The sequence below is a fragment of the Trachurus trachurus genome (genome assembly GCF_905171665.1).
Source record: "Trachurus trachurus genome assembly, chromosome: 1".
In the NCBI taxonomy this organism is placed as follows: Eukaryota; Metazoa; Chordata; class Actinopteri; order Carangiformes; family Carangidae; genus Trachurus; species Trachurus trachurus.
This window is the reverse complement of record NC_139891.1, coordinates 27367174-27653272: the sequence shown is the minus strand read 5'-3', so window position 1 is coordinate 27653272 and position 286099 is coordinate 27367174. Positions and strand designations below refer to the sequence as shown.

The window sequence follows — 286099 nt, the reverse complement described above, 5'->3', positions numbered from 1 at the left end:
CGAGCCTCCTTCTGAGCTCCTTCAAGCTCGGCCTGACCCTCCTCATACTTTTGCTTCCACTCTGCCAACACCTGAGTGACACAATTAATATGGTTTCATTAGTTATGTACTAATATGAAAACAAAAAACATATTTTTATTGTAAACAATTTGACCTGACCACACAAGATTAACATTATTACCTTGTCAAAGTTCCTCTGCTTCTTGTCTAGGTTAGCAGCCAGTCCATTAGCCCTCTCAACATCAATCATGAGGTCCTCAACCTCACTCTGGAGCCTCTGTTTGGTTTTCTCCAGAGAGGCACACTTGGAATTCACAGCCTCAATCTGTTCCTCAGCATCCTGAAGGCGCTGAGCCAGCTTTTTCCTTTAAAAAAAAAAGTGTTACATTTTCTTGTCAGTCCTTAAAGCAATATTTGCGGAGTTTCAGCTCAGTGATTCCACCATCTGGTTGAGAAGCGCTATCGTCTGGGGGGAAAAAGCGTTTATTCCCATTAATAAACAACAGTATTTCCCACATACTTGCAAGGACACTGTGTGGCGGGTGGTTGGGGGAGGAGGTGAAGGGGGTCGGGGGGCGGTGGTGGCGGCGGCAGCGGCGACGACGACCGGAGGGGAACCGTAAGTTTCGCTTTTACCCACCACGTCTCTCCCTCAACGCAGAGGGGAGGGGGGGAGGAGGGGGGGCAGTGTTTCGTACCCGTGCAGGGAAGTTACATGGTGCAGTTTCAGCTGACGCAACCCCGCTCAGGCTGCAGCGGCAGCACCATTCATCCTATTAACCATTTTTCTACCATTGCAATGAGTCTGGAAACATTATTTTAAGGCCGAAAAACTCCGCAATGTTACTTTAAAAACCTTAAATTTACTAGTGCCTTTTACAGATATTTTTGTAAGATATATTGTTAGATGTTATTGTTCTTAGATTAAACACCCCCTATGTTAAGACCAGTTACCATTACTGTAGTGTCAAGTTTTACTTATTTTAGAAAATGCAAAGAAAGTACTTTGATTTATATGCTTATTGACACCAATGTCTTTCATTTCATTGTCTGAGTGGTACTCACTTGGCCTCCTCAAGCTCCTCAGTGCGCTGGATAGCATCAGTTTCATACTTAGTTCTCCACTGAGCCACCTCACTGTTGGCCTTGGACATTCCACGCTGCAGCTCAGCCTTGGCCTCCTGCTCCTCCTCAAACTGTTCCCTCAGCAGGTCACAGTCATGGCGAGCTGATTGCACTCCATGAGCAAGTGCATTCTTGGCCTAGTGGAAGAAACGTATGCTTGAATGCACCAAATGTCTAAATGACATTAAATAAAACCAGGGCAGATGTTAAATTTTTTTACCTTAACCTCCTCTTCAACCTGCCTCTTCAGCTCCTCAATCTGCTGAGTGAAGGCCTGTTTGCCTCTGGTCAGCTGGGAGACAAGAGCCTCTTTCTCCTCAATTTGACGGCCAAACTCACCTAGTTTAAAAATGATCATCAAACATTAGTGTGTCTTTGTTGTACACTGAAGATTACTGTAGGTAAACAGTGTGTTAAACAAACCGTTTTCTGTCAGGAGACGTGCTCTCTGTCCACTTATGTCATTGATTTGGCGAACATGTTCATCATTCTTGGTCTTCAGTTCGCTAAATTGGTCCTCAAGAGTACGGCACATCTTTTCAAGATTTCCCTTGAGTCGAGAAAAAATGGAAATGAATTGTTTTATTTATGAATCCCTCGGTTATTATAATAATATAATTATCAGATTGCAATTTAATATCTCATTTACCTTTGATTTGGCCACAGCCTCCATGTTGCTGGAGAGATCATCAATCTCCATCTTGTATTCACTCTTTTCCTTCTCAAGCTTCTGCTTGACACGCTGGAGGTTGTCGATCTGCTCTCCCAGCTCAGCAACACTGTCAGCCTGCTTCTTACGAAGAGCAGCAGCAGTAGCTTCATGCTGCAGAGTGGACTCCTCCAGGTCACGACGCAGCTTCTGGAACTCAGCCTCACGCTTCTTGTTCATCTCAATCTGAGCAGCAGTGGCACCACCGGCCTCCTCCAGCCTCTCGCTGATCTCCTCAAGTTCCCTGGAAAGGTCAGCCCTCTGCTTCTCAACCTTGGCACGAGCAGCACGCTCAGCCTCAATCTCTTCCTCCAGTTCCTCAATACGGGCCTGTTTAATGTAAACATGTTGTGTTTCAGTCAGCAGTGAACATTAGAATAAAACATACCAAAGGTATGCACCAATACATTCTATCAGTGTCAGTACCTGAAGCTCCTTGATCTTCTTCTGGAGCTGAGCACCCATTGACTGCTCATCCTCGATCTTGCTGAGGAGCTGGCTGGTTTCAAAGTCCTTCCTGTGTGAATTTTTAAAAATGCAGTGTTTGAGTACGCAACCCACTGAGTGTGTCACAAATGTAAAAGTACTTTTTAAAGGTTTTCAGAAATGGCCGTTTGTCCTGTTTGTCGCGCCTCCTTCCACGAGTTTACCCAAGTAAGGAAAACAAATTTGATTGGTTGTTATCGAGTGGGCGGGATATTTAATGTTTGGGGCAGGACCGAGCTCCGTGTGTGCCACTTATAGCCACAAATAATGCTCAGAACAGCACCAAACCTCATCGACAGTACAAACAGGGTCCCGGTAATACGAGGCATCAAACATCTGTCAGCTTAGCCTGGTTTCTATTGAAACGAGACGAAAACAACTCACCCACTCTCCTCCAGTTATACGCTATGCAGCAACTGTCCGTGTCCAACATAGAGTCCAGGCACGTCCGAGGCCGACTGGCAGCACAAATCATCTGGTTTCAGCGTGACCACCAGACTGACCACTTGATTCCCCCATATCTGTGATGTCTGCTTGTACAGGTAGTCAGCTGGCGTGGAGACGATTACCGAGTGAAGTAGAGTCCCGCAGCTCAAGGATGAATGTGTGTGTATTACTCCATATAATGCAGCCAAAGTTCCTATGTATCTTGCCTATCAGTTTATAAAAGTTATTATCGAGTGTTCACAGGGAAATGAACGGAGAGAATTGCGTAAACAAGCGCGAGATTAGAAGCGACGTCACACGCGCGATCAGGACGCCGTTCGTTGCAGGAAGAGACTGTCTATAATTTAGTGAAGGAGACATCACAGCAGGGAAAACACGGCTGAGTTTATGGAGTTTGAGAACAACAACGACTGGTTTCATTTCGATGGGCGCCACTATCAGTTTGAGACCGAGTTTACTGAAGACAAGCTGAAGGAAATGGAGGAGTAAAGTCAAAGAGGGGCAGCTGCGGTGGAGACTATGTTCTGGAAATGGAGGCTAAAAGTGACAGAGGGAGAGAGCTGGTGGAGGATATGTGCTGGACCTGGGGGAATCAAGTGGTCAGTCTGGTGGTCACTGCCTGTCGGTGGCCGCTGAAACCAGATGTTTGTGCTACCAGTCGGCCTCGGACGTGTGTGTGACGCGGAAAGTTGCTGCGTAGCGTATAGCTGGAGCAGAGTGGGTGAGTTGTTTTCGTTTCTTTTCAATAGAAACCAGGCTAAGCTAACAGATGTCTGATACCTCATATTATGGGCTGGGACCCTGTTTGTACTGTTGATGACGTTTGGTGCTGTTCTGAGCATTATTTGTGGCTATAAGTGGCTTTTTGATCGGTGGCTAGTGGGTCCGTATACAAGCGTATACTGCGCTGTTTGTTATGGTGCGGTCATTGCTAAACTTGCTACAACTAGAGAAGCTAGCGGTTAGCAGACTACATCTCTCGAGGGGGGGTCTAACTCGGTGTTACGGTGCGTTGGACCATGGGTTAAATTTACGCCGGAATATCCCTTTAAGGAATAACTGATAACAGAAAGTCGTTATCCGATTAATCCTAACCGTTAACAGAAATAAATGTGACTAGGCTTATGCCGATCAGCAATGCGGCATCCTGAGATAATGATTATGTTTTTTGTTTTGTTTGTTTTTTGCTGTGCCGTCCTTTTTTTCATTTTTTTAGTGCACCATCCTTCAGACGCACATGCAGACGTCTGTGTGTTTGTTGTCTGACCATCGTTCACGGGGACTGCTGCACTAGGCCACATAGCTCCAAGTGATGAATAAGCACAGGACAGGTGCAACTGGAAATACTACCAAATTGGAAAAAGCAGCAAGAAACGCATTCATGACCTCCACTACTTTTCGTGGATGATCCCGCTGATCATTTTTATCCAATGATTGAGCTACTGTGGGACACACATGCTTTTGTTTACAAAGTTGATCCGCTTGTGAAAAAATGCAATGTGAATACAAACCGCACCAAGTAAAAAAAATAAATAAAATTTAGTCCACACCAAAGCAAGTGAACTATTGGACTTTCCTGGTGTGAATACGCCCTAAGTGATAGACCGCAGGGATCCGGAGGAGGAGAGTGGAGTAGGGATGGAGGAGAGTTTGTGTCGGTGGTGGTGGACGAGTCTCCTCGCTTTTCTCATACGTTTGATTGACGGATGACGGATCCAATATCACTGGCTGATGAATCGTGAGTAACGTGACGCATAATTTGTGCCCCTGCATTATCCAATGCGGAAAAAGACTACCTCACTTTCACCTCGAAAATAGAATTTTGCACAAAGTTTGGTCTACATCATCTGATAGATGAGTGATTACACAAATTTTAACTCATTGAGTGCCAACCACGTAATTTCTCGTTTTTCGTTCCCATGCGTTGAGTGCCAAAAACGAAATTTTTCGTTTTTTGCTTTTTTTTTTTAATTATGAAAACAGACACTTTAATACACATTATATGTAAATTTGGGGACTCTACGACGAGGAGAACTGAAATAGATGACGATCAAAGTCACATGACAGCTCATGATCTGGAAGTTTTTATCATAACTCAGCTTCTGCAAACGGAGTTCTGCATGCAGATGGGCCGACTGTCCCGCCCGGTCTTAATCTGGAGCAACACCGTGTCCTCCCCAAAGTCCTCCCGCGGTAAAATCTGATGGTCTCTGGGTCAAAGCAGACCGGCACCACCTACCACAGAAGGACCGCGACCACCGGCGGGACCGGTGTTTGCGAGCCGCGGTGGCCGGCAAACCCTCACGTTCCGCGGCGAGAGGCTGTGACACGGCACGGTGCGTCTGTGTTATTGTTGTTTAGTGGCGCCCCCCCCCCCCGCCCCCGATGGTGGTTTTGTGAATAGAACAACAATTGTTGTATATATTTATCTTATACGAGCCCTTTGATCCAGAAATGCGAGTGTCAGAAGAGCGACAGACACAAACAGCGCACCTTTCATAAAAGACGCTCTATCTCCTTTTCTAGAAAAAAAGGAGGGATTTTGGTGAAACCCAGCCATGTTTAGCTTGACTTTTCTCAGGAACGGAGGCACGTAGAAACAAACGGTTTGTGGTCATTTGAAGCATAACGTTAAACCTTTCAATTGAGCTACAGTATGTGTTGGTGGCAATAATATAGAATACACTATGGCTCTACATAAAAAGTCAAAAATGGTCTAAATTGCCGGTACACTTGATTAAAACTTTGGAAAGGAGCGTGGCACTCAATGAGTTAAGACCCATAGTGGGCTCAAAATCAATTTTCTTTTCTGAATACCTTTAAGTAGAGAAGAAAATCAATCTCTTACTTTTTGATCTTCTCATCAGATTGCTGCTTGTCATTCTCAAGATCCATGATGGATTCCTGGGCCAGTTTCAGGTCACCCTCGAGCTTTCTCTTAGCTCTCTCAAGGTCCATACGCAGCTTCTTCTCTTGCTCCAGGGAACCCTCAAGCTGCACGTTGATATGAAAAAAATATTAATATGTTCATGAAAGGTCTAGTTTTGCCAAGTCTTTAAAAACTTACATCATCAACTTGCTGTTCAAGCTTGGTCTTGGCCTTGGTCAGAGTGTTGACTTTGTCTTCCTCAGCCTGCAGGTCATCAAGAGTCTGCTGATGAGCTTCCTGGAGGGCTTTCTTCTCCTTGGTCAGCTTAGCAATGCTCTCATCCTGAGAGGCCATCTCCTCTGTCAGGTTCTTCACCTATGGTTGCAAGAAAGATTTTGTTATTAAACAGCTATTGTGCTGATTTTCCTTTATCTAATGGTGTTGACAAACCTTGTTCTCAGTGGCATGTTTCTCCTTTTCCACCTTGGCCAAGGTAAGCTCCAGGTCATCAATATCCTTCTTCAGCTCAGAGCATTCATCCTCCAGCTTTCTCTTCTTAGCAGTAAGCTCAGCATTGATTTCCTCTTCATCTTCCAGTCTCTCAGTTGTCTCTTTGAGTTTGGCCTCCATCTGAATCTTGCTCTTGATGAGTCCCTCACATCTCTCCTCAGCATCTGACAGATTCTCTCCTTCCTAGATCATGTTGCATGAATGCACTCTGTTAGCACATCAAACGCTTGTTTCAGAAAACATCAAAAATCACAGCCATCTGTTCACATGTACTTACGGATGCTACTTGGAGCTGCAGATCATTCTTCTCCTGCACAAGAGACACCATCTTCTCTTCCAGTTCCTTCTTCTTGGCCAGTGCAGCAGCCAGGTCAGTTTTCATCTTATCATAGTTTTCCTTCATATTAGCCAGCTCCTTCTCAGTTTCAGCACTCTTCAGCAGAGGTTTGATCTTGTAGTACACCTTCATCCATGGCCAATGCTTGACATTCATGAAGGAGCGGATGTTGTACTGGATGGTGAAAATGCTCTCCCTGCAGAGAAGAGGTTTGTGTTATAGGGAAATCGTCATTATTCCTACTATGACTTTGTCATGTGTGTGTCGTAAATAGCTTTTTCCAACATGCCTTCTTTCCATCATCTTCACAAACTCCCTTCTCATGAGGTATCCACGGCAGAGAGCCTGAGTCATGGTGACCAGAGCTGCCAGTTTTTCATCTCTCATCTCCTCAAGGGTACCCAGCAGACCGGCCTTGAAGAACACCTGAATAAACAGACGATACATGTTAACTTAAAGGCACCCCAGATGGTTTAAGGTGTTTTATGAATGGCAACATGACGGCTGCTCTGCATCTATGTCACTTCTCCTTTGGCACATGGTCCGCTGTTGCACAAACCTAATTTAAATTAAGTGGGTAGTTCATTTAGATGTATTTCTAATGTAAAAACCTATCCTCATTAAGTAGGTAGTTCATTTAGATGTATTTCTAATGTAAAAATCTATCTTCATTGGTAAATAGTCATTGGTGCCTACCTTGGTGTGTCCAAATCTGTACTCATCGTGAGGAACATCAATTGATCCAAGCAGCTTCTCTGATGCCTTCTTGTTGTCAATGAACTGGCCCTCAGGGATGACACTGGCGTTCAGTACCTTGTATCTGTTATGAGAGATTGTGAGTGTGAGAATTTTCTTTACCTTGTCTTAAATGAAACTAAATTATTAACCTATATTTAATAAACTATATACCTCTGCTTGAAGTCACCATAGAGGATTCTGCTAGGGAAACCTTTCCTGCAGATTCTGATACCCTCCAGCACACCGTTACACCTGAGCTGGTGGATGACCAGGAAGTTCTCCATCAGACCTGTGGAAGAGGGATTTGGCCATTAGTATGGTGAATAAATTGTTATTATTTGGAAGTCTTGCAACATTATCCCTAAACAAAACAAACACACCCCAGAAAGACTAGCGGTGCTCTAGAGCGCAGCTAATGGGGATCCTTACAAATACAATAAAAAACACAAATGAGATTGTGTTTTTGTACCTGGAGTCTTGGACTCATTGGGAATCAGACAACGCACAAAGTGAGGATGGGTGCTCCTCAAGTTAGTCATCAGCTTGCCCAAGTTCTCCTATAGATGGAAAATAGTAATTGTCATGAAATCTACCACTTGCATTTTTTAAAAAGTTAAATGTGATGTTATTTTTCAGTATATAATGTTAACCTTACCCTGAACTGTGAAGACACAGTCTGCATAGAGCCACCCTTCTTCTTGCCACCCTTCTTGCCGACCTCTATTGATATTCAGTGCAAAAGATTTGTTACACTTAATATTCAATTTCTATAGCCCATTTTTACAAACAGTTTGTCTCAAAGGGCTTTACATGGCATCATACCAACATCCTCTGCCCTTAGACCCTCACATTGACTGAGGGGCACATGTTAAATTTAGTTTAGCATTTATAGTACATATAGTCTTGAAATATACTTAAGAATATTGCAATGAATTCTATATCATACCCTCAACAACAGGTGGATACAGGGCAGCCAAAATTTTAACAGGGGACTTCTGGTACAGCTGCACGACAGAGTCGTTCAGTGGGTCCTTGTTCTTGTCCAGCCAGCCACTGATATTGTAGTCTACAGTGCCAGCATAATGCACCAGGGAGAAGTGGGCCTCAATCTTGCCCTTGGCTGGCTTTGGCTTCTCAAAGGCTTTGGTTTTGCCAAGATGCTGGTCATACAGCTTATTCTTGAAGGATGTGTCAGTGGCCTTGGGGAACATGCACTCCTCTTCAAGGATTGAGAAGATGCCCATAGGCTTGAAGAAAGCAGAAGGAGATATACCATGAACTGATGCGGTGGTTAAATATTCAGAGGAATCTCTTTATATAGATTCACAGAAATTAAACTGTACCTTCTCAATCAGCTCAATACAGGCAGCCAAGTCCATACCGAAGTCAATGAACTCCCAGATAATACCCTCCTTCTTGTATTCCTCTTGCTCCAGGACGAACATGTGATGGTTGAAGAACTGTTGCAGTTTCTCATTGGTGAAGTTGATGCACAGCTGCTCCATGCTGTTGTACTGTTAGAGGAGAAATAGTCAACCTAATCCTTTACAGGCAAGAAGAAGGATTCTGTCATGAAAAGTACTGTAGGCTGAAATGCAGTGAATGAAGCTTACATCAAAGATTTCAAAGCCGGCAATATCCAGCACACCAATGAAATAATTCCTTTGCTGCTTGGTGTCCAGCATCTGGTTGATACGGATGACCATCCACAAGAACATCCTCTCATAGATAGACTTGGCCAGGGCAGTCACTGAGTTCTTCACCTAAATAACAACATAAAAATGACTTCAGGGTTAATACTGCTCAAGTCAATGTATTTATCATTTCATCTATAAAAGTCATTAAAAATAGGGATAAACTGCACTGCATTTCTTGATCTTTCATGGACTTGATGTTTGTTTTAATAGGAAAATTGGCATTCGCCAAGATGCGTATGCGTTTTATTAATCTTAATGGCTACACCTGGTACTAGAAGGCCATGCATGGAGTACGGCCGGCATCTCATACACACGAGATCAGCTGATCACTCTGAAGATGACTAAATCCCAAAGGAGCTGAGAAGGAGGCTGAGAGGCTGCATAACTCTATCTATCTATCTATCTATCTATCTATCTATCTATCTATCTATCTATCTATCTATCTATCTATCTATCTATCTATCTATCTATCTATCTATCTATCTATCTATCTATCTATCTATCATATTTACCTGCGGCACAGTCTGTCCCTTGGTGACAAACTCATTCCCGACCTTCACTCTGGGATAGCACAGAGCCTTCAGCATGTCAGCAGAGTTCAGACCCAACAGGTAAGCAATCTTGTCAGCAACTAAAAACAGTTAGGTGTTTTATGTTACACTGACTGCTAATAATAGAAACAAACGACGGACAAGAATCTCTGTTGTTACATCCAAATTTTTCATGAATTATCATAAATACTCACCCTCTGTGCCATCAGGCTCAGCCTGCTCCTCACGCTGCTTCTGCTTGAACATCATGTTACCATGGTGAAGCACAGCACCAGTCAATTTATAGATGCCCATCTTCTCCTCACCAGTGAAGCCCAGGATATCAATGGCATTCTGTGTTCACAAAAAGTGTCATCAGAATACGTAATCACTTCACAGAACACATTAAGAAAGCAATTTTGATCATTAACATGCAAATTATTGTAAAGATTTTAACAATGAAGATCACGGACATCAGTGGCTTCCAGCTCCTCTTTGTCATCAATACTGGCCACAGTGATCTGACCCATGCTGCACATGGGGAAGTCGTAGGGGTTTGTTGTGATGAGTGACATTTCTGCAGGTGAAAAGATGGGGTAAGTTTCGATAAGAGTGTTTTTCAATCAAATCTCTAAGTACATTAAACATTGTGCATCTGCTTACCAATCAGCTCAGGCTTGTGGTTGGTCATCATCTGGTAGAAGATGTGGTAGCCTCTCTCATCAGGGAGCTGGAATGACACTCTAGACTTCTCCAGCAGATCTGCAAATGTGGGTCTTAAATCACAAACTGGACAATTCTCAACTCCAATCATTTGTATTCACTTTTAGTATTGTTACTTACATGTCTCAATATCAGCACTAGCCAGTTTGCCAGTTGTGCCGAAATGGATTCTGATGAATTTACCCTGTTTGGGACAGCAGTTGTTAAAATCTCTCGATATTGGCAAGGTGTAAGAGGAATTTTTTCTTGTAGACATCTCCCCATACTTACAAAACGAGATGAGTTGTCATTCCTCACAGTTTTGGCATTACCATAGGCCTCCAGCAGTGGATTGGCTGCAATAATCTGATCCTCCAGTGACCCCTATTATCCAAGTGACAAAATCATATCAAGATATGTTTTTTCTTGTGGAGATACTTTACACACTGCATATACATTCATTGTGACATACCTGGATTTTGCTTTCCTTCTTCTTTTCGCCACCACCAACTGAGATTGTGGCAAAGTACTGGATGACACGCTTGGTGTTCACAGTCTTTCCAGCACCAGATTCTCCACTAGGTATAAACAAAGACTTATAAGAGTTTGATCAAGCTATTTGATTATCTTGGAAAAAACATCAACAAAAATGAAACTTACGTGATCAAGACAGACTGGTTCTCCCTGTCTGTTAAGTCACAAAATAAAGGAATTAAGCACCTATTTCTACAACATAAACCTCATACTAACACATTTTATACTGAAAAGGACGTACCAGTTAACATGAACTGGTAAGCGTTGTCAGAGACAGAGAAGATGTGGGGTGGAGCCTCCATACGCTTCTTGCCTCTGTAGGCACTCACAACTGAAGGATCGTACACTGGGAGCATCTTGTAGGGGTTCACGGTGGCACAGAACAAACCAGAGTAGGTCTGAAAGTGATCATAGAGATAAAACAGTTAACTCTATGTTTCCTACAAGTATAATCATTTTCAGTATTGTGTGTATCATCTGGCAGATTGTCTTACGTAGATCATCCATGCTGCATAACGCTCTTTGAGGTTATACAGGACAGAGGCTTCATTGAGATAGGTCATCATGGCCATATCCTCAATTTTGTCGTACTTGGGAGGGTTCATTTGAAAGACTTCATCCTCTTTAAATGTCTTCTCCTGCAACAGGAAATTGGTTACAATGAGAGCTGATCACATTTAACTCATATACTGTATGACTCTGAATTTATGATACAAACCTCCTGAGTGTCCAGGACTTTGACGGTGACTTTGCCACCATCTTTCTTGAGGATTGTTCCCTTCAGGTACAGCTCTGTCTTATCAACCACATAGCAGGCAGCCTTGGCATCAAAGGGTTTGCTTTGAGCCTCGATTCTCTCCCTCTCTGGCTTACGGAGGTAAATGGCAGCTTTGCCATATATGGCCATTTCTGCGTCTGTACTCATGGTGGCTGTTTATGTCTGTGAGGTAAAAAGAAATTAGAGTAATTTTAGTGCACCTTTTTGAAGTTACATCAGCTCATGAAGCTGAAAATCCAAAAATAACTTAATTCAATCAAATGTTGCATCAAATTCAAAATATATTCATACCCGACCCTCTCTCTGTCAAAATGTTGTTATGTTCCACAATCCTAAAAACATAGTACATATTTTCAGACACAGAGATACGTTTAAAGAGAAGATTTGTTCCAAAATATATCTAACCAATTGATATTTTATAAACATATTAAAATGAAAACATTCAGAGCAGTTATTATGGATGGATGATCTTACCAGTACGAGGGGCTGTCAAGCGTGTACATCTCTGTCCTCTTAGTATCCTTTTATAAGGTTAAGTTTGTGCACGCTGCAAAAGTTATTACGGGCCACATACAAGATGTGGTGTGGTTTACAAATTATGGCATATTGCCTTTATTGGCTGTTTTATCGTCCCTCACCTCTTCATATTTCTGTTGACCAGTGAGGCTTGAAGCAAACTGAAAGGCTTTCAGGACCCTTTTTTTCTTGTTTGTTTTTTTTCTCTTGTTCTTAAATTTAATTGGGGCCCAGAGGACAACAGCATCATCCTATTGAAATTACCCTGTTTATTATTAATTTGTTACAGATCATCCAGAAACCATGCTGATGCAAAGGTAATTATATCTACTGCACAGCAATGGACGGGGGTGGTCAAATGGACTGTAAAGCCTCATAAATTGTCAGTAATTCTGTTATCTAAACAAAAATCTGATAATACATAAATTGCATCTTGACAGCATGGAAATGTTGGTGATTTGTTTTCTTTTTTTGTTGTTGTTTTTTTCCTTTTTACTGAACATTTTATTCTTTAATTTATTACACACATGCTGTAAAGATTTGTTGCGGTGCCTCCATGACATGTGCTTCAAATTATTTTTAATGACATGGAATTTATTTATTTATTTATTTTAAAATGTGTATATTAATTTTCTTCATAAACAAACATAAAAAAGACAGGACTGGACTGGTGATTTGTTTTTAACGATAAGTGTTTTGCTTAAAAATGCCACTCTTACATTGATTGCAGTTGTTCCCATGAGAACAGAATTCAAAATGCTGTGAAGCTACGAGTAATGGCGTCCATGTGGTGACGTGGTAACTATCAATCCCTCGCCATGAAAATATGTTTGGCTTTTTGATGACTTTAATGAACTCGTATCATCATGAAAATTGATACACAGGTCAAGGGTGGTGAGCTCTGACATCTGATAGGGGCGTCACCCATGCGGGGGGCAAAATGCCTCTATAGCGCCCCCTTGAAATTTTCAAAAACTCCTCCCCATAGGGTTTTTTTTAGAGTTGGAACATGAAAATTGGTACATGTGTATGTTTTCCAGTCGCACAAAAAACTCTCTGGCACCAATGGTCTAGTCCAAACAGGGAGTCAGCCGTTTTTCTTGTAATTTTTGGTGTGATTTCCAAATGTTGTATTGGCAAACCAAATTTCCGAACTCATACATTATAATTGGAGGTGATTTTAATGTAACATTAGATCCCTCAATAGATAGATGGCCACCTACAAGAAATAATAACAGAAACTCTTTCTTTAAAACTTTTATGGAGAAATTTCATTTGGTGGATATATGGAGAGTTAAGTTCCCAGATGCAGTAACCTTTACTTGGAGCAATAAGGAAAACATCAGGCTCTCTCGTATAGACTTTTGGATAGTTTCCACAAATATTAATGAACAGGATGTCACATTAAACATTACTCCCTGTCCATTCAGTGATCATAAAGCTATCCATATCTCAATTAATCTTTTTCCCTCAGTGAAAAACTGCAAAGCGATACATTGGAAACTGAATAATACTCTTCTTAAACATGAAGAAGTTAAGAAAAAAATTTCTCAATTCATAAGCTTTTACTTTAATAAGGCTAAAATAGATAATTCATTTGGTTCAAACTGGGAGCTTTTCAAATATGAATCAGGCAAATATTTGAGAGCGTTTGGAAGCTATCTAGCTAAAATCTGAAAACTTGAGGAACAAAACATCATCTCTGATACTTCTTTACTTTCTCAATCTCTACCAGACACACTAACTGAAGAAGACAAAATAATATCTGAAGAGAGTGAGGCTCCCATTACCACTGCCCTTATGGTGTGAATACCGTGGTAAGAAGGTATGTGCCTTCCAGAGTGGTGTGGATAAACATTCATTAAAATAAATGGTTCAGAATGGTTGCTTAACTGTCTATGAACTTTACTTGACATAATAAATAGCAAACTCTGGATGGTGTGGTGTGTTACAACTAAATCTAGTTATCTAAAGTATTGGAAAACAATAACCATATACTATCCTGATTAGTTGCTTTTATTAAAGTGCCAACATGCACCTTTCTTCGTGCCTACACAACTTAACAAATATGTACGCTTTACATTTTTTTTTTCAGCCAGTGTTTATGGTTTATTGTCCTTTCAACAGTGTAACATTATACAGTTAAAATTAATAAAACACTGATTAACTACTGTTACAATAAAACATCTGCATACATATTACTCATGATGCAGTACACAAAATTGAGCGTAGCGTTAGTTCTGGCAGGCCACGACGTCAAGCTCTAACTGCATAGCTGTCATCGCCGGCGCAGATCAGCTGATGGCTCAGCTGACTCTGCGTGTCCGCTCCCTATTGGGAAATTGCATTCAAAGCGGGGTATTTAAACTGCTCTCGCCCGACCCTCCTTCCTGCTTCCTCTGCTGCTGGCACTTTCGCAACCCACCTCCACCCCAGCTCCTCCTGTCATTGTATTCATGTTGGTTGCTCTGCTCTGTACGCAAGTTTAATAAATGAGGGCCATTATGTGCATGTAATCTATTCCACACTATTCCTCTACTTTGTTGTATATTTGTTGTTTAGTATAGTGGTGTTATTAAGAGCTTGTGTGTTTGTATGTACATCAACGGGGCGAGTTGGCACAATATCCGCGCACAGATAGAAGAAGAAGGAGGAAGAAACTTTATTTGTATAGCACCTTTCGCAGATAAAAAACCACAAAGTGCTTCACAGTATTAAAACAATGGCAACAAGGCAGAGCAAAACAAAACAAGACAAAAACATACAAGAAAAGCATAGATACAAAGACCCACAGGTTAACCAAATGCCTGTTTAAATAAGAGAGTCTTTAAGTTCTTTTTAAAGGTATCAACAGAATCCAAAGAGTGTAATGAAAAGGGTAAAGCGTTCCACAACCTGGGAGCTACAGCAGGAAAAGATCTGTCACCTCTGGTTTTAAAGTGCATGTGGGGAACAACTAAGGACTGTTCGTTATTTATCATCAGTGCCACCGGAGGGATTCACAGGACTTTTTTTTTTTTTTTTTTTACATGACCCCCCTGTCGGAGTCAGTAAATTTTAACATGACCCTGCATTAAGCCTTATCAAAAGATACATGACCCCGCCCCCCCCCCAGCCATCGACACGTGACATCGCATCACGTAGCGCGTGACGGTTACATGCTGCTATTCAGACATGCCGCTATTTCGACATTGACTTCTAATTGTCGGAATAGCGGCATTAACATTATTTTTTAAGCGTCCCACTATTCCGACATTTTTTTTTTCATTGTCGGAGTAGCGGCACTTTACTATTTTTCAAACATTCCGCTTTTCCGACATTGATTGATTACGTTATAGTCAGACGTGTCCTTCTGATTTATTTTTATATTTTCATCTGAGACACTGTTTCTCATACACAAATACATAGGCCTATTAGAGAAGAAAAAGCAAACCCTCCAAGTCTAAAAACACACCGGCAGCAGCGCACACTGATCTGCAGCTACTGAGACTGTTATTATTCTGTCACCTGAGTTTATCCTGCTGCTTTACATTGTTTTAACATAGGTAAAAGAAGAAAAAAAGATTGTCTGGAATAAAGGGGCAGATTACATAAGATTATTCTTTTTTCTGCTCCCTTTTGTTGAGATTTGGGAGGTTTTTGCCTGATTTATTGCCCAATGCCATGTATCTCGCTTTCTTTCCCCCTCCCTCCGCCCGTTGTCTTCGTTGTCACTTTGTTGTCGCTCCACAGAGCGCACATGGCTAATTAATATGCACGTGCTGACCATATATGGTTGTGTAGGCATTCCGGGGACGGAGGTGTGTTCACGTGCGCAACTGCGCACCATTCTTGGATCCAGTTATCAAAGTTGAGGTGCAGAGTTGTGCACGCACAGTTTGATAGATCTGAAAAAGGTGTAAATATTTTGGGCTGTCTTTTCACCGTAGGCCTAAGCAAAACATTTAGTAGCAGCAGTTTTACACTGCTTACTTACAGTTTTGATAAATGAGGCCCCAGGCCTTAAGCCCAGAGCCCAGACGCTCACAGCTGCAGCTCCGCGGCTCATCCGCGGCGCTGTCCGTGGTGCTGAAGGTGACAGGTTAACCTGACAAACAAACTGCAGCATAGTTCTGTTTGTTTATCATATGTGTCAGTTTTGTTTGTGACTTCATAGCTGAGTTGTTGAGATTAAGAACATCACTCCCTCATCAAACCAGTGATAGACATGCTGAAAAGAAAAGAGAGAGAGAGACGCGCCTGGGTATCGCAGCTGTAAAAAAAGAAAAAAAAAAGAAAAGACGTGTCAGAATAGCGGTATCAAAAAGTGTCGGACTACCTGTTGTGCCAGAAAAGGACTGCCTGCAAGAAAACGACTGACCCCCAGCGGGAACGCCTATCGGGGTGGTACCAACACATCCATGTGTGGCGAGGTGGAGTGGTTAGTAGTGGTGAGTGGTTGCCAACAACGCCACCTGGGGAGTTTCGCCCCAGGAAATAGTTACTGTTTTTCTATAAAAATGAAAAAGGTCACGCAGGCTCGAATCACCACAGGGGAGAGTTCATGTATCAAAAGGATAATAATTTATTGTCACAATATTGTTTTTATAAAACTTCAATAGTTGCCAAAATATTTCACATTCACAACAGACTGGGCCAAAGAAAGGGGAATGGACAGGGCTGGGCCAGCCACGGCGACCCTAAATCAAACCAAGGGGAAGGAGAAACAAACCAAGAAAATAATATCACCCGTGACACTGCACACACACGCAATGGAGGAGTGAAGAAGCCACCACCAGGGATTGGGCCGCCGCGCTGGACTACAGCACCTGTCCACAGGGAGAGAGGGAAAAATTAAGATGGCCGCAGTCTAGCTGACCTCGCACACACACCACAAACAATTAAATACTATTTATAATACAAAACCAAATTAAACATAATATCTTCTTAAAATATTCAAATGCAAATTAGAGGAAAACAAACAATTATCAAACCCGCCCCCCCCACAAAAGAAAAAGGAAAACGAGTAAGAAAATAAATAAATTGTTAAATGTCTCCGAGGTCACTATCGTCGGCAACAACAATCATTTAATCAAAACCATGTAATCGAGCCAAACAAAACAGCAGCAAACATCGTGGTGGCCGATGACCGGAACACACCAGGACGCAGGATAGTGTGCAGAACTAGGAGAGTGGGGGCCGCTGGTTACAGCGCCCCGCTCTGAGCTCTACTGCACCCAACACGCGCCCACCAGAACCGCTCGCTCCCTCCGGCTCACCGCCGCTCCGAGCACTTAGTGATATGACGGGGAGACTCGGGCATGCACGCCAGCCCGCTCACCGAACGCGCCGCACAGCAGAGGCAGAGAGGGAGAACAGCGACCAAACACACCTGTCCCAATCACACACACAGCGTCGCTCCACCAGCTCGCCGTTGCTCCAACACTTAATGATACGACGGGAGGACACAAACAAGCACGCCGGCCAGCTCACCGGACGCACCGCACAGCAGAAGCAGAGAGGGAAAATGTCGACCAACACAGCTGTTTTAATCACCTAACAGTGCCGTCCCCCCATTAACCTGCGCCCGGCTGACAACAGCGCCATGCAGTGACCAGGAGGGAGATGACTCACCCGGTCACACATGGGTGGTACTTGTCTCTCCACAGCGAAAGACCGCCTCCGACGGAAACGCCCACCTGCTGCAGCCGCTGCTGCTCCACAGCTGATCTGCATGAGTAGGCCACGTTGCATTGAGGAGTCATTCCGTCGTAGGTTACACCTTGTCTTTCAATAAACCATCAGGAAATTCATTTTGGCGGTATACTTTTATTGTTGTCGTTGTTATTTCAATAAACCACCAGCAGATTAATTTTGGCGGTATGCTTTTATTGTTGTTGTTGTTGTTGTTGTTGCTTCTGCTGCTGCTGCTGCTGCTGCTAAACAGGTAGAGTATCCTTGTAAAAATAAAAACATAATATTAATACTACTACTAGGCTGCTACTAATATTTAGTAACATTACACATGCTTTTTAACCCATAAAATGCCCCCTGTATGCAAACCGCAATCTTCACGTACTGTAGGCCAGGGGTTCTCAACGTCTCACTCTGGGACCCACATTTTCCCATGGTCATTAAGTCGCGACCCACTTTTATAGAATTCAAACCAAGATTTAAAGGGATATGCCAACATTTTTTTTTAGGCCTACAAGCAAAGTGCATTTCAGAGCACAGGAATGAATGCACAACATAAAGACCCACAAAACAAAACAAGGTATTTTCACTGCATTCAGGCCACATTAATAAGAAAATGATATCTTTGCATTCAGAGAAAATAATAAGAAACTGAGGAGGACCATTACAACTGCTGCATGTGTGCAAGTGTCGTGTGCCTTTCAAAATAAGTTGTATTTCAAAATAAAAGACATGCAACATCACATGTGCATTAAATATTTACTTTTTTTTGACCAGCTGTCCATGACCCATCCAGAACAGATTCACGACCCACTTTTGGGTCCCGACCCACCAGTTGAGAACCACTGCTGTAGGCTACATATTTCTGAAGCACTTTGCACACCAGGACAGGGCAGTCACTTTCTGGCAAAGCCTTGCCAGAAAGTGACTGCCCCCTGTATTTCAGGAATGCAAAGAGCAATGTTCACAAAAATCTCTGGAGTAATGCTAGAGGGTCCTAGGTGCATGTACAGTGAATTTGGTAAATGTCACCCTTTGCATCCCTTTGTAACAGGGGCAGTCACTTTTCAGCAAGGCTTTGCCAGAAAGTGACTGCCCCCTGTATTTCAGGAATGCAAAGAGCCTGAGAGGGTCCTAGGTGCATGTACAGTGAATTTGGTAAATGTCACCCTTTGCATCCCTTTGTAACAGGGGCAGTCACTTTTCAGCAAGGCTTTGCCAGAAAGTGACTGCCCCCTGTATTTCAGGAATGCAAAGAGCAATATTCACAAAAATCTCTGGAGTAATACTAGAGGGTCCTAGGTGATTGTACAGTGAATTTGGTAAATGTCACCCTTTGCATCCCTTTGTAACAGGGGCAGTCACTTTTCAGCAAGGCTTTGCCAGAAAGTGACTGCCCCCTGTATTTCAGGAATGCAAAGAGCAATGTTCACAAAAATCTCTGGAGTAATGCTAGAGGGTCCTAGGTGCATGTACAGTGAATTTGGTCACCCTTTGCATCCCTTTGTAACAGGGGCAGTCACTTTTCAGCAAGGCTTTGCCAGAAAGTGACTGCCCCCTGTATTTCAGGAATGCAAAGAGCAATATTCACAAAAATCTCTGGAGTAATACTAGAGGGTCCTAGGTGATTGTACAGTGAATTTGGTAAATGTCACCCTTTGCATCCCTTTGTAACAGGGGCAGTCACTTTTCAGCAAAGCCTTGCCAGAAAGTGACTGCCCCTGTTACAAAGGGATGCAAAGGGTGATATTTACCAAATTCACTGTACATGCACCTAGGACCCTCTAGCATTACTCCAGAGATTTTTGTGAACATTGCTCTTTGCATCCCTTTGTAACAGGGGGCAGTCACTTTATGGCAAAGCCTTGCCAGAAAGTGACTGCCCCTGTTACAAAGGGATGCAAAGGGTGATATTTACCAAATTCACTGTACATGCACCTAGGACCCTCTAGCATTACTCCAGAGATTTTTGTGAACATTGCTCTTTGCATCCCTTTGTAACAGGGGGCAGTCACTTTCTGGCAAAGCCCCTGTTACAAAGGGATGCAAAGGGTGATATTTACCAAATTCACTGTACATGCACCTAGGACCCTCTAGCATTACTCCAGAGATTTTTGTGAACATTGCTCTTTGCATCCCTTTGTAACAGGGGGCAGTCACTTTCTGGCAAAGCCCCTGTTACAAAGGGATGCAAAGGGTGATATTTACCAAATTCACTGTACATGCACCTAGGACCCTCTAGCATTACTCCAGAGATTTTTGTGAACATTGCTCTTTGCATTCCTGAAATACAGGGGGCAGTCACTTTCTGGCAAGGCTTTGCCAGAAAGTGACTGCCCTGTCCTGGTGTGCAAAGTGCTTCAGAAATATGTAGCCTACAGCAGTGGTTCTCAACTGGTGGGTCGGGACCCAAAAGTGGGTCGCGAATCTGTTCTGGATGGGTCATGGACAGCTGGTCAAAAAAAAGTAAATATTTAATGCACATGTGATGTTGCATGTCTTTTATTTTGAAATACAACTTATTTTGAAAGGCACACGACACTTGCACACATGCAGCAGTTGTAATGGTCCTCCTCAGTTTCTTATTATTTTCTCTGAATGCAAAGATATCATTTTCTTATTAAAGGGATAGTTCACCCTAGAATGATATTTCGCTCATTATCTACTCACCCTCATGTTGACTAAGGGCTGGAAGAATTATCAGAGTCCACCGTCCCTTCTCTTAGTTACAGGGGGTCTCGGCGTAGCAGTGAATTTCAATGCAACGGTTGCAAAGGGACACCGGAGCTCTTCGTAAAAAAACACACACAAAAAAACATCCAAATACCTCCATGATGCTCGTATGTAATGTCCGTCTTGTGCTGAAGCCCCAAATTGCGTAATTGTCCCGAAAAAAATTAAATAAGTCTATATTTTAAGCTTGTTTGTAGCGGAAGCTTCTCGTCTTCTTCTTCTTCTCCTCTTCCTGGTCCGTCCAAATATCGCGTGATTTGCGCCGGCGTCAGTGCGGTTACTGCGAATCACGCGATATTTGGACGGACCAGGAAGAGGAGAAGAAGAAGAAGACGAGAAGCTTCCGCTACAAACAAGCTTAAAATATAGACTTATTTAATTTTTTTCGGGACAATTACGCAATTTGGGGCTTCAGCACAAGACAGACATTACATACGAGCATCATGGAGGTATTTGGATGTTTTTTTGTGTGTGTTTTTTTACGAAGAGCTCCGGTGTCCCTTTGCAACCGTTGCATTGAAATTCACTGCTACGCCGAGACCCCCTGTAACTCAGAGAAGGGACGGTGGACTCTGACAATTCTTCCAGCCCTTAGTCAACATGAGGGTGAGTAGATAATGAGCGAAATATCATTCTAGGGTGAACTATCCCTTTAATGTGGCCTGAATGCAGTGAAAATACCTTGTTTTGTTTTGTGGGTCTTTATTTTGTGCATTCATTCCTGTGCTCTGAAATGCACTTTGCTTGTAGGCCTAAAAAAAAAAATGTTGGCATATCCCTTTAAATCTTGGTTTGAATTCTATAAAAGTGGGTCGCGACTTAATGACCATGGGAAAATGTGGGTCCCAGAGTGAGACGTTGAGAACCCCTGGCCTACAGTACGTGAAGATTGCGGTTTGCATACAGGGGGCATTTTATGGGTTAAAAAGCATGTGTAATGTTACTAATTATTACACGGCTCTATTGAATCCTGCTCTCTGATTGGTCCAGCGCTGCGTTCTGCGGTCTGTTATTTCTGTATAATGGACCGTCGTCATGTATAACAGACCGTTGCTAGGGACGCCGCTCTGATCAGCGCAGCACAGAAAAGAGAAACTATGCAGGATATTTACCTTGTGTTTCATTTTTACCGTCATTAAACAGCGTCGGACTAATAGTGATGTTAGAGATAAATGATTTGTAACCTGTTACAAGTAGAGTGGAGGCTCCTTCCACATCGTGGCTGGAAACCAAACCTGCTGATCAGAGCCTCTGACCGGTGTCAGCTCTCCTCTCGCCTCGGCGCAGCTGGCACCGCGGCTCCGCGACACAAACGCACCCCGTAAACAGTAAGTTAAAGTTAATCTCTTGTTTATGACAGATACGACTACACACAATACACACATTTTAACACGTGTATGGTAATCCATCGATCCACTGATTGATTATCAAAGGCTTCAAATGCACGAACGGGAGGAGGCTCAGCAAAACAGCGGAAGTGACCGGTCTTGCAGATTCGCTAAATGCAATTTTAAATCGATGAAAGTCGTATTTTGGTCAACATTATGTTTCAAATTAATTATTTCACTCGTAAACCGTGTAATAAGCGGGATAATGTACAGTTGGTCGGTTGTTATGGAGAAATAAACCCCTTCATGTTGAATGAAACCCCTCCGCTTCGCGTCGGGGTTCCATACAACCTGTCGGGGTTTATTTCTCCATAACAACCTCCGAACTATACATTATCCCTTACATATTAGTAGCAGCCTAGTAGTAGTATTAATATTATGTTTTTATTTTTACAAGGATACTCTACCTGTTTAGCAGCAGCAGCAGCAGAAGCAACAACAACAACAACAACAACAACAACAACAACAATAAAAGCATACCGCCAAAATTAATCTGCTGGTGGTTTATTGAAATAACAACGACAACAATAAAAGTATACCGCCAAAATGAATTTCCTGATGGTTTATTGAAAGACAAGGTGTAACCTACAACGGAATGACTCCATACAACCTGTCGGGGTTTATTTCTCCATAACAACCTCCGAACTATACATTATCCCTTACATATTAGTAGCAGCCTAGTAGTAGTATTAATATTATGTTTTTATTTTTACAAGGATACTCTACCTGTTTAGCAGCAGCAGCAGCAGAAGCAACAACAACAACAACAACAACAACAACAACAACAACAACAATAAAAGCATACCGCCAAAATTAATCTGCTGGTGGTTTATTGAAATAACAACGACAACAATAAAAGTATACAGCCAAAATGAATTTCCTGATGGTTTATTGAAAGACAAGGTGTAACCTACAACGGAATGACTCCTCAATGCAACGTGGCCTACTCATGCAGATCAGCTGTGGAGCTGCTGCAGCGGCTGCAGCAGCGGCTGCAGCAGGTGGGCGTTTCCGTCGGAGGCGGTCTTTCGCTGTGGAGAGACAAGTACCACCCATGGATGTGTTGGTACCACCCCGATAGGCGTTCCCGCTGGGGGTCAGTCGTTTTCTGGCAGGCAGTCCTTTTCTGGCACAACACCTGGGCTAAGCCGCGTCGTCACTCCAGGGGAGAAGCCCCTCAGTAACCCGATTGCTGCCTCTGGATGAGCGGATCATCACAGAGGAAGCAGCCGGGGCTGCTGAGGTGGTCGGCCGGCTAAGCCGCGGCGTCACTCCAGGGGAGAAGCCCCTCAGTAACCCGATTGCTGCCTCTGGATGAGCGGATCATCACAGAAGCAACAGCCGGGCTGCTGTGGTGGTCAGTCGGCTAATCTGCGTCGTCCTCCCAGGGGAGAAAACAACCTGCATCGTTAATGTAAATTGACTGACCGTTTCATTGTAAAACATTTATTTATTGATGTAACGGTGGTGATTGTTCAGAAATAGTTTTGTTAGTGGATACAGACTGAGTAAGTTACCGTACAGTAGCTCAGGCGTCTGTCTCCCGTCAGGTAAAAGCTGCCGTTTATTCCTCAGATGAAGCTCATGAAGTTGTTGAGCCTCTCCGGTACAGTTATCCATCACTACAGTTGAATTAGCCGCTAAACTGCTGGACGCAAAAACCGAGGGGTCCGTTTGTGTGTTTACAATTCACGAAAGCAGCGTGAACGTACTTGCCGCTCTGTACAGTACTGAAGTTAAACTCACTCACCCGTAAAAGATGTGCTAACCCGCATGCAAACCCACATTGAGTTATTGGCGAAGCGGTTAGCATCGTCACCTGCGGTGCGCGAGACCAGGGTTTGAAACCCATTCAGGGCAGACTAAAGCAACATCAAATAACGTTGTGGTTCGGGGGCCGTTGCTCTCAGTGTCATCAGTGCTTGCAGCTTTGAAATGTCCCATTTTTGTTTTGTTTTTTGCGGGCATTGCAGTTTGTCCTCCAGACAAAAAGTTGAATGACCCCCCCTCGCTGACCTTTTTTTTTAGTTGACCCATCCCTCAACAAATAATATTATGACATGACCCCCCCCCCCCCCCCATTTTCCTCCGGTGGCCCATTCCATAAATAACGAACGGTCCCTAAAAGCCGTTGGTCAGAGGACCACAGACTGCGGGTGGGGTTGTAAAACTGAATAAGATCAGACAGGTAAGAAGGACCTTGACCCTGTAAGGCTCTAAAAGTGAGAACTAAAATTTTAAAATGTATTCTAAAATGCAAAGGTTACCATTGCAGTGAGGCTAAAACAGGTGTGATATGTGCCCTTCTGTTTGTGTGAGTTAAAAGCCTTGCGGTGAAGTTCTGGATAACCTGGAGACGGTCAAGCTCTTTCTTATTAACTCATTGAGTGCCGCGCTCCTTTCCAAAGTTTTAGTCAAGTGTACCGGCAATTTAGACCATTTTTGACTTTTTATGTAGAGCCACAGTGTATTCTATATTATTGCCACCAACACATACTGTGGCTCAATTGAAAGGTTTACCTTAATGCTTCAAGTGGCCACAAACCGTTTGTTTCTACGTGCCTCTGTTCCTGAGAAAAGTCAAGCTAAACATGGCTGGGTTTCACCAAAATCCCTCCTTTTTTTCTAGAAAAGGAGATAGAGCGTCTTTTATGAAAGGTGCGCTGTTTGTGTCTGTCGCTCTTCTGACACTCGCATTTCTGGATCAAAGGGCTCGTATAAGATAAATATATACAACAGTTGTTGTTCTATTCACAAAACCACCATCGGGGGCGGGGGGGGCGCCACTAAACAACAATAACACAGACGCACCGTGCCGTGTCACAGCTTCTCCCCGCGGAGCATGAGGGTCAGTCGGCCACCGCGGCTCGGGAAGACCGGTCCCGCCGGTGGTCGCGGTCCTTCTGTGGTTCGGGTCGGTGATGCCGGTCTGCTTTGGTCCAGAGACCATCAGATTTTACCGCGGGAGGACTTTGGGGAGGACACGGTCTTGCTCCAGCTGAAGACCGGGTGGACTGTCGGCTGAGAGCTTCCTGGTTCAGCTCCGAGCAGCTCGAGCAGCTGGAGCAGCAGCGCGGGTGAGAGCGGAGCAGCTGCGGGGCAGCTGCGCTGCATCTGCATGCAGAACTCGTTTGCAGAAGCCGAGTTATGATAAAAACTTCCAGATCATGAGCTGTCATGTGACTTTGATCGTCATCTATTTCAGTTCTCCTCGTCGTAGAGTCCCCAAATTTACATATAATGTGTATTAAAGTGTCTATTTTCATAATTTAAAAAAAAAGCAAAAAACGTAAAATTACGTTTTCGGCACTCAACGCATGGGAACGAAAAACGAGAAATTACGTGGTTGGCACTCAATGAGTTAAAACAAGTAAAAAGACTGTTACAATAATCTAAACGAGACGAGATAAAAGCATGGATAATCATTTCCAATTCAGCCTTTGACACCAGAGTTCTTAGCTTAGAGATGTTCCTTAGTTGGAAGAAGCAGTTTTTTGTTAATAGTTTTGAGTGGTGCTCCAAGGACATCGCTGTATCAAATGTAACGCCCAAGTTCCTGATCTTAGGTAGGACAGACGAGCCTAAGGTACCAATACACTGCTTGATCTGCGGGATACTGCTATCGGGGGCGATGATTAATGTCTCTGTCTTATCTGAGTTCAGCTGTAGGTAATTCTCACTCAACCACTGCTTGATGCTTGACAAGCAGTTAGTAGAGGAAGACAGTTTGTGTAACTCAGTCGCTTTGAACGAACAGTAGTACAATTGGATATCGTCAGCATAAAGATGATATGAAATGTTCTTGAATTGTCTGATTAACTGTCCAAGGGGAAGTAGATATAAGAGAAACAAAACAGGTCCTAGGACAGAGCCCTGAGGTACCCCACATGACAGCCCTGTGGTTTCAGACATGATATGATTTGCAGAAACACTAAAACTTCTCTCAGAAAGGTAAGAGGAGAACCACTTTAAAACCAAACCAGACATCCCAACCAAATCACGAAGTCTATTAATCAAAATGTTGTGGTCAACTGTATCAAATGCTGATGATAGATCTAACAAAACCAAGACTGTGTGGTCACCAGAGTCAGCTGACATCAAGATGTCACTGGAGACTTTGAGGAGTGCAGTTTCGGTGGAATGCTTATTACGGAAACCGGACTGAAATGTGTCCAAGACCTCATGCTTCTCCGAAAACACAGTGAGTTGCTTCGCTACAGTTTTTTCTAGTAGTTTGGACATGTAAGGCCATTTAGAAATTGGCTTGTAGTTTTTTGGCTGTAATGGATCCAGACTGGGCTTTTTGAGTGTGGGTTCCACAATAGCATGTTTAAAAAAGCTAGGAACCACACCTGTTGAAAGTGAGGAATTAATTAACTCCGTGATACAGGGGCCAGTTGAGTCGAAGACTTTTTTAAGCAGCACAGTAGGGAGAACATCAGTAGGGCATGATGTGGGTTTCATTTTGTAAAGCAGAGCAGTGACATCCTGTAGTGTCACAGGTTTAAAGAAGGACCTAATATGAGGGGGAGACCGATCAGAGACAACATTGAGGCAAATTGATGGAGGGATGCTAGACCTTATGCCTCTTATCTTATTAACAAAGTAATGGAGGAAGTCATTGCTGTCTGTTTTAGAAAATACAGGGACGTGGGGGGTAGTGGGAGAAACAATGGAGTTGATGGTATCAAACAAGATTCTGGGATTGTTCTTATTTGAGGATATCAACTTCGAAAAATATTGGGTTCTGGCCGTTTTCAACATTTAATTTAAAGAGGCCCTGAGTTCTCTTAGATGAAGCCTGTGCACCTCAAGATGAGTGGATTTCCATAAGCACTCTACTTTTCGACACTTTCTTCTAAAACTCTGGGTAGAGTCATTGAACCAGGGACTGTGCTTTTTCTGGGAGACAAATTTGGACTTCACAGGTGCCACTTCATCTAAAATGGCTAAACAATAACTGTTAAAAGACTGAATAAGAACCTCTGGATCATCACATCTCATCCTGACAGTAAACAAGGGTCAAATGATCATTTTGACCTCATCCCACAACACAACATGAGTTCAGATATTAGAAAGTTGTCAATCAGTTAAACACAGTGTCAAACAGATAACAAATGAACATTACTCATAAACATTGAACATAACAATGACAGTCCCTTGCCCTCATGAGAAATGGACATGAATTCAGAAATTTGTAACAATTTTGAAAATGTTTATATACACGCACTGTTCGAAAAATTGAAAATTAATGAGTCGTCTATCTTGGTTGCCTAGCAACGACTATTGTTATTTTTTGTTAAGTATGTGTGTGTATGAGCCGGTGCATATTCTCATTTGTCCAGGTCATAGTATTTCAAAGGAGGTTAAATCGAAAGCAACTGGACTTAGTTGTTTGTCTAGGAAGACGTTTCACCTCTCATCCAAGAGGCTTCATCAGTTCATGTACGCAGCTGACCAGGCTGGGACTGGTCCAACTATCTGGTGTGGAGACTCACTATTTAACCTCTTGTGTGGGCGTTTCACAAGGGTGATGATGTCACTGGTTCCCTTTTGTGCTCCAAATGCCAACGACATGGACTCCCCAAAATCCATAAAGAAGGGTCCCCGCTCAGGCCCATTGTCAGCAGCATAAACTCGGTCACTTACAACATAGCCAAACACATTGCCAATATCTTGGCTCCGTTGGTGGGAAACACCCCACACCACATCCAAAACTCTATAGACTTTGTGGGTAAAGTCCGGGACATACAAATGGAACCAGATGACACTATGGTATCCTACGATGTGACTTCTCTTTTTACCTGTATTCCAACTATGGAGGCTTCGGCCACAGTAAGAGAACGTCTCACACAAGACAACTCCCTGCAAAACCGAACAAAACTCAAACCCGAACATATTTGCCAGCTTCTGGATTTATGCCTGAACACCACATACTTCCAGTTCAACGGCAAATTTTACAGACAAAAACATGGCTGTGCCATGGGTTCACCAGTATCCCCTATTGTGGCAAATCTGTACATGGAGGAGGTAGAGAACAAGGCTTTAAACTCCTTTGAAGGAACAACACCGAGCCACTGGTTCAGGTATGTGGACGACACATGGGTTAAAATCAAAACCAAAGAAGTGCAAGCTTTTACCGAACACATTAACTCAGTGGACAAAAACATCAAGTTCACCAGAGAGGATGTCAAGGACAATAGTCTGCCTTTCTTAGATTGTGACGTCCATATGAAAAAGGACAGGAGCCTCCACATTGGGGTATACAGAAAACCCACACATACAGACCAATATCTACTTTTCGACTCTCACCACCCTCTGGAACATAAGCTTGGTGTTATCAGAACTTTGCAACACAGAGCTGATAACGTGCCCACCAGCTCACAGGCCCAAGGGGCAGAACACAAGCACCTGAGAGGCGCCCTCACAACTTGTGGTTACCCTAACTGGACCTTTGTGAAAACTGCAGCTGCTTCCAGAAAGAAAACCAGCAAAGTGGTTGAGAAAGAAAGACAAAACAAGAGAAAAAACATAGTCATTCCATATGTGTCTGGAGTATCAGAAAAACTCAGGAGGATCTTTAACAAACACCGTATCCCTGTGTATTTCAAACCCAGCAACACACTCAGACAGAGACTGGTACATCCCAAGGACAGAACACCACACACCCACAAAAGCAATCTGGTGTATGCAGTCCAATGCAACGAGGAATGCAAAGACCTCTACATTGGAGAAACAAAACAACCACTGCATAAACGCATGGCCCAACACAGGAGAGCAAACTCCTCAGGACTGGACTCTGCTGTTCATTTACATCTCAAGGAGAAAGCCCACTCCTTTGAGGACAGCAATGTCCAAATCCTAGACAGAGAGGACAGATGGTTTGAAAGAGGAGTTAAAGAAGCCATTTTTGTAAAAGTAGAAAAACCGTCCCTCAACAGGGGAGGAGGTCTGAGACACCACCTGTCTCCAATTTACAATGCTGCCCTTTCATCCCTTCCCAGGAGACTCAACCATCTAGCCTCAAAGAACAACCACTGTTCACAAGTGGCAAGTGACTCCAATGACTGCCGTTAGAACACAATAGGGCACTAACGAAGTCGAAACCAACTTCCCACCAACGACTGTCACTCCAACGACTGTCGTTGGCACTTGGAGCACAAAAGGGAACCAGTGACATCATCACCCTTGTGAAACGCCCACACAAGAGGTTAAATAGTGAGTCTCCACACCAGATAGTTGGACCAGTCCCAGCCTGGTCAGCTGCGTACATGAACTGATGAAGCCTCTTGGATGAGAGGTGAAACGTCTTCCTAGACAAACAACTAAGTCCAGTTGCTTTCGATTTAACCTCCTTTGAAATATGTGTGTGTATATGAATGTGAAGCATTACTATAAAGTGTTTTGAAATGTGTGTCTGGCTGGCTATATAATGTATAAGGCTATATAAATGCAGTCCATTTACCATTTTTGCATTAGAATGAATGCAGGTCAAAATGACCTCTTGGCGGTTCTAGGAGTACATGGAATGTTGGCGGTTCTAGTGTTAAGTAGAACTATCGCAAATTCCAATACTTTGTTCGGCCCCTAGATGGGGCCAGTGGTGCAGCGTATCGAATATAAACATCCTCTTTACATAGCCACGTTCAGGAGGTGGGGCTTGTCTCATAACAAAAAGAAATTCTGCATTTGCTCCACAGGCAGGCTTTGTTTGTTTCTGTTTTAGGGGTTAAAATGTACAGATTTACATAACATAATGGACTCAAAAACAATAATTAAAATCGGTACTAGTGGTCTTTTACTGTTACAGTGTAAAATGTCTGCCTGTCATTTTTATGGTCAAGTTCTGGTAACTGCAGCTGCCAGTCTTTTACTGTTGATAAAACCTGTATTTATGCAGTAATTCCGGGACAGTTTTTTTTATAATTTACACAGTTGATTTTCAAGCCCCTGTACAGACTTTTCATTTAGTGTTGATTTTGGCAGCCCCTGTGGACAAAAGCGGTGGTGTTTTGCCGGAATGAAGACTACATTTCCCACTGTCATGAAGACGTTTGTCTGGCCGGCGCGTGTAGATTTGTTTTGGAAACGTCAGAAAGAAGACGGGACTTTTTTTTTTTTGCAGCGTAATGTATCTATTCATATCGTTTCATCAGTGGTCCAACCCGACCATGCCTTCCAGAGGTATAGAATTAGACTACTTAGAAATAGCTTATCTTCACACTGATGGGCTCATTTGCTGTTGTAGGTAACAGAGACACATCAGCAGAAACCAGAGACTTTTGCGTATCCAGTTAAAAGCTCTGTACAGGGGCACAAACCTTATTTTATATAAAATTTAAATGTAAATGGTGTTTTTCAATGGTAAAAATGAATTCTTACAATTAAAATGTGAAAACAAACTGGGGGTTTTTTGTGTTTTTTACAGATATTAGTCAGATATTCCAGTGTCAACTGTGGAATGATATCTACCTGTGACCCAAATCTGATAATTACCCTTTCTCATAAAAGAATGAGTTCAAATTAACACAGACAGCAATTTAACATGATAATCAGTTTTATTTGGACTAGTTCACTTCATATTATATGAATAGAAACAGCCAATCAGTTAGGGTGCTTTACTCAGCTGCTTCTTTTCCCTGTAAAGAAAAAGAAGACAATGGATGAATAGTTTGCAGTACATATTTTCATACATTAATATCACACTCTGAGTACATTATTCATTTTCAGAAAGGGTGTCATGAATTTGATATGATAGACTGGAGCATGGGCTTTGATAGATATTTTATATTCCATTACCTTGCCAGAGTCACGGGTCTTGGCTCTGAGCTTGTTGACCTGGGACTCAGCAATATCAGCACGCTCCTCAGCCTCCTCCAGCTCATGCTGGATCTTCCTGCACTTGGACAGATGAACATTGGCCTGCTCCTCCTGGAATAGAATATTTTGTAAAGTGTTTACATTTACAAAAAGGCCAGCATATATACTGTGCATTGAATTTTTCAAATACATGTTTTGCCCTTACCGCTTCCTCAGAATGCCTCTTGTAGGACTTAACCTTGAGCTGCAGCTTGTCGACCAGATCCTGCAGCCTGGCAACGTTTTTCTTGTCCTCCTCGGTCTGTAATATGAAATATTCATTACATTGTACATGTTATAATGAGAAGGAAACTGATATTGGATGGATTTATACTGTACATGTTAAATGTGATCACAGCTTTACCTGATAGGTGAGCTCCTTCACTCTCCTCTCATACTTGCGGACACCCTTAACAGCGTCTGCTCCACGTCTCTGCTCAGCCTCAACCTCTGTCTCCAGCTCACGCACCTTCAGAAAACAGGAAAATGTATGCAATATTTAAAATGTCTTTTGTGTATCTTTTTACTTCTGCTCAACTTGCAAAATATTAGCATGACTGTTGTACCCTAGACTCAAGTTTCTGGAGCTGCTTCTTGCCACCCTTCATGGCCAGGTTCTCAGCCTCATCCAGACGGTGCTGCAGGTCCTTAACAGCAACCTCCAGGTTCTTCTTCATCCTCTCCAGGTGAGCGCTAGTATCCTGCTCCTTCTTCAGCTCCTCAGCCATCATGGCAGCCTAGAGAATATAAAATTGGGGTTAGAAGTCTCATAAAAAACACATTTTAACTGGAGTAGTACTATGACCAAATTAAATTTAAACCTACATCGGTGATGGCCTTCTTTGCCTTCTCCTCTGCATTTCTTGCTTCCTGAATGCTGTCATCAACTTCACTCTGGACCTGAACCAGGTCAGATTCAAGCTTCTTCTTGGTGTTCAGAAGGCTAGTGTTCTGAGAGGTTTAAAGAGAATTTTTTTTAGGTGATAACATGCCTCATTTTTGCATCATTAAACCTTATTTGTTTTTTAAATTGTTGAAATGATTATCACCTGAGAGTGCAGAAGTCCAACACGCTCACTGGCATCCACCAGCTCCTGTTCAGCAACCTTGCGTCCTCTCTCTGTCTGTTCCAGAGCAGCTCTAAGTTCCTCAATTTCAGCAACCATAAGACCATTTCTGCGGTCCACCATAGCAGCCTGTTCCTTGAGGTCTTCCTGGGCTCTGACAGCATCATCAAGGTGCAGTTGGGCATCCTAGTTAAAAAGTATATTAAAATATTTAGATTTAACACGATTGACACCTTTTGTGGATCCACTCACTGTACTGTAGTTTGTGCAGCAGCACCATGACAACAATACCTTGAACTGTCCCTGCACATTCCTCAGCTGCTTCTGGGACTCAGAAGCCTGGCGATTGGCATGGCTCAGCTGAATCTCCATCTCATTCAGATCTCCCTCCATCTTCTTCTTGATTCTCAGGGCATCATTCCTGCTCCTGACTTCAGAATCCAGAGTACCCTGCATGGAGTCAATCACCCTCTGGCTGTTCCTCTTGATCTGCTCCATCTCTTCATCTTTTTCTGCCAGCTTCCTGTCCACCTCACCCTTGATCTGGTTGAGCTCCAGCTGGACACGCAGGATCTTAGACTCTTCGTGTTCCAGAGTTCCCTATTGACATCAACAAATAAAATGTTCATCCTTGCCTTGATATCTTTCACAGTATGCAGATTTTTATCTCCTCAGATAAAAAATGTACCTCAGCCTCCTCAAGAGCTGTCTGGATCTCAGTCTTCTCTGTCTCCACCTGCTTCTTGGACTTTTCCAGCTCATGGATGCTCTTGCCAGTCTCACCCATCTGTTCAGTCAGATCTGAGATCTCCTCTGTAGAGAGACACGTGTGGTTAGTAATCAGTAAGCCTCAAAATTTAAACCTAGTTTCCAATGCAATGAGGCAGGAACTTACGCTGCAGATTCTTGTTTTCACGCTTCATGGTCTCCAGGTGATCCAGAGCTTCCTCATATGAGTTCTTCATCTTGAACAGTTCAGTGCTTAGAGAACGAGCCTCCTTCTGAGCTCCTTCAAGCTCGGCCTGACCCTCCTCATACTTTTGCTTCCACTCTGCCAACACCTGAGTGACACAATTAATATGGTTTCATTAGTTATGTACTAAAATGAAAACAAACACAAAAAACATATTTTTATTGTAAACAATTTGACCTGACCACACAAGATTAACATTATTACCTTGTCAAAGTTCCTCTGCTTCTTGTCCAGGTTAGCAGCCAGTCCGTTAGCCCTCTCAACATCAATCATGAGATCCTCAACCTCACTCTGGAGCCTCTGTTTGGTTTTCTCCAGAGAGGCACACTTGGAATTCACAGCCTCAATCTGCTCCTCAGCGTCCTGAAGGCGCTGAGCCAGCTTTTTCCTTTTGAAAAAAAAATGTTACATTTTCTTGTCAGTCCTTAAAAATCTTAAATTTACTAGAGCTATTTACAGATATTTTTGTTAGATATAGTGTTAGATGTTATTGTTCTTCGATTAAACAGCCCCTATGTTAAGACCAGTTACCATTACTGTAGTGTCAAGTTTTACTTAGAAAATGCAAAGAAAGTACTTTGATTTATATGCTTATTGACACCAATGTCTTTCATTTCATTGTCTGAGGGGTACTCACTTGGCCTCCTCAAGCTCCTCAGTGCGCTGGATAGCATCAGTTTCATACTTAGTTCTCCACTGAGCCACCTCACTGTTGGCCTTGGACATTCCACGCTGCAGCTCAGCCTTGGCCTCCTGCTCCTCCTCAAACTGTTCCCTCAGCAGGTCACAGTCATGGCGAGCTGATTGCACTCCATGAGCAAGTGCATTCTTGGCCTAGTGGAAGAAATGTATGCTTGAATGCACCAAATGTCTAAATGGCATCAAATAAAACCAGGGCAGATGTTAAATTTTCTTACCTTAACCTCCTCTTCAACCTGCCTCTTCAGCTCCTCAATCTGCTGAGTGAAGGCCTGTTTGCCTCTGGTCAGCTGGGAGACAAGAGCCTCTTTCTCCTCAATTTGACGGCCAAACTCACCTAGTTTAAAAATGATCATCAAACATTAGTGTGTCTTCGTTGTACACTGAAGATTACTGTAGGTAAACAGTGTGTTAAACAAACCGTTTTCTGTCAGGAGACGTGCTCTCTGTCCACTTATGTCATTGATTTGGCGAACATGTTCATCATTCTTGGTCTTCAGTTCGCTAAATTGGTCCTCAAGAGTACGGCACATCTTTTCAAGATTTCCCTTGAGTCGAGAAAAAATGGAAATGAATTGTTTTATTCATGAATCCCTCAGTTATTATACTAATCTATTTATCAGATTGCAATTTAATATCTCAATTACCTTTGATTTGGCCACAGCCTCCATGTTGCTGGAGAGATCATCAATCTCCATCTTGTATTCACTCTTTTCCTTCTCAAGCTTCTGCTTGACACGCTGGAGGTTGTCGATCTGCTCTCCCAGCTCAGCAACACTGTCAGCCTGCTTCTTACGAAGAGCAGCAGCAGTAGCTTCATGCTGCAGAGTGGACTCCTCCAGGTCACGACGCAGCTTCTGGAACTCAGCCTCACGCTTCTTGTTCATCTCAATCTGAGCAGCAGTGGCACCACCGGCCTCCTCCAGCCTTTCGCTGATCTCCTCAAGTTCCCTGGAAAGGTCAGCCCTCTGCTTCTCAACCTTGGCACGAGCAGCACGCTCAGCCTCAATCTCTTCCTCCAGTTCCTCAATACGGGCCTGTTTAATGTAAACATGTTGTGTTTCAGTTAACAGTGAACATAAGAATAAAACATACCAAAGGTATGCACCAATACATTCTATCAGTGTCATTACCTGAAGCTCCTTGATCTTCTTCTGGAGCTGAGCACCCATTGACTGCTCATCCTCGATCTTGCTGAGGAGCTGGCTGGTTTCAAAGTCCTTCCTGTGTGAATTTTAAAAAATGCAGTGTATGAGTATGCAACCTAATGAGTGTCTCAACAAAGGTAATAGTTCTTTTTAAAGGTGTTCAGAAATGACCGTTTGTCCTGTTTGTCGCGCCTCCTTCCACAAGTTTCCACGAGTTGCAGCACGAATTTACCCGAGTGAGGAAAACAAATTTGATTGGTTGTTATCGAGCAGGCGGGATATTCAATGTTTGGTTCGGGACCGAGCTCCGTGTGTGTATGTGTGTATGTGTGTGTGTGTGTGTGTGTGTGTGTGTGTGTGTGCGAGTGTGTTTAGGTAATGTAACTAACTGTTACCTAGTAGGCTTGCTACATTATAGCTTGCTAACTTAGCTAGCGAGGCTAAGTGATAGACCGCAGGGATCCGGAGGAGGAGAGTGGAGTAGGGACAGAGGACAGTTTGTGTCGGTGGTGGTGGACGAGTCTCCTCGCTTTTCTCAGACGTTTGATTGATAATATTTAGTTAATTCGTGCCCCTGCATTATCCAATGCGGGAAAAAACTACCCCACTTTCACCCCGGATTTACTCGAAAATAGAATTTTGCACAAAGTTTGGTCGTCTGATAGATGGGTGATTACACAAATTTTAAGACCCATAGTGGGCTCAAAATCAATTTTCTTTTCTGAATACCTTTAAGTAGAGAAGAAAATCCATCTCTTACTTTTTGATCTTCTCATCAGATTGCTGCTTGTCATTCTCAAGATCCATGATGGATTCCTGGGCCAGTTTCAGGTCACCCTCAAGCTTTCTCTTAGCTCTCTCAAGGTCCATACGCAGTTTCTTCTCTTGCTCCAGGGAACCCTCCAGCTGCACGTTGATATGAAAAAATTATTAATATGTTCATGAAAGGTCTAGTTTTGCCAAGTCTTTAAAAACTTACATCATCAACTTGCTGTTCAAGCTTGGTCTTGGCCTTGGTCAGAGTGTTGACTTTGTCTTCCTCAGCCTGCAGGTCATCAAGAGTCTGCTGATGAGCCTCCTGGAGGGCTTTCTTCTCCTTGGTCAGCTTAGCAATGCTCTCATCCTGAGAGGCCATCTCCTCTGTCAGGTTCTTCACCTATGGTTGCAAGAAAGATTTTGTTATTAAACAGCTATTGTGCTGATTTTCCTTTATCTAATGGAGATATTGGTGTTGACAAACCTTGTTCTCAGTGGCATGTTTCTCCTTTTCCACCTTGGCCAAGGTAAGCTCCAGGTCATCAATATCCTTCTTCAGCTCAGAGCATTCATCCTCCAGCTTTCTCTTCTTAGCAGTAAGCTCAGCATTGATTTCCTCTTCATCTTCCAGTCTCTCAGTTGTCTCTTTGAGTTTGGCCTCCATCTGAATCTTGCTCTTGATGAGTCCCTCACATCTCTCCTCAGCATCTGACAGATTCTCTCCTTCCTAGATCATGTTGCATGAATGCACTCTGTTAGCACATCAAACTCTTGTTTCAGAAAACATCAAAAATCACAGCCATCTGTTCACATGTACTTACGGATGCCACTTGGAGCTGCAGATCATTCTTCTCCTGCACAAGAGACACCATCTTCTCTTCCAGTTCCTTCTTCTTGGCCAGTGCAGCAGCCAGGTCAGTTTTCATCTTATCATAGTTTTCCTTCATATTAGCCAGCTCCTTCTCAGTTTCAGCACTCTTCAGCAGAGGCTTGATCTTGTAGTACACCTTCATCCATGGCCAATGCTTGACATTCATGAAGGAGCGGATGTTGTACTGGATGGTGAAAATGCTCTCCCTGCAGAGAAGAGGTTTGTGTTATAGGGAAATCGTCATTATTCCTACTATGACTTTGTCATGTGTGTGTCGTAAGTAGCTTTTTCCAACATGCCTTCTTTCCATCATCTTCACAAACTCCCTTCTCATGAGGTATCCACGGCAGAGAGCCTGAGTCATGGTGACCAGATGTGCCAGTTTTTCATCTCTCATCTCCTCAAGGGTACCCAGCAGACCGGCCTTGAAGAACACCTGAATAAACAGACAATACATGTTAACTTAAAGGCACCCCAGATGGTTTAAGGTGTTTTATGAATGGCAACATGACGGCTGCTCTGCATCTATGTCACTTCTCCTTTGGCACATGGTCCGCTGTTGCACAAACCTAATTTAAATTAAGTGGGTAGTTCATTTAGATGTATTTCTAATGTAAAAACCTATCCTCATTAAGTAGGTAGTTCATTTAGATGTATTTCTAATGTAAAAATCTATCTTCATTGGTAAATAGTCATTGGTGCCTACCTTGGTATGTCCAAATCTGTACTCATCGTGAACAACATCAATTGATCCAAGCAGCTTCTCTGATGCCTTCTTGTTGTCAATGAACTGGCCCTCAGGGATGACACTGGCATTCAGTACCTTGTATCTGTTATGAGAGATTGTGAGTGTGAGAATTTTCTTTACCTTGTCTTAAATGAAACTAAATTATTAACCTATATTTAATAAACTATATACCTCTGCTTGAAGTCACCATAGAGGATTCTGCTAGGGAAACCTTTCCTGCAGATTCTGATACCCTCCAGCACACCGTTACACCTGAGCTGGTGGATGACCAGGAAGTTCTCCATCAGACCTGTGGAAGAAGGATTTGGCCATTAGTATGGTGAATAAATTGTTATTATTTGGACGTCTTGCAACATTATCCCTAAACAAAACAAACACACCCCAGAAAGACTAGCGGTGCTCTAGAGCGCAGCTAATGGGGATCCTTACAAATACAATAAAAAACACAAATGAGATTGTGTTTTTGTACCTGGAGTCTTGGACTCATTGGGAATCAGACAACGCACAAAGTGAGGATGGGTGCTCCTCAAGTTAGTCATCAGCTTGCCCAAGTTCTCCTATAGATGGAAAATAGTAATTGTCATGAAATCTACCACTTGCATTTTTTTAAAGTTAAATGTTATGTTATTTTTCAGTATATAATGTCAACCTTACCCTGAACTGTGAAGACACAGTCTGCATAGAGCCACCCTTCTTCTTGCCTCCCTTCTTGCCGATCTCTATTGATAATTAGTGCAGAAGATTTGTTACACTTAATATTCAATTTGTATAGCCCATTTTTTACAAGCAGTTTGTCTCAAAGGGCTTTACATGGCATCATAACAACATCCTCTGCCCTTAGACCCTCACATTGACTGAGGGGCACATGTTAAATTTAGTTTAGCATTTATAGTACATATAGTCTTGAAATATACTTAAGAATATTGCAATGAATTCTATATCATACCCTCAACAACAGGCGGATACAGGGCAGCCAAAATTTTAACAGGGGACTTCTGGTACAGCTGCACGACAGAGTCGTTCAGTGGGTCCTTGTTCTTGTCCAGCCAGCCACCGATATTGTAGTCTACAGTGCCAGCATAATGCACCAGGGAGAAGTGGGCCTCAGCCTTGCCCTTGGCTGGCTTTGGCTTCTCAAAGGCTTTGGTTTTGCCAAGATGCTGGTCATACAGCTTATTCTTGAAGGATGTGTCAGTGGCCTTGGGGAACATGCACTCCTCTTCAAGGATTGAGAAGATGCCCATAGGCTTGAAGAAAGCAGAAGGAGATATACCATGAACTGATGCTGTGGTTAAATATTCAGAGGAATCTCTTTGGATAGAATCACGGAAATTAAACTGTACCTTCTCAATAAGCTCAATACAGGCAGCCAAGTCCATACCGAAGTCAATGAACTCCCAGATAATACCCTCCTTCTTGTATTCCTCTTGCTCCAGGACGAACATGTGATGGTTGAAGAACTGTTGCAGTTTCTCATTGGTGAAGTTGATGCACAGCTGTTCCATGCTGTTGAACTGTTAGAGGAGAAATAGTCAGCCTAATCCTTTACAGGCAAGAAGAAGGATTCTGTCATGAAAAGTATTGTAGGCTGAAATGCAGTGAATGAAGCTTACATCAAAGATTTCAAAGCCGGCAATATCCAGCACACCAATGAAGTAATTCCTTTGCTGCTTGGTGTCCAGCATCTGGTTGATACGGATGACCATCCACAAGAACATCCTCTCATAGATAGACTTGGCCAGGGCAGTCACTGAGTTCTTCACCTAAATAACAACATAAAAATGACTTCAGGGGTAATACTGCTCAAGTCAATGTATTTATCATTTCATCTATAAAAGTCATTAAAAATAGGGATAAACTGCACTGCATTTCTTGGTCTTTCATGGACTTGATGTTATACTGATTCCCTGGAATCAGTATAACAGTATGTTTGTTTTAATAGGAAAATTGGCATTCGCCAAGATGCGTATGCGTTTTATTAATCTTAATCAGGCTACACCTGGTACTAGAAGGCATGGAGCACGGCCGGCATCTCATACACACGAGATCAGCTGATCACTATGAAGCTGACTAAAGCCCATAGGAGCTGAGAAGGAGACTGAGAGGCTGTAGAACGGGTGTTAAACGGAGATTGAAAAAAAAGGAGATTTAAACTCTGCATCCCCATTATCATCACAGGGAACGTAAGGTCCCTAGTAAATAAAATAGATGGAATCACTCGTCAAGACACGGAGGGAACACAAAGAATGCAGTATAATGTGTTTCATGGAGTCATGGCTACATGAACAGATACCAGATTCAAACATGACTTTACCCGGTTGGGGTTGGGCATTAAGAAAAGAGAATCTATCTATCTATCTATCTATCTATCTATCTATCTATCTATCTATCTATCTATCTATCTATCTATCTATCTATCTATCTATCTATCTATCTATCTATCTATCTATCTATCTATCTAATCTATCTAATCTATTGTATCTATCTATCTATAATACTTACCTGCGGCACAGTCTGTCCCTTGGTGACAAACTCATTCCCGACCTTCACTCTGGGAAAGCACAGAGCCTTCAGCATGTCAGCAGAGTTTAGACCCAACAGGTAAGCAATCTTGTCAGCAACTGAAAACAGTTAGGTGATTTTACAATTTTGACAAGAATCTCTGTTGTTACATCCGAATTTTTCATGAATTATCATAAATACTCACCCTCTGTGCCATCGGGCTCAGCCTGCTCTTCACGCTGCTTCTGCTTGAACATCATGTTACCATGGTGAAGCACAGCACCAGTCAATTTATAGATGCCCATCTTCTCCTCACCAGTGAAGCCCAGGATATCAATGGCATTCTGTGTTCACAAAAAGTGTCATCAGAATACGTAATCACTTTACAAAACACATTAAGAACGCAATTTTGATCATTAACATGCAAATTATTGTAAAGATTTTAACAATGAAGATCACGGACATCAGTGGCTTCCAGCTCCTCTTTGTCATCAATACTGGCCACAGTGATCTGACCCATGCTGCACATGGGGAAGTCGTAGGGGTTTGTTGTGATGAGTGACATTTCTGCAGGTGAAAAGATGGGGTAAGTTTCGATAAGAGTGTTTTTCAATCAAATCTCTGAGTACATTAAACATTGTGCATCTGCTTACCAATCAGCTCAGGCTTGTGGTTGGTCATCATCTGGTAGAAGATGTGGTAGCCTCTCTCATCAGGGAGCTGGAATGACACTCTAGACTTCTCCAGCAGATCTGCAAATGTGGGTCTTAAATCACAAACTGGACAATTCTCAACTCCAATCATTTGTATTCACTTTTAGTATTGTTACTTACATGTCTCAATATCAGCACTAGCCAGTTTGCCAGTTGTGCCGAAATGGATTCTGATGAATTTACCCTGTTTGGGACAGCAGTTGTTAAAATCTCTTGATATTGGCAAGGTGTAAGAGGAATTTTTTCTTGTAGACATCTCCCCATACTTACAAAACGAGATGAGTTGTCATTCCTCACAGTTTTGGCATTACCATAGGCCTCCAGCAGTGGATTGGCTGCAATAATCTGATCCTCCAGTGACCCCTATTATCCAAGTGACAAAATCATATCAAGATATGTTTTTTCTTGTGGAGATACTTTACACACTGCATATACATTCATTGTGACATACCTGGATTTTGCTTTCCTTCTTCTTTTCGCCACCACCAACTGAGATTGTGGCAAAGTACTGGATGACACGCTTGGTGTTCACAGTCTTTCCAGCACCAGATTCTCCACTAGGTATAAACAAAGACTTATAAGAGTTTGATCAAGCTATTTGATTATCTTGGAAAAAACATCAACAAAAATGAAACTTACGTGATCAAGACAGACTGGTTCTCCCTGTCTGTTAAGTCACAAAATAAAGGAATTAAGCACCTATTTCTACAACATAAACCTCATACTAACACATTTTATACTGAAAAGGACGTACCAGTTAACATGAACTGGTAAGCGTTGTCAGAGACAGAGAAGATGTGGGGTGGAGCCTCCATACGCTTCTTGCCTCTGTAGGCAGTCACAACTGAAGGATCGTACACTGGGAGCATCTTGTAGGGGTTCACGGTGGCACAGAACAAACCAGAGTAGGTCTGAAAGTGATCATAGAGATAAAACAGTTAAATCTATGTTTCCTACAAGTATAATCATTTTCAGTATTGTGTGTATCATCTGGCAGATTGTCTTACGTAGATCATCCATGCTGCATAACGCTCTTTGAGGTTATACAGGACAGAGGCTTCATTGAGATAGGTCATCATGGCCATATCCTCAATTTTGTCGTACTTGGGAGGGTTCATTTGAAAGACTTCATCCTCTTTAACCGTCTTCTCCTGCAACAGGCCGTTGGTCACATTGAGAGCTGATCACATTTAATTCATATAGCATGACTCTGAATTTATGATACAAACCTCCGAGGTGTCCAGGACTTTGACGGTGACTTTGCCACCATCTTTCTTGATGATTGTTCCCTTCAGGTACAGCTCTGTCTTATCAACCACATAGCAGGCAGCCTTGGCATCAAAGGGTTTGCTTTGAGCCTCGATTCTCTCCCTCTCTGGCTTACGGAGGTAAATGGCAGCTTTGCCATATATGGCCATTTCTGCGTCTGTACTCATGGTGGCAGTTTATGTCTGTGAGGTAAAATTATTATTATTAATTTTAATGCACTTTTTTTTTCTTACAGCAGCTCATTAAAGCAGAAGTAAGCAGAATATTTGTGTTAATATAAGTCTTAAATAGTTCTATCTTCCGACGGGAATCACTTATATAGAGTGTTTGGTCTGAAACACGGGTCTGTCAGTCACTCTGCTCTGCTGTAAGCCGAGGAGAAAACTTTCCTTGTATCCTACAACCTTTATCCAATGAGGAGAGAGAACGGCATAAAGGGGCGGTCCTCTCTGTGTGTGCAGCCAAGGGATGCGCGTGAATGTGGTGACGTAGGGACGAGGGCGGGGACTGCTAACTCCATCGGCTGACAAGAAGTTAGCCAAAACCACCGGATCGCTTACTTCTGCTTTAAGTTGAACATCCAAAAATAACTTCTTTAAATCAAATGTTTCATATGAAATGCATCAAATTCAAAATATATTCATACCCGACCCTCTCTCTGTCAAAATGTTGTTATGTTCCACAATCCTAAAAACATAGTACATATTTTCAGACACAGAGATACGTTTAAAGAGAAGATTTGTTCCAAAATATATCTAACCAATTGATATTTTAAAGACATATTAAAATGAAAACATTGATATTCTCCAGAACAGTTATAGGATGATCTTACCAGTATGAGGGGCTATCAAGGGTGTTCTGCTCCGTCCTCTTAGTATCCTTTTATAAGGTCAGATTTGTGTACGCTGCAAAAGTTATAACGGGCCACATAAAACATGTGGTGTGGTTTACAAATTGTGGCATAATGCCTTTATTGGCTGTTTTATCATCCATCATAATTAACCTCTCCTTCCTGCTGACCAGTGTGGCTTGAAGCAAACTGAAAGGCTTTCTAGGGGCTTTTTGTTTTGTCTTGTACTGATGAAAGAACATTTTTCTTAAATTTAATTGGGGCTCGGGGGACAACAGCATCATCCTCAACGAGGACCCTAATGAAATTGCCCTGTTTATTATTAATTTGTTACAGATCATCCAGAGACCATTCTGATGCAAGGGTAATTATATCTGCTGCACAGCAATGGACGGAGTGGGTCATGGACTCAGGGAGTCACCAGCCAGGCAGCAGTTGTCAAGGCAGATTTCAAAAGTTGTCAAAATGTCAGTAATTCTGTTTTCTAAACAAAAATCTGATAATATATAAAATGCATCTTGACAGCATGGAAATGTTGGTGATTTGTTTTTAATGATAAGTGTTTTTCATCATAAGAAAATATCTGGTGTTTAAAAATGCCACTCTAATATTGACTGCAGTTGTTCCCATGAGAGCAGAATTCAAAATGTTTTCAAAAATTCCGTTTTTGAGATAAAATTCTGATATTAGCCAAACTTCATTAACCATGACTCCAAAATATTCTCAATTTTTTTCAGGAATATTGACATGTCCGTGGAGTTGGGTAAATCTTAATTTTAATCTTGTGTTAATTGAATTATTTTGCGCTTTTAAACACGCCCTTCGCCAATCTTCTTCACTAATATCTACTTTTGTGCCTGTTCTCCAAGCATTTAATTTATCTGATGCTGATTCTGTTGAGTACTCCGCTAAAAGGTTATAGAATCTAGATATATGTTTTTTACCATTCAAATTATTAATCACCGTTTCCTCAATAATCGATAGCGGAGGTGTGACCATGAATGTCTTATCTTTTGATGCTATAAAACTTCTTAATTGCAAATGTTTGAAAAAAAATGTTTTTGATGAACTCCGTACTTATGACAAAGTTGATCAAATCTGAGAAGGGTACCTTCAAAATAAAGGTCCGAAACCATCCCAATTCCTTTTTCTGCCCATAATTTGAATCCCCCATCCAATCTACCAGGTTTGAATTGTCTGTTTCCCCAAATAGGAGTAAATTGTGACAAAGTTATTGTTTCATCAACAAAGTTATGTGCTGCATACCACACTGATATTGTATTTTTAACAAAAGGGTCTCTTGTCAGTTTTTTCAGTGTTTTGATATCCGAGGAATATAAATACTGCTTTATGGGCAGATCTGACACAGATTTTTGTTCAATATTTACCCAAGCAGGTGGTGTAGATGAAGAAAAATAGTACATTGCAGAACCATTTCAGGTTTGGGACCCGAAGTCCTCCCCTTTAGGGTACAAATAATAACTTTAGTCGGAGTCTACCTTTTCTATTGTTCCAAATGAACTGGCTAAATATACTATCAATTTTTTTATAGAAGTCACTTGGTAATGGAAGCAGGAGTGCTTGAAAAAGATATATAAATTTGGGAATAATAGACATTTTAATAAGATTTATACGACCAATCATTGATAACCCTCGCCATCATTAAAGACGTCAAAAAGCCACGTTTTGACGTCTTTAATGAACTTGTATCATCATGAAAGTTGATACAAAGGTCAAGGGTGGCGAGCTCTTACATCTGATAGGGGCGTCGCCCATACGGGGAGCAAAATGCCTCTATAGTGCCCCCTTGAAATTTTCATAAACCCCTTCCCATAGGGTTTTCTTGGAGTTGGAACATGAAAATTGGTACACGTGTATGTTGTCCAGTCGTACATAAAACTCTCTGGCACCAATGGTCTAGTCCAGGGGTCGGCAACCTTTGTGACATGGAGTGCCAGTTTGAAATTTTCAGGTCAATGAGTTTGCCACTACAATAAAACAATGTGACACAAAGTACAAAAACAACATACCTGACCCAGTTATGTTGTTTTTGTATATATGGATGAATAAAATCATTTAATCTATATGGCCCACATCTAATCATATTTTGAAGATATTTTCCTGTTATTCACAAGAGGGACCTGGATCCCATTTTTTAAAACACTGCTTTTCAGAAACGTAGCCTATTAAAACATATTGTAGTGGGAGGAAAATGCCGAAACAGAGACTACAGTGCTTCCAGAATATCAGTCAGAATATCATATCAGAATGAAACAGTCACAAGATTTCAAAGACCTGGACAATCCCTGGACACTATGAGTGATAGACAAACAACCAATCATTTATAATAATAATAATAATGGATTACATTTATATAGGACTTTTCTATTGTTACCTGATACCCAAAGCACATACAGTAACCATTATTCATTCATACCACATTCACACCAGTGATGGTAAGCTACGTCTGTAGCCACAGCTGCCCTGGGGCAGACTGACAGAAGCGTGGCTGCCAATGTGCGCCAAACGGCCCCTCCGACCACCACCATGATCATTCATACACATTCACACGAGGCAAGGTGGGTAAGGTGTCTTGCCCAAGGACACTGCAACAGTTGTGTAGTTGGGTTGCAGCGGCATCGCCAGGTTCATTGATAAGTTATAACAGAACAGCTGGTGTGAGAACATGAGGCCGAAGGAGAGGAGATTAAAAAGGGACACGCAGCTCGTCGGTATGGTAACGGTAACAATGCGTCTGCCCCGACAATAAAGCATTAATGATGCAGCGTCAGGCCGCTCACCGTCACTGAAACGCTCGATTGAATACCGCAAAATACCGAGCCGCGAGTGTCTTGCATTTTTTCCTTTTTATTTTTTATATAATATTCATTGATATGAGGATCGAGAGTGAGCGAGTGAGCAAGCGCGAGAGAAACAGCAGATGCGCACCAGATGCAGGTGTAGCCGATGTCATATCTGGCCCTCTGCGTTGTGTTTCTCACGGCCTGCCCTAGGTGGATCCCACGACCTTCCGCACCGGAGGCGACGATGCTAACCTCTTCGCCAAGAGGTTGACAACCACTTGGCGGGTTGGTTAGCACGTCCTTTATGGGTGGAGTGAGTGCACATCCGTTACACTCACCCCCGCTGAACTCACTCCACCCAGGGCATCCGGGTCACGGCACCACTGTAGCCGATGTCATATCTGGCCCTCTGCGTTGTGTTTCTCACGGCCTGCCCTAGGTGGGGATCGATCCCACGACCTTCCGCACCGGAGGCGACGATGCTAACCTCTTCGCCAAGAGGTTGACAACCACTTGGCGGGTTGGTTAGCACGTCCTTTATGGGTGGAGTGAGTGCACATCCGTTACACAGGTTGACCGGCAAAAACTGAAACGACACGCACACAGTCCGTTTCAGGAAGCAGGCTCATCAAACTCTGAGTCAAATCCCTGAGCTGGAAAACTCTGAGGCTGTTTTCAAAACCGCATACTACCGTACTGCCTACTACATACTGCGTTGTATGTACTGTATACTGCATACTGAATGTGGGATTCAGTATACTACTTGAGCAGACCGACGCCGTTATCATCGCAGTATGCAGTATACGAGTTTCCCAGAATGCATTTCACGGCAACAGGTAGCAGTAGCTGTAAAACAGGCTAAAAGCTGTTTTATTTCCCGCTCTAGCGCTGTTATTATGTAACTTTATTTATTTATTTATTTATTTTTTAACTCTTTTTTTATTGTTTTTTTCACAGAAAAAAATACAGTCAAAAGAAAATACAATCAGTAAAGCAATAAAGAAGAACAGAACAGCCAGTCACATCGACAACAACAGAGAAAAAAATAAATAAATACAAATAAAATAAAATAAAATAAATACATGACAGAACAAAAATAAGTAGATATACAAACAACCAAAAACAGGTATGTCCAAAGACATTATATCAAAATGGGCACCATAGTTTTATCACAAAATCACAAACAGGGACGATACTGCCACACCAAATCCCCCCCCCCCCTCTACCTCTTTTTCCCCCACTCATTCCATAGCAGTTAGAAAACAAGACCACACTTTTTCATATTTATCCACAGAATTCGTGTTACAATATATGACTCTTTCCAGTTTTGCTATTTTAATGAGTACATTGAACCAGATTTGGATACTAGGAGCTGATGTGCCTTTCCAATGGCAATATAGTAGCTTCTTAGCAACAGTAAAGGCTATTGCTAGCCATTTATTAGTTGCCTGGTTCGCAAGCCTGGAAAAGATACCCAGAAGACAGACAGCAGGGTACGGCTCTATATGAGTTCTAGTTATTTTGCTCACACATCGGCAGACCTCAGTCCAGAATTTTTTAATTGGTCTACAGTCCCATACCATGTGCAGATAAGTGCCCTTGTGAGCTGAGCACCTCCAACACAGGCCAGTTGGTCTGAGGCCCGCTCTGTGTAGCTTACTAGGGGTCCAATGATATCTATGTACAGTTTTAAGTTGTGTTAATTTTAATGAGACCTCCTTTGAAACTGTATGTGCTCTGATCCAAATCTGGTTCCACTCGTCTTCAGTTATGTCACAACCCAAGTCTGTACTCCACAAAGCCTTAGTTGCTTTAAAATTTGATGTTATTTTATCAATAAGTTCTTTATATATTTCAGGTGCATTTATTTTAAATTGGTCCTTTTCCAAAAGGCAGTTATCCCAATATGTTGCCCTAGGAGGGTCTTTATATTTATTTACAATGGCACTTCTTAGTTGAAAATATTTCCACCAGGGTAAACAGTGTGGAGAAATTGCTGTATTCAGTTCTAAAAATGATTTAAATTCAGCAACCTTGCTGATGCCACTCTTATGGAGCTCCGTCCAATGGATTGGCTTCTTATTAATAGTTATCAAGGGATTGTTCCAAATGGGTATCCATGAAGACTGTGACATTGTTTCTTTAGTGAGTTTGTGGATTGATTTCCAGATGGTGTGTATATAGCTCAAGCAGGGATGAGGCTCATCAGCTCTCTGCTGTTTAATATGCAGAGCATCCTCCAAATAAGCAGGTGACATAAAATGTTGCTCAATACATGCCCATGATGGTCTTGGGCAAACAGATCTGACTGTTCTTACAAACTTATGGAGTGTAAAGGCCCAATGGTATAGCTGGAGATTAGGCAGATTAAATCCTCCTTTTCTCTTGGGTGTATGTAAAGTTGCTAGGCTAAACCGTGCCTTTTCCCCACTCCATAGGAAAGCATTAAGGAGTTTATCAATTTGCTTATATATATTATTTGGTATTTGAACTGGGAGCATATTGAACAGATAAAACAATTTTGGGTAGACCATCATTTTTATAGAGGAGATTTTACCCCACAGGGAAAGATTGAGTCCTTTCCACCTATCAAACTGCATTTTCATTTCTTCTAGTATGTTTGCATAATTAATATTTTGTATATTTTTTTTATCTCAAGAGGAAATTTAATGCAGAGGTATTTAATACCATGGTTAGGGGTGCTAATATTAAAGGCACCTACGTCAGGCATGGGCGCTAAATCAGAGAGGGGGAAGGCCTCTGTTTTAGACCAGTTTACTTTGTAACCGGAGAAGGAGGAAAATTGTTTTATGGTGTTCAAAAGACACCCAATTGATTTAGAGGGCTGTGAGAGGAACAGGATAATGTCATCAGCATATAATGACAATTTGTGAACCTCATTTCCAATTGACACTCCTACGATATCAGCATTCTGCCTTATAGCAATAGCAAGAGGTTCGAGGGCAAGGACAAACAACAGGGGGGACAGGGGGCATCCCTGCCTAGTACCCCTATGAAGCTCAAAATTGCACGATGATATGCCATTTGTTATGACTGAGGCTCGGGCACCAAAGTATAAACTTCTTACACAGCGAGTAAAATTGGGTCCAAAGCCATATTTCTCAAGCGCTTTGAACAGGTACCCCCACTCCACCCTGTCGAAGGCCTTCTCAGCATCTAAGGCCAACGCCAGGGAAGGGGTGGGGGAATTTCGATTTGCCCATTTTATATTCAGTAGCCTTCTTATACTATCCGAGCCATAACGTTGTTTTATTAATCCTACTTGGTCAGGGTGGACCAGTTTCATTATCACCCGTTCCAGCCTATTTGATATAACCTTGGCAAATATCTTTATGTCACAATTCAAAATTGATAAGGGGCGTTGGCTCTCACATAGTAGAGGGTCTTTATTTTTCTTAGTGTAACCGGGTGGTTATTGGCTGTATAAATGTATATATTGTATTTCCTTTCTTTGTCTTTTAGTTATGTTGCAGCAGGTCTGGCGATTGCAGCAGGTGTGTGTCACGCCCCTTACCGGCACCTGTAGTGCAGCCGCGTCATGGGCTGCTAATGCAGACCTGTTCATATAGTCCCGTGGTTGTTCAGTCTCTCTCTCCTCTGCCAAGTGAGTGCCGGCCGGCGTGCAGCTCCGCCGAGCCGTGGTTTCCCGGCGTAGTATGTGCCATGTGTTCGCTCTCCAGGTATGTAGTGCAGTCTCAGAATCGCTGAAAATGTGATAAGGTGTAGTGCTGACAATGTTCTGCCGTAGGTTGGCGTGTATGCCGTGATGGTGTGTGTGTCCCCTTCCGGTTAGCCACTTGTAAATGACCTTTAATATGAGCATAGTATTTTTTATAAATGTGTTTTTATGTTTACTTAGTAACATTCTTTAAAGCCAGGCTTTTATTTTTTATACATTAAGCAGACGGATATTCAGTGCTCTTATTTTGAAAGCGTCTCGCCGAGACCTCGTACTTCCGGTGCTTCGGAGTTTACCGGCAGAAGGAAAAGTCTGTCTGCAAGGCTAAAAGAGTGTCTTCAATGCTAAAAGCAAGCAAAGTGTGCCTAACCCACATGAAACGCCCTAGCACCTGGCTAATAAGGGGCACAAGGTTTGTTCTGTTACCATTTCATGCTATATTTATGTCCGGCTCGAGTTTGGTTGCCGTGGATATTTTCATGCATAAAACGTAACTTATTGTGGTTAGCGGTAGCTACTATTAGCATCGGCCAAGCTGCCGTGTCGGTCTGTATTGAAGTGAGATGAAGCTATAAGCTAACTCGTTGGTTGTTTTAATAATGCAACAGGATGTATTTTGTCTGTTTTATATAAGGTCTGCTAAGGTTAAAAACTGTTTATTGGGTTAAAAACGAACGGTTAAAAATGCTAGTTTCATGTCAAATATTGTTTTATATTGCACTCTATGTGAGGTTGTCTTTCAGTTAAAATGTGAATTTTCCCTCATGACTGTAACATCAATCGTAGCAGTTAAAATATATATTTAAATTCATGGAGTAAAACCTGTGAGTCTACAATAAGTTTATTAGCTAAAAAGAGAGTCAACTTACATGATTGTTTGTGATAAAGGTAGTTAAAGGTAATTTCAAGTAAGAGTAAAGGTAACTGTATTTTGTTTTCTTCTTTTCATAGCTCTTACGGTGTGTTTGCATTGAATACGGTCCAAGGAATAAAACATTGTGAACCATCAGTTTGAGAGTCCGACCATCATTTAGCCGGGGATGCTACAGTAAGAGCTTCACCTCATCCGTCACATCACGCCGCTGACCAAGGACAACTGTAGAGGGACCTGATGTGATGGTCAAGGATTGTGGTACCTGCTCACAACATGGAAGCATCAGTAAAGACGCCTCCAGACGACAGAGACTCCGAACAGATGAAGGATAAGGATACTGAAGAGGAGGATCTCCGTCGCTCTGGTCGCCTACGGAATCCCACGGAAAAGATGCTTGCATTTCATGAGGAGGAGGCCCACAAAAAGGAGAAAAGGTTGACTCACATTTATGAACAATGGAAGATCCAGGCACGTAAGGCTAGAAAACAGTTAAAGTTAAACATTCCTGAAAGTGACATTGCAACTCTTATAGACACACTAGAAGAAGGAAAAAACTGTGTTATAAACCTGTACATAGACATCAGAGCTCACCTCACTCCATCTAATGAGACAAGACGTCGTATTGATGCCTGTGAGGCAGTTACAAGGGACATTGTTAAAATTGCTCTTGAAAGGATATCAGGCATAGATGAAGAATTTGATAGTGAAGCAGTAAAGCAGCGTCTTCATGAGCTTCTTAACAGAGACTATGCTCACTCCATCTACGGATCCACAGCTTCACCTCCAAGTCAACACTCAAGTAAAGGTTCAAGTCAACACTCTGTTATAGCAGCAAAAAGAGCAGACGCTGCAGCAGAATTAGCAGCAAAGGAAGCAGAGTATGAAGTGTTATTGAAGGAGGAGAAACAAAAAGAAAAGATTCAAGTCTTAGAGGAGAAACAAAAAGAAAAGATGCAACTCCTAGAGGGACAACAAAGGAAAGAACTTGAAGCTCAAAAACGTGAGTTGGAAAGATTAAAGGCAGAGAAGGACATTAAAGCTGCACGAGCTAGGTTCACAACTTATGATCAGGAAGTAATGCAGGAAGCAAGTGTTCATTCTGTAGATCAGATGAGAACGAGAGAACATCAGTTTGTGTGTCCTTCAGCTCTCATCCAGCAGCCCACTGATATCACAGTGACAGCATCACCTGCAAGGACAGATGTAAGTTATCTGGCTCAGGCAGTCCAAGATAGCATAGCTCTGAACAGGCTCCCAATGCCAGAACCGTCTGTATTTACTGGTGACCCTATCCAGTTCATTGAGTGGAAGGCTTCCTTCACATCCCTCATAGACAAAAGAACATTGCTTCAGCTGACAAATTACATTATTTGAAAAAATATGTAGGAGGTCCAGCTCGAAAGACACTTGATGGCATATTTTATAGAAATGATGATGACGCCTACAAAGATGGATGGAACCGTCTCAACCACAGGTATGGTCAGCCGTTTGTTATACAAAAGGCATTCAGGGAAAAACTAACAAACTGGCCAAAGGTCCATCCAAGAGATGCTGAGGGACTTAGAGCATTCGCTGATTTCTTACACTCATGTCTGGAAGCCATGCCTTATGTCAAAGGTCTGGACATTTTGAACGATTGTGAAGAAAACCAGAAATTGGTCCAAAAGCTACCTGATTGGGCAGCATCACAGTGGAACCGCAAGGTCACTCAAGTCATGAGAGTTGACCAGGAGTTTCCCAGCTTCCAGGAGTTTGTCTTCTTCATTGTAACGGAGGCAGAAATTGCATGTAATCCTATTACTTCATTCCACGCTCTCCACTCATCAGAGGCTAACTCATCACGTCATCTGAAAGAAAAGAAATGTAAATCCAGTGTTTATCACACACAGACAGTTACAGAGAATGAAACACAAGGACAGTTAAGAACAGGTTTAAAGCCACCATGTGTGTTTTGTCAAGACAGTAAACATCAACTTCATCGCTGTCCTGAGTTTAAAGGGAAAGCTCTGGAGGAACGACGGAAATATGTGAAAGAAAAGAAGCTTTGCTATGGCTGCTTGAGGACGGGCCATAACGCCAAGGACTGCCGCAATAGACATTCATGCGACAAATGTAAAGCAAGACATCCTACGCTTCTCCATGATGACACCTACACCAAGGCCAAGCCCACGTCAGTCTCAGATCAAAGTAACACAGAGGAAACAGCAACCACATTGGCTCTCAGTGTGGCAACTAAGGAGCCATCTACCAACACTTCAATGATAGTGCCAGTGTGGGTTTCTTCTGTCAGCAATCCAGGTACGGAAAGACTTGTTTATGCGCTGCTTGATACCCAAAGCGATACAGTCTTCATTGACCAAGAAGTCAGCAATAGTTTACAGACTGAAACTCATCCTGTAAGACTGAAACTAACAACCATGACAGGAAAGGATGCATTAATGCATAGTCAAAGAGTGTCAGGTTTGAGAGTGAGAGGTTACTGCTCTGCTATCCACATTGATCTCCCCCCTGCTTACACCAAGGACTGTATACCAGTGAATCGAACACACATTCCTACCTGTGACACGGCACGGAACTGGAATCATCTCATAAAAATAGCAGATGAAATCCCACCACAGCTGGAATGTGAAGTCGGTCTGCTGATCGGCTACAATTGCTCAAGGGCACTGGCACCACGGCAGGTAATCCTTGGAGGAGATAGCGAACCATATGCAGTTCAGACGGATTTGGGGTGGAGTGTCGTAGGCTGTTCACCTCACCACAACTCACCAAGCATCACCAACATGTGTCACAGAGTTTCAGTCAGAGAGCTTCCTCCAGTGACCCCAGCTGAGGCACTCAGGGTTCTCGAGTCTGACTTTAAAGATGCCAATAAGGACGGAAAGACTGTGTCTCAGGATGACATCCGCTTCCTGGATGTGTTAAAGGAAAGGATCAAGAGGAACATTCATGGACATTACGAGATGCCACTCCCCTTTAAAGAGAGACCCTATCTCCCTGACAACAAACAACTGGCGATGGTACGGCTCAGTCACCTTAAAAGAAAGCTGGCGAAGGATGACAAGTACAAAGAACATTATGTGAAGTTTATGAATGAAATCATTGAAAAGGGTGAGGCAGAGGAAGTTCAGGATCAAGGGAAGGAAGGAGAGAAGTGTTACATTCCTCACCACGGAGTGTATCACTCGAAAAAACCTGATAACCCCGCAGACATCGCATCTAGGGGATCAAGCGTAAGTGAGATTCTCACATCAAGCTGGTTCAAAGGACCTCAGTTTCTATGGGAGAAAGAGATACCTCTAGCTACAGATGTTAGCGCAGAAATACAGATTAGAGATCCTGAAGTCAAGAGGATTCAGACTCTAAACACACAGACACAGGAACAGCTGAGTCTCTCAGACCGCCTGTCAAAGTTTTCTTCGTGGTCAAAAGCAACTCAGGCTGTCGCTCGTCTCATTCGTCGTGTCAGACATGATAAGTCAACAGACCACAGCACCGTCCAAGAACGAGAAGACGCACGCTGCATCATCATAAGAGACTTACAGAGACACGCATATCCAGAAGAGTTAAAGTTGCTCAGTAAGGTAACTCAACTTCCCTCTCAGAGTAAACTGTTTCAGATGGATGCTTTTCTTGATCAGGATGGACTCCTCAAGGTGGGAGGAAGACTGAAAAATGCATCACTCCCTACCTCACTGAAGCATCCAGTGATCATACCAAAGAGTCATCCCATCACCAAGGCAATAATTGCTCACTGTCACGAGAAAGTCCAACATCAAGGAAAAGGCTTGACTATTAATGAGATCAGATCAAATGGATTCTGGATTCCAGGAATCAACAGAGCTGTGGCAACGCATCTGCATCAATGTGTTACATGTCGAAAACTCAGAAGATTCACAGAGGAGCAGCGAATGGCAGATTTGCCATCTGAGCGTGTGGATCCATCACCACCTTTCACCTATTGTGGAATGGACTGTTTCGGTCCGTTTTTCACCAAACAAGGACGCAAGGTACAAAAGAGATACGGACTGCTTTTCACCTGCCTTTGCTGTCGAGCTATCCACATTGAAATGTTAGACGACATGTCGACAGATGCTTTCATAAATGGACTTCGTTGTTTCATTGCAATAAGAGGAGCAGTACGTGACATAAAATGTGACCAAGGAACGAACTTCGTTGGAGCTAAAAATGAACTGAATGAAGCTCTCAAGCAATTGGATGCTGATCGTCTGACTACGTTTTTGGCTGGGAAACAGTGTGACTTCAGCATGAACGCTCCGCATGCAAGCCATGCTGGGGGCGTATGGGAGAGACAGATCCGAACGGTGAGGAATGTTCTTCGTTTAACTCTTTCACCCTCATCAGGCAGGCTGGACGATGCCTCTCTACGGACATTCTTTTATGAGGCAGCAGCTATTGTGAACAGTCGTCCACTCACTGTTGACAACTTAAATGATCCAGATAGTCCAGAGCCGCTAACGCCCAATCACCTACTCACCATGAAACCCACTGCAGCCTTACCACCTCCTGGCAGATTCATCAGAGAGGATATGTATGCTCGTAAGAGGTGGCGCCGTGTTCAGTACCTTGCAGAGCAGTTCTGGGGCCGGTGGAGAAGAGAGTATGTGTACAACATCGCCACCAGACAACGCTGGCATACCCCAAGGAGAAACCTCAAAGTCGGTGACATCGTGATGGAAAAGACAGAAGATCAACCTCGCAACGAGTGGAAATTGGCTAAAGTTGTAGAGACAGTGACTGATAAAGATGGACTAGTGGGGCGGTGCGTGGCGCAGTGGGTAGAGCGGCCGTCCCATGTAGAGGCTACAGTCCTCGCCGCAGGCGTCCCCGGTTCGTATCCCGCGTCGGGCAGACCTTTCCTGCGTGTCATTCCCCCTCTCTCTGCCTCCCCATTTCCTGTCTATCTCTACTGTCATCACTATCAAATAAAAAAGCAAAAAGCCAAAAAAATATACTTAAAAAAAAAAAAAAAAGATGGACTAGTGAGGAGAGTGAAGATTCGTGTAGGAGATCAGAAGATGGGAAAGGAGGGACAGCGTTCTGGCAAGCCATCCATCGTTGAACGTCCAGTGCAGAAGCTGATCCTGCTCCTAGAGACTGTTTAATCACCCCCTTCACTCCACAACCTATCCTTTACAGTATGAAGAGTTTATGGACATTTTTGACTCAAGCACTAAAGGTTAAAGGTCACATGGTTTAGAAATCATTCATGCTTTACATCTAATAAGGGGATGGAAAAACCAGTAATGATTTGGTGGGAGTGTAAATGACCTTTAATATGAGCATAGTATTTTTTATAAATGTGTTTTTATGTTTACTTAGTAACATTCTTTAAAGCCAGGCTTTTATTTTTTATACATTAAGCAGACGGATATTCAGTGCTCTTATTTTGAAAGCGTCTCGCCGAGACCTCGTACTTCCGGTGCTTCGGAGTTTACCGGCAGAAGGAAAAGTCTGTCTGCAAGGCTAAAAGAGTGTCTTCAATGCTAAAAGCAAGCAAAGTGTGCCTAACCCACATGAAACGCCCTAGCACCTGGCTAATAAGGGGCACAAGGTTTGTTCTGTTACCATTTCATGCTATATTTATGTCCGGCTCGAGTTTGGTTGCCGTGGATATTTTCATGCATAAAACGTAACTTATTGTGGTTAGCGGGAAGTAGCACAGCTTTGAGGACCTGCAAAAGTTATGCATGTAGCATTATGGGTTTTGTTTTCTTTTGTGTTGATTTGAGTTTGTTTTTGTGTATATAAGATATTTTGTTTGGTTTCTTTTCTCTTTGTTTGCTGTGCAGGACCTCAGCTCAGTTATTTCCTCAGTCTCAACTTAAGCTGAGTCTGTGGTACAGATTAATATTGTGCTCTTTGGAAATAAAAAATAACTATAATTGTTTTTACAGAAGATAAGTAACTTAAATAAATTAATGTTCCCATTTGTGACTAAATAAAACTTGTTAAACTTTCTATAAACCATGCCTGCATTCATTTGTGTACCGACCTGTGCTCTGAGAAAGTAAAGTTTGAAAAAGAGTAAATTCTTTAGGTGCAAGTCCTAAGGTGGCGTTGTTGGTGTAACTCCCCAGCATCCTTTAGTTTATCGCCCCCACCACATTAGGGATTAATATTATTGATGCTGTATTTGAAGATGGAGAGAAACAGCCATTTTTGATGACTTCCTTATAATAAGATAGCAACAGAGGGGTGAGCTTATTTTGAAATGCTAAATAAAATTCTTGTGGTAGTCCATCAATACCAGGTGATTTTCCAGCAGCCATTTGGCTGATAGCTCTATTAATTTCCTCACCTAGCTTCTTATTATCTTCATCAGCAATAGCAGGAATATTAATATTATTGAGGAATAGCTCAGCCTTTTGATTAGTGCTGTCATAATTTGAGGTTGTTATTTCAGATTGGTAGAGTTGCTCAAAATATTCCATATAAATATCATTTATCTGCATTTCATTAGAAATTTGGTTGCCAGATTTATCTTTCACCGCAATAATTATGTTGCGGGTTTTAACCTTTTTAAGTCTGGATGCTAGTTTAGAGGCTCTCTCTCCATCTTCATAAAATTTGGCTTGTGTCCTGAAAAGTGCAAATTCCACTTCAGTGGTATACAGAGAATTGAGTTGAAACTTGAGACTGGACACTCTCCTGATGTTCTCTGATGTGGGGTTCTTGTACAAGTCAGTCTCAGCTACTTTTAAAAGGGCTTCAAGTTTCAATTGGTTCTCTTTTCTCTGTTTTTTTCTCCGAGATTGGAATCCCATCTGCCCTCTTATATAAACTTTTAAAGCCTCCCACAAAATACTTGGAGAAGATACTGACCCCATATTAGTTTCAAGGTAGTTGTCAATTTCAGTACCAATGAATCTACGCAGTTCCTCATCCTGCAGAGGGGGTCATTCCTATGTTCCCACAGCCCTATGTTCCCACAGCCTTATGTTCCCACATTTCTAACTTTTGTTGTCACTGAAAATTAGGCCCTATGTTCCCACAGCCCTTTGGTCCCACCATTGGTTGGGTTTAGGCAATGGAGAAAAGAGTTGGTTAAGTTTAGTAAAAAGACCCGGTAGAGGCTAGACAGGCCAGATAGATAGAGTCCAGATAGGTAGAGAGAGTCCAGTGGGAACATAGGGCCTAATTTTGAGGACAACCTTAGAACTGTGGGAACATAGGGCCGTGGGAACATAGGGCTGTGGGAACATAGGGCTGTGGGAACATAGGCACGCTCCCCTGCAGAGTACTGCCATATAAGCGCCAGTTAAAGCGCTGCTTAGGTTTTGGGGGAAGAAGGACGGCAAGTTCTACTGGACTGTGATCAGAAATATGACGACTACCTATATTACAGGACAGTGTGTTGTCCACCCAAGGCTTATTCACCAGGAAATAATCCAATCTCGAATATGAATTGTGGGGTACTGAATAGAATGTAAAATCTTTCTCTTTTGGGTGTGTTAGTCGCCATATGTCCACTAGCGCGTGGTCTTTAATCAGAGTTAAAACGGTCGCTAATTAACTTACCCACAGGTTTTTAGAGGTTTACCACCGGCTGGTTAAAGTATTTTTGGGAGATAAATGTTGGTCTCATTGATGAAATCTCAATTGTGGCAGTAGCATTATTTTGTTTAAATGTAGTGAAGCTTCTAATCTTGTGTGTTAAAGTGAAGCTTCTTGTGTAGCGCTGCCTCGGGGCTCTGGAGCCTAACGTTACGTACAGAAATCACCACATTTACAAAAAATAAATAAATATTTTACAATGAACCGATCAGTCTGCATTAAGTTTTATTTTATTAAACTATAGTTACGGTACACGGCTACACTACCATCTTTGGTTACGGTTAGGACGTCAGGGGAGCATTGCATTGTGGGATACAGTACGCGATGTAGTCTGGTCAGATGCATACTGGAGATATTTTCCGAATCAGTATGACATCCGGGAACTTTTCGCATACTGCAGATTTTGCTTTTGTTCGCATACTGCATACTACATACTACATTTTGGCCAAATCAGTACGTACTAGCAGTATAGTATGCGGTTTCTAATACAGCCTGAGTTTTCGGTTTCAGAACAGCTGATCAGAATTAGTTCAATCAACCCAGAGTAAGTTGAGCCTGAGGGAGGCGCGTTCACCGTGAGCACAAGAAGCCATCATCAACCTGCCAGGGAGCAGGTTTGCGACAGAACATGTTGCCGTAGCGACTGACTCAGCATTACGCTGATCCTGCTCTCTGAAACGGAAAACACTGAGTCCAGCTCAAGTCCTGGCTGCTCCTGGCGTCAAGCTGGAGTTCTAACGAGCCTGAATATTAAAAACCGATCCGACACGTCCTGCCCCCGATGCGGATCGAAAAAATTTCACTGAGTTTCCCTCATCCCTGTCAGTCAACTCCTCCTGCTGGACATCGTCTTTCTATCGCGCGCTGGCACGCGGATACGCGACCACACGTGCAGTGTGCATGGACAGAGTTGTGCTGGAACTCTGATAAAAGCTAAATGTGCTAAATCGCGCTAATAACTAATTAATTTCCCCCGCGATTGCGATCAGCGACCGCTCGTGCTGCCGCCTGTTTGTTTTCTTTTCTTTTTTTCCCTCTTCTGTGTGTGAGCTGCACTTTCAGTTGCAGGGGGGGAGTCACTGTGAGTGTGTGGAGGCTCAACAGTGATTGGACATCAACTCGCGGGGGCAGGCTTTCGCCTTAAACGGCCAGGCACACACATACACGGCACAGCTGCCTGTAAAGCAGTAAGAGCTGATGCAAGCTGAATCTGAAATACCACGGTCCAAGAGTGTATTGCACCGTGCAGGCCGTACCGAACGGTTCGGTATTTTACCGAGAACCGTTGCATCCCTAGTGACCACTACGTTCACAGTAGACTCATCAGTCAAACCTGATAATGAAGCAGGTAACATCTCACATCAGCAAAGTCGGACTAAACTTAACCCACATGGTTACTAAACCAATTTATCTGATTTGAATGTAGTACCTTAGCCCCACCACATGATGGCGCATCGCCCCGTGCTCAGTGTCATGACCATTCAACGTGATCTCACTCTGAGCCGAGCATGATCTCAGTCTGTGCCGAGCGCCATCTTACATCAGAGCCGAGCTACTGACCAGAGCACCCGCACGTAAACAAGCTGACGAACCGGGGTATGTAACATGATAAAAACCACATAGATTAGTGATTAATCCTCAGGCAGTATCTTGATAAATCTTCTGTTTATTAAGGGAAAGTCGTCGAACATAACACAAAAATCTACCCAGGTAGTAACCATATGAACAGAACATTACACACATAAAACACAGAACTGAACTGAACTCTGACCTTCTATAAAGAAGGAGGGACACTTTCTTTTGAACTTTTTTTTCTTTTCTTTTATTATTTTTTCAACCTTTTTGAAAGAGCTTTTTTATTTTCTGTATCTTTTATTTCATGCACTGCAAAAATATTACCTACCTGTGGCAATAAACTGTCAACTGTTAACTTCATGGTATCGTGTTTGAATAACTATTACCAGCTCTCCGAACCTAGAGAGATTGGAGGTGTCATAGTGTGTTCTTCCAATCAGGCTAAAGGCGCTACATAAACTTGGCGAGCCAGCCAGGAGTTGGTTTAAATTCTTGAACGTGAAGTTGAACAGTGTGACATTTTATTTTATTTTTTATTTTTGTGAACATTGATACCATGTAACTTGAATAAGACTGCAGTAAAAATACAAACATGGATACAGTTAAAGGGATAGTTCACCCAAAATTCAAATTTCACTCATGATCTACTCACCCTCATGTCGACTAAGGGTTGGGAGAAGTTTCAGAGTCATCTGTGCCTTCTTGGAGTTACAGGGGGGTCCGTGCAGCAGTGCATGTCCATATGAAGGTAGCGAACGGGGCTCACTTTTCTTCGTCCAAATCTCGCGCAATTTGCACTGATGCCGGCGCAAATCGCGCAAGATTTGGACAGACCAGGAAGAGCAGTGCTGGGAGCTTCCTCTACAAACAAGCTTGAAATATAGCTTGTGTGCTGCAGTGCGCTGCACACGTTTACACAGAGATCCGCTACATTATGTCGGCTTTGCTTGTTTACATTTCACAGTAAAACTCCCATTGAAAAGGATCGATTGATTGCAATTAATTTCATTTAATCGATTAAATTCTTATCGACAATTAATCGATAGTCGATTAATTGTTTACATTCCTAAAGAATCTTTTAGCCTGGACCAGCCTTTCAAAGGCCGTTTCCTCTGCTTCACCATGGGCCTTTCGGGCCACACTTTCCTTTTCCACCTTTACTGCCCTATTCTCATCTGTATCTCAATAGCTGTACTGTCAGATATTAATAAATGAAATGCTCCCACCCACATGCTTGAGCTTAACACTGCTGAATAATTATAACAGAAATGTCCTGTGTGATAAAAAATGATTTTTAGCCTTCTGTGATTATATTTTCAGCCTATATAGCCTACAGCATCTGATACAAGTCAGGGTCCTGAAATGTGTGTTTTTCCTCTATAATAAACATTAGTCTACACATCTCATCCCCGTCTACACAAATCCGTTTTTTTCAAATCCGGATAAATACTTTATCGGATTGGCCTCGCGTCCACACGGATACGGCGTTTTCGGGGGGTGAAAACGGTATTTTTTGAAAACGGGTTCCAGAGTGGGAAAATTTGAAAACGCCGCCCCAGCGTTTTCTTCTGGACGGCCAATACGGATTTTTTCTGAAACGATGATGTCACACCCCCCACCGCTCTACCTGTAACAGGGTTCCTACAGCTTAAGCTAACTTAAATTTAAGACTTTTTAAGATGTTTTTAATGCCGCTTGAAATGAAATTTAAGACCGACTAATAAATAACACAAATGCAAAAAAAAACAAAAAAACATCACCACATCTATTACATAGGGTTAGGGACAATTTTACCCACTTTCCTATGTGGTCCAAGGTAAAGTGACTGCTACATGAATGATTGGGGGAAAAAAAGGAACTGATTTGAGAGCTGGTGGCGGTGAGAAATTTAGCGGTGACGGCCGCCACTAACTTCTCTATGTCAGAATGTTACCAATTATTTTGAGATTTGAGACTAATTATAATCATAAAATCACACTTACCAAATGTTAACATTTTTAAGACCTTTGAAAAATTGATTTAAGACATTTTACTGCCAATTAAGGCCTTGTTTTTAGATTAATGAATTCAATGCCTTTTAAGACTTTTTAAGGATCCGTAAGAACCCTGTGTAACCTGAGACACACACCACTACAGCAGGCTACACAGTCTATGGACGTAACATAACAACAACAACGGCCGACTACCGTCGGGTGACGGGTCGTTCAGACACTGCAGCTGAATCGAAGTCTGTTTAATCATCACGTCGTCATATTTACTCTGACACGACTCCCTGTCAACATTTAATCCCATGTTTGAGTTTGAATACAGCGGGGGACTTCTTCTATTGAATTTCAGCGGGGACTTCCCGTCTTCTTCTCTGTCTTAAGTGTTTATGTGTGGCAGCGCTACAGTGCCACACACGCTCCACACACGCCTGGAGTATGTACTACGGCGTTTTGGGTAGTTTTCAGTGGATCCGTGTGGACGCAGACATTTCTGGAAACGATGCCGTATTTACGGAGATTTTTTTCAAAATGATTAACAAAAAGATCGGATTCAGTGAAGCCGCGTATTCGTGTGGACAGGGCCTCAGAGTGAGACACACACACGCAGACATGCACACGCGCGCGTGGGCCACACACACACACACACACAAACACACACACACACACACACACACACACACGTGATGTACATACATTATTACAACACACACACCTGTTGCTGTGCTGTCTCTCTCTCCATGGGCTGCCTAGCTGTTTGGTTTCCAAGTGTGCATGGAGATAGATTTGAGTTTTCAACGGGTCACGTCGGTCCGAGAATGTAGGTCAAATTTTTTCGATCCGCATCGGGGGCAGGACGGGTCGGATCGGTTTTTAATATTCAGGCTCGTTAGAACTCCAGCTTGACGCCAGGAGCAGCCAGGACTTCAGAGCTTCATGTCAGTGTTGCCTTGACGCTACACGTCGCACGGTGCTGCTAGCCTCGCATCACCAGGCTCTTCAGACATGGTGCCGTTGTTGTGAACGTCACCTCCCGCCTCTACTGCGCTGTGATTGGCTAGTACTCTCACGCTTTGACCTGAGTGCTTCAGCAGCCGTCCAATCAACACGGGGACAACAATCAGAGAGTTTTTTATTTCTCAATCAGAGAGTTATTTGAGAGCCACAGCACCACGTGCGTGAGAAATCAGAGGTGTGGCGTGAGAGCGTGTGAAGCCAATCAAATGCGTGAGTCTCACGGCGAATGCGTGAGAGTTGGCAGCCCTGACTAATAACAAAAACGTGCACACAGAAATAGTAATGTTTGTTCAATTATTCGTTTTATAGACTTAACAAACAGTATAGTCCAAACGGTTTTGGCAATTTTAGTACTAGGCCTATATCACTTCATATTATATTTAATTTTTAAATATAGGGTAAAGCAGGGTAAGTTGCCCCCCTTAAAGGGCAACTTCGGTTTTTTTCAACCTGGGCCCTGTTTTCCTATGTTTTTCTGTATATGTGAGTGATGGATAACACTTTTATTGAGGTGGCTCCAGTATTGAGCCCGGCAGGCAGCCTGCAGCCCAGCTAACGCTCTTACATGGGGCAAGTGGCTCCCGTCAAAGTTCGCGGTATAAACAGGCATTTTTTTCAAATTGACAGGCTCAGATAGTTACAATGAATGTCCGACAACATACCAGACCCTGTGGTCGGCACGGCCTCGCTGAAATTGTCTGCCGCTGCGCTGGAATCTTGATTGAAACTCAATGTAGGCTACGGTATGGAAGCTCAGCGGCGCTGTTTTCAACTGGTTCAACTCGACCGCAGCAGGAGGGGTGTGTTTGATTTCAGCTCCGGGCCAGACCGCAAGATGCCGTTGATGCGCGGCTTGCTTGTGTGCCTGCGGGGGCGGGGCTCATTGGGGCTCATAGACTCCGCTCCGTTCAAACCTGGTGCTGAGTGTAAACACACCCCACCGGCACAGTCTCTTCTAGAGAGAGAAGGAGACGGAGACGGAGAGCTGCAGCTACTGTAGCGAGCCGGGCTCTCCTGTGCTACAAAGGTGGCTGTTTAACCCGGATAGATCTCCATGGTAATTTATTATTTATGTTCAGAGTTTCATCCTAAAATCAGCTGTAAAAACGCGGATGTTACACTATTACAGCTGGCGGCACCTTTACTTTGCAGTGGATGTGGATCAGGACGGGGCGTTTGACCGGAGGGAGAGATACGTATCCCTGCGGCCGCCTCAACCCAAATTTTGGCCAGAAAAAACCCTGAATACGTTAATTTCTCCTTTCTAGTATGTTGTCGGACATTCATTGTAACTATCTGAGCCTGTCAGTTTGAAAAAAATGCTCGTTTACGGCGAACTTTGACGGGAGCCACTTGCCCCATGCAAGAGCATCAGCTGGGCTGCAGGTTGCCTGCCCGGCTCAATACTGGAGCCACCTCAAAAAAAATATTATCCATCACTCACATCTACAGAAAAACATATGAAAACAGGGCCCAGGTTGAAAAAAACCGAAGTTGCCCTTTAAGAACCATGTCCATTTTCTCTGAAAACATAAATAATCAACATAATGTACACAACAAGTATGCCTAAATTAACACATTTAGAGGGTAATCAAATCACACCAGACTACAACTTTGTTATTATAAAACAAAATGTAAAATCTTGAAAAGGGGCATCTTACCCCAGGGCCTCATTGGTTGGACTATCCGACGGGGGGGGGGATACAGCGCTGCAGCTGAGCAATTAGCGGACGCCCGTGTCTGTATGTGTACCTGTGGCTATGTGCGGGCAGAGATGAGAGATGGTGTTTTTTTAATAATCATGCTAGCGTTTCACCATCTCTCATCTCTGCCAGTCAGCCTCTCAACCTGACAAAACTTTTTTTTTTTTTTTTTTTCTGTGAGAGACTGTGGCGGGCCTTAACTTTTTTTTACACTCTATGCTTAACTGGGAAACACTGTTAGCAAGGCCACTACGGTCCAAGGAAAGAGCTGAGATAAAAACTGTCGCCATATAGTGGTCAGGAGGGGAATTAAATTTAATATAGAGATTAATCGTGAGTTAAAGGAGCGATATGTAAGAATGTGGCCAAAATTGTTGCTGCAGTCAAATTCAAAACACAGCAGCGCGTTGTTTCCCGTCCCCTATCCCCCAGACTCAAGGTTGCCAGACAGCGACGCACTAACCTCTGCTCTGTCACACGGTGACCGGAGACAGGCGGGTCCATGCCTATGTTCCCACAGCCCTATGTTCCCACAGCCTCATGTTCCCTCAGCCCTATGTTCCCACAGCCTTATGTTCCCATAGCCCTATGTTCCCACAGCCTTATGTTCCCACAGCCCTATGTTCCCACAGCCTTATGTTCCCACTGCCTTATGTTCCCACAGCCCTATGTTCCCACAGCCCTATGTTCTCACAGCCTTATGTTACAGCCCTATGTTCCCACATTTGAGATTTATCAATTGGCGGATGCTCTGCTAGATGTGGAAAGATGTCTATGGGTGTGATGTTATGGGAACATAGGGCCTAATTTTCAGTGGGAAAAAGGTTAGAAATGTGGGAACATAGGGCTGTGGGAACGGATACATGCTGTCATTCTGACATCCCGTCATTCCGACATCCCACTAGTCCGACATCCCACCATTTAGACATCCCACCATTCCGACAAGGCTTTATATAAAGAAATGTGCGTTACTCAGGTGATTCGCTCCTACTTCTCTGGACTCTCTCGATCTATGTGGCCTGTCTAGCCTCTACCTGGTCTTTTTACTAAACTTAACCAACTCCTTTCTTCATTGCCTAAGCCCAACCAGTGCAAAATATTTTTGGGGAAAAATACGCTATTAAAGGAATTGTCGGAAAGGCAGGATATTTTTTTTTTAAAAGAACAAAAATACTGTCATTCCGACAATAGGACGCAGGAATTGTCGGAATAATGGGACGTTTGATAGAAAATGAAGTGTTGCTATTTAGACAATTAGAGGCCTATGTCGGACTGGTGGGATGTCGGAATGGCGGTTGCCCCCCTGTGGGAACATAGGGCTGTGGGAACATAGGGATGTGGGAACACAGGGCCTACTTTTCAGTGAAAAACAATGTTAGAAATGTGGCAACATAGGGCTGTGGGAACATAGGAATGACTCCAGACAGGCAACCTGACTCATCTCATGAACCGCTCCACACATTCACAATCATTTCATTTACCATCGTCTCTATTTCGCCACATTTCCTCCCTCTTTTCTAACTTTCACTTTGTAATCCTTCCCATTAGCTTTAGCTTTAGCAGCAGCTCAAACTAACCAGGCTATGCTCACAACAGCAAGCTGTGTATCAAACGGCAGAGAGACAAGCCGCTTATTTACCGTGTGATATCAAGGATATATGACCATAATAACCGATAATAATAATTTTGCGATCTCGTTTCATCTTCCAGCCGTACAGCTGTAGTTGCAGCTCAGTGGAAGCTTAACTGGCAACCCGGAGGCTGAAATATTTTAATCCAAATATTCTGGCTGTACTATTGTTGTTGGTGAGTTCAGTATGTTATATGAACAGTCTCTGTGACATATTAGGATGATTTTACAGCCAGTTGCTTTAGATTTCTTACATATTGTTGTACCTTTAACTATGGAAAAAATTTGATTAATCGCGATTAAAAAAATTTATCGTCTGACAGCCCTAATTTAAACAATGAACCCAATCTTCCCATTTACAACAGCAATCTGAATCAACTCCACAAAATCTAGAAGACAACCGGTTGAACCGTGCGCCAAGATCATTCCAGTGGAGTAACTGGTGCCACTGCAACACACTGCGGTTGCCATCTGGACGAATGACACGCTGGGGACTTTTATATGCAGTGCTTTTTTTATGTCTTCCCGCAACACAGTCAAATCCACCATTGACAGTTTTATTTATTTTTTTTGCCTTGAGAGACGGTGGAACAACTGTACCACCGTGTAGATGGTGTGCAACCATTAACTGATGCTTTACTGCAAGAGACAACAGAATTTGCTGTGGGTATGCCTGACCACATGCTTAAAAAAGCTGTACTTGGCTTCAAACCGCATTGTCCGAAGCGACACAAGCAGACCAAAAGCCTTCATCAGCTGCGGGTAATTCTCTAGAAAATTGATTGATTGAGATATTTATTGACAACAGACAATGTTTAAAAAGAAACATACATCGACACAACTCCTGCCAAAGGGATAAAAACACAAAAAAGCTGACAGCTTATTTCTATTGTGGTCCCTGTGTGAGTGTGTGTGTCCGTGCGTGTCTGTGAGTGCATGCCTCCACACTGAGAAGTTGGGGTGGGGGGACATTTTCAAGGTACAGTAACGATAATGAAATTAAGAATATTAAAAATATTTCAATACACAGTTACAAAAGACAAGGTATATAAAACAATCTTCAATCTCAAGCTAAAAAGTCCCTCTTAACCATCCCTTTAGGGCAATTTGATGCTTTGGAATTAGTCTTTCCTGAGGGAAAGTCTCCATGAATCTGTCGATGCTCAGAGATCTTGCTTTCAAGGTAACAAACAGTTAAGTCTGTATGAGAAGGAGAAAGGACGTAGTTGAACTTGTCTTTTCTCCTGCTCATACAGACTTAAAGCTATAGGGCCCTAGTTTCGTGGCGCAGCGCAGGTGGCGTAGCTGGTGCAGTGCAAGTTTCGACTAGCACAGCCTGGCTCACGGTCAGTTTGGCAGATTGGTAGATCGCGCTGCGCCAAGATGGGTGTGGCGGCGCAGCAGGGGGAGGTGTCACAGATTCAGCTTGGCGCAGTGGAAGTTTCATGTGAAAACGCCCCGCCGAGGGTGCGCTGAAAGCTCGGCACCTCAAACCTGGTCTACTCTCAGCGCACGGCAAGCGCAGCCGGTGCAGTGGAAGTTTGGCTGCCCGGTGCGCAGTGCACACACGTCACCAAGACCTCACAGGCAGGTTTCCACAGTTTCAGGCACATTTCATTGCAATAAATAACCACAATAACCACTATTTAATGCAACTGTATAGATTGTCCCGTCACATCTGACGTCAGATGTTGGCACGCGTAATGGAAACTCGAAACTCTGAATTAACACAGCAGGGACGAACTGGCACTAAAAAGCAGCTGCGGCTGTCCCAATAGCAGGACTGTGAGGGTAGATGACTGCATGTCAAGGACATTAGTAAACTCACTATTCGGCCACTCTGAGCACGGACCTCATGGACCAAAACACCTGTTTCCCCCTGGGAGAGGTTCGGCCTCTGGCGTCGCTGTCTCCTCTGTCCATGTCGAAGTATAAAATGACAAACTTGCAGCGCGCATCGCCCGCGGCGCATTTAAAGGTGAGGAGAGGAGCTAATTTGATTGGTGAAGATCTGAATCAGCTGTGTTAATCCCACTTCACGTCTTTCTCTCCTCCTCCTTTCCCACTCCCGCCTTGTCTCCCCCCTCTTTGCCGTTTGCGCCGGTAGGAGGGACGAGGGGAGTGCCTGCACTGGCCTGCATTGGACTGCGCTGTGCACCAATCTTGCAAGAGGCGTCTGGACACACCCCGTTGGCACCTGCGTCTGGTCTAGGAAACTAGGGCCCATAGTGTGTAACTTCTATCGCCCCCTAGAAGACTTCTGCGTTATTACAACGATATGGCCGGCACCTCAAAATGGCGTATGGCCCGGTGTAACCCGCCCCTCCCCTCCCCACCTCTACCGTTTGTCTCTTTCTTTGCCAACAGACCTTCTGCCAAACAGGAAGGCTTTTTCTTTTTAGTAGGATCCACTTCTGAACCTCTTGGTCGCTTCTTCGCGTTCTCTGCAATGTTGCTTCTAGCAGCGCTCTGCTCCGACGAGGGCGGGGGCTGCTAACTCCGTCGGCTGACAAGAAGTTATGGTGCGTTCAGGGCAGCCCGTAACTCGTGTTTTTCCGACCTGTGAAGTCGTACCAGTTCGATCTGGTACGAGTTCACGGGTCGGAAGTTACGAGTGCCCGTTATAGTGACTTTCACAGGTAAAACAGGTCGGAAAAACACGAGTAGGTTGCCTGGAACGCTACAAAGTCGTAAGTCGTGACTTGAAGCTGTAATTTACGGTTTCAAAAGCCTGCCTGGAACGCAGCATTAGCCCAAACGACCGGATCGCTTACTTCTGCTTTAAAGTCACGACTTACGACTTTGTAGCATTCCAGGCAACCCGTGTTTTCCCGACCTGTTACCTGTGAAAGTGCACTATAACGGCCGTCAAACTCGTAACTTCGTTCCGACAAAAACACGAGGTTGCCTGGAACGCACCATTACTTCACCACGCACCATTACTTCCTGTGCGCCAGCGCGGGAATGTCGCCAAAGACACCAGATACAAAAAGAACAAATACTGAAAAATACAGTGAGGTGTTAGAGGAGCCGAACGGCTTAATCAGCGTTGTATCATCGCCTCTTGCAGTGGCTTGGATATTTACAGACACGTAGAAGTTACACACTAAAGCTTTAACTAAGGTTCAGAAGGACGAGCCATGAGGGTTCTCTCTCTGGTATTCTTTCTACAATTATCAGGGGAAGGAGGCGAAGCAAAGCCCAATTTTCATGGGCATTCCCACCAACAGATTTTCTTGCAGCAAAAGTCAATGGAACAGAACTGCTTGTGGTGCATCAGACTTGTCTGTCCATCTGTATGGGATCTCTTTGATCAATTAATTAAGTTCATCAAGTGTAAAATATTTGCTTTTGATCAAGACATTTAGGCACAGTGCTAGCTCGCTGTCTATGGGCGGACTAAACCATTTTGCGCCTCCAAGACGGGGCCCCCAGAATGTCCAATATGTTGGGAGGACTGTGACACAGAGTTCATTCTCTCAGTTGATATATTTGAAATAAATTACGACACCAATTAATTGGAGGGCCCAATTCATTCGAAATAAAAACATCACACAAAAATAATAATTTCAGGATTTTCATGGGCCCGCTCCCTACTCAGGCCCTGGGTAGTCAGGTCCCCTTTTCCCCCCACTACCATATGCATCCACCCACCCACACACACACACACACACACACATTAACCTGTGTCACCAAGAGTCATTGTGGGAAATGGATATTAATATAAGAATGTTTAATTAATTAAAGAGAGAATTGAAGACAGAATTGAAGAGTTTTACACTACAAACATGAGTGAGTTGGTCGGCCACCAGTGCACCACACGCCCAGGCTTAATTTGGATCCTTGCTTTGAATGTGTTCTGCTCACAAGGCAGAAGTTAAAAACACCCAGGCTATGTCAAAGATGTTGATACAAAAATGTTTACTTCATTAAAAACTGTTGATCTCTGATACCCATAATGTGTAACAGAACCCTTATATCTCTTGTGGTCTGAATTGTTAGTGTATTTCATTACAGTTTTACAGCACAAACATAAGTTAGGTCCTCTACCACACTCCTCACTCACTCCTTGCATTGAATGTGTTTTGCTTATAAAGCAGAAGTTAAAAACAGAACACATACCAAATATGGCAAGGTCTACAGCAGATGGTTACATGAGTTTTGCATTTGTTGCTAGTACATCCATCTTGTGTTTCACCAGCAAAGGCAGATCCTGAATTTGTGATAATCCCAACCCAAACTAGTAATTTTAATGTTATGCAGTTTTATTGACTGTCAATACAATGATTCCAGGTGATTTCAGATGATTTTAGCAAATTCAATTAAAGTGTATTATTTAATTGATGTTTTATTATTTAATATGATATTTATTTAATTAATTAATTAATATGATATGTAATTATTTAATTAATTAATTAATTCAAATTATTAAGTGTGACATACAACCAGACAACTGATGAATTTTCTTTTAAAACATATTAGTCAACCATTAAAATAATTGAGATGTAATAGTTTAGCAAGAAATAAACTATGAAAAATATTGCTCCTGATTAAGCGTAAGGGATAGGTCTGTGGTATTTACACTCAAATGTCAAGCTATTAACACTCAAGTCCATTTCTGGGTCATGCATATCACTGGACTGTGAAGGTCAGCCTCACTCACTCTGGCAGTTGAGCAATCTTATTTTTCAGTGTCACATTCAATAGTGTTAAACTTGCACTGCACTTGAAAAACTACTCACACACACATTTTTACCTCAAACTGTCACCTAATAAAACAACATACTATTATTAGGGCCCAAGCGGATGACAGTGTCGTCCTCGACGAGGACCCTTTTGAAATTGCACTGTTTATTAGGGCCAGAGCGCCAATGAAGGACCCTATTGAAATCATACTGTTTCTTTTTATTATTCTTCCGCATCTTTAATCCTCAATTTGGCTACGAGATACGAGTGATAGACAGTAGTATTAGAGCAATAGCTTGATCTTTATTGTGTCAGCATAAGTGATATGACATTAGATGATTGAACATAATAAAGCTTTACTCTTTACTTTTTCTTTTTTTTTATTGGTTAGTTTTACCAAAATACTTTATATTTATCTTGCCAGAGTCACAGCTCTTGGCTCTGCGCTTGTTGACCTGGGACTCAGCAATGTCAGCACACTCCTCAGCCTCCTCCAGCACATGCTGGATCTTCCTGCACTTGGACAGATGAACATTGGCCTGCTCCTCCTGGAATACAATATTATGTAAAATGTTTAAATATTCAAAAAGGCCAGCAAATATACATTAACATATGACACATTGCAGAATTCTTTTTAATACGTGTTTTGCCCTTACCACTTCCTCAGCATGCCTCTTAAGGCCTTCACCTTGAGCTGCAGCTTGTCGACCAGATCCTGCAGCCTGTTAACGTTGTTCTTGTCCTCCTCGGTCTGTAATTCAAAAAATAGATTTAAATGTTTTAATGGGAGTAAACTGATATGACACTGATTTGTACTGTATTTGTTAAATGTGATTACAGCTTTACCTGATAGCTGAGCTCCTTCACTCTCCTTAACAGCATCTGCTCCACGTCTCTGCTCAGCCTCAACCTCTGTCTCCAGCTCACGCACCTTCAGAAAAAAGCAAAATGGATGCAATATTTAAAATAATGTCTTTTATGTCGTTACTATCGTTTTTGGCAAAATATTAACATGACTGTTGTACCCTAGACTCGAGTTTCTGGAGCTGCTTCTTGCAACCCTTCATGGCCAGGTTCTCAGCCTCATCCAGACGGTGCTGCAGGTCCTTAACAGCAACCTCCAGGTTCTTCTTCATCCTCTCCAGGTGAGCGCTGTACTGTTTTGATTGTGTGGGCTCACAATGACGACACCGTTTACTTGAAGAAGCAGGTAGTTTACTTTCGGACTGGTCTCACAGACAGGTTACAACCATGGATCTCCTGGGAACATCAACAAACAATGTCCCTCTCTTAAACTACTCACTGGCCTAAAACGCCCCCTGCTGTCTGGAGGTTGAAACAACATTCACTAAGCAAATATGCATTTGCTGTTATCATTACAAGCGCTAGTATCCTGCTCCTTCTTCAGCTCCTCAGCCATCATGGCAGCCTAGAGAATATAAAATAGGGGTTAGAAGTCTCATAAAAAACACATTTTAACTGGAGTAGTACGATGAGCAAATGAAATTTAAACCTACATCGGTGATGGCCTTCTTTGCCTTGTCCTCTGCATTTCTTGCTTCCTGAATGCTGTCATCAACTTCACTCTGGACCTGAACCAGGTCAGATTCAAGTTTCTTCTTGGTGTTCAGAGAGGTTTAAAGAGAAATGTCACTTAGGTGATAACATGCCTCATATTTTTATTATCAAACCTCACCTGCTTTTATAATGATTTTAATGATCATCACCTGAGAGTGCAGAAGTCCAACACGCTCACTGTCATCCACCAGCTCCTGTTCAGCAACCTTGCGTCCTCTCTCTGTCTGTTCCAGAGCAGATCTAAGTTCCTCTAAATTTTCAGCAGCTATAAGACCATTTCTGCGGTCCACCACAGTATGTTGAGTATGATATATATGTAGTATATAAAAAGGCTTAGGGTTAAGCAGGAGCTCATGACGAAAAATAATAGTTCATGACAAAACTTGATTGAAAAAAAAAAAGGATAGTTCATGATTCTCCATATGTTGGGACGGTAATTCATTAGGAACAGTGATTAAAAAAAGGGAATAATAATTCATTGTTTTCATGTGTACTGAGTTAAAAATGTTAAAAATGATGATTGATCGTCTGTACTGTCTGACTGCTTTTGCCTGGCAGGTATAGAAACAACAACAGAGACAGTAATAACAGTTAAAGATTAAAAAATAGTTTTATTTTATATCACTTTTTGTTTACAACCTTTTACTTACCTTTTATGAGAATGCATTTGCATAAGTTATGTTTGGAACACAGCGATTGATTGATTGATTGATTGATTGATTGATTGATTGATTGATTGATTGATTGATTGATTGATTGATTGATTGATTGATTGATTGATTGATTGATAATAATAATAATAATAATAATACATTTTATTAATAGAGCACTTTTCAGGGTATTCAAAGTCAAGTCACTTTACAGACAATAAAAACAGCAGATAATACAAGTAAAATAGAACAAATTGAAAACTCATTAAAACATAGAAAACATTTGAATACAGATTTAAAAAAATACGACAATAGCCTATACAGTATATACATATAGACACACATATGTATGTATGTGTGTGTGTGTGTGTGTGTGTGTGTGTGTGTGTGTGTGTGTGTGTGTGTGTGTGTGTGTGTGTGTGTGTGTGTGTGTGTGTGTGTGTGTGTGTGTGTGTGTGTGTGTGTGTGTGTGTGTGTGTGTGTGTGTGTGTGTGTGTTGATATGGTATCATATATACAGTATATATATGGTGTGTGTGTGTGTGTGGAGGGGGGGGGGGGGCAGTGGTGTCTCGGATTCCAGAGGGTGGGGCAGCAGCAGAGAAGGCTCTGTCTCCCCAGGTTCTGTGCTTGAGTGGCAGTGAGAGTGAGAGTGGCATCAGAAGAGCGGAGAGTACGAGGGATGTAATGGGAGGGAGAGAGGGAGAGAGGGAGGGAGGGAGGGGGGGTACCATAAAGGATGCTGTTGCAGTAGCTGTTCGAGGCAGGATGCGATGAAGGCGTGGATCAGAGTTTCAGCCAGGCCCCGGCGCAGGGCCCAGACGCCGTCATGAAGGAGGAAAAAAAGAAAAGAAAAAAAAAAGCAGCTTTGCAGTTTGTTTTTGTGAATGGAATAGCTTGGGGCGGGTCGGTAAGGTGACGCTGAGTGGCTGGTATTTGGAGGAGAAAATTATAATTTGTCCAATCACCTTGATACCTGTCAGTCATGATGAGTCGCGGTTTGAGCCCAGGTCAGGGCAGGCTGTCAGATTAGTGTTGGCGTGGAGCTTCGGCTGCTGTCCGTGGTGCTGAAAGGCTGTATGCAGGGTGAGTGTCTGGCCAGTCACCTGCCACTATAGGGTTGTCACGAGAACTGATACTATACCAAGTCGATGCCGACACGCAAAGAATACCTGCATGTTTGTCAGTACCGTGAGTACCGAAAAAAAAATACAACTTTGCTCTCTGCGGACCGTGTCGGTCGCTGTCGGACTGCAGTCGGCTTTACGCACGTGAGTCTGAGCAGCGCGTGGTCTCGGTTGGGCTACAGTCGAGCTCACGAGCTCACGGTCCGTTTCGAGCTGCTTGCTGTGCCACAAATCTTTCTCCGGCCAGTTGTCATGGAAACGTGATGCTCTGACAGCAGCGTTTGGACCATAGTAGCCTACCTACATCCATGGTTTGGACCAGAGAAAAAACGAACGTGTGTAAACGCGAGATGTATGAGCTGAAAAATTAAACAACGTGTCATTTTTTGCACCAGTGTGAAAACAGCCTGAAAGTGAATGAATGAGAACAACAGTTCTCTTGTTGAACTAGTAGGCCTACTTGAGGGATAAAAGTAAAGACTACATTACTTTATCTTTATGTTTTGTGTTTGTGTATTTACCATTTTAACTCTGTTCTTACTTCATGTGTCTGCCTGGGAAGTTGTTGAAGCACAGTGGAGCTTAAATACAAGAAAGACTAATTTCTAGTCAAAACGAATCTCTTTCTACTTACTAAAACTAAAACTAAACTAACTAACTTGTTTTAAGGTCATTTTCACTTGTTTCAAACTAATTTTTATTTGAAATAAGTAGATAAATCTGCCAGTGAAAGCAAGTTTTTTGAGCTTGTAATAAGAAGGAAATACTTGCAAAGGAGAGATTGCTGTTGAAGATGATACCACGGTTGCGGCAGGAGATAGGTGAAAGTCTGCAGCTGTTTGGGTGAGGGAGTTTGGACCAATTACAATCATGTCTGATTTGTCATGAATTGTGTCTACATTGTGTCTGTGTTAAAGTGACTACAAGGACTTTTGGAAAGTGGAAGTGTTTTCACACTACATTTCCCATGAGCCTCCGCGCGCACGGTGAAATTCTTGGACCGGCGCAAGACAGACTATATATTGTTATATGCACTTGCACTTTCCACTGCAATCCTGCATTTTTATTACCATGAGCTATTTATTGTCACTGTTTTTATTTATTCTCAATGCACAAATTTTTACTATTTTATGTTTATTGTTTATTGTTTATTGTATTCTTTGGATCTCCATTAGTCTTCATAAAGATGAAGACTATTCTTCCTGGGGTCCACATTAAATCAAACAATTATTCCAACAATACAGCGTTTATACAAAGAATTACATAAAATCATTTATCCTGAATATATAAACATGAGTATAGAAATGCATATTAAATAGTATAATGTAAATATAACATGATCAAGAGGAATAATATCGTTTTTTTTTTACATGATTATACAATAATTACATGATTATAGAAGAGTATACATGAGATAACCTGAAGCATTAATGTATTGCTGTTGAATGATGTTGTTTATTGTGCAGCTGAGAAACTGAATTTCCTTCAGGATAAATAAAGTATTTATCTATCAGACAAAAGCGAAAGCATTTGCCAAGTTGTTTTCATTAATCAAGAATGAAAGTCGGAGGTTCGAAGACGATCAGATACCGTCGTAGTTCCGACCATAAACGATGCCAACTACCAGAAGGGACACTGCCTTTCAAAGGTCGATTTACGCGCACATTCTGCCCTTTTCTGATGTTGAGCCCCTGCCCCTCTATAGTCATGTGCACTTTCCTGTTCCTCACAGTTTTGGCATACGATAGGCCTCCAGCAGTGGATTGGCTGCTATCCAAGTAACAAAATCATATAGAAATGTGTTTTTTCTTCTGGAAATATATTGTGACATGCCTTAAATTTTCCTGGGGTTGTGTCCTTCTTCCTGTCATAAACATTCCACATTTATTTTGTGTTTGGAGAGAGGTCCATCGTGGATTACCTCCTTTATAATCCAGAGTAAAGCTATTGGGTGCTGGATGGATATGATGTATGAGTTTTACTGCGAGGTCACCAGACAAGACAGATTTCTCTCAGTCCCTCCCTCACCTGTGTCTGCTGGGCATTAAGTTTTCTTGCCCATTCTTGTGGATGCGATATACTGTATGAGGAACATCTTGAGCGAATCACAAATTTGGTGCAAACCACTTGGACTCATGGATAAACTGATTAGATCTTGGCCACAAAACTTACTTTTTGCTGGCTGGCAAGGATTGCCCCTAATTCAAGAGTTGTTTGAGTTATTGATACAAAATTTCACACAAATGTGAAATTATGACACATCCAAAAGGTCAAAGGGCAACTCCTGTGATATCATAACATTCTAGTTGGTAAAAAAAAAAAAGAGACCTGGTTTAGTGATCTATCTAATCACATGTGGACAGCTCTAAGTACATCGGTTCACACCCAGTATTAAAATGTATCTGACAGGAAGCCTATCAGCGCCTACTGTTTCATTCATCTGACCATACAGAAATTTTTGGCTGCAATCAGAATCATCATCATTATTTTCATGTATTCTTTGTGTGAAAGGGAGCAACTGTTTAAAAAACAAAAATAAAGACCATTTATGGGGAAAATACAATAAAACCTCAGATTCCATGTGTTCATGTAATTTATACATCCATTTTTTAGGGGAATAAGTTACACATAATAATTGTGTGAAAGTAAAAGTTTTTTTTCCTCAGGCAATAACTGTACCATCAAATTTGATGATCATTGTTTCCCTAATGTATCTGTTCATATGTCATGCATCAACATATTTTGTCAGGTGACAGACAGTAGAGAGGCAGGAGGAGGTAGAGAAGGAGAGTCTGGAGGAGATGGAGGAGAGGCTGGAAATTCACAGGTGAGGTTAAATAATGATGGATATGTTAGTCATGATGATGCACAGTTGCACTTCAGTCAGAGTAACTGAGAACTCAGTTGCCTCCTTGTCTTTCATTAGTTTCTTTAACTTATAACATTACAGAATGCATTCAATTCTTGTATTCTCTTTAGATAGTCAGATATGCATTATAAATATGTCGATTTTCTTCTTTTTTTTCTTTTTTTTTTGATCAGCTCTACATAGTGTGAAATTATGATCGGAAATGCAAAAAACATCTACTTTCAGGAGTGCTGCCAATTGGAGCACTTTTGTGTCCCCACCAATGTCAAAATCAAATCTACTCCCTTGGCTGACTGTATGCCAGGAATAAGTTGGCTGTGGACGTAAAATGAGATGTGTAAGTTGAGCACCTTACTCAGCAATTCTATCCCTCCTCCCCAAAAGGAAGTCAAAAATAAACTGAAACAGACGCTGGCAGATGGTCTAATCACAGCAGTGGTGGTGTGCTGGGAGGTCAACTGAGTTGAGGGGCACTTAATTTGAGATGCGGCTTTGATGCAGCACAAGGTGTACTCTGTAATTCAAGAAAAGCCTGCCTATGTATGGCAATATTAACCCAGGGCCTTGGTCTTGTATCCTATACTGTAGAATGAATGCTATTTATACTTATTATGACAATTTTGGAATTGTATTTAAAGCAGAAGTAAGCGGAATATTTGTGTTAATATAAGTCTTAAATAGTTGTATCTTCCGACAGCAATCATTTATAGAGTGTTTGGTCCGAAACACGGGTCTGTCAGTCACTCTGCTCTGCTGTAAGTTGAGGAGAAAACTTTTCTTGTATCCTACAACCTTTATCCAATGAGGAGAGAGAACGGCATAAAGGGACGGTCCTCTCTGTGTGTGCAGCCAAGTGATGCACGTGAATGTGGTGACGTAGGGACGAGGGCGGGGACTGCTAACTCCCTGACAAGAAGTTAGCCAAAACAACCGGATCGCTTACTTCTGCTTTAATTGATAAGGTTGTAGTGCAATTCTAATTGTTAGTTAGTTGACTTGTTTATAATGTGGAAAAGTTAAATGCAAAATCTCAGTAGCAGACCAACATACAACTAAACCTTTCCTACACCCAAACAAACTTCCAAACCCAAGCAACAACAATCAAAACTCTTCAGATTTTAGGGTAAAATCGTCTTCCACTACTTCTTCTTCTAACAGATTCAATCTGAAAACACGTTGGACAACCAAATCAGACCAGAGGTCAGTCTTTACTGACTCCCTGCACCTACAGTATATCTATGTGGTCTGGCCTCCCAACACTGCACTGCAGCCCTGGTTCAATAGGCCATCTACCAGGATCACAGAAACGACAAGCCCTTGTTCTGAAATTGCTGAAAGTTTTCAGGCTATGCTTTGTTTTACTGATCCTTCCTAATTACGTGTTGCCAGATCCTGGCCAAGACCACCAACTGGCTAGAGGTTGTGGGTACGAGACCAACCCTGGAGTAATTGCCCTATGTTGTAACATGAACAACCACAATCAAAGCCTGTTGACATACAGTATATTAGATTCAAAACCTTTATTTATTCCTGCAGGGAGATTCTGGTGTCTGAAACAGCAACGTATTTGTTACTCTTGCTAAAAACTTTTAATCTGGCCCTGTTGAGACCTGGTTTTACAGTAACATGTGTCCTTAGTGATCCATCTAATCACATGTGGACAGCTCTAAATACATCAGTTCACACCCATCATTAAAATGTATCTGTACATATGCCTTTGGTGATACCAGTGATTTGATCCAGGCCAACTGTGGCAGAGGGGTCCATTATCAGTATGTGTTTGTGTGAGAGAGAGAGAGTGCACTGCATGCCATTATTATTAATAATGTGTTATCCTTGTGTTTGGAAGGTGGAGCTGAGACTTGAGGACGGTAAGCCTATCAGCGCCTATACTGTTTAATTCATCTGACTATACAGACATTTTTGGCTGCAATTGGAATCATGACGAGTAGTGATGTGAGTGACATGCAGCTCAAGAATAGGTGAGGAAATAAAGTCACAGAGGTCTGGAAAGGACCATTGTAATATTTTATTTTAGACCACAAAATTCTTCTACTATTGAGCTACGAAGCAGTCACTGTAAATGAAGATTGTGACAGTTTGATAACTGAGTTTTATTAGGAGGGTGTCAGGTGTCAGGTGTCTCTCCTGGCATTTAGGGTTATAAGTCAAGTTAATGATTATGTACATTCAAAATGTACTTCTACACATTGACCATCTATTTTATACAAAGGAGTATTAGGGCCAGCCAAAAAAAAAAAAAAAAACAGCCAAAAAAAAAAAATCCGGCCCAAGAAAAAAAAAAGTCAGGCAAAAAAAAAAATCCAGCACAAGAAAAGAAAAAAATCCAGCACAAGAAAAAAAAAAAAGGCAGGTAAAAAAATTAAATAAATCCGGCACAGGAAAATAAAAAAAGTCAGGCGAAAAAAAAAAAATGCAGGTTTGACGACGTACCACAACAAAGCGACAAGCGACTGACTGCTCCATGACAGCAGCAGAGTGACAGACAGGCTCCTGTAGTAGTATTAAATACTACAAATACTACAGGAGAGGAGGAGAGGAGATAGGCCTATCCTGTATATGTATTTGTAAATACTACATTGCGGTGGTCCAGTCACGTTTAGTCACGCTAAACGTTAGCTCATATAACGTCTCTATGTAACTTATAAATGATTGTGTGTGTGTGTTTGTTTTGAGGGGGGGGGGGGCGCCATAGATATGGGGGACATGCATGCTGATTGCTGTACGTTAGCAGCAGGGGTTGGACACGGAAGTGATTCGTGTGCCGATTCTGAAGTAGGCCTACCGCTTAAGTTTTCGTGTTTTCATTGTCATCAGAGCGATAGATATATCTATCGCTATGATTGTCATACTCCGGCATTGAGTCAAAGTTAATCGGCTTTATTGTTCACTTTTATGGCGCTGTCTGTCACTCTGCTGCTGTCTGAGCCAACAGTCGCTTGTCGCTTTGTTGCGTTACGTGGTCAAGCCTCTGCAGTTTTTTTTTTCTTGTGCTGGATTTTTTTTTTTTTCTTGTGCTGGATTTTTTTTTTTTTGCCTTAGGCCTACTTTTAAAAAAAAATTGTTTTACCTGACTTTTTTTTTTTCTTGTGCCAGATTTTTTTTTTTGCTTGCTTTATTCCCTTACGTTTTTTGGGGGGGGGCTGTTTTTTTTTTTTTTGGCTGGCCCTAATACTCCTTCGTAATTTTAGCCCCACAAAGAACAAAAAAACATATTTTTTTCAACTGCAGTAAAAACAAAAAAATATACAGAAAACAACAACGGATAACTTTAAATCCCGTAATGACAAAGTTCTTTTAGACTTTAATTTTACTTCAGGCAGAAAAAAAAACTTAATTTGAAATAGTTCAGTTCAGGAAAAACCTTAAAGCCATAAATACAAAACAAATAGTTTCTCTGTCAGCAGATCAGTCGGCAAGTCATTCATCCATGGAAGTTGCCAAGTTGTTGATGAGCATCTTCCATAAAAAACAAAGTGGAATGGGGAATGTAAAGCATTTAGAGGTAATTAACAGAGACCAGCTACCAGTGGTGGAAAGATGACAATTTGTAAGGGATTTAATGGCCTCACTTGTGGCTATTGTAATGAGCGCTTTGCTCTGTGTCACTCCTGCTGACCTGCTCTCATCCCCTCCTGAAAACTGATTGAGGATATTAAAGGAAACGTCTGTGGCATGCAACTTGAGCGGGTGGTTGTTATTGTTTCAGGGGTGTGTGCTGTGTGTGTTGTATGTGCAGTGGTGACATATAGGCTGTCACATCAAGGGGTGGGCTCTATTTAAGTGTCCTCTGATGTTGATGTGTGTTTAATCAGTTACAGTTTATTACAGTTTTTATGAAACATTATTAGTACAGTGCATTTAGTTGTGTATTAAACTTGTACTTCAGTATTGACAATGCAACACGTGACTTAAGTATCATTAACACCAAACTTCTGCCTCTCTACAATAAGATCTGTTTATACTTTTATACATTAGCACTGTGTAGCTACTCACTCAATTCTAATCTTACATGTAAAGCAGATTTAATTTTCACAAGCCTCACTCACCGGAAGGAGACAGTGTTCACCTCCACTAAAAACAGATTCCTTCCCAGCAATGCAAAATTAAAACCAACCTGTTGTTGTGCTGCTTGCACCGGTTGTCCCACCAACGGAACCTTGTAACTTAAACCTGACAAACAATCTGATAAATAACAAATGGCTATAATCAACATAATACTCAAGCAAGAGCCATGCTCAGAAATTTCACATCTGTGATTCGTGTACAGTACAGCTGTATTTTCATTTTGACTGGTTACTGATGCAAGCAAAGGCATGCTACAGGATTTGACCATATGTAGGCTGACTGTATGCCAGGAATAACTTGGCTGTGGACGTAAAATGAGATGTGTAAGTTGAGCACCCTACGCAGCAATTCTATCCCTCCTTCCCAAAAGGAGGTCAAAAATAAACCGAAACAGACGTTGGGCAGATGGTCCAATCACAGCAGTGGTGGTGGGCCGGGAGGTCAACTGAGTTGAGGGGCACTTAATTTGAGACGCGGCTGTGATACAGCACAAGGTAATTCAAGAAAAGCCTGCCTATGTATGGCAATATTAACCCAGGGCCTTGGTCTTCTATTCCTATACTGTAGAATGGATGTTACTTATTATGACAATTTTGGAATTGTATTTAACTGATTAGGTTATAGTGTGATTCTAGTTGTTAGGTAAGTCAATTATTGTAGTTGATTTGTTCATAATGTGGAAAAGTAAAATTGAAAATCTCAGTAGCAGACCAACATACAACTACACCTTTCCTACACCCAAACAAACTTCCAAACCCCAGCAACAACAATAAAAACTCTTCAGATTTCGGGTAAAATCGTCTTCCACTACTTCTTCTTCTTCTAACAGATAGGCCTACAATCTGAAAACACTTTGGACAACCAAATCAGACGACTCCCTGCACCTACAGTATGTCTATATGGTCTGGCCTCCCAACATCTGGGCGTCTGGTGGACCAGGAGTCCAAATTTGAACACCCTTTGCCACAGCAACACTCTGACTGAACCCAAGGTAGAATAAGCAGAAGTAAAACCTGATATAAACTATTTTGTGAACTGCCAGGCAAGTTTTCAGGCTATTCTTTATTTTACTGATCCTTCCTAAGTATATGTTGTATATGCACTCCTTTGTGTCCAGGAGAGCCAAGACCACCAACTGGCTAGGGAGGTTGTGGGTATGAGACCAACCCTGGAGCTGCGTAACATCTGGCTATAATGCCTAATGATATTGAAGCTCCGGCTTTTGTAGCTAATTCAGTAGGTGATATAGTGGCATCGGATTGGACTTTGGAGAATCTTCAATGGAGTTGGAGTGTTTAGATGTCCTGCCCAGGTGTCAGTACATCCATTTCCTCCGGTAGGTAGACACACAACAATAACACAAGTAAAGTGGTACATAGCGTCATATACAACGGTAAAACAAACATCGGTTGTTTTTAAAATGAAAAATATGTTATTTGTCAACTGACTTCAGAAGATTGATTTTATATTTTGCATGGTTTTCAGCATCTTCTGTCCACTGGAGCAAATTATAATATACTAAAGATCAATCATGTGATAAGTGTCAAAATAGACAGTTGGATGCTAAAATGCAAATGTAACACATGGTGAAGTTGATCGCGTTGAGCCGTCAGAATCTGGGTTCAGCTTTTGGGCCTTTGGAGAACCAGAAAAATCAGCTGCTTTGCCTTTTGATATCATGCAGCTGACTGGTTGGTGACTGTTTTAACTACCTCTGAGTTCCCTGCATGTGAATTGAGGATCGGTACATGTTTCCAAGGCCAGCCCTTCTCCTTTTGGTGCAAATGGAGTGAATACATTGTTCAATCTTGAGTTACCAATAAAACCTACACATCCATCTTCCACCACATATAAATCTAATGGCACTAATGACAGGAATCATATACTGTACATCCATCAAGGCCTTGATTTAAGCATAACACAGATGGTTACATATCAAACAATAAGCAATGTTTCCTCAAACTGGTGGTAGATAAATGTCAGTCAACTGCAGTCTTGTGATTATAGTGGTATTAATACCTTCTGAATTTTGAATTTCATCTTGTTTGAAATCTCTATGATAAAGTTTGCTCATTGTACTCGATAGATATCTGGGATTTATTACATATAAACATCATGTAGGTTAGAGAATGGGAAGATAGAGAGTTCAGGATGCACATCATAATCACGTGTCAGTTTTCCTATAAATCAACAAGGAGACTGGTTTTAGCTGTTTACTCCAAATTGCCTGGTGTCCAGTTCATCTCTGATTTAGTTAAAGTTGAGAAGGGTCCTTATTACTCTTAAATATCAATTGGGTTGTTGGATCATGGGTAAGAGTAAGAAAGGAGTCAGTTTTAGGTCCATAACTCTGTGCGTGTGCTCACTAGTCATAACTTTAATGGTACGTGAAAGTGTGGTGTGGTTTGGAGCTCTGTAAAGTAAACCCTTCTCTTCACACCGACTGCTCCTTCTCCTCCGCCTGCAGGTGTCGCTGTTGAACCTTTTTAAGTCGATGTCCTCCAGGGGCAGGGTCTCCTTCCATTGACTCTTTTTCATGCTAATCTCTGATTGGCTAAGACATGTAAAATGACATGCCAAGGGAGGACGCCCTCCCTGACCAATCAACAACCAGAATACAAGATGTACATCAGGTCCAGGTTGGTCCAGTTCCCAAATAAGCCCTTGGTTACTGTTGCTATGTCTGTAGAGCTTTCACTCCCAGCCATGCTCCTAGCATAAGAAATAAGGAGGGTTTTTTTTTTTAGCAATATTGGCAACGGTTTGAAAGGAAATATCAGCAAATTTCCAGTTAGGCTGCGTGACCCGCTCAGCATTCAACGACACAACTAGACTCTGTACAGAGCAGCAACAAGGACTGTTAATTCCCCCATCTATCAGCCCACGAAGACTTACGTCATCTAAGGTCATCTAATAAGATACATTGTCAAACTACAAGTTTTGGGCGATTGTGATCTGTAGCCTGTACAGCTCTCACCGCTGTTTTTCTTTTTTCTTTTTTTCGCTGCTGTATTTCAGTCACTGAAAACAGTCCCTGTCTGGAGAATCACTCGCTTAAAAGCCGAGGTAAAAGCTTTAAAAGTATAAGAATGCATTTAAATTGAGTGGACCACTTTGCTTTGTTAATAATTCCAGATTTTCATGTTTTTTGTTTCTCCTTTTTAAATCAGAGGGTGTTCCCATTGTGATGTTTACAGGTGCTGAACACTGGCCTGCTCTTTTTCTTTTTTTTTTAACATCTCACATCCTTGATAAATGCTGTCTTTTTCAGGAGGTCTGTATGGTTAATCTGAAAACAGCAGGATTGAATAAAATGATGTTGTTTTTAAGAAATCTTGTCAAAACTTGACACATGTGTCTGCTGCCCACTCCTAAACCTGGATATGCTAAGTTGTTTCTGGAGGATGGAAACTGGGTATCACCTATTACTTCTCATGTTACGTACAGATCAGCAGCTCCCTCAAACTTTCTGCCATCTCAGTGAAATTCCATCACAGCCCTTTAAAAAGGTTTCATCTGTACTTAGAATATGTGTCTCATACATGGCAGTGCCATAGCCAATGGTATTGGCAGATGCTGATTCTGCTGTTTACACCATGTCTATCTGCTTGATTATAATCCAAGATGTAACAGAAGCATGTTGCGCTGTGTAGTGTTCCTGTGGTCTAAATTTGAAGTGACAGCTTGACTTGGGGAACACTGCTCTCTATAATTAGGGCCACGGGGCAAACCAAGGAACTATTGGGCCTGTCCCATTTCTCCGCACTTGGCATAGTGCGCTTGGTTACACACAGACTTTGGTGACATTTTTGAACGTGCATTTGCATAAAGTGTGATGTTGGGGAAAGCCCATTGTTATACTGCGTGTTTCTTCTTTGGCCATTTTCTTTATACTAATCAGGGCCACGGGGCTAAGGTACTGAGGCACTGGCCCCTACAGCTATGAAATAGCTGCAAAGGCCATGTCTTCTTCTTTTTATTTTTCATCTTCTGACCTGTATGTTGTTCACATCATACAGGGTGCACCACACCACACTACTCCTGTTTCCGATTACGTCAACCGGACTGACCTCAGTCAGGTAATAATTCAATTCGGTAATTTAAAAATATTATAAACCTTGAACTGACATTTGACTTATCTTCTCTAGTCTGTCTCTTTGTCAATGGACAGAGGTTGGTGTGCTGCAGCCCATGGAGGCTCTGGTACAGTGTGTTCATCTGGAAGAAAAAGTCATATTGACCGCACAAAACATTTTTTGACCACAGTTCACTTACTGATATACCAGAGCTAAACTAGGTCAAAATTCAACTTCACTGTGACATCATAATGTTGTGCAAAAAGAATGGCAGAGTAAGAAGTTGTGACCATATTTCATGCACCTTATTTGACAGATGCCTACAACCAGAGGGTGGGGGGTGGGGGAGGCAACCGTTCCGACATCCCACCTGTCCGACATAGGCCTCTAATTGTCTAAATGGCAACACTTAATTTTCTATCAAATGTCCCATCATTCAGACAATTCTTGCCTCCTATGGTCGGAATGACTGTATTTTTTTCTTTTTTTAAACATCCTGCCTTTCCGACAATTCCTTTAATAGTGTATTTTTTTCCCCCCAAAAGAGTTTGCACTGGTTGGGCTTAGGCAATAATGAAAGGAGTTGGTTAAGTTTAGTAAAAAAAAGACCAGGTAGAGGCTAGACAGGCCAGATAAATATAGAGTTCAGAGAGTCCAGGGATCACCTGTTGAGTAAAGCACATTTCCTAATATTGAAAGCCTTGTCGGAATGGTGGGACGATGGCATGTCGGAATGGTGGGATGTCGGAATGACAGCATGCAACCCAGAGGGTGATAATTCAGGTTACAAACATTCACACACCAAGTAAGATACAACCTCCTGTAGCCATTTGCCATGTAGTTGTAATTTATTTAATATCGAAACTTAATCCTGCAAAGCCATTTCAAGTAGTTAGTCATTAAGGATAATGCGGCGGTGACACTGACACATTTTATGCAGAAGTTATCTGGCGCCACTCAAAAAATCTGGTCCATTTAAGATCGTCGTGCAGTAGCTTGGAGCGTCGCTCCCAAAGCAGCAGCTTCACTGTTTATATTGCAGCCACTGTTGCTGCAGCTCATCATTCCAACATGTCATCAACTCCACATGATCCTCACAAATAAATGTAGTATGATCCTACAATTGGACCACCTACAATTGCACCACCCCACCCTCAGGGGAAAGGTATCACTCCCTGCCCTCTCATAGTGTTACGCCGTTAAGTATAGCTCTCCCACAAACTCCCAAGATCAGGACACAGACATAAAATGTCAGCAGTTGTACGGTACAGGAATACATGTCATATTTGTGTAGATATAAATCTGACTCAGATGACATGGTGGTTTGTATAACACTACTAATCTTTGCACTACTATTAAGTACAGGATAAGAGACAGCCTTTTTATGTGGCTTGTGTGTGTGTGTGCCAGGTTAAACAAAGGTGACACTGCAGTTGGACCATCAGGAGCAAACAACGTGTTAGATCTGCTGTTCGCTATGGATGGACTGACATGGATGGAGGAGATGGAGTGAGTGTTTCACACATGCAGAAAACCTGGCACATAAACAGATGTGATAAACCCCTCTAAAATCTGTCATTAAAGTGAAGTTGTAATTATTAGGGAGAAATTCTGAGGTGATGCAGGAAAAGAAGAAGTACAAGAGTCCTGGATGTCTTATACTGAAGATTATCATCTAAGTGAGATTTAAGACGCAAAATGAGGTAACCTGGCCTTGGCATGTTCCTGGGAGAGAATTTGGGGCCATTTTTCTAACAGAAAGACATCTGCGTCTGAGCTCTCAACTATAAACATAGAGGTTTTGACCTTTAACCACACAAAATACATACAATAGGGAAGTTAAATTCTTCCCTTACAGTAATCAGCCATGTTGGATGTCTTGTGATTTCAGGCTGGAGGGCAGGAGGATGGCTGACGGAGGAGTGGAGCTGGACTGGACCCAGGAAGATCAAGTACACCGCTCATTTGTCATAAATCTTTCCACTTCATTTTCTACACCTACACAAGTCAGCCATGGTATTTCAAGCCTGCAGGTCATCATTTTATTGTTCTTAAGCTTGCACAAAGAGTTTCTGAGATCTCAAATTGAAATGATTGCCAAAATGCAAATTATTTATGATACCTATTGAAAATTAAAAACGTATGTATCTGTCTAGCCCACATAAATATGTTTATGTATGTATGCATATATTATAGAGATATATTTAAAAAAATATAAATATTTTTAAAATGTATGATAAATGAATAAGAACAACAATATGTTATATTCCAAAATTAGATATTTTTTAATATTCAGTATTTGAACATTACACATTGAAATATACCTTTGAATTTAATATGTGTCATAAACATGTACCTTCATATTTGCAGAGGAATGTGAACATATATCCTCTTATTGCTGACATGGCACCATCACCTTTTGACATGACAGGGGCCTATACTGTATATCATATAGTACATTTCCTGATGGGCCCTGTCCTCTTCCACGCATTTTAACTGATCAAATAATCTAATGCTTCGACATTTTTATTTTAAACTATCGTCTATAAGTCTATAAATCATAGGCTTGGTCTCTGCTCAGTATGTAGTGATAGTCACAACATAACACCAGTTTTATTGGACAGTCTGCACCTTCTTTATGGGCAGCAGCTGCTCCTATTTGGCAGCAGGTCCTTCCTCTCCAGGAGTGAGACTGACAGTCTAAAAGCTCTTATAAAACGGTGCTATAGCTGTGGTCATTTGTTCATTCATTACAAGGTGTTGTAGCTGTATACTGTTTCGAAAATTGCTCATAGCTCCTGTTTACTGTAATATGTGCAGAATCTGACATGTCTAATTTTGGCACCACCCAGTGGTCGTCTCAAAGAATACACAACCACTGAATCTTTCAGAGAAAGAACTTCAAACTGCTTCTTTTTATATACTGTATGAAATGTTTGTGTGTGTGTATCTTTTTTCCTTCCAGACTCTCAAAGAACCTCATCAGCGACCAATTAGGAGATAAACTACTGGAGGCAATGGTCACCTGCAGGCAAACTTGGACCCTCTCCAGTTTGCGTACCGGGCAGGGAGGGGGGTCGATGATGCAATAATCACTCTTATTAATATGATTGTGGCGCACTTAGAAGAGGCCAAAAGCTTTGTTCGTCTGCTTTTTATTGACTTTACATCTGCTTTTAACTGTATCCAGCCCCATATTTTAGCCGAGCGTCTCTTAAATTATAATATCGACAGGAGTCTTATTTACTGGCTGATGGATTTTTTAACTGTCAGATCACAACGGGTCAGGGCCAATGCCGTTCTGTCCGATCTTCTCTTCTTCTCCACCGGCTCTCCTCAGGGATGCGTCCTCTCCCCTCTCTTATTTGTCCTATACACGAATGCATGCCGGAGCTCACACGAGAAACGCCACATTGTAAAGTTCGCTGATGATTCAGTGATCGTGTCCGTCCTCAGCCATGATGACCCGGTGCCTGGGCCTGTAGTGGAGGATTTTATCCAGTGGGGTAAATCGTCTTTCCTCACCATCAATGTCTCAAAAACGAAGGAAATGACCATTGATTTTAGGAAGTCCCGCCCAGCCACTGTCCCCCTGTCGATCAACGACCAAGCTGTAGAATCTGTCCAGCAGTATAAATATTTGGGGACAGTAATTGATGACAGGCTGTCCTTTGAGCATCAGGTTGATGCCGTGTGTAAAAAGGCCAACCAGCGCATTTACTTTCTCCGCAAGCTCAGGAACATAAACATGGACTCTAAATTCATGAAAATGTTTTATTCTTGTTTTATCGAATCTGTCCTGACTTTTGCTTTTATTTGCTGGTTTGGGTCAATTAACCTGAAGAACCGCAACAGACTTCAGGGCATAGTCAGAGTGTGCAGTAAAATTGTTGGTGCTCCACTGAAAGACATTTCCTTGCTGTACAAAACTAGGGCCCTGAATAAAGCCAAACTCGTCCTGACTGACCCTAGCCATCCCTTGGCACCTGAATTTAAACTGCTCCCATCCAGACGCAGATTTCATGTGCCAAGATGCAGGACCAACAGATTTAAAAATACCTGGGTTCCAGTGGCCATTGGCCTCCTTAACAATTGACAGCACTGTGGTCACTTTAAATCCTGTTTCTTCCAGGATGGCATGGTTGCACTTTATTGGTTGTTCTATCTATTTTATTAACTATTGTTAATTGTTGTCCTGTGTATGTATTTTATTGCTATTTCTATTATTAGTGCATGTTGTGTCACTGTTGTACTTGGTTTTTACTGTTGTCTTATGCTGCTGGCTGCACTACAAATTGCCCTCCGGGGACAATAAAGATCTCTTGACTTGACTTGACTTGACTTGACCTGTAGTCATCTGGAGGAGCTCTAGTAAGGACAATAATTATCACTTTTTTTTATCTATGTGGCTCATTCATGTAAATATTATTTGGGAAAACCAAACACTTGATAAGGTGCAGTGTTTTGCTTTCTGTCAATTCACCTGAGCTTGTACAAATGGCGATAAACATCTTTTTATCCTTCAAGTTTGTCATTTACATTTATGACATTAGACAGAGTGATCCTGAGGTTTGTGTCATTTATGTGTCGTTATGTCTTTTGCAGTATTTCAGAGAACAGTATTGGACACGAGGGGTCGGTGTTGTCCACCTTTTGCAGCAAGCAGCACATCTCTCTGGCATAGTGTCAGTTCCTGAGAACTTTCACACTGATGTTATCCCATTATGCCTTCTGCTACTTAAGCCAAATGTTTTCTTTTGAATGAATAATAGATCTGTCCAGTTTATTTTCCAGCTCGCCCCAAATTTGCTCGATAGGGTTGAGGTCCAGACTTTGGCTTCTTCTGTGAAGGAACATGATGTGTAAGTGTTCTAATAATTTTGGCCACCACTATATGTAGATGAGGACCTGAGGACCATGGTCTTTACCCGGCTGGAAACTGAAATTCATCACCTTAAAAGGTAATGTTACTGTCATTTGGGGATTTACTGTAATTATTACTAACTCCTCAACACTGTTGGTCTGACAGCTTGTTGTGCAGTAAGTCTGCCCCCATGTGGTCAAAACAACACCAACAGTGTTCTACACTGCAGAATGATAATAGTTGAGTGATGCTGAGGCAAACAAGCTCCTAGTCCATTACTGGAGGTTTAATATTTTAACAAATATATCCGTCTTGTGAATAAAGTCAAATTATCACCAAAGTCATTGGAGTTCATCTTCTGAGGACTATGCATCTCTGTACACAACTTCAGAGACATCCATCTGGTTGTGATTGAGCTGTATGAGTCTGGACTAAAGTGATAAAGGCTACACCTCTTACTCTGACTTATCTAAAAACATTAAAATAAAATTAAAACTTGTGTAACCATTAGGGTTAGAGCATTAGGGTTAGGAACACATCACAGGGTTAGGGTCAGGTGCTGAAAGATCATAGTTCATGTCATAGCATTGTCATTACGTAAGGCATTATTGCATTGGCTGAATGCATGCCAGTCTACTACAGAGAGTGGCAGCTGAAAATAAAGGTGAGACCATAACAATAGGGGAGCAGGAGGGAGGAGAGTGACAGGAAGAGACTCAGGTAATGGAAGGATGGAGTTGAAAAGAAGAGCATCATGGCTGGAGTCAAAGAGATGCTGTGAAATGTTTCAGACAAAGAGCAGGAAAGTGATTATCATTCCAGCTTTAATGTAATTATTTATAAAGTTATGTACTGCAATGGTTTTTGGGTAAACAGATCTACCTACCTAATACTCACAAGAAATTGCATTTGAAAGGGTGTACTTGCATTATTATGAAATATTATTATTACATTAGTGGTTAATTTGGTCTCAAAATAATGTTGACAATAATATTGTTTATCTGCAATAATTTGTGGGACAATATCGTCCAGCAAAATTTGTTCTCGTCACAGGCCTACAGTCAGTTCAGGATATGTTAATGACAACTCAAAATGCTACCACTTTACTTGAGTTTGCAGAATATCTTCATTATATTGTCATAATTGTGTCGTGACAGTCAGTTTATCCTTCATGATATGTTAATGACAACTCAAAATGCTACCACTTTACTTGAGTTTGCAGAATATCTTCATTATATTGTCATAATTGTGTCGTGACAGTCAGTTTATCCTTCATGATATGTTAATGACAACTCAAAATGCTACCACTTTTAGTCTAGTACGAAGAGGGGGGTATCATGCACCCCCCGGAAATATACTTCTAACCAGTGTTTCTAGATTGGAAAAAATGTGTAGAAAATGATGAGCTATGTTAAAAAGTTGTCAGAATGTCCCATGTATCATTTTTATGCAAATTAATGCCGCCATTATCGAAAAAAACCTAATTTCACTATATCTCAGCCAATACTGCAGATATCTGAACAAATAAGGTGTCTAGACCCATGTTTTGGGGGTCTGAGATCACAATAAAACTATTCATAAAGTGATCACATGTTGGTGGCATTCTTGGCAGCAAACCTAACCCTTTTACCAATTACAAGACGCCAATATTGGAGATACCAAATAAGGTGTCTAGTTGTTGTGTTGTGTGTTTAACCAAGGTTTATTTGGATCAAACATCACAATAGGACCCTTGTTGATGTGACCGCTCTTCTCTTTCCCATGCCAGATAAACAGTCAAGTAAATGGTTCTCCACTATGCATCACTCATCATCGTTTTCACTGAAATCTTCAGAGTTAAACTCATCCTCTCCTTCCTCTTTCTCCTCCTCTTCCTGTTCATGCTCTCCAATGTCATGGGGATCAACCAGTGAAGTTGGTAGGATAGGACCACAGGACCACACCGGTTTCAACACTCCTTCATCAGTCTTCATCCATCCCTGCCCCTCATCATAGGGTTTTGGTTTTTCCAGAATAGGTTCATCAGCTCGCTTGTACAAGGCGACACGGTAGTTCACACGTCAGGCATGTGGCTTCAGAGCAGAGTGGCATGGAGGAAGGCGAGCCAGGTCAACCTTAGACTTGCAAGTGAGTTTCTTGTCCTCCCCCACCATGTTGCGTAGCAACTTGGCACGGACAACATCCACTGAAGACTCACAACTCTGTCCAGACATCAGACTGGTGAATTGCTCCAACTGCCTCAGCATCTCAGGCTTGACACTCTAGCAGTCACTGAGTTGTCTGAATACGTGAAATTGGGGATTCTTCTTCAAGGGCCCCACCTTCCGGGGCGTCGAGTGGCGCAGTGGGTTAAGCAGGCGCCCCATATATTGAGGCTATAGTCCTCGTGCAGGTGGCCCTGGTTTGAATCCCACATCGGACGGCCCTTTCCTGCGTGTCATTCCCCCCCTCTCTGCCTCCCTATTTCCTGTCTCTCTCAACTGTACTGTCTAATAAAGGCATGAAAAAGCCAAAAATATATACTTGGCACTGGTACAGTCTTCTCCACTGAACACATAGAACCCAAGAAGAGTGGTGCGGTAGTCTTCTCCCAGGGATTCTGCAAGCTCAGAGATGTTGAGAAGCTTCCTGGATCTTCACACTGTAGGGGTCTGATGAAGTCAGCTTTAGCAGCCTTGCCCACAGCTTCTGCTCGTACTGTAACACGTCCATCTCAACATCAATTGGGACAGGTGCACCAGAAGCCAGGCAGTAGTAGGCTAGTATTGCAGAATCCCTGGGAGAAGACCACCGCACCACTCTTCTTGGGTTCTATGTGTTCAGTGTAGAAGACTGTACCAGTGCCATCAAAGGGAGAAGGAAGGTGGGGCCCTTGAAGAAGAATCCCCGATTTCACGTATTCAGACAACTCAGTGACTGCTAGAGTGTCAAGCCTGAGATGCTGAGGCAGTTGGAGCAATTCACCAGTCTGATGTCTGGACAGAGTTGTGAGTCTTCAGTGGATGTTGTCCGTGCCAAGTTGCTACGCAACATGGTGGGGGAGGACAAGAAACTCACTTGCAAGTCTAAGGTTGACCTGGCTCGCCTTCCTCCATGCCACTCTGCTCTGAAGCCACATGCCTGACGTGTGAACTACCGTGTCGCCTTGTACTAGCGAGCTGATGAACCTATTCTGGAAAAACCAAAACCCTATGATGAGGGGCAGGGATGGATGAAGACTGATGAAGGAGTGTTGAAACCGGTGTGGTCCTGTGGTCCTATCCTACCAACTTCACTGGTTGATCCCCATGACACTGGAGAGCATGAACAGGAAGAGGAGGAGAAAGAGGAAGGAGAGGGTGAGTTTAACTCTGATGATTTCAGTGAAAACGATGATGAGTGATGCATAGTGGAGAACCATTTACTTGACTGTTTATCTGGCATGGGAAAGAGAAGAGTGGTCACATCAACAAGAGTTCTATTATGATGTTTGATCCAAATAAACCTTGTTAAACACACAACAACCTCTGTCTAGACACCTTATTTGGTCTTTGATCTCCAATATTGGCGTCTTGTAATTGGTAAAAGGGTAAGGTTTGCTTACTAGCATGGCACCAACATGTGATCACTTTATGAATAGTTTTATTGTGATCTCTGACCCCCAAAACATGGGTCTAGACACCTTATTTGTTCAGATATCTGCAGTATTGGCTGAGATATAGTGAAATTAGGTTTTTTCGATAATGGCGGCACTAATTTGCATAAAAATGATACATGGGACATTCTGACAACTTTTTAACATAGCTCATCATTTTCTACACATTTTTTCCAATCTAGAAACACTGGTTAGAAGTATATTTCCGGGGGGTGCATGATACCCCCCTCTTCGTACTAGACTAAAGCAAAGACAGCTTTGTTTGTGCGTGTGACCCGGCTCGGGAAAAACAACCGAAGCGAGGAGGTGGAGGAGTCGGGGAGACCGGGGCGACCTATTCTGGTGACTCTGCAAAGTCTGGAGCTCAAGATCAGTTTATTCAGGAAGATCTCTGCTCTACATCAAATGGACAAGTTTAAAAATGTGAGAGTCGCTAATGATCTCACAAGGACTGAGAGAGAGAAGGAGAAGGAGCTGTATGAAGAGGCGAAAGAGAAGCAGCGGAAATCCTCCGGGGAATACGTATTCAAGGTTCGGGGCCCCCCCTGGGCGAGGAGAGTGGTGAGGATACATAAGACTGAGTGACTTCAGAATACCATTAAATCTGTCGCCGACCAGCCACAACATGAACTTCCACCACTACAAGGTATCAGGTCGCTATACACAAATGCAGATCAATTTCACAATAAAATACATGAATTAAATGCCCGTTTGAAGGCACTTCCAGTCATTCATATTATAGGAGTTACTGAAGTAAAATCAAAAAATAAGAAGCAGAAATTAAGCCCATCAGAATTTTATTTGGATGATATTGACTGTTATAATTTATTTTCTAAGAACATTGACAATGATATAGGTAGAGGTTTATTGCTTTACATTCATAAATCACTTGAAGTTAAAGAAGTGATAATGGCGACTGAGTTTCAAGAGAATATTTTTGTGGAGATTAAATGTAGGAATCATGAGTTTTTGCTTGTGGGCTTAATTTACAGATCTGATAGTGGCACTGGGACAAATAATGATAATCTTTTGGCCTTAATGGAAGAAGTGTCAATTAAAAAGTATCAGCATAAGCTAATGATGGGGGATTTTAATTTACCAAAAATAGACTGGAAATTAGTTGATGCAAAGGGGGAAAATCTCACATCACTGGATAGTAGGTTTTTGGAATGTATGCAAAATGTATTTTTGTTTCAGCATGTACAAGAACCCACAAGGTGGCGTGGTGATGACAAACCACATGTGTTGGATTTAATTATAACAAATGAGGAGAATATGATTGAGGAAATTCAGTATTTGGGCCCTCTGGGGAAAAGTGATCATTGTGTTTTACTGTTTAAACTTATCTGTTATACTAAAGTTGTGAGTAATAATGGTGTGAGAAAAAATTATGATAATGGCAATTATGAAGAAGCATGTAAGGGACTGGAGGGTTTTGACTGGGCACAATATCTATCTAGTTGTGATGTTGAAAATTCATGGAGAGTAATAAAAGAAAAATTGATGGAAATGGAGAACAGGTATGTGCCAACCAGGAAAAAAAGGTCACAGACTAAGAAATATAAATATCCTTTGGATAGTATTACAAAAAAGAAAATTGAAGAAAAAAATACTCTTGCAAGAAAGGCGATGAAAAGTAAGGATCCAGAGGTACAGAGGGCATATCGTAGATTCAGTAACTTTGTGAGAATGAGAACAAGATACTTAAGGAAAGTGTATGAAGAAGATTTGGTAAAGCAAGCTAAGCATAAGCCAAAGGTTATTTGGAACTACATAAATAAGAGGAAATTAGTGCTATTTTTAAGAAAGGAGACAAATCAAGGGCAGAAAACTATAGACCAGTTAGTCTGACATCGGTAATTTGTAAAACAATGGAGAAATTAGTTAGAAATTATGTTGTAGATCACATGAAGACCAACAAGCTTTTTAGTAAGAAGCAGTACGGATCTATATCCGGAAGATCAACAACACTTCAGCTTCTTACAGTATTGGATAAATGGACAGCAGCTTTGGATAAGGGGCGGGCAGTTGACTGTATATATATATGGACTTCCAAAAAGCCTTTGATAAAGTCCCACATAAAAGATTACTTACAAAGATAAGATCTTACGGTTTAGATGAGAGAGTTATAAAATGGATAGAGGACTTTTTGTATAATAGGACACAGCAGGTGAGGGTAAATGGAGTTATGTCTAGTTGGAAACCTGTGGTATCAGGAGTCCCACAGGGCTCAGTACTGGGACCTGTTCTCTTTGTCCTGTATATAAATGATTTGCTAAGTGTGATACAATCTGATTCTGATCTATACCTTTTTGCGGACGATACTAAAATATTTAGAACAATTACAGGGGACACAGACAGAGCCCAACTTCAAGCAGATCTTAATAGCGTGAGTAACTGGTGTGATACCTGGTTACTGAAATTAAATCCAGAGAAATGTAAATATCTGCAACTTGGAGGAGGGCACAACAACTGTGTAAATTACCGGGTTGGAGATGTGCTTGTCCATAAGGTTGAGGAGGAAAAAGATATAGGTGTGGTGGTTGATGGCTCACTAGAATTTCAAAAACACATTTGTGATAAAATAAAAATAGCGAACTCAAGGGTGGCCATAATAAAACGGACCTTCACAAACTTAAGTAAGGAAATTGTTTTACCATTGTATAAAGCTCTGGTGAGATCTCATCTTGAATTTGCTAGCTCTGTCTGGTGTCCCTATAAAGTAAAATATATTGAAAAAATTGAAGCAGTTCAGAGACGAGTAACCAAATTAATTCCAGGTCTGAATGTGATGTCATATGAAGAAAGATTAAGGCACTTAAAACTGCCAACTCTTGTCTATAGGAGGTATAGAGGTGACATGATTGAGGTGTATAAACTTGTACATAAAATATATGATCCCACAGTGGAGCCAGTTGTTAGTTTCTGGAATAATAGTTATGAGCTAAGAGGGAACTCCTTAAAACTCTTACCAAAAAGGTGTCGTTGTGACAAAAGAAAATATTTTTTTGCACTCAGAGCTGTAAGAGTATGGAACGAGCTTCCTGAGGACGTGGTACAGGCTCCGTCAGTGAACTCTTTTAAAAATAGACTCGATCAATGTTGGTCAAACAAGGACTTTTTATATAATTACAGGGCAAGGGTATGAATTATTATTTTGTTTTGTGTTTGTTTGTTTCTCTTTCTTGTTTTTGTTTTTCTCTTGTAGTTTTCATGAGATTTTTGGGGATTATTTGTTATATGTATTTTAGTGATTATGTATGAGTTGGTATATTTGTGTTTAATTTTTGTATGTTGTTATTTATTTGAGTCTGATGTAAAGGATTTATATCCTGTATCAGATATTTTTCATTAAATTTCATTAAATTAAATTAAATTAAATTACCACAGGCCAAGGACTTTATCAGTTTCGGGTGATGCCCATGGGCTTGGTAAACGCCCCGCCCACTTTTCAACATCTCATGCAGCTGGTGTTACAAGGCCTCTCATGGTCAACGTGCCTTGTATACTTAGATGACATAATTGTCTATAGCCCAAATTTTTCTGTTCATCTTCAGCATTTGAGAGAAGTGTTGGATCGCTTAAGAGCTGCAAATCTGAAACTCAAGCCCTCAAAATGCTGATTTGTTCAAAAGGAAGTGACATTCTTTGGACATGTGGTCTCAGCAGCAGGACTACAACCAGACCCGAAAAACATTGAGAAAGTGAGAGACTGGCCTGTGCCTAAGAACCTCACAGAAGTGAGAGCATTTCTAGGCCTATGTTCTTACTACCGGCGCTTCATTTACCAGTTTTCAAAAAAATCAGAGTCTCTACATGCTCTCACACAGAAAGGAAAGACATTTCTGTGGACAGAGGTGGAGCAGAGTGCATTTGAAAGCCTCCGTCATGCTCTCTGTAACACACCCATCTTGTCCTATCCCGATTTCTCATGTGAATTTCTGCTTTTCACTGATGCATCCAGCACATCAGTTGGATGTGTTCTAGCACAGATGAATGCTGAGAACATGGAAAATGTCGTTGCATATGGCAGCCGCAAGTTGACAAAAACAGATACCCGGTGGTCCACATATGACCGGGAACTGTGGGCTATTGTATGGGCAATCAGGCACTTTTGTCAATATTTGACAGGTTACCCTTTTCGCATCATCCCAGACCACAAACCTCTTCTCTCCTTACGGACGATGGCTCTGGATTGTGATCCTACAGGTCGCAGAGCCCGGTGGGCTCTGGAAATTGATCCCTATGACTGGACAATTGAATACAGGCAAGGCACAAAACATGCAAATGCTGACTCCATGTCTCGTCGTCCTGAGACACCTGAAGATGCCACCCCGGTCATGACAAACAATCAGGTGGGATGTGTTTCAAGTCACACGCAGACAGACCCAGTAGAGCCATCTACATGCGCCTCAGCCACAGGGCTGGAAACTTACCCGCAGGCTGCCCCCACTTTTTCAGTCACTACGAATGTACCATCACCTGTGCAGTCTGCCACACCACATATTGCAGTTGTGACTATGGACACTTTACCCCTGAACATTGACAGACAGTTTCTCATCCAAACTCAAAAAGCTGACCCTGAGTTGAAAATAGTCCGGGATTGGGTGTTGACTGACTGTAGGCCACCATTCTCAGACGTGAAAGCAGTGTCACCTGAGATTAGACAGTTCTGGAGGGAGTTTCCGAAACTCACTCTTATTGATGATCTTTTGTGTCGCAGAGTCAGACCCCCACCAGGTGAACTTGTTTTGCAGACTGTTGTGCCCAGCAGCCTGCAGAAGGAGGTATTCCAGAGCTTACACAGACATTCACTCTCTGGACATTTCAGTACACAAAAGACATTAAAAGGAGCACAGGTCAGATGCTTCTGGCCTCACATGTCACGCGACTTAACTGATTGGTGTCTCAAATGTTCAGCCTGTGAAGCACGACGACCACAGACACCACACCAACAGGCCCCTATGCAAAACATAGTCACATCCAGGCCTTTTGAGAAGATTGCAGCAGACCTGACTGAACTGCCTTGCACACCGTGGTAATCGGTACGTACTTGTTGTAATGGACTATTTTACTAAGTACCTCAACCTGTATGCTCTCCCTGATCAACGAGCAACTACGGTGGCTAAATGTCTGTTTGAAGATTACATCAGCCACCACGGGGTGCCACAAAGTTTGCACACTGACCAAGGCCGTCAATTTGAATCAGATCTTGTCAAAGAATTGTGTTCCCGGCTGGGAATACACAAAACACGGACATCGCCCTATCATGCTATGTCAGATGGCATGGTGGAGCGAGCAAACAGGACTATAAAGGACCAGTTAGCAAAATTCCTGTACACTAGAGGAGGTGAATGGGACGACCATCTGCGACAGGTCGAGTTTGCATATAACACAACTGTTCACTCCTCCACCAAATACACTCCCTTCTTCTTGGTCCATGGTCGAGCAGCTCGTCTACCAGCTGATCTTCTCCTTGGAGACCCCCCAAGAGCTTCAGATGCCACTCCTGGTACTCCAAGTGACTATGCCAGTTCAGTGTTACAGAGACTTTGTACTGCTTTTCACTCTGTTGCACATAACATTGAGATAGCTGGCGCGCAGCAAAAGCACTACTATGATCGTCGGATGAAACATACAGCCTATGAGCCAGGTGATTTAGTGTGGGTTGACCTCCCTGCCCTAGCTAGACAAAAACTGTCACCAAAGTGGTATGGTCCGTTCAGAGTGTTAAGACGGCTCAGCTCAGTCATGAATGACATTGGAGTGGACTATGAACTGTTGGATCAACGGGACCCCAGAGCTAAGCCTAAAATAATTCACTACAACCGTCTGAAACCTTATCCCTCGGCCTGGTCAGCTGGTGATACACCACCGTCAGCGTCCGGTGAGGCAGTACCCGTGAACACTCCAAGTCCCCCACTTTTAACTGCACTCTCAGGCTCCAGACCATATGTGTACAGACACCCTGCCACACACACATGCCCTGTTACTCCAAATGTTTCCTCGTCACTGCCAGGGCCTACCACTGCAACGCCACGGGCAGGGGACAGTGTGGCGACAGGAGGTCATAGTGAACTTTCAGTGGTGCAGCCTCCCATGGGGGTGAGGACCAAGTCTGGTCGTTGTGTGCGTCCCCCAGTGCGCTACATGCACGATAACTGAACTGTTTCTCACGTCGGATGTTGGATCGACATGGACCTGTTCTCAAAAAAAAAAAAGAAACTGAGAATGACTGTTGACACATACACACAAACACACACACACACAAAAAAAGACAAACCAGACAAACAAACAAAATAACAAGTACCCTGTTCTGCTGTAACTGTTATACGCTGTTCTACTTGTTGTGTTGATACAGTAGTAATTGTCATTTTGACTCCATTTGAAGCGAGGACGCTTCTTTTGTAAGGGGGGGAAGATATGTAAGATGAAAGTTATGTTTTAGGTGCAAAAGTTAAGGTTACATAATGGGTTTAATGTATTGTTTTGGAGAATTGTTCATTATGGTGTTATCGAGGTCAGTCCCTAGGCGGCGCTAGTGGAACAGAAGGGATTGTGAGGAGCACGGAGAAGAAGAGGGGAGAGAGGTGTTCTGGAAAATAGAAAAAGAAAGGATGGCGGTCTGTTAACCTGTTGTGTGTTGAGACTTACTAAAAGATTGGAGTAAGAACCCAGTACGTTGTTGGACTCCTTCATTTACTCACCCACACCTACGTCGCTTACAATAGTTTCGCAAAAGGTCCTTATAGTGTAAAATGTAGTTCATCCTGTTTGTTTGTTTTGTTTTGTTTGCACTTTTGGTACTCACAGCATGTGCAGTAATTCAAGTTAAAAAATGTTGCCGTACAAGTTTATCAAAAGAGATTTAATGGTTGACAGACAGACAGACAGACATTATTTTTGTTGTCCAGTCCATGAAGAACAAAAAATGTAGTTTGCTCTGTTTTTGTTTTTGTTTTTTGGTACTCATACTATGTGCAGTAATTCAAGTTCAGCTACTCCTGTGCAGGACTCCTCCTGTGACCCATCACATGTATAAAAGTGCTACTACCTGCAGATTCAAAAGTCACCACATCCTCGGCTGACACACTCTCCTCTCGCTGCAGGAGGATCAGAGAGACTCTGCTGATGCCTGAATAGGTAATCTTGTTTTCAATCAGTTATGCTCATTAATGATTATTAAAAAAAAAAAAAAAAAGACTTTCAGTCAAATTACAAAAACCTTGGTTAAAATGAAAATGATTTATTTTTATCACCCTCAGATTCCTGCCACAGTTTTTTTCATTAGTAAGTCTTTTTATTTATCTGGATAAATTATTAAGGTCTTTTTGACTTTTCCTGGCTTAGAATTGTCAGTGTTATTACTTTATTTTTTAAATATTGTATTGAGAGATGTACATCACAGCTGCTGTAAACAGATGTGGCTGCATCACCATGTACAGTAAATGCTCTTTATTCAATCTTATTCATTTTCCCATTTTTTGAAAAAGTCTTTTACATTTTAATAAAAGTCATTCCTTAATGATACTTACACAGACTTTATTTACTATTATAATTTTTTTTCTTACAAGACAGTATTATATAAGCAACAATGGACTGTGGTTACACAAGATGTATGTGAAATAACAATAAAAGCTCAACAATAGACTTAGACTGATTTAGTGTAACACTGAACGTGTCACACCTATGTGTCTGAAAAGAAAGGACAGACATTTTGTCATCCTTGAGTCATCTGTCAAAACTGACAGGGTTGCTGTCACAGAACAGTTTTTATTTTTGCTTTATATATTTCTCTGTTTTATCATATGATTCTGTGATTTCTGCTACAGTTTAATTATTTTTTCATTAGTGAATAATTTATCTTTTAAAATGTGTGCACTGACCATTTTGGGATTTTTGTCTTTTCCATATGTGATTAATGTTGGTGAGAGTTGGCAATAATAATAATATTATTATTATTATTATTATTATTATTATTATTATTATTATTATTATAGACTTTTATTTAATTTTTCATACTGAAGGGCCACTGAACATGTGCCAGAAACAGTACATCGTCTAAAAAATATAATATATAACGCATTTCAAAATACCTTACAGCCTGTATATTAAGAAACAACATTACAATCATTATTACCTTTGCTAATAACTTCATCCAAGCTGAAGTGATGATCACTCTCTCTTTGTCTTTGTCTGAAACATTTCAGTCTCTTTGACTCCAGCCATGATGTTCTCCTTCTCAACTCCATCCTGCCTTCACCTGAGTCTCCTCCTCTTCCTGTCTCTCCACTCCCTCGTCCTCTCCTGTGAGCTTGTGGTCCAGAGCGACTGTAAGTCTGCTCCCTTTGTGCCGGGCCATGACCTGGTGGGGGAGGGCTTCGATGTTGTCACCCTGAAAAGGAAAGGAGCCTACACAGTCGATGTGAAGACTTTCCTCACCCCAAATCGCACCTGTGTTCTCCGTCGCAACCCTCTTCAAGGCAACGTGCTGCAGAAAGTAAATATCAAACCAGGCAAATTCACACATACGTACAACAATACTTGGCACACACATTAATATGTTAATCTCTGTTATGGTCTCACCTTTGTTTCCAGCTGCCGCTCTCTGCAGTAGACTGGCGTGCATTCAGCCGCTGCAGTAATTGTTTCCACGACAGCATGCACAGATCCATCAGGTATTCTGTGACATGAAAAAGAATCTGCATATTTATATTACATTTTTTTGTAAAATGCCAAGCTACCTGAACAATGTAAGATATCATGTGCAAGTCTTTTTATGATATTTTATGTGACTACATCCACAGCTCACTACGTCTCAAACACACTAATGAGGATAGCATCGGCTGGAAAGTATGAAACACTTTCATACACACATACATACACTTACATGTACATATAGCCTATAGGTCATGTCAGAATTGCGGGTACATTTCGAGTCTCCCAGAAACACCTTTTGTTATTTCCCCCTAAAAATGTTTTTACTGGATATGTTTTAAGCAATATTGGTTATTATATTGAATATTCACCAATAATAATGTTAGGTGTGTATTTTAGGCACAATTTTGATTCCATGATTTCCTTGTTAACCTCTGTTCTATGCTTTCATTTCATTCAAAGTAGGGGAGAGTGGGGTAAAGTGAGACATTTTTTACATTTGCTCCCCTCTAAGCAAGCTAAAATGATTTATCAGTAAAATTTACACATTTCCCATTAATTCCTTGTTTCCTAGCAATGGAAATTATCAGAATGTATTCAGGACGAAGGACAGTGAAAAAAAGTGGTCTTGTGTCTCACTTTACCCCAGCTCAGGGGTAAACTGAGACAGACCAGAAAAATCAAATCAAGAACTTGTAACTTCTTGTAAGAATCAAGAACAAAATCAAATACAACACAAAATGTTTTAGTTAACATTCAAATGATAGAACCAGTTAGATAGTCTGGGGGTCAGATTGTAGGCCCCGACAATCGTGACCATTTTGATTAAAAGTCCTCTTGTATGTGGGGGGAGCCGACAAAGTGGAATGTGACTAAAATTGAGTTAATTAACCAACAGTTAACCAAAGAAGTGAGCTGACTGAGAGCACATAGCATAACAAAGCACTGTGGCTACAGATCATGTTTGATCACTCGAGATTTCTGGCTTGGGGGACGAGATTCTAGTGTAAATTTTTGTGTGTGGTGTGCTCACAGTGTCTCACTCATGGATTTATTATAATACATCCATGGTCTCACTTTACCCCGCAGCATTTGTCTCACTTTACCCCAACACCCCCATTTTAGAAAAAACGACCTCTCTTAGAAATTCAGGCTAATTTTCAGCCAGCATCATCACATGGTTTTATATGTTGGTAGTTCATCATCATGTATCATATAAGTTTTTCTATCTGAATCAATTTGCTTTGGCACAAGAGTTGATTAAGTTGACAGCAAGAAAATTTACTTTTACATGCAAAGATAACATTTTTGTGAAAAAAAACATGCTTTCCACAGCATATTGAGGTCCTCTCCTTCATGGCCATGGGGAAATGGAAGGGGCTTGAAAACATAATGGTCAGATGACCATAAATGTGTTCCGTTTTCTAGATACAGGGGGTGTCTCACATTACCCCACTCTCCCCTACAAAAGACAGGACTGGACTGGTGGTTTGTTTTTAACGATAAGTGTTTTGCTTAAAAATGCCACTCTTACATTGACTGCAGTTGTTCCCATGAGAACAGAATTCAAAATGCTGTGAAGCTACGAGTAATGGCGTCCATGTGGTGACGTGGTAACTATCAATCCCTCGCTATGAAAATATGTTTGGCTTTTTGATGACTTTAATGAACTCGTATCATCATGAAAATTGATACACAGGTCAAGGGTGGTGAGCTCTGACATCTGATAGGGGCGTCACCCATGCGGGGGGGCAAAATGCCTCTATAGCGCCCCCTTGAAATTTTCAAAAACTCTTCCCCATAGGGTTTTTATTTAGAGTTGGAACATGAAAATTGGTACACGTGTATGTTGTCCAGTCGCACAAAAAACTCTCTAGCACCAATGGTCAAGTCCAAACAGGCAGTCGGCCGTTTTTCTTGTAATTTTTGGTGTGATTTCCACATGTTGTATTTTAACAAACCGGTCCTAGGGATTTTATCCAATCGACTTTAAATTTACAACATATCATCCAGAGACCATGCTGATCAAAAGTTGTGCTCTGCATGTCTGTAGGTCAAAGGGCGTGGCTGCTATGGCACCGCCATTTTTGATCCATCGCCATGCATATTCGAGCAGCTCTCTCTCCCACATACTTCATCCAAACTGCTTCATATTTTCTGTTCATGATAAGAGCCCTGCCCTGAACGTCTCCATGCGCTCACAGGCAATCTTGCTCACGGCGCCCCCTTGTGAAAATAGGAAATGCCATATTTTACATTGACATTGTCCAATTTGCTCGAAACTTCACATGTGCGATGACCATGTGGATTGGCCATCGGGAGTACCAGGACTTTTCCCGGTGGGCCGGTCACTAATGGGCCCATAGACGGCCGTTTTTTATTTTATTTTTATTTTATTTTTATTTATTTAACTTTCTTTTTTTTTTTGCCAAGCCTCGCCTTGCCTTGGTAACTATTGTAACTCTCCCGGGCCGGGGAGAGAGACATGCATCGGCTCGGCCCACAGTGCTCAGCTGCAGACACAGCAGAGAGGTGACAATTGGCCCAGTGGCTTGTCTGTCTAAAGAATAATGGCCCAATGAGAGGCTACAGAGGCCCAGGAGTCCCACCCACGCATGTTCTAGACCCCCACTCGTCCAATCACTTTTAATGATGAGAAGTCAATGATGAGAGAGAGAGCGAGAGAAAAAAAACAACACACCAGCGCACGAAAAACAAAAACAGAGAAGGAAAGTAAAAAAAAACGCAAAGGCGGGGCAGAAAAATTGAGGGAAAGGAAAAGAAAAGCTCTAGCAGCACAGACTGCTAAAAGTAAAACAATTACGCAGATGTTTAGCAGCACCAATGCTGCAGCTTCAGCAATGGGTCCTTCACGTGAGTCTGAAGAGAGTGAGGCTCCCATTACCACTGCCCTTATGGTGTGAATACCGTGGTAAGAAGGTATGTGCCTTCCAGAGTGGTGTGGATAAACATTCATTAAAATAAATGGTTCAGAACGGTTGCTTAACTGTCTATGAACTTTACTTGATGATGTAGGATGTAGAAGGGACCTTGTCCTCACCTTTTAGTTTAACATGTGGAGTTCCCCAGGGGAGTATTTTAGGTCCGTTATTCTTTTTACTATATGTGAATGACATGCCGTCAGCCATAGATTGCCATCTGTATCTATTTGCTGATGATTCGGCCATTCTGGTCTCTCATAAAGAGAAATCAGAGGTGGAAAGGCTGCTTAGTATTGAACTTTCCAAACTCAGTGAATGGCTGGTGGATAATAAGCTGTCTCTTCATCTTCGCAAAACAGAATCAATTCTTTTCGGGTCCAGTTACAAATTAAGAAAGTCACAAGATTTTAGGGTCACACTAAGTAATTTTATAATCACAGCCAGGGAAATGGTCACCTACCTAGGCTGTATCTTAGACAACAAATTAACAGGGGAGTTTATGGCCCGAAGAGTCATTTCAAAGGTGAGCCAAAGGACTAAGTTCCTGGCAAGAATTTCTAGCCTATTGGATAGCTACACCCTTAAAACCTTAGCTGATGCCCTTGTACAATGCCACTTTGACTTTGCCTGTACATCTTGGTACACTGGCACCTCTAAAGGCCTCAAAGTAAAGCTACAGACATGTCAAAACAAATTGATTAGAGTACATAAACTTCATCCCAGAACACACCTCCATCCTGACCACTTCTCCAGCCTCAGGTGGCTCAAAGTGGAGGAGAGAGTTTCTCAACTCAAGCTGTGTTTAGTTTATAAAATAAAAAATGACCTGGCACCAAAGTATTTAGTAAACTACTTCTCCAAAGTCAGTGACACACACAATTACTCCACCAGGGGGAGCTCCACTGACTACAGGCTCTGCCGTTTTAAGAGCTGTATGGGAAAGTTTTCCTTTCTTTACTCAGCAGCTGTCTTGTGGAATGGCCTTCCTTTAAATCTTAAAACTGTTACCTCCTCCTACTCTCTTTTTAAGTCCTCAATAAAAAAATGGTTAGCCAATCGATAAATTAAATCAAAAGAGCAGTGAAGCACTAGATTATGTAGGCTATTGTTTGTTTGTATGTCTGTCAAATGTTTTGTTGTTTTTGTTTGGGACCTAATTCCCTTGTCTTATCTATTTCGTCTTGTTCTTTTTCTTCAATGTGGTAGTCTATGTGTCCTAGTGTCATTCCATGTGCTGTGTGTTGTCTTCCTTGTTTTAATTCCATGTTGTCTACCATCTCACAGGACCACAATGGAAACAAGCCTTTCGGCTTTATTGTGTTTTAATCCTTTTGAACACTTTTTAACGTTGTTCAATAAAGTTTTCAATTCAATTCAATTCAATACTTGACATAATAAATAGCAAACTCTGGATGGTGTGGTGTGTTACAACTAAATCTAGTTATTTAAAGTATTGGAAAACAATAACCATATACTATCCTGATTAGTTGCTTTTATTAAAGTGCCAACATGCACCTTTCTTCGTGCCTACACAACTTAACAAATATGTACGTGTGACCGGGTGAGTCATCTCCCTCCTGGTCACTGCATGGCGCTGTTGTCAGCCTGGCGCAGGTTAATGGGGGGACGGCACTGTTAGGTGATTGAAACAGCTGTGTTGGTCGATATTTTCCCTCTCTGCTTCTGCTGTGCGGTGCGTCCGGTGAGCTGGCCGGCGTGCTTGTTTGTGTCCTCCCGTCGTACCATTAAGGTAGGAATTCTGCGTATTTGCTGGTTTGTGTTTGCTGTTATTGGGCCTGAGGCCTCATCCCTTTGCTCCGTTGCAGTGTTGGAGCAACGGCGAGCTGGTGGAGCGACGCTGTGTGTGTGATTGGGACAGGTGTGTTTGGTCGCTGTTCTCCCTCTCTGCCTCTGCTGTGCGGCGCATTCGGTGAGCGGGCTGGCGTGCATGCCCGAGTCTCCCCGTCGTATCACTAAGGTAAGCATGCCGTGTTAGTTATTGTTTGGTGTTTTACTTTTATTGGCCCTGGGGCTTCATCCTCCCGCTCCGTTGCAGTGCTCGGAGCGGCGGTGAGCCGGAGGGAGCGAGCGGTTCTGGTGGGCGCGTGTTGGGTGCAGTAGAGCTCAGAGGTAGGCTGCTCTAATTGTCTGCTGTTGCAGTTTTACATCATTGCACTAGTTGTGACACTGTCTCTCTCTTGCTTTACAGCGGGGCGCTGTAACCAGCGGCCCCCACTCTCCTAGTTCTGCACACTATCCTGCGTCCTGGTGTGTTCCGGTCATCGGCCACCATGATGTTTGCTGCTGTTTTGTTTGGCTCGATTACATGGTTTTGATTAACTCATTGGCTGCCATTGACGTCTATAGACGTCAATCTAATTACAACCGTTCACTGCCATTGACGTCGATAGACGTCAATTGCGTTTTTCAACGGGAAGGGCTGGAGGACGGTGTGGCGGAGCTTGTCCATCAATATCAGGCTTGTAAACTAGTGTAATGACGTGTAGGTGCCCTGTAGGCCCTGTAGGTGGCAGCAGTGCCCTCTTTGGATGAGAGATCAGCATTGATTATGAGAAGAAGAAGCGAGATGACAAAAGATATGCTAAAGAAACTTATGCACGGAGCCTGTGTGTTCCGCACGTCGGCACATTATGTACCGTGTGTGTCGCGGTAGTTCGGAGAGGAAGAGGGTCGCGATCGTGAGAAAACGACGGAGATCATTGAAAAAGACACCGACGACCGACACCGACGCTGGACACCGGCGATCAAGCCGGGCCGAGTGGTGAGAGCAGCAGCTGACGGTGCGTCACCACAGACCAGAGCCCAGCTCAACTGACGGCTCGGTGGACGTGACCCGAGCGATTCCGTCCGGATCAACCAGGAGCAGCAGAGACTCGTCCACACGCTCCAGAAAGACATGAAGGTAATAATATAATACATCAATGGTAAAAATAATAAAATAAACTAACTTGCTAGCGAGCTAACTTTTACTGCTTAGAGAAGGGCGGATCGCTTTGATCGGAAAGGTTAAAAAAAAAAAAAACTCCACATCACACTTGACTACATCTAAGAGATGTATTTTTATGGTAATTCTATATATTTCTATAATTTACAGGTGGTGGATCGAGCAGTGGTCGACCATGGGGCAGAGGTTATGTGACAGCTACAAACGTACAAAAAAGTTAATGCATTTTTACTGATATTTGTAAATAAATTATTATTTTGCCATCAAAAGTCCTTTCTCAGTGTTGTTTTTGTTGTTTTATAGAAGGAGAACACTGTTCAGATGTGTGAGGTGTCACTAAAGCAAAAAATATCAACGTCAAAGTCACTGTTCTGCTTGACATGTTTCTTTCCACAAAAAGCTTGTTTTCTCAGTGTTTTGGTCAAAAACTGCTGTTTTTGGCGAAACCAGCCTACGTTCTACTGCTGTTTACAAAAGAACGGAAAAAGGTAGAAACAAACTTTTTTTTCCTATTGAACAAAGAGAGTCTACTCTTTCTCTTGGTAGTTTCGGTGTTTATATAGTCATAGAACACAATATTCTGTGGGTCTTATAAGATCGTTCAAAATGCTCTAAAACGGCTGGCAGTATGGGGCTCTCTGATCTGAAAATGGCTGGCAGCCAATGAGTTAAATGATTGTTGTTGCCGACGATAGTGACCTCGGAGACATTTAACAATTTATTTATTTTCTTACTTGTTTTCCTTTTTCTTTTGTGGGGGGGCGGGTTTGATAATTGTTTAATTGTTCTCCTCTAATTTGTATTTGAATATTTTAAGAAGACTTCATTATGTTGGTTTTGTATTATAAATAATATCTAATTGTTCTTGGTGTGTGTGTGTGAGGAGGTCAGCTAGACTGCGGCCATCTTAATTTTTCCCTCTCTCCCTGTGGACAGGTGCTGTAGTCCAGCGCGGCGGCCCAATCCCTGGTGGTGGCTTCTTCACTTCTCCATTGCGTGTGTATGCAGTGTCACGGGTGATATTATTTTTCTTGGTTTGTTTCTCCTTCCCCTTGGTTTGGTTTAAGGTCGCCGTGGCTGGCCCAGCCCTGTCCATTCCCCTTTCTTTGGCCCAGTCTTTTGTGAATGTGAAATATTTTGGCAACTATTGAAGTTTTATAGAAACAATATTGTGACAATAAATTATCATTCTTTTGATACCTGAACTCTCCCCTGTGGTGATTCGAGCCTGCGTGACCTTTTTCATTTTTATAAAAAAAACAGTAACTATTTCCTGGGGCGAAACTCCCCAGGTGGCGTTGTTGGCAACCACTCACCACTACTCACCACTCCACCTCGCCACATCTGCTTTACATATTTTTTTTCAGCCAGTGTTTATTGTTTATTGTCCTTTCAACAGTGTAACATTATACAGTTAAAATTAATAAAACACTGATTAAAGGAGCATTATCGCAAATACAGCAGTAATAGCATAAAATAAGATGAAATATGCAAAAGATGGGTCGGGGGGAGCCATAACTAAATGTACAAAAAAAATCGCCAACAGTATAGTGTCCGTGGGGCAAATGCAGCATTAGTCTTTGTTATGATCCAAGCCGGCCCGGCGCTTGCTGCGTTAAAATGCACTCGGAACTCGCAAATCCGACCTCCGAACCGGACAAATATGCAACAGTAAGTAATGTAGCAGTGTTAGGGTGCTCACAGTCACTGAATCGCTGGTAGAACACTTTGTCTCCACGTCCCTGTGTCTTTCTTCAGCTGTCCTCTCAGCGTTATTAAGGAGGAGGAAGTTGCAGAACTGTTGTTGTCGTTGTTGTGGTTGTGCGTGATGTAGAGCTGCCGCTTCCACTAGCGAGTTTTCTTTTTCCCGCGATTGCACGTTCATTCGGCCTGGTGAGGGAGGAGGAGGGGGGAGGAGGGGGGAGGGGGAGGACTAAACGAGGCTGCTCTCTCTCTCTCTGACAGCTGCCCACTTGTTTATATCTGATAAGCTCCGCCTGGCTCCATCTAGTGGCCGAATTAAGGATTTGGATTTGCGATAATACTCCTTTAACTACTGTTGCAATAAAACATCTGCATACATATTACTCATGATGCAGCACACAAATTACAAGTATTTCCTCTAATGTCATGCTTCATTGTCTATACATTATGTTGAGCTGTACTGACTTTCTAAAATAAAATTAGTTTGTCAATTTTTCAGATCATTATACTGTTGTTTTCCATACTTTAGCCAACTAGCCAAAGTTCTGATTGCATGCAGACTTATTATGTGCATGTAATCTATTCCACACTATTCCTACTTTGTTGTATATTGTTTAGTATAGTGGTGTTATTAAGAGCTTGTGTGTTTGTATGTACATCAACGGGGTGAGTTGGCACAATATCCGCGCACAGATAGAAGAAGAAGTAAGAAGACACTTTATTTGTATAGCACCTTTCGCAGATAAAAACCACAAAGTGCTTCACAGTATTAAAACAATGGCAACAAGGCAGAGCAAAACAAAACAAGACAAACAAACAAGAAAAGCATAGATACAAAGACCCACAGGTTAACCAAATGCCTGTTTAAATAAGAGAGTCTTTAAGTTCTTTTTAAAAGTATCAACAGAATCCAAAGAGCGTAATGAAAAGGGTAAAGCGCACAGCAGGAAAAGATCTGTCACCTCTGGTTTTAAGGTGCATGTGGGGAACAACTAAGGGACTGTTCGTCAGTGCCACAAAAGGGATTCACAGGACTTTTTTGTTTTTACATGACCCCCCTGTCGGAGACAGTAAATTTTAACATGACCCTGCATTAAGCCTTATCAAAAGATACATGACCCCCCCCAGCCAGCCAGCCAGCCAGCCATCGACACGTGACATCGCATCACGTAGCGCGTGACACTACATTATTTCATTTTGACAACCATGCCCTCACTCTCGGAACATCTGCAATCTGACCTTACACACCACACTCCACCAAGACGGTGCCGTTTCAGTAGATTTATCATGGAGACACAATATAGATCCCCAATATGCGGTTAGTTTATCCAAATGACGCCTGTTTGGAAGTTTGCAGTGAAGCGAAGCTCCATCTGTGGAGCAGCTAACTAGGCTACCACCGGACGAGCACACTATCACAGAGGCTACCGCCGGGCTGCTGAGGTGGTCGGCCGGCTAAGCCGCGTCGTCGTCCCAGGGGAGAAAACGAGCACTTCAGTAAACTGGTTGCTGCCTCTGGATGAGCGCATCATCACAGAAGCAACAGCCGGGGCTGCTGTGGTGGTCAGTCGGCTAATCTGCGTCGTCCTCCCAGGGGAGAAAACGACCTGCATCATCAATGTAAATTGACTGACCGTTTCATTGTAAAACATTTATTTATTGATGTAACGGTGGTGATTGTTCAAAAATAGTTTTGATAGTGGATACAGACTGAGTAAGTTACCGTAGCTCAGGCGTCTGTCTCCCGTCAGGTAAAAGCTGCCGTTTATTCCTCAGATGAAGCTCATGAAGTTGTTGAGCCTCTCCGGTACAGTTATCCATCACTGCAGTTGAATTAGCCGCTAAACTGCTGGACGCAAAAACCGAGGGGGCCGTTTGTGTGTTTACAATTCACGAAAGCAGCGTGAACGTACTTGCCACTCACCTTTCATTCAAGAGTTACAGTATTGTCACTGTTTATTTTATTTTTTGTTTTTATGTTTGACAAATGAATGAAATAAATAAATAAACTAAAAAAAAAACTAAACTCTGTACAGTACTGAAGTTAAACTCACTCACCCATAAAAGACGTGCTAACCCGCATTCAAAGTCCCCATTGAGTTATTGGCGAAGCGGTTAGCATCGTCGCCTGCGGTGCGCGAGACTCGGGTTCGAAACCCACTCAGGGCAGACCAAAGCAACATCAAATAACGTTGTTGTTCGGGGGCCGTTGCTCTCAGTGTCATCAGTGCTTGCAGCTTTGAAATGTCCCGTTTTTGTTTTGTTTTTGTTTTTTGGGGGCATTGAAGTTTGTCCTCCAGACAAAAAGTTGAATGACCCTAACCTCGTAAACCAGCTTCTCGCGGAAATGCATTTCATTTCATTTCTCGGGAGAGTCTGGCCTCATCCCCCCTGCAAGCGTTTGGGGTGGGCGGGAGCTGGGCGGGAGTAGTAGCAAAGACAGTTTAATATCTTTGGTAGTAGCGTTGACAGACAACCCCATTCAGCCAATCAGCAAGTTGGTGTAGTGACGGGGCTTTGCACCAGTCGGTCCCTGATTGGCCAACGTGCTGTGTCAATCACAGCGGGCGATGCTGATTGGCTCGGCCTTCTGAGGGTTTCAGTCCAAACGCTTAGAATGGGGATGAGGCCAGACTCTCCCTCGGAATGAAATGAAATGCACTTCCGCGAGAGGCTGGTTTACGAGGCTAGAATGACCCCCCCTCGCTGACCCACCTCTCAACAAATAATATTATGACATGACCCCCCCCCCCCCCCCCCCCCCCCATTTTCCTCCGGTGGCCCATTCCATAAATAACGAACGGTCCCTAAAAGCCGTTGGTCAGAGGACCTCAGACTGCGGGTGGGGGTGTAAAACTGTATAAGATCAGACAGGTAAGAAGGAGCTTGACCCTGTAAGGCTCTAACAGTGAGAACTAAAATTTTGAAATTTATTCTAAAATGCAAAGGTTACCATTGCAGTGAGGCTAAAACAGGCGTGATATGTGCCCTTCTGTTTGTGTGAGTTAAAAGCCTTGCGGCAGAGTTCTGGATAACCTGGAGACGGTCAAGCTCTTTCTTATTAAAACAAGTAAAAAATACTGTTACAATAATCTACTGTATACATACGAGATGAGATAATTCAGCCTTTGACACTAGAGTTCTTAGCTTAAGGGGGGTACACACATAAAGATTTTATAAATCTCAACCTATTTTTTTATCTGTGAGAGACCCCACACATGAAGATAAAAAATCTGTGATTGAACAGTTTTGATCGTATTGTGTGTGGTGTGCTGCAATATTCCAAAAACAGCACACCACACACATTAAACATGGCTGCTCTATTGCCGGCTGTTGCTGGCTATGAGCGCTACCGTCTTTGCTATCGGCTATCTGTGTGAACCTCATGTACCGTGGCTCTCTGTGGGATTGCCGGTGTTGTGCGGAGAAGTGTCTTGCTGCGAGCAGCAAGCAGAGCTCGGCAAGCAGGCACTTCTCCACACAACACCGGCTTTCCACACACAAGACGACTTTTGACTGAAACAGCCACCGAAGTCGGCCCCGATAATCGTACATATTGAACATGTTTAATTTACGATTATCGGTTAATCGATTACCGAACGTTTTCCGAGCCGATTGTCGGGGGAATTTTGACTCTTAACACACCACACACTACAAGAGAATCTTATAAGATAATCTTAACAGCCTAAGATAATCGGGCGGTGTCTGTCCGTGGTCGGAAGGGGGAAAATCGGGGTAAAATCAGCCCGATTATCTTTATGTGTGTGGTAGGCATTAGAGATGTTCCTTAGTTGGAAGAAGCATTTTTTTGTTAATAGTTTTGAGTGGTGCTCAGGACATCGCTGTATCAAAAGTAACACCCAAGTTCCTGATCTTAGGTAGGACAGACGAGCCTAAGGTACCAATACACTGCTTGATCTGCGGGGTACTGCTATCGGGGGCGATGATTAATGTCTCTGTCTTATCTGAGTTCAGCTGTAGGTAATTCTCACTCAACCACTGCTTGATGCTCGACAAGCAGTTAATTAAAGAAAACTGTTTGTGTAACTCAGTCGCTTTGAACGAACAGTAGTACAATTGGATATCGTCAGCATAAAGATGATACGAAATATTCTTGAATTGTCTGATTAACTGTCCAAGGGGAAGTAGATATAAGAGAAACAAAACAGGTCCTAGGACAGAGCCCTGAGCTACCCCAAATGACAGTCCTGTGGTTTCAGACATGATTTATAGAAACACTAAAACTTCTCTCAGAAAGGTAAGAGGAGAACCACTTTAAAACCAAACCAGACATCCCAACCAAATCACGAAGTCTATTAATCAAACTGTGTGCTCACCAGAGTCAGCTGACATCAAGATGTCACTGGAGACTTTGAGGAGTGCAGTTTCGGTGGAATGCTTATTATGGAAACCGGACTGAAATGTGTCCAAGACCTCATGCTTCTCCGAAAACACTGTGAGTTGCTCCGCTACAGTTTTTTCTAGTAGTTTGGATAGGCAATTTAGAAATTGGCCTGTAGTTTTTTGGCTGTAATGGATGCAGACTGAGCTTTTTGAATGTGGGTTACACACGAGTGGCAACCCTCCGTGACGTCACCCACTGGTTTGTGAAGGGCCGTTTGTGAAGCCAGGAGATTGGCTTTCAGGGCGCCGCCATCTTTGGTCGAGGGGCGGGTTGGACCCGTGTCTCCGAGGCTGCTAATTTACCCAGCAACACCGGCTAACTGCCGAGCGGCTACGCTGCTAACATCGTTAGCATCTACAACTCGAGGTAAACTTTATATTTAACGGTTTAAGTAATCTCAGAAGCTTATTAAATACATGTCCATGTTTGAACTACATATACATAGATCCTATGAGGAGTAATGTGTCACATTATTGTAGCCGATGTTAGCATTAATAAGCTAATGTAAAGCTGTGAAACGTATTTTGATATTGTGTTTTAAATTGTTTTACAGAACCCAGAGACTAGTTTCTGTCTCAAACTGTGAAGCTGCAGCACATAAACTGTCATGGTCTGAGACTGGTGGGTTACGGCTCCTGGACTTGATGTTACCTCACCTGCATCACCGATGATCGGATGCTGGAGCTCCGACCTGACGACCACGTTACACTGCATTCACCCAGCTATTATTAGCTATTATTTTACATTACTATTATATATATGCACATATTTTTTGCAGGTTACCAACATGATGATGTACTGGAAATTCAGCTAATATAATACAAGCTTGTCTTTTGACAGTATGGCTCACCTTTACATCATCCACAGCTTATAAAACGTTTTCAATGCTGTGAAATGCTGAAATTACTAGTGCAGTTTAAACATGAAATTAATTTATTTACTAAGATTTGCTTTACTGATTTTTAATGGGCCAGATTACAATAACATTAACACCACGACACACTGCTGTAATCAATAATAAATTCAGGAAAAACTTTCCAGGACTATTTCTATGTATGCTTTCACTACACACAAGAAAAATACAAATGTTTAATCTTGTTACCCTCCTTGAAATAATAAAGCACCCAGAGATGAATATCAGAGCTTGTGCTTTCCTGATGTTTCTTGTCAATTAATCTATGATACTGAAAACACAATAATTCACCAAAGTGTCACATTACATTGACCATGAGGTTATGGTAAATATGTAAAAGAAATACTACAATTCAATCACAGTAACTTTATTATTACATTTTCAATGATAACAATCATCGACTGAATAAAGCATTTGTATTAACTGGACTATGAAAATAGCTGCTTCAAAATCTTCACTGTCAATTTTAAGTTCATCCTAAAAAGTGTGAGGTCAAATGTGGACATAGAATAATAAACAAACAGTTGGTCTGTTCTCTCATCAGAGGTTTTCTGGTTTCATCATCATCACAGCTCCACACATGATGTCCTCCTTCTGTTGGCACCAGTCACGGTAACAGAGAAGCTTTCCTCTGTAGCAGGATGGCTGGAGTTTTCATCAGTTTCAAATTCTGTTTACCGTATAATTTACTTTTTAAAACAGTGAGGACAGATACCACACGGACTGTAACTGGAGTTAGATTATCTTAACGGAATAACAACATGAACGCTCAGGACTAGCAGGATAGCTTCACAGCTGGATTAAGAACACAGTTTCACGGTGAGGAAATACAATGTAGAGGTGGATACGAATGAACATATTTTATCCAAGATAATTGACTGTGTAAAACTCTCTTTTTGGTCGGCGGTGGGAGGCTGCTACGATGCGACAGCGAGGCCATGCAGTGTGTGAGAGGAGCACCTCAGGACCGCCACCGTTAACCCTTTCATATTTCATGGCAAAAACATTATTTCATGTGACGAGTGGCGCGCTCCTTTCCAAAGTTTTAGTCAAGTGTACCGGCAATTTAGACCATTTTTGACGATTTATGTAGAGCCACAGTGTATTCTATATTATTGCCACCAACACATACTGTGGCCCATTTGAAAGGTGAAACTTTATGCTTCAAATGGCCACAAACCGTTTGTTTCTACGTGCCTCCGTTCCTGAAAACTCAAGCTAAACATGGCTGAGTTTCACCAAAATCCCTGCTTTTTTTCTAGAAAAGGAGATACAGCGTCTTTTATGAAAGGTGCTCTGTTTGTGCCTGTCACTCTTCTGACACTCGCATTTCTGGATCAAAGGGCTTGTGTAAGATAAATATCTACAACAATTGTTGTTCTATTCACAAATCCACCATCGGGGGCGGGGGGGCGCCACTAAACAACAATAACACTGACGCACCGTGCCGTGTCACAGCCTCTTGCCGCGGAATGTGATGGTCTCTCGGCCACAGCAGGTCGGGAACACCGGCCCCACCGGTGGTCGCGGTCCTTCTGTGGTACGGGTCGGTGCCGGCAGCCTGCTTTGGCCCAGAGACCATCACATTTTACCGCGGGAGGACCTTGGGGAGGACACCGTGTTTCTCCAGATGAAGACCGGGCGGGACTGTCGGCTGAGAGCTTCCTGTTCGGCTCCGAGCAGCTGGAGCCTCACGGGTGAGAGCAGAGCAGCTGCGCTGCATCCACATGCAGAACTCCGTTTGCAAAAGCAAACTAAAATGTACAGATTTACATAACATAATGGGCTCAAACACAAGAATTAAAATCAGTATTAGTGGTCTTTTAATGTTACAGTGTAAAATGTCTGCCTGTCATTATTATGGTCAAGTTCTGGCAACTGCAGCTGCCAGTCTTTTACTGTTGATAAAACCTTTATGCAGTAATTCAGGGACATTTTTACACTGCGAATATCTATTTTATAATTTACACCGTTGATTTTAAAGTCTTTTCATATTTCATGGCACAAACCTTATTTTATATAAAATTTAAATGTAAATGGTGTTTGTAATTGGTTGGTTATTTCGTAATTCTTACAATTAAAATGTGAAAACAAACACCATAACTGTAGAATCAGAAATACTATTATTCATCTACTACCGTAATAGTAAAAAATGTCTTGCTGTAATTTTAACGGTGAAGTTTTTTTTTTTTTTTTTTTACATATATTAGTCAGATATTCCAGTGTCAACTGTGGAATGATATCTACCTGTGTCACCAGTGACCCAAATCTCATAGTTACTCTTTCTCATAAAAGAATGAGTTCAGATCAACACAGACAGCAATTTAACATGATAATCAGTTTTATTTGGACAAGTTCACTTCATATTATATGAATAGAAACAGCCAATCAGTTACGGTGCTTTACTCAGCTGCTTCTTTTCCCTGTAAAGAAAAAAGAAAAAAGACAATGGATGAATAGTTTGCAGTACATATTTTCATACATTAATATCACACTCTGAGTACATGTTGTGGTTTGTTTGCAATGTTATTCATGGAATTTGTTTTCAAAAAGGGTGTCATAAATTTGGTATGATAGACTGGAGCATGGGCTTTGATAGATATTTTATATTCCATTACCTTGCCAGAGTCACGGGTCTTAGCTCTGAGCTTGTTGACCTGGGACTCAGCAATGTCAGCACGCTCCTCAGCCTCCTCCAGCTCATGCTGGATCTTCCTACACTTGGACAGATGAACATTGGCCTGCTCCTCCTGGAATAGAATATATTGTAAAGTGTTTACATTTCCAAAAAGGCCAGCATATATACTGTGCATTGAATATTTCAAATACATGTTTTGCCCTTACCGCTTCCTCAGAATGCCTCTTGTAGGACTTAACCTTGAGCTGCAGCTTGTCGACCAGATCCTGCAGCCTGGCAACGTTTTTCTTGTCCTCCTCGGTCTGTAATATGAAATATTCATTACATTGTACATGTTATAATGAGAAGGAAACTGATATTGGATGGATTTATACTGTACATGTTAAATGTGATCACAGCTTTACCTGATAGGTGAGCTCCTTCACTCTCCTCTCATACTTGCGGACACCCTTAACAGCGTCTGCTCCACGTCTCTGCTCAGCCTCAACCTCTGTCTCCAGCTCACGCACCTTCAGAAAACAGGAAAATGTATGCAATATTTAAAATGTCTTTTGTGTAACTTTTTACTTCTGCTCAACTTGCAAAATATTAGCATGACTGTTGTACCCTAGACTCGAGTTTCTGGAGCTGCTTCTTGCCACCCTTCATGGCCAGGTTCTCAGCCTCATCCAGACGGTGCTGCAGGTCCTTAACAGCAACCTCCAGGTTCTTCTTCATCCTCTCCAGGTGAGCGCTAGTATCCTGCTCCTTCTTCAGCTCCTCGGCCATCATGGCAGCCTAGAGAATGTAAAATTGGGGTTAGAAGTCTCATAAAAAACACATTTTAACTGGAGTAGTACTATGACCAAATGAAATTTAAACCTACATCGGTGATGGCCTTCTTTGCCTTGTCCTCTGCATTTCTTGCTTCCTGAATGCTGTCATCAACTTCACTCTGGACCTGAACCAGGTCAGATTCAAGCTTCTTCTTGGTGTTCAGAAGGCTAGTGTTCTGAGAGGTTTAAAGAGAAATGTCACTTCGGTGATAACATGCCTAATTTTTTGCATCATTAAACCTTATTTGTTTTTTAAATTGTTGAAATGATCATTACCTGAGAGTGCAGAAGTCCAACACGCTCACTGGCATCCACCAGCTCCTGTTCAGCAACCTTGCGTCCTCTCTCTGTCTGTTCCAGAGCAGCTCTAAGTTCCTCAATTTCAGCAACCATAAGACCATTTCTGCGGTCCACCATAGCAGCCTGTTCCTTGAGGTCTTCCTGGGCTCTGACAGCATCATCAAGGTGCAGTTGGGCATCCTAGTTAAAAAGTATATTAAAATATTTAGATTTAACACGATTGACACCTTTTGTGGATCCACTCACTGTACTGTAGTTTGTGCAGCAGCACCATGACAACAATACCTTGAACTGTCCCTGCACATTCCTCAGCTGCTTCTGGGACTCAGAAGCCTGGCGATTGGCATGGCTCAGCTGAATCTCCATCTCATTCAGATCTCCCTCCATCTTCTTCTTGATTCTCAGGGCATCATTCCTGCTCCTGACTTCAGAATCCAGAGTAGCCTGCATGGAGTCAATCACCCTCTGGCTGTTCCTCTTGATCTGCTCCATCTCTTCATCTTTTTCTGCCAGCTTCCTGTCCACCTCACCCTTGATCTGGTTGAGCTCCAGCTGGACACGCAGGATCTTAGACTCTTCGTGTTCCAGAGTTCCCTATTGACATCAACAAATAAAATGTTCATCCTTGCCTTGATATCTTTCACAGTATGCAGATTTTTTATCTCCTCAGATAAAAAATGTACCTCAGCCTCCTCAAGAGCTGTCTGGATCTCAGTCTTCTCTGTCTCCACCTGCTTCTTGGACTTTTCCAGCTCATGGATGCTCTTGCCAGTCTCACCCATCTGTTCAGTCAGATCTGAGATCTCCTCTGTAGAGAGACACGTGTGGTTAGTAATCAGTAAGCCTCAAAATTTAAACCTAGTTTCCAATGCAATGAGGCAGGAACTTACGCTGCAGATTCTTGTTTTCACGCTTCATGGTCTCCAGGTGATCCAGAGCTTCCTCATATGAGTTCTTCATCTTGAACAGTTCAGTGCTAAGAGAACGAGCCTCCTTCTGAGCTCCTTCAAGCTCGGCCTGACCCTCCTCATACTTTTGCTTCCACTCTGCCAACACCTGAGTGACACAATTAATATGGTTTCATTAGTTATGTACTAATATGAAAACAAACACAAAAAACATATTTTTATTGTAAACAATTTGACCTGACCACACAAGATTAACATTATTACTTTGTCAAAGTTCCTCTGCTTCTTGTCTAGGTTAGCAGCCAGTCCATTAGCCCTCTCAACATCAATCATGAGGTCCTCCACCTCACTCTGGAGCCTCTGTTTGGTTTTCTCCAGAGAGGCACACTTGGAATTCACAGCCTCAATCTGCTCCTCAGCGTCCTGAAGGCGCTGAGCCAGCTTTTTCCTTAAAAAAAAAAGAAAAAAGTTACATTTTCTTGTCAGTCCTTAAAAACCTTAAATTTACTAGAGCCATTTACAGATATTTTTGTTAGATATATAGTTAGATGTTATTGTTCTTAGATTAAACAGCCCCTATGTTAAAACCAGTTACCATTACTGTAGTGTCAAGTGTTACTTATTTTAGAAAATGCAAAGAAAGTACTTTGATTTATATGCTTATTGATACCAATGTCTTTCATTTCATTGTCTGAGTGGTACTCACTTGGCCTCCTCAAGCTCCTCAGTGCGCTGGATAGCATCAGTTTCATACTTAGTTCTCCACTGAGCCACCTCACTGTTGGCCTTGGACATTCCACGCTGCAGCTCAGCCTTGGCCTCCTGCTCCTCCTCAAACTGTTCCCTCAGCAGGTCACAGTCATGGCGAGCTGATTGCACTCCATGAGCAAGTGCATTCTTGGCCTAGTGGAAGAAATGTATGCGTGAATGCACCAAATGTCTAAATGGCATTGAATAAAACCAGAGCAGATGTTAAATGTTCTTACCTTAACCTCCTCTTCAACCTGCCTCTTCAGCTCCTCAATCTGCTGAGTGAAGGCCTGTTTGCCTCTGGTCAGCTGGGAGACAAGAGCCTCTTTCTCCTCAATTTGACGGCCAAACTCACCTAGTTTAAAAATGATCATCCAACATTAGTGTGTCTTCGTTGTACACTGAAGATTACTGTAGGTAAACAGTGTGTTAAACAAACCGTTTTCTGTCAGGAGACGTGCTCTCTGTCCACTTATGTCATTGATTTGGCGAACATGTTCATCATTCTTGGTCTTCAGTTCGCTAAATTGGTCCTCAAGAGTACGGCACATCTTTTCAAGATTTCCCTTGAGTCGAGAAAAAATGGAAATGAATTGTTTTATTCATGAATCCTTCAGTTATTATACTAATCTATTTATCAGATTGCAATTTAATATCTCATTTACCTTTGATTTGGCCACGGCCTCCATGTTGCTGGAGAGATCATCAATCTCCATCTTGTATTCACTCTTTTCCTTCTCAAGCTTCTGCTTGACACGCTGGAGGTTGTCGATCTGCTCTCCCAGCTCAGCAACACTGTCAGCCTGCTTCTTACGAAGAGCAGCAGCAGTAGCTTCATGCTGCAGAGTGGACTCCTCCAGGTCACGACGCAGCTTCTGGAACTCAGCCTCACGCTTCTTGTTCATCTCAATCTGAGCAGCAGTGGCACCACCGGCCTCCTCCAGCCTCTCACTGATCTCCTCAAGTTCCCTGGAAAGGTCAGCCCTCTGCTTCTCAACCTTGGCACGAGCAGCACGCTCAGCCTCAATCTCTTCCTCCAGTTCCTCAATACGGGCCTGTTTAATGTAAACATGTTGTGTTTCAGTTAACAGTGAACATTAGAATAAAACATACCAAAGGTATGCACCAATACATTCTATCAGTGTCAGTACCTGAAGCTCCTTGATCTTCTTCTGGAGCTGAGCACTCATTGACTGCTCATCCTCGATCTTGCTGAGGAGCTGGCTGGTTTCAAAGTCCTTCCTGTGTGAATTTAAAAAAAAAATGCAGTGTATGAGTATGCAACCTACTGAGTGTGTCAACAAATGTAATAGTTCTTTTTAAAGGTTTTCAGAAATGACCGTTTGTCCTGTTTGTCGTGCCTCCTTCCACAAGTTTCCATGAGTTGCAGCACGAGTTTACCCGAGTAAGGAAAACAAATTTGATTGGTTGTTATCGAGCGGGCGGGATATTCAATGTTTGGTTCGGGACCGAGCTCTGTGTGTATGTGTGTATGTGTGTATGTGTGTGTGTGTGTGCGAGTGTGTTTAGGTAATGTAACTAACTGTTACCTAGTAGGCTTGCTACGTTATAGCTTGCTAACTTAGCTAGCGAGGCTAAGTGATAGACCGCAGGGATCCGGAGGAGGAGAGTGCAGTAGGGACAGAGGAGAGTTTGTGTCGGTGGTGGTGGACGAGTCTCCTCGCTTTTCTCAGACGTTTGATTGACAGATGACGGATCCAATATCACTGGCTGATGAATCGTGAGTAATGTGATGCATAATTCGTGCCCCTGCATTATCCAATGTGGGAAAAAACTACCCCACTTTCACCCCGGATTTACTTGAAAATAGAATTTTGCACAAAGTTTGGTCGTCTGATAGATGGGTGATTAAACTAATTTTAAGACCCATAGTGGGCTCAAAATCAATTTTCTTTTCTGAATACCTTTAAGTAGAGAAGAAAATCAATCTCTTACTTTTTGATCTTCTCATCAGATTGCTGCTTGTCATTCTCAAGATCCATGATGGATTCCTGGGCCAGTTTCAGGTCACCCTCAAGCTTTCTCTTAGCTCTCTCAAGGTCCATACGCAGTTTCTTCTCTTGCTCCAGGGAACCCTCAAGCTGCACGTTGATATGAAAAAATTATTAATATGTTCATGAAAGGTCTTGTTTTGCCAAGTCATAGACTTTAAAAACTTACATCATCAACTTGCTGTTCAAGCTTGGTCTTGGCCTTGGTCAGAGTGTTGACTTTGTCTTCCTCAGCCTGCAGATCATCAAGAGTCTGCTGATGAGCCTCCTGGAGGGCTTTCTTCTCCTTGGTCAGCTTAGCATTGCTCTCATCCTGAGAGGCCATCTCCTCTGTAAGGTTCTTCACCTATGGTTGCAAGAAAGATTTTGTTATTAAACAGCTAATGTGCACACTTTCCTTTATCTAATGGAGATATTAATGTAGACAAACCTTGTTCTCAGTGGCATGTTTCTCCTTTTCCACCTTGGCCAAGGTGAGCTCCAGGTCATCAATATCCTTCTTGAGCTCAGAGCATTCATCCTCCAGCTTTCTCTTCTTAGCAGTAAGCTCAGCATTGATTTCCTCTTCATCTTCCAGTCTCTCAGTTGTCTCTTTGAGTTTGGCCTCCATCTGAATCTTGCTCTTGATGAGTCCCTCACATCTCTCCTCAGCATCTGACAGATTCTCTCCTTCCTAGATCATGTTGCATGAATGCACTCTGTTAGCACATCAAACTCTTGTTTCAGAAAACATCAAAAATCACAGCCATCTGTTCACATGTACTTACGGATGCCACTGCCAGCTGCAGATCATTCTTCTCCTGCACAAGAGACACCATCTTCTCTTCCAGTTCCTTCTTCTTGGCCAGTGCAGCAGCCAGGTCAGTTTTCATCTTATCATAGTTTTCCTTCATATTAGCCAGCTCCTTCTCAGTTTCAGCAGTCTTCAGCAGAGGCTTGATCTTGTAGTACACCTTCATCCATGGCCAATGCTTGACATTCATGAAGGAGCGGATGTTGTACTGGATGGTGAAAATGCTCTCCCTGCAGAGAAGAGGTTTGTGTTATAGGGAAATCGTCATTATTCCTACTATGACTTTGTCATGTGTGTGTCGTAAGTAGCTTTTTCCAACATGCCTTCTTTCCATCATCTTCACAAACTCCCTTCTCATGAGGTATCCACGGCAGAGACCCTGAGTCATGGTGACCAGATGTGCCAGTTTTTCATCTCTCATCTCCTCAAGGGTACCCAGCAGACCGGCCTTGAAGAACACCTGAATAAACAGACAATACATGTTAACTTAAAGGCACCCCAGATGGTTTAAGGTGTTTTATGAATGGCAACATGACGGCTGCTCTGCATCTATGTCACTTCTCCTTTGGCACATGGTCCGCTGTTGCACAAACCTAATTTAAATTAAGTGGGTAGTTCATTTAGATGTATTTCTAATGTAAAAACCTATCCTCATTAAGTAGGTAGTTCATTTAGATGTATTTCTAATGTAAAAATCTATCTTCATTGGTAAATAGTCATTGGTGCCTACCTTGGTGTGTCCAAATCTGTACTCATCGTGAGGAACATCAATTGATCCAAGCAGCTTCTCTGATGCCTTCTTGTTGTCAATGAACTGGCCCTCAGGGATGACACTGGCATTCAGTACCTTGTATCTGTTATGAGAGATTGTGAGTGTGAGAATTTTCTTTACCTTGTCTTAAATGAAACTAAATTATTAACCTATATTTAATAAACTATATACCTCTGCTTGAAGTCACCATAGAGGATTCTGCTAGGGAAACCTTTCCTGCAGATTCTGATACCCTCCAGCACACCGTTACACCTGAGCTGGTGGATGACCAGGAAGTTCTCCATCAGACCTGTGGAAGAGGGATTTGGCCATTAGTATGGTGAATAAATTGTTATTATTTGGACGTCTTGCAACATTATCCCTAAACAAAACAAACACACCCCAGAAAGACTAGCGGTGCTCTAGAGCGCAGCTAATGGGGATCCTTACAAATACAATAAAAAACACAAATGAGATTGTGTTTTTGTACCTGGAGTCTTGGACTCATTGGGAATCAGACAACGCACAAAGTGAGGATGGGTGCTCCTCAAGTTAGTCATCAGCTTGCCCAAGTTCTCCTATAGATGGAAAATAGTAATTGTCATGAAATCCAGCACTTGCATTTTTTTTTTTAAGTTAAAGATTGGGTCTGGAGTTTTGTGCCCAAAAATAAACATTAGACTTGTACAAATGAATTCCGTCTTAATCATCACCTATGGGCTTCTAGTCCTGTGTGGTGGGGGCTGTGTCTGCAGCGCCCCCTCCCCCTGCCTGTATTTTGGTCTTTTGCTCTGTTTTGTTCAGGTTTTGTTATGCACGTGGACGTTTCTGGGTGGAGCGAGAGAGCATAGATTATCTATGGTGAGAGAGTCTGTGTTTTCTCTCCAGCCAATGATGGAGCTCAAGTGGAGCTACGTGCAGTAGAGTAGGAGGGCTCAGGCCTGCTAGCCGCACTAGCTGTCTGATGCTACTGAGTCTCTATCTCTGAGCAGCAGCAGTCAGGACAACAAAGTAAAACTAGAAAATTTCCTCTCGGGAAATTTTGAATGGGCCACGGCTACTGCCGATTTTGCCATCTCTGTCAACATGGGAATCAAACCCACGATCTTAAGGTCAAGACAGAGCTGATCAGACAGACACATGATCATCTTTCTATAAGCACTGATATGGAGGAGCTGTAATCACATTAGGTTAACTGTGTGTGTGTGTGTGTGTGTGTGTGTGTGTGTGTGTGTGTGTGTGTGTGTGTGTGTGTGTGTGTGTGTGTGTGTGTGTGTGTGTGTGTGTGTGTGTGTGTGTGTGTGTGTGTGTGTGTTTATCTTGTGTAATAGGGCCAGGACTCAATTAAAACAATTAATCTAATTCATTAGAGGCTTTGTAATTAATTGCATTTTAATCGCATATAAATATTTGACCTGAGAACAGTGAGAAGCATTTTTTTCACATGGATTTTAGTATACCATTGAATGACTGAATAGCTTAAGCAACAAAACATTGTTTTTTTTTTCAAGGTGGTACTTAACCAAGACCAACATGCAAATTATCGATTACCGTAAAACTTCAAATAAGGGCCGAGTCCCAAATTGCCGCCGGTCCCAATTAACCGCCGGGTGTAGCAAAATATTTTTTATATTAAACGCCCATCCCAAATAAACGCCGGGTCAAACATTGTTTTTCTGGTTGCCAAAAAATATTCTATGCAAATATAGCCTACCTAAACACAAACAAATAACCTTAAACGAAAAGTGTGGGGCTTTTTACCTTTTATTTTTTTTTTACTGTATTTACTTAATTTTAGAGTGACTTCTTTGATGACGTGTTGTGAAGTTGACCGGAAGAGAAACATACAGACACGTATTCCAGCACCATGGCCAGCACCACGGCTTCACACAAGAAATATGATGTTAAATTCAAATTAAATGTAGTTCGATATGCAGAGCAAAACAGCGGAGAAGCAGCGGCCAGACAATTCGGCGTGGACAGCAAAAGAGTGAGAGAGTGGAAAAAAAATAAAACCAAGCTCCAAGAGTTAGCAACGGAAAACAGCAAGCGCGAGAGGTTGCATGGTGGAGGGAGAAAAAGGGTGAGCGATGAGCTAGAGGCTAAAGTTGTAGCTTGGATCCTTCACAAGCGTGCCAGACACCAGCGTGTGTCGCGGAAGATGATAAGAGTAATGGCAAAAGAGTTGTATCAGACCATAGCTGACAACGAGAAGCCGTTCGCGGCTAGCGCTGGCTGGCTAGATCGATTCCTGAAGAGGAACGGCTTTAGTGTCCGAAGACGCACAACCCTGGCCCAAAAAGAAGCTGGGCAATTCACTGAAAAACTTGTGAATTTTGTCACCTACGCCACACGGCAGACCATTGCAAAGAAGATAAAGAATCGAGACGTAATAGCAATGGACGAGACGGCGGTCTGGTTTGACATGGTGGGGTCAACAACTGTGGAGGAGAGAGGAGCCCGCAGTGTACAACTTCAAACAACAGGCCACGAAAAGAGTCACCTCACCGTGGTGCTGGCTGCAAGAGCTGATGGATCAAAGCTGAAGCCCTACATTGTCTTCAAGGGAGCTGTACGAGATGTTAAGGCAATGCAGACCATCGGAGGAGTTGTCATCGCTTCATCCAAAAACGGATGGATGAATGATGCCCTGACCGCAGACTGGCTGCAACGAGTGGTGGGAAAATTGAACTTTGGCCACAGACTCCTTGTGTGGGATTCCTATAGATGTCACATAAGCAGCGCAACAAAGGCGGAACTCAGACAGGGTTACAACGTGACCACCGCGGTCATTCCCGGGGGCTGTACAAAGTACATCCAGGCCCCAGATGTTGTATGGAACAAACCATTCAAGGCAAGCCTGCACGAATCATACGACAGCTGGATGGCCGAGGACACCGATAAAGAATACACAGCTGGAGGGAACCTCAGGGCACCTGCCCGCCGCCTCCTCGTCAAGTGGGTGCTCTCAGCGTGGGGCAAACTGGACGTGGAGCAGGTTAAAAAATCCTTCAAGGTAGCCTAAGTGTATGTCAGTGGTATAATGTGTGTGTGCGTACATGCTCTAAAGGAAAATAGATAGGCCTACCGGTAACTGAAAAATATATTTTTGTAATATTGCATTTCAAGGTGTGTGGCCTGACACTGCCCGCAGATGGGAGCGAGGATGACCTAATCCACTGTTTCAGAGAGGGACAGCCGTGCGCAGCAGGGAAGGATATGCTGGCTCGGGCCAGACAGAGGGAGATGGCAGGTGTCGAAGAGGGAGAGATGGAGGAGGAAGAGAATGACTCGGAGGAAGAATTTGAGAATGAACTTGTAGTGGTGGATGATGGGGAGGAGAAGGAAATGGAGGAGGGTGAGGATGAGGTGGATAACTGTGATGATGAGTCGGGAAAGGAAGATGATGAGTGAGTGAGATCTGACATGACAGCATTATAGGCAACAGTTTGGCCCTATAGCCTACATGTAGCAGCAGTATTGTTAAAATCTATTGTTAAGCAGTGTTACGATATGAAATAACTATCAGCGGGTATATTTTTTAATGATGTTCGTTCATCTATTTGTATTGATGCATGATGGAGTAAGATCCAACATGACAGCATTATAGGCAACAGTTTGGCCCTATAGCCTACATGTAGCAGCAGTATTGTTACGATGTAATAAGCAGTGTTACGATATTTTGTATGGTCAGGTCCTGTAATAAATCAGCGGGGATTATTTTTAATGATGCTCGTTCATCTACTTGTAGGCTATTGATTTGTAGCCCACTGCTAAGGTTCGTCTTGTTTATTTTTTATTGAGTAGCCTGCCTTATGTGTCGTAGAATTTATATGGCCTGACAGGGCAAGTTCTGAATATTTGTTCTGATCTGTTTTGTGGTGCACAAAGTGTAACAATGTCGGACTGAAAAATAAAGTTTATTACGGCAGCCTTTTCCCCTTTATTATAATATCAAATCACAGCTTGCACTTGCATCAGTATTCATATTGATAGTAAACGTTCCATATCCGCAAAGGGTCGCAAAGTAGTTTGAGCCGCGTCTCTCCATCTGTTACTGGTAAGTGGTAACCTCATTTGTTGCCGCTGTAATTAATATACCGGTCGGCATAACATGATTAACCAATTTAAATAGGCTGCAAGTACGCTAAGTGTCAGGCTACTGGTATTATTAGGCTATTATTATTAACGTTTTATTACCGGTATTATTGTTATATTTGGTGAGGTTTGGGTTGAATGGAGATACACAATTAATAAACGCAGGTCCCAAATAAACGCAGGTCCCTAATAAACGCCGGTTGATTTGAGCCATTTAAGCAAATAAACGCCCGGGCCCTTATTTGGTGTTTTACGGTAATTCATTAATCGATATTTGATGCAGATTTAAATGGTCTTTCCTGCCAATACACTATGATGATTACTGTAGTATTTAACTAGGCTACATAAATCACAGTAGCATGAACTGATTTGTTGAACGGACCAGGTGATGGGCTGACTGGTCCTGTCTAACTTCTGTGTACTGGGTGCCATTGTGCAGGGTGTTAAGGCAGCCTTCCTCCACTGCAGTCCCTATGGTCCTGGACCCTCTGGCTGGTGGGGTGGGCTGCTTTCAGCTGGGGGGGACTCTATCAGCTGCTCCCACGAGAGGCATTTGACGCATTTGACACCAACAAGGTTTAACTTTAAAACCAGATTAAATCATGGTTTAAGTTTAAATTCTGTTGCACGTTAACTGTGTTTTAATCACATGAAGGTGTGTGTGTGTGTGTGTGTGTGTGTGTGTGTGTGTGTGTGTGTGTGTGTGTGTGTGTGTGTGTGTGTGTGTGTGTGTGTGTGTGTGTGTGTGTGTGTGTGTGTGTGTGTGACTGTAATCACATGAAGCTGGCTCTAGAGTCTGTGTGTGTGTGTGTGTGACTGACTTGACACATAGTTAGTTAGTAGCTGCATCCTGTGTCAGTCTGATTTAGCTGTGTCTCTGTTTATAAACATTTAAACGAGCGCCAGGTGGATTGTTTATGAAGTTAACGAGCTCTGGCCTGAGGATCACAGAGGTTACCATGGCGATAGGGGCCCCCCCAGGCTGAGACAGACAGAAACGTGGAGAAAAAGAGCCATTTTCTGCCTCTGCTGCACCGGTCTCACATTTAGGCTTAGCATGACAAAACGGTAACTCCTATCAGAACAAAACACAGATCAACATTGCTCTAAGGACTTACTGAAAATTTTGGTACAATTTGGTGTTTCTACAGTAAATATTTTGGCGACGCTGGCAGTTTTAAAACATCAGGCCGTTCTGCTTCTCTCAGAAAATATTTGTATTGGAGTCAATGAGGAGCAGAGACAGACGTGGCCGCACTTAGAGGCTCAGAGTTTAAATTCTGTAAGTCTATCTGATATTTTGAGCAGATGATGAGATCGAGGATGAGCTCGTCTACAAACGTGGCGGAAATTATGTGTGTAGAGTGTAAATTGTGGCCGTTTGGAGTTTGGAAAGAGAAAAAATCTGGAGTTTTTCTGGCATCTCTCCCACTCTAGCCGATGATGTCACGCACTCTGACACTAACATTCCGTGCAATACACACCCATTATAATCTCATAATTTCTCCAAAAATGATCATGGTCATTGATCATGGATTGATCAAAAACTATATGACCTATCAAAACGTGGAGTAATACGACAATACACAAGACTTGTGTCTACTGTTTAAAGTTTAAATGGAGTCTCTAGGTGAAAGTATGCCTGAGCAGTAGACGTTTGATCAACTCCAATGATTGGTCTTTTTCGCTCTTTTTTTCCCGTCCGTCCCATGGACTTCAATGCAAAGTTTTGCGCAGTTTTTCGCGACTTACGTCGCGAAAAATTCGTACACTGTTGAGAAAAGTAATAGCCCACCGATCCCGATCAAACCGCACGTTTTGATATATAATTTTTTCGAGTTGCAGGACTAGTAGCGAATCGAAAATCATCCGGAAGATGAAGAAAGAAAATAACTAGGAAAAAATCCACACAATAACAGTAGTGCCCGGGCACTGGTCCCTGCAGCTATTTCATAGCTGTTGGGACCAGTGCCCGGTGCGATTGCCCGTGGCCCTAATAAATACAGTCTGAGTGAAGCGCTGGAGCTGCGGACCAATTCCCGACCGTCACCGCCACTGGTAACAAGTATTAGGACCGTTGTAGTGAGCTAGCTCGATGCTAACTTCGGCTAGCGCTAGCGGTTAGCATCCGCCGCTAACACCCGCTTCTTAGTTCACCACAACGGCATAAAAACATACACGGAGGCCCCCGGTGTTGGCGAAAGGTTGGCTAATCGGCCCATGGCTCCAGCGGTTCTTTCAGACTGTATTTCCTTTCCTTTGCGGTCCTGACAACGGCTGCTGTCAGGAGCAGGAGGCTACACAGCTCAGCCCGAGAGGAGGGGCTGAGTTTCAATGTTTTGTTTATAAACTGCAACCAACAAAACTCCAGATCCTACCTTTAAATGTGATGTTGTTTTTCATAATGTTAATGTTAACCTTACCCTGAACTGTGAAGACACAGTCTGCATAGAGCCACCCTTCTTCTTGCCTCCCTTCTTGCCGATCTCTATTGATAATTAGTGCAAAAGATTTGTTACACTTTATATTCAATTTGTATAGCCCATTTTTACAAACAGTTTGTCTCAAAGGGCTTTACATGGCATCATAACAACATCCTCTGCCCTTAGACCCTCACATCGACTGAGGGGCACATGTTTAGTTTAGCACTGATAGTAGGCTACATACAGTCTTGAAATATACTTAAGAATATTGCAATGAATTCTATATCATACCTTCAACAACAGGTGGATACAGGGCAGCCAAAATTTTAACAGGGGACTTCTGGTACAGCTGCACGACAGAGTCGTTCAGTGGGTCCTTGTTCTTGTCCAGCCAGCCACCGATATTGTAGTCTACAGTGCCAGCATAATGCACCAGGGAGAAGTGGGCCTCAGGCTTGCCCTTGACTAGCTTTGGCTTCTCAAAGGCTTTGGTTTTGCCAAGATGCTGGTCATACAGCTTATTCTTGAAGGATGTGTCAGTGGCCTTGGGGAACATGCACTCCTCTTCAAGGATTGAGAAGATGCCCATAGGCTTGAAGAAAGCAGAAGGAGATATACCATGAACTGATGCTGTGGTTAAATATTCAGAGGAATCTCTTTGGATAGAATCACGGAAATTAAACTGTACCTTCTCAATCAGCTCAATACAGGCAGCCAAGTCCATACCGAAGTCAATGAACTCCCAGATAATACCCTCCTTCTTGTATTCCTCTTGTTCCAGGACAAACATGTGATGGTTGAAGAACTGTTGCAGTTTCTCATTGGTGAAGTTGATGCACAGCTGCTCCAAGGTGTTGAACTGTTAGAGGAGAAATAGTCAGCCTAATCCTTTACAGGCAAGAAGAAGGATTCTGTCATGAAAAGTACTGTAGGCTGAAATGCAGTGAATGAAGCTTACATCAAAGATTTCAAAGCCGGCAATATCCAGCACACCAATGAAATGATTCCTTTGCTGCTTGGTGTCCAGCATCTGGTTGATACGGATGACCATCCACAAGAACATCCTCTCATAGATAGACTTGGCCAGAGCAGTCACTGAGTTCTTCACCTAAATAACAACGTAAAAATGACTTCAGGGGTAATACTGCTCAAGTCAATGCATTTAGCATTTCATGTATAAAAGACATTAAAAACATGACTTTACCCGGTTGGGGGGTGGGCAAGAGAATCTATCTATCTATCTATTAAAAATAAGCTGGCGTCTTTAACAAACTCCAAAGCAAAGGACACCTGGGGACTTGATTCACTGTTTCTTAAAAAATATAAAGATGTTTTAGCTATGCCAATAGCCTCCTTGACAAATAAATCATTAAATGAGTGCCTGTTCCCTCCACCTTGAAAAGGGCCATTGTAACTCCTGTTTTTAAATCAGGTGACCGACAGGTTATGAGTAATTACAGGCCTATCAGTATTTTACCAGCCATATCCAAAGCTATAGAAAAAGTTGTCGCAGAGCAGCTAACAGATCATTTTGACAAAGAAAATCTGTTACATCCAATGCAATTTGGATTTAGAAAAGATAATTCTACGGAAACGGCCTGTAGCTATTTCCTGGAGATCATCAAAGCAAGGTCTGATAAGGGGGGGTGGTAGGAGCTGTATTTTTAGATCTTCGTAAAGCTTTTGACACTGTGAACCATTCTGTACTTCTCTCAAAACTGTCAAAATTTTCACTTTCTGTAAATGTTCTGAAATGGTTACAGTCATACCTGGTAAACCGCCTCCAGTGTGTCAGGGTCAGAGGTAAAACATCTTCCTTTAAAGCAGAACTATGCAGGATTTCGGCTGTAATTATTGTGGCTCAGAGACACTGTGATGGTTGAGTGACCTATTATGAGGTGAATGGGGTCTAGGCCAATGCGCTCACCCCCCCCCCCCCCCCACTGGCTGAAAACCGCACTTGCAAGATCAGTTGTCCGTCTCGGTGTCACAAATCTCGTCAATGGATAGAAGTATCGCGAGAAACTGCCTAACGGCAGTACGAGATAGGTACGCAGATGACGTCATGCATGTCATGAATCGTGATTGGTTTGAGTTCGGAAAGTCGGAGGAAACCATGGAAACATGAAATGTTTAGAAGTTTGGCTTGTGGCTAACACGGAGCTAATGCTAACACAGACACACACACACACACCATGGATCTTTTATAAGATAATGTAATACATCATGACACACACACACACACGCCTTTGCGTTTTGGAACCTTTATTCATGTGTGTGTATGTCTGTGTCTTTGTCTGTGTGTGGCCGTATTAGCGTTAGCGCCGTATTAGCGTTAGCTCCGTGTTAGCATTAGCTCCCTGCTTAGCAAACACCGCTCTCTACCTTCAGCAGTAAACACAAGCACGTGTAAGGGGGGTGGAGGAGGTGGTGGCGGCGAGTTTTTACGACAGTGACATGTGCCTCCTAGAACTGTGGGGGAGCTCCGGAGAGGGAAAAAAAAGAGAAACCAACGAAGGAGCGAGCTATTTCCGGCCGACTTACATAGTTCTGCTTTAAAGCCTGTCATATGGGAGTACCACAAGGCTCAATTTTAGGCCCTCTCCTCTTCAGCATCTACATCAATGATCTCCCTGCAGTATGTGATGATGTTGATATCGTAATGTACGCTGACGACACAGTAATACTTACGTATGGGAGAGATGCTGAAGCAGTTGCAGCCAAATTATCAGGCACAATGGAAAAAGTTTCACAATGGCTGTACTCATCCTGTCTAACTTTAAATATGGAGAAAACTGTAATGTTCTTCTCCAAACAAAGAACTACAAAAATGTATCCTAATGTCTTTGTAGGTGGGCAAGCTTTACAAAATTTTGAGGAGTTTAAATACCTAGGGGTCATTTTAGACTCCAACCTGACCTTTAAAAAGCATACTAAAAACATGTGTCGTATTGTAAAATTTAATATTGCCAACTTCCGCCATATTAGACGCTCGTTGACAACAGATGCCGCAAAGACATATTTAAATGCGATGATTCTATCCTACATCCAGTATTGTATATCATCTTGGTCACAGGCAAATAAAACTGTATTAAACCCTGTAAGATCACTCTACGGGCAAGCCCTGAAGATCCTGGACAGGAAACCACGGTATTACCATCACTGCAATATACTTTTTAAATACTATAAGTTCTAAACTGTTTTCTTGTCTGTAACAACATCTATTGCACGTCTGTCCGTCCTGGGTGAGGGATCCCTCCTCTGTTGCTCACCCTGAGGTTTCTCCGATTTTCCCTGTTAAAAGGGTTTTCCATGGAGTTTTTCCTCAGTCGATGTGAGGGTCTAAGGACAGAGGATGTTGTTACGATGCCATGTAAAGCCCTTTGAGACAAACTGTTTGTAAAAACGGGCTATACAAATAAAACTGCCTTGCCTTGCCTTGCCTTGCCTTGCCTTGCCCCCCCTCTGAAAAATTTTGTACAGCTCCGCTCTGAGTCAACAATCAGAGTCTCAAGATCAGTATCCAGGGGTGACTGCATTATCCCCATGCGACACTCCTTTGCACAATCTGTGTTTTCATGGACAGCCATCAAAGAATGGAACAAGCTGCCTGAAACCCTGAAAAGCAGATCAAACTATTTAAATTTCTCTCATCATTTAAAACAATGGCTACTGGAGAACCAAAGTTGCCAGCATGTTTAAAAGCAGGGCACTTGTTACTCAGTTAGTCTTTTTTTTTTTTTTTAATGTATCTTAGTATTTCTCAATGCACCCAATCCATGAAATTATCTTAAAACCTTATGGAATATGAACTATGGAATTCTAAAATGTTTTATATTCTGTATCTTGTAAGACTTAGCTTTTCTCTCAATTGATCATATAGGATAGGGTACACCTCTCTCAGGTGTGTTGCATTTGATGTTGTCTTTTTAGATGTGGAAACTGTTTATTTTTCTCTTTTTTGTATTGTCTATGTGCTGTCTACTGTCTATTTGTGTATCACTCTTGTATAGTAGTTTGTGGTCTGCGTTTCTTGTCTGTTATATTTTTTATATGTCTGTTTGTTACATGTTAGGACTGCAGATGGAAATTAGCTATAAGCTAAATCTGGTGCAACCATCTTCTCATTTTCTGTAAATGATTAATGTCATTGCACAATGTCCCCTAAATAAACTAATAATAATATCTATCTATCTATCTATCTATCTATCTATCTATCTATCTATCTATCTATCTATCTATCTATCTATCTATCTATCTATCTATCTATCATATTTACCTGCGGCACAGTCTGTCCCTTGGTGACAAACTCATTCCCGACCTTCACTCTGGGAAAACACAGAGCCTTCAGCATGTCAGCAGAGTTCAGACCCAACAGGTAAGCAATCTTGTCAGCAACTGAAAACAGTTAAGTGATTTTATATTACACTGACTGCTAATACGTAATAGAAACGAATGACATACAAGAATCTCTGTTGTTACATCCAAATTTTTCATTAATGATCATAAATATTCACCCTCTGTGCCATCGGGCTCAGCCTGCTCCTCACGCTGCTTCTGCTTGAATGTCAAGTTACCATGGTGAAGCACAGCACCAGTCAATTTATAGATGCCCATCTTCTCCTCACCAGTGAAGCCCAGGATATCAATGGCATTCTGTGTTCACAAAAAGTGTCATCAGAATTCGTAATCACTTCACAAAACACATTAAGAAAGCCATTTTGATCATTAACATGCAAATTATTGTAAAGATTTTAACAATGAAGATCACTGACATCAGTGGCTTCCAGCTCCTCTTTGTCATCAATACTGGCCACAGTGATCTGACCCATGCTGCACATGGGGAAGTCATAGGGGTTTGTTGTGATGAGTGACATTTCTGCAGGTGAAAAATTGGGGTAAGTTTCAATATAGTGTTTTTCAATCAAATCTCTAAGTACATTAAACATTGTGCATCTGCTTACCAATCAGCTCAGGCTTGTGGTTGGTCATCATCTGGTAGAAGATGTGGTAGCCTCTCTCATCAGGGAGCTGGAATGACACTCTAGACTTCTCCAGCAGATCTGCAAATGTGGGTCTTAAATCACAAACTGGACAATTCTCAACTCCAATCATTTGTATTCACTTTTAGTATTGTTACTTACATGTCTCAATATCAGCACTAGCCAGTTTGCCAGTTGCGCCGAAATGGATTCTGATGAATTTACCCTGTTTGGGACAGCAGTTGTTAAAATCTCTCGATATTGGCAAGGTGTAAGAGGAATTTTTTCTTGTATACATCTCCCCATACTTACGAAACGAGATGAGTTGTCATTCCTCACAGTTTTGGCATTACCATAGGCCTCCAGCAGTGGATTGGCTGCAATAATCTGATCCTCCAGTGACCCCTATTATCCAAATGACAAAATCATATCAATATGTTTTTTCTTGTGGAGATACTATACACTGAATACACATTCAGAGTCATTGTGACATACCTGCATTTTGCCTGGGGCTGCGTCCTTCTTCTTGTCGCCACCACCAACTGAGATTGTGGCAAAGTACTGGATGACACGCTTGGTGTTCACAGTCTTTCCAGCACCAGATTCTCCACTAGGTATACACAAAGACTTATATGAGTTTGATCAAGCTATTTGATTATCTTGGAAAAAACATCAACAAAAATGAAACTTACGTGATCAAGACAGACTGGTTCTCCCTGTCTGTTAAGTCACAAAATAAAGGAATTAAGCACTTACTGTATTTCTACGACATAAACCTCATACTAACAAATTTTATACTGAAAAGGACGTACCAGTTAGCATGAACTGGTAAGCGTTGTCAGAGACAGAGAAGATGTGGGGTGGAGCCTCCATACGCTTCTTGCCTCTGTAGGCAGTCACAACTGAAGGATCGTACACTGGGAGCATCTTGTAGGGGTTCACGGTGGCACAGAACAAACCAGAGTAGGTCTGAAAGTGATCATAGAGTTAAAACAGTTAACTCTATGTTTCCTACAAGTATAATCATTTTCAGTATTGTGTGTATCATCTGGCAGATTGTCTTACGTAGATCATCCATGCTGCATAACGCTCTTTGAGGTTATACAGGACAGAGGCTTCATTGAGATAGGTCATCATGGCCATATCCTCAATTTTGTCGTACTTGGGAGGGTTCATTTGAAAGACTTCATCCTCTTTAACCGTCTTCTCCTGCAACAGGCCGTTGGTCACATTGAGAGCTGATCACATTTAATTCATATAGCATGACTCTGAATTTATGATACAAACCTCCGAGGTGTCCAGGACTTTGACGGTGACTTTGCCACCATCTTTCTTGATGATTGTTCCCTTCAGGTACAGCTCTGTCTTATCAACCACATAGCAGGCAGCCTTGGCATCAAAGGGTTTGCTTTGAGCCTCAATTCTCTCCCTCTCTGGCTTACGGAGGTAAATGGCAGCTTTGCCATATATGGCCATTTCTGCGTCTGTACTCATGGTGGCTGTTTATGTCTGTGAGGTAGAAGAAATTAGAGTAATTTTAGTGCACCTTTTTGAAGTTACATCAGCTCATGAAGCTGAACATCCAAAAATAACTTCATTCAATCAAATGTTGCATCAAATTCAAAATATATTCATACCCGACCCTCTCTCTGTCAAAATGTTGTTATGTTCCACAATCCTAAAAACATAGTACATATTTTCAGACACAGAGATAAGTTTAAAGAGAAGATTTGTTCCAAAATATATCTAACCAATTGATATTTTAAAGACATATTAAAATGAAAACAGAACAGTTATAGGATGATCTTACCAGTATGAGGGGCTGTCGAGGGTGTTCTGCTCTCTCCTCTTAGTATCGTTTTATAAGGTCAAGATTGTGGACGCTGCAAAAGTTATAATGGGCCACATAAAAGATCTGGTGTGCTTTACAAATTATGGCATAATGCCTTTATTCGATGTTTTATCGTCCTTCATAATTCTCCACTCCTTATTTATGCTGACCAGTGTGGCTTGAAGCAAACTGAAAGGCTTTCAGGGCCCTTTTTTGTTTTGTTTTTTTCTCTTGTACTGATGAAATAACATTTTTCTTAAATTTAATTGGGGCCCAGAGGATAACAGCATCATCCTATTGAAATTGCCCTGTTTATTATTAATTTGTTACAGATCATCCAGAGACTGTGCTGATGCAAAGGTAGGCTAATTATATCTACTGCATAGCAATGGATGGGGGATGATCAAATGGACTCAGAGTGAACAGCCAAGCAGCAGTTGTCAAGGCATATCTCAAAAATCGTCAGTAATTCTGTAATCTAAGCAAAAATCTGATAGTATATAAATTACATCTTGACAGCATGGAAATGTTGGCGATATGTGTTTTGCTTAAAAATGCCACTCTTACATTGACTGTAGTTGTTCCCATGAGAACAGAATTCAAAATGCTGTGAAGCTACGAGTAATGGCGTCCATGTGGTGACGCGGTAACTATCAATCCCTCGCCATGAAAATATGTTTGGCTTTTTGATGACTTTAATGAACTCTTATCATCAAGAAAATGTATACACAGGTCAAGGGTGGTGAGCTCTTAAATCTAATAGGGGCGTCACCCATGCGGGGGGCAAAATGTCTCTATAGCGCCCCCTTGAAATTTTCAAAAACTCCTTTTTTTTGGAGTTGGAACATGAAAATTGGTACACATGTATGTTGTCCAGTTGCACATAAAACTCTCTGACACCAATGGTCTATTCCAAACAGGAAGTCGGCCATTTTTATTTTTACTTGTCATTTTGGCATGATTTCCACATGTTGTATTTTAACAAACCAGTCCTAGGGATTTTATCCAATCGACTTCAAATTTACAACAGATCATCCAGAGACCATGCTGATCAAAAGTTGCGTTCTGCATGTCTGTAGGCCGTAGCGGCCGTCAGGGTTACTGCAGCCATCAGCCAAGCTGGTGCGGGAGCGCGCATCAACTCTCCACAACAGTGCAGCTGATGATGTGACAGTGACACTGTGGCTGAATTGGAAACGGCATAACGTTACTATACCAGTGTTTTCCATTAATCAGCCGCCACAGTTTCGTTTGGGTCCACCGCAGCAGTCTCTAACAGAAAATAAGAACAGCTTTCACTATCTCTCATCTCTGCCAGTCAGCCCCTCTACCTGCTGTCTCTCTCACGACACGCACGCACGCACGCACGCACACACACACACACACCGCGCTTGGCTGTTAATAAACAGTAAATGCGCCATGCCCAGTGTTGCCACACCTCGCGAGAGAAACAAGCAACGGGAACTATGAAAACAAGCCCAAAACACCCCCCCCCAACGCCAAAAAAAAAAAAAAAAAAAAACTTCACCCTAAATCCACAAATGTTTTTTTTTTTGGTTTGTTTGTTTTGGTTCCAAAAGAGAAATAAAAAAAACATGTGGAAAACGGAAATGTAGAGTAAATTCTCCATGTAGAACCCTTGGCTTTTATTTACTTAAACCAAAGATAGCCTACTCTATAAAACCACCTTTGCTTCAACTGCCGAACTGACCCAGTTTTAATTAGAGACAGGGGTCAGACCCGACTGCTCCTTCTCTTACCTTTGGTCAGTCGGTTTTCATCTTGCTGTGTTGGGGTGGAAATTATGATCAGGTCGGACCATGGCATGGGCTTCCCTTTTTTTTTGGGGGGGGGGGGGGGGGGGGGGGGGCTGGTGCTCGTGCGTCGGGTCTGAGGTTCAACAACCACGGCGATTGTGGGCTTTGAAAGATTTTGTTCACAAGAACTTGCAGAAAATAGAAATTGAACCGGCTTCTAACTGAGGCTTTAATTTGAACATTTACGGTTACGTAAATTCTCTTGATCAGTGTAGGAGAGTGTGGTGAAAGCCGGCAGTCTCAGGGTGCAGGTGGGGGGGGGGAAACACCTCCGCTATCACTGTGGCAATGTGTGTGTACGGGGGAAAGAGAGGGGCGGAGGGAACGGGGGTGACAGATCCAACAAGAGGACAAACTATCCTGCATTTAAATAACATATCGAAAATATCTGCAGGACAACTCACGGAGCTGGAAACAAGCATAAATAAGCAACTACACTTTCACAACAAGCCCAAAGAAACCGCAACCCGCGACGACCAATATTTAGAAGCGACTTCACAGAAAAAAGTCGCTTATAATAAGCGGACTTGGCAACACTGGCCATGCCGCGCTCATTGTACAGTGCTCAATTTACCGCGACACCGGGAGGTTGACCGCCCGGGCATCAGGTCAGCACACCGGCCGCCGCCGCCGCCTCTGTGAGCCGCTGGTGCCGCTCGGCTGCTCTAATGGCTCTGCACTACTCCGAACACGTCGGAGAATTTCCTTACAGGCGTTGTTTGGATAAACTGACCACGGATGAATCAATCGGCTCATTGTAAAACTATTTATTTATTTATTGAAGTAGCCTAAATATGGTGATTTTTGTACGTACAGAGCCCCAAGGCTGCGCTGCTCACACACACCTGAAGCTTCACTTTTCATTCAAATGAACTAATGCGACTGCCACTGTTAGATTTCATCAATGAGACCAGCATTTATCTCCTAAAAACAAATTACATTATTGGCACATTATTACACTATTGGCTTTATTACATTTGAAATGGCCAAAATTATTACATTATTGGCAGTTATTACGTTATTGGCAGTTATAGGGTTAGGGTTAGGGTGAGCAAGCGAGAAAAAGTGATTAGAATGCGTAAATTTCAATCAGCCTGTCCTGACATGCCGCAAGCGGCATCGCTCCGTCCAGCGATGTCGCACAACCCTGAAAAAATCGCTCGCTCTGTCTCTATCTGGATGAAATTTCGTGGTTCACTTCTTATTGGTTGAAAAGTACATGCTGCTTCCGGTTGACAAAATATTTCAATTAACACAAGATTAAAATTAATTCAGTATAAATGGTTAAAGGGACAACGAGGAGTTTCTATTCGGTTATAAAAAAAGTCTCACGTTAATGTGGATGAATCTCCGCTACCCACACTTGTTAATGGGCCCATTTTCGATAAATATATCGTTTTGTCTCTATCGTTATTTTGTTATTATTAGTGGTGGCGGAAGTGCTGGTCGAGCCGACCAGTGTTTCCTTAGTTGCGAATCATTAGAATAACGCAGCCGCATCGCCGTTTATGGTCGGAACTACGGTGGTATGTGAACCTCTTTGAACCTCTGACTTTAATTATTGATGAATGAAAACATGAGTCCGTCTTGCGCCCGGTCAAAGAAATGTACGGTGCGCGCGGAGGCTCATAAATGTAGTGTGAAAACGCTTCGCTTTTCCAAAACTCCTCGTTGTCCCTTTAATGAGAGTTTGGCCCAATTCCGATTGTATTTTTTCATCCCTACCCCTACCCCTACCCCTAGCCCTTAACCCTTGCCCTTGAAACGGAGCTACAAGGAGTAGGGTTGAAAGTCAACCCCTACGAATTGGGACACCACTTCAACAATCACATACGTCATCAGTCGTCTCTGCTGGCTTTCACATAAGCAGACGTGACGAGCTTTTGCCACAAATCCTCTATTCAGAACCACGTTAACTTAATAAAATAAAATAAAATGTAATGAAGAATGATCGGTTCATTGTAAAACATTTATTTATTGATGGAAATGTGGTGATTTCTGTATAGGCTACAGAGCCCCCAGGCAGTTCTGCTCCTGTGTCCAAAACATATGAAGCTTCACTTTTAATTCAAACAAATTAATGCGACAATTGTTACATTTCATCAATGAGACGAGCATTTATCTCCTGAAAAGAATGTAACTACGCGGCGGTAAACCTTTAAAACCCTGTGGGTAAGTTAATTAGCGTCCGTCTTTTCTACCAAGACGAGGTCGGGAGGTTGGCCGGCTGACGAGCTCTCCGGACGGGGTGGTGTCTCCGTGACGAGCCGTTGATCTGCTCCACAGGTGGAGGCTCCAACGTGGAGCTTCACTTCTCCGAAAAACATCGGAGCAAACGTCTAAACAGCCTCATGTGGATAAACCGACCGCCCATTGGGATCTAAACAGCTACTTTCTCGCATGAAAAAATATTAAAACTTAACAAAATGACGTAATAACAGCGCTACAGTGAGAAATAAAACAGCTGCCGTTTGCCGCAAGATGCATTCTGGGAAACTTGCCATAGCCCTCGGTCCGTAGTGTGCCCCTGAAAAATCTCTGTTTCGAGGGCGAGATAGCCCTACCACTTCCCCCTAACCCTCGTCTGAACCAGAATTGGGACACCCCTACCACTTCACGTGAACGCGCAAAACGAAGGGTTAGGGCCAAGGGCTAGGGCTAAGGGGAGAATCGGAATTCGGCCTTTATATAACTCCTGCAAAACTTCACCATATCTCCCCTAACATCCCTGATGTTTGTGTTAAATGTCTGACTGAAAAGGGGACTCTGATTCACTGCTTATGGGAATGGCCAAAAAATTGGTATTTTGGGAAAATGTAGTTAAATGTTTATTTATGGTTGGTACGGATGGTTGAGTGTAACATTCCTTTGACATCAACAATCTGTATACTTGGAATATACCCCAAGGACTCGGAAGCAATCGAAAATGATTGACTTTGGACTTCTCCATGCAAGGAGAGTGATTGCACTATATTGGAAAAATGTAGAACCACCATCACTGGGGAGCATACATCAGTCCGACTGCCCAAAAGTCCGACGGCTCATTTCTCCGACTACCCATTCTACAGTGTTAAGGTTAGGTTTAGGGTAAGGTTAAGGGTTAGGGCTACTTAAGTCGGAGAAGTGGGAGGTCGGACTAATGGACGCAAAAATAAAGAAATGTATGGTCGGAGAAATGGGTAGTCGGACAGACGTCATGCACCCACCATCACTGGTAATATGGAAGAAGGAGTTGATAACTTGTCTTGGACTGGAGAGATTGACATACATTGTTAAAGGTAAACAGATAACACTGTCTGAATAACAGGTTATGAAATGATCCTGCCTTTTATTTTATTTTATTTAATTTTAATTTAATTGTATTTTATTTATTTATTTTTGTCTCATTTTATTCTTATTTATTTATGTATTTATTTATTTTACTCCATTAGTCTGATGTCTGATATCACTATTCATTCGCTTTTTTATTTTTATTTTTTGTCTGTTCGAGGGGATATGGGTGAAAATGTTTGTATATTCAATGTTGAATTTGAAATGCATTTGAAATTTCAATTAAAAATTTTGTTAAAAAAAAATGATGGCAAGGGATCTATAGTTAGCGCATCACCACATGGACGTGATTTAGCTTCACAGCATTCATAATGTAGCTTCACCAACTTGTTCTGCATGTTTTACAAGTGGAATTAAGTTGATGGAATCAACTATGTGGCATCAGTACATATCAAAGTAAAAACTGGTCACTTCCTGTTACCACCAGGGGGCACTATGAGTAAAGTGGGATATTAACTCATTGAGTGCCAACCACGTAATTTCTCGTTTTTCGTTCCCATGCGTTGAGTGCCAAAAACGAGATTTTTCGTTTTTTGCTTTTTTTTTTTTAATTATGAAAATAGACACTTTAATACACATTATATGTAAATTTGGGGACTCTACGACGAGGAGAACTGAAATAGATGACGATCAAAGTCACATGACAGCTCATGATCTGGAAGTTTTTATCATAACTCGGCTTCTGCAAACGGAGTTTTGCATGAACAATAACACAGACGCACCGTGCCGTGTCACAGCTTCTCGCCGCGGAACGTGAGGGTCTGTCGGCCACAGCGGCTCGCTCTCACCGGTCCCGCCGGTGGTCGCGGTCCGTCTGTGGTTCGGGTCGGTGCCGCCGGTCTGCTTTGGCCCAGAGACCATCAGATTTTACCGCCGGAGGACTTTGGGGAGGACACGGTGTTGCTCCAGATGAAGACCAGGCGGGACAGTCGGCTGAGAGCTTCCTGGTTCAGCTCCCAGCTGCTGCAGCCTCGCAGGTGAGAGCGGAGCAGCTGCGCTGCATCTGCAGGCATACTTCTTGTGTACATTATGTTGACATTCAAATTATTTATATTTTCAGAGAAAATGGACATTGTTCTTAAGGGGGGCAACCTACCCTGCTTTACCCTATATTTAAATATATAAATATAATATGTGATATAGGCCTAGTACTAAAATGTGTCATATGGGCCTACTAAAAGTAACAAGTATCATGTGCACGTTTTTGTTAATCGATTCACATAAATATCGCGATTTTTTTGACGATTTTTAAATCGATTATTTTTTTCAAAAATCGAATTTTTTTTTAAATATTGTGCAATGTGCATTTGTTAGCCTTTTTTACATACAGAGAGTCCAGGTTTTGAAAAGGGTTTAAGTTCACTTTATAATGGAGTATGTTAATTTATAGGCTCCTACAGTATTTGTGTGCAGATAAATGTTAAAATGTAGCAGTTTACCTCAGTCTATACTATCTCATTTTGTCAGAAAGGTTTCAGAAGCTTGTTTTTTCTTCTTTTATGCAGTCCAGGCTTTTGAAAAGATAGTAAACATACAGTATATAGCTGCTGAATAAACCTTAAAAACTGACTTACATGTGATGTGTATTTTGGGGGGAAATATGGTTCCTGGAATAGTCTGTAGACAATCATAATCATTCAACTGTTTCGCTGGTGTTAAAAATGCAGACTAAAAATCGAAAAAATCGGCAATATCGTAGAATCGCAATTTAAATCGAATCGGCATCCAAAAAATCGTAGAAAAATCGAATCGTCCCAACCCTATTAGTCATCAGGGCTGCCAACACTCACGCATTTGATTGGCTTCACACGCTCTCACGCCACACCTCTGATTTCTCACGCACGTGGTGCTGGCGGCTCTCAAATAACTCTCTGATTGAAAAATAAAAAACTCTCTGACTGTTGTCCTCGTGTTGATTGGATTACAATAAGGATATAAGGGGAACTGGCACAACGCAGGCGGATCTAGGCTCGCGCTACTGGTGCGTCCAGGGAAGCAATAATCAAAGTCGCTACTTACTCTGTATTTCACTGAACTCAAAACGTGCCCATCACAGGCGGCATATAATTAAGCAATATCACACGAGGGGGAGTGCTGTTGTACTGTATATCAGCACGGCTGTGATTCGGTCGTAGGCACGAGGCCGCAGGCCGAGTGCCGCAGATAATCACACGTGCTGATTTTTGTGCGTCTATGTGTTTTACGCATGCCTCTGTGCGTCTGCAGATCAAATTGTCTATTAAACTTGGAGCCAGACCCGGCCAGGCTACAGGAGAGATCAAAAATATGCAGAGGTCCAGGACCCCCATGAGAACCACTGATTCTGTTGAACGTACTGTAACCACTGTGATACAATAAAAAACAACATCACTGATCTGATTCACCGGCGGTCCCTCTCTCCATTAACTCTCTAGCTCTCTCGACCACAGCTGCAAACTAAGTAGCACAGCGCCAATAATAATAATAATAATAATAATAATGCATTTTATAATCGAGATGGGACAAGGGCGTTGACCAGAGTCGAAGTGCTGTTAGAGGAGAGAGGTATAGCCTCCATTAATGACCTTATGTCGGAATGGCGGAACGTTTCCAAAAAAGGAAAGTACCGCCATTCCGACAATGGAAACAGAAATTGTCGGAGTGGTGGGGCGTTTTCAATCAATGGAAGTGCCGCCATTACGACAACTAGACGTCAACGTCGGAGTGGCGGTATGTCGGAATGACCCGCGGATACCTGGGAACACGGCCTAATTTTCAATGAAAAAAAAAATGTTAGAAATGTGGGAACATAGGGCTGTGTAAACATAGGGATGTGGGAACATAGGAATGACTCCAGACAGGCAACCTGACTGGGCCGGACTCATCTCATGAACCGCTCCACACGTTCACAATCATTTCATTTACCATCGGCTCTATTTCGCCACATTTCCTCCCTCTTTTCTAACTTTCACTTTGTAATCCTTCCCATTAGCTTTAGCTTTAGCAGCAGCTCAAACTAACCAAGCTATGCTCACAACAGCAAGCTTTGCATCAAACGTCAGAGAGACAAGCCGCTTATTTCTACCGTGTGATATCAAGGAAATATGACCATAATAACCGATAATAGAAAACAATCTTTTTTCCCGATCTCGTTTTATCTTCCAGCCGTACAGCTGTAGTTGCAGCTCAGTGGAAGCTTAACTGGCGACCCGGAGGCTGAAATGCCACTGACACTGTGACTGGGAGAGAGCGCTGGGTGGCGACACATGCCAACACGTAGGATTCAAAACATAAACATGATTTGCTGTCTGCAAAAAAAATTTTTAATGCAAATATTCTGGCTGTACTATTGTTGTTGGTGAGTTCAGTATGTTATATGAACAGTCTCTGTGACATATTAGGATGATTTTACAGCCAGTTGCTTTAGATTTCTTACATATTGTACCTTTAACTATGGAAAAAATGTGATTAATCGCGATTTAAAAAAATAATCGTCTGACAGCCCTAATTAAAACAATGAGCCCAACCTTCTCATTTACAACAGCAATCTGAATCAACTCCACAAAATCTAGAAGACAACCGGTTGAACCGTGCGCCAAGATCATTCCAGTGGAGTAACTGGTGCCACTGCAACACACTGCGGTTGCCATCTGGACGAACGACACGCTGGGGAATTTTATTTGCAGTACTTTTTTATGTCTTCCCTCAACACAGTCAAATCCACCATAAACAGTTTTTTTTTTTTTGCCTTGAGAAATGGTGGAACAACTGTACCACCGTGTAGATGGTGTGCAACCATTACCTGATGCTTTACTGCAAGAGACAACAGAATTTGCTGTGGGTATGCCTGACCACATGCTTAAAAAAGCTGTACTTGGCTTCAAACCGCATTGTCCAAAGCGACACAAGCGGACCAAAAGCCTTCATCAGCTGCGGGTAATTCTCTAGAAAATTGATTGATTGAGATATTTATTGACAACAGACAATGTTTAAAAAGAAACATACATCGACACAACTCCTGCCAAAGGGATAAAAACATAAAAAAGCTGACAGCTTATTTCCATTGTGGTCCCTGTGTGAGTGTGTGTGTCCGTGCGTGTCTGTGAGTGCATGCCTCCACACTGAGAAGTTGGGGTGGGGGGACATTTTCAAGGTACAGTAACAATAATACAATTAGCAATATTAAAAATATTTCAATACACAGTTACAAAAGACAAGGTTTATAAAACAATCTTCAATCTCAAGCTAAAAAGTCCCTCTTAACCATCCCTTTAGGGAAATTTGATGCTTTGGAATTAGTCTTTCCTGAGGGAAAGTTATGGGGTGAAATTACTGCCAAAACCCCACAAACCCGCAAAGCATGTTTTACTCACGCCCAACAATTCACAAACAAACTCAGTGTGTTTTGCAAATACAAAACATCATTCACAAACTAATGCATTTTGTTTCACAAATAAGAAATGCACCTATCGAATAAATACACCATGCTTCAGAAACAAAAAACATATTTCTTCAAGTAAAAGGAAAAAAATCCTTCAAGTATAAAAACACAATTCTACAACTACAACTACAATTCTACAACTACAAACACAATTTTACAACTACAACTACAATTCTGCAACTACAACTACAATTCTACAACTACAACTACAATTCTGCAACTACAACTACAATTCTACAACTATGGAACTGTCACGTGACTTTTGGCAGTAATATTCCACCCTCCGCGCTGATCCACACACTTGCACTCACAGCCAGACCTGTAATTCGCACTCCACAACAACAGGTGGTGCTGCTGAGTCAATAGGCCTATGTCACGGCACAGCTCATAGCCCGAAGTACGATTCTCCCCCAGCTGCTCCAGGGAAAGCAGCTGGGTGTAGCACTGGGTTTTAGCCTCTTCCACCCACTTTGGAGCCCGGTACACCACAACAACGCCGGCGTCCAGCGAGGGGAGGCTGCCTTAGTTTATTATATATCCACCACTTGATCCATTGCGTCACACCACGGTTTTAGTAGCATTGTAGCGAGCGGCTAACTGGTAGCATTAGCGGCTAGCTGGTAGCGTTAGCTACCAGCTTGGTGTAGGCACCAAATGTGGGGGCTCTGGGCTGCCAAAACCGTTGTGACTAAATCTGATGTTTGTTAAGTTTATAAAACTAATTATTGAACAAACATTACTATTTCTGTGTATTCTGTGTGCACGTTTTTGTAATTAGTCATGGTTGTCATAGTTGTTAGCTTTGCTGCTGCTGACAGCTAAGTTGACAGCAGCAAACTAACATCAGGACGTCAGCTGTCAAAACCCTCCCGTTGTGGGACACGACATGAAACTACTCCAGTTAGCTCAGTCATGTTGGAACTAGGATATCCGCTGGAAAATAATATTTTTTTCATGGGCCGTTTATTGAGTTATTGTTTATTGACATTGCTAACGGCTAACAGCTAACGGTTAGCCCAGCTAATCTAAAATGTTTGGTCAACAATTCGTTTTATAGACTTAATTAACATCAGAGTAAAGCTAAAACCTCGTCCGTATTGTTCTCATTAAAATTACGTGATGATTATAAATAAAGTCATCACGGCCAATGTCTATCAACCAGTCTATGCTATCAACAATACAGCAGGCTAACGGTGGAATGGAGCATCATTCTCCAGGAAGTGGTGGATATAACCAGGGTGACTACCAGGGATTTTTAACGATCCAAAATCGCCGAGCAGTGTACACCCACCTCCGATAGTCACCCTGGTTACGGAATAAACTAAGGCAGCCTCCTCTCGCCGGACGCCGGTGTAGTAGTAGGCCTACCCCGGCTCCAAAGTGGGTGGAAGAGGCTAAAACCCAGTGCTACACCCAGCTGCTTAGCTGCTTTCCCTGGAGCAGCTGGGGGAGAATCAGATTAATCAGCAGTCAGTTTCACACCTTATTCAACTGTGAGGACTAGTGCGAGGAGGCTGAGGCCAGAGCGATAGATATAACAATTGTTACAAGATGTTATATCTATCGCTCTGGCTGAGGCTGAGGCTAGTGCTAGTGCTAGTGCTAGTGCTAGTGCTAGCAGGAGCCCAGCCCACCACAACGGCTCTCATGTCTGTTACAACATAAAGTTGCCGGTGTTTACAAACTGCATGAACAAAACGCCACACTCTACCTAAATTAGTTCATAACAATTATTATAACTATTTATTGTTCGTTTTCAAGTGGCACCACATCGTCTGGACCCCACTTTTGGGAGATCTGTCATCTGTTTGGGTTGAGCAGGTACACTGCACTTCGGGCTATGAGCTGTGCCGTGACATAGGCCTATTGACTCAGCAGCACCACCTGTTGTTGTGGAGTGCGAATTACAGGTCTGGCTGTGAGTGCAAGTGTGTGGATCAGCGCGGAGGGTGGAATATTACTGCCAAAAGTCACGTGACAGTTCCATAGTTGTAGAATTGTAGTTGTAGTTGCAGAATTGTAGTTGTAGTTGTAGAATTGTGTTTGTAGTTGTAGAATTGTAGTTGTAGTTGTAAAATTGTGTTTGTAGTTGTAGAATTGTAGTTGTAGTTGTAGAATTGTGTTTTTATACTTGAAGGATTTTTTTCCTTTTACTTGAAGAAATATGTTTTTTGTTTCTGAAGCATGGTGTATTTATTCGATAGGTGCATTTCTTATTTGTGAAACAAAATGCATTAGTTTGTGAATGATGTTTTGTATTTGCAAAACACACTGAGTTTGTTTGTGAATTGTTGGACGTGAGTAAAACATGCTTTGCGGGTTTGTGGGGTTTTGGCAGTAATTTCACCCCATAGAAAGTCTCCATGAATCTGTTAATGCTGAGAGATCTTGCTTTCAAGGTAACAAACAGTTAAGTCTGTATGAGAAGGACAAAGGACGTAGTTGAACTTGTCTTTTCTCCTGCTCATACAGACTTAAAGCTATAGGGCCCTAGTTTCGTGGCGCAGCGCAGGTGGCGTAGCCGGTGCAGTGCAAGTTTCGACTAGCACAGCCTGGCTCACGGTCAGTTTGGCAGATTGGTAGATCGCGCTGCGCGGAGATGGGTGTGGCGGTGCAGCAGAGGGAGGTGTCACAGATTGGCGCAGTGGAAGTTTTGTGCGAAAATGCCCCGCCGAGGGTGCACTGAAAGCTCGGCACCTCAAACCTGGTCTACTCTCGGCGCACGGCAAGCGCAACCGGTGCAGTGGAAGTTTGGCTGCCCAGTGCGCAGTGCACACACGTCACCAAGACCTCACAGGCAGGTTTCCACAGTTTCAGGCACATTTCATTGCAATAAATAACCACAATAACCACTATTTAATGCAACTAATGGAATCAACACGTGAATTTACTGTATATCTATATAGATTGTCCCGTCACATCTGACGTCAGATCAAAGGCTGTTGGCACGCGTAATGGAAACTCGAAACTCTGAATTAACACAGCAGGGACGAACTGGCACTAAAAAGCAGCTGCGGATGTCCCAATAGCAGGACTGTGAGGGTGGATGACTGCATGTCAAGGATATTAGTAAACTCATTAATCGGCCACTCTGAGCTCGGACCTCCTGGACCAAAACACCTGTTTCCCCCTGGGAGAGGTTCGGCCTCTGGCGTCGCTGTCTCCTCTGTCCATGTCGAAGTATAAAATGACAAACTTGCAGTGCGCATCGCCCGCGGCGCAGTTAAAGGTGAGGAGAGGAGCTCATTTGATTGGTGAAGCTGTGCTTCGCCTAGACTGCGTCTGGTGTAGGAAACTAGGGCCCATAGTGTGTAACTTCTATCGCCCCCTAGAAGATTTCTGCGTTATTACAACGATATGGCCGGCACCTCAAAATGGCGTATGGCCCGGTGTAACCCGCCCCTCCCCTCCCCACCGCTACCGTTTGTCTCTTTCTTTGCCAACAGACCTTCTGCCAAACGGGAAGGCTTTTTCTTTTTAGTAGGATCCACTTCTGAACCTCTTGGTCGCTTCTTCGGGTTCTCCGCCATCTTGCTTCTAGCAGCGCTCTGCTCCTCCCTCCCTTCTCGTTGTCAGGTAAAACCGAGTAGAACGCGTTATGCTGCGTTCCAGGCAGGCTTTTAAACCCGTAAATTACGACTTCAAGTCACGACTTATGACTTTGTAGCATTCCAGGCAACCCGTGTTTTCCCGACATGTTACTTGTGAAAGTGCACTATAACGGCCGTCAAACTCGTAACTTCGTTCCGACCCGTGAACTCGTACCAGATCGAACTGTGTCATTCAGTCGACAGATTAATTTATACATCAATTTCCGCAACAGAGCATGAAAAGTATTTACACGCACTTGACAGAATAACTCACTTGCACTGCACCACCTGGGTTTTCCCATCAAAATTCGTAGGCAATCGTTATAGGCAACCTGAAGTTTGCGAATGCTTGCCTTTTTGAACTTAACCCACAAGGGGGCAGTGTAAAGGGGGGTACAGTATGCTCTGAAGAGACAAATTTTAACATCATTAGAACACCAGAAAAATGTACGTTTCAGCACATTGGCTTGTGTATATAAAGTACGCCGTTGCCTGTACATATCCTCATCATCACACAAATCATCAGTGATGATGTGTCCCAAATACTTAGCAGTATGACAAATTTTAAGGTAACACATTCCCTGACAAATAAAATAATGGGAACACCAGTTCCTTATCACCTTTAGTTCGACAGATCATAACAGAGCTCTTTTTGGCATTATAACTAACATTAAATGCTACCCCATATTCTGAACATATGTTGAGCAGCTCCTGAAACCCAGCACTAGAGGGAGAAATGATTGCCAGATCAGCCGCATACATAAGATGATTAACAATGGTATTTCCTATCACGCATCCTGTTTTACATCTTCTCAACTGGTCTGATAGATCATCCATATAAACATTAAACAGGCAAGGTGACAGTAGCCCACCCTGACGGACTCCGTTACTCACCCCAAATGGAGCATTCCCCCATTTTATTTGCATGCACTGATTGGCATACCAATAAACCAAAATCCTTAGGACACTGTCAGGCACGCCCCTCTGACTCAATTTTAAAAACAATTTATGATGGTTTATACGATCAAATGCCTTAGATGCATCTATAAAACCAATTAAAACTGAAGAATTCTGTCTTTTATATCTATCAGCAATTTCCTTTAAAGCATAAATACATAAATCAGTTCCATGTTTAGCCTTAAATCCAAACTGGTTATCAGAGGTGTGTACATAAAGACACTCTATTTAATAATATGCTCTCCAAGACTTTGGACAGCACACTGGCTAAAGCAATTGGTCGGTAGTTGTCCAGGCTGCCCACCTTGCCGGCTTTATTCTTAATGACAGGGACCAGAGTTACAGATAACATAGAGTCTGGTAGCACTCCATGGGTCATAAAACTAGTAAAACAAATAGCTAGAAGAATTGCTGCTCTTGGGCTAGCATATTTAAGATGTTCTGCTGTAATTTTATCTGACCCACATGCCTTGTTATCAGCTAACTGTGCAATAGCTTGTAGTACTTCGTTGACTGTGATTTGCACAGTATCACCACTGGAAATCTTGCCTAAGATGTAGGGGTCACTTTTAACACAATTAAAAAGCTCTGAATAGTGTTGCCTCCACAGTTCCGTTGTGGATTCACCAGCCCCGTGAAAATTGTCATTAAAAGAGTTCAGTTTCCCCAAGTCTTGCTTTGGTAACAGAGTTTCTTGGAGACATAGAATGTCACACTTTTTCAGCAAGTTGTCCACTACTGAGCGCCGGCACTTAACTCCTGCGTTGTTGCCCAGGCGCAGCCCGCGACAGTTATATGATCCAACCCGCATAAATATTATTAGTTCGGCAGCACTGCCGTAGCCCCATTTGGCGCATTTGGACCAGTAAGCCTAGCTCTGCCAGCACCCATTTGCCCTGATTTGCGTGGCTCATAGTAGCGTCTCACAACGCAACCTTCAGGCCAGAGCTCTGGGTTATACATCTCCATAACATCATTACACTCAGCACAGACTTTAAACGAGCTGTATCGGCTGCTCACGGTGTCAATAGGCTCACATTTAACATCATGGCCAAGTTGTTTAGTCAAGTAGTTGGACAGAGTATCTGCATCGAGATCTGGTGTGAATCTGGTAGCGAAAACACTCACCAACTTCGTACGGACCACCTTTATATTCCCTTGTGCAGCGGTGCCAATGATAGGTTTAGACGCCCTCCGATCAGTTTTTCCAACATGCTGTTTCATGGAAACAGGTTGATCCTCGCTGATCTTTCCCTGAGGTCGCTTCTGTTTTACAACCCGGCTCTATTGCGGCGTGTTGACTACAGATCCTCCTGGGCTCGCGCCGCCATTCACGGTCCCTGACTCAGCAGACAGGCCTGCACAGGTGGAGTCACCGGCTGCAGCAAGGCCAGTGACGCACGGCCTCCATCCTCTCCAGCTGGGCCATTACGCACAGCGCTGGTGCAGGCTGGTTCAGTGTTGCTCGGCGCCAACAGCCCTCCATTGTGACTCAGCTCCAGTCTACGCTCTACGGTGGCAACTTTGCTGTCCGCCACCACCATGCGTAGATCCTCGCCGACATCTGCCTGAAGTTTCACTGCGTGCCTTAGCGCGCAAACTTCACTGTGTAGTCGCTCCATTTTGCTCAGCAGGTTGGACACATCCAGATTGTTAAAAGACACAGGCGGCAACTCATTGAGGTAGTGGGAGACGAATTGGGGAATATTATCTCCATATTCATTCAATACTTTTAGGCACCATTTGATATTATTGGCATCTTTTTGGTTGCCTTTGTGGGTCACGCACCGTTGCTTAGTGTCAGGACAGAGTTCAAACAACACCTTCTTTGAGGACTCGATCCACTCAGAGTCGAAGGCATTCGAGGCTAGAAGGACTATTTCATCCTGGGTCATCGTTTTAATTTTGACCACAAGGAAGTTGAGAAACTCGTCCTCTACAATAACTTGATCATCAGTCTTGTAGATTGTCGGTTTTAATCGTGGCCGCTGACTCAAACCAGGAGCTGCTGACCCGCGATGCACGCCATCCGCCATCTTTGAAGATAGATGATCTGACAGATCTGCCCATCTGTATGGGATCTCTTTGATCAATTTATTAAGTTCATCAAGTGTAAAATATTTACTTTTGATCAAAGGGCCGGCCCTAGGACTTTGGAGGCCCTAAGCAAGATTTTGTTTGTGGCCCCAAAACGCGCACAGGGCAACCACCAAATCACACGCACTGCTCGTAATTGAATTAAAACAGACATGCACATGATTAACAACAAATATCTTACTTTATTTTAAAACAATGTATCCTCAAAACAATATCAAATTCTGAGAGGCTAAGACAATTACAAATTGAAAAGTGTTCAAAATAATAAAAAATATATGTCAACTGTCATATTTAAACTGTAAAAGCAACGAACTTGGATTTAACAAGGCCTATAAGTAAAAACAATGACAAATGAACACCAAAAAAGTAACATATTTTGACAAATAGCAATGAACAGTAAAAGTGCAAAATTTTCTAAATAATAAATAGCCTAATAAAGTCAACAACTTTATACTATAAAAGCAATTAACTTGCCTATAACAAGGTCAGTAAGTAAAGCCAATGACAAATGAAACCAATTAAAGCTAAAATATTCTGACAAATAAATAGAAAATAAAACTATAGTATAACAGTGCAAAGTATTCAAAATAAATATAGTGAAATAGTGAAAAGTGTTAACTTTTGTACAAAAGAGCAGCTATAGGCTACTGTAAAAACTATAGCTTCATCCTTTCACCACCATCCAACATCAGCAAGAAAGTTCTCAAAATCTTTGCCTCCTTGCTTTTCTTGAAGCAAAATCATCAATGACATCCTCGTAGGACACCTGTTTGCCAACCTCATGATTTATACTAATGATGGCAAGTCCTGTGAGGTGGTCTTCTGCCATAGATGATCGCAGGTAGGTCTTTATCAGCTTAAGCTTTGAAAAGCTTCTTTCAGCTGATGCCACTGTCACTGGTAGGGTACAGGCAATCCTCAGGGATATCCAAAGATTTGGATACAACTCTGTCAGTTCTTTCTTGTGGACAAAGTCCAGCAGTTCAAATGCAGACATCCTGTTTGTGGGTAGCTGAGGAAGGTTCCTGATTTCCATGGCCAGCTCTCTGCCATCAATGTCAGCGTCCTCTCCAATCCTCAATGTATTCTCAAGCTCCTCACATTGTTTCTTCAGTGCTTCCTCATCCAAGGCTGAGAAGTTCTGCAGCACCCCAAACTTCAACTCGTCCAAGTGTTTCAAACCGGTCATCCAAAGATGTAATAGCAGAGTCCACTATCACATTAAAAAATGTGGTCTCCAGCCTCTTCAGGGCATCCTTGACTGGTTCATCTGGTGATTCATAAGCAAAGTGCTTATTTGTGCTTCGCAGTCTCTTCTCCTTCAGTACAGTATCCACATGCATTTCCTCACATGCATCTTTTGCAGAAGCTTGTGCAGCAGCAAAGCCATTGTCTCTGTAGCTCAAGAGATTCCTCTGAGTACTCTCCAGGAGGTTGACTGCCACATCCAGCTGCATTGTGGGAGACTGCAGTAGCTTGCTGGCTGTGTTGATCATGGAGAGGACGTCATGCCACACAACTGTGCAGATTTGGAATCTGTATGACCCAACCTCCTCTGCCAAAGATTGTGCTTCAATTTTTGTGATGGCATCTGTTGCCTTTTCCCTGACTTCTAGCAATGCATCCCTTATGCCAGATGCTTGGTAGCGCAAAGGAATGATGCTGTTGACACAACTCTCCCACCTTGTCTCACTCCAGGACTTTACAGTAATGGTCGCATGCTGTTTCAAAATGGACCATCTCTGGGTAGCAGCTGAGAACAGATTGTAAATCTTCTGAACATTGCCAAAGAAACAGGTTGCATCTACAGAGTTCTTGGCAGCATCAGCCACAACTAGATTCAAAGTATGAGCCCCACAGGGGACATACAGGGCACGTGCGTTCTTCTCCAAAAGCCTTGCCTGCACTCCTTTGTTTTTGCCCTTCATGTTTGCACTGTTGTCATATGATTGTCCTGTGCAGTTACTGAAGGGAATGTTCAGTTCTTCCAGCATGCTCAAAATGAGATCAGACAACCCAAGTCCTGTCGATTCTGGTGCAATCAGAAAGCCCAAAAAGTGCTCCCTGGTCTCAGGTGCTTCTCCCAACTTCACTGTTCTGAGCACAACAGACATCTGCTCCAAGTGGCTGAGATCTGGGGTACAATCCAAAATTATGGCATAATATTTGGACTGTTTAATTTCAGCCACCATTGTCTCCATAATTTTGTCACTGATGCATGTAATCACTTCATTCTGAATTGTTTTGCCTAAGTAGGTGGAATGTGAATACATTCCACTTTCAATTTGGTAAACATGTTGCCTCATGACTGGGTCAAACTTGGCTAAAAGTTCCACCTCTTTTAAGAAGTTGCCATTATTCTGACTGTGTAACGTGTCAACAGTTCCCCTGAGACCCAGGTTTCTTTCAGCCAATGACTGAATAATGGCAATCAGCCGCCTGAGAACTTCCCTCCAGCGTTTTCGTGATGCTTCAATGAGTGACATTTCTACCTGGTCAATTGTTTTGCCTTTCTTAAGTCGAAGCTCCAGTTCTTTCCATGTGACCATATGTTTGGTGTGATCAGGGCTGTTTTCATGGGCTTTCAACAGGGATCCAATGTTCATCCAGTCTGACAGTCCCTCTTTAACCAACTTGTAGCTCTTGCTGGAGAACAGTTTACAACAGAAACAGTAAACGGCATTGTTTTTCTTGGAGTAGACAAGCCAGCTTCGTTGAATTTTTTCCTAATTTTCCAGTGTCCTATATGTGAAGTGGTAATGAAAACGTCTTCCATCCTGCCTTCTGGGAAAGGTGAATGATGGGTCAACCTGAAATGGCCCTCTGCTTACAATGTCTGTCCTGTCTGCATCTGACATACCTTTATCTTGTGCTCTTCTCTTCTCTCCATCTCCATCTTTTTTTTCTTCCGTCCTTCAGCACCACTTTTTCTTTCTTCTTTTCTTTTAGGAGCCATAATGCTGTTTTCCCAGTCAGACCAGCAAGTATAACAAGGCCAAGGGCTTAATAAAGATTGGAACGTTACATTACCCATAACGCCCCGGCTGCGGTGCCGTGTCACTATGGTTACGCACGAAGCAGCAAGTCACAAACTGACTTTACTGGTTTATTTTTTCACTCCTGTGTATTTTTCCTGTATAGTTTGCTAATAATACGTCAGTTTAAATTGATATGTTACCGTGATTTGTTGTATTGGAATAAAGAGAGGGACTAAATGCAAAACACATTGATCGTGTGGCCCCCTCTAGTGGTTGTGGCCCTAAACAACCGCATAGAGTGTTTATGCCAGCGGCCGGCCCTGTTTGATCAAGACATTTAGGCACAGTGTTAGCTCGCTGTCTATGGGCGGACTAAACCATTTTGTGCCTCCAAGACGGGGCCCCCAAAATGTCCAATATGTTGGGAGGACTGTGACACAGAGTTCATTCTCTCAGATGATGTTATCAATATATTTGAAATAAATTACGACACCAATTAATTGGAGGGCCCAATTCATTCGAAATAAAAACATCACACAAAAATTATAATTTCATGATTTTCATGGGCCCGCTCCCTACTCAGGCCCTGGGTAGTCAGGTCCCCTTTTCCCCCCACTACCACGCCCATGCACCCACCCACACACACACACACACACACACATTAACCTGTGTCACCAAGAGTCATTGTGGGAAATGGATATTAATATAAGAATGTTTAATTAATTAAAGAGAGAATTGAAGACAGAATTGAAGAGTTTTACACTACAAACATGAGTGAGTTGGTCGGCTACCAGTGCACCACACGCCCAGGCTTAATTTGGATCCTTGCTTTGAATGTGTTCTGCTCACAAGGCAGAAGTTAAAAACACACAGGCTATGTCAAAGATGTTGATACAAAAATGTTTAATTCATTAAAAACTGTTGATCTCATACCCATAATGTGTAACAGAACCCTTATATCTCTTGTGGTCTGAATTGTTAGTGTATTTCATTACAGTTTTACAGCACAAACATAAATTAGTAGGTCCTCTACCACACTCCTCACTCACTCCTTCCATTGAATGTGTTTTGCTTATAAAGCAGAAGTTAAAAACAGAACACATACCAAATATGGCAAGGTCTACAGCAGATGGTTACATGAGTTTTGCATTTGTTGCTAGTACATCCATCTTGTGTTTCACCAGCAAAGGCAGATCCTGAGTTTCTGATAATCCCAACCCAAACTAGTCATTTTAATGTTATGCAGTTTTATGTAACTGTCAATACAATGATTCCAGGTGATTATAATTTTTTAAGTTTATTATTTAATTGATGTTTTATTATTTAATGTGATATTTAATTATTTAATTCATCAATTAATTAATTAATTAATTCAAATTATTAAGTGTGACTTATACCCAGATATCTGACAAATTATCTCTTATATTATATTAGTCAACCATTAAAATAATTGAGATGTAATAGTTTAGCAAGAAATAAACTATGAAAAATATTGCTCCTGATTAAGCGTAAGGGATAGGTCTGTGGTATTTACACTCAAATGTCAAGCTATATAACACTCAAGTCCATTTCTGGGTCATGCATATCACTGGACTGTGAAGGTCAGCCTCACTCACTCTGGCAGTTGAGCAATCTTATTTTTCAGTGTCACATTCAATAGTGTTAAACTTGCACTGCACTTGAAAAACTACTCACACACACATTTTTACCTCAAACTGTCACCTAATAAAACAACATACTATTATTAGGGCCCAAGCGGATGACAGTGTCGTCCTCGACGAGGACCCTTTTGAAATTGCACTGTTTATTAGGGCCAGAGCGCCAATGAAGGACCCTATTGAAATCATACTGTTTCTTTTTATTATTCTTCCGCATCTTTAATCCTCAATTTGGCTACGAGATACGAGTGATAGACAGTAGTATTAGAGCAATAGCTTGATCTTTATTGTGTCAGCATAAGTGATATGACATTAGATGATTGAACATAATAAAGCTTTACTCTTTACTTTTTTTTTAATTATTATTATTGGTTAGTTTTACCACCATTTATCTTGCCAGAGTCACAGCTCTTGGCTCTGCGCTTGTTGACCTGGGACTCAGCAATGTCAGCACACTCCTCAGCCTCCTCCAGCTCATGCTGGATCTTCCTGCACTTGGACAGATGAACATTGGCCTGCTCCTCCTGGAATAGAATATTATGTAAAATGTTTAAATATTCAAAAAGGCCAGCAAATATACATTAACATATGACACATTGCAGAATTCTTATTTTTTTTAAATACATGTTTTGCCCTTACCGCTTCCTCAGCATGCCTCTTAAGGCCTTCACCTTGAGCTGCAGCTTGTCGACCAGATCCTGCAGCCTGTTAACGTTGTTCTTGTCCTCCTCGGTCTGTAATTTAAAAAAAAATAGATTTAAATGTTTTAATGGGAGTAAACTGATATGAGACTGATTTATACTGTACATGTTAAATGTGATTACAGCTTTACCTGATAGGTGAGCTCCTTCACTCTCCTCTCATACTTGCGGACACCCTTAACAGCATCTGCTCCACGTCTCTGCTCAGCCTCAACCTCTGTCTCCAGCTCACGCACCTTCAGAAAAAAGCAAAATGGATGCAATATTTAAAATAATGTCTTTTATGTTGTTACTATCGTTTTTGGCAAAATATTAACATGACTGTTGTACCCTAGACTCGAGTTTCTGGAGCTGCTTCTTGCCACCCTTCATGGCCAGGTTCTCAGCCTCATCCAGACGGTGCTGCAGGTCCTTAACAGCAACCTCCAGGTTCTTCTTCATCCTCTCCAGGTGAGCGCTAGTATCCTGCTCCTTCTTCAGCTCCTCAGCCATCATGGCAGCCTAGAGAATATAAAATTGGGGTTAGAAGTCTCATAAAAAACACATTTTAACTGGAGTAGTACTATGACCAAATGAAATTTAAACCTACATCGGTGATGGCCTTCTTTGCCTTGTCCTCTGCATTTCTTGCTTCCTGAATGCTGTCATCAACTTCACTCTGGACCTGAACCAGGTCAGATTCAAGCTTCTTCTTGGTGTTTATAAGGCTAGTGTTCTGAGAGGTTTAAAGAGAAATGTCACTTAGGTGATAACATACCTCATATTTTTATTATCAAACCTCACCTGCTTTTATAATGATTTTAATGATCATCACCTGAGAGTGCAGAAGTCCAACACGCTCACTGGCGTCCACCAGCTCCTGTTCAGCAACCTTGCGTCCTCTCTCTGTCTGTTCCAGAGCAGATCTAAGTTCCTCTATTTCAGCAGCTATAAGACCATTTCTGCGGTCCACCACAGTATGTTGAGTATGATATATATATATATATATATGTATATAAAAAGGCTTAGGGTTAAGCAGGAGCTCATGACTAAAAATAATAATTCATGGCAAAACTTGATAAAAAAAAAAAAGATAGTTCATGATTCTACATATGTTGGGACGGTAATTCATTAGGAACAGTGATTAAAAAAAGGGAATAATAATGCATTGTTTTCATGTGTACTGAGTTAAAAATGTTAAAAATGATGATTGATCTTCTGTACTGTCTGACTGCTTTTGCCTGGCAGGTATAAGAAACAACAACAGTAATAACAGTTAAAGATTAAAAAATAGTTTTATTTTATATCACTTTTTGTTTACAACCTTTTACTTACCTTTTATGAGAATGCATTTGCATAAGTTATGTTTGCAACACAGCGATTGATTGATTGATTGATTGATTGATTGATTGATTGATTGATTGATTGATTGATTGATTGATTGATTGATTGATTGATTGATAATAATACATTTTATTAGAGCACTTTTCAGGGAATTCAAAGTCACTTTACAGACAATAAAAACAGCAGATAATACAAGTAAAATAGAAAAAATGGAAAACTCATTAAAACATAGAAAACATTTGAATACAGATTAAAACAAATACGACAATAGCCTATACAGTATATACATGTGTGTGTGTGTGTGTGCGCGTGCGTGTGTGTGTGTTGATATGGTATCATATATACAGTATATGGTGTGTGTGTGTGGAGGGGGGGGGGTCAGTGGTGTCTCGGATTCCAGAGGGTGGGGCAGCAGCAGAGAAGGCTCTGTCTCCCCAGGTTCTGTGCTTGAGTGGCAGTGAGAGTGAGCGTGGCATCAGAAGAGCGGAGAGTACGAGGGATGTACAGTAATGGCGCGGGGGGGGGGGGGGGGGGGGGTACCATAAGGATGCTGTTGCAGTAGCTGTTCGAGGCAGGATGCGATGAAGGCGTGGATCAGAGTTTCAGCCAGGCCCCGGCGCAGGGCCCAGACGCCGTCATGAAGGAGGAAAAAGAAAAAGAGAAAAAAAAAGCAGCTTTGCAGTTTGTTTTTGTGAATGGAATAGCTCGGGGCGGGTCGGCAAGGTGACGCTGAGTGGCTGGTATTTGGAGGAGAAAATGATCATTTGTCCAATCACCTTGATACCTGTCAGTCATGATGAGTCGCGGTTTGAGCCCAGGTCAGGGCAGGCTGTCAGATTAGTGTTGGCGTGGAGCTTCGGCTGCTGTCCGTGGTGCTGAAAGGCTGTATGCAGGGTGAGTGTCTGGCCAGTCACCTGAGAACTGATACTATACCAAGTCAATGCCGACACGCAAATAGCTAATACCTGCATGTTTGTCAGTACCGTGAGTACCGAAAAAAAATATGTGTGCACCGCAAGTTTGAGCTCATGTAAACATGAGGTGCCACAAGTCTTTCTCCGGCCAGTTGTCATGGAAACGTGATGCTCTGACAGCAGCGTTTGAACCATAGTAACCTACCTACATCCATGGTTTGGACCAGAGAAAAAACGAACGTGTGTAAACGGGAGACGTATGAGCTGAAAAATGAAACAATGTGTCATTTTTTGCAACAGTGTGAAAACAGCCTGAAAGTGAATGTTGAACTATTACTACTTGAGGGATAAAAGTAACGACTAGGCTACATCACTCTATCTTTATGTTTTGTGTTTGTGTATTTACCATTTTAACTCTGTTCTTACTTCATGTGACCATAAACGATGCCAACTACCAGAAGGGACACTGCCTTTCAAAGGTCGATTTACGCGCACATTCTGCCCTTTTCTGATGTTGAGCCCCTGCCCCTCTATAGTCATGTGCACTTTCCTGTTCCTCACAGTTTTGGCATACGATAGGCCTCCAGTAGTGGATTGGCTGCTATCCAAGTAACAAAATCATATAGAAATGTGTTTTTTCTTGTGGAAATATATTGTGACATGCCTTAAATTTTCCTGGGGTTGTGTCCTTCTTCCTGTCATAAACATTCCACATTTATTTTGTGTTTGGAGAGAGGGCCATCGTGGATTACCTCCTTTATAATCCAGAGTAAAGCTATTGGGTGCTGGATGGATATGATGAGTTTTACTGCGAGGTCACCAGACAAGACAGATTTCTCTCAGTCCCTCTCTCACCTGTGTCTGCTGGGCATTAAGTTTTCTTGCCCATTCTTGTGGATGCGATATATGAGGAACATCTTGAGCGAATCAGTTCAAATTTGGTGCAAACCACTTGGACTCATGGATAAACTGATTAGATCTTGGCCACAAAACTTACTTTTTGCTGGCTGGCATGTAGGGCAACAACCAAGGATTGACCCTAATTCAAGAGTTGTTTGAGTTATTGATACAAAATTTCACACAAATGTGAAATTATGACACATCCAAAAGGTCAAAGGGCAACTCCTGTGACATCATAACGTTCTAGTTGGTAAAAAAAAAAAAAAAAAAAAAAAACAAGAGACCTGGTTTAGTGATCCATCTAATCACATGTGGACAGCTCTAAGTACATGGGTTCACACCCAGTATTAAAATGTATCTGACGGGAAGCCTATCAGCGCCTACTGTTTCATTCATCTGACCATACAGAAATTTTTGGCTGCAATCAGAATCATCATCATTATTTTCATGTATTCTTTGTGTGAAAGGGAGCAACTGTTTAAAAAACAAAAATAAAGAACATTTATGGGGAAAATACAATAAAACCTCAGATTCCATGTGTTTATGTAATTTATACATCCATATTTTAGGGGAATAAATTACACATAATAATTGTGTGAAAGTAAAAGCTTTTTTTCCTCAGGCAATAACTGTACCATCAAACTTGATGATCATTGTTTCCCTAATGTATCTGTTCATACAGTATGTCATGCATCAACATATTTTGTCAGGTGACAGACAGTAGAGAGGCTGGAGGAGGTAGAGAAGGAGAGTCTGAAGGAGATGGAGGAGAGGCTGGAAATTCACAGGTGAGGTTAAATAATGATGGATATGTTAGTCATGATGATGCACAGTTGCACTTCAGTCGGAGTAACTGAGAACTCGGTTGCCTCCTTGTCTTTCATTGGTTGTTTTAACTTATAACGTTACAGAATGCATTCAATTCTTGAATTCTCTTTAGATAGTCAGATATGCATTATAAATATGTCGATTTTCTTCTCTTTTTTTCTTTTTTTTTTGATCAGCTCTACATAGTGTGAAATTATGATCGCAAATGCAAAAAACATCTACTTTCAGGAGTGCTGCCTTGGAACACTTTTGTGTCCCCACCAATGTCAAAATCAAATCTACTCCCTTGGCTGACTGCATGCCAGGAATAAGTTGGCTGTGGACGTAAAATGAGATGTGTAAATTGAGCACCTTACTCAGCAATTCTATCCCTCCTCCCCCAAAGGAAGTCAAAAATAAACTGAAACAGACGCTGGCAGATGGTCTAATCACAGCAGTGGTGGTGTGCTGGGAGGTCAACTGAGTTGAGGGGCACTTAATTTGAGATGCGGCTTTGATGCAGCACAAGGTGTACTCTGTAATTCAAGAAAAGCCTGCCTATGTATGGCAATATTAACCCAGGGCCTTGGTCTTGTATCCTATACTGTAGAATGAATACTATTTATACTTATTATGACAATTTTGGAATTGTATTTAAAGCAGAAGTAAGCGGAATATTTGTGTTAATATAAGTCTTAAATAGTTATATCTTCCGACAGCAATCACTTATAGAGTGTTTGGTCCGAAACACGGGTCTGTCAGTCACTCTGCTCTGCTGTAAGATGAGGAGAAAACTTTCCTTGTATCCTACAACCTTTATCCAATGAGGAGAGAGAACAGCATAAAGAGGCGGTCCTCTCTGTGTGTGCAGCCAAGTGATGCACGTAAATGTGGTGACGTAGGGACGAGGGCGGGGACTGCTAACTCCATCGGCTGACAAGAAGTTACCCAAAACAACCGGATCGCTTACTTCTGCTTTAATTGATAAGGTTGTAGTGCAATTCTAATTGTTAGTTAGTTGACTTGTTTATAATGTGGAAAAGTAAAATGCAAAATCTCAGTAGCAGACCAACATACAACTAAACCTTTCCTACACCCAAACAAACTTCCAAACCCAAGCAACAACAATCAAAACTCTTCAGATTTCGGGTAAAATCGTCTTCCACTACTTCTTCTTCTTCTAACAGATTCAATCTGAAAACACATTGGACAACCAAATCAGACCAGAGGTCAGTCTTTACTGACCAGGCCATCTGGTGGACCAGGATCACAGAAACGACAAGCCCTTGTTCTGAAACTGCTGAACACCCTTTGCCACAGCAACACTCTGACTTGAGGTAGAATAAACAGAAGTAAGACCTGATATAAACTATTTTGTGAACTGCCAGGCAAGTTTTCAGGCTATGCTTTGTTTTACTGATCCTTCCTAATTACGTGTTGCCAGACCACCAACTGGCTAGGGAGGTTGTGGGTACAAGACCAACCCTGGAGTAATTGCCCTATATGTTGTAACATGAACAACCACAATCAAAGCCTGTTGACATACAGTATATTTGATTCAAAACCTTTATTTATTCCTGCAGGGAGATTCTGGTGTCTGAAACAGCAACGTATTTGTTACTCTTGCTAAAAAACTTTTAATCTGGCCCTGTTGAGACCTGGTTTTACAGTAACATGTGCCCTTAGTGTAGCCTCGTAAACCAGCCTCTCGCGGAAGTGCATTTCATTTCATTCCGAGGGAGAGTCTGGCCTCATCCCCATTCTAAGCGTTTGGACTGAAACCCTCAGAAGGCCGAGCCAATCAGCGTCGCCCGCTGTGATTGACACAGCACGTTGGCCAATCAGGGCCCGACTGGTGCAAAGCCCCGTCACTACACCAACTTGCTGATTGGCTGAATGGGGTTGTCTGTCAACGCTACTACCAAAGATATTAAACCGTCTTTGCTACTACTGCCGCCCAGCTCCCGCCCACCCAAACGCTTGCAGGGGGGATGAGGCCAGACTCTCCCGAGAAATGAAATGAAATGCATTTCCGCGAGAGGCTGGTTTACGAGGCTACCCTTAGTGATCCATATAATCACATGTGAACAGCTCTAAGTACATCAGTTCACACCCATCATTAAAATGTATCTGTACATATGCCTTTGGTGATACCAGTGATTTGATCCCACTTGTAAATGTAATAAACACCCATGTTGTTTTTAGCCAGGCCAACTGTGGCAGAGGGGTCCATTATCAGTATGTGTGTGTGTGTGAGAGAGAGAGAGTGCACTGCGTGCCATTATTATTAATAATGTGTTATCCTTGTGTTTGGAAGGTGGAGCTGAGACTTGAGGATGGGAAGCCTATCAGCGCCTATACTGTTTCATTCATCTGACTATACAGACATTTTTGGCTGCAATTGGAATCATGACGAGTAGTGATGTGAGTGACATGCAGCTCAAGAATAGGTGAGGAAATAAAGTCACAGAGGTCTGGAAAGGACCATTGTAATATTTTATTTTAGACCACAAAATTCTTCTACTAATGAGCTACGAAGCAGTCACTGTAAATGAAGATTGTGACAGTTTGATAACTGAGTTTTATTAGGAGGGTGTCAGGTGTCAGGTGTCTCTCCTGGCATTTAGGGTTATAAGTCAAGTTAACGATTATGTACATTCAAAATGTACTTCTACGCATTGACCATCTATTTTAGCCCCACAAAGAACAAAAATCCAAATTTTTTTCAACTGCAGTAAAAACAAAAAAATATACAGAAAACAACAACGGATAACTTTAAATCCCGTAATGACAAAGTTCTTTAGACTTTAATTTTACTTCAGGCAGAAAAAAAGTTCAGTTCAGGAAAAACCTTAAAGCCATAAATACATAAACAAATAGTTTCTCTGTCAGCAGGTCAGTCGGCAAGTCATTCATCCATGGAAGTTGCCAAGTTGTTGATGAGCATCTTCCATAAAAAACAAAGTGGAATGGGGAATGTAAAGCATTTAGAGGTAATTAGCAGAGACCAGCTACCAGTGGTGGAAAGATGACAATTTGTAAGGGATTTAATGGCCTCACTTGTGGCTATTGTAATGAGCGCTTTGCTCTGTGTCACTCCTGCTGACCTGCTCTCATCCCCTCCTGAAAACTGATTGAGGATATTAAAGGAAACTTCTGTGGCATGCAACTTGAGCGGGTGGTTGTTATTGTTTCAGGGGTGTGTGCTGTGTGTGTTGTATGTGCTTTGGTGACGTATAGGCTGTCACATCAAGGGGTGGGCTCTATTTAAGTGTCCTCTGATGTTGATGTGTGTTTAATCAGTTACAGTTTATTACAGTTTTTATGAAACATTATTAGTAGGCTACAGTGCATTTAGTTGTGTATTAAACTTGTACCTCAGTATTGACAATGCAACACGTGACTTAAGTATCATTAACACCAAACTTCTGCCTCTCTACAATAAGATCTGTTTATACTTTTATACATCAGCACTGTGTACTCACTCAATTCTAATCTTACATGTAAAGCAGATTTAATTTTCACAAGCCTCACTCACCGGAAGGAGACAGTGTTCACCTCCACTAAAAACAGGTTCCTTCCCAGCAATGCAAAATTAAAACCAACCTGTTGTTGTGCTGCTTGCACCGGTTGTCCCACCAACAGAACCTTGTAACTTAAACCTGACAAACAATCTGATAAATAACAAATGGCTAATCAACATAATACTCAAGCAAGAGCCATGCTCAGAAATTTCACATCTGTGATTCGTGTACAGTACAGCTGTATTTTCATTTTGACTGGTTACTGACGCAAGCAAAGGCGTGCTACAGGATTTGATGTAGGCTGACTGCATGCCAGGAATAACTTGGCTGTGGACGTAAAATGAGACATGTAAGTTGAGCACCCTACGCAGCAATTCTATCCCTCCTTCCCAAAAGGAGGTCAAAAATAAACCGAAACAGACGTTGGGCAGATGGTCCAATCACAGCAGTGGTGGTGGGCCGGGAGGTCAACTGAGTTGAGGGGCACTTAATTTGAGACGCGGCTGTGATACAGCACAAGGTGTACTCTGTAATTCAAGAAAAGCCTGCCTATGTATGGCAATATTAACCCAGGGCCTTGGTCTTGTATCCTATACTGTAGAATGAATGCTATTTATACTTATTATGACAATTTTGGAATTGTATTTAATTGATAAGGTTACAGTGCGATTCTAGTTGTTAAGTAAGTCAATTATTGTAGTTGATTTGTTCATAATGTGGAAAAGTAAAATTGAAAATCTCAGTAGCAGACCAACATACAACTACACCTTTCCTACACCCAAACAAACTTCCAAACCCAAGCAACAACAATCAAAACTCTTCAGATTTCGGGTAAAATCGTCTTCCACTACTTCTTCTTCTTCTAACAGATAGGCCTACAATCTGAAAACACGTTGGACAACCAAATCAGACCAGAGGTCAGTCTTTACTGACTCCCTGCACCTACAGTATGTCTATGTGGTCTGGCCTCCCAACATCTGGGCGTCTGGTGGACCAGGAGTCCAAATTTGAACACCCTTTGCCACAGGAACACTCTGACTGAACCCAAGGTAGAATAAGCAAAAGTAAAACCTGATATAAACTATTTTGTGAACTGCCAGGCAAGTTTTCAGGCTATGGTTTGTTTTACTGATCCTTCCTAAGTATATGTTGTATATGCACTCCTTTGTGTCCAGGAGAGCCAAGACCACCAACTGGCTAGGGAGGTTGTGGGTATGAGACCAACCCTGAATTTCATCTTGTTTGAAATCTCTATGATAAAGTTTGCTCATTGTACTCGATAGATATCTGGGATTTATTACATATAAACATCATGTAGGTTAGAGATTGGGAAGATAGAGAGTTCAGGATGCACATCATAATCACGTGTCAGTTTTCCTATAAATCAACAAGGAGACTGGTTTTAGCTGTTTACTCCAAATTGCCTGGTGTCCAGTTCATCTCTGATTTAGTTAAAGTTGAGAAGGGTCCTTATTACTCTTAAATATCAATTGGGTTGTTGGATCATGGGTAAAGTAAGAAAGGAGTCAGTTTTAGGTCCATAACTCTGTGCGTGTGCTCACTAGTCATAACTTTAATGGTACGTGAAAGTGTGGTGTGGTTTGGAGCTCTGTAAAGTAAACCCTTCTCTTCACACCGACTGCTCCTTCTCCTCCGCCTGCAGGTGTCGCTGTTGAACCTTTTTAAGTCGATGTCCTCCAGGGGCAGGGTCTCCTTCCATTGACTCTTTTTCATGCTAATCTCTGATTGGCTAAGACATGTAAAATGACATGCCAAGGGAGGATGCCCTCCCTGACCAATCAACAACCAGAATACAAGATGTACATCAGGTCCAGGTTGGTCCAGTTCCCAAATAAGCCCTTGGTTACTGTTGCTATGTCTGTAGAGCTTGCACTCCCAGCCATGCTCCTAGCATAAGAAATAAGGAGGGGTTTTTTTAGCAATAGGGACGTGACCCGCTCAGCATCGGTTCAACGACACGACCAGACTCTGTACAGAGTAGCAACAAGGACTGTTAATTCCCCCATCCATCAACCCACGAAGACTTACGTCATCTAAGGTCATCTAATAAGATGAAACTACAAGTTTTGGGCGATTGTGATCTGTAGCCTATACAGCTCTCGCCGCTGTTTTTCTTTTTTCTTTTTTTCGCTGCTGTTTTTCAGTCACTGAAAACAGTCCCTGTCTGGAGAATCACTCGCTTAAAAGCCGAGGTAAAAGCTTTAAAAGTATAGGAATGCATTTAAATTGAGTGGACCACTTTGCTTTGTTAATAATTCCAGATTTTCATGTTTTTTGTTTACCCTTTTTAAATTAGAGGGTGTTCCCATTGTGATGTTTACAGGTGCTGAACACTGGCCTGCTTTTTTCTCTCTTTTTTTTTACATCTCACATCCTTGATAAATGCTGTCTGAAAACAGCAGGATTGAATAAAATGATGTTGTTTTTAAGAAATCTTGTCAAAACTTGACACATGTGTCTGCTGCCCACTCCTAAACCTGGATATGCTAAGTTGTTTCTGGAGGATGGAAACTGGGTATCACCTATTACTTCTCATGTTACGTACAGATCAGCAGCTCCCTCAAACTTTCTGCCATCTCAGTGAAATTCCATCACAGCCCTTTAAAAAGGTTTCATCTGTACTTAGAATATGTGTCTCATACATGGCAGTGCCATAGCCAATGGTATTGGCAGATGCTGATTCTGCTGTTTACACCATGTCTATCCGCTTGATTATAATCCAAGATGTAACAGAAGCATGTTGCGCTGTATAGTGTTGCTGTGGTCTAAATTTGAAGTGACAGATTGACTCGGGGAACCCCGCTCTAGGGCCACGGGGCAAACTGTCCCTGCCTGTCCCATTTCTCCACACTTGGCAGAGTGCGCTTGGTTACACACAGACTTTGGTGACATTTTGCTGGTGGAACGTGCATTTGCATAAAGTGTGATCGAGTGTGTGTACATATTGGGACAAGCCCATTGTTATACTGCGTGTTTCTTCTTCAATGTCGGCCATTTTCTTTATACTAATCAGGGCCACGGGGCTAAGGTACTGAGGCACTGGCCCCTACAGCTATGAAATAGCTGCAGAGGCCATGTCTTCTTCTTTTTATTTTTCATCTTCCGACCTGTATGTTGTTCACATCATACAGGGTGCACCACACCACACTACTCCTGTTTCCGATTACGTCAACCGGACTGGTAATAATTCAATTCAGTAATTTAAAAATATTATAAACCTTGAACTGACATTTGACTTATCTTCTCTAGTCTGTCTCGTTGTCAATGGACAGCGGTTGGTGTGCTGCAGCCCATGGAGGCTCTGGTACAGTGTGTTCATCTGGAAGAAAAAGTCATATTGACCGCACAAAACATTTTTTGACACTTACTGATATACCAGAACTAAACTAGGTCAAAATTCAACTTCACAGTGACATCATAATGTTGTGCAAAAAGATTGGCAGAGTAAGAAGTTGTGACCATATTTCATGCACCTTATTTGACAGATGCCTACAACCAGAGGGTGGGGTGGGGGGGGGGGGGGGGGGCAACCGTTCCGACATCCCACCTGTCCGACATAGGCCTCTAATTGTCTAAATGGCAACACTTAATTTTCTATCAAATGTCCCATCATTCAGACAATTCTTGCCTCCTATGGTCGGAATGACTGTATTTTTTTCTTTTTTTAAACCTTTTTTTCCCCCAAAAGAGTTTGCACTGGTTGGGCTTAGGCAATAATGAAAGGAGTTGGTTAAGTTTAGTAAAAAGACCAGGTAGAGGCTAGACAGGCCAGATAAATATAGAGTTCAGAGAGTCCAGGGATCACCTGTTGAGTAAAGCACATTTCCTAATATTGAAAGCCTTGTCGGAATGGTGGGACAATGGCATGTCGGAATGGTGGGATGTCGGAATGACAGCATGCAACCCAGAGGGTGATAATTCAGGTTACAAACATTCACACACCAAGTAAGATACAACCTCCTGTAGCCATTTGCCATGTAGTTGTAATTTATTTAATATCGAAACTTAATCCTGCAAAGCCAGCTATGGATGGACTGACACGGATGGAGGAGATGGAGTGAGTGTTTCACACATGCAGAAAACCTGGCACATAAACAGATGTGATTGTCGCTACCCGATCCGCGACGCTACCGGATCCGTGACAGCCACGTACGGCAACTCCACTTGGACAAACTTAGTTGAATTGACTTAGGATCACTGCCCTATGTGCGTCGCCACAGACGGTTTATCTTTTTATTTATTTTTTTAAATACTTTATTAGTAATGTAAATTGAGGGTTGGTTGTGGTGGTCTGGATCTTGATGCTCAGAAAACAGGAACACAGGCGACTTTTAATGTTTACTGTCCTCTTTTCTCGCCGGCCTCATCACCATGACAACCACAAACAATCACAACTACCACAACACTCACTGAATAAACGAGTCTGCCGCGGCTGTCTTATGACGGACCTACGCGGTTTTTATTTTATTTTATTTTGTTTTTTAATCATTTTCACAGTACCGTATTTTAAATTCACAGAACTTAAAGCATGTACGCAAATCGGGCAGTGCCCAAATGAAGTTTGTCCAAGTGGAGTTGCCGTAGGCAGCTGTCCAAGATGGCGGCCGGTCTGCGCATGCGCAGACCAGTTTTGTCACGGATCCGGTAGCGTCGCAGATCGGGTAGCGACAGTGTAAAACCACTCTAAAATCTGTCATTAAAGTGCAGTTGTAATTATTAGGGAGAAATTCTGAGGTGATGCAGGAAAAGAAGAAGTACAAGAGTGCTGGATGTCTTATACTGAAGATTATCATCTAACTCTACAGTTATGTCTGGAAACCGCCAGAGAGTGAGATTTAAGACGCAAAATGAGGTAACCTGGCCTTGGCATGTTCCTGAGAGAGAATTTGGGGCCATTTTTCTAACAGAAAGACATCTGCGTCTGAGCTCTCAACTATAAACATAGAGGTTTTGACCTTTAACCACACAAAATACATACAATAGGGAAGTGAAATTCTTCCCTTACAGTAATCAGCCATGTTGGATGTCTTGTGATTTCAGGCTGGAGGGCAGGAGGATGGCTGACGGAGGAGTGGAGCTGGACCGGACCCAGGAAGATCAAGTCCCGCTCATTTGTCATAAATCTTTCCACTTCATTTTCTACACCTACACAAGTCAGCCGTGGTATTTCAAGCCTGCAGGTCATCATTTTATTGTTCTTAAGCTTGCACAAAGAGTTTCTGAGATCTCAAATTGAAATTATTGCCAAAATGCGAATTATTTATGATACCTATTGAAAATTAAAAACGTATGTATCTGTCTAGCCCACATAAATATGTTTATGTATGTATGCATATATTATAGAGATATATTTAAAACTATATAAATATTTTTAAAATGTATGATAAATGAATAAGAACAACAGTATGTTATATTCCAAAATTAGATATTTTTTAATATTCAGTATTTGAACATTAGGGGAGAGTGGGGTAAAGTGAGACACTTTTTACATTTGCTCCCCTCTAAGTGAGCTAAAATGATTTATCAGTAAAAATTTACACATTTCCCATTAATTCAGGATGTTTCCTAGCAATGGAAATTATCAGAATGTATTCAGGATGAAGGACAGTGAAAATATGATAGTTTAAAAAAAAAAGTGGTCTCACTCTCGAGTCTCACTTTACCCCAGCTCAGGGGTAAACTGAGACAAACCAGAGAAATCAATGGGGTAAACTGATCCACTTACTTTTTCCACTCTGAAACTACCATAACAACACAATAGTTAGAATCCTGACAGCTAGCTTGACAACCACACTTTCCAGAACTAATGTCGGACTGGTAACAGAATCATGGGGATTGGTCAATTAAAGGAGTATTATCGCAAATCCAAATCCTTAATTCGGCCACTAGATGGAGCCAGGCGGAGCTTATCAGATATAAACAAGTGGGCAGCTGTCAGAGAGAGAGAGCAGCCTCGTTTAGTCCCCCCCCCCCGCCCCCCCTCCTTCTCCCTCCCCCCTCCTCCTCCCTCACCAGGCTGAATGAACGTGCAATCGCGGGAAAAAGAAAACTCGCTAGTGGAAGTGGCAGCTCTACGTCGCGCACAACCACAACAAGACAACAACAGCAACTGAAACGTCCTCCTCCTTAATAACGCTGAGAGGACAGCTGAAGAAAGACACAGGGACGTGGAGACAAAGTGTTCTACCAGCGATTCAGTGACTGTAAGCAGCCTAACACACTGCTCCATTACAACACGTTCTCACCCCCAGTGCGTCACATGCCTGACTCAATAGGTGCCCGTTTTTCGTCAGGTTTTGACGCGCTGGGCTTTCAGTTGATTCCAATGCAGTCCCCTTCGCGGCGATATGTGACGCTCAGAGCAAGTGATCCAGCGGAGCCGGCTGCGGCACTGAAAGACGCTGTGAGCAGAGGAAAACTTTTTTTTTTTTTTTTTTAACTTTTCCTTAAATCTTTATTGAACCTGATGCTGCTGTGTCTGACGTAGCTTTCGGCAAGGACGTCCTTTCGGTTATTTATTTATTTATTTATTTATTTATTTATTTATTTATTTAGTGATCATGGTGTTTGGTGCAGAATAATCAATCAATAAATAAATAAATTACGTCCTTGTCGGAAGCTGCGTCAGACCAGGAGGGGGGGTTGTGGATTCTACAGGTGAAGACCACTTCCGCGTTCAAAAAGCTGCTCTGTTTAATCAATATTCTGAAGAAAGATCTGATTATTAGCCATAATGCTGTAACCATCCAAGGAAGACTGTGTAACAATATTATGTGCTTCTGCTGAGTCCAAAAGCCCTGTGTAATATCAACTTTATTTTATGTCATATCACAGAGAAGCACTACATTACCCATAATCCTCATATTTATCAGCGACGTGTCTGATTGGTTGAGCTTGCTGTTACCAGCAAATGAAAAAATAAAACAAATTGAGCTTATATTATTTTCTTAGTAACTAAAAGGTCTTAACATCTTTTTTGTTTTCAACATTGAATAAAAAAAGGGTGCTATATTGTTAAAATTCAACAATAAAGTGCATAAAAGTTGGCTTGACTTCTTTCTTTTTTTCTTTTTATTCATAATTTTCACCAGCATCTTTCTGGTCCACATCACATCACATTTATTGTAATTTTTAATTCAATGAGTGACATTTTATTTTTTATCTGAAAAACATTATTATGAATTCAAGGGTCAGAGGTCACTGATTAGTGTTAAATTTAACCTTTTTGACCCTGTTTCCTTGAATAAATCACTAAGACTTTGATGCGGGAAGCTGAGATTTTGATTTGATTTTGTTCAGAGCACTAGGGACAAAGTTTCTGTAGAATTTCAGACCTGTCGGACGTCCAGAAGGGTCACAGCTGACCGTCCAGGCTCGTTTCTCGGCCTTCAAAGCCTAGATTTAGAAGCCTTTTGTCTAATAACGTCTACATCCTTGGGGTTATAAGGCTGAAAGTTTCATGTATTTGTCCGGGGGCCTAAGGCCATCCACCATGTGCAATTTCAAACCCGTGCGACCTTCACAAGTGTCAAAGGTCGCTGATCTGTGACCTTTTTGACCCCGTTTCCTTGAATAAAACACCAAGACTTTGATGCAGGAAGATGAGCTTTTAATATGTGGTCCAGAATGTCTAGTAGATTGTGTGTGCAAAAGATTCAGAGCTCTGTGACATTCAGAAGGGTCACAAATAGCCAAAAAGCAATGCTCCTTTCTCTGACCTCATATTAAAGGAGAAATGCAATTCTTTAATAGCTTCCAGATGCTTTGGCCTATCAGGCTGAATTTTTAGCTAAAGGAGCTGGTGTACGATCAGGAAGTAGGGGAGCTGTGGCTAAAGCCAATTGGTAAGTGTCAAAGGTCACAGGGGTCAAACATCAAAGTGAATCCAGCCATTCCTGCTTTTTCTCAACAAAACATACACGCTTTAAGTTATCATCATGAAATATTAATAGGTTGTATATCAGAGAGTCCTCTATCAGAATATTTTGGTCCCGTTGCTCTAGGGGCCCCAGGGGGCCCCGGGGGGCCACTTGGCTTTCCCATGCTCCCACAGAGTTGGGTGTCGGGGTAATGGATAAGGGCCTCACCATGAGTCCACAGACCAAGTTTCAAGTGATTTGGTCGGTTTCTATGGAAACGGCGGCCTCAAGGATACAGAGGAATGCGACTGTTTGAAGCCCCGCCTCTCGAAAAGTAATGGCTCAATCAGGACCAAACACACATCTACGCGTTCGTCTTGGGCCCCCGAACCATATATTACGAAATCAGAACTGTACGACTTTTGGAAATGTGTTTTGTCTATTTCGGCTTTTCTGACTAAGAGGGTCTCTCACGCTTTAAGTCTGACAGACTCTGAGTCAGAAAAGCCGAAATAGACAAAACACATTTCCAAAAGTCTTACAGTTCTGATTTCGTAATATATGGTTCGGGGGCCCAAGACGAACGCGTAGATGTGTGTTTGGTCCTGATTGAGCCATTACTTTTCGAGAGGCGGGGCTTCAAACAGTCGCATTCCTCTGTATCCTTGAGGCCGCCGTTTCCATAGAAACCGACCAAATCACTTGAAACTTGGTCTGTGGACTCATGGTGAGGCCCTTATCCATTACCCCGACACCCAACTCTGTGGGAGCATGGGAAAGCCAAGTGGCCCCCCGGGGCCCCCTGGGGCCCCTAGAGCAACGGGACCAAAATATTCTGATAGAGGACTCTCTGATATACAACCTATTAATATTTCATGATGATAACTTAAAGCGTGTATGTTTTGTTGAGAAAAAGCAGGAATGGCTGGATTCACTTTGATGTTTGACCCCTGTGACCTTTGACACTTACCAATTGGCTTTAGCCACAGCTCCCCTACTTCCTGATCGTACACCAGCTCCTTTAGCTAAAAATTCAGCCTGATAGGCCAAAGCATCTGGAAGCTATTAAAGAATTGCATTTCTCCTTTAATATGAGGTCAGAGAAAGGAGCATTGCTTTTTGGCTATTTGTGACCCTTCTGAATGTCACAGAGCTCTGAATCTTTGCACACACAATCTACTAGACATTCTGGACAACCTATCAAAATCTCAGCTTCCCGCATCAAAGTCTTGGTGTTTTATTCAAGGAAACGGGGTCAAAAAGGTCACAGATCAGCGACCTTTGACACTTGTGAAGGTCGCACGGGTTTGAAATTGCACATGGTGGATGGCCTTAGGCCCCCGGACAAATACATGAAACTTTCAGCCTTATAACCCCAAGGATGTAGACGTTATTAGACAAAAGGCTTCTAAATCTAGGCTTTGAAGGCCGAGAAACGAGCCTGGACGGTCAGCTGTGACCCTTCGGGACGTCCGACAGGTCTGAAATTCTACAGAAACTTTGTCCCTAGTGCTCTGAACAAAATCAAATCAAAATCTCAGCTTCCCGCATCAAAGTCTTAGTGATTTATTCAAGGAAACAGGGTCAAAAAGGTTAAATTTAACACTAATCAGTGACCTCTGACCCTTGAATTCATAATAATGTTTTTCAGATAAAAAATAAAATGTCACTCATTGAATTAAAAATTACAATAAATGTGATGTGATGTGGACCAGAAAGATGCTGGTGAAAATTATGAATAAAAAGAAAAAAAGAAAGAAGTCAAGCCAACTTTTATGCACTTTATTGTTGAATTTTAACAATATAGCACCCTTTTTTTATTCAATGTTGAAAACAAAAAAGATGTTAAGACCTTTTAGTTACTAAGAAAATAATATAAGCTCAATTTGTTTTATTTTTTCATTTGCTGGTAACAGCAAGCTCAACCAATCAGACACGTCGCTGATAAATATGAGGATTATGGGTAATGTAGTGCTTCTCTGTGATATGACATAAAATAAAGTTGATATTACACAGGGCTTTTGGACTCAGCAGAAGCACATAATATTGTTACACAGTCTTCCTTGGATGGTTACAGCATTATGGCTAATAATCAGATCTTTCTTCAGAATATTGATTAAACAGAGCAGCTTTTTGAACGCGGAAGTGGTCTTCACCTGTAGAATCCACAACCCCCCCCCCCTCCTGGTCTGACGCAGCTTCCGACAAGGACGTAATTTATTTATTTATTGATTGATTATTCTGCACCAAACACCATGATCACTAAATAAATAAATAAATAAATACATAACCGAAAGGACGTCCTTGCCGAAAGCTACGTCAGACACAGCAGCATCAGGTTCAATAAAGATTTAAGGAAAAGTTTAAAAAAAAAAAAAAAAAAAGTTTTCCTCTGCTCACAGCGTCTTTCAGTGCCGCAGCCGGCTCCGCTGGATCACTTGCTCTGAGCGTCACATATCGCCGCGAAGGGGATTGCATTGGAATCAACTGAAAGCCCAGCGCGTCAAAACCTGACGAAAAACGGGCACCTATTGAGTCAGGCATGTGACGATGAGGGACAGTGACCGTTCGTCAGGCTGTTGACGCACTGGGGGTGAGAACGTGTTGTCCATTACTACTGTTGCATATTTGTCCGGTTCGGGGGTCGGATTTGCGAGTTCCGAGTGCATTTTAACGCAGCAAGCGCCGGGCCGGCTTGGATCATAACAAAGACAAATGCTGCATTTGCCCCACGGACACTATACTGTTGGCGATATTTTTTTATCAAAAGTCCTCTTGTGTGTGTTGGGAGCCGACAAAGTGGAATGTGACTAAAATTGAATGTAACCAATATTAAGCGAGCTGACTGAAGAGCACATCATAACAAAGCAGTGTGGCTATACAGTAGATCATGTTTGATCACGCGAGATTTCTGGCTTGGGGGACGAGATTCTAGTGTAAATCTTTGTGTGTGGTGTGCTCACAGTGTCTCACTCATGGATTGGATTTATTATAATACATCCATGGTCTCACTTTACCCCGCAGCATTTGTCTCACTTTACCCCAACACCCCCTTTTTAGAAAAAACAACCTCTCTTAGAAATTCAGGCTAATTTTCAGCCAGCATCATCACATGGTTTTATGTGTTGGTAGTTCATCATCATGTATCATATAAGTTTTTCTACCTGGATCAATTTGCTTTGGCACAACAGTTGATTAAGTTGACAGCAAGAAAATTTACTTTTACATGCAAAAATCATATTTTTGTGGAAAAAAACATGCTTTCCACAGCATCATGGGGTCCTCTCCTTCATGACCATGGGGAAATGGAAGGGGCTTGAAAACATAATGGTCAGATGACCAAAAATGTGTTCCGTTTTCTAGATACAGGGGGTGTCTCACATTACCCGGTGTCTCACATTACCCCACTCTCCCCTACACATTGAAATTTTCCTTTGAATTTAATATGTGTCATAAACATGTACCTTCATATTTGCAGAGGAATGTGAACATATATCCTCTTATTGCTGACATGGCAACATCACCTTTTGACATGACAGGGGCCTATACTGTATATCATATAGTACATTTCCTGATGGGCCCTGTCCTCTTCCACGCATTTTAACTGATCAAATAATCTAATGCTTTGACATTTTTATTTTAAACTATTGTCTATAAGTCTATAAATCATAAGCTTGGTCTCTGCTCAGTATGTAGTGATAGTCACAACATACCACCAGTTTTATTGGACAGTCTGCACCTTCTTTATGGGCAGCAGCTGCTCCTATTTGGCAGCAGGTCCTTCCTCTCCAGGAGTGAGACTGACAGTCTAAAAGCTCTTATAAAACGGTGCTATAGCTGTGGTCATTTGTTCATTCATTACAAGGTGTTGTAGCTGTATACTGTTTCGAAAATTGCTCATAGCTTTAATATGTGCAGAATCTGACATGTCTAATTTTGGCACCACCCAGTGGTCGTCTCAAAGAATACACAACCACTGAATCTTTCAGAGAAAGAACTTCAAACTGCTTCTTTTTATATACTGTATGAAATGTTGTAAATGTTCCTTCCAGACTCTCAAAGAACCTCATCAGCGACCAATTAGGAGACAAACTACTGGAGGCAATGGTCACATGTAGTCATCTGGAGGAGCTCTAGTAAGGACAATAATTATCACTTTTTTTTGTATCTATGTAGCTCATTCATGTAAATATTATTTGGGAAAACCAAACACTTGATAAGGTGCAGTGTTTTGCTTTCTGTCAATTCACCTGAGCTTGTACAAATGGCCATAAACATCTTTTTATCCTTCAAGTTTGTCATTTACATTTAAAGTTCAAAGTTCAAAGTTATCTTTATTGTCCCAGTTGGGAAATTGATTTGCAGCCAGGATGTCCAAAATACATAAAAACATACAATACCAATAAATACACATAAAACACACACACAGAGCAATCAACCTCTGTTAGGAAAAACAGCACATAAAGCAACACATAACAACACATAGAACACTAATAGTGGGCAGAGTAATTCATTTCCAAGTGCATACAGAGACAAAGTGCATTCAAGTGCATTCAAACGAGGTAAGATAAAACAGACTGTGTGGTCAAGACAGCTGTCAATTATCTCACTTATGACATTAGACAGAGTGATCCTGAGGTTTGTGTCATTTATGTGTCGTTATGTCTTTTGCAGTATTTCAGAGAACAGTATTGGACACGAGGGGTCGGTGTTGTCCACCTTTTGCAGCAAGCAGCACATCTCTCTGGCATAGTGTCAGTTCCTGAGAACTTTCACACTGATGTTATCCCATTATGCCTTCTGCTACTCAAGGCAGCCAAAGGTTTTCTTTTGAATGAATAATAGATCTGTCCAGTTTATTTTCCAGCTCGCCCCAAATTTGCTCGATGGGGTTGAGGTCCAGACTTTGTAAATAATTTGGCTTCTTCTGTGAAGGAACGTGATTGTGTGACACAGGAGCTTGTTTTTTGTAAGGAAAATTATCTAAATCTTCTTATGATGTGTAAGTGTTATAATAATTTTGGCCACCACTATATGTAGATGAGGACCTGAGGACCATGGTCTTTACCCGGCTGGAAACTGAAATTCACCACCTTAAAAGGTTTATGTTACTGTCATTTGGGGATTTACTGTAATTATTTTTAAGGTACTAACTCCTCAACGCTGTTGGTCTGACAGCTTGTTGTGGAGTAAGTCTGCCCCCATGTGGTCAAAACAACACCAACAGTGTTCTACACTGCAGAATGACAATAGTTGAGTGATGCTGAGGCAAACAAGCTCCTCGTCCATTACTGGAGGTTTAATATTTTAACAAATATATCTGTCTTGTGAATGAAGTCAAATTATCACCAAAGTCATTGGAGTTCATCTTCTGAGGACTATGCATCTCTGTACACAACTTCAGAGACATCCATCTGGTTGTGATTGAGCTGTATGAGTCTGGACTAAAGTGATAAAGGCTACACCTCTTACTCTGACTTATCTAAAAACATTAAAATAAAATTAAAACTTGTGTAACCGTTAGGGTTAGAGCATTAGGGTTAGGAACACATCACAGGGTTAGGGTCAGGTGCTGAAAGATCATAGTTCATGTCATTGCATTGTCATTACGTAAGGCATTATTGCATTGGCTGAATGCATGCCAGTCTACTACAGAGAGTGGCAGCTGAAAATAAAGGTGAGACCATAACAATAGGGGAGCAGGAGGGAGGAGAGTGACAGGAAGAGACTCAGGTAATGGGAGGATGGAGTTGAAAAGAAGAGCATCATGGCTGGAGTCAAAGAGATGCTGTGAAATGTTTCAGACAAAGAGCAGGAAAGTGATTATCATTCCAGCTTTAATGTAATTATTTATAAAGTTATGTACTGCAATGGCTTTTGGGTAAACAGACCTTCTTATTTTTCATCATCCTGCCCTGAAATGAATCTGTTACTTTACAATTACAGAGTTCACTTCTTTTTGTTATTTTAGTTTACACTTTCCTCTCTGAGTCTGTATTCGCCCATTTCCCCTATTCATTCACATTTAATGTTTGATGATATATTATAGAAAATGTTCTGTTTCTGGCACATCTGGCCTTTCAGTCCAGTATATGGCAAACTATCCCGGTATTTGAGGCCACAGTTGCTTAAACATTTAGAAATGTTGAAAAAGTCTACAATGTCAATTCTCAGCCACACTTGTTACATAGGAAAAAGTCAAAAATACCAATTGGACAGTGCATACATTTAAAAAATATATAAGTAAATATAATTCTACGAATGAATAAAACGACTTCAGTAGAAATCTCAGCACACAACTAAACCCTGTAATTATTTTGTCTGATGACTCACAGATGACTTAGTGTCATTCTTGTTACACTTAATCAGTCCATTGTTGAACTATTTTTATTTTGCATGCAGCTTATGTAACTACAACATGTTGTTACGTCCAAATATTTCCTGAAGGTTGCATTGACTGGTAACATAAGAAAACAAACATTAAAAAAAAAAAAAATTATAAAAAATGAAATTAAAAAGAGTGTGGTAAGTCAACTTTAACTTATTTACAAATCTGATTCATGTATAACTTATACTTTCACTTTTCAGCTTTCATGTCAAGTTTGATACTGTCATTTTTACACTTATCAGTATTTACCACTTTGAAACCTTCCAACGGCTTTAACCTCACACTAATTGACTTTTTGATGTTTAGTACAAGTTAATGTTGCAAGCAAAGCCTGTAAATGTCTGATGCACAAGAAAGTAGTTTTTTTAACTGCAAAAATATAAAATATGTTGTAGTTGATGTGAAGGCCTGGTGCTTCATGAATGTTGAATTAGCAAAGTTCCCTTTTTATTAAGCAAAAGCCCGTTCTTCTGTTGCTTCATGAAGTAGCTTCTCGTATGATACACAATATGTGTACATCTAATGAAAACATTGTTTTCTGGCTTATTATCAGGAAATTCCATTACTAATTATTGGTAATCAAGGATACCGATGACTAAAATTTACTTTAGCTATTACTTGTGATGTGAAGCCAGTCAGCTTGTTTAAAAAAATGTTTTTGTTTTTTTACAGTTTCCATTTTCCACGTTCATGTACTTCTTAAAAAAAAAAAAACTTAAAAAAAAAATTAGAAAAAGAGTTATCATATTTTTTTTAATAAATTAAGTTTCAAACTCTGAGTGCAGATGTTGCAAATCAAAATTCAAATAAAATTTTTTGAATGTGCCAAGAGTGTTTGGTGGTGGAGATAGGAGCTTGAAAAACAAACAAATATACAATTGCAATAAAAAAAAATGTTGCCATACAAGTTTATCAAAAGAGATTTAATGGTTGACAGACAAACATTATTTTTGTTGCCCAGTCCATGAAGAACAAAAAATGTAGCTCGCTTTGTTTTTGTTTTTTGGTACTCACGGCGTGTGCAGTAATTCAAGTTCAGCTACTCCTCCAGTGACCCATCACACGTATAAAAGTGCTGCTACCTGCAGATTCAACGATGTCACCACATCCTCGGCGGACACACTCTCCTCTCGCCGTAGGAGGATCAGAGAGACTCTGCTGAGGCCTGAATAGGTAATCTAATCTTGTTTTCATAAATTATGCTTCTTTATTCAATTTCACATAATAAAATGCTTGGTTTGGATAGGAGTCTGTCTTGAATGATTTGTTTCTTCATTCTGAAATTTCTGCCACAGTTTATATATATTTCCATAAGTTTTTTGGTTTGTTTGTTTTTTGTATTGTATTGATCATTTAGGGATGTTTGTTTTTTCCCAGTTTAACAATGTTATTGACCTGTTATACTCTTTTTTTTGTCATTTTTTAAAATTAAAATACAAGAATATCACAATCATCACAACTTTTACATTTTTCCTATAAGTGTATTATAGCTTTACAGTATAACAGGTTTTTGTTGTTGTGACATCTACTAAGTGAATCCTAACTAATGCCCAACAGCTGTGGCTACAATCCAAATGTAAATACACTCAATAGAGTAATCTTATCTATTTTTCTTTTTTTAGGGGGGTGGGTTAGTTAAAGTAGATTTATACGTTTAATTTAGCTTTTTATTATTATATTTTAAATGTTTTTTTCTTTCTTACATTACCAGTCAGTGCAACCTTAAATATTTGGACTACATGTTAAGCTGCATGTCAAATAAAAACAGATCAACAATGGACTGATGAAGTGTAACAATGTGTCAAACCTGTGTGTCTCAAAAGAAATGAAAGTGGCAGTACACTAATGTCATCTATGAGTCATCAGGCAAAACAATTACAGGGTTTAGCTGTGTGCTAAGATTTCTACCACAGTCAATGCAACCTTCAGGTGGATCAGAAGGAAATATTTGGACATAACAATATGTTGTAGTTACAAAAGCTGCATGCAAAATAAAAATAGTTAAACAATGGACTGATTAAGTTTAACAAGAATGAACATGTAAAACCTGTGTGTCTCAAAAGAAATGAAAGTGGCATTATGTAGTCATCTGTGCGTCATCAGACAAAATAATTACAGGGTGTAGCTGTGTGCTGAGATTTCTACTGAAGTTGTTTTATTCATTCGTAGAATATTGGTGAATTATATTTACTTATATTTTTTATTTGTAGTATACACTGTCCAATTAGGGATTTTTGACTATTTCCTATGTAACAAGTGTGGCTGAGAATTGACATTGTAGACTTTTTCAACAGTTCTAAATTTTTAAGTAACTGTGGCTTCGACTCCAGGATCATTGCTTATAACAATATGGAGGACAAACCTTTATTAAACATGTAAATTAATAGGCGGATGGGCAAATACAGACACAGACTACTTTCTTCCAGGGCGTCACAGTGAGAAGAAAGTGTAAACTAGAATATCAAAAAGAAGTGAACAATTCAGAGCAGGATGATAAAAAAAACTGCATTTTCAAATATCAAAAAGTCTGTTTACCCAAGAGCCATTACAGTCCATAACTTTATAAATAATTACTTAAAACCTAAATGATAATGACTCTCCTGCTCTTTGTCTGAAACATTTCAGTCTCTTTGACTCCAGCCATGATGCTCTCCTTTTTGACTCCATCCTGCCTTCACCTGAGTGTCCTCCTCTTCCTGTCACTCCACTCCCTCGTCCTCTCCTGTGAGAGCCCACTCCAAACCGACTGTAAGTCCGCTCCCTTTGTGCCGGGTCACGACCTGGTGGGGGAGGGATTCGATGTGGTGACCCTGCGAAGGAAAGGAGCCTACACAGTCGATATGAATACTTACGTCACCTCAAATTGCTCCTGTGTTCTCCGTCGCAACCCTCTTCAAGGCAACGTGCATCAGAAAGTAAATCACATCGGGCAAATGGCACAAAAATATATGCAATATATTACTTAGTATGTAGCCTAACCCCTGTTATGGTCTCACCTTTATTTTCAGCTGCCACTCTCTGTAGTAGACTGGCGTGCATTCAGCCGATGCAGTAAACGTCTCCATGGCAGCATGCACAGCTCCACCAGGTATTCTGTCATATTGAATCATTTAAGCATTTTTATTGTGTAGTTTTTTTGTAGATTGGTGGTAGTGGGGGCAGTAGTGGGTACAGGGTGTTAAAATTAGCCCCCCATACCAGATTTAACATTTTGATGCTCCACAAAGTCAAAGCTGAATTCATTATTCATATTTTAAGTTCAAAGGTTTTCCCCTTTTTTTGTCATTTCAACCATTCGCTGAAGCTTTGATCTTATAACTATTGATTGACATAACTATAGTCTCATGTTTTTATGTTGAAAAAATCTTTTAATGAAATGATATCACACATATGTTTTGTATGGTATGTTGACTGTATATATCATATTTTATGTCCACAGCTCACTACTTCTGAAACACACTAATGAGGAAAGCAGTGACTGGAATGTATGGAAACACTTTCATTCATATCATTGAAATGATTCTGATTTCTGTATATTAATTACGTATGTTGTAAATAGGTTCTGTGTAATCTGAGGTTCTGTGTAATGTTTACTCTTTGAAGCACCACAGAACTGAGGGAATAGTAATCTAACAATTGTCCAGATATTTCAGTTCAACTGTGGTTGTGAAAAGACGTTTTATCATGTTGTTTTCCTCATGTTTCATCAGGTCGGAATAGACGTGAAGAAGCATGGCGGTCTCGACGTGGGAGGAACACGTTCCTCTGCTTATTACTTTGCTTCGGCCAGGAGCAAACAAGACCGCTACACCTTCAGCACTCACAGAGCTACCTGTATCCATTACAGGTAGGGTGTGAAGACCTCCACCTATAACAACGTATTTATTGTCTAACTTTTGCACAGGTCATTCATTATCCTGTCTTTTTGCATAGTTACCGTGTGTCAGACAGACCTCCCCTCAGCTATGAGTTCAGCAGAGACTTGACAAACCTGCCCAGTTCCTACAACCAGTCAACCAGGGCCCAGTACAGACGGATCATACAGACCTACGGCACACACTACATCCGCCAGGTTAAAACACACACACACACACAATAATTTTAATATCTTGACTTCTTGACTAATGACTTCACAAGAATAATGATTCAATTTTGTGTGTGTACCTTTAGGTTTATCTTGGCGGACGATTCAGACGAGTCACAGCGACACGTACCTGTTTGTCAACACTGAATGGCTTTTCTTCCTCTAAGGTATATTATATATATTATATGTCTAATCAAGCATTTAAACACTGTTCACACACTCTGTACCGAAAATAACATCTAAATTCCTTTCCTGTCATCTAGGTGCACAACTGCTTGTCACTGGGGCTCAACATTGGCCTGAGGAAGTTCGGCCTGTCCGCTTACATTAAGTCCTGCAACAAAGTTCTAGATTCCTCCACCTCATCCAACTCATTCGGCTCCAGTCTCTACCAGCATTACACTGAGGTGGTGGGAGGCAAAGGTTGGACCGGGGAGTTTGCACTCACAGGTAAGACCTCAGTGGGCTACCAAAACTGGCTGAAGACCCTCAGAGATCACCCTGATGTTGTTAAGTACTCCCTGAGACCACTGTATGAGCTGGTGCCAGATTCAACAAAACAACAAGGACTAAAGTCTGCCATAGAGCAGTACTTAAAAGACCACGCCATCAAGAGCTCAACCACACAGCCGTCCTGTGGCAGGAGTGACCCCAACCTGGACTCCAGCTGCTGCCCTAAAGAGGCCTCAAAAGGCAAACTGGTGGTGACCATCGTCCAAGCCTGGGGTCTGAAAGGAGATTGGGGCAAAGATGAAGGGTGTGTAGAGAACAAGTCAAGATACAGAGAGGAGGTACAGTGAATGTGATGCATCAAACACAAATACTAACACAGGCATTTTTTTTTTCCATTTCACAGATATGTTGAGATGCGGTATGGCTCCATCTACCGCAAGACAGATAGGATCAGTTCAGACAAACCTCGCTGGAATGCACGTTACGATCTGGGCCAGGTGAAAATATTTTATGTTTATTTTACGTGCTAGCTTGTAACTGGCAGTGGCTAACACTGTATTAATGGTTGTGCCATTGTAAACTCTTGCTGACAAGGCTTCAGATTTATTTTGGCCTCATTCTGGCAAATTGATGGGATGGTTTTTGGTAATATTTATAGGATTTTATAGGTTCAGTGCATTTCCAAGGTGGAAATACACAGTAATGGCGTTGATTGATTATCTCCCTCATCATATGTATGTAGACATATTAACAAGATCAATCACATTAATATGCCTACATTGGGTTTCACTGAATTCAAAGAATCACCCAAGTATTTCTTTGTGATGCTTAAAACAAAACAAAAAAAACAAACTCTTTCCACCTTCTGTATTATAATTGAATTTGTGATCCTCTTTTAACATTATTGCCAGACAGACATGCCCCTCTTGTGGTATGATCTGATCAATAACCCTAGCCCATATTGGTGATATGTAAAGGACATGGTGCAAGTGAACAGGTGGAAACAAACTAAAACCATTCATTAAAACTTGTTTAACACTCCTTTTTTGTGTGTTTGAAAAACACAAGCGCTATATAAAAAAAAAATACAAAAGGTTGGCTAGACTGACTGTGGGGTATATAAAGTTTGTTTTGGCTCACCCCCACATTTTCTGCCTTGCTTTTTTAAATGTAGGTGGACACGCACTTAACACTGTCTGTCAAAGTCTGGGATCATGACCCGGGGAACAGAGACGACCTCCTGATTTCATGCACAATACCTGTGAAGCAGGGGTCACACAAAAGGACCTGCAGCTCTGGCAAAGGCAGTTGTGAGATCCTTGTTGCTCTGACTTGTGCTAGTCATCTGACTGGAGACAGGTGTGACCAGTACAAACCATCTCCACAGTGAGGAGTGTTTTCTGAGTGACATCCTCCATGGCTTCTCTTTGACTTAATCTGGTGTGAATCAGATCTGCTAACACTTTTAAAAAAATGCAATAAACCCAATAATCATGCAGGTTGTACGTATAAGGTCATGCTATATTAAAATTTTGGTACTAACGATTTACTTGTGTAGCTTGAGTCCATACTCAGCATCCTGTGTGGTTCTCAATTTAAGTTCAGTTGTAGAAGATTATGAAGGAATGTTTGAATTAGCAAGAGATAGTAGTCATGTTTACTGGGTGGTGGGGCCAGATTGAACCTTGTTATATAAAAATGCTGTTGATTATTTTTCTGAATTCATGTATCACTCATGTAACTCTTAAATACTTCTGCTGAAAACTGTGTACTATTTCAGTTATTATTGTATGTTTTCTTTCTGAGCCAATAAAGACTTTTCACGCATAAAGTGTTTAAAGCCTTTGATACTTCTTTGATATTCCAAATATATAAAACACACAACATTAAGACATTAAAGCAGAAGTAAGCGATATTTTTGTGTTAATATAAGGTGTTGAGTGCTGAAGGTAGTGACTAAATCTGACGGCTCAAGCTTGTGTGGTTTTCGAGGAAATCGCTGTGTATCAATCGTCCCGTGTATCAATCGACCCGGCGCTCCCCTACCGTTTTCTCGCGATAACGACTTATTATTTCGTTATCTCGAGATAACAAAGATCGTTTTCTCGTGATAATTAATTTATGGTAAAATGTGTTGACATGGTTGCCTAGCAACAGGAGGCTACTGTTCAGCTCGAGCATGGGGCAGTTAAAGCAGAAGTAAGTGGTCCGGTCGTTTTCGCTAATGCTGCGTTCCAGGCAGGCTTTTGAAATCGTAAATTACAGCTTCAAGTCACAACTTACCACTTTGTAATAAGTCACTATAACGGCCACTCGTAACTTCCGACCGGTGAACTCGTACCAGATCGAACTGGTACCACTTCACGGTCGGAAAAATACGAGTTTCCTTGAACGCACCATAACAGTCCTCGTCGCTACGTCACCACATTCACGGCATCCCTTGGCTGCACACACAGCCCTGCATGCCGTTCTCTCTCCTCATTGGATAAAAACTGTAGGATACGAGAAATGTTTTCTCTTCGGCTCAGAGCAGAGCAGAGGGACTGAGAGACCCGTGTTTCAGACCAAACACTCTATGTAAGTGATTGCTGTCGGAAGATATAACTATTTAAGACTTATATTAACACAAATATATCACTTACTTCTGCTTTAACTTTAGTCTAGCCTACTCACTGGTGTGATTATTGTCCACACCAGCTGTCAACAATAACTTACCAGTAAGTTACACTTAACGTTAGTTTGTATAACGTCACTGTGCTGGGTGCTGGGTACCGGCTACCGGCCGGTGGTCCCATCTATCCTGTTTCAGCTAAGCTAACGTTAGCTACTTGTTGCTGCTGTCAGAAATCACAACCTTATCTCGAACCATCAGACACCTGTTGCCTGCGACCACTGACATGTAGGCTAATGTTAATTTGGCAAGACAGCAGTGTTCATGAGCTTTATCTGAGCAGCAACTAGCTAACATTACCTTAGCTGAAGCTGCCGGATAACGTAGTCAACTCTCATGTGTTTATGCTAACCTGTAGCCCCTTAAATAAACCCAGCTCAGTAAACAAACTAACGTTAAAGCAGAAGTAAGCGATATATTTGTGTTAATATAAGTCTTAAATAGTTATATCTTCCGACAGCAATCACTTACATAGAGTGTTTGGACCGAAACACGGGTCTGTCAGTCCCTCTGCTCTGCTCTGAGCCGAGGAGAAAACATTTATCGTATCCTACAGTTTTTATCCAATGAGGAGAGAGAACGGCATGCAGGGCTGTGTGTGCAGCCAAGGGACGCCGTGAATGTGGTGACGTAGGGACGAGGACTGTTATGGTGCGTTCAAGGCAACTCGTAACTCGTGTTTTTCCGACCTGTGAAGTCATACCAGTTCAATCTGGTACGAGTTCACGGGTCGGAAGTTACGAGTGGCCGTTATAGTGACTTTCACAGGTAAAACAGGTCGGAAAAACACGAGTGGGTTGCCTAAAACGCTACAAAGTCGTAAGTTGTGACTTGAAGCTGTAATTTACGGTTTCAAAAGCCTACCTGGAACGCAGCATTAGCCAAAACGACCGGATCGCTTACTTCTGCTTTAAGTGTAACTTACTGGTACTTCATTGTTGACAGCTCCTCAGAGCAGACTAACGTTAGTGGCAGCTCTTGAAGGCTGAAATCAGGATGATGTGATCACATAAATCAGCTCACTGATTTGAGTTCTAGTGGTTCTGGGCAATTATCCCACAAAAACATCTCTTCTGTTATTAATATAGCCTATGTTGGATCTGTAGATGTGTAGTGTTTCCAACAGACTCGCTTTAGTAGCCTCCTGCTACAAACATACAGCGGCTAACCAGCTGCTACCATGGATGTATTATATTAACCCCGTAAGCAGAAGCGATTGCACCGGGGAAACATGTTGCTAGGCAACCATGTCAACGACACATTCTATGATTATTTCGTTATCACGAGAAAACAGTCGTTATCTCGAGATAACAAAATAAATTAATTCGTTATCACGAGAAAACGGACTTTGTTAACTCGAGATAACGAAATAATAAGTCGCTATCACGAGAAAACGATAATAAAAAAAATATCATGGACGTGGCCGTTCTCGGCTTCCGTAAATAATGGATATTGCACAGTATTAAAAAAAATATGCAAATACATCTCACTGTAGCTATCTTGGCATCAAGTTTTGGGGGGAAAAAATTAGCTTCAAGCAAGGTGCTACGGTGTCATGACTGTCCAGATATCTGATCACTCACTAAAGAAATCTTTTCTCCTGATTGTTTTTACCTGTCTTCTCATTTCTTTTTTCCACATTCATGCACTTTTTAAATTCGAAAATTGAGAATCAAACAAAATCGAACAAAATATGCTATTATATTTTTTATAAATTAAAGCAGAAGTAAGCGATCTGGTCGTTTTGGCTAACTTTTTGTCAGCCGATGGAGTTAACAGCCCCCGCCCTCGTCATGGATCTATTGGTCCTCGTCCCTACGTCACCACATTAATGCGCATCCCTTGGCTGCACACACAGCCCTTCATGCCGTTCTCTCTCCTCATTGGATAAAGGTTGTAGGATACAAGGAAGTATACAAGAAGTTTTCTCCTCGGCTTACAGCAGAGCAGAGAGACTGAGAGACCCGTGTTTCGGACCAAACACTCAATGTAAGTGATTGTTGTCGGAAGATATAACTATTTAAGACTTTTATTAACACAAACATTATGCTTACTTCTGCTTTAACTTTCAGACTTTACATGCAGATGTCAAAGTCTATTTTTTAAAATATGTTGGGAGTGGTTACAGGTTGGGATTAAAAGATTAAATTGCAATACAAAAAAAAGCTTCCTTTCAAACTTGCCAAAAAATAGTTTCGCAAAAGGTCTTTATAGTGTAAAATGTAGTTCATCCTGTTTGTTTGTTTTGTTTTGTTTTTACATTTTTGGTACTCACGGCATGTGCAGTAATTCAAGTTCAGCTACTCCTGTGCAGGACTCCTCCTGTGACCCATTACACGTATAAAGTGCTGCTACCTGCAGATTCAACGATGTCACCACATCCTCGGCTGACACACTCTCCTCTCGCTGCAGGAGGATCAGAGAGACTCTGCTGATGCCTGAATAGGTAATCTTGTTTTCAATCAATTATGCTCATTAATGATTATTAAAAAAGAAAAAAACTTTCAGTCAAATTACAAAAACCTTGGTTAAAATGAAAATGATTTATTTTTATCACCCTCAGATTCCTGCCACAATTTTTTTCATTAGTAAATTTTTTTTTTTTTTTTTATCGATAAATGATTAAGGTCTTTTGGACTTTTCCTGGCTTAGAATTGTCAGTGTTATTACTTTATTTTTTAAATATTGTATTGAGAGAGGTACATCACAGCTGCTGTAAACAGATGTGGCTGCATCACCATGTACAGTAAATGCTCTTTATTCAATCTTATTCATTTTCCCATTTTTTGAAAAAGTCTTTTACATTTTAATAAAAGTCATTCCTTAATGAGACTTACACAGACTTTATTTACTATTATAATTTTTTTTTCTTACAAGACAGTATTATATAAGCGACAATGGACTGTGGTTACATAAGATGTATGTAAAATAACAATAAAAGCTCAACAATAGACTTAATAATTTTTTTTTTTTTTTAGACTGATTTAGTGTAACAATGAACGTGTCACACCTACAGTATGTGTCTGAAAATAAAGGACAGACATTTTAAGTCATCCGTGAGTCATCTGTCAAAACTGACAGTGAAGCTGTCACAGAACGGAAGTTTTTATTTTTGTTTTATATATTTCTCCGTTTTATCATATGTTTCTGAGATTTCTGCTACAGTTTAATTATTAACTGAATAATCAATCTTTTAAAACGTGTGCAGTGACCATTTGGGGATTTTTGGCTTTTCCGTATGTAATTAGTGTTGGTGAGAGTTGGCAATATTATTATAGACTTTAATTTTATTTTTCATACTGAAGGGCCACTGAACATGTGCCGGAAACAGTACATCGTCTAAAAAATATAATTAAACAAACGTAAATAAATAGAGGGATCATCAGTTATAGACGTAGACTTTTTGGAAATTGCATTTCAAAATACCTTACAGCCTGTATACTAAGAAACAACATTACAATCATTATTACCTTTGCTAATAACTTCATCCAAGTTGAAGTGATGATCATTCTCTCTTTGTCTTTGTATGAAACATTTCAGTCTCTTTGACTCCAGCCATGATGTTCTCCTTCTCAACTCCATCCTGCCTTCACCTGAGTCTCCTCCTCTTCCTGTCTCTCCACTCCCTCGTCCTCTCCTGTGAGCTTGTGGTCCAGAGCGACTGTAAGTCTGCTCCCTTTGTGCCGGGCCATGGCCTGGTGGGGGAGGGATTCGATGTTGTCACCCTGAAAAGGAAAGGAGCCTACACAGTTGATGTGAAAACTTTCCTCACCCCAAATGGCACCTGTGTTCTCCGTCGCAACCCTCTTCAAGACAACGTGCTGCAGAAAGTAAATATCAAACCAGGCAAATTCACACATACGTACAACAATACTTGGCACACACATTAATATGTTAACCTCTGTTATGGTCTCACCTTTGTTTCCAGCTGCCGCTCTCTGCAGTAGACTGGCGTGCATTCAGCCGCTGCAGTAATCGTTTCCACGACAGCATGCACAGATCCATCAGGTATTCTGTGACATGAAAAAAAATCTGCATATTTATATTTAATTTTTTTGTAAGATGCCAAGCTACCTGAACAATGTAAGATATCATGTGCAAGTCTTTTTATGATATTTTATGTGACTACATCCACAGCTCACTACTTCTCAAACACACTAATGAGGATACCATTGGCTGGAAAGTATGAAACACACATACATACACTTACATGTACATATAGCCTATAGGTCATGTCAAAATTGCGGGTACATTTCGCGTCTCCCAGAAACACCTTTTGTTATTTCCCCCTAAAAATGTTTTTACTGGATATGTTTTAAGCAATATTGGTTATTATATTGAATATTCACCAATAATAATGTTAGGTGTGTATTTTAGGCACAATTTTGATTCCATGATTTCCTTGTTAACCTCTGTTCTATGCTTTCATTTCATTCAAAGTACAGTGAGACATTAAATTGCGTAATTTTCAATAAAAGACCGGTAAATCTGGGGTGTTCTAAAAGTTTTGGCTGGTATACGTGTTAATTATATCTAATTAAATTGTTTGTTGTTTTGAAAAGACTAATTGTCAACATGCACAGTGACTACTTCTGTGAGGCTATGCATTGTGGCACTTTAAGCTATATGCTAACAATACCATAGTTGGCAAAACAACAAAATTAGTGCCCTGGATATCAAGGAGCTCATGTCTTCTTTTTTTTTATATCAGATGGGAATAGATTGGATGAAGCTTGTTGGCCTGGAGGTGGGAGGAACACGTTCTTCTGCCTATAACTTTGTTTTAGCCAGGAGCAAACAGGAGAGTTACACCTTCAGCTCCCACCGATCCAGCTGTATCCATTACAGGTAGGAGCTCCACATACATCACCATAGTTTATCTTATTTACCATCTAACTTCGCACATTTAGGTAATTTATGATGCATTGTCTTTTTGTATGTAGTTACCGTGTGTCAGACAGACCTCCCCTCAGCTATGAGTTCAGTAGAGACTTGACAAAACTGCCCAGTTCCTACAACCAGTCAACCAGGGCCCAGTACAGACGGATCATACAGACCTACGGCACACACTACATCCGCCAGGTTAAAACACACACACACAATAATTTTAATGCCTTGACTTTACTCTTTTACTACTATTTACTACTGACTTAACAGGAATGCACCACATTTCTTTGTCTCATTGTTTTCTTGTGTGTACCTTTAGGTTTATCTTGGAGGTCGATTCAGACGAGTCACAGCGACCCGTACCCGTCTGGCTACACTGAATGGCCTCTCCTCTTCCACGGTATATTTGGTTGCAGCACCGTAACGTAAACGTGCAGGCCTCCTCTGGCCAGTACACAGGTCTAATGAAGCCTGTAAACACTGCTCACACACTTTCTCCCTGTCATCTAGGTGCACAACTGCTTGTCAAAGGGAATCAGTTTAGGCCTGGGAAAGATTGACTTGTCCCCTTCTGTTAAGTCCTGCAACAAAGTCCTACAGAACCAGGACGTCACCAACTCGTTCAGCTCAGGACTCCACCAGCATTACACTGAGGTGGTGGGAGGCAAAAATTGGACCGGGGAGTTTGCACTCACACATAAGGACTCAGTGGGCTACCAAAACTGGCTGAAGACCCTCAAAGATCACCCTGATGTTGTTAAGTACTCCCTGAGACCACTGTATGAGCTGGTACCAGATTCAACAAAGCAACAAGGACTAAAGTCTGCCATAGAGCAGTACTTAACTTTCCCTAAACAGGCCTGGAGGGGAAAACTGGTGGTGACCATTGTCCGAGCCTGGGGTTTGAAAGGAGATATTCGGGGCAGGACTGAAGGGTGTGTAGAGAACAAGTCAAGATACAGAGACGAGGCACAGTAAATATGATGCATCAGACGCAAATATTAACTCAGATATTTTCTTTTTCATTTCACAGATATGCTGAGATGTGGTACGGCTCCATCTACCACAAGACCCGTGTGATCAATTCAGACAACCCTCGCTGGAACACACGTTACGATCTGGGCACAGTCAGTAATAATCTTCTTTTCACAGATCAGCCAATTCTCCTTACGGAAGAATGAATGGCCGAGAATGGCCATGTATATATTTTTTTTTTATTGCCCTTTTCTTGTGATAACTACTTATTATTTCTTTATCTCAAAGACAGTTTTCTCGTGATCACGAAATAATTTATTGTCGAATGTGTTGACATTGTGTAGGGTCCGGGTGCACTCACTCACCCATAAGGACGTGCAAACCTGACTGCCAAGCGGTCATTGACCTCTTGGCACAACGGTTTGTATCGTCGCCCGCCATGCGGGAGACTAGGGTTCGAACCCCACCTGGGGCAGTCCATACCAAAACACAACGCAGAGGGTCAGATTAACATCGGCTACAGTTGCAACAGGGTTCAATGGTGGAATCACTTCCACTTACACAGGAAGTTAGTAGTTGGTTGCTGTATATTTGTAGCAGGAGGCTAATAAAGCGAGTCTGCCGCAAGTCAACTAACAGCGCCTGTTGAAAACACTACACACCTACAGATATAACAGGAGACTTTTTTTCGTGGGATAATTGACCGTTTGCAAAACCCCGCCCATTAAATTTATCATGGAAAAAAAACGCACGCCCTTCACACATCTATTCTAAAATACATAGGTGTGTAGGAGGCAAAATGTACGACAAACTTTTTTGTTGTTTTTCTGCACTTGCAAAAGGAATGTATTTATTTGCAACTTTTCGATCCTAGACCTTTATCAAACAGTTTGTTGACAGTGACAGTGGTTACACACGTAACAATGGGCTACATGTGTGTAACCACTTCCTTACTTTTGCAAGTGAAGACAGTGTGCAGGAGTTTCTAACAAAAAAGGATGAAAAATTGACACCACTCTCATGTCCGTGCAACAAATACGAACCTACACAACTACATTAGTTTGGTTCAACTTTGTTTGTTTTAATGTAGGTGGACACACACTCAAATCTGGTGGTCCAAGTCTGGGATGAAGACTGGGGCAGTGACGACGACCGCCTGGTTTCATGCAGAATAGCCGTGAAGCAAGGGTCATACAGATGGACCTGCAGGTCTGGGAAAGGCAGTTATGAGATCCTTGTCACTCTGACCTGCAACAGTCACCTGACTGGAGACAGGTGCAACAAATACAAACCAACTGCATAGAGAAGAATGTTTTCTGGATGACATGCTCCATGGCCTCTCTTTGACTTAATCAAGTGTTATATCAGACCTGTTGATTACTTCTTTAAATGCAATGAACTCAATAATCACCCAGGCTTTAGGTAAGATTAGGGTCACACTTTTCAGTTTCCCATTTGAGAGATTTGGTTATAATAAATGATGTGTAACTTGAGTCTGTACCCAGCATAAAGTCTTTCTCAACTTGAATTCAGTTGTGTTTTTGTGTGAAGCCATGTTTAAATTTGGGAGAGTTATTTTAATTGCTGTGTGTTGGGGTGGGGTCATATACCGATGATGCTGACTATTTTATGAATTCATATTCATTTTTTAAAATAAATCCTTCTGCTGACTACTGTATACTATTTGAGTTATTATTGTGTGTTAACTTTCTTGAGTCAATAAAGAAATCACCAAATAAATGAAATAAGGTTTAAAAAATGTGAAAAAAAATAACCGGTCTTCTCCCTTCTGGAGTGCTGGGGTCAGAGTCGGCCCAAGGCATAAGTGAGCTAAGCATCTGCTTACGGCTGCTTGACCACTAGGGCCCTCAAGAGCAATTATGAATGGTGAGTGTGGCTGTGGCTGCTGCTTTGATCATATAATGCAAATGTGGCAAATATTCTTGTAAATCTGCATCTTGGCTTCATGTGGCATCACGTAACACATGTAATGTAATGTGAATAATGTTGATTACACAATGAACCCAATAACCACTCAAACTCATGTTTGGGAGAGATAGTAGTCTGGGCCATAATCTTTGTCATATAAAAAGGCCGTTGATTATTTTCTGATACATGTATCACAATTATTCAGTCCTCTTGCTGCTTACAATGTATCTTGAGATATATTATTTTCTGTTGTCTTAACTAACCCTTACCCTAATAAAGGTTTTCTGAACGTATGAAGTGTTTAAACTTATTTAAAAGCCCAAACCAGGATCAGTAGATCCACATTCATTTTGCTCAACACATACACTTGACACATGTAAATTAAAATAACAACGATATAAAAGATTAACAGCTAAAAAATAAGAATTGCAACTGGACATACCACCCCCACCACCCCCAATACTAGTTAGGTTTAAGGACTTGGTAAGACATTAATACCTTAGTAGCCTACTGCCCCCATGTGGCCAAAAAGCTGCTACTACAACTGAATAAATGATCTTACACTGGAAAATGAGTGATGCTGAAGCAAAACACAAACACGCCCAGTAATGGGTAGTCGTTTCCAACATGTCCTGTTCATTGCTGGACAACAGACCAGGCTTTGTGGTCCAGACAAACCAGCAGCATAAGTTTAGGCTGTTTCCAGTGGTTTCATCCATTTGATTGGATATAAATAGTGCAACGACAAGGAACAGTATAACTTAGATGGATAGGCCTTATAAACTAGATATCCGGTAATGTATTATTTCAGTTTTAATGTGTTGGTTATTATTAGCATACTTAAATAAATATGTGTCTAATCTAATTAAACTAAGACATTTGTCGGAGGGAACTTGAAGGCAGCAGCAGGGCAACAAACACACTCAGAGAGGGGTCATACATAAGATGTTTGCCCCTCTACAGGTTAATTTACGGGCCGTGTTTGCCTGACACAGCAGAGTGTAAACGTAAAAAGCCCTAATGATGAACTGCCCCCGCCCTCATGCCTTCGTGCCTCCTGTGGTAAAGGTTTCCTGTGCAGCGTTTACGCGGTGCGTAAAGAACCAGCTCCTGCGGCGCGCGCTCCCATTCCTTCCTCTCATCTTTGGAAACGCGGACCGGTTCAAACGACCGCACGGAACAGCCCGAGGGCCGCGTAAACCTCTCCCACCACCCTTCCCTCTCCCTACCATACTGTCTCTGTCCCCCCCCGCCAACACACACACACACACACACACACACACAGCGCAGGACAACTCTGTCTGCCACACGTGGATCTCATTTGAGGTGGCCGCGCGGCGCTGCTCCGCTGACAGCACCGCGGTTTCCGTTACAAGGAAATGATGGAGGAGGAAAGTTTCTGACGCCTCTCCGCTTCGCTGCCGGGACTGTCCGCAGGAAAAAACTGGAGACCAGTTTCGCTTCTGGCTGAGCTGTCGTCCTCATAACAACACAAGTCTGGAAAATCTGCATGGATTTGGGATTAAACGAGTCTACGACACTGAAATGTCTCAGGATTGGAAATGCAGCTCCACGCCTGCCTGTTGCTTTTTATTATCACGACAGGTAAAGAAATCACTGGACGCCCAGACGTCTATTATCTGAAACTGCTATAGTGTCATTATGTATACTCCCTCCATCATGACTGATCTTTGTATTGGACATCTTTTTTTTTTAGCTGAAACTGCTGTTTCATTATCTGCTACTGTTGAATAAAGTCACAATAGTGCTGCTCTGTTGTCAACATGAACTAGGTTGGTAGATGTTTCTGTGTACAGAGTTTGGTGGTTTGGTGGTAAACTGAACGCCTCAGTCCAAGTTATGCAAAGATGACAAAAGAGAGTGGAATATCCTTCAACTGCTCATAATTAATGTCCATAAATGTCTAAATAATTAAGCTACAACCTCACACAGAGGTTCCATCTTTTACAACATCTTCTTATTCTTTCCTCAGATAAAACATTGGCCTTGTTGCACCACCACTGTGGTGGAAATGTCAGCCTGGACCAAGAGCCCGCTGGTCACATCACTCTCACTGTACCTGGACTTTTTAATGACACAGATAGACTCGATTCCACGAGCCACAACGCCGACGAGTCCCCTTCACTTTGTACTTGGATGGTAGATATTCCTCTGGGCAGGACGGTACTTTTGAAGGTGGTGCGGTTGGAAAGTGTTTCAAACATAACAGTGCGATGTGTTGGGACTGGGAGCGAGGAAAGTCAGGTTCTGGAGAGCGAAGGGACGGCTCTGCTCTCCGGCTGTGACGAACACAAAGCCACCCTGACTTGGACGGGAGCAGGACACTCTTCAGATACGATTCAGCTGTCCTATTATGGTGAGAAACTGTCAACACAATTACCCGCTTTAATCCAGTGTGGCCTACTTGCCTGCGCTTGCACCCTCATCACGAGCATTTGATCTAATAGTCGTAATAACATTTGGATCAGGCTTGTTTTGGAGCTGAGCTTTACTTATGTTGTGTGTTGTCTCTGGATAAGAGGTGCGATGCTGAGAGAGATCTTTTGTTTACAGTAAAGAGGAATGTTGTGGTTTCTCCTGTGGAAACATACTTATTGTTCAAGATATGCTCTTAGGTATAAATCTGTCAGTCGGAAAGTTGTTATCACACTGGCATGTGGTGTGAGAGACAGGGAGATGTTGTTGTGGTTTCCACTCTGTCCTGTCCTCACTCTGTCCCACTCTCTGTTTTTTTGTTTGTTCCTGGTCTTTCCAGTCCAGGAAGATGAGAGGAATTCCTCGGACGACCACACCAGCCCACATTCAGGCCGAGACCTCGTTCGCTGGTCTCAGACAGGAACCAGCTTTACAAGCGCAACTCCTGTTAGTCAGGAGTTGATGAGAGGAACAGAAGGGGTCAGAGGGCGCCTCCGCGAAGGTCTGGAGTCGAGTCCCGGGCTTCGGTCTGCGCCTGGTCCCTCCGCCGCTCAGGACCAGGGGCTGCTGCACCCCACCTCACCCATGCATGGACTCACGCCTGCTGGTAGATCCGATAGGGAAACTCTCCCTCTTCCTGAGGAAAGACCAAACAATGGAGCGGATACATCTGGAGCTGATCACCTCACTGATGGTCCCGTATCTGCCAGGGAGAGAACACACCCCTGTTTTCAGCACACAGACACGCCGAGCACCGCAAACACAGAAACAAACTCTCGCAGCGAGATCCCTCAAACACAGACGGCACAGCTGCTGACCGATGCAGCAGCTGTGGTCAGCACCGACACCTTTCTTGGCACGGACGCATACAAATACACAACCAGCCACACATCTAAGCAAACAGGCGAACATGCGACCACACAAGCTCGTTCCACTCCGCCCAGCTCCGGCGTCCCGTCTCTCACCCCTGAGCTGCCCTCCATGATAACCTGGGAGAGTGGCACCGCCCGAATCCCGGGTGGGGGAGCTGTTAGTGGGACGCTCGGGGAGAAACAGTCCCATTCCTGGAGGAGCCAGAGAAGCACAGACGGACTCAACTCCGATCTGACCTCCTCCTCCTCCTCCTCTGCGATCACCTCTGACCCTTTAACGTCACCCAGCAGCGTGCGTACTGATAGCGAACCCTCCGCGTCATCATCATCATCATCATCTGCATCCTCGCAGGCTCCCACCACGTCACCCTCCGCCCACATCACAGAGCTCGACGCCGCCGTTAGCACCGCGCCAACGCCGTCGTTTCATCCGCACATCCAAAGCAGAACGGACTCGTTTGAATCCGCTGCATCGGACTTTTCCAACCAAACTGCTGCATTTGATGATGAATTTGACAACAAGCTTCACACTCCCACTTCTTCCACAACAGAGTCTCCACAGAGCATCACACACTCCCCTCACACATCCTCTGCATTCACACAGACGCACACTGTAGCAACAGCAGAAAGTACGCAAAGGAATTTTATTAATGCACACACAGCTATACAAGCTACTATTTCCTCCCAGCCTGGCGTTACCAAAGTTGAAGACCACACTTCCAGTTTCACAGATTCATCATCACCTACACGTGGAGACTTGGTTGTCCAGAGCTCAGCTGCCACAGGAACCGCTACTGAAACGCACACGCAGCCTCCCACCGACACACACCGACATGCAGACTCACCCACACCTTCACCGACTCTCGTTCCTCGCGTGTCGCCCAGTGCATCTTCACACACGGCCGTTGATTCACAAGGTTCACGCACCGCCTACACACCCACGATGCCTTTGACCTCCTCTGTCACAGACTCCACCGTGGACCAACCTGCGTCTACGACCTCGCAAGCACCAACCGCCAACTCCACACCTTCACACACACCTTCGTCGTCTTTTACTAACAATGCTACGCATAAACAGTCCCACAGCTACGTCACCGCTACTACACCCTCTCATCCGCTCTCAGTCACGACTGCTAAATTAGAATATGGATACGGAGACAGAGATGTAGAAACTGAGAGAGATGATGCGTCAAGCAGCGCAACCACAAACTCCCCCACAGCCGACCCACCACGCACACCTCCGGCCTGGACAACACAACATCCCAGCAAGAAGGAGGAGGAGGAGGAGGAGGAGGCCCACCGAGCGCTCACTCCTTCTGCTGTGACCTCTACGCCCACTTGGAGCTCCACAACCAGTCAGACACCCAGGTTTTACATCGTGCCAGACCAGCCTGCAGCTGTCAGAGGTAACATCTGTGTGTGTGTGTGTATGTTTCTGTTCTGTGTGTAATGAAATAAAACCAGGCTTGTCCTAATGAAAGTGTGTGTTTGTTCTGAACAGTGGAGTCAATAGAGCTGCTGCTGCAGATCATTGTGGAAGAGTCCAGATCGGCTTTCACCGCCGGCCTGCAGGAAGACACTGCGGCCTGGGTGAGGAGGTTACGTAGACAAACACACCTTGCCTGCAGAGAGATACTTGAAAATGTTATGTTTCATTTTATAATAGCTCTTCGTGAGTGTTTTCTGTTCATTTCTAACCTCTGTTTCTTTCAGGTGGAGCCGTACCTACAGAAAGCTCCAGGGTTTAGCGGACTGCTGGAGGTCTGGAGCAGGTGAGTTCATAATAGCAAAACTACAGTTAACTCTTGTTCATCCCTCTTATTTATTACCATTAAATTAGTCACCATACTCCTTAAACCTTCAGAATAATACATGGCTCTGGAGATGCCAGTGGTGGATGAACACTTTATGGGTTTCCATGAAATTTGTTTTTTCATAATGCAAAGAGAATGAACCCGATTGACTGAGGGTCCTCTTCTATAAGATGGTTTGGCACAACATTTTTAGATATTTTAGATATACCTGTGCCCCTTGGAATGAGTTATTCTAATTTTAATGATACCTTAATTTATCATTTAGCTCCAACAGGTCAGAAACGGTTCATTTGATCAATACTTTTATGAGCTTATGAGCAAATACCTGCAAAATGAAGGACATTCTGTGTAAAGATTAGAGCTGGTTGGCCGCTAACACTCTGAACTAAGATGGTGAACGTATGAATATTATGATAATCTAACATGATGTAACAACATTGAGTCTACAAGACATGAGGAAGGTAGAGTTATGGTAAGGTGGCATTTATCTCCGACCTTGCATACAGCCTCAGAGAGCTGTAAGCAGCAGGGCCATAGACTCCTCAGTCTTGTAGGATCCTGTAAATAATGTAAATACCATAACAACAGAGGGAAGTGGCATTAAATGTGTAGTTTTTCCTTTTGCTGTGTGACTTTGTCGGATAGAGGCACAAACTGCTCACACGGAAAGAACCTATAGGTTTTAATATAGTTTTGAATATATGTGACATACATAAAATTGGCCGTTTTCATATATACGCATATATGCTAAAATATATGGTGCATATATAGTGTATATATAGTGCATATATGGTGCATATATGCAGCATATATGCACAGATAAACTACATATAAGCCTCATATATGCGCATATATCCTCATGAGGATATATGCGCATAGGATATAGTATGCGGATATATGAAACTTATATGCACCATATATTTTAGCATATGCGTATATATGAAAACGGTCACATATATTCAAACCTATAGGTTCTTTCCATGTTGGTGTGTCTAAGCTGCAGTGGATTTTGTGAAGAATTGTGAATCTACTGTTGTTGTTGTTGTTCCAGCGGCCATGCAGTGCAGAGTCTGGTGAAGTTTAAAACCAGTGGTGCTCTGCAGTGGCTCAGCAGGACGGGACCCTCGTCACTGCTGCAGCGCACTGGGCTCGCTCAGGCAGTCAAGGAGGGGAGGGAGTTCAGGTCGTCCAGGATCACCAACATCACACTGGGAGGTGAGGTTGTGTTGCGCTGAGATGCCCCACCTGTCACTGCTACCAAAGGCTCCTGATGCCCCGTGGGTTTTAGTTTCAGGCTGGGACCACTGCTGCACACCGTTCTGCACATTTTCCCCTCATTTCCTGTCATCTTTCTAGTGAACGCACAAAAAAAATCCCTTGACCGCCCAGTTAGGAGCCAGCTACAGTGGCTTCATTCACCTGAGGGGGGGTTTCCATCTTTAACTTGTTTATTTGATTAACCTAGTTACAGACTGACTCATGAGAGCATCACAACTCAGTTAGATTGACTCGGTTAAGATCATAAACCAATTATGAGAAATCTCATTAAAGTGTCTGTCTTACTCTGACATTAACTTTGTTAGTGTGGTATGCAATCATCTCCACTTATTTCACTTGTGGTGTTTGTTGTGTGTACACATCCACAACGAAGCACATGCTGTGGCTGCACTTTGATGTTGTCAAAAGATGTGGTGGCGTGGAATAAAGCTACCTCACTCACTCGGTCAGTTGTTTACTGTTTTTCGCTGGTGGACAAACAAGGTTGAAAGGCATATTGTGTTGGCAGAAGGGCACACACAGCCGCAGTGTGTCAAATAATACAGGTCAAACAGAAGTCAGCCAACTCTGCATGTAAACATACCCACTCATTTTTTGATTATTATCTTATTCCCTTCATCTGAAAAGTAATTGTTCCATGTTTAAATGTTAACTGTGATAGTATTTTGGTGGTTTTGGTTTGTTCTGTGGTTTTGACAGTCAACACACCCCTTGGAAAAAATAAATCAACAATAGATAAATTGCACTAACATGTTTTTTTCCCGTGCAGCTGAATCCCTATTTATCTTTTTCCTCTGTCCCATCAACTCCCATTGTTGTTCAGCTAATAAAACACAGCAATGAGTCAGACTGCCCCACTGGGAGATATATTCTGTCATTATGATGAACATGGCCACTGAACTTTATTTAAAGTCAGTTTTACCAACACTGTCCCACCCACCAGGACACAAAATGTCTATTAATCTTCACATGAAAATAGTCCCCAACAAATGCAGTATTCCTCTTAAAAGAAACATTGGCATAACTGTGGACATAACTTCTACTTCAAGATTATATAATCTATTTTCGTATTGAGCTAGTAGATACATTCAATCTTTACTTTACTTTTTTATTTTTGAACATTATATAACCTGCATAAACAATGAAAATAGTGAAATTAAACATTGTGCAGGAGAGGTGGAAGCCAAAAAGGCATATGAAAATACCTCCCCTATGTAAAAAAAAAAAAAAAAAAAACAGCAACAACAAAGTAAGAAGATAATACAGAAATTCATAACAAAAAATAGAAAAGAAAAAAGACAAATTTACATGGAAAAATGAAAGATACTGAATTAATGAAAAAAAAAAACAATTTACATAAAAAAAATGAAAGGTACAAATTGACAGATCCAGAAGTGTTACAAATCTTAACAAAAACATTTTTTTTTCAGTTCAGTTTCAAATCATTAAATACAACATTGTTTGTTTGTTTTTTTTTAGATTTGTTTAAAGTGATATAAATGAATCCTCCCCTCCAGGTCTGCAGGGTGATGTGTGCGACTGGTTACTGCAGTGTCCAGCAGGCTACACATGTGTGTCCCAGCCTGGCGCTGCAAACTACAGCTGCTCCTCCGTCTGTCACTTTGACTACTGCCATCACCACGGCATCTGTACACACCACCCAGGACAACTTCCTGTTTGCCGGTAAGCACACACTCACTCCCTCACACCATGCATCTTTCTTTTTTTTCTTTTTTTTTGTCTATCCAAGAGATTATTCTGCATGTAAGCTAAACTTCTTGTTGTCTGTGTGTCAGCTGCCTTGTAGGAGAGGACTTCTGGTACATGGGTCAGAGGTGTGACATGAGGATGACTAGAGTGCGACTGGTGTGCGCGTGTCTTGCCATCTTACTCGTCATGGTGACCGTCATTGCCGTGTTGGCTTATGTGGCGGTGCGACGCTACCGGGCCATTCTGATCCAGGCCAAAGTGGATCAGACCCGCAGCAGGTAGCCCACACACTCAGTCTCTAATGTAAATCCACTGCTCAATATAAAGATTAATATAGAGAGTGTACAGTAATATTACATGCAGGGTGTCTGCTGAGTTCTCAATAACACATAAAATACAATATAGCGATCAAAAAGTATGATGAAAAACCAATTAGTATAGCACTGACATTTATTTTTATCCTGTCACTTCTTTTTTTAAGACTTCCTAGTAGTAACAGCAGTTTCTAATGAATTAACCATTCAAATTAACTGGATGGGAATAAGCTACATAAAATGGGTGGTTGGACTAACTACATAAAACTTCAGTCTTTGCTGAATATTGATACTTGACAATAATAAACATGACTTTTTCTATAGGTACTGCCAGACCTACCACAGGTCTGTAGCTCTGACTGAATAATGTACTATTCACCAAAGTCTAATCCACTTTTATGACGGACATGACTACCTTAAAGATAAGGAAAATATAAGTTTTTAATCATCTGTGGAGTTTTTTTTTGCTTTCTAGACCCACAGATATGAAACACTGTTTAAACACATTAGATGTTAAGAGGCTGATTTAGTGAGTTCAGAGTATAAATATGTTGGAAATTAATAAAATATCAGACTGGATCTTTGTTTGGCATACATGAAAAGCTGCTGAGATAAATTAGGTGTGAAAAAATGCACATCTGTAATGGCAGTAAATATCCACTAGGTGTCAGATTCTGGCTGTACAGCTACACACTGAGGATGAAAGCTGAGCTGCAGCCTCTGAGACCTCCTCCTCCTCCAGACATGGATTTGGATTTCGCCTGTTTAGAGTTAATGAAAAGCTCAGTGGGTGTGTATGCAATTACTGTCATGTAGTCTACAAACGAGCAGGCCTGTTGTTTAGTTTACCCTGATTGAATTGAATGGGTTGACAAAATAATAGGAACACCTGCCAACACAACCCAATATAGTTTAGTTTACCAGCGTCACAAACTATATCATCCAGCATGATCATACACTCGACACCAGCTTAAACACAGCTTCAACTAAAACTGAGCACTGGCAGCAGGATGTGTTTCAGGCCTGTTGTTCTAGGATGTACTAGTTTCAGCTCTGTGTTCGTCCATGAATAGTTCTGATTCATGAATTAATAATAGAAATACAAAGTGTGGCAAACACAAAACGTACAGGTGCATTTTGTTCCACTTCCTCTGTGGATTTAGACTCTTCAGTGTCTCCTGTCTCTAGGACCAATCACTGATGAATGAGGATACATCCAATCTAATGGCATAAACATAAAAACACATTTGAAATTTCAAAATCCCATACTTTTTCCAGGCCCTAATTTCCAGACTTCTCAGTAAAACATTCAAATAATTTGTGACATTTGAGTATTTAGATGTGTATCATGTAAATAAATGATGCAATTAATTGTTTGTTTTCATTATTCTGAATTTGCATGCCATTATGTCACCAAATAATTTCCAGGAGATTGTAGCTTATACAAATTAATTAACCCAAATAACTTCAGATAAGACCAAACCAAGTATTAAGATAAATATATTTCCATACAATAGTTTCCATTTTCCATACCTGGAAATGTAGCAAATCAAATTCCATACTTTTCCATACTTCCATAGGAACCCTGGTAATTGTAGCTATATCCCTGGTCCAATCGAAGCGATCCAATCATCGTGGTTTGTGTGTGTGTGTGTGTGTGTGTGTGTGTGTGTGTGTGTGTGTGTGTGTGTGTGTGTGTGTGTGTGTGTGTGTGTGTGTGTGTGTGTGTGTGTGTGTGTGTGTGTGTGTGTGTGTGTGTGTGTGTGTGTGTGTGTGTGTGTGTGTGTGTGTGTGTAGCTATCGTAGGTTCAACCACTTCGATGAGCTGTCAGGTCGTTTCTGGTTGCGTTCGTGGGCAGGATCGGCAGACTCACTGGACAATCCGGCCTTCACCCGGTCCGATGAGTTACTGCACCTCAGGGCGCTCGACCGCCCCTGCTGTTACCACGACGACACACTGTCGCTGGCTTCCACCTGCCCCAGCCATGGAACACGCATCAACACGATCTACCCACACAGGTACACGCACACACACACATAGCCATTATTATCACACATGGACCGTCAATGTCCTTGGTTGGCAGCGTCAGAAGTTCATGTGTTATTTTGTTCTCACTGAAGCCAACCATCACAGTTACAACAGCTTCAAGATTTCAGTGGTTTGTTTTCATCAGGTGAACTCCACCTGAAAACGTGAAAATATACAATACAGTATGCATACCATATGACATGTGCCTTTTACCCTGCTGCCATGTACACATCATATACAAAATGTATAAATCTGTCTAAACAGGCTGGATTCACAGAGATCTGCCTCATTTACCCGCCCCTCTTGCCTCAAACACATCCTGCGTCCTGCTGCTTTCACCACATGATACAACAGTGATACCTGACAGCTCCTCTCCAGTTCAGCTGCCTCTGCAGTTTATGAACACAAGATGAAACCAATTAAACCTTGACTTTAAACCTAACAAAATATTTGAAATCTATCGATCAGCCAAGTTGTATAGACACTTTCACACACACAATTTGACCTTACAAATATCAGCTGACTTTTCTTTAAAGGATCTATTGCTTTTGTTTTGCTACGTAACAGAAACATTAACATCGCACTTCACTCCTTTACTCACTAGTCTCCAGGAAAGTGCTGTCAGGAAGTTTAGCTGCCACTGATGTGGTAGCTAATGGGGATCCAAATAAACAATAAACAATAAACCCAGTTAGCTACAGCCCAGCGCTTTCTGATAGTAACCCACTTTTAGCCTTGCTGAGTATAACCTCTTGTCATATAAACTGAACTACGGCCAAAGCTGTTCTCCCACAATAACCCCCACCTCATTGGGCAATTTAGTTCCTACAGTCACTGACAAACATTTATTCATTCTCTACAGAAGAGCACAATAAGCAACAAGTAAGGAATAAACAATTGAAATACAGAAATTAGTTATAATAAAAAACAACTTAATAAAATAAAATAAAAAAACAAGTATATAGATAAAGTGCCTGAGTATATTGCACATAGGAAACCTATGGAAATTCAGCAGCTTAGTGGCAGAGGGGATAAATGACCTGGAGCAACGGCTTGTCGCCCTGGGCGGGGGCAAGTAACGCCGGCCTGACGGCATGAGAGTGAATTCTTTGGACAGGGCATGATCGATTTTGCTGATATTTTTGGCTTTCTGAAGGACCTGTGTCTCCCAGAGAGGGTTTATATCATTCAGCTGCACTCAGTATTGTTTAGACAACTTCTGTCAAACCATAAAACGAGAAGTTAAGAGGATTTCAATATATGAAAGGTAGCCTACACATTACACAATATGGGTTTCAACACATCTAAGTTCAACTTCCGCAGCAAGTGGATTCGTTGTTGACCTATTAACATCAAATCTGAGAGGTGTCAAACACAGTGCCTGGATATTTGTAAGAATCCACTGTGTCCACATCTTCACCACTAATTACACTAGCCGTAGTGCTGGTATTATTTTTCCTAAAAATCAATGCAACAGTGATATTTCATCCCATTATTAAGTTAATGGTTAATGTGTTAGCAAACTGTTGTTTTTTATACAAACAGCTGCCACAGAGCAACATCGGTGTTCATTTGAAGTCATGTCAGGACATCTGACTCATGTAAATTAGATCTCTTTTTAGCTCTCTAGTGATTTTGTCTCGACTCCCGAGGGGAATATTTGCCTGTAGCAGCTGAATGCCTCACTATCTTCACCATCTAGCTGCTAACTCTGTCTGCCATTTAGAGATTAGAGGGCAGAGTACAGTGGGTGTATCACTGCTGTCTCGCCCGAACAGCTGCATGCATCTGCAAAAATGCAAACGAGAGCAGTGAAAGTGAACCAAAACAGTATAAGTGTTGGTGATAGACCAACATAGTATGAAAGAGGCTAAAAACTACAGATGGACTACAGATGGAAATTAGCCCGAATTGACTAATGGTATTGTACACTGTCCTGTTTCAATAAACTAAACTAAACTAAAAAAGGCCTGTGGAGCTCATAGGAATGATAATTCACTGTGGATTTGTCCCGATCATAATATATGTAATCTTAGAGTACCTTTACCTTTACTTTATTTAAATGAATGCAAAACTCAAATGTTTAAATGGGTAGAATACAAAGATTAAAGGTAAAACCCAACAACAACTAATAGCTTGATGGAGTTTATTTATAGCTCAGTTACCTTGACATGTTTTGACAGAAAAAGAACAACCTCTTTTTTTCTTATACATAAGAAAACATTAAAGAAGACATTAAAGTACATCGATTGACAATGCCAATTGGTCGTTAAAATCATGACATATTATCTTAAACCTCTCCTAAAATAGAGTGAATAAAACATTAAAACTCGGCTCTGGCCCATCATGTGTGTGTAACCCTAACTAACTGCCGGCTCTGTGTGTGTGTGTTACCTGTAGCTCTCAGTACGGTTGGAGGGGAAGTGAAATGAGTATGGGGGACGGCGTGTTGGACTCAGGTAAGGCCAGTGACCTGTCCGTCTGTAGCTGGCCTGTCGAACCCATTCAGTGGACTCCGTTCCCCCTTCTCCAGCAACTGGCTTCCCACAGGACACCCACAGTGAGTGTGTGTTTGATTTTGTGTGTATACAGTGGCCTGCAAATGTTTAGGCGCCCCTGCTTCAAAATTTCTGTTAATGTGAAGGGTTAACAAGTGGGAGATTAAATGATCTCCAAAAGGCATAAAGTTACCGATAACACATTCCCTTTATATTCTAAACAATATACATACTGTATATACTATATACTGTATATTTAATATTTTACATTTTTAAAATGACAAAAAAGGAAAATGCCCCGCAGCAAAGGTTTGGCCGCCCTGCATAGTTAGTAGCTAGTAGCCCCTCCTTAGCTCAAGTCTCCTGGGTTTCCCGTTATTTTGCAGGCTGCAGCTTTGTTTCCCCTTTTCACTCTGAAATTGTGCAAAACAAAAATAATACACTGATATTGCTTAAAATATTGCAGTGTTTCAAGTTTAACCTGATGTCTTTTCATGGAGATCATTTCATCTTCCACTTGCTGAACTGTTCACATCAACAGAAATTTTGACCAGGGGTGCCCAAACTATATGTGTGTATTCAAAGAGATGTACGTGTTTTTTGGGGTTTTTTTGTTATGTAATCATGTGGGTTTTTTTCTCTCTCTGTGGTGCAACCAGGTGAGGGTTTCAAGACCACGGTCCTATTGTGAAGGCATGGAGCTGGTAGACATGGGGAAGAGCTGGACTGCCTGACACACATAGAGAAGAATCAAATCTGCTCTGACACTGGTATTTACAGCTCATTTTTGCAATCGAATGCTAAAATGTTCCTTTTTGTTAATAAAAAATTGTGAAAAAATGAGTGTGAAGTAAATTGAGTACACATACGTCACATATACACACACAGAGAGAGAGACACAGCCACACACGGACGAGCCACACCTCCCTCTCCATGCTGTGTATGAAACTCAGCTGGAATGCGATGCCATAAATGACTGGGAAAGACTGGTAAGGAGTGAAACAGGCAAATATGTGCACTGACCTCATACTGCACTCCTATAATTGTCCCTGTCCTGGGAAAATGAATAAGGGAGTGATTGATTCGGGAGAGGGAGGAAATGTGGCAAATGCAGGAAGCTGTGTGTAAAAGAGAGAGGGAGGGGAGCGGAGGGGAGGGGAGGGAAGGATGGGGAGAGGAAGAGAGATGAGTCAAAAGTGGACAGAAGCTACCTGCTAGCTTCTTCCTTATACGGTCTTAGTCAGAGCTGAGAGCCAGGCCTGTGAGTTTCTCTGACTGTGTGAGTGAGCAATGCAGAGAGGGTGTGTGTCTGTGTGTGTGTGTGTGTGTGTGTTGTAATGCATGCATGAGTCACGCACGCACGCTGCTGACTTTTGAAACAGCTTGAGGAATTGCATGGGTGTCCAGAGGAAATGATGAGAGATGACTTGTCAGGGAGGAGTTAGTGAGAGCAAAGTTTAATAAATTAGGAGATAAATCTAAATATCAATCTGTGTGGGTGGAGAAAAAGAGAAAATAAAGGGGTGAAATGTGGTAAAATAAAGCAACATTCATATTCATATTCACATACACACACACACACACACACACACACAGCCTTAAAAAGGGAGATTCATTCATTTCCTCAGACTGGTCACATGACCTGAGCAGTGCATTCTTCCCCCCATGTGACCAGCTCCAATATCTCCTTATATGGACGTCATCCAAAGGAACTCTTAAAGGGATGGTTGTCCTGCCCTGGGTCTAAACTTGGTGTGTGTGTGTATGTGTGTGTGCGTGTGTGTGCTTAGTGTCTGTCTGGAGCAGGATAATGCCAGTCTGAAAAGCCAATTCCCTGATCAGCTCATTCTGTGTCGTCCTTAGCCGCTCCATACCTGGTGATGGCATACGTGCAGTGTCTTATGTGTGTGTGTGTGTGTGTGTGTGTGTGTGTGCATAATATGTTTGTCAATCCGTGTGTGGTCACTTCCTGCGTGTGCATCTGCATTAGTGAGGCTCTGTGAAACCTACTTCCTGTCTCTTTTGGTGAGCCAGTTGCCATATATCCTTATTAGGAACAACATAGAGCCAGCAAAAAAAAATTCCTAGTGTAAGTTTATGGGTCTTTGTCCAGTGCCCTTATTGAGTTAAAACAGCACCCTTTACCCACCCACTTAGCCTCTGGTCAATTTATAAGATGGGCTTTTGTTTGAAGCTTTCCAAGCGGCGCGTGTGTTAAATTTTAAAAATAACTGCAGCATGTAATCTACAATTTCAGTTTAGAGAGTTACAGCGAGATAAACTCTGTGACATATCTGGGCGTGTGCTCAGCCAGGTGTGTTCATGCATACCTAAGTGAGTCATGTTCATGGATAATAATTTCACAACAGGCCTTGCAGTTTCTTCCTGTCACCAAATATAGGTATGTCGTGAAAATTACACACCTGCCTATTACGTCTCATTGACATAAGCAGGGGGTTAATCTGAGCCCAACGCTCACTTTAAGATTATCACACTAGTGGTGAGAGATAAGTGATTTACAACCTCATGGTGTTTGCTGTAAACATACCTCAGCTCAACCACACGTATCACTGTCACTTTGCTCTGCTTGAGTGTGTGTGTGTGTGTGTGTGTGATTTGTGTGTTTGTGTTATATACGCTGAGGGCAGACGTGTGAAGTGGGGTGTTGACAGTGCTGTCAGTGACCCTGAGACTGTAACCACCCCATGGCCTGCCGCTAGTCACCACAAGCACCCGTGATGAATGAGAAAAATTGTGCTTTGCAACAAATGCATCAGCAGGTTTCAGTGCAATCTAGAGCTCCCTTTTGTCCTTAAGTTATATTAAAAACAATTACAGGGATGTTTATCAATGTTCTGCCATTAGAAATCCCAGCAATGCACAAATAAAGAAGTAGCATGGGGTTTATTTAAACAAACATATCAGGGTTTGTGTAACCATTATGCTGCAGGCCTCTTATCATTCAGGATGATGGTGTGGAAATAAAATAAATATGAATTACGTCGAAAACAGAGAAGCATGTATATTTTATATGCTGCTCACTCATCATGCATTATGTTGTGTGTTTTTTCACTTGTTGCCCTTATATCTCACACTTATGTATCGCGGCCGTTGCTGCTACACAAAACCATAAAGAAAGAATGAATCACATGTTATATTGAACATTGAATAATCCCACATTGATCATCATATTGATAATGTACAGGCAAGTTTTCATGTCGCTTGCAATACCCCCCTTCCCCTCACCTCCTCCCTCGTCTTGTCAGAGCACAGACCTGTTATCTGCATGCGCCACACCCAGTGGACGCGGGAGAACCAATCAGAGCGCGCCGTGCGGAAAGTTTTCCTTTTATGGAGAGGGGCTGCAGCACGAGCTCTCATAAAACCCTGCAGTCGGCCGGCCTTCATTGCAGTGAAGTTCAGACACTAAACCTCCACGGAGTGTACCGCTCAGTCACAGTCCTTCCTTAAGCCGATAACCCTCCCTCACACAGGTAAGAACACTACTGCAGAACAAGAATTGAAGATGTATTTTTCTTTCCTTTTTGTGAAATGTCTTCTTTTATAACTGTTCATTTGTGTAGATTTTTGTCGCCGGTTAAGTTGCAACTGTGCAACACCTCAAGTTGAAAACAGCGATTGGAACTTTTAAAATTCGCTCGTTGTTTTGTCATTAGCTATATATTCCTTTTTTTCTCTTATGCACTTGTTACAATTTGAATAGAGGCTGTTGACGGTTACATTGTATTGTTTTAACGTGGTAGCCTATCTATCTGGTATGCTGTCGTTTATGTTGTAACATTCTGTTTGAAATATAACCCTTCTGCGTGCTGTCAGCGCTTCATCAATCAAACAAATCAGACTGCGTTTAAAAAGCTTGACCCCCACCGTCCTCTTCTCGTTTACATGTAAGCATCTACTTTGGCACGGTGTCGGGATTCTGATGTCTCCGGTTACACACACACACACACACACACACACACACACACGCACACACGCGACCAGATGATGATGATGACTAGCCTAAATGCAGGACTCAAACTTAAGCTTCGCTAATTGTAGATTCGATTGTCGAATTAACAGCTCTGCGGTAATTCGACAATCGAACGTCTTTCGAATGTCAGTTGTTGCACCTTGTTACCATGGTCACGACACATCGGTCTAGGCTACACCTGATGAGATGAGATGGGGAAGTTCATTCATTTCAACAGTTTAAAAGCGACTCTCTCTTTCTCTCTGTGTGTGTGAGGCGATATGAAAGTGGTTAATTTGGTTTCGGTGATGCTGATGCTCCTGCTGAAGGGAGTGGCCGCCCGCCGTCATTCAGTGTCATCTGAGGTTTAACGACACACGGTCTTCACGGGCCGGGCTGCCGCCGCTGTCTCTAAGCTGCTCTCACTTTTGCCTTATATGGCCATGGCCAGACCGAGGGAGAAACGGCCTTTGTTTCTCAGCTCTGGATTTGGACCGGGAGCTTGCGCCACTGCGACATCCAGCGTCCATCCTGCAAAATGACAAGGATTTAATCCACTTTAAACACTGAGCTGTCACAGAAGATCACTTTTTTTCTTTGTTTTAACATCCTGTCCCCTTTTCTCTCCTCTTTGTCCAGAAAAATGGAAGACGAAATCGCCGCCCTCGTTGTTGACAACGGATCTGGTATGTGCAAAGCTGGCTTTGCAGGAGATGATGCTCCACGTGCTGTGTTCCCCTCCATTGTTGGACGTCCCAGGCATCAGGTAAGCAGCAGCAGCATCCTATCAAATTTATTATACAGATCCACAACCTTTAATAACAGTTATTTGTACATTTATTTTAAGTTTGTTACAAAATGTGTAACCGCTTTCTTCCTCTCCAGGGTGTGATGGTTGGTATGGGCCAGAAAGACAGCTACGTTGGTGATGAGGCACAGAGCAAAAGGGGTATCCTGACCCTCAAGTACCCCATTGAGCACGGTATTGTCACCAACTGGGATGACATGGAGAAGATCTGGCATCACACCTTCTACAACGAGCTGAGAGTTGCCCCCGAGGAGCACCCAGTCCTGCTCACAGAGGCCCCCCTGAACCCCAAGGCCAACAGGGAAAAGATGACCCAGGTAACAATGGCTGACTGACACACTGACAACTCCAACCCCCCCTTCCCTCCCCTCCTCTAGTCAGGAAATCTCAGCTCACCTGCAAGAGCCCAACAGCAGGAAACTATGTCACTATCCAGGCTTTTCTTCCCCTCATTTCCATTTCCTCCTGCTCCTACAATCTCCAGGTTTCTTCTGTCCTGAGTTGATCTTTTCATCTCTGCGGATGCTTCAGGTCTCTATCGCTCTGCACTGTGATGCATCAGGAATGACTAGTTGCAGCATGGTCACTTGGCTTGTTTTCTGACCTGCTAAACTATATCTAACAAAACCGACTGCATGATGCAACAGATGATGATGGAAGAGCTAGTTACTGCACTTCCTGTTGTACAGTCAAAACGACCCAACTAAAGTACAGATTATTGTAATGACTGTTTTTTCTGGTGTTTTTATATACTCAAAACAAAACAGGCCAGTGTGCTGTGCTTTCACAATCTGACTGTACTAACCCATACCAGTTACTTTGACTCACTGGGTGACTCATCTCTCATATCCTCTCTCTCTCCTCCAGATCATGTTTGAGACCTTCAACACCCCTGCCATGTATGTGGCCATCCAGGCTGTGCTGTCCCTGTACGCCTCCGGTCGTACCACTGGTATTGTCATGGACTCTGGTGATGGTGTGACCCACACAGTGCCCATCTACGAAGGCTACGCCCTGCCCCACGCCATCCTCAGGTTGGACCTGGCTGGCAGAGACCTCACAGACTACCTCATGAAGATCCTGACTGAGAGGGGCTACAGCTTCACCACCACAGGTGAGCAGCACACGGATGCCAACTTCAAAGTGAGCTGATGTTTAAAGCAGAGGGGCAGATGAGCAAATATTTAAAATCTTTTCTTCTCCTTCTCCTCAACAGCCGAGCGTGAAATCGTGCGTGACATCAAGGAGAAGCTGTGTTACGTTGCACTGGACTTTGAGCAAGAGATGGGAACCGCTGCCTCCTCCTCATCCCTGGAGAAGAGCTACGAGCTGCCCGACGGACAGGTCATCACCATCGGGAATGAGAGGTTCCGTTGCCCCGAGGCCCTCTTCCAGCCCTCTTTCCTCGGTAAGTAACACCATGGAGCTACTAACTTCATGGATAGTGTTGAGTGAAATGACTTCATCTGAAAACACAAACAAGACACTTAAATTTTCCTTTACACCCTCTGTGAACAGGCATGGAGTCTTGCGGTATCCATGAAACCACCTTCAACAGCATCATGAAGTGTGACGTCGACATCCGTAAGGACCTGTACGCCAACACCGTGCTGTCCGGCGGTACCACCATGTACCCTGGCATTGCTGACCGTATGCAGAAGGAAATCACTGCCCTGGCACCCACCACCATGAAGATCAAGGTAAAACTCCTCATCAGTCACTCTTCCTCCTCCTCCCTGAGGCAATGATGCAAAAAGTGTTCCAGAAAGCTCTTTATGCCTCTACTGCCCCCGGTGGACAAACACTGTCATTACAATATTGCATCTTTATGACTTTGACCTTCAACAAGATACACAAATGTTAGTAAATGAACTACAGTATCTTAATACATCTCTTCTCTTTCTTCAACACAGATCATCGCTCCTCCAGAGAGGAAATACTCCGTATGGATCGGAGGGTCCATCCTGGCCTCCCTGTCCACCTTCCAGCAGATGTGGATCAGCAAGCAGGAGTACGATGAGTCCGGCCCCAGCATCGTCCACAGGAAGTGCTTCTAAACAGACTTTGTCAGTCCCCCACCTCCCAAAACACACACTGCTACAAACCCAAACGACTGGCTCTGCATACATGCCTACACCAACACACTGGTGTATGCTGAGCCCACAACACCTCTTCCCCCATTTCCCTCATCACTATGGCTATGGCACCATGCCCCCTGATGGGGAGAAACTCTGCCGGAAGTACAGAGCGTCCCAGGCGGTGTGAATGTGAGGAACATGATGTCCATTGTCGTGTTTGTGTAGGTCATTCCAGATGTCTTTGTTCACCACCTTATTTGCCTCTATGAAGGTTTATTCTCTGGTGGGCCCACTGCCCAACAGACCTGTAGTATTGCTTAATATGTAAATTATGTAATCTGAAACTTGTTTTGTTTTTTGTACTTTCAGCCTTAAAACGATACTTGGTCCAGTTTGTTTTTGTCATTATGCAAAAGACAAAGCTTCTACCTTATCAGAAGGTTTGTGCATTGGGCTTCAAGCCTCTGGTGTACACAACAACCCAATAAAGCGCACATGTCTGAGATTCCAGTCTGATTTACTTGGTCTTTATCTTCCTATTTGTTGGTATTCATGGAGGTTAGACACCTGTTGCATAACACATTAAAGTACAGCGCCTAAGTATAAATGTCAATTTGCAATATCAAGCCTTTTTCACAGGATATACATGGCCGAATATCTCTCTTATTTTCAAGCTCATTATCTGTATTAGTCAACAGACACAAGTAATAGCTGTACGAAGTTTATTCATTAACATAAACTGGTCTTTCTTGTAAGATTCAAGTTACAGGCTTGTTACTTGGCACATTTATGACAAGCTGGTAAAGCTTAACATAAAGGAAACGCAGGTTAAGCGTGGCGTTGCTGCTTCACACTGACAGCTTGGCTCTCCTTGCATGACATAACCAGAGCATATCGCAGCATGTGTGATTACAAAATCGTGTTTATGATATTGTGATGTAATTGCAAACGCAAGTAATCATAGGATATACCACAGCAAATTACATGTTACTGTGAGCTTCAATTCAGTCTTTAATTATTGTACCGTATATACTGGATAATGCACTCCATTGTTAATATTGTAAACACCCCGGGCAACGTTTAGCTCACAGTAGAGCTGCCACCCCACATTGAAGCTATAGTCCTCACTGCAGGCGGCCCTGGTTCCAATCCTGCATCAGACGGCCCTTTCCTGCATGTCACTCCCCCTCTCTGCCTCCCCATTTCCTGTCTCTCTCGACTATGTTATCAATAAAAGGCATTAAAAGCCCCCCACCCACCCAAAAAAATATATATATTATTCTAAACACCTGTGCATTTACTCTCTAAGCCCTGAGCCTGAAATGTGACCAGGTTCCCAGTGAGGTGTTGTCAAAGAGCTGAATCCCACCAGTTCCTCGGTGGCTCAATGATGTAATGAACCTGCAGTTTATCAAAGGCTTCAACAGCATATGTTTTCAAAGGATGTTTGAATAATACTTGTCTTTAAAAAAAAAAAAAAAGAAGTAGAAGGGGAAAAACTTTTTTTTTGTTATACTGCCATCTTGTGGACAGACATCTGAATTAGTGTGAGTGATAATCATTGAGCATTTTAAATTGGTACTGATGTTGTAGAATCAACAAGGTAAAATACCATATATGTTCAATATGTGATTTTTTTTTTTTTTTTAAGTCTCACTAATTCGACTTCATCACAACTTCATATTAAGTGATTATTCACTGATTATTCACCACTGACATTTTAGAACCTTTTATTGTCCACCTGTTGCTGAATTTTATTACAGGCAGATGAATGGTATTATATCCTATGTTTGTATTTATCTAGAGGACTGATAGACTAATTCAGAGCTGTCTTGTTTTGTCAGTTTCAATTGTTGTTGTTCTGTCAGAGTTATCTTGTCAGTTAGGCCTATTTTACTTTTTTTTTTAAATAGGTCAATGTCTGTGTTGTCTAGTAGTGTCAATGTGTATTCCTTTATTGTCACTATGTAATTTGTGTGGATGCCTGGAAGAATAGCAGGTGTAATGCAGAAGCAAATGGGGATCTTAATAAACAAACAAACCTTAGAATATTAAAAACTGGCCTAATGACGTGTGCACGGTCTATTCTGAGGTGTTGGAAAGAGCCTCAAGCTCCCACACTGAGTTTGTGGAGAACCCAGATGATGGGGACTGTGGCGTACGAGAAGAAGACGAGAAGTTTAAAATGCAAAAATGACATGACAAAAGAAAAGTGGGATAGTTTTGGTGGACATGTGTTGAGTCACCTACCTGCTTGCCTGCCTGTCTTGTTTTTGTTTTATTAATTTTCATAACCTCAATTTTGTTTGTTTTGTCTGTTTGTACATTTGTCTGTTTATTTGTAATGAAAATATAATTTTAAAAAAACAACAACTTTGAATTATAAAACAAACATAATCTACTCAACCAGCTGGTGGCTAAATTTGATTTTGGCAAAGAAAAATCTAAATAAACATGTTAAAATCACAAATCTTGCAGCAAAATGGAAATCATAAATGCTTTAAATAGTAACTTTAGCTAACAAAAAAATAATAATTAACAAACATTTCCCGAAAAACAAAAAGTTAGTGGGGGAAAAAAATGTTTTATTCAAAAACAAAACAAAACAAAACAAAAACATCTCCACGGTCTTCGGCTTGCTTCAGACTGTGAAACGACCGGAAGTGCGTCCGTCGCTGTAAAACCCTCCGTCGTCGTTGCGGTGCAGCAGTAAAAACGGTCCGTCCTCCTGGCACCGGTGGTCGGCGGTGGGTTTTTTACTGCAGAGCGGCTCCGTGGTGGAAACATGAAGCTCCGGTAGACAGACAGACACAGACAGCAGGATGATGAGCACTTGAAAAAAAAAAAAACCCTGTGTGATCATGAGCGCGGTACTGAGAGGCATTTCAGAGGACATGGACCGACAGATCGTGCAGGTTGGTGGCCGACAGACCCTCAACAAACCCCGGTGATGTTTCCTTCCCCGGTGCCGCTGAGCTGAGCTGAGCTGAGCTGAGCTGAGCTGAGCTGAAGTGTTAGCTAACGAACAGACTTCACTCACATTTCACTTTTACTTGTTCCTCCTCCTCCATGTTTGGTTAAAACGCAACCGACAGAGCTGAGAGAGAGATGACAACCGGTGTCAGTGTCTGTTTTTACAACATCACAGCTACGTCGACCTGTTAATGTGAACAGTTCAGTGGTAAATCAGTGGACAGAGACAGACAGAGACACTGAAGCTAGTTGTTGAAGTGCTAATTATATATTTGATCATGTCTGTGCAAATCTCTGGATACAAAAGGCTGAATCCTTATAACATTCATATCTTTACTTTGTAATCAGTTATTTAAAAAAACAAACAATCTTAACTTTCTTTAGGGTTGCCTGCATGAATTTTAATGTGTCATCATACACCAGTTAAGGTGCTCAACCTATACAGGCTTACAAGACGCAGATTTCATACTCATAGCCAGCAAACATAATCAGCAGAGTACAAACAAACAGACAAAACAATTTTATTTCCAAGCATTTTTTAATGGAAGTACTGTAGCTATACTAAAAACCTCTTCTCATCATCAGTCCTAAACAACTCAGGCTCCACACACTGCATTTTCTGAAATAAAAACTGCCTGGCTGCGTCTTATAATGGACAATGAAACAAGAAATTAAGTTCATCCTCAATCACATTTACAGTAGATGACATACAGTACAGCAACTACCATTTTCATTGTGTGATTTTTAACACTTTATTTGTAATTTTTCCGAATATAATCTAAAACAATCATATTCTCTGTTTTACAAATAACCATAGAAAAACAATCCTGACAATAAACAAAGACAATGTGATTATTTTTTAGATAAACTAAATTTCCATCCTTTCGTCTCCCACTTTTGTTTATAACGTACCAGAAAATTGTGCAAAATGCAGTTAATAATTTCCTGTCCTCAAATGTCTCGTCTCGTCTTGTCTGACCCACCGCCCAAATCCAAAGACATCCAGGTTACTATTGTGTTTGACAAGGAAAAGCTTTATTTTCTCAGAAAAACGACTAAAAACCATTCAATTATCAATGTTGTTGTTATAATAAAGCTGAATAATATCAGGCCAACTGATCGATTGATTGGTGCAGCTCTGATACAGCCTTGATAGCAGACAATGTCAGTTACAGTTTACAGATCAAATGACCAGTCTGAGACTGACTCGGCAGATTAAATACTTAACAAATGAAGTGATAATAAGGCAAAAGTTATTTATAAAATGCAGTGGATAGAGACAGACAGACACTGAAGCTAGTTGTTGTACTGCTAATATTCTTACGTCTGTGCAAATCTCTGGATACAAGAGGCTGAATCCTTATAACATTCATATCTTTACTTTGTAATCAGCTCATTTTTTCTTAACTTACAGTAGTAACCGTTTTCTGTAGGGCTGCAAACAACCACCATTTTCATTATCAGTAATGTGATTATTTCTTAGATGTAAATTTCCATCCTTTCTTCTCCCGCTTTTGTTACTTTGTAACATACCAAAAAATAGTGCAAAATGCAGTTAATAATTTCCTGTCTTCAAATGCCTTGTCCAAATCCAAAGATATTCAGTTTTCTATTGTGTGTTTGACAATGAAAAGCTTTATTTGAGGAGCCAGTAACGGCAAATATGTAACATTTTCTCAGAAAAACGACTAAAAACCATTCGATTATACAAGATACAAGGTACTTTATTTGTCACATGCATAGTTAGCCTATAGTGTACACTTACAACAAGCAGTGAAATGAAATCCTGACCACACCCCCCACCCAGACTGTGCTGTCACTTGAGTAAAAACTAAGTAAAAAAATTAAGAAAATATAAATTACGAATTTAAAAATATAGGTAACAACTAGAGAGTTAGGAAATGATTAAATACGCCTACAAGTTTAAAAGTGCAAATCGAAGGGCATAAAGTGCAAAAGGTTAAAAGGGTCCTCATGGCATGTTTTGATTCAGGAGCCTGACAGCCTGTGGATAAAAACGATTGATTGATTGATTGATTGATTGATTGATTGATTGATTGATTGATTGATTGATTGATTGATTGATTGATTGATTGATTGATTGATTGATTGATTGATTGGTGCAGCTCTGATACAGCCTTGATAGCAGACCATTTCATTTACAGATCAAATGACCAGTCTGAGGCTGACTCAGTAGATTAAAATAACCTGATAACAAGGCAAACGTTATTTATTTATTACCTAACACAACATCCAGAGATTTAAATATATAGAGAGAAGTCATTAAACATGACGAGGCAAAATCATATATTGTGATCATCTTTGTCATTCCTGTCTAAAAAGGCTGAGTGAATGAACGTGTCTCTGTTTGTGTCAGGCCGTTTGCGATGAGGACACGATGTCGTCGGCCTCGGTGGGAATGTCGGATCTGTCCGATGAGATCCTGCTGTGCATCCTCCGCCACGTCCCGGTGTGTGACCTGCTGCTGAACGTGGCCAACGTCTGCCACAAGCTGCAGACGCTGTGTCACGATAAGACCCTGCTCACGCACGTCAGCCTGTCTGAGGAGTATCTGGTAAAGCTACTGAGAAGAAACCCTTTTTGTCCTTTTATGTATTAAACCTGAAGTTCTTTGCATTTGTAGCAAAATGAGTAATATGTCATCACTATTTAATGTTTATTATATATACTCACTACTATTATTACCTGCATTATTGTATGCCCTATTATTATTCTAGCCATATATAGCAGTGCAAGTGGTTAATTAATATTTTTAGCCCTAATTTTGTAACATAGCTTATATTAGATATGACTACCAGAATCAAGCACTTTAGTGACTGTAAGCATTTTATCTCGTACTCGAGACACGGTTGCACTTTTGCATTATTGTTGTAATATTGTATTGTATTTGTATTGTTATTTTAAGAACTGAACTGTAAACTGAATGCTGCTATTTTATAACTGTGATAACATGTTTTTATTGTAATATGAATTGTATTTTACTCCAGGGAACATCTGTAAATGGGACAACAGATGGAAATCACCCTGTGGCTAAAATCTGGCTCGTTTACAATTCTGTATCACACAGTCTTGTTCATGAACTTGCACTGTCCCACCCAAATACAATTGAGTTGAATTGAATTTGTTTGGAATATTTTAACATATTTTGTTCTTGTCATCCCTCCAGGCTGACGATCCTACGGTGCAGCGTGTTTTGAAGCAGCTCGCCAATCGTGTGCAGTCCCTGAGCCTGAACGGCTGCTACTGGCTGTCCGGCTCCACGGTGGACCACCTGGCCCGCTGCAGGGCGGTGACGCACCTCGACGTCACCGGCTGTCGCCTCACCTCCATCCGTCTGTCCCGTCTCCTCTCCTCCCTCACGTTGCTCCGAACGCTCGCTTTCGACGTGACGCCAGGCTTCAACTCTGCTCAGCTCAGCTCGGAGGCGGTGGGTTCGCTGAGCCGCCTGTCGGAGCTCAGGCAGACTCTGCTGACACCGAGTTACGGCGTGGTGCCGTGCTGCGCCCAGCTACGCAAGTAAGGAGCTGTCATATTGCTGAGATTTCACACAGTGTATTGTTTTTTTCCTTTTATACATTTTTATTATCAAGAAACCAGCTGGACCATTCGTGCACCATGTATGTCAGTAGTTTTATGAGTGTATTTGGTCCTAAATCAAATTTAAAGTCTGACTTGATGTTAAGACAAAGTGATAACAATTCATCCTGAAGGGAACATGAACGTCTGTACCAAATTTCCTGACGATCCATCTCATAGTTGTGGATGCATTTTCATTGAGAAGTACAAATGTGTCACCAAAGTCACTGGGATTCATCCTTCATGTACAAAATTTAAAGAGGAACTATGCAGGATTTTTAGCTTAAAGCAGAAGTAAGCGGAATATTTGTGTTAATATAAGTCTTAAATAGTTATATCTTCCGACAGCAATCACTTATATAGAGTGTTTGGTCTGAAACACGGGTCTGTCAGTCACTCTGCTCTGCTGTAAGCCGAGGAGAAAACTTTCCTTGTATTCTACAACCTTTATCCAATGAGGAGCGAGAACGGCATAAAGGGGCGGTCCTCTCTGTGTGTGCAGCCAAGGGATGCGCATGAATGTGGTGACGTAGGGACGAGGGCGGGGACTGCTAACTCCATCAGCTGACAGGAAGTTAGCCAAAACCACCGGATCGCTTACTTCTGCTTTAACTATGCTACATTTTTACCTTAATTAAACAGCTTCAGAGTGTTAGGGAGAAATTATGAGGTGATGCAGGAAATTCTTCTCTAACACGCAGTAATTGTGATGGTTTAATATATGACTTGTCCGAAAAACAACCTTGTAATATAAGAGCCTGGTGTCCCAGCTCTCGTCTCGGTGGCACCACAACACAAACGCGCCCCGTAACCTGTAATCTCTTGTTTATGACAGATAAGACTACACAAATATACACATCGTAATGCGTTTGTGATATCTAAAGTTATCCACCGCTCCATGGATTGCTTTCTCGCCGGCTTCGATGAAAACATGAAAAAAACAGCGGAGAAGCGACCGGACTTGCATAGTTCCCCTTTAATTCCAATCCATCCAATAGTTGTTGAGATATTTCAGTCCAGACAAACTTAAGTTTTAACATGGCTAACAATTTGAATATGTGTGTCTGTGTTTGTGCGTCTGTAGGCTGATGCTACAGTTTGACATCTCCGATGTGACCAGAGAAGGTGTGGGCGTGTCCTGTCAGCTGATGGTGGGTCAGAGCAGCGTGCCACATTACCAGCAGCTGGAGGAGTTCACCGCGAGGCTGGCACCAGGAGAGGTGAGCGCTGTGCATGCACTCGCACTATGTTCCCATACAGTTCACCTGCAGGATACACAGTTTACATGGACTTGAGTATCTCGGTTATGTTCATATTCGGGATACCGTGTTTGCATTAACATAGAGAAACCTGGTTATTCATATGCCCGTTTACATGATAAAGACCAGTATCCTGGTTTCTGACAATTGCATCTTATTTACGCAGGCACTTTTGGTGTGCTTTTTACAACACAAACCGCTGCAATTTTGTCAAAATGAGACCACTGTGGCTTCTTGTGGGTCTGCCACTTTTAAAATTTTAAAATCGAGTTGCAAATCATTCAGTTCTTTATTGAAAGACAAAGCTCTGTTTCCTCCTCACTCAAAAAGTATGAACGGCAGATAGTCGCCGCCAAATCAATGGCTACTGGATAACCAAAGTTGCCTGCACTCTTAAAAGCAGGGCACTTGTCAGTTAGTCTCTTAAAAAAATTAGTACCTCTTAATGCATTCAATCTATGGAATTATTTTAAAGTCTTTTGAAATAGGAAGATTGGGAATTTTAAAATGTTTTATCGTATTTTGTATCATGTATGACTGAGATTTTCTTTCCATTGACCATATAGGATAGCGTACACCTTTCTCAAATGTATTGCACTTGACTTGGTCTTTTTAGATGTGGAGACTGTGTTTTTGTATTGTCTCTCTGTGTTGTCTATTGTCTATTTGTGTCGTTCTATGTATCAGGCGTTTCCCTTGTATAGTAGTTTGTGGTCTGTGTTTTCTGTGTATTTTTAAATGTTATATGTTGGGACTGCAGATGGAAATTAGCTGTGAGCAAAATCTGGTGCAACCATCTCTTCATTTTCTGCAAATGATTAATATCATTGCACACTGTCCCTTAATAAACTAAATAAACTAAATTAAACTGTCAGAAACCGGGATAACACGTATACATGCTACAGTATCCCGTTTTCTTTCAGAGCTCTCCAGGTAGCAAAACTGGGTTTCCGTGTTTCTGAAATCGGGATATGATGTTTACATGCAAAAACACAAAAACGTGAAACTCAAATGATACAGTGTTTGTAACGAGGATGTCTGTGTGTGAACGTCCACAGGTAAACCAGACCCTGCTGCTTCTCTACCTGGCCGTGTTCAGTGTCCACGTTCCGAAGCGCCTCAGAGTTTTCCTGGTCTCCATCCCCGGTCCTAACCCCGCCCACTGGCCCGCCGCCCCCTCCCTGGCCCAGAGCCTGGGTCAGGGAGGCGACCTGGAGGCGCTGCAGCTTCCCCGGTCCTGGCTGGACCTGCTGTCGCTGAAGAGAGCGCTGGAGGGAAACAGCCCCAAGCACCTGAGCTTCAGCCGCTGCCCGGCGCTGTGGCCGCAGGTGTTCCAGTCGCTGCTGGAGGGCGGAGTCAGAGACGCCACGCAGCTGACCAGCCTCAACCTCAGCGGCATCAACCAGGTCCTCTACGCCGAGTGCAGGAACGTGGAGGATCGCCTGGTTCCCGAGACGATAAGCCGGCTGGCGGTCGGCTGCTGCAACATCAAACACCTGAACCTGATGCACACACACTACCACCACGAACACACGCCGGGGCTGAGCGGGGAAACGCACCTCTGCGCCAGTTTGGTCACATTCAGACACCTGCGCTCTCTCACGCTGCCCGCCTGCGCTCTGTCAGACGGCTTAAACACACATCACATCACCACCAACAACAACATGTCTCCCTCCTCCTTGTTCCTGGGGCTGAAGAAAGCTCCTCGCGTCGGACTCCAGATCTACAAGCCCGACACCGAGTCGTTGTCCCGGGACAGCACCTCGGGGCTCGCCCAGCTCTTAGCCGGCTGCTCCTTCTTAGAGACCCTCGAGCTCATCGGCCCGGGTTTCGTCTCCACGCTGCCTCGGCTCGAGCCCTGCACTCGTGCCAGCGTGGAGCCTCGCGGTATGTGCGCGTGGGCGCGAGGAGTGGGAGACGCGCACTTGGCCGCGCTGGAGGCTCTGCCTCGACTACGTCGTCTGACTCTGGCCGGGCTGCCCGGGGTCTTACGGGGGACGGGGCTGGTGCAGCTGGCCAGACAGTGCAGCGACCTACAGGTTTTGTCCATTGCTAACGTGGGATCATTAAAAACCATGAACTACACCCCGGCCTTGCTGGACGCACTCAAACACTGCTCACAGCTGCAGGAACTCAGGTTAGAAGGCACCTTTGTTTCTAATGTTTGAGCTAATATTTGAAGTAGCACTATACTTTGTTCGGCCACTAGATGGGGCCAGTGGTGCAGCGTGAAGAGATATAGACATCCTCATCCTCCTGCCATTCAGGAGGTGGTTAGGGTTAAGGGCTAAGCGCCGGGCAGGCTTGGTTATATTTTGTGTACAGATAGTTATGGCTCCCCTGCACCTATTTATTGCATATTTAAGTTTGTTTTATTACTATTATTACTGCTGTATTTGCGATGGTGCTACTTTAAATGTTAAAATTAGCTTTTCTCATGAAGAATCCATCATTATCTCTGAGAGATCTTTGTAATTTAGTTTTCTTAGTTTTCTGCATTATAAACACATAAGAATAAATATTTCAAGTAATCATTTGAACCAAAATATACAGCTCATATATTCAGACTGAAGCTTATAGTTGGATGTAGTCCTTTAGTTTTGCTGTTTGAAAAAAAGAAACTCTTAAACTCTTTTTATTTATGTTTTCAGTTCTTTTTTCAACAATAAAAAACAAAACAAACAAGCAAACAAAGAAAGGCAGAAGATAAGTGAACAGGCAGGTTGACGTAGGCCATGGGAAATGAAGTGATCATTCACACAGCCAATGAGTTACACATCAAATAATATGAAGCCCACCTTTCCTAGTATTTGTAACTGTTCAGCCTGTAGAGAGAAGGTCAGTTTTTCCATTTGCATTGTATTTTGTTAAAAATGGTGATCCAGTCATTCCTTGATGGCAGATTTATAATGGCCTTCTTGCTCGCAGCTAGTTTTGTTGTTTCTGTCCTGCAGGCTGAAACTCAACATGACATATAGACGAGTCTTTGCTAATTTTTTTTTGTTTTATTGTGTTGACACTTGTGTCTCTCCTTGTCAGGTTAGAGCAGCCCTACCTGAACGCCAACGCGTCTTTCTTCGAGGCTCTGTCGTCCTGCTCTCGTCTGCAGCGTCTCTGCCTCATCTCGCGCAGCGGCACCTTCGACCCGTCAGCCACAGAGGCCTTCATGGAGCGATGCCGCCACGTCGTCATGTGCCACATGTTCATGGGCGGCACCTTGGTGGCTTGTCGCACTCTGCAGAAAGCTCTGCTGGACAGGTCAGTACACGTGTGTGTGTGTGTGTGTGTGTGTGTGTGTGTGTGTGTGTGTGTAGGCACCAAATCTGTTCCTTATTAACTCCATTTCATGTGAAACCTTGTGAGCATGTAAGAAATTTAGCAATGAAAGAAGCATGCTTTTGAAAATTGAGATCGGCATCGGTAAACACACCTAAGACTGCTTTTTACGGGGTGGTGCGTGGCGCAGTGGTTAAAGCGGCCGCCCCATGTTGTGGCTACAGTCCTCAACGCAGGCGTCTCCGGTTCGAATCCCGCATCGGGCAGACCTTTTCTGCATGTCAATCCCCCTCTCTCTCCCTCCCCCTTTCCTGTCTATCTCACTGTGCTATCAAATAAAGGCGAAAAAGCCAAAAAATATACTTAAAAAAAGACTGCTTTTTACCATCTTCATTCACCACGCTATGAGATAATAACAGAACGTTATGAGTTGTTTTCGAGGTAAATACAGAGACTGCTTGCTGAAAAACTGCCTCCGATGGGAACCTGCATCAGCGGTTTTGCACGAATTTACCTCTAAAATAACTCATAACGTCCCGCTATTATCTCATAGCGTGGTGAATGTGCAGGTCACAACTTGTCCACCAGAGCATTTTGGAGTTGTTGGATTGTGTATTTGGTGAGTTTGATGAAGGAAACTAAGAAATCCCATGAGCATTGAAGAGTTCCAGTCCTTGAACTCGCGTGTTCGTTTGATGAAGTACGCAGGAGACTTTCAATTACAAAATTTTCCAAAATGTATTTTTAAAAGAATCACCTAGGAAAAGAGATGGTGTACAGAGCTCCTGACCAGACTAAGTTTCCCTGACCAACATGCCGCAGCAGCATCAGTTCACGAAGTCTGATGCTGTCTCCTGTCCCTGTCCGGTTTTATAGTTACTGATTACACAAATGCAAGATATGATGTAATTGATGTAATGTGCATTCTCATTGGCTGGAGTCCATACGCCATGACCTCGTGTCTGACCCCAATCTCATGCTTGGTGCTGATCAGCTGTTGATAGCTCCTATTAAACAATGGACAAGAGAGAGAGAAAAGGACAAAACATACAACCCCCTGCATTTGTCAGCTTTCCCCTGTGTCAGCTGAATATCACAGTTACACTAGGTACGAAGATCAGATATCCCAATTGTTTATCAAACAACCAGTACACTCAGTCCCTGTGTGTAACTGCTACTTCCCCTGTCATGTGTGTGTCATTCTCTGGGCTGTAAGAGCAAAACACAGTAATTACACCAATTATAGAAAGGTTGATTACATGCTTCGTTAGTAATCAGACTTTTAATCTCAGACTTTTCTGAGATCAACAAAACATGCCCTGTCACTCTGTAAACACCGTCACCATCTCATCCTCCTCCTCTCATTCCCCCTCCCCCAGAAGTGGCATCTGGTAGGGAAGACGAGGGACGTGTTTCTCCTCCATGGTGGCAGTGATGAGGTGGACACAGAGAAAACTAATACTGGGGACACAACAATACCCACCCAAAATCAACATACCTGTGACGGCAATCAGGGAGGGGATAACGGAGATCCCCAAGTTTCGTAATTTCCCAAACCAGTTATCAACTGTCAGTGAATGGATTGATGTCTGGCTGTGGCTGTTAGCCAATCCAACCACATGTTTTTTCAGGATAACCAGTAACCAATATCCTTACCTGTTAATTTGGCCAAGTCAATTTCAATAACCTTGTGTGTTTCTATTTCTGCCTCGGGTGATTGAGGTGCAGGTGTGGTCATGATTTCAATTGGTTCTGGTGTCAGTATATTAACTTTGTCAGTCCCATTGTGTCTATGCCGGATTGATCCACCCCCAGTGCTAACTACACTCAATTTTCGTCCGCGTGCCCACAGTGAGTCAGTTGTTTAGTTCGATGCCCCCATACTAGTGTAAGCCGGTGTCCTGTGGATTCTTACCCTTCTGATTGGTGTATTCTCGTTTTGGTCGAACCTGTACCTCGTCTCCGTGATCACCCCCTTTTTGTCCCGCCGTCTCCCATAACAAAAAAGGTAAAACAATTAAATAGCAATGCATGTAAAACCCCAAACATATCCCACTTCTCTGTCCCCATCTTGTAATGATATATTTAACCCTGTGAAACCCAAATATAGTAAAACCTAGAGAAAAAGAAAAGAAAAAAACTTTTTCAACCACTCAGATGTTGTAGGAGGCCTTTGAGGGTGAAAATGAAGTGTTTTCAAAAATGTTAGGAACATTCTGTAATATTGCAACAATTATAAAACACAAGCTCTATATAAAATCTACGGAAGATCGTCCACACTAATAATAATGTTCTTGGCAATGTAATAAACACAAAAAAAATATGTGAGGCATTCTACTATCTTAGATTTAGTCCACTAATGCCTGCTTTTCTCTGAGTGACCTTCTCTGCCTGAGAGGCCCTAATCTGCAGTTCTGCTATCTCTGCTGTAGTCAAGAGAGAGATGGGATCAGTGTTGTTAGTGTGAGCTTCACATTTACCCCCAGCAATTTGTTTAGTAACAACATGGTGTCCAAGAGAGCAGCAACCATCTATCTGCTCTCTGTGCAAATATTGACAGATTTGCCCTGTTTACTGTCCCCAGTTCACACGCCTCCGTCAAAGCCATCTTTAGAGGCTGAACCATTAATGAAAGATTAAAATCAGTATTTTCCGTAGGCACATCTCTCAAATTAGGCTGGGGGAGCAAACAGAAGTTTTAACCGCCACACAGTCATGTGGCTCGAGTGGATCAGGGATACTGCATGTGGGACTAGCAAGGTCAAATCGGTGTATCCCACAATGTAACGTGATGCCATAACTGCTTTCTCTGCAGCAGCTACTACCCTGAGGCAATGAGGCAGACCTGCATCCACAGCATCAAGTTCAGATGAAAAATAAGCCACAGGTTGTTGTCTTCCCTGTGATCTTGTAGTGGTCCAAGTGACAGAGTCCTAGTTTCTAGGCCTTCTCCATAAGCACTTGCTGCTGATGGTGCCTCTAATTCAGCATAATGAGCAACCCATTGTCTGCAATAGCTTGTCATGCCCAAACATGACATTACCTGTTTCTTTGTCACTGGTTTAGGAATTTTCTGTATCGCTTCAATTATTCTGGATGAGAGGGATTTTGCCCTCTGTTGAGATCACATGACCCAGAAACGTGACCTCTTTGGTAACAAACTTGTAATTTGGACAAGCTGTCTTTGTAGTCCTTGGGCCAGACCAGATAACGGTATCACTTGAGTGGGCAAAACCTTACCTATACTAGCCTTTTCATAGGAGCTGCTTTTTATATTTTTTTTGCATTTTGTTATTTTCCCCTATAGGCAGATTGTCACTAATTCCAAAAAGAACACAGACAGCCAATAACACATTAAAAGTCATTTAACACTCTTTTTGGACATCACACATCATGTCACAGGGGACCCCAACAATGGTCAAGTGAAACCAGTACCTTTGTAAACACATCCACACAGGTACTCTGGTGACCACTCCCACAGAGGTTAAATACCTGGGTCTTACTTCACTGTCTTTGTCTAGCTAGTGCGGACTAGTGAAACTTGTTGCGTCCGAACTGATGAAGCCCATTGGGTAAGAGGCGAAACGTCTTCCCAGACAAATACAAGTCCAGCTGCCTACGATTCAATTTGCCCAGAAAAGAACGATGACCTGGATGAATGAGAATATCACATCACACATCATAATTTTTTCATGGTCCTTCGAGCCGGAGCGAAAACCCATGCTGGAAAATGGACCGATGACCTGTTCAGCAACATGATGGGAGAGAGCAAGGAGAAAGGCCACAGTGGGAGAGTCCCAACAGGCACCATATGCATCCAACGACCCCCACTGCCCCCCCAATGTGAGAAAGCCCAGTCTGAACCTAACCTATCTGAATCAGCACCTGTACCTGCTCTGAACCCCAGAACGGTTTCCCAGTCTGCCCAGCCATTTGCTTATCACTCAAGCAGAATTGTCCCATATCTATTCCATTACATGCCCCCCCAGTCTGCACAGCAACCTCAAGCTCAAGGTGCTGTGTTTCAGCCAGTTCCACTTTCATATGCCCCACACTTTACTGGAGCTTTCCCCCTGCTAATCCGAGCTTCTCTTTACCTGTGGCTCCTGTGCAGCAAACTATGGGCTCCAGGTTTTCAACATGAGTAGAGGGATCTTCATTCCCATATTTCAGCCATGATGACCTTTATGGGTTTATACTGTTGAAGATGGCTCTGACTAACTTGTTGCCAACAGAGGAACCACAACTGTACAAATTTCATTTCTTATTGGATCAATTACAGCTCCTCTCTGCCTGCCATATTGCCCTTTCCTATGCACATGATCCACAACCATTCACTATAGCATTAGCAGCCTTAGAGTGACAGTATGGTCAACCACACCAGCTGACCCTGAGGGAGATGCAGACTATTTTAAATCTTCCTAGAGTAACCTGTGGAGATGATGCAGGCTTTCAGAATTTTGCAGAGTGAGATCATTGGTGGAAATGTTACAATCAAGAGAACGCATCGTCTCAAAACTGAAAACGGAGAATTCTGTGTACTTGTGATCTCCCAAATTCATTGTTATTTGCATTCTTGGTATTGAGAATTTAACGTTGTTAAAGTGAGACTCTCTAATAAGGACAAAACCTTTGATACGTGTGTGTGTGTGTGTGTGTGTGTGTGTGTGTGTGTGTGTGTGTGTGTGTGTGTGTGTGTGTGTGTGTGTGTGTGTGTGTGTGTGTGTGTGTGTGTGTGTGTGTGTGTGTGTGTGTGTGTGTGTGTGTGTGTGTGTGTGTGTGTGTGTGTGTGTGTGTGTGTGTGTGTGTGTGTGTGTGTGTGTGTGTGTGTGTGTGTGGGTGGGTGTGTGTGGGTGTGGGTGTGTGGGTGTGTGTGTGGGTGGGTGGGTGGGTGGGTGGGTGGGGTAAAATACCCAACCCTCCCTCACTGAGAGCAGATAAGAAAGAGCAAAGTAAACAGTGAGGAGTCTGTGCGCGCTGTTTGGCTTTAGGCATTATGGTCATACTCCTCCCTACCACACAAACTCAGGTCTGCTGCAACAACAGTATCTTCTTTTAAAAGCAGACTAAAAACATTTCTTTTCTCACAAGCTTTTAGTTTTTAATTGTTTTTGATTTGCAACATTTCCTTCTTTTTGTCTTTTTTGTGCTTTTATATGTATGTAAATTTCCCTACTGTGGGACAAATAAAGGAATCTTAACTTAATTTTACATGTATTCCTTATGTAATGTTGTGCTCTGTTTTGTTTTCGTTAAGCACATTGAATTTGCGCTTGTCGCATGAAATGTGCTATATAAATAAAGTTGTATCCATCTGCCATTCGATTGTGAGACTAAGTTTTCCCCGGTGTCGTCTCTCTCTCCCTGTCAGATTTTCAGTGGAGCGCTCGGCCCTGAGTGTCGTCATCTATCCTCTGCAGCACGAGGACCTGCCTTCAGTCATCAGAGATATCCCACTAACACTGCTGGATCGGATCACGTTGTTCCAGAGCCACGTGGCCCAACCACCACATTTGTCGCCGTTGTGACATCACCAGAACGCTTCTGCCTGATTGGTGCTCCGCTGCTGAGGTGCTCAGACTGTATGTTTGTTTTTTTTTTGCAGCAAAAGAAAATCATGAATGAAAGAGACCCAACTGTCATCTGCACTCTGATTTATTATTGTGTGATCTGTTACAACGACATCGGTTACAACAACTCACCAGTAAAGCTTGTTTACATTTACGTGACTCGGTAATCGTGGTCGACAAAGGGAACTTTACTTGAGCTCGCCTCCATAAGGAAGTCAGAAGACAGAGTCGGCTACGGGCTGATGCTCTGGAGCTGGAGGGGATTTTTAGTCTCTTGTTTCACAACGTTTCGTATTTGGTAGCACACGGTCCTATATTCTCGCTTCTCAGTCGAAAATCACTTCTGCTATTTTGAAAATAAGTGCCAAAAATATAAATTAAAGGATGTATTTGTTCTGAAACTTTGATGATGTAATAAAATCCATATAAATTACTTTAGATTCTTGTCTGCGTACCAACACCAGTAATGACGTGGTTGTGCTGTGGCCCAGTCTCCACAACTATATGAAATAAGTAATAGTAATAACGAGTCTCACAAGTAATCTCACACACATACAGGACAACCATTTTATATAATGTAAACACTAACATTTTAATGTTCCCTTGTGATGTGGTAGAATGCAATGTACATTAATACAATATGAATAATCTACCAACAACCACCACCACCCAGTCCTACCAGATCTGAACCCTAACCCAGCAACCTTGGATCCAGAGGAGCAATTTAAGGATGAGATGCAGTTAACAAAACAGGACAAGTGAAGTGCAGGTAAAACATGTTAAATTGCATTTACATTGCCTCAGGATGATGATAATTCTATATTATTTTAAAGTGTTTATCCATAAGCAGATATAGTTGTGGTTTTAAGAACATCATTTAAGATCATCTCAATGATTTTTTAACACATTTAAGTTTAGCAGAAAGTGTTCACCATCTTACTACAGTGTGTTTTGATGCTTATGTTTGCTAATGATTACAACACATTATGTTATAACACACATAATAGTGATAAAGCAAATATTGGAAAAACAAAAAACAAAATTGACTTGATCATGGCACATGAGAAGTTCAATGATCACCAAAGTCTGACTGACCCAACAGGTGGTGATGCCATTATACAGTACAATACAAATCAACTGTAAATAAATTAAAACAATTATTGTCTGTTTAAATTCTCATTTGTCCAGGTCAAAGGCATCTCTAGGCAATTGAATCAAGTCAACTGGACTTAGTTTTGGTTTTTTAAATATGGTGAACTGTCCCTGATCACAGGAATCTCAGGGAGCTTAAAAGCCCCAGGATCACTGTAAAATTTAAAGTGCAGCCATTTCATATAAACCTTCATTTTGTAGATGGGTGGTATGTCCAGTCCTAATTCTCATTTGTACTTTTATTGTCTGAGTTTACAAACATGTACTGTGTGTTGAGCACGATGAACTTGGACCCTACTAATGCTGGTTTGGTTTTAAATAGGTTTAAACACTCAGAAACCATTTATTGGCTTAAGAAAGACATCACAAAATATCTAATGATACATCGTAGGCAGCAGGATGACTGAATAATTTTGATTGATGAATCAGAATCAACAGTCTTTTTGTATGACAAAGGCTCAAACTGGCCCCACTATCCAGTAAACAAGACAACTATCTCTCCTAAACATGGCTCCATACTCTGAATTTAAGTTAAAAACACATTATGATTCTGAGTATGGACCTAAACTACACATGCAAATTATTATTACCAACTCTTTGTTATACTCAATTGAATTGTGTGATCTAAAAGCTGAGTGGTCATTGGGTTCATTGTGTAATCAAAGGACCTGATTTCACACTTAATTAAACCAAAGATAAGCCATGAAAGGTACCACCCAGAATGCATTTCTTTTTTCTTTTTTTTATTTATTAGGTGATACATTTACAGGACAAGTGGGGAACCAACACAAACAGGGAAGGACATAGAAAACAACTAATTACAAGGATTGACAGGACAAATTAGACAAAATAAGGAAGACAAGAGCTGTGGTTCGTGATGCTGTAACATATTGTAGTGGAAGGTGCATATGTATGTGAGTATGTGTGTGTGTTGTTCTGTGTGTGCCTATGAGCATTGATGAGTATGTGTTGGGGATTGGGCTGAGGTTGAGCTGGAATGATTGAATAAAGCATGAAAAAGAAAGAAGGGTGAAAGAAAAAATAAACGAGGGAGAGGAAAATAAATAAAAATAAAGATAATAATTCTTCCTCTTCTCTTTCGCACCCACACCTCCCTCTCCTCCTTGGCGCTCTGTACCGAATTAACACAGGGGATTCCTCCTCTCCGGCCATTTCCAGACCCTGGAGTGGGGGCAACCCTGTCCACTCAGAGCTACCCCCCAGACCCAAGTGGAGAGGGTCAGTTCTTAGGCTGGAGCCCCCCCCCCCCCCCCCCCCCTTTCCTATTCCATTACGTTTTTCTATAATGGCTGGCTGTCAGTGGCAGAGGGGATGGTGGGGAAAAGAAGAATGGAAGGAGGAAGAATAGTGGGAGGGAACTCTGGTTTTTGCTGATGTAATGTAGTGAGTTATGGTTTGTATGTCTGTTTATACCTTGTGTAATGCATCAGATAGGGGACCCCCAGGGGTCCTTGAAAGGGTTCAAGGGGTCCTCAACTTTATCTTGAAATTTTACCAAATGTTCCCATTTTTTTTCTTGATATTGTGTAACTTTTTTTGAGAAAAAAAAAGAGTTTTTTCTATAATATTTTTAAAACTTAAATTTTGTTCAAAGCGGGCCAGTAGTCTAATTGTTTGTCAATTTAGGGGGTCCTTGATGTAAAAAAGTTTCAGAACCACTGAGATAGGGTTAATGATAGTTGTTGCAAAATATGACAGTGGAAAAATCCCGAAATGGGATCAAACCAGAATGCATTTCTTAGCAGTGGCGTGAACGGGGGGGGGGGGGGGGGGGGTTGGCAGTCGCCCCCCGTCGTGGCCCAGTTGTTGAAGAACGCGTGCTAAAGTGCCCCCTGGGAGCCAAAACGCATGTTAAAGTGCCCTCTTCGACGCCAAAACGCGCTATACAAAAAAACGGGCTATACAAATAAAATTGCCTTGCCTTGCCTCTTCGAAGCCAAAATGCATGCTTAAGTGCCCTCATGGGGGCCAAAATGTGTGCTAAAGTGCCCTCTAGGAGCCAAAACGTGTGCTAAAGTGCCCTCTTCAGTGGCGAGGATGTGCTATAGTGCCCTTTTTTTTCCTTTTCGCCCCTGCCCTTCAAAAATCTGTGCACGCCACTGTTTCTTAGTATGGAGATGGTTTGTACTGGTTGCACTTGTCTCCAGTCAGGTGACGGTCGCAGGTCAGAGTGTAAAGGATCTCAACACCGCCTCTACCGACTCGACAGTGGTATCTGTGAGTCCCCTGCCTCAGGTTCCTTGTACATGACCCCAGGCGGCCATCTCTGACCTGGTCTTTATCCCAGACTTCAATCTTCAGACTCTGGTGTGTGTCAACCTTCAGAAAAACAAGTCAGTGAAAGCTAAATTAAAAAATAATGTTACAAGTTGACTGCAGCTACTGATCACATCAAACAGGACAAGCATCCATCTGATGCTTCATAAGGAAGAATACAATTGTTTATGGTCAAAATCATTACACGTCAAAAGAAGCAGCATTCATGTGCTCCTCAAATCTGTAACTTTATTCATTTTAGATAATGATTATATTCTAGGGCAGTGTGGTTTGTTTATTGTACAGATACAAGTTGTAACTCTAAGCTACATAGGAAACAAAAAGCCATATTAGCCTATTAGGTAGTCATACTGTGACTTTAAAACCCTCAAATGTATTTGACAATATTGTAGAATTAGAATGTTTTATTTAGTGTCAGTGGAGAAATGAGGAAGCTGATCTGGTAAAAGAAGATTGGTACTGACCGTGCCCAGATAATAACCTGAATTCCAGTGTGGGTCATTTGACTTGACCACATGGGTCTTGTAGTAGATGGAGCCGTACCACATCTTAACGTATCTGTAAAACAGGAAGAAAGGAACCAATGTCAACATTTGTGTCTGATTCATCACATTCTCTGTACCTCTTCTCTGTATCTTGACTTGTTCTCTACACACCCATCAGTACTCCCCCATGAATCTCCTTTCAGACCCCAGGCTCGGACGATGGTCACCACCAGTTTTCCCCTCCAGGCCTGTTTAGGGCAGCAGCTGGAGTCCAGGTTGGGGTCACTCCTGCTACAGGATGGTCGTGTGGTTGAGCTCTTGATGGCGTGGTCTTTTAAGTACTGCTCTATGGCAGACTTCAGTCCTTGTTTCTTTGTTGAATCTGGCACCAGCTCATACAGTGGTCTCAAGGAGTACTTAACAGCATCAGGATGATCTTTGAGGGTCTTCAGCCAGTTTTGGTAGCCCACTGAGGTCTTACCTGTGAGTGCAAACTCCCCGGTCCAACCTTTTCCTCCCACCACCTCAGTGTAATGCTGGTGGAGTCCTGAGCTGAACGAGGTGGCGACGTCCTTGTTCTGTAGGACGTTTTCACAGGTCTTCTGATTAGCTGGTAGTTTGATCATCCCCAGGCTAATGTTGAGCCCCAGTGACAAGCAGTTGTGCACCTAGATGACAGGGATGGATTTCAGATGTTGTTTTTGGTACAGAGTGTGTGAACAGTATTTACAGGCTTTATTAGACATGTTTGCCAAATATACAGTACCTCAGAAGAAGAGAAACCATTCAGTGTAGCCAAACAGATATGTATCGCTGTGACTCGCCTGAATAGACCTCCAAGATAAACCTGAAGTAACACACAAGAAGATGTTGAGATGGTGTCATGTAACACTGTGAAGCCATTAGTCAAGAAGTCAAGACATGAAAACTGATGTGTGTGTTTTAACCTGGTGGATGTAGTGTGTGCCGTAGATCCTTATGATCCGATTGTACTGGTCCCTGGTTGACTGGTTGTAGGAACTGGGCAGTTTTTGCAAGTCTCTGCTGAACTCATAGCTGATGGTTGGGTTGTCTGACACATGGAAACTACATGCAAAAGGACATTGCATCATAAATCAACTGCATGTGTAAAGACATTATAGCTGGAGGTCTTCACACTCTACCTGTAATGGATACAGCTGACCCAGTGGGAGCTGAAGGAGTAGTGGTCCTCTTTGGTCCTGGCTGAAGCAAAGTCATAAACAGAGGAACGTGTTCCCCCCACATCCGGGCTGAGTGTCTCCCAATATAGTCCCTCCTGGTATAAAGGACATGATATCCACAACATAAATTTCATTGTTTGTTTTTAGTTTTACCCTAATGAGATCATCTGAATTTTCCCTTTACTTAGTGTCATTTCATTAGGTTGACATTTGCGGTTTTGGGTGAAATATCTCAAAAACCGTCTGCTGGCATGAACTTTGGTTGATGATTTCTTGCTGGATAACCTGCTGTACAAACATCCTGTCGGCTTGTTTTTTTGTTTTGTTTTTTACGGGAGGACAGTCTCAAACAAACATTTATGTACAACATCAATGTATATGCTGAAATGGGGATCTGAATTACACAGAAGTGAAGGTATTTCATACTTTCCAGTCGGTGCTCTCCTCATCAGTGTGTTGTCCAAGTAATGAGCTGTGGACAAATCATGATTTTTTTTTAAATTTCCTGAAAATATAGAGATTTTTCAACAAAAGATTAAGCCTATTTATAAATCATTTACCAGTATATCAAAAATCTGAAACCGTCAGCTAAAGTTTGGAATCGTCTGAACTTCTGATCAAGCAAAACTTGTAATATAAATAATGCATAAGGAGCCATAAGATTTCAGATCATTTGCTAACAGAATTTGACAGTGGTGGAACAACAAGCACTGAGCCGTCACCATATCACATTATGTTGCAGCTAGGCTGAAAGTCATTCACAGATTTTACTACAGGAAAAAAAATGTAAACTGATTATTATGCTGAAAAGTCAATTTCACAATAAATGTATTACTATATTCAAATTGTTAAAAACTAAAATTAACAATTGCTCACAGAATACCTGATGGTGCTGTGCTGGCTGTCGTGGAGACTGCACTGGTTGAATGCATGCCAGTCCACTACAGAGGACGGCACCTGAAAATAAAGATGAGACCACAACATAAACAACATCTCTGTGTGTACCAAATCTCATTATATGTGTAAATTTGCCTGATGTGAATTACTTTATGCAGCATGTTGCCTTGAAGAGGGTTGGGATGGAGAACACAGATGCCATTATCATCAACAGGGTGGGTTCCTTTCCTTTGTTGGGTGACCACATCGAAGCCCTCCCCCGCCTGGTTGGCGGCGGACCGGCACTGCTTTTGGATCTCAGTGGAGACGACGAGGGAGTGGAGTGACAGAAAGAGGAGCAGACTCAGGAGCAGACGGGATGGAGTTGAGAAGGACGACATTGCTGGAGTCAAAGATTGTTACAGACAAATACAGAGGACAGGAGAGGAAATGTGCAGTCAGTTTTGATGTAATTATCAACTTAAAAAAAAGACAAATTTGAATTAAAGAAATAATATAGTATATCCAACTATTCATTCACATAATGTTTGAGGATATCAATGCAAAGGATTAAATGCAATTTGCCATTAGTTGTAAGCTATACAGTATGATACAAAAAAGTGTCTAACAATGTTGACTATCAGCCTCACCAGGAAAAAGTCAAAAATCCCAAATGATCAGTGCACAGAGTTAAATAAATGGATTACTAAAGCAACGATGTTACAGAAATCTCAGGATGATATAAATAAATCAAACAAGACAGACCTCCATCCAAACCAAGCATTTTGTATTTTTATTGAAAATATTAATAAACAAGTATAACAAGATAATAAAAAAGGATTACCTGTTCGGGTCTCAGCAGAGTTTCTCTGATTATCTGAACTGATCCTCCTAGCACTTTTCTGGGTCACAGGAGGAGTTGAACTTGCTGAGTACAAAAACTGCACAAAACAAAAACTATCGCAAATACAGCAGTAATAGCAATAAAAACTGAAATAGGAAAAAAAAAAAAAGTCTAGGGGAGTGTCATAACTATCTGTACACAAAATATAGCCAAGAGTGTAGTAGTGTCTCGGTGTGCCATTAGTTTTCTTTACAGAATATGATTTTTTCCTGCCAAAGATTTCTCATAGAGAATGAATGGGAGGAGGTCAGAAAACAAACAAATCATTGAACTTTTTGTACTGCCTACTGCTGTCTACTGCTCCAGTATAATTTCACCAAGAGACTCCATTTAAACTTTAAACTGTAGAAACAAGTTTTGTGTATTCCACGTTTTGACAGGTCAATAATCAAATTGTTTTCTGCAAACTCCACCAGATTCTTGTTTTACATGACAAAAACTACCTCTGTGGTGATTTTCAAGGTGTTTCACTGTACCATCTTTTGATAATCTGATGCTGAAGTCATAGACAGTACAGTAGCCTAAAATGTCTCTCTCCATTGGCAGATTAAAATATTCATTAAAAACGATAATCAAATTGTTTTCTGAGAACTCCACCAGGTTCTTGTTCTACATGACCACCTCTGTGGTGATTTTCAAGTTGTTTCACTGTGTCATTTTCTGATAATCTGTTGCTGAATATGGTGCATAGTAGTTATAGTGTCTGTGTGGACAGGCACTCGATGTGAAGATAGATAGGGTGTTGTGACGGAGTAGCATGCCTCAAGGTGCCAAATACCCCCCCCCCCCCCCCCCCCCCCCGGACGTGGCCCATTAAGCTATCTTCACATCGAGTGCCTACAGACACTGTAACTACTATGCATGATTCAGCAACAGATTCCATGACCGCCATCTGGCCTGTCCCACTCATTTTATGAATGAAAAATCAATCAATCAATCAATGCCATAAATAATAACGAAATTCCGTTGGAGCACACAACCTTACATAGTGAAAAGTGCATAGTGCAAAATGTGCAATGGTGCAGAATCCCACGGGCATGTCATGTGCATGAAAAAAAAGGACAAAAACACAAACACAGGGGCACCAGAGAACATGGTCAGAGGTAGTATAGTGTGTGTTGCAGCCATGCAAAGGCCAGTTCACAGTTATTGTAAGGTGGAGTCAGCAGGGGTGGAAAGTAACGAGTTACATTTACTCAAGTTACTGTAATTAAGTAGCTTTTTTGTGTAGGCTACTTGTACTTTTTTGAGTAATTTTTTGTACTTTTACTTTTACTTGAGTAGCCTACATATTGTTGGAAGAAATTTACTTAGTTACATTTTAAATAGCTTAAGTTACAAAGTAACAAATATATAGCCTAACTCTGTGTGGGTTGTCAAAAGTAGCTACGCTGCTGCCGCCTCTCTCTCTCTCTCTCTCTCTCTCTCTCTCTCTCTCTCTCTCTCTCTCTCTCTCTCTCCCTGCACAGACGCACACAGCAGCAGCAGGTACACACCTCCCCCTCACCGCTACGTGAGTTTGTGCATAACAGGGCTCGTCGCTATGTTGTCGTCTTAATGTTAGACATTAGCCGCAGCTAGCGGTTAAAAGCTGACTTTAATGATTAAAGACAACGTTATCAGGCATGTCCATCTATTCGGCTACGTTTATGGTGACCGTGCCAGACACACCGGGGCTGAAGGCCGGACCGGCGGTCCGTTGAGTTAAATGTAGGAGCCCAGTCAGATCCATGGCCATGCTCAGAGGAACAGACAAGCAGCCCACTGCTTCAGAGTTACAGTAAAGAGGCAAGAGAGAGAGAACCTACAGTAACCCCCCCCCCCTCCTCCTCCTCCTCCTCCTCCTCCTCCTTGAGAGCAGACAGGAAAGACAGTAAAAAAAAAACAGGTGTGTGTGAGTGAAAGAGGGAGAGAGAGATTTTTCTTTTCTTTTTTTATCCGTATTGAAAATGGTATTGAGTATCGAATATTTTCCGATATTGAGTTGAAAATGTTAGTATCATGATCATGATCGTGACAACCTTAGTGCCAGTAACTGTAACTGTCCATCTGATTGGCTCTGGACAACTGCAGTGTCAGAAGGTCAGAATGAAGTTGGTGCCACAGGAGCTAAAGATGATGGAGACCAGTGTATCGATGGAGAAGGGGCAAATTTGAAACACAGAGACATGCACGGAGAATGTTAGGCCAATCTCTGGCCATTATACCCCCCCCCCCCCCCCCCCAAAAAAAAAAAAAAAGTAACTAAGTAACTTGTACTCTGAGTAAATTTTAAATGAACTACTTTTTACTTTTACTTGAGTAGATTTTTACACCAGTACTTTTACTTTTACTTGAGTAAAATTTCATCAAGGTAACTGTACTTTTACTTGAGTAGATTTTTTTGGTACTCTTTCCACCCCTGGAAGTCAGTGTGGTGTTGGAATGTAAGGAATCCGGATTGTAAACAAAGCAAAGACAAAAACAGGGGCATCAGAGACCAGTTGTTGTAAGGGGGGTGTGTGTACTGTCCGGGGGGGAGAGAGAGGAGGGGGGCACTCCTCCCTGTCTCACTGTCCTTTTTCCTCTGCTAGCTGAGACCAGTTCACAGCTGTTGTAAGGTGGAGTGTGGTTACTGTGTGTGTGTGTGTGTGGGGGGGGGGGGCACTCCTCTCTATCTGTCCTTTTTGTACACTATCCTCTGCTCTGTGTGTTTGTTCAAGGGTTCTGACATTTCAAAGGCTTAAGTCATAGACAGTACAGTAGTCTAAAATGTCTCTCTCCATTGGCAGATTAAAATATTCATTAAAAATAATTATCAAATTGTTTTCTGAGAACTCCGCAGGTTCTTGTTCTACATGACCACAACTACCTCTGTTGTGATTTTCAGATTGTATCACTGTCATTTTCTGATAATCTGTTTATGTTGAATGTAGGAGTGTTTGTGTAGATTGTAGCTACTCCAATTAGCCTAACGCAAGCGTAACGCGCGCCACGCCCAAGGGGGGGGGGGGGGGGGGGTTGCGGGCTAAGTAGCATGCCTCAAGGTGCCAAATTGTCATTGTCAAGTGTTTCCAGTTTCTGCCTATTCTATACAGGTAGACTTTGCCTTTTTAAAATGCATGAGGCGAGAGAGAGAACAATAGAAGGCTACCGGTGTCAACAATTTAAAACTACTTTCACCCCCTGCTATCAGGGATGCACATGAACCGTTTAATTTGACCGATTATAGGCTACTATCGGTTAATTTATTATTATAGCCTAAAGCCATAGACTGTAAAAAGAAGCCCAAAGTAGCTCATAAAACTATACCATGTGGGTGCGTCTACATGTCACGTGCCTTTAGTCAAATTTTACAGCAAAAAGTTGTGCGGGAGGACTTACATGTGCCAATAATGGAGCGCAGTCTGTGATGGAAGATGGAAGAGTGCATCATCTAGGACTGAGCGCTGTGCCGGTTGGGACCACCTGTTGCCCTAGGTCACTCTCTCTGCTGTTCCTTCTTTCTCTTCAGCCTGGTGTTTGAGTCTATGAAAAATAGTTCAACACTGGAAGATCTAAACTGCGGTGCAACCTGCCACTATCCAAACGCTTAAATCCCTATTCCCTACCGCTGTCCGCAGTGGGGCCAGTAGGGAGCTCTGCCAGTTTCTCGCTGATACATGATTGGCCGTCCCGCTGTCACCCCACGTGCTAGACGTCTGGCTAGATAAAACGATAACACGGTTTATAAACATCTTTAACGATAATGAGCACGAGTGGAATAACAAAGGGTTATGCGCGGCAGGATAGGTAGGTTATTGTAAAGTGTAGAGTGTAAAAAATAAGAGTGAATCAATAGCTGCACAGGTTTTGCGATCTAGTACATATAAAGATAAAGCTGGGTACACTAATCTAGAGTTGCACTTCAGCCAGAGTAAAGATGAGAACTCTTCTAAATGGCCGCCTTGTCTTTCATTAGTTGCTTTAACTATAACATTACAGAGTACATTAAATTCTTGTAGATATTCAGATATGCATTATAAACATGTCAATTAGCCTACTGATTTTTTTTTGTGATTATGATGATCTGATGAATGCTGGTGCAGTTGGCCAGACAGTGCAGCGACCTACAGGTTTTGTCCATTGCCAACATGGGATCACTAGAAACCATGAACTACACCCTGGCCTTGCTGGACGCACTCAAACACTGCTCACAGCTGCAGGAACTCCTTTGTTTCTAATGTTTGAGTGTTGTTATTATTAAGTTTTCTCATCAAGAATCCATTATCCATCATCATAACCCTAACCATCTCTGAGAGATATTTGTCATATTGTCTTTTTTTTTTTTTTTTGCTATAAACAAATATAAAATAACATAAGAATAATTGTTTCAAGTAATGATTTAATCCCCAATATCATATATTCACAGGGCTCCAGATTTTGCCCCTAAAATTTGAGACAGTATGGTTGTATAGTTGTGGTTTTAATAACAAAGGTCATCTCATTGATTTTAACACTTTTTAAAAAAAGTATATTTGGCTTTTCGTGCCTTTATTGATAGGACAGTCGAGAGAGACAGGAAATGGGGAGGCAGAGAGAGGGGGAATGACATGCAGGATAGATTTTAACAGGGCGTGGTCACCTTCTTACTACAGTGTGTTTAGATGCTTATGTTTACTAATGATTACTAAATACAAAAGGTAAAGCAAATATTGGAAAATAAAATAAAAACAATAAAATTGACTTGATGATGGCACATGAGAAGTTCAAGGATCACCAAAGCCTGACTGACCCAACAGGTGGCAATGCCATACAATACAAATCAACTGTAAATAAATTAAAGCAATTATTGTCTGTTTAAATTCTCATTTGTCCAGGTCAAAGGCATCTCTAGGCAATTGGATCAAGTCAACTGGACTTAGTTTTTGTCTTGGAAGACCTTTGACCCTTATTCAAGTGGCTTAGACTGCCAGTCTAGTCTACATGAACTGATGAAGCCACTTTGATAAGGGGAGAAAAAAACAAAAACTAAATTCAGTTGACTTGATTCAATTTCCTAAAACAATTATTGTTGTATAGTATAATACATTATTGTTGGGCTTTATTTAAAGGTGCCATATGTAAGAATGTGGCCAAAAACAGTTACTGCAGTCAAATTCAAAACACAGCGATCTCATTTTTTCTCCAAGTCGTAGCGGCAGCTCAGTGGAAGCAGTCCGGAGGCTGAAACACCACTGACGCCGCCGTGACTGGGAGAGAGGGCTAGGTGACGCAACATGCCATCACGTAAATTTAAAACATAAACATGAGTTGCAGTCTGCAAAAAAAGATTTTTAATGCGAGTACTCCGGCTGTACTATTGTTGTTGGTGAGTTCATCATGTTATATGAACATTATTCCTGAGTCTCTGTGACATATTAGGAGGATTTTACGGCCAGTTGCTTTAGATTTTTTACATATAGTACCTTTAAATTACAGTCAAATCAGTGGTAACGGACTCTTTCTGATTGGTTTTATATTCCCTGCATCAAACTCCTGCTGAAAGCAATAATCCTCCACCTCTGTACAGTTTCACTAGTTGGACAACATTTGCTGACTGGACACACAGGATGTGTCACTCCGGGTCACACAGCTGAGCGCGGCCCGCCACAGACAGCCCGGCGTACAGCGGCTGTGTGAACGTGGTCTCCACTCTGTGCATCAGCTGCAGTGTCGAGTCACAGACGCAGTAGAAGCTGAGAACACCTGCCTTGTGATCCAGGTACACGCCGACTCTGGAGGACTGAGGCTCCGGCGCTGTCGTCTCTTCGTCGTTGTGTCTATAACATTTATAGTTTCTATTCAAGTCCAAACTCCAGGACTTGTCGTTGCAGCCGAACGCACACTCGTGGTAATAATCTGATCTGCCGAGGTCTTTGTACGCCACCGCCACTTCTACCGACCCTTCGAACTCCACCTCCCAGTAGCAGCGTCCCGACAGGCCGTCCGTACACAGCACCTGCCACAGGTGGGAGAACCGGTCCGGGTGTTGGGGGTAGTCCTGGACCAGGTCTATGAGCTCTGCCTTCCTGTTGTCCTCAGACAGAAGCAGCTCTCTGTACGCCGTGTTCGGGTCCAGGGTGAGGTGACGGTAATCTGAACAGGAGAAGAAGTGGAAAGTTATTTCTTCATTCATAAACTGACATTTAAAATGCTGTATGTTTTTGTTTTTTTTCTTTCTCACCAGGAAGTTCAGTTTTACTCTTTCTTTTTCTTTTTTTTTTAATAGTCTTGATACTTCTGCAAACTGGCAGTTAAAGCAGATATCAGTGGAATGTTTTTGTTAATATAAGTCCTAAATAGTCCTATTTTCCGTCAGCAATCACTTACATGAAGTATTTCAGCCTAAACACGAGTCTCTCCGTCACTCTGCTCTGCTGTAACCCGAGGAGAAAATTTTCCTTGTGGGATACAAGTGTTATCCAATGAGGAGAGAGAACGGCATGAAGGGCTGTGTGTGCAGCCAAGGGATGCGCGTGAATGTGGTGACGTAGCACGAGGACCAATTGATGCCTGACAAGGGCGGGGGCTGCTAACTCATGGTGCGTTCAAAGAAACTCGTACTTTGTGTTTTTCCTTCCTGTGAAGTCATACCAGTTCGATCTGGTACGAGTTCACGGGTCGGAAGTTACGAGTGGCCGTTATAGGGAACTTTCACAGACAACAGGATGGTAAAAACACGAGCTGCGGGTTACCTGGAACGCTACCAAGTCGTAGTTGTGACTTGAAGCTGTAACTTACGGTTTCAAAAGCCTGCCTTGAACGCAGCATTAGCCGAAACGGCCGTGAAGCTGATATCTGCTTTAAACTAAATTCTCATTTGGTGTATCATTCCTGATAGATAGATAGATAGATAGATAGATAGATAGATAGATAGATAGATAGATAGATAGATAGATAGATAGATAGATCCGAAGCTGGGAAATTCCAGTGCAGCTGCAGTATTACACACAGTGACGATAACAACACAAAGAATAAAAAGAACAACCTGTACATAAGATGTAATAAAAATGTATATACAACAAATAGGCAGTGTTGATTGTAGTTTAGTGCAAAATAAAATGTAAGGTGCAGTGAACATAGTGTGTAAAAACATATGAAGTGTGTAGTGACAGTATGACCAGAGTTTTAGCTGTTGTTGTACAGTGTGATGGCATGTGGCAACACACTCTGGTCTCTCTGGTGATGTTAAATGTAATGGACTTTAGACTGTTACTATGAACCAGAACTAGGTTGAGTTGAGACCAGATAGTTTTGAAAAGGAACTTGTCTGATAAACCAGCTTTAATATGGTTTTAAATGTCCAACAGTAATCAACCTTAATCTTGTTGATTACAACAAAATGGCTCAATCATCCCAAAATAATTATCTTATGATCTCAAATTATGGGTGGTGAGGAGGACAGGATTAAATTAAATTATTGCAGATTTCTCTGAATTGAGATTATGTTTGGTTTAAGTGTAGATAAGAAGACTCACATGTTAGGAGATGTGTTCTGGTGAGAAGTTCTTCGCTCAGTGAATCATCTGTAGGTTTCACAACAGAAACACAAAAAACATGTAAACCACAAAGTGTTGCTCTAAAGATAGAGATTCTTATGATTATCAGAATCAAGCATCAGCTTCAATATAGTAATTGTTATTGTTCTATTCAGGGTTAAACAGATTTATTTGAACAACTGATGAAAACACAATTCTGTATAGTCATTTGTGTTAATTATATGTTGGACCTGTGTGTGTGTGTGTGTGTGTGTGTGTGTGTGTGTGTGTGTGTGTGTGTGTGTGTGTGTGTGTGTGTGTGTGTGTGTGTGTGAGTGTGTGAGTGTTCAAGTTTTGTACCAGGAGCAGATATGATGGGAGGAAGTTGCTGGTCTTCAGGCTGTGAAGAAAAACATCTTTTTGTCATTGTGACAGAAGGTCATCAAAAACTGTGACATTAAAGAATCTTTTTATTGATTAAATATGAGGTGAAAAACATAAAAATAGTTATGTATAGGACTATAGGTGGAACAGGAAAACACTGCCAGAGCCTTATGTCATTTAAATGTCTTTAAGATATGTCCTCAAGTTATTAAAACCACTTAATTAAACTCTATTAATGAATATTAGGCTATAGTAAATTATAAGGAGAATTTTACTTTAGCGTCTCCAAGCCCGGGAAATTTTAAGAAATGGTGACTTTCACCTCAGACCATCAAGGACGCTTTTATGTAGTGAGCTGAGTTTTAATAACATCACTTTCCTTGATTTTAGAGCTCAGTTTCTTTAGTTGAACTTTGGTGCCCTCTGCTGAGGAGCGTGATACACTGTTTTCCTTGCACAGTGGTACAGTAGCAATGTGGACTAACGATGGCCTGATATTTACTGCCTGATTTATTCATGCATCGATTTATCTCTATCAATTAATATACTTCCTACATTGCATACATTATTGTATGCAGAATTTACCAGGTGAAACTCCCCGGGCCGGTTATAATTACGTCAATCAATCACATACAAATTTAAGTGTCGAATAATTTCTAAATACTATCAGAGTATAATAATGACACATAATAAGGCGCTCGCGGAATGGGTGTGGACTTATTTCTGAAGTTTTTTCTTCTTCTTACCATTGTTGGTGACGACGACAGTCAAACTCTTCCGTCACTGGAGCTAAAGTGTGTGTATCTCTATAAAGTCTGTTCGTCTGCTTTAAAATAAATCTGAACACTTTTTAAAACATTCTTCTTTACTCTTTAGTCTTCACCTCACTTCACCCCAGGAAGAGACGCCGAGCCCAGCTGACTGTGGGCAGTGGTTCAATGTTTACCCAGCACGTGAAGCCTGGACAGGTGTCATGACAAATCGAGTACCGATGCGATCGATCGACGAGCGGCTACGACCTAAACAGAGCAGGGGGGGAAACCCTTCCTTTTACAGTCTATGGGGAAAACCTTAGAATAAAGTATGTAATTCAGTAATAAACAGTGTTGTTTTTAGTTCAAACAAATTCATATTGTTAATTCTCACCGCCGGGGGAAATTTGACAAAATTGATCGCTTTGCTTTTCATGTGCTGAGCTCTTTTAAAGAACTTTACATCTAATCTTGGATTTGTACTGTAAGTCATCTTAATTGTTTTAATACAAATCAATAGTTTATGCTTTATTTTAGTCTCGTTTTTATTTATATTTTTTCTCTGTCTCTTTTTTCTGTACTTTCTCTTAATTATTTTTCTTGCTTTTAATTGTATGTTTTGTTTACTATTTGGGTTTTCTTTTTCTTTTTGTTAAATTGTATGTTTTTTTATGTCTCAAATTCTTACTGTAAAATGTTATGTTTTTATGTAAAGCACACTGAAATAGGCTACCTTCGATTATCGATTATTAATGTCTTGTTCAGTTCGGCATTGAGGCAGCAGGGCAGCAGCATGGAGGAGATCAACCTGAGTGAAGCTACGTAGGTTACTACCAGACATGTTTGAGGCTCAACCCGGTGTCATTTCTTTACTTTAATCGCTGTAATTTAAAAAACCAAATCATGTTATCGTCCGTGGCGTGTTCGTGGGCGAGAACCGGCGGTAAACTCCGGGTTTCTGTCGCTAAACTGTCGCTCCTGTCCTCGGTGGCGAAGAGGTCTCCAGCACCCGGAGGCCTGGATCAGACCGCGGGGCAAAACCTGTCACAGCTCCGGTCCCGGTCCCGGTGCTCCAGGCTGCTCACGCCGGCCCCAGGGCAGCTGCCGAGCGGACTGCTGGTCAGGACCGTGTCGCAGCGGGATGCCCCGGCCCCGGGGGAGGACGGGGGGAGGCTCGGCTCTCTGTCCGCCGACCTGTCCTCCAGGAGGTCCTTCAGGAAGACCAGCCCGCAGCTGCAGGACCTGAGGCTCCGAGGGGTTGGCGATGATGATGCCTGTGCAGGAGGAGAGGAGGAGGAGAAGGAGGAGGAGGAGGAGGACCTGGTGCAAGCTGAAGGCAGGAGGCCCGGGAGGAGAAACACACCGTACTGGTACTTTTTACGGTGCAAGAAGCTGATCAAAGACAACAAGGTCAGTTTAGTCTGGTTGATTTGATTTGATATGACAATCTGTCCCACGAAGGGCGATTTGGTTTGCAGCAGAGGTTCAGACAGTAAAATCTTACATAGTAGATACAACAGATAGGCTACATAACACAACAAATAAACACAGAGGTGTCTCATGTTAGTTCAGGGGCCACAAACACCGCAATTTGATCTAAACTTTGGACCAGTAAAATAATAGCATGATAACCTATAAATAAAAAGAACATTCAATTTCCCCCCCTTTGTTTTAGTGCATTATAATTAAGATGTTTACAGTTAATGAGCTGTCCTTTTATGTACAAAACATATTATGAACAACCTGAAATTTCTTGTAATTTCAACAATATTATGCCTCTTTTGTCACCTATGTAATTTTCTCACTTGACAAATTCATCCTGAGGGCCGGATTGGACCCTCTGGCGGGCCGGTTTTGGCCCACAGGCATGCATCTTTGACACCCCTGACATAGTCATCCAATTTACACCAGTGCATCGTTCCCAACAGGCTCGCCAACAGCTCATTTAGAAACTCAATGGCAGATGGAATAATCATTTGAGTGGCTCTAGCTTAATAAATCTTGTCAAGGTCATTCAGAGTTTGACCACATTCCTCAGCTTGTTCTTATTTGAAATGCTGAGGTTCCCAAACCAACAAATCATAGCAAAAGTTATTAATTGAACGGTCGATCATGTCTGTCCTGTTATTTATTATTGTCTCTGTGTTGGTGACAAACACATGTGCTGTCGTGGTGTTTCAGCTGCAGGAGGCTCTGGACCTGTTCAGCAGAGACATGCTGCAGGTGGAGAAGCTGCAGCCGCAGGAGTACAACTACACCATCCTGATCGGAGGCTGCGGTCGGGCCGGGCAGCTGAAGAAGGCCTTCAGACTCTACAACGATGTAGGAACATGTCATTTATTTACTTCTTATCATGTTATTATGTGTTAATTTAACACTTTCAACCGTACATCATTACTTCAAGATGAAAAACATACTCTTACTGATCTGATTGGATCATATTTGTACTTGTTGGCTCCCACTGTTTTATTAGTTTCACCTGATTCAATACAGTATAATACATTCAACCTTGTTATATATATACTATAGATATATTTTACCTTCATGGGTGTTTTAATGACCAGTTTCTGACTGAAAATGTTGATTCAACTGATTTTAGACCTGATTGTTTGCAGTGCTGATTAAGTCATATTGTATATTCTACTATTTTGATAATCATGGGGAGGAAGAGATATTAGAAACACTTTCACCACTGTAACATGCCACAGTTAATTAAAACCATGAACTTTCGCCTCCTAAATGGCACAAAGCAACACATTTGAACAAAAATAACATTGATTGAAGTATGAATTAATGTTATATTATGCTGATCTGGTATGGTATATGAGGAAAATCATTTTAGTTACTGTTTTGTGTTTTCATGCAGTTATATATTAGTGTATTGAACACAGAAATGGGGATTATTGTTCACGACTGTGAATCTAATGTTGTTCAGCTTGTGTTTATTGATATAGTTTCCAGGCTTTCACTTGAATTTCCAAGTTTTTTTTTTTTAGCTTCAATTTTTTTGGCTTCACGTTCTTAAATAAATATCAGTTGAACATGTTAAATACCCACCTATACTGTGTGTACAAAATGTGTATGTGTGTGTGTGTGTGTTTTCCAGATGAAGAAGCGAGGCCTTGACGCTGTGGATGCGACCTACACCGCACTGTTCAACGCCTGCGCTGAGTCGCCGTCCAGACAAGCCGGTCTTCAACAGGCGCTGAAGTTAGAGCAAGAACTGCGTCGCAAAAACTACACCCTCAGCACCATCACGTACCACGCTCTGCTCAAGACGCACGCCGTCACCAACCACCTCCAGGCCTGCATCCACACACTCAGGGTACGGACACACTCGTGAGAAGAAGTCGATGTGAAGTGTGTGAGGTTTCTGTTTATTCACGGGTTTATGTGTGTTGTTTGCAGGAGATGCTGCAGAATGGACATGTCGTGACTCAGGAGACGTTACACTACCTGCTGATGGGCTGTTTGAAGGACAAAGAGTCGGGATTCAGAATGGCTTTACAGGTGCATACGTGTTCACCGGAACCTGCAAATGGTTTTTATCGTTATAAGATAAGATGAGATGAGATAATCCTTTATTTGTCCCCCATTGGGAAAAATCTACAGGGTTGCAGCAGCAGAAAACAACAAAGTAATGTACTTTAACACAGACAATAAATAGAAAATGGCAATAGCAGTAGAAAGAAAACAGTATTTGTAATAGAGTATGATGAAGAAGAAATAAAAAACATCAGAAAAATATCATAATATCATAAAATATCATAATCATCACTTTATCTGCAGATGATTTTCCAAAGTGCTCAATGAATTACCTGGTGAATGAAATGTCAGTCAGAACACAGGCAAATTGGCCCATTGCCATAATCCCTATAGTTTTAGCAGTAAATTTGTTACCTTTAATTGTCGGTGCAAGTTATTTTTAGAATGGCGGAGCAGAGCTGCAAGCTGCTCAGAGCTACGCTACGGAGGCTCATGGGATGTCTTGGTTTCCCTCATCAAACTCAATTCAAATACTGTACACAATCCAACAACTCCAAAACGCTCTGGTGGACAAGTTGTGACCTGCACATTCACCACGCTATGAGATAATAACAGAACGTTATGAGACGGAGTTGTTTTCAAGGTAAATGCAGAGACTTCTTACCAAAAAACTGCCCCCGACGGGAACGCACATCAGCAGTTTTGTATGAATTTACCTCTAAAACAACTCTGTCTCCCAACGTCCCGTTATTATCTCATAGCGTGGTGAATTGATGAGGGAAACCAAGAAATCCCATGAACCTCCGTAGTGTAGCTCTGAGCAGCTCACGGCTCTGCTCCACCGTTCTAAAAATAGCTTGCACCGACGATTAAAGGTAACAAACCTACTGCTAAAACTATAGGGATTATGGCGATGGGCCAATTTGCCAAATTGTTGAACTATCCCTTTAACAACAGTATTGTAATGTGCCGCCTTTAAAGAGGCTTAGAAAAGAGCTTCATCTGTTTTTAAGACACAGCGTTAAAGAAAATCAGCCAACCTCTGTGTGTCAACCTCGTCGTCTAATTCTCCATGTTTCAGGTTTGGCGCCAGATGCTGATGGCGGGGATTCGTCCAGACTCCAAGAACTATAACCTGCTCTTGAGAACTGCAAGGGATTGTGGGATTGGTTCTCCCGCGCTGGCCACTGACGCGCTGCTCGGGCCCGACTGGGAGAGTCAGAGGGAGACGAGAGAGCATGTGTCGAAGGTCAAGTCAAAGCCTGGACACAAGGATGTGATAGACGTGGACCTTCTGGAGAGACAGTTGTTCGTCCAGCCGGGTTCTGGTCCGCACAGAGACGGGGAACCAGAGTCCAAACACCTGGTGCCGGTCAGACAAACAGGAAACGCATCACTGCCTGTTCCACAACAACAAGTCACCTCCAAAGCCCCGAGTCTCCTGGACCTTTTCGAGGGGAGGAGAGGAGCCGTGGTCTCCCTCGGCTCCGTGGACGGGCCGTCCGATCGGCTCGCCCTGATCGGAGGAGGTAAAGGTTTTCTGGAGAAGATGGCGGCTAACGGACAGAGTCCAGACCTGCGGACTCTGACGCTGCTCGCCGACACCATGGAGCCGGGCCACCGGGCTCTGCAGGTGCTGCTGCGGGTCGCCAAGCAACATCACATCCGGCTCGACGTCGCCTTCTTCAACTCTGTGATCCGCAGAGCAGCCAGAGCTGGTGACCTGGAGGGCGCAAAGGTAACCACACACACACACACACACACACACACACAGATATACTGACACACTGCATTCCCAAGCCCCTTAACCTAAACCTAATTTTAATCCTAACACTCAAACGGCCCTTTGAAGATTTGAAAATGCTCTCAAGATTATTTGATTATTCCAAACAACATTTTTTCCCACAGATCCAAAGAAAGACATGTGTACACATACATGCTGTTGCCCATATCTGAGCAGTGTTCTTGGGAAAGGACCAGTCACTTTAATTAGTTGTGTACACTAGTTTTTTATGTGGTCACTTGTCCAGAATGATTCGGACTTAAAATGTGCAGAACTAAATCAGATTTTTTGTAAAATATATGTCTTAGTTTGAATTCAGGCAACAGCCAATGAAATGTTGCATTATGAAATCAAGCAGGCACTTTGAAAATATAAACATACTCCAGGATAACATGAAACCATGGCTGAAAAGCAGGATTGACTGAATTTTTCGGATTATTATTATAATTTCTTTCATTAACTTAAATGTTGGGTTGGAGATCTTATTCTGGATCATTTTTTACTAATCTGCTAGAAATCCTCTTAACACCTGATTGCAACTGAGTAAATAAAGGCTTTTTCACAAAAATCACTTGCTTGGAGAACGAACAAGCCTCAAAAACCACCATCCAATCACGTCACTTGGATCGTGATGTGTCAGTCAAGCTACCGTCTCGCGTGCACGCTCAGTCTTCACCCACGTCCGAGGAAAGGTGAAGGCGTGTCTTCAGACAGAAGTCTTAGGAAAGGGGCTGGGACTTTTGACTCTTATATTTTCAAAATGTGGCCTGATTGAACCGATTTTCTTCTTTTACCTTTAATGTCTTCTTATTTTATTTCAATTTGAACGTTCGGGGTCTCCATATGGATTCAGGATGTGGATTAATATGAATAATCCACAGAAGAGTTTTCATTAAAATCAATTTATGCTAAAGAAGTGTTAACTTTGTGTCTCTGGGTTATCCAGAGTGAAGAAGAGGCCGATACGCTGTGTGTTAGTGTTTTAGTCACTTCTGTTGCACTGAAGGTGGAGGCAGGACTCTCAGGTGCGTGTGTGTGTTTCTGATGCATTTCCTCCTCTCTCTCTCTCTCTCTCTCTCTCCAGAGCATGCTGATTCTGATGAGTCGTCGTAACCTCAGTGTGGATGTGCAGACGTTTGGGAGCCTGGCGCTGGGCTGCGAGCGCCAGGCGGACGGTCTGCAGCTGCTGCAGGACATGCAGGTGATGAAACACACATAGATCAGAACAGATTCATCCCATTCGTCTGTCAGATGAAGACGATGAAGATGCTTCCTCTCATCCTCACACACACTGTACCTGGCTCTTGTTTTCTTTGCAGGTGGCTGGACTTCGACCAAATGTTCACGTGTTCTCTGCTCTGATTGGCCGAGCGGCTCGGAGACTGGATTATGTTTATCTTAAAACACTTCTTAAGAGTATGAGAGACCTGGGGGTGGGGCCTAATGAGGTCATCATCAGACAGCTGGAGTTCGCTGCACAGTATCCCCCCAACTATGACCAGGTGAGCGTGTGTGGACAGTCCACAGTGGTACAAGAGTTCATCTGGTGTAACAGTCTAGTCTGTAGGAAACTAAACAGGTTGATTCATTTACAGTTTCATGTTCTTCTCTCTGACTCTACATTTCAGTACAAGACCAGAAACAACTACCTGGTCCAGATCGATGGTTTTCGCGGTTACTACCAGAGGTGGCTGAGAGCGATGCCCGCTCAGGATGCCGAGGAGGGAGAACAGACTGAACCACAGACTGAACCACAGACTGAGACCGACCCTGCAGAGCTGAAAACAGAGGCTGCAGATGGACTGACGCCGGCTCGCGGGAACCAGAGAGCAGCAGAGAGGAGACATTATCCTCGTAACAGGGACAAGAAGACGAGCAGCGCTGCTCTGTAACGGCAGCACTCCTGAAAATATCTCTGACTTCAGCTGTGTAAAAAAAAAACTGAATGAACTTTGTCTCAATGTACTTTCTATGAGTTAACTTTGTGCAGTTATTATTTTGTAATAAAAGTAAATTCAGAGTTTTCAACTTTACGAAAATTATTTGTATGAGTTTGTATGTTTGTATACAGATTCAGATTCTTTATTGTCCTGCAGCGGAAAAAAAAAAAAATTTCACAGTCCGTCTTACATTTAACAGGTAAACATTTCAACACACATGTAACATACAATTTACAGGCCGCTAATTACGTGATAATGTTAAGAAATAGCCAAGAAATAACAATTAATTGCATCATAATGACTAGAAATAGCCTAGAAATAACGGTCAATTTCATAATAATGTCGAGAAATAATCATTGATTGCGCAGAAATAGCCCAGAAATAATTGATTGTAATTGACAATTTCAAGGACTTGGTGGAGAAAAAATTCCCCAAAAATTCAAAGCATGAAAAGCATGTGTAATTTTTGCCTTTAGGAAAACCATGGCCTTACTATGAAATTGACCGTTATTATTTCTAGGCTATTTCTTGACATCACTACGCAAAAATGTTTTATTTCTTGGCGATTTCTTGAAATTATCACATAATTAGCGGCCTGTAAATTAAAGGGTTACCAAACAAAGCACACATTAACACAACACTAATGCTACCTTCTGCTGCGGATGTTCAAAGCGTTAATGGCAGATGGAATGAAACCTTTCCCAAAGCGTGTTTCCCCTGAAAGTTGTTTGTATCTGATGTTGGAAAGGAGAGGGTGTGTGAAACGGGTGGAGGGGGAGGCAGGGGTCTTGTGCTGGGGCGGGGGGGGGGGGGGTCACCAGTGCTGATTGTCCAGGTGTTAGATGTAACACAGGGTCGTCGGCTGATAATCTGTTTTCATCTTTGTAGCACCTCTATGCTACTCTGATCTCCTTTGTCTGTTTGCTGTGTTTCTGGCCTGGTGGCACAGGACTGTCTCCACCTCCTCGGTCTGGTGAAGCCGTCTGAGTTTGATAGTGAACCATGCAGGGTTTATTGTTGTTGTTGTTGTTGTTGTTGTTGTAGGTACAGAAGGTTCTAGTCTGCAGTCACACACATGTCCTCACAAGAGCTAGTGTACGACGATGCCACAGTGTCGGTGAGTTCATCCAGGTGTGTAGCTGCAGCCTTAAAAAACACTCCAGTCAGAGAGAGAAGGCTTGTACTGTAGTTCCAGCTTTGCCTTGGTGGTCCATCTCCTCAACATCAGTCTCAACATATCACAATATAATATTACAGAACAGAGTAGAAAAATACTTTATTCATCCCTCTGGAGGGAAATTCAAGTTGTCCAGCAGCTTACAAAAACTACAAAATAGATCCACACACACAGAGAGCAATAAATAACCTGAAATTATATAAATATAATGAAAGTAAAAGTGCATGGCCTAACAAATGGCGTTGTGCCATTAAATGAAAGATGAATCTATATATATATAATATAATATAAATGGAGGCATTTTGCCCCTAAAATATGAGACAGTGCAAGTACATTTTTCATCTACTCGTGCATGTGCAACCAGTAAATTTGCTTCTTTTTTTTTTAACACTGGTGAAACGTGCAAGACGACTCCAAGAATCTGTAATCTGTTATTGCAGGTGGCAGGTCAGTCTGTGTGAGGATCGTAAATGAAAAGGAAACATACTGATGATTTACAGTGTGCACCCCTAAATTCTTCCGTTTGAACTCCTAAAATTTCATTTCAAAGTCATTGTAAAAAAAAAAAAAAAAAATGTTAGTCTGGAGCCCTGGTAATACATAGCTACTGTATTTATGTGTGTGCGAGAACCTGTGAGTCTGGGGGTGTATAGGTGTGTGTGTGTCTATGACTTGTATACTTATTCATTTCTGTAAGAGGTGCAGTTTTATTTTACTATTCAAACTTGTGACTGTTTTCACTCTCCCTCTCTTTCATTTGTTAATTGGGTATGAATTAAATACACAATATAATATAATATAATATAATATAATATAATATAATATAATATAATATAATATAAATTATATTATATTATATTATATTATATTATATTATATTATATTATATTATATTATATTATATTATATTATATTATATTATATAATATAATATAATATAATATAATATAATATAATATAATATAATGTGTTGTGTATCCAGTAGGTGGCGGTAACGCACTTCTGACGTGGCCGGTGTCGCCCGCCAATAAAGACGACGAAGAAAAACCACTTCCGGTATCATCACATTTGAGACGCCCGGCGCGCGAAGAGCAGGAGGTTTTATTTTGGTTTGGCGGACAGAAACAACAACCGTAAGAAAACTTTCTCTCTCTCTTTTGACAACACGATATGAATAGTTTGAATAACGTTTTAGGTCATTTTACGTCTCTAGGCCTCGTTGTAAAACGGAGCACGTCGGGACTTTTACTGTTGTTAGACGCTGTTTAAGTTTCTGTTTCCTGAGCTGAAGAAGCAGTAACTTAGAAAGCGAGAACAGATAGCGCCAAAAAAAAAAAAAACCTTTAACTATTCAAAGTCATTTATTTGCCTTTTTACAGTAAAACCCGCATTGGAAAGCAACTGCGAGAGATTCACACTGAAGAAATAGTCTTATAGTAAACTTTATTATCGCCCTTGGGGGCAATGTGTCCTATATAGCCTGCTGCAGAGCAACAACACAAAGATTGGTTTGTCACAGTTGTTCATGTGAGGGTTCACAAGTTGACCAAGCCAGTCACATGATAGCATCATAGCAGCTGCCTGTGCATGTAAAGGCACAGTTCAACCCACTGTAAAACAAATTCACTTATCAAGACAAAAATCTGAAAATACACATATTGCATCTAGACAGCATGGAGATGTTGGTAATTTGTTTTTAAAAATTGAAAAAAAAAGAAAGAGCCTTTGTGCAAATTGCATCAGTTCTGGCCTCAAATGAGAGGTTACTGTCAATAATAAAAGTCTATCTAAACTTAGACTATTAGACTGTTATTAGTCTATCTAATAATAGTGCCTGCTGTTGTACTGTGTCAGCCGCCTGAACATGAATGGAAACAGTGTGGTGGTGGTGGTGGTGGAGGCTTTTTCCTCAAATCAATGATGAGTTCTTTGGTTTGAAGAACATTGATTTTTTTTTTTTAATGAACTCTTGCACAATTGGACTGTAAAACAAACAAACATAGATAAATAAAAAGGCAGCTGGGTACATAAAACATAAAAATAAGATAAGAAGGACACTGCCCCCAAATACAGGCCCACAATCATCTTAAAAAGAAATACAAGTGCAAAACATTTGCCCCACTAAAAAATGTTGATGGGAATACAAAACTTCTTAAAATGCACGATAGAGAGTATCCATGTTACCACCATTTAAAAAAAGGTTTAAATAACAGAAAGAAGAATAAATGAATAAGTAAAATACTTCTGTTTGGCACTCAGCAAACAGGCATAAAGTTGAGTGCAACAGGGGCGGTGTTTAGCCCAGTTGGTAGAGCACACGCCCCATGTGTTGAGGCTATAGACCCCTTCCCCTACGTTGCTGTGACGTCAAGATGTTCACTGGTGGCAAAACAACTGACCCAGCATCTGTTTAGACGGGCATCTACTGTGTACGGGACAGGTTTTAAATTAATTTTGAACAAATGTTATGCTCAGCAAACATGGAAAATATGTAATAGGTTCTGTTTAAAAGAGTAAGAATAGAAGGAAAGAGTTGGATCCAGCGCAGCATTCATTTACAAGCACCGATTAAACTAATTGTAAATAAACGTGTACTCCGCCCACAGACTGTAACGTTATAGCCCCCGGCTCTCTCCTTGGGTCAGTCCGAGGTCTCAACGGGCCGGACAGAACAGCACGACCGGACGTACCGGGTTCAGGTTGAAAACATTTAATAGCTCGGATCGGCGGACCACTGGCTTCTTTTTTTTTCTTCTTTTTTTTTGCCACCGAGTTAATGCTCGTGACATGAGCCCAGGGTCCGGGCTTCAACACCTGCGGATCTGACCGAGGTCGGGTCTTTGAGAACTGTAGCAGGACTGAAGCAGCTTAGAAACTGCAGCTCAAACAGGCAATCGTGGGCTTTCAGAGGTTTAGTACATTTACAAGAACTACTGTAGCAGAAAATAGAGATAGACCCGGCCGGGCGTCTGTTTGAGACTCAGCTTTTATTTGAGAATTTACGGTACATATGACGGTCTGGAGTCAACTTTTTTAAATAACCCTCACGGTCTCTGAGGGTGGGTGTACTAACGTATTCACTAAAATATGACTTTTCCTCGTCCATTCTTGAAAAAACAGTCCGTTAAAACATGCTAACCAGCTGCTGCGTTTCAGATGTTTTGGCTCCAGCTATGCCCCGCCCACCCGGATGTTCTGTGAAGGGGTCTATAGGTCTATAGTAAGGGGTCTATAGGGGTCTATAGTCTATAGTGTTCTGTGAAGGGGTCTATAGGTCTATAGTAAGGGGTCTATAGTCCGAGCGGCCCTGTCCTGCATGTCATTCCCCCCTCTCTGCCTCCCATTTCCTGTCTTGAGTTGAGTGCAACAGTGAAGCCGTTATGTTGCTGTTGGTGACTGGTGGAGATGTGTTGAGTTAACTTTGTCTTTCTCCGTTTCTTCCCCTTCTAGACTTTTTTCCGATGTGTACAACAGGAGACACCAGAGAAATCATCATCCTCAGTGATGACGATGATGATGACAACGATGAAGAAACCGCATGCAGTGAACCGTCGGTCCTCATTGTAGAGATGGAGGACACGAAGAAGAAGAGTGGTAACTGCTGTGTTTACTTCTTTCTTTCTTTTTTCTTTATATTGTGTATTTAATTCATATCCAATTAATAAATGAAAGAGAGAGAGAGAGTGAAAAAACAACAGTCACAAGTTTGAGTAGTAAAATAAAACAGCACCTTTTACAGAAATGAATAAGTACACAAGTCATGGACACGCACACCTATGCACACACACACATAAATGTATTACCAGGGCTCCAGACTAACTTTTCTTTACAAGGACTTAAAATTTTAGGAGCTCAAACGGAAAAATGTAGGGGTGCATGCTGTAAATCACCAGTATTCACGTTTCCTTTTCATTCATGATCCTCACGCAGACTGACCTGCCACCTGCAGTGACAGATTACAGATTCTTTGAGACGCCTCTTCCACGTTAAAAAAACAAAAAAGCAAACTTACTGGTTGCACATGCACGAGTAGATGAAAAATGTACTTGCACTGTCTCATATTTTAGCGGCAAAATGCCTCCATTTAAGGGCAGTATATACGTATATACATATATGGAGCCCTGAGGACATACACTCATGAGATATAGCGGTCATAATCTTCAATCATCAACAGGTTATTAACGACGTATCATTCATCCATGGTTTCCAAACAAATCATCAACAAAAGCTTTCTTTTTCATTTTCAACTGTATTTTATTCACCTTTTTGTTTCCATTGCGTGGCAAAACACACATGCAGAAGTAACCAGTCCCTCAAAACCATCGATTATCTCCATAACTGCAACTTCCTTACAGCAGACGGGTACCTGTGCCTAATTTCATTTCATGTCCAGAATTTGTTCTATTTCCTTCAGGGTATCCGCAGAGTCTTGAAAAGTATTAAAAGGTGATAAATCAATTTGGGGAAAATTAAGACCCTTAAAAAGTATTAAAAAGTCTTCTCACAACTTTATAAAGTCTTACATTTTGAAGGTATTTTTTCTGAATTAGCTGTCCAAGAGTTTGAGTCCTAAAAAACATTGTGAAAGTGTGTGAATTTATTCATTTTATTAAAAAACAAAGATGAACCGGTACATTAAAAAGAAAAGAAGATTGTTGTTTTAGTTTTTTGAGAGTGGGGCAGTGTTTTTTTTGGATAAACTTAGCCTTTTATCTATTATCCTGTTGTTGATGTTAAGTTAAAAGTGTCACATGAATAAATGGTTGCAGCTTGAAGTGGCGGTGAGGTATTGAAAAATATTGAGAAGGTCTTGAAAAAGTCTTAAAAAGGTATTAGAATTAACTTCAAGATTCCTGTATAAACCCTGTCCTTATAAAACCCTCCTCCCAAAACACCCGTGTGTTCGGACAAGGTATGTGAGTGAGGTGTGTGTGTGTGTGTGTGTGTGTGTGTGTGTGTTGATGCTGGAGGATTTAAACAGTGGCCGGCTGCTCGTCCTCCGTGTTTCAGACTTGAAGCTTTCAGACTTGCCTCCAAACGCTCTGGATGAGGATCTGGTCGTGACCTTCTCTCGCCCTGCTGAGGTGCTGCCCCACGCACGATACGACTGCCCCATACATCCGTTCACGTGAGTAAATAAATGAATAAATAAATAAATAAATAGCCACACACACACACACACACACACACACACACACACACACACACACACACACACACACACACACACACACACACACACACACACACACACACACACACACTTTGTGAAATGCTGACCCCCACCCCAGTAGACATAATTAACCCCCCTCCGTCCTCTGTTCAGGGCGGCAGAGTGTGAAACCAACGCTCCTCTGGCCAGGAACGAGTTCACCTGTGATCAGTGCTTCTGCTACATCTGTGACAAACTGGCGTCAGTGGTACGTGATGAGCTGAACGAAGGACGCTGCGTCGTGACGGCAGTTTTTATAGATACACACCAACTATATATGAGACGCTACACACTCGTTCACAGTCTGAGACGTCAGGCACATCCTGTCAGTCTCAGATTTACCACGATACGTTCAGTGTGAAATGTGAAACTTGCTGTTTTTTGTCATTTGCTGTCTTTATATTTAAAGGGATAGTTCAACATTTTGGCAAATTGGCCCATTGCCATAATCCCTATAGTCATAGCAGTAGGTTTGTTACCTTTAATTGTCGCTGCAAGCTATTGGTGAGCTGCTCAGAGCTACGCTACGGAGGCTCATGGGATTTCTTGGTTTCCCTCATCAAACTCATCAAATACACAATCCAACAACTCCGAAACGCTCTGGTGGACAAGTTGTGACCTGCACATTCACAATGCTATGAAATAATAACGGAACGATACGAGGCAAGAGTTGTTTTAGAGGCAAATTCATGCAAAACCGCTGATGCACGTTTCCGTTGGGGGCAGTTTTCAGTTTTTCAGCAAGCAGTCTCTGCATTTGCAACTCTGTCTCGTAACGTTCTGTTATTATCTCATAGCGTGGTGAATGAGCAGGTCACAACTTGTCCACCAGAGCGTTTTGGAGTTGTTGGATTGTGTATTTGATGAGTTTGATGAGGGAAACCAAGAAATCCCATTAGCCTCCGTAGCGTAGCTCTGAGCAGCTCGCGGCTCTGCTTCGCCGTTCTAAAAATAGCTTGCACCGACAATTAAAGGTAACGAACCTGCTATGACTATAGGGATCATGGCAATGGGCCAATTTGCCCCAAATTTTGAACTATCCCTTTAAGAGGTGAAATTACACTGAATGACTAAACGATGTCATAATGACTTTAATGGCTTAACAGTAGAGGAGCTCAGAGCTCAGATTTTGTGTAATGTTCAGTTTTAGTTTTTTTTCCAGTAAACCTGCCACAGTAATCACATTTCCTTCTTTTAGAAATATAAACTTTTATTGTTTTCTCTTTTTCTCTTTTTGCTCTTTAGTTATAGACACTTGATAGATGATGTTAGTTAGTGTCATAACCGTCATAACAGCGAGTTACGCTGTGATTCCCAGGCCTGAATCTGAATCTGAACAGTAGAAGCTGCACAAAAATGAGGTTGAGATTTTACCGTCACATTTTTCAGTTGCTTTGAAACATGGAAACTCTTTTTCCTCCAACTAACGTGTGTCGGATGAAATTTGAATTAACTGGTCGAGAGTGACCACAAGGAAATTTAGTGAGCACAAAGAAGGTTTCAGTGCTTCAATCAGGTGTAGATAAATAACATTTCCAAGCTTTCACGCTGCGTTAATGCAAATGTGTGTGTGTGTCTGTGTGTGTCTGTGTATGTGTGTGTGTTAAGTGTGAAATGTGGCGTCACGGCGGCATGTGTCACTGCAACAGCCACAAAAGGAGCGATTTCTGGAACAACTTGAGAAACAGCACTCTGCTGGGAGGGCTGAAGGCTTTCAAACTCACTCTGTCTGAGATCGACATGCACCTCCGACACGCAGGTACTCGCTTTACACACACACACACACACAAAGAAGAACACATTCACACATTATGATGCTGCTGTTGCTGCTATTCCATATAATTTCTGCCATTTGATGTGTCTCCCTCTCTTCCAGAGACGATGCTGCAGCGTTTCAAACAGGAGCTCTCTGCACAGTTATTTTTCTTCATGGCAGGAAAGACGTTACAAGATTATGGTTTGAACATGCCAAATCAGAAAAGTCGCATCTTCGAGTGAGTTGTGAAGCAGAACAGAACCGTTATCCACCTCAGATGTGTTTTTTTAGGGATAGTTCAACATTTTGGCAAATTGGCCCATTGCCATAATCCCTATAGTCATAGCAGTAGGTTCGTTACCTTTTAATTGTCGGTGCAAGCTATTTTTAGAACGGTGGAGCAGAGCCGCAAGCTGCTCAGAGCTACGCTACGGAGGCTAATGGGATTTCTTGGTTTCCCTCATCAAACTCATGAAATACACAATCCAACAACTCCAAAACGCTCTGGTGGACAAGCTGTGACCTGCACATTCACCACGCTATGAGATAATAACAGAATGTGTTAGAGAATAATTTTACTAGATAGTTTGTGTAGTTAATGGTCAATCCCTCTGTGTTATAGTGGATAGCTATGAATTAGAGGACTTTCTGTTAGATTACTGCTGGCTGGGGTCAGTTATCTGCCCTACTTTCTCTCTGAGGAGCATGCCAAGGCCATGGGCCCTCTTTGGCGTCTTCAATCTCACTCTCTGGCCGGTTGCAGACACAGCTGTAGAGTTACAGTAGAGGATAACGCTCACCGTCACTGGATAACACTTAGCTGGTGTGAATCCTTATCTTCATGTTTATGTACTATATCAACACATCTCCCCTTTGCTGTCTTGGCCCATTTCTAGTATAAGAATCTGAGCTTTACTGTTTGACCCTTAGAATTGAGGTGGCCTCAAACACTCACGCATGTTGTGTTGACGACTCTTCTGTTCTCCTTGGATCAAGTAAATAAACTCCTTCAGCGTGAGAAATCCAGGACTCTGGTACTTCTTCTTCTTCTTCACCGGCATCACCACAAATGCATCACCACAAATTCCTCCCTAACAGTCACAACTTGTCCATGAGAGCGTTTTGGAGTTGTTGGATTGTGTATTTGATGAGTTTAATGAGGGAAAGCAAGAAATCCCATTAGCCTCCGTAGCGTAGCTCAATGCAATGGGCCAATTTGCCAAAATGTTGAACTATCCCTTTAACTGTGCCACTGAAAATTGACATGTAGACAAAAGTATGTGGACGTTAAAACCCATAAATGATTAATACTTAACATCTTATTTGAAAAAAACCTGTGATCTGGTGCTACGGCTTTGAGGTCTGGACTCCAGCAGCGACCAAACTGAAACTGACACCAGATCAGAGGAGTTTAAAGTGTTTAAAGTAGATTTTTATTCTATTGATCCACTCATCATTATTTTTTTTGCTATTACATTGCAGCTACTCGCCTTGTTAATGCATGAACAGTGGTGGCAATGTAACATGTCTTTTTTTTTTTTTACACAGTTACACTCCTGTGTACGAGTTTGTGTCATCGTTCCTGACAAAAGCGGATGAACAAGGCGGCCGAGCTGCTGCCCTCATGAGACTGGGAGCCACGGAAGACTTCATTAAACATTTTCAACCTACAGGGTACACACACACACACACACACACACACACACACACACACACACACACACACACACACACACACACACACACATTGAAAGATAAATATGTTGTTTTTCATTTTCTGTGTTTTACTCTTCTTGGTTCCTGTGACTCTGCAGAGGTCACATCTTACAGTCAGCCTTTGCCAATGTTGATATGGCCAAAGCGACGTTGCTGCACAGGTAAACACATGCGCACACACACACACACACACACACACACAAATGTTGTATGTAGTTCACCTCTGTATTTATATTTCTATGTGTGTCTTCAGGGTCGTATCGTCCTTGCAGCGGCAGCTAGTCACGGCTGATTTCCCTCCAGAGTTCAGTCAGAAACTGCAGGATTTTTACAAAGGGTTATATTTTCCTGTTGAGCTGAAGAGCATGAGGAACAGGTATGTTCAGATATCAGCAGTGTTTGTGTGTGTTACTTGTTAAAGTCCTTTATTTTTTTTATTTAAACTCTGTGTGTGCCTGTTGCAGCCTGTGTGTTCGTCCCTGGGAGGACGTCCTGTTGGTGTCTGTGCTGAAGGGACAGAACGTGTCGGGTGTTCGTAAAACCAAAGGCAAGAAGGACGTCCTGATCGAATCTCTGTCCGTCATCCTGCTGAGATCAGAGCTGCTACAGACGCAGCGCAGGTACCCGATGGATTTACGCTCTAAACATTTGTACTTCACTGTACAAACACACACACAGTATTATACTGACAGTTTCATGTCATGTTGCAGGTACAGAGAGTTGTGTCGCTACCTTCGTGTTGTCCAGAGTGACGGCTCCACGCCGTGAGTATATTTGACCAAATAATTACAAATACGTGATGTCATTTCCTCTCAATCTCAACCTCTCTATTTACCAAAAATGGTCTACTGGCATCAACAAGATTTTGAGGAGGAATGTCTCTCATTTTTTATACAATAACTTATTTTAAGTCTCAATCTTCTGACTTTAAATTTAGCTTCACAGTTTATTTTCTCTGCACAAACTACAAGGTTGTTGTAGTTTGTGTCCTACGAAAGTAAATGAATGAATTTTGGATTATTGTTTACTTTGTTTATCATTGGAAGATAAAATCTTACACCTAGATTTATATATTCAGCCATGATAAGTGACATACAGGGTTCCAACACAGTCTGGAAAATGGAAACTATTGTACTATGGAAATATATTTATCTTAATACTTATCTGGGTTTGGTCTTATCTGGAGTTATTTGGGTTAATTATTTTGTATGCACTATTTGTGTACCTATCTCCTGGAAATTATTTGGTGACATAATGGCATACACATTCAGAATGATGAAAATAAACGATGTATTGCATTATTTATTTACATGATACACATCTAATTATTCAAATGTCACAAATTATTACATTTTGTTTTTACAGAGAAGCCTGGAAAAAGACTTTTGAAATTCCAAATATGTAGGAACCCTGGACATAACGTTATTTTGCTGTGTCTGGTTTATCTTCCCTGTAGCTTCCAGCAGCTTCAAGACCTCATCCCCTTCTTCATGTGCATGGACGGAGACTTCACGGCAGCTTGCAACAGTTTGTTCCCGTCTGTAAACGCTCCCGCCACCCGCTTCACCCCGTCCGTCTTCTGCCTCTACCTCCGCATCTTTGAAACAGCGACGGCACCGACGCTGACGGTCAGTCAGTTGTCAGAGCTCTGCCGTCCTGATGTAACGTGGGGGCCAATAAAGAAAGGTCAGATTATAATAGTAATAATAATAATAATAAATATATGATTAAAAGTTCTCGAACCATTTTCTTACGTCATGAACCTTCTCGTCTCTCCAGATGTTTCTCCACTAAAACCCATGGAGCTGGTGAAGTTCGCTCTCAGGGTTCAGAGATGCTGCTCTGCCGTCTTGGCTGATGTAAGTCAACGGCACACATCACTGCTCAGTTCACTTTTCTGAAATCTTATTGCCCCTCGTTCAAATTTGCGCATATTCAAAATGAATGAAAACACATTTAAAGAAATGAATAGGCTTATGGCGATGCAGAGACACATGTGCAGACTGATGCAGGTTAACACACTTTCAAAATAGAGTATGAACACAGTTTATTCTTTACTCCTGATCCTAGCTGCACTTTTTCATGCATAATGAACACACAGTTGATAGAGCCTCACAATTAACTAAAAATAAACACAATGTTGGTCTTAAATGAGGTGACAGCAGGTCATCAAACAAAAACAATCAACAATAGATAACAGAAAGGATTCGTACTGTAATGAGTACAGTTCTGGTTTAGCCAGTGTGTGTTTTCTTCTAAACCACACTGAGTTTATGTGTTTTTGTTTAATGTGTGACTGTTCCTTTAATGTTTCCTGCTCCAGTCTCAGTGTTGGACCAGTTTACTCACAGTCGTCGGCTCACGTCACGGTTCGCTCACGGCTCTACCAGCGCCGAACCCGGAGTATCTACACGTATGAAGTTCCTTGTTTATTCCTAAATTATTTCTGTATCTTTTTTTATTTGAGAAGTTTCATTTTATTCATTTTTTTATGATGGTTTTGTCCTGTCCGAACTTTAGGAAGCAAAGGACGTTGTGAAGGTGACACTGCTGAAGCAGCATGGCCCGAACATTCAGATCCCGTGGTTCTTCCAGGAGGTGAGTGTGTTCAGATGCACGTCGGCCAGCAGATCAAACATGACATGTTAAACTTAATAATACCAGTGTGTGTGTGTGTGTGTGTGTTTGTGTTTGCAGGTGTACCCAGACCAGGCCTTGTTGCTGTTGGTAACAGGAGCTTTAGCTCAGAGGATCCTCAGCGGTCCTCTGAGTCCAGCTATCCCCGTGTTTCACACCTTCAGGGTATTTTCCTCTTCCTCCGTTGTTTGGACGTGACATCCTGTTTATGGTCAAACAGCTGATTTTGTTTCCGACTTCATGTTTTCTTTACTTTCACACAGTCTCTGTTTTCATCCTCACCTACGTTTGACCTGAAATTCAATTAATTGATACTTTTATCCTGTTACTACAGTGATTAAACATAATTAAAACACTTATAGACATAAGAGGAACCAAGAAAATGTGACCGTGAAGCTTTTAAATTTGCACTTGACTGAAAAGCAAGGATAAAAATGGGCTGATTAGAAGTGAATAAAATAAAGTAAAACCAGAACTAAAAGGTAGGATGTTAAAAAATATATCTCCTCATCTATAGAAATATAAAAGAAGGGATGTTTGAAAGTGAGTAAAAAATTGTGGAAGATTTCCATAGAAAATATATAAATATCGATAAACTTGATATGATTAATATCTCAGGACAGATACAGGCTCTTCTCACTTTGCCTTTCTACAAATGTAAATGTTTATAACTAATGATTTATCTATTTTTGTTCTGTCTGTCAGGTGAATCCGTGGGCTCTCCAGTGGCTGTGGGACAGTTTGTCCCCCGAAACCGAACGCTTCAACTGCTTCGTACAGGAGATCAAACAGGAAATGGAAAATGCAGGTGTGTGTGTGAGCATCTACGCATAATCAGTCAATGCACTGAGCTCTCAGTGTAGAGAGACATGGAGCCGTCCACCCCATAATGCAGCGCGTTATAAAACCTCATGGACTCTGTGGGGACAGAGTGCGGACGTTGTAGCTTTTTGTTGTTTATTCTTCTTATTGTGTGACAACCAGTTTAAGTCAAATGGATTAAAGAGGAACTATGCAAGATTGTTACCTTAATTAAACAGCTTTGGAGTAATTGTGATGGTTGAATGAATTGTTACGGGGAAATGGAGCCTCTCTGCCTTCCGCCTAGCGTCTCTTGGCCGAAAACCATCACTGCATTGATTGGCTTCTCGTCGGCTTCGTTGAGAACAATTGCACATGGCTCGGAGGGGAGGGAGGAGGGTTAGCTGTGAGTTTTTATGAGGGTTATATAATAATATGCACACCGAAACTGTATGGGGAGCTCTGTAGAGAAAAAAAGTGACCAAAACAGCAAAAAAAAAGGGCCGGACCTGCATAGTTCCCTTTTTAAAGAGGAACTATGCAGGATTTTCACTATATTTCAGCACATTTGACCTTAATTTAACAGCTTTGGAGTAAGTGATGGTTAAATAAATGACTTGTAACTTGTTACAGGGAGAATGGAGGCTCTCTGCCTTCCACCTAGCGTCTCTTGGCTGAAAACCAACCTATTAACATCAGAGCCTCCGACCCGGTGTCTCATTATAAATGTTATCCACCGCTCCATGGATTGATTTTTCACCGGCTTCGATGAAAACAAATGCACACGGTCGGGAGGAGGGTTAGCAAAGACGAGAAAAGGCGACCGGACTTGCATAGTTCCTCTTTCAAGTCCAAGTTGTAATCATGGGGATTTAAAATAGGGAAATTCCTGTAAACCAAACAAAATATGGATGTCACGTCACCCACTGTAGATCATCATTATTATCATACACTGTAATTATTCCCATGTATAATTTACATAGTGTTGCAACTCCTCTCCATCTCCACCGTCGTTCTCCACACGATGCCACTCACACTTATTTTGCAGTTGAATCGATCACATCAGATCCTTCAAAAACTATTCATAGTCTTTAATTTGCAGTTTTAAAATCGGCATTTATTCACCACTTATGACAGAGACTTGTTCGTGTCTGTAGCTGGAGCACGATGCAACACAAACACACACGTCATCCACCCACTGACACGTTGCTCTACAGCGCCTCTGGTGGTTATTAAAGTGTCTCCTGTGCATCGTTAAATGATGAGATGAGATGACACAGCTCTATGACGTAGTCTGTGTGTGTTGTTGTTTTTTGTGTGTGTCTCTGACAGATGGAGATAGTTCATTGCCCTTTCTCCGCTCCATCATACCCACTCTGTCTCCCTCAGCAGAGAACTGGGACCAGTGAGTCATGTTACATTCACAAACCCCACAGAACCAGGACAAGACAGTTTTTTTTATGGCACACCTGTCTGTAGTCGTAGCTGCTGCTGTAGTTTTCAGTCTCCTTCGTGGTGGATGTTAAACGTAGTGAGAGGCAAAGTGGATCTGATCTGTTGACACACCGCTTTTTTTCCATGTCCTCTCCCGATGTGGTGGTGATCAGCACGTACTGTAAGTCGCCCCGTCACCTGTGGTGATCGATCCCTCGTAGATCTGAGCTGAGCTGCTGTCGTGTTTTTGTGTTAACCCCCCTGCTCTGTGTGTGTGTGTGTGTGTGTGTGTGGTCGTCCTGCAGGCAGACCAGCGACCGTTAAACTCCACCCTCCTCAGGAGAACGCTTCATGTCAGCTGTAAGTCCCACAACACAACTCATCAGCTGCTCGACAGTCCCACAGTTTCCTCACAGAATCACTTTTTATTTGAAGGAAACGTTTTTTGTTGTTTTTTTTGCATTGTGTAATTAATATACAGTCATGGTTCAAAATATTGGCACCCCTACACTCTTTTTCTCAGATATTTCTTATAATTTCTCACCTGAAAATTGTTGCAACTACACGTTTTGGTATTCAGAAGTGAATTTCTTTGGTTTTCAATGGAACAACACAAAAAGTAGGAAGGAAAAAAGTCAAATCTGATATTTTGCACACAGAACTAAAACAAAATTGACAAAAATGTACAGCACTTTGACAAAACTGAAAGACTTCATTGGATTTCAAGCATGTGATGCTCCGTGTGTGTGTGTGTACTTTTCCCTTGTGTTGTTCTTACTTTTTCCCTTGTGTTGTTCATCCTTTTTCCCTTGTGTTGTTCATCCTTTTTCCCTTGTGGTGTTCTTCCTTTTTCCCTTGTGTTGTTCATCCTTTTTCCCTTGTGTTGTTCTTACTTTTTCCCTTGTGTTGTTCATCCTTTTTCCCTTGTGGTGTTCTTACTTTTTCCCTTGTGTTGTTCATACTTTTTCCCTTGTGTTGTTCTTACTTTTTCCCTTGTGTTGTTCATACTTTTTCCCTTGTGTTGTTCTTACTTTTTCCCTTGTGTTGTTCATACTTTTTCCCTTGTGTTGTTCTTACTTTTTCCCTTGTGTTGTTCATACTTTTTCCCTTGTGTTGTTCTTACTTTTTCCCTTGTGTTGTTCTTACTTTTTCCCTTGTGTTGTTCATCCTTTTTCCCTTGCGTTGTTCATCCTTTTTCCCTTGTGTTGTTCATCCTTTTTCCCTTGTGTTGTTCTTACTTTTTCCCTTGTGTTGTTCATCCTTTTTCCCTTGCGTTGTTCATCCTTTTTCCCTTGTGTTGTTCATCCTTTTTCCCTTGTGTTGTTCATCCTTTTTCCCTTGTGTTGTTCTTACTTTTTCCCTTGTGTTGTTCTTACTTTTTCCCTTGTGTTGTTCATCCTTTTTCCCTTGTGTTGTTCATCCGTTTTCCCTTGTGTTGTTCTTACTTTTTCCCTTGTGTTGTTCTTACTTTTTCCCTTGTGTTGTTCTTACTTTTTCCCTTGTGTTGTTCTTACTTTTTCCCTTGTGTTGTTCATCCTTTTTCCCTTGTGTTGTTCATCCTTTTTCCCTTGTGTTGTTCTTACTTTTTCCCTTTTGTTCATACTTTTTCCCTTGTGTTGTTCTTACTTTTTCCCTTGTGTTGTTCTTACTTTTTCCCTTGTGTTGTTCTTACTTTTTCCCTTGTGTTGTTCATCCTTTTTCCCTTGTGTTGTTCTTACTTTTTCCCTTTTGTTCATACTTTTTCCCTTGTGTTGTTCATACTTTTTCCCTTGTGTTGTTCTTACTTTTTCCCTTGTGTTCATCCTTTTTCCCTTGTGTTGTTCATCCTTTTTCCCTTGTGTTGTTCTTACTTTTTCCCTTGTGTTGTTCATCCTTTTTCCCTTGTGTTGTTCTTACTTTTTCCCTTGTGTTGTTCTTACTTTTTCCCTTGTGTTGTTCTTACTTTTTCCCTTGTGTTGTTCATCCTTTTTCCCTTGTGTTGTTCATCCTTTTTCCCTTGTGTTGTTCTTACTTTTTCCCTTGTGTTGTTCTTACTTTTTCCCTTGTGTTGTTCATCCTTTTTCCCTTGTGTTGTTCTTACTTTTTCCCTTGTGTTGTTCATCCTTTTTCCCTTGTGTTGTTCATCCTTTTTCCCTTGTGTTGTTCTTACTTTTTCCCTTGTGTTGTTCTTACTTTTTCCCTTGTGTTGTTCATCCTTTTTCCCTTGTGTTGTTCTTACTTTTTCCCTTGTGTTGTTCATACTTTTTCCCTTGTGGTGTTCTTACTTTTTCCCTTGTGTTGTTCTTACTTTTTCCCTTGTGTTGTTCTTACTTTTTCCCTTGTGTTGTTCATCCTTTTTCCCTTGTGTTGTTCATCCTTTTTCCCTTGTGTTGTTCTTACTTTTTCCCTTGTGTTGTTCTTACTTTTTCCCTTGTGTTGTTCATCCTTTTTCCCTTGTGTTGTTCTTACTTTTTCCCTTGTGTTGTTCATCCTTTTTCCCTTGTGTTGTTCATCCTTTTTCCCCTGTGTTGTTCTTACTTTTTCCCTTGTGTTGTTCATCCTTTTTCCCTTGTGTTGTTCATACTTTTTCCCTTGTGTTGTTCATACTTTTTCCCTTGTGTTGTTCTTACTTTTTCCCTTGTGTTGTTCATCCTTTTTCCCTTGTGTTGTTCTTACTTTTTCCCTTGTGTTGTTCATCCTTTTTCCCCTGTGTTGTTCTTACTTTTTCCCTTGTGTTGTTCATCCTTTTTCCCTTGTGTTGTTCATACTTTTTCCCTTGTGTTGTTCATACTTTTTCCCTTGTGTTGTTCATCCTTTTTCCCTTGTGTTGTTCATCCTTTTTCCCTTGTGTTGTTCATCCTTTTTCCCTTGTGTTGTTCTTACTTTTTCCCTTGTGTTGTTCTTACTTTTTCCCTTGTGTTGTTCATCCTTTTTCCCTTGCGTTGTTCATCCTTTTTCCCTTGTGTTGTTCATACTTTTTCCCTTGTGTTGTTCTTACTTTTTCCCTTGTGTTGTTCATCCTTTTTCCCTTGTGTTGTTCATCCTTTTTCCCTTGTGTTGTTCTTACTTTTTCCCTTGTGTTGTTCTTACTTTTTCCCTTGTGTTGTTCATCCTTTTTCCCTTGTGTTGTTCATCCGTTTTCCCTTGTGTTGTTCATCCTTTTTCCCTTGTGTTGTTCATCCTTTTTCCCTTGTGTTGTTCTTACTTTTTCCCTTGTGTTCTTCTTACTTTTTCCCTTGTGTTGTTCTTACTTTTTCCCTTGTGTTGTTCTTACTTTTTCCCTTGTGTTGTTCATCCTTTTTCCCTTGTGTTGTTCATCCTTTTTCCCTTGTGTTGTTCTTACTTTTTCCCTTTTGTTCATACTTTTTCCCTTGTGTTGTTCTTACTTTTTCCCTTGTGTTGTTCTTACTTTTTCCCTTGTGTTGTTCTTACTTTTTCCCTTGTGTTGTTCATACTTTTTCCCTTGTGTTGTTCTTACTTTTTCCCTTGTGTTGTTCTTACTTTTTCCCTTGTGTTCATCCTTTTTCCCTTGTGTTGTTCTTACTTTTTCCCTTGTGTTGTTCTTACTTTTTCCCTTGTGTTGTTCTTACTTTTTCCCTTGTGTTGTTCTTACTTTTTCCCTTGTGTTGTTCCATTGCTAACCAAAGAAATACACTGCTGAATCCAAAACATTTAATGTTGCAATCAAAAAGTGCAGTGGTGGTGCACATATTGTGGACAATGACCAATTTATCTTTAAGAACAGGCTGTAAATAGAGATATTGATTTCATACAATTACGGCATATAAAACCTGTGTGTATGTGTGTCTTCCTCACACATGAGCTCAACACGTCACCATCCTCCTCATCGCCTCATTTCACAGCTCATTACTGCCACCTGCTGTTTACCAGCAGCATGACATCATACACACCTGTTGAATCACGACCATTCACATTCAGCAGGTGTGAATCATCTTTCTAACGGCTAAGTTAAACCTAAAGTCAAGATATCGGATGATTATGTATCGATAATCCTGCAACTCTTTGTGTTTTAATTAAAAAAATTGTATTCCTTTCGATGTGGAAAGGAAATGGCGATGGCAAAACTGGTTCTCTTTAATTCTGTGAACCTCGACCAATTTTTGTCAGTTAAAGATCACTTTTCTGATTAGATCATTTGCAATGTGACGCTTTTTTCTAGCTGCACATGAACATTTTGTGCAAATTTACCTTTTTTCATAATAATTACTTAAAACAAAGTTTAATCAGTTAATCACAATAGCTTTTGTCATTTAAGCTTTTGTAGTAGTTAAAAGTGGGATCTGAAATAGTCCGAGTGGATTTATCATGATGAATTTAATCGACTCCATTTGCACCAAAAATGATCAAATGATCAAAATCCTTCAATCAAAAACATCTTTGCACATGTTTAATATACAGTAACTTGTGTTTGTTGTTCTTGGTTTTTGCAGCTTGTCCTGATTCACGTCGATGATCCTGCTGAACTTGCGGCGGCGTCTCGTCTGCTCAGAATAACTTCACCACTGTGATTCAGTATTTAATACAGACACTCTGTGTTAAGTTGTTTTTTCATGACTTGTTTGAAAGTTGAACTCTGCACTATGTAACTTTTATTTTTTCTAATACTTTCTAGAATCACTTCTGGATACTAAGTTTTACTGTAAATGAGGCCTTTGTTGGTTAATAATAAAAAAAAAAACATTTTGGCCAAAGGAAAAAGGAAGTTGTCTTGGCTGCTGAATTATCTGAATTATTTGACATGTAGAATCCAGTGTAAAATATGTTTTTTATTCTCAGAGTAAATACACACACACTAAAATCGGCTCATTTGCATCATTTAAATAACAAAAGTACAGTGTTTAATTGACAGGAGGAGGCTGTTGCTCTGTTTCAGCTGCAGGTCAGAAACATTCAAAGATTAGGAACGAGTACACAACCAATATACTTTATATCAGAAGTTGAAGGTGGTGCTGATTTTAAATACTTTTAGCTTAATCAATAATGGCGTAATCTATTTGAAAAAAAATCAGTAGCAATTTGAATGAGAAATGAATAATGATTTTAAATAAATGTAGCTGAGAAAAAAAAAAAGTATTTCACTGTAGGAGGTGGAGCAAAAGTCTGTATAAAAGTGTCAAAATGGCTTCGTCAAGTTAAGAATAAACATACAGATGTTCAGTAAACCAGCTGTTCTGATTGATCGGTTTGGGTTCAATTAAAACCTGCTGTAGCTGTAGTTTAACTGAGGTTTTAAAGATAATCTGTGGTGGTAATAAAGTGCATTTCCTCAGAGCTGAATGTAAAAAAATAAATCAGAGGTACTTTACTGATTAAATCCATGTGATGCTTCTTTATACTCTGGTACAGAAAACTACACTTTTTACTGCACTATATTTATCTAATACTGAGATACATCTTACTTTTCAGGTTTAATTAAAAAACAAAACAAAAAAACTCATGACAAGCTGCAATTTCCACCTCGTCTCTGAATGTGGACACTTGTCATGTTTTAGATCTATAGATATTTCAAAATAAAAGCACACAGAGAAAAGTCAAACAAATCAGCAAAATTCACTGTAACTTGAATTATTATTTAACTTTTGTTTAAAATAAGATTGATTAAAGTGCATTTACTGATAAAACTTTAGGTGGATTTTGAATAAATGATAAATTGCTCAGGACTATATATTTCACATTGTCGTACTGATTAGATCTGAAAATCACAGCTAATTATTATACAAATAAAATATCAGACATGTTTTTAAAATATTCTTTACCACCTGTCCAGTGTTGGGACAGCACGCCCTCGTTAAAAATACAGTTTTCATTGTCCGTTCAGGTTTAGTTTCAGTCCAGCAGTGATGTTGTGTTGAAACGAGCTCTTTCTGAACTGGTTAGATGATTTAACGACAGAGCATTGAGGTTTTTATGAGACTAAAAACACTGAAGCACCAAAAACCCAACATCTGTCAGAGCCACGCTGCCTTCACAGTACTCACATGTAAAAACTGCACGTGTGTGTCCAGTGATTGACCAACAGTTTAAAAACCAAAAAAAAACTTAAAACACTTCAGACGTAGCGGCTGCCAACACTTAAAGGCACCAGAGGCACAAGTGCATTAAAGGGATAGTTCACCCAAAATTCAAATTTCACTCATTATCTACTCACCCTCATGTCGACTAAGGCCTGGGAGAAGTTTCAGAGTCCTCCGTGCCTTCTCTGAGTTACAGCGGGGCTCCGTGCAGCACTGCATGTCCATATGACGGTTACGAACGGAGCTCACTTTTCTTCGTAACAAAAAGACACACCAAAAAACTGTCTGTACAAATCTCGTGGGATTTGCACTGACACAGGAAGAGCAGTGAACTGTGATACTGGGAGCTTCCGCTACAAACAAGCTTAAAATATAGACTTATTAAATTTTCGGAATCGGAACAATTTCTCATGTTGGGGCTTCAATACAAGAGGTATGGAGGTATTTGGATGTTTTTTGGTGTGTCTTTTTGGACGAAGAAAAGTGAGCTCTGTTCGCTACCGTCATGTGGACATGCAGTGCTGCGCGGACCCCCCCGTAACTCAGAGAAGGCACGGAGGACTCTGAAACTTCTCCCAGCCCTTAGTCGACATGAGGGTGAGTGGATAATGAGTGAAATTTGAATTTTGGGTGAACTATCCCTTTAACGCTCAGTAATCCAGAGACACATCATGACCCACAGCAGGAATCATGCACACACACACTTAAACACTGCAGATAAAAACACCTCATGTGGTTCTCGTGTCGTCACAGTGGACGATGCCTTCAGGTTCCTCCGGCGCGTCGACTCTTTATGTCACGATCGTGTTTTTGTGGAGCTGCACTGAACTATAAACGAATCTCAGAGCCGGCGGTCCACGTCCTGCGTGGCGCTGTTTGATGAGGTCAGACAAGAAGCTCATCACCCTCAGGTCGTTCTCACCGCTGCAGCATCCTCCTCCTGCGATTGGAGGAGGAGGAGGAGGAAGAGGAGGAGGCTGCTGCTCCTCCTCGCCGTCTGTGGCGCTCGGCGGACGGCGCTCGCGGTGGCCGAAGGTGTGGAGCAGAGCCTGGTTGGCCAGCGCGGTCAGGCAGCTCTCCAGGTGCAGCAGGTAGGTGATGCCTCGGCTGAAGCTGCTGTGGGCGCTGGCCAGGCGGCCGACCAGAGAGCCGCAGTAGGACGGGCAGCGCAGCGTCCGCTGGTCCAGGTCCAACAGCGCCAGGTAACGACTGTAGCGAGTCAGAGAGTGGATGATGGTGGACGAGGAGCTGGAGGAAGATCTGAGGAGAAACAGACACACAACACAGAAACAACGGTGAAAGGGCGGCAGAGTAACTGTGACTGTGGCTCAGAGGGGTCGTTTACTAGCAGGGCCGTTGCTAGGAAACCTGAAGTGGGCCCCCGACCCCCGACTGTTCATCACCACTCTTTCTTTTTCTTCTTTTTATCATTTTTTGTTTATTTTTCTGCTACTTTATATTCTTGACAGACTGTGACTGACACAATCTACCCTATTATTATTATTATTAGTTTGCAGTGGGCAGTGTTGGGCACGTTTCTTTTAAAAAGTAATTATCTATAGTTACTGTTTACTTTCCCCAAAAAGTAACCAAGTTAGTAACTGAATTACTACATGATAAAAGTAACTAATTACCAGGAAAAGTAACTATAGCGTTATTTTTTTAATAAAATGCTCAAATATGTCAAATTACTTGGACTCGACCCGCTAACCTCCCGTTCATCTGGAACTAGCCAACTCACCAGTATACAGGATACTCAGTGAGTTGATTAGTTCCAGATAAATGGCTTTTGTACTGAAAAAAAATGTTTATATCATGTACAACCGTCAAGTAACGGTGAGTAACAGTGCATTTTATTGTCAGTAATGGTTACGACGGCATTATAACAGGGGAAACAGTAACTTTTTTGATTACTCGTTACTGAAAAAGGTTGTACCGTTAGTAATGCCGTTATTTCATAAAGCAGTTATTCCCATCACTGGCGGCAGGCTACTGTTGCTCCAGCATGGAATAAACCATTTTTCTGAGAAGGTAGGGGGTTACTGCTTGGATAATAAAACATATTTCATGTTTTATTACACGTTTTGTGGCTTTGATTTGACGCTGATGCATTAGTAGAGTATTAGTCAGGGTTGTATGCAGAATAATTTGGTCATAAAAAGATCAGGGGCCCTAGAATTGTCATCACATTTCTCCCCTATGTAATGGCCCAGTTTACTAATCAAATGATCGAAGGTTTGATCCCCAGCTCCTCCAGATACAGTGCTGCGAAAAAGAATTGGCCCCTCTCTAAATTCTTATTTTTTTTGCGTATTTGTCACACTTCAAATCAAATCAAGGTTTATTTATATAGCCATTTAAAACAGCCCAAAGGGTGACCAAAGTGCTTTATAATAAAATAATAAATAAGTTACTTAAAGGGATAGTTCAACATTTTTGGCAAATTGGCCGATTGCCATAATCCCTATAGTTGTAGCAGTTGGTTTGTTACCTTTATTTGTCGGTGCAAGCTGTTTTTAGAACGGCGGAGCCAATATTAAAATTTATGTGATGATCTGAAATATCTGAATGTGACAAATATGCAAAAAAGTAAGAATGTCAGGAAGTTGGCGAATACTTTTTCACAGCACTGTACTTCACCCCTAACACAGTGTGAATGTGTGTGATTGGCCGTTACAGTCCACGTTGTCGATCATTGATCTACCTGTGAATCCCTATCAGCCTCCAGGTCAACAGGTCGGTCAGCTGCAGCGGCGTGGTCAGACACAGCGTCACGGCGTTCCCGTCAGGACCCGGAGCGGGCAGGAAGAGACTCAGCGCGTCCACCAGCTTCCTCACCAGAGTCTCGTCCCCTCCGACGACCACCAGCGGCCGGCCGCTCAGGAGGCAGAACACGGCGTGCTGGGAGAACGAGTTCTGTTTGAGGAACCGGAGCGCTCTGAGTCCGGCCTTCCTCCTCCTCCTCCTCCTCTGCTGCGAACGGGCGCTGCTGCTGCTGCTGCTGCGGATGTTTTGCGTGGGGGAGGGGGGGTCGGAGGAGCCGGTGAAGCTGGTGCAGTCGGAGGCTTCGTCGACGCTCAGCAGCCGGAGAGGAGCGCAGGGCGGAGACCAGTGGTCCAGCTCCGCCAGCGCGACGGGAGGGGCCAAGTTCACGTGGATGTCGGGCACCAACTGCACCGACTGACAGACCTCAGGCAACTTCGGCAACAACTTCAGCGCCTCTGTAAAAAAAACAAAAAACAGCTTTCTCAGTTAGTGATTAAAAGATGATTCACGAGAAAGTAATTTTACTAATTTACAGCGTGTCATTGTTTCAGTGTGTAATTACAGAACACTTAAGCATTACTTTGCTTCCCACCTTCCAGACAGACAACTCAACACACACAGACTTGATGATATTTACTTTACATATTTCATATTGTTGTGAGCTTGTCTCCTCTAATTTAAACCCTGTCAGACGTCTTGTAATCTAAAGTGCATTTAAACTTTAATTGCTCAGGGGTTTCCCTGTTACATTACAGTGTAATTGTCTCACTCCTGAACACGATGCATGTTCGTTTAAATGAGCAGAAGCAGAAACAGAAACACAGACTGAGTAAATGAGTAAAAAACAAAGCTGGAGGCTGTTATTGTGCACTTATGTGGATAATAGCAAACTAATAACAGCAAAGACCACGCAGCACAAAGCAGATTTTTGTTTAAAATGAAATGATTTCCTGCATGATCAAATGAGGAGAATTTTAATTTATGTTTGCAATAATTAGCCAGTTGCAAGATGGATCATAAATATAACTCCATAACCTCCTGGCAGCATTGAAAATGTCTTTCATAACAGTTAACAGACGCCTACACAAGGACACACAGCTTTACTGTCTCTCTGAATTAATTCAAATAGTTTCCGAGTGTGGACATACAGCGAGGAAAATAACGTAGAAAATATATTTCTAATGGGGCTGGTGACATAAAATGTTGTGTAATAAAGTGAAATGAACGACACAGGGAATAAGTGCTGAACGCATGAAGAAAAGGAGGAGGTGCAGAAAGAAGAAGGGAGAGCCAAGAAACCAGCTCAGATCTGTCAGCATCTACAAAGTAATCCTGCCCCCCATCAGCGCAAATTAATATCAGCTGCTTTAGTCCTAATTAATGACCTATAAAAAGGTTTCTCATTACCAACATGTCACACAACAATCATCTCATGATGGGTAAAAGCCTGGGAGGCACTCGGCCATCGGAAAAAAATACTGATGCAGTGGCCGATGTTTATCTGGTCAGTGGCGTATTGTGCTGACTCGGAGGAGAAGACTGTTTTTCTTCTGCTATTTTTTTGTGGGGAGTGGGGGTGTGCCGAGATGTCAGGGCCGTTGTCGATGTGGGAGTAATAAAGATTTTTTGGTTTCATTTAAAACAGAGGAATAAATTACAGAGAAAAACACTTCTGTACCAGTATCGGCCATCTATTGTTTTTCAATTATTTCTGTACTTGTTGTTTAACTTTGTTATTTATGTTACAAAGCAATGAAGCAATGCACAAACCAAGGATGGATGTATTATTGATAGACGGTTTGCTTCACAATAAAAATATTTGAAACAGAGCCAAGAGGCTCACAGAGACACACAGTTGTTAGGGTTAGGGTTAGAAAAAAAAAAAGAGTAATGCACTCAACTGTCACAGTGTCTATTAAAGGAATAGTTCACCAAAAAATGAAATTCAGTCATTGAAGTTAATGAATTCATTCATCTGGAGACCCGGGAGGGGGGCGTCATTTCAGACATTTTTACAGCCTAAACAGTCCTGTATTGCGTCCCAGGCAAATTCAATACAGGACTGTTTAGGCTGTAAAAATGTCCTAAATTATGTTGTTTCTCGTAAACTCTGGACTATATCCCTCCAGGACACTTGGATTGCAGCGGACGAGCAGTGTGGAGGAATATTAAATGGTTTTTGTGTAGCTTTATGGATGTTTTTGTGTCGGGCGCTATTACTCTCATATAAAGTTTTCGTTTCGACTACGAATCGCCCTCCAGAGTATTCATCAGCATGAGGGTGAGAATTTTATTTTTTGGTGAACTATTCCTTTAATGTTCACCATGTAAGTCTATTGATGCGTTCAATACTTATTTTCCCCGCTATATAAATTAAATACTGTAACAGGTGTGTTTGTTACCTCTTTGTAGTTTGGGCGTCTTCACAGGACTTACGTCTTGATTCTTCGTCAAACTCTCAGTGACCGGTTCTTTAGTTATTTGCTTTAAAGGTTTTTCGTTATCAACCCCGTTGTCGTCTTTGAGATCAGACAGTTCGATCCTAGTCTCATTCTCTAGAGGAGCCGTGTTCAGTATTTTCTCCTCAGACCGGCGCTCCGTCACTGATTCGTCCTCGTTGTCGAAGCCGTTGCTCAGAGAATGCTGCTGCTGCTGCAGCTGCTGCTCCGCGTCCTCCTCCGTGATGGCCGTGAGGTCGTCGGGGAAGATGGACTCGGTGGTGCTCAGGACCTCGATGCTGTCCTCGCTGTTGGCTCGTTTGGCGTACGCTCGCATGCGCCTGACGCCTGTGTCTGCCGCCGCTCGCCTCGCTGAGCTGTCCATCAGCAGGACAGGTGTTTCTGCCGAGGAGAGGAAGACGTTAGTCAGCTGCCAGGTGAGAGAGGACGTTCACCGCAGGAAATTATTTAGTAGAGATGCACAATAACTATCGGTACGGATAATTATCGGCCCGATATTGGCTTACAATTATCAACCAATAATTATCTGTCAAAATACAGACAGACAGACAGACAGACAGACAGATAGACAGATAGACAGATAGACAGATAGATAGATAGATAGATAGATAGATAGATAGATGTGTTGTTATAAGTCAGAGGCAGAGCTGTAATGTTAAATTCATCTTTACTCACTACATCTTAGCCTTTCTTAACCTCAAATGTGAATATAAACTATTCAAAAATGTTATCGGTTATTAGTATCGGTGGAAAAAAATTAATATTAAGTTTGAACTGACAAAATAACAACAAAGGCAAAAACATTTGTTTCATTTTGTAGCCGGAACCAGAGATTATCAAACACTTTTCTATGATAAATGTCAAATAATTAATCTGTGATCCTCTCACTTTTGCACTGTGGTTATTAGCATTATAATAAATAATATTAATTCATTAAAAATATCAATAATAGGCTATAAACTTTATATAATATATCAATAAATGTATCCTTTAAAATATCAGTTTTAAGTTCCACATCAAGTAAGGCATCTAAACACTATCATCAACACCACAAGTCAAAATCCAAAGGTTTTTAATCTCCGGTGGCGAGAAGCAGCAGGTTTGAGACGCTGAAGGTGAAGTTTGTTTGTTTTTTTGATTGATTGATTGATTGATTGATTGATTGATTGATTGATTATGTGTCAGTGGTCGTACCTGTGCCGTCAGATCCCGTCACCACATGCTGCGTCCGATAAGACTTCTCAGTCCCGAGCACTTCGATGCTGTCGCTGCTGCTCACGCTCCCCGTCATCTCCGTGGCGACGTCGGGGTCGGGGGTCGCCGCCGTCCGAGCTTCTCCCGCCTCCAGCTTGATGGGGAGTTCCTCCACGCAGGAGCAGAACGACTCCAGGCTCATGGGCTCGGACTGCGGCACCTCGCCGCCGTTGCTCTTGCCCGTCCTCTGCAGCTCCGTCCCGGCGCTCCTCCTCCTCCTCCTCTTCTCCTCCTCCTCCTCCTCCTGCTGCTCCTCTTCTTCCTCCTCATCTTCGTCCTCTGGGCTCCACAGCTCGAACAGGAAGTTGGTGAGCGTGAGCCTCCTGGAGAGCCAGCGGGAGACGCGCGCGGTCCTCAGGGCGCTCCTGTCGCCACGGAGACGCCGCTCCGTGTCCGCCAGCTGCTCCTTCATCAGGGAGAGGAAGTAGGAGTTGCAGAGCTCGTGCAGCTGCTTCAGGCGGTGCTCGGACCTGTAGGAGCCAGAGGAAGCGGTGGTGGGGGGAGGGGCGGGCTCCGGGGGGGGCAACGCGGCGAGGTCGGGGAGGGAGTCGGCCGGGTCGTAGGGCAGGAAGTCAGGCTGTTTGAGCTTCCTGTTGGGGTAGGAGGTGACCTGGCGGAGCAGGTCTCTGTGGATGGAGATCGACCGCTCCACGGCCTCCAGATCGCCGTCTTTTTCTCCGACCGTGAAGCCGTTCACCGGCGCCACGCGGTCCGTCTCCAGCAGCGTCACCCGTCTGTACCTGCAGCAGAGACAGTCAATCACTCATTAAAGGCCTAGAGAGTCTGTTTTTAGACTTTTTTTTTTTTTTTAGACTTTTATTTATTTGCACATAAAAAATAAAACAAAACATTTACTTATCTCTCTTACTAGTAAGAAAGATATGAAAAATAAATGTGCAGGTGAGGTCTGAAACCTGAAAGGCTTATAACATGACCTCACCTTGATCTAACACATAATTGAAGCACAGTCAAGAAATAATAATCGCATACCTTGTGCAAGGTATAGATAGAAAATAAAATTAAAAAAGAAAGGAAGGAAAAAGATGAAAAAAAACAAACTGGGAATAACTCCACCTAAACTGGGAATATTACACTCCAACCACACCTGGGCTGAGTGGTTGGTGTTTAATGAGGCTGATCTGAGTGGATTTCTGTGGTGGGACTATATAAAAAAAAATGAAGAAAAAAGAAAAGATGTGCTCAATTTAGAGCTGGAGACAGGCAGATATGTTACTTGGCACAGCAGAAGACGATAGAATTTGTACTTTGTGTGACATCCAACAGGTGAAGAATGAAATGCATTTTGTGTCATACTGTCCTTTCTATGACTTTATAAGACAAAATACGACAAATAACGAAAGCTTCTGGTCGTCTGTTCTGCGGTCAGATGAAACAAAACAGAACTTTTTGGACACAGAGATGTGGCGGTTATCTGGCGGAAAAAAGGACAAAGCAGTGAGAGACCGTGCACTTTGCCCTTTTATAGTCACACCACTTACACTCTGTTCCTTCAAGAGAGCCATGGTAGAAGTCCTTGGATTGTTTTCTTGCTTGATCTTTCTGACTAGCCAAGGTGATACTACCAGAGACGTTCTTGTCTTATGACTTGCCTATAAGGACTTTGATACTACTGACTTTCGACCGCATCCTTTGAGGGTTTTCACTGTTAAATTTTTGGTACTTCTTGATGATACTTTGCACCATTGACACTGACACCTTTTTGTATTAATTTTCCTTCCTTTTTGGCATTTACAATGTGTTCACTGAGCTTTCTGGTCTTTGCCATTGCAAGTCTTGCATTGACATTAAAATGACTGAAATGTCACGAGCAAGTCAACTTTTATAGTCAAAAAACTGGTATATATATATATATATATATATATATATATTAAAAAAACCTTTAAAGACAATGGTTTGTTCGAACATCTTATGGTTATTTGTCTTGGTATCACTGGGGTATGAATAATTTTGGACATGGTGATTTTTGTTCAACATTTAAATAAACACTTTTAACAATGTAACTTTACTTAAAGGATAATTTCCGTTTTTTACAACCTGGACCTTATTTCTAGCATAAAATAAGATCATTTTACTCACCCAGAAACTTTGGTGTCATTTGGAGTTGTTTTGACGAAATTAGCCCCAGTGGAGCGGCACGTATATCCGTATAATGCGAGAACACGGGGCACGCAATGCAGCCTCTAAATAACACATTATCCGCTGCAAAACTCGTTCATTTCGCCAATATTTTGTTATGATACACTAGTGATATTCCCCTCCGAGCCCGTGGTGGCATGTTATCAACATGCTGCACCTGTAGGTTGACTACTGACCTCCGACCTGGATGATGTCATCTCCGACCGCTGCCCGGCGCGGCTAACTTGCTACGGCTAATGCTATGGTTCGTTTCTGCGTGTTTCTGACTTGTCAGAACAAAATGAGCAGCTGGATGAAGTTCAGCTTCCACAGGCTTCCTCTCCTCAACCTGGACTCACTAAAGCTCCGGCTAGTTGCGCTAAAAATGGACCCGAATGCCGAAGCAGAATGATTATTATCAGAATGAGCCGGGCAGCGGTCGGAGATGACATCATCCAGGTCGGAGGTTAGTAGTCAACCTACAGGCGCAGCATGTTGATAACATGCCACCACGGGCTCGGAGGGGAATATCACTAGTGTATCATAACAAAATATTGGCGAAATGAACGAGTTTTGCGGCGGATAATGTGATATTTAGAGGCTGCATTGGGTGCCCCGTGCTCTCGCATTATACAGATATACGCGCCGCTCCACTGGGGCTAATTTCGTCAAAACAACTCCAAATGACACCAAAGTTTCTGGGTGAGTAAAATGATTGTATTTTATGCTAGAAATAAGGTCCAGGTTGTAAAAAACGGAAATTATCCTTTAAATAAATTGGTCACGGCTCCAGACTTTCCTCCATGTCCTATGTATGTCAAATCTTAATCTGAATCTGAAATACTAATCTGTAGCTGAAAAGAATTAAGAAATGTCTTGTATTTGACAGGGGTATGAATATTTTTGTGCTTAAGTGCACATAAAATGTTTTACAGATGAGTTTTCACTGCTGGTGACTTCCCCTAAATGACCTCAAACATCTCTTTGGTATTTCTGTGCTGCAGTTTCAACTTCCTGATTTATGTGTATAAGTAATAATCTGATATCAGTGATGGATCTTACTCCAGTTCCTGCAGCTTCCTCTGCAGCTCCATGGAGAAGGCCTGTCTGTTTCCCGTCTTGAGGCTGTCGGACGCCTGAGTGAAGCACGTCGACAGCTCAGAGAAGTTCTCCATCAGCTTCGCCTGGTCCGAGCACACGTAGGCCACGCAGAACGGGCGCACCATGCCGCGGGCCTCCAGGTCGTACAGCGTCATGTGGTGGACGTAGGCGAAGGCGTCCTGTGCCGAATCCCCCAGGATCACTTTGGAGTCCTCGCTGAAGTTGAGGCGGGGGCCCGGCGTGGCGTGAGCGGTGTGGACGGGGCCGGACGCCTGGTAGTCCACCGACATGAGGCGAACCGAGAAGTGGTTGAGGTCAAAGGTGCCGATGACTCTGGGGTCTTCTGGTATCGTCAGCACAGGTTTAGGACCGACCTGAAAAGACAGCAGAGGTTTTGATCAATAAAAAAAAATACAATTTCATTACAGTTGGACAGTAAAATGTAGGATGTAGGATCTATTTTATAATCAATCAATTTGATCAACAAAAACACTGAACTTCCTCATCATTTTGAGGATTCGCTGCTTTGTTCTTTTCTATTATTTAAACTGTTTTGCACAAACGAGACATTTGATCCACCACCTCTCTTTTACTGAAGTCTGACATTTTTGAAGGGATAGTTCAACATTTTGGAAAATTGGCCCATTGCCATAATCCCTATAGTTTTAGGAGTAGGTTCATTACCTTACCATTTATGGGATTTCTTGGTTTCTTGGATTGTGTATTTGATGAGGGAAACCAAGAAATCCCATGAGCCTCCGTAGCGTAGCTCTGAGCAGCTCACGGCTCTGCTCCACCGTTCTAAAAATAGCTTGCACCGACAATTAAAAGTAACGAACCTACTGCTATATAGCGATTATGGTAATGGGCCAATTTACCAAAATGTTGAACTATCCCTTTAATCAACAAAACAATTGAAAATAAATAAATAAAATGACTATTAGCAGCCTTAATGCTGTACATGCATGCTGCATTTCCATTCATTGTTGCAGACAGTTACCACACACACACACACACACCACTGTGTTATATGAAAAGGTCATACTGTACACAGTCTGGCTGGAAACAATTAGTCAATAAATTGATTAGTTACGTGACAGATAATTCAATTCATCACCACTCATGGATAATCAATTAATTAAGTTATGCATCTATCAGATGGAAAATATTTGCACATTCACATCATTGTAAACTGAATAGAAAAAAAATGCTTCTGCTTTTAGACAATTTAAAATAACAAGTATAAAAACAGTCAGGTAATCAAATAAAAACTGATAATTTAACAATAAAAATAAGAGGCAGTCTGCATTATTGTGTTGTTTGTTGTTGTTTTCTATCAGTCAATAGTATACACAGGATGTATCAGCTGCTGTCATCTTATATTTAGCACTAAGAGTAGCAAGATGGTCTCTGTTTTTGGTTTTGGTTTCAGTTCCTAAAAAGAAAAATCACTGTGTTGTTTGTTGTGTGAATCTATCTCGTTAGATTTCTGAGTTGTTTTCATATTTTGACAAAAAGTAACACCAGATCAGAGCAATGATCCTCTCGTCTTCACCACTTGTTTCTCTGAGTTTT

The 286099-nt window shown here is 42.0% G+C and overlaps 13 protein-coding genes and 1 long non-coding RNA gene across 47 annotated transcripts in view; 8 read left to right on the top strand and 6 right to left on the bottom strand.

Annotated features, from left to right (window-relative positions):
* The window catches only part of LOC310993323 (myosin heavy chain, fast skeletal muscle-like), a 14369-nt gene extending 2436 nt beyond the window's left edge, over nucleotides 1–11933 (bottom strand). The window contains exons 1-31 of the mRNA XM_083981646.1: nucleotides 11754–11933; nucleotides 11403–11624; nucleotides 11179–11322; nucleotides 10926–11082; nucleotides 10811–10838; nucleotides 10623–10728; nucleotides 10442–10534; nucleotides 10292–10355; nucleotides 10112–10210; nucleotides 9922–10025; nucleotides 9664–9802; nucleotides 9431–9549; nucleotides 8835–8984; nucleotides 8565–8735; nucleotides 8168–8468; nucleotides 7877–7941; nucleotides 7691–7778; nucleotides 7393–7510; nucleotides 7180–7303; nucleotides 6769–6909; nucleotides 6424–6675; nucleotides 6087–6329; nucleotides 5835–6011; nucleotides 5616–5761; nucleotides 2261–2351; nucleotides 1775–2164; nucleotides 1549–1675; nucleotides 1346–1464; nucleotides 1066–1262; nucleotides 182–365; nucleotides 1–71 (exon numbers count right to left, since the gene is read on the bottom strand). The exon at nucleotides 1–71 is cut by the window's left edge and continues 95 nt beyond it. Of these exons, the coding sequence (XP_083837772.1) occupies nucleotides 1–71; nucleotides 182–365; nucleotides 1066–1262; nucleotides 1346–1464; nucleotides 1549–1675; nucleotides 1775–2164; nucleotides 2261–2351; nucleotides 5616–5761; nucleotides 5835–6011; nucleotides 6087–6329; nucleotides 6424–6675; nucleotides 6769–6909; nucleotides 7180–7303; nucleotides 7393–7510; nucleotides 7691–7778; nucleotides 7877–7941; nucleotides 8168–8468; nucleotides 8565–8735; nucleotides 8835–8984; nucleotides 9431–9549; nucleotides 9664–9802; nucleotides 9922–10025; nucleotides 10112–10210; nucleotides 10292–10355; nucleotides 10442–10534; nucleotides 10623–10728; nucleotides 10811–10838; nucleotides 10926–11082; nucleotides 11179–11322; nucleotides 11403–11609 (4415 nt within the window). The 5' untranslated portion in view covers nucleotides 11610–11624; nucleotides 11754–11933. The remainder of the gene's footprint in view (nucleotides 72–181; nucleotides 366–1065; nucleotides 1263–1345; nucleotides 1465–1548; nucleotides 1676–1774; nucleotides 2165–2260; nucleotides 2352–5615; nucleotides 5762–5834; nucleotides 6012–6086; nucleotides 6330–6423; nucleotides 6676–6768; nucleotides 6910–7179; nucleotides 7304–7392; nucleotides 7511–7690; nucleotides 7779–7876; nucleotides 7942–8167; nucleotides 8469–8564; nucleotides 8736–8834; nucleotides 8985–9430; nucleotides 9550–9663; nucleotides 9803–9921; nucleotides 10026–10111; nucleotides 10211–10291; nucleotides 10356–10441; nucleotides 10535–10622; nucleotides 10729–10810; nucleotides 10839–10925; nucleotides 11083–11178; nucleotides 11323–11402; nucleotides 11625–11753) is intronic.
* Nucleotides 11934–30311: 18378 nt separating this feature from the next.
* On the bottom strand, nucleotides 30312–42270 carry LOC310993334 (myosin heavy chain, fast skeletal muscle-like). The gene is made up of 41 exons (XM_083981657.1): nucleotides 42210–42270; nucleotides 42024–42064; nucleotides 41338–41559; nucleotides 41116–41259; nucleotides 40863–41019; nucleotides 40748–40775; nucleotides 40560–40665; nucleotides 40379–40471; nucleotides 40229–40292; nucleotides 40049–40147; nucleotides 39859–39962; nucleotides 39601–39739; nucleotides 39396–39514; nucleotides 38507–38656; nucleotides 38237–38407; nucleotides 37840–38140; nucleotides 37548–37612; nucleotides 37363–37450; nucleotides 37065–37182; nucleotides 36852–36975; nucleotides 36441–36581; nucleotides 36096–36347; nucleotides 35759–36001; nucleotides 35498–35674; nucleotides 35279–35424; nucleotides 34504–34594; nucleotides 34018–34407; nucleotides 33792–33918; nucleotides 33589–33707; nucleotides 33309–33505; nucleotides 32876–33059; nucleotides 32594–32759; nucleotides 32387–32511; nucleotides 31990–32298; nucleotides 31681–31884; nucleotides 31457–31582; nucleotides 31198–31368; nucleotides 30996–31100; nucleotides 30798–30893; nucleotides 30572–30703; nucleotides 30312–30411 (listed from the first exon to the last, which is right to left on the bottom strand). Exons 3-41 carry the CDS (start codon nucleotides 41542–41544, stop codon nucleotides 30391–30393), a joined length of 5799 nt encoding a protein of 1932 aa, XP_083837783.1. The 5' UTR covers nucleotides 41545–41559; nucleotides 42024–42064; nucleotides 42210–42270; the 3' UTR covers nucleotides 30312–30390.
* Nucleotides 42271–72767: 30497 nt separating this feature from the next.
* Nucleotides 72768–186191, top strand: LOC310993105 (perforin-1-like). 31 transcript variants are annotated; one of them, XM_083981401.1, is made up of 16 exons: nucleotides 72935–73092; nucleotides 77852–77873; nucleotides 85578–85676; nucleotides 170311–170442; nucleotides 170631–170691; nucleotides 177502–177585; nucleotides 178490–178550; nucleotides 182478–182752; nucleotides 182846–182925; nucleotides 183277–183322; nucleotides 183548–183684; nucleotides 183771–183909; nucleotides 184008–184088; nucleotides 184185–184678; nucleotides 184778–184871; nucleotides 185549–186191. In XM_083981401.1, the coding sequence occupies exons 8-16, from the start codon at nucleotides 182480–182482 to the stop codon at nucleotides 185762–185764; spliced, it is 1560 nt and encodes a 519-aa protein (XP_083837527.1). In that variant the 5' UTR covers nucleotides 72935–73092; nucleotides 77852–77873; nucleotides 85578–85676; nucleotides 170311–170442; nucleotides 170631–170691; nucleotides 177502–177585; nucleotides 178490–178550; nucleotides 182478–182479; the 3' UTR covers nucleotides 185765–186191. The 31 variants fall into 31 exon arrangements, with proteins under 31 accessions (XP_083837528.1, XP_083837501.1, XP_083837530.1 ...); XM_083981397.1 differs by lacking the exons at nucleotides 72935–73092; nucleotides 77852–77873 and adding exons at nucleotides 75919–75960; nucleotides 82559–82730; XM_083981378.1 differs by lacking the exons at nucleotides 72935–73092; nucleotides 77852–77873 and adding exons at nucleotides 75919–75960; nucleotides 82559–82730 and having other exon boundaries at nucleotides 170293–170442.
* Nucleotides 116468–136618, bottom strand: LOC310993313 (myosin heavy chain, fast skeletal muscle-like). The gene is made up of 41 exons (XM_083981634.1): nucleotides 136533–136618; nucleotides 136360–136400; nucleotides 136010–136231; nucleotides 135788–135931; nucleotides 135535–135691; nucleotides 135415–135442; nucleotides 135218–135332; nucleotides 135035–135127; nucleotides 134885–134948; nucleotides 134705–134803; nucleotides 134516–134619; nucleotides 134258–134396; nucleotides 134020–134138; nucleotides 130699–130848; nucleotides 130429–130599; nucleotides 130032–130332; nucleotides 129741–129805; nucleotides 123710–123797; nucleotides 123412–123529; nucleotides 123199–123322; nucleotides 122788–122928; nucleotides 122443–122694; nucleotides 122106–122348; nucleotides 121845–122021; nucleotides 121620–121765; nucleotides 120815–120905; nucleotides 120329–120718; nucleotides 120103–120229; nucleotides 119900–120018; nucleotides 119620–119816; nucleotides 119178–119361; nucleotides 118896–119061; nucleotides 118689–118813; nucleotides 118291–118599; nucleotides 117982–118185; nucleotides 117756–117881; nucleotides 117497–117667; nucleotides 117295–117399; nucleotides 117097–117192; nucleotides 116871–117002; nucleotides 116468–116675 (listed from the first exon to the last, which is right to left on the bottom strand). Exons 3-41 carry the CDS (start codon nucleotides 136214–136216, stop codon nucleotides 116655–116657), a joined length of 5808 nt encoding a protein of 1935 aa, XP_083837760.1. The 5' UTR covers nucleotides 136217–136231; nucleotides 136360–136400; nucleotides 136533–136618; the 3' UTR covers nucleotides 116468–116654.
* Nucleotides 159888–163727, top strand: LOC310993352. Its single transcript, XR_014595730.1, has 4 exons — nucleotides 159888–160318; nucleotides 161949–162026; nucleotides 162295–162404; nucleotides 163233–163727. It is a non-coding gene; the product is annotated as an uncharacterized lncRNA (long non-coding RNA).
* Nucleotides 186192–190602: 4411 nt separating the features above from the next.
* LOC310984095 (perforin-1-like) lies at nucleotides 190603–194395 on the top strand (the record flags this gene model as incomplete). The annotated part of the gene is made up of 7 exons (XM_083969203.1): nucleotides 190603–190875; nucleotides 190974–191053; nucleotides 191989–192127; nucleotides 192252–192332; nucleotides 192443–192867; nucleotides 192966–193059; nucleotides 193998–194395. 7 exons carry the CDS (start codon nucleotides 190603–190605, stop codon nucleotides 194208–194210), a joined length of 1305 nt encoding a protein of 434 aa, XP_083825329.1. The 3' UTR covers nucleotides 194211–194395.
* An 8699-nt stretch (nucleotides 194396–203094) lies between these two features.
* Nucleotides 203095–208553, top strand: LOC310984477 (uncharacterized protein). Its single transcript, XM_083969698.1, has 4 exons — nucleotides 203095–203224; nucleotides 205058–205279; nucleotides 207690–207849; nucleotides 208447–208553. Exons 1-4 carry the CDS (start codon nucleotides 203133–203135, stop codon nucleotides 208519–208521), a joined length of 549 nt encoding a protein of 182 aa, XP_083825824.1. The 5' UTR covers nucleotides 203095–203132; the 3' UTR covers nucleotides 208522–208553.
* A 2625-nt stretch (nucleotides 208554–211178) lies between these two features.
* On the top strand, nucleotides 211179–215149 carry actb1 (actin, beta 1). 2 transcript variants are annotated; one of them, XM_083976285.1, is made up of 7 exons: nucleotides 211179–211281; nucleotides 212400–212526; nucleotides 212646–212885; nucleotides 213436–213682; nucleotides 213785–213976; nucleotides 214087–214268; nucleotides 214482–215149. In XM_083976285.1, exons 2-7 carry the CDS (start codon nucleotides 212404–212406, stop codon nucleotides 214623–214625), a joined length of 1128 nt encoding a protein of 375 aa, XP_083832411.1. In that variant the 5' UTR covers nucleotides 211179–211281; nucleotides 212400–212403; the 3' UTR covers nucleotides 214626–215149. The 2 variants fall into 2 exon arrangements, with proteins under 2 accessions (XP_083832411.1, XP_083832412.1); XM_083976286.1 differs by lacking the exons at nucleotides 211179–211281; nucleotides 212400–212526 and adding an exon at nucleotides 213053–213099 and having other exon boundaries at nucleotides 212658–212885.
* Nucleotides 215150–217370: 2221 nt separating this feature from the next.
* Nucleotides 217371–231723, top strand: fbxl18 (F-box and leucine-rich repeat protein 18). Its single transcript, XM_083974440.1, has 7 exons — nucleotides 217371–217561; nucleotides 219997–220194; nucleotides 220807–221156; nucleotides 222301–222436; nucleotides 223534–224612; nucleotides 225515–225733; nucleotides 231123–231723. Exons 1-7 carry the CDS (start codon nucleotides 217508–217510, stop codon nucleotides 231277–231279), a joined length of 2193 nt encoding a protein of 730 aa, XP_083830566.1. The 5' UTR covers nucleotides 217371–217507; the 3' UTR covers nucleotides 231280–231723.
* Nucleotides 231724–233832: 2109 nt separating this feature from the next.
* On the bottom strand, nucleotides 233833–237735 carry LOC311008208 (perforin-1-like; the record flags this gene model as incomplete). Its single annotated transcript, XM_084001673.1, has 9 exons — nucleotides 233833–234813; nucleotides 235236–235329; nucleotides 235428–235924; nucleotides 236023–236103; nucleotides 236204–236342; nucleotides 236420–236553; nucleotides 236885–236930; nucleotides 237342–237415; nucleotides 237505–237735. 9 exons carry the CDS (start codon nucleotides 237733–237735, stop codon nucleotides 234601–234603), a joined length of 1509 nt encoding a protein of 502 aa, XP_083857799.1. The 3' UTR covers nucleotides 233833–234600.
* Nucleotides 237736–242565: 4830 nt separating this feature from the next.
* Nucleotides 242566–247113, bottom strand: LOC310989195 (stonustoxin subunit alpha-like). Its single transcript, XM_083976171.1, has 4 exons — nucleotides 246847–247113; nucleotides 246077–246116; nucleotides 245717–245764; nucleotides 242566–244334 (listed from the first exon to the last, which is right to left on the bottom strand). Exons 1-4 carry the CDS (start codon nucleotides 246847–246849, stop codon nucleotides 243814–243816), a joined length of 612 nt encoding a protein of 203 aa, XP_083832297.1. The 5' UTR covers nucleotides 246850–247113; the 3' UTR covers nucleotides 242566–243813.
* A 491-nt stretch (nucleotides 247114–247604) lies between these two features.
* On the top strand, nucleotides 247605–254097 carry ptcd1 (pentatricopeptide repeat domain 1). Of its 2 annotated transcripts, XM_083976046.1 has the most exons (8): nucleotides 247606–248262; nucleotides 249034–249174; nucleotides 249959–250177; nucleotides 250261–250362; nucleotides 251420–252076; nucleotides 253206–253322; nucleotides 253441–253623; nucleotides 253750–254097. In XM_083976046.1, exons 1-8 carry the CDS (start codon nucleotides 247756–247758, stop codon nucleotides 254011–254013), a joined length of 2190 nt encoding a protein of 729 aa, XP_083832172.1. In that variant the 5' UTR covers nucleotides 247606–247755; the 3' UTR covers nucleotides 254014–254097. The 2 variants fall into 2 exon arrangements, with proteins under 2 accessions (XP_083832173.1, XP_083832172.1); XM_083976047.1 differs by lacking the exon at nucleotides 253441–253623 and having other exon boundaries at nucleotides 247605–248262; nucleotides 253809–254043.
* A 2229-nt stretch (nucleotides 254098–256326) lies between these two features.
* LOC310989146 (uncharacterized protein) lies at nucleotides 256327–273494 on the top strand. Its single transcript, XM_083976068.1, has 19 exons — nucleotides 256327–256371; nucleotides 258689–258832; nucleotides 260249–260366; nucleotides 260565–260658; nucleotides 262059–262209; nucleotides 262327–262444; nucleotides 263755–263880; nucleotides 264021–264083; nucleotides 264176–264298; nucleotides 264387–264542; nucleotides 264633–264686; nucleotides 265379–265608; nucleotides 265702–265781; nucleotides 266246–266335; nucleotides 266443–266520; nucleotides 266620–266724; nucleotides 267265–267367; nucleotides 269100–269154; nucleotides 273225–273494. Exons 2-19 carry the CDS (start codon nucleotides 258700–258702, stop codon nucleotides 273232–273234), a joined length of 1887 nt encoding a protein of 628 aa, XP_083832194.1. The 5' UTR covers nucleotides 256327–256371; nucleotides 258689–258699; the 3' UTR covers nucleotides 273235–273494.
* A 1915-nt stretch (nucleotides 273495–275409) lies between these two features.
* The window catches only part of smcr8b (Smith-Magenis syndrome chromosome region, candidate 8b), a 12386-nt gene continuing 1696 nt past the window's right edge, over nucleotides 275410–286099 (bottom strand). Inside the window, exons 2-7 of one of the 2 annotated variants that reach the window (XM_083976028.1) lie at nucleotides 284486–284898; nucleotides 281228–282027; nucleotides 279977–280414; nucleotides 277513–278029; nucleotides 276016–276068; nucleotides 275410–275670 (exon numbers count right to left, since the gene is read on the bottom strand). In XM_083976028.1, the coding sequence (XP_083832154.1) occupies nucleotides 275600–275670; nucleotides 276016–276068; nucleotides 277513–278029; nucleotides 279977–280414; nucleotides 281228–282027; nucleotides 284486–284898 (2292 nt within the window). In that variant the 3' untranslated portion in view covers nucleotides 275410–275599. Of the gene's footprint in view, nucleotides 276069–277512; nucleotides 278030–279976; nucleotides 280415–281227; nucleotides 282028–284485; nucleotides 284899–286099 lie in introns of both variants that reach the window. The other variant, XM_083976027.1, reaches the window with a different exon arrangement.

What these genes read in the sequence shown, in the direction of transcription:
- LOC310993334 (XM_083981657.1), bottom strand. Translation starts at nt 41,544, where the DNA reads ATGAGTACAGACGCAGAAATGGCCATATATGGCAAAGCTGCCATTTAC. An exon ending in AGGTTGAAGAGGAGGTTAAG is followed by an intron (nt 33,506 to 33,588) that starts GTAAGAAAATTT and finishes TTCTTCCACTAG; the next exon opens with GCCAAGAATGCACTTGCTCA. An exon ending in TGAAGGAGCTCACCTATCAG is followed by an intron (nt 30,894 to 30,995) that starts GTAAAGCTGTGA and finishes TTCATATTACAG; the next exon opens with ACCGAGGAGGACAAGAAAAA.
- LOC310993105 (XM_083981402.1), top strand. Translation starts at nt 182,480, where the DNA reads ATGATGCTCTCCTTTTTGACTCCATCCTGCCTTCACCTGAGTGTCCTC. An exon ending in AGCATGCACAGCTCCACCAG is followed by an intron (nt 182,926 to 183,276) that starts GTATTCTGTCAT and finishes TTATGTCCACAG; the next exon opens with CTCACTACTTCTGAAACACA. An exon ending in GCTACCTGTATCCATTACAG is followed by an intron (nt 183,685 to 183,770) that starts GTAGGGTGTGAA and finishes CTTTTTGCATAG; the next exon opens with TTACCGTGTGTCAGACAGAC.
- fbxl18 (XM_083974440.1), top strand. Translation starts at nt 217,508, where the DNA reads ATGAGCGCGGTACTGAGAGGCATTTCAGAGGACATGGACCGACAGATC. An exon ending in CGAGGCTGGCACCAGGAGAG is followed by an intron (nt 222,437 to 223,533) that starts GTGAGCGCTGTG and finishes GAACGTCCACAG; the next exon opens with GTAAACCAGACCCTGCTGCT. An exon ending in TCACAGCTGCAGGAACTCAG is followed by an intron (nt 224,613 to 225,514) that starts GTTAGAAGGCAC and finishes TCTCCTTGTCAG; the next exon opens with GTTAGAGCAGCCCTACCTGA.
- LOC310989195 (XM_083976171.1), bottom strand. An exon ending in TCCCATCATATCTGCTCCTG is followed by an intron (nt 245,765 to 246,076) that starts GTACAAAACTTG and finishes TGAAACCTACAG; the next exon opens with ATGATTCACTGAGCGAAGAA. An exon ending in CAGAACACATCTCCTAACAT is followed by an intron (nt 244,335 to 245,716) that starts GTGAGTCTTCTT and finishes TCTCCTGTTCAG; the next exon opens with ATTACCGTCACCTCACCCTG.
- actb1 (XM_083976285.1), top strand. Translation starts at nt 212,404, where the DNA reads ATGGAAGACGAAATCGCCGCCCTCGTTGTTGACAACGGATCTGGTATG. An exon ending in TTGGACGTCCCAGGCATCAG is followed by an intron (nt 212,527 to 212,645) that starts GTAAGCAGCAGC and finishes CTTCCTCTCCAG; the next exon opens with GGTGTGATGGTTGGTATGGG. An exon ending in CTACAGCTTCACCACCACAG is followed by an intron (nt 213,683 to 213,784) that starts GTGAGCAGCACA and finishes TCTCCTCAACAG; the next exon opens with CCGAGCGTGAAATCGTGCGT.
- LOC310984477 (XM_083969698.1), top strand. Translation starts at nt 203,133, where the DNA reads ATGGTGACCGTCATTGCCGTGTTGGCTTATGTGGCGGTGCGACGCTAC. An exon ending in GTGGATCAGACCCGCAGCAG is followed by an intron (nt 203,225 to 205,057) that starts GTAGCCCACACA and finishes GTGTGTGTGTAG; the next exon opens with CTATCGTAGGTTCAACCACT. An exon ending in AACACGATCTACCCACACAG is followed by an intron (nt 205,280 to 207,689) that starts GTACACGCACAC and finishes TGTTACCTGTAG; the next exon opens with CTCTCAGTACGGTTGGAGGG.
- LOC310989146 (XM_083976068.1), top strand. Translation starts at nt 258,700, where the DNA reads ATGTGTACAACAGGAGACACCAGAGAAATCATCATCCTCAGTGATGAC. An exon ending in AAACATTTTCAACCTACAGG is followed by an intron (nt 263,881 to 264,020) that starts GTACACACACAC and finishes GTGACTCTGCAG; the next exon opens with AGGTCACATCTTACAGTCAG. An exon ending in CCGTGTTTCACACCTTCAGG is followed by an intron (nt 266,725 to 267,264) that starts GTATTTTCCTCT and finishes TCTGTCTGTCAG; the next exon opens with GTGAATCCGTGGGCTCTCCA.
- ptcd1 (XM_083976046.1), top strand. Translation starts at nt 247,756, where the DNA reads ATGTTATCGTCCGTGGCGTGTTCGTGGGCGAGAACCGGCGGTAAACTC. An exon ending in AGCTGATCAAAGACAACAAG is followed by an intron (nt 248,263 to 249,033) that starts GTCAGTTTAGTC and finishes GTGGTGTTTCAG; the next exon opens with CTGCAGGAGGCTCTGGACCT. An exon ending in GTGACCTGGAGGGCGCAAAG is followed by an intron (nt 252,077 to 253,205) that starts GTAACCACACAC and finishes CTCTCTCTCCAG; the next exon opens with AGCATGCTGATTCTGATGAG.
- LOC310993313 (XM_083981634.1), bottom strand. Translation starts at nt 136,216, where the DNA reads ATGAGTACAGACGCAGAAATGGCCATATATGGCAAAGCTGCCATTTAC. An exon ending in CAGCCCCAGGCAAAATGCAG is followed by an intron (nt 135,128 to 135,217) that starts GTATGTCACAAT and finishes TTTGGATAATAG; the next exon opens with GGGTCACTGGAGGATCAGAT. An exon ending in TAGTGCTGATATTGAGACAT is followed by an intron (nt 134,804 to 134,884) that starts GTAAGTAACAAT and finishes CCACATTTGCAG; the next exon opens with ATCTGCTGGAGAAGTCTAGA.